Below are 287,334 nucleotides of genomic sequence, written 5' to 3' on the forward strand. Positions count from 1 at the left end.
CCTCCACCAGATTAGCCTTTGGGCATATCTGTAGTTTATTCTCTTGACTGCTATTTGTTGGAGGAGGGTGTAGCCCACTGTGGCCCTGGATTGTATAAGAAAGCAGGGCTGAGCAAGGCAGGAGAGCAAGCCAATAAGCAGCATTCCTCTTGGTTTCTCCTTCCCAGCTTGTGCCGCCCAGGTCCTCCCTTCAGCTCCTTCCTTGGCTTCTTTTGAGGATGGACCTTCATCCTGAAAGCTAAAATAAACAATTTCCTCCCCAGGTTGCTCTTGGTCATGGTATTTATCACAGCAGAAAACTAACTACAACAGTTCATTCAATTGTCTACACCACCCCCTCCCCCACCTCCTGTCTCTTTGTAAATTCCAGGAAGGATAACAGAAAACAGTTGCCTCTGTCCTTTCCCCTTGAAGAGTAGGTTGGTGATTTGAATAGGAAAGTTCCCCGTAGACTCGTCAGTTTGAATGCTTGGTCCATAGGAAATGGCACTATTAGGAGGTATGGCTTTGTTTTTATTTTTGTTTTTTCTTTTTTGTTTTTGTTTTTTTGAGACAGGGTTTCTCTGTGTAGCCTTGGCTGTCCTGGTCTTGCTTTGTAGACCAGGTTGGCCTCGAACTCATAACAATTTGCCTGCCTCTGCCTCCCAAGCGCTGGGATTAAAGGCGTGCGCCACAAAGCCGGGTTTAGGAAGTATGGCTTTATTGGAGGAAATGTGTCACTGTGGGGGGGGGGCGCCTCAAAGTCTCCTACTCTCAATCTACACCCAGTGTGGCATCCAGTCTCCTTCTGCTGCCTTCAGACCAAGATGTAGAACTCTCAGCTCCTTCTCTAGTACCGTGGTGTATGAGCTGCTATGACAATAATGAACTAAATCTCTGAAACTGTAAGCCAGCCCCAATTAAATGTTTTTCTCTATAAGAGTTGCTGTGGTCTTGGTGTCTCTTTATAGCACTAAAACCCTAACTAAGACATTAGGCGTCTACTGTCTACCTACTGCAGTGTGCGCATCCTCCCTTCCCTCTGGTCTCTCTGGTTTGCCGACTCTGCCCCACACTTCTGTTCATTGGGAACAGTTGACTTAGGATAAATGTTTCTAACTGTGATAGAGGATATGAGGTCTCAGCTCTCCCTCTGCTATTTACTACTTGTGTAGCTCTGAACAAATTCCTCCTCTAAAATGGGAAATGCAATGTCTTCTTTGTTGTGAGGAAGATGTTGAAGCCTTTAGTAACCTGTAAGGCAATGTAGAAAGCATGTCTACGGTTGGCTGAGGATTCAGCGGTCTAGAGAGGGACGGCCTTGAGGACCCTGAGAGCCTAGAAAGAGAGGGATGCCTAGGATTAGGGTGAATCGAAGAGAGAACTCTGGGAAGTGCTACTTGGTTTGGGAACCCAACCATTTGCAAAGCTTGCTTCCCAAAGTTTGAGTCAAAGCCCTGAGGTGTTAGACAGCTGAGCTCTCCACTTAACCTCCCCATTAAGAGCTTGAATTCTAGCTCAGGCTTAAGATATCTGGGGGGAAATATTCATTTCCTATTGCTACAGTTTAACAAAAAAAAAAAAAAACTACATGGGGGCTGGAGAAATGGCTCAGAGGTTCAGAGCACTGCCTGCTCATCCTGAGGTCCTGAGTTCAATTCCCACCAACTACATGGTGGCTCACAACCATCTATACTGAGATCTGATGCCCTCTTCTGGCCTGCAGGTGTACATGCAGGCAGAATACTGTATACATAATAATAAATAAATAAATCTTTAAAAAAAAAAAACCTACAAACAGCCAGGCGTGGTGGCGCATGCCTTTAATCCCAGCACTCGGGAGGCAGAGGCAGGCGGATCGCTGTGAGTTCAAGGCCAGCCTGGTCTACAAAGCTAGCCCAGGACAGCCAAGGCTAACACAGAGAGACTCTGTCTTGAGAAACAAAAACAAAACAAAACAAAAAACCTACAAACATAGAGGGTTTTGTCCCATTTGTAAGGACACTTGTCATTACATGGGCCCTCATCTGGCTGACCCAGGACAGTCTCCTCATCTCAAGATAACTTATTAGCAATCTTGTTTTCATCTGCAAATGCTATTACCCTTCATGAAACATGGGCATCCGCACAGGTCAGGAATTACATGCCATATAATTCACCTGGTTTAAGTCAATCATTCAGAAAATATTAGTATGACCAGGCACAGAAGTACATGCCTTTAATCCCAACAGTCAGGAAGTAGAGAAGAAGGTGAGTTCTATGCATTGGAGATCAGCCGGGACTCCACAGTGAGACCCTGTCTTGTGTGTGTGCGCGCGCGTGCACACGCAGGCTCAGTAAGATGGCTCAGTGGGTGAAGGTGCCAGCTCCCAAGACTGATGACTTGGGTTTGATACTGTAATCCATGTGGTGCAAGGCGAGAACAAACCCCTACAAATTGTCCTGTGACCTCCACATGTGAGCAATGACATACAAGCATCCTAGCCCCTACTAAATAGATGAGTACGTCTAAATATTAAAAGATATATATTAGTATATCTCTAGTTGTACAACTACCACCACCACCACCATTGCTGTATCTGGTTTTAGAACTTCTTATGACTATAAAAGGGAAGCTTGCGTCTGCTTACCCCTGCTCCGCACTCCCTCACCTAACCCACCGCCAATTTCTCTATGTTGATGTTGGCCTCTTGTAAACAACTCATGGGAAAGGAGTGACACAAAATGGAGTCTTCTGTGTCTGTGGGACAGAGCATTTAATATGTACCCATGTTGCACAAGGTGTCAGCACTTTGCTCCTTTCTACTGTCCAACAGCATCCTAGGGTGTGGCTGGCTGAACTGTATTTCTGCTGAATGGGGCCACTATAGGTATTCATGCCAGAGTTTTTGTGAGTATGCAGGTCCCATTTCACCTGGGCAAATGCCCATGAGTAGAATTGTTGGGTTATACGGGCAGTGCATATTTAATCTCTAAGAAACTGTTGAACTATCTTCTAAAACGTCTGCACTATCTGATTTTCCCATGAGCACTGTGCCAGGGCTCTGCTGGCCCCATGCTCACCAGCTACCCTTAGCATTCCTCTATACTATGGTCATTCTAGAGGACGTGAAATGCTGCCTCACCTGGTCTTAACTTGGATTAATAACTAATAAACATTGATCATTTTGAAAAACTGACCATTTGTACCTTGGTAAATGTCTATTCCAATCTTTTGACCATTTTTACTAGTGAATACCAGTTGTATGAAACAACAGTGGCTCTGTGGAACTTTCATACATACAGTATGCTTTGCTTGCATGTGTGCCTGTGTGCGAGTGTCAGATCTTGGAGTTACAGACAGTTGTGAGCTGCCACGTAGGTGCTAAGATTTGAACCCCAGTCCTCTGGAAGAGCAGTCAGTGTCCTTAACCACTGAGCCACACCTCCAGCCCTTGCTGTTTTCTTGATGTTATCATGCTGAGATTGACTTCCATTCTTGGTCTCATTCGCATTTTTCTGTTAACTAAAGATGTTAGGTCCTTTATTCACTGATTGAACTGTTTGTTCTTTTGTTCAATTTTTCTTATGCTGTTGCTTAAATTTTATGTGTGCAGGTGTTTTGCCTTCATGTCTGTCTGTTTACCATGTATGTGTCTGGTGCCTGTGGAAGCCAGAAGAGGCTGTCAGGTCCCCAAGAGCTGGAGTTACAGGCATCTGTGAGCTGCCATGTGGGTACAGGACTCAAACCTAGGTCTTCTGGAAAGTAGCCTTTGCTACTTCCATCTCTCTAGCCTCTATTTAGTTTAGTTTAGTTTAGTTGTTTCTTTGTTTGTTTGTTTGTTTGAGACAAGTCTAATCAGACAGCCCTGGCTGGCCTGGAAGTCACTACATAGACCAGACTGACTTCAAACAGCAATCCTCCAGCCTCTGAATGCTAGAATTATAGGTGGGTATCAGTGCATTCTAGCCAGGGTTCAGTTTTTTTTTTTTTTAATTGTTTGTTTGTTTTCGAGACAGGGTTTCCCTTGTAGCCCTGGCTGTCCTGGAATCCTCTCTTTAGACCAGGCTGGCCTCGAACTCACAGAGATCTGCCTGTCTCTATCTCCCAAGTGCCAGGATTAAAGGCATGCGCCACCACCGACCGGCTAATTTTTTGACGCCTTTACATTCTGGATATTAATCCTCTAGTGGATGGGCATCTGGCAGATGTTTTCTCCTGCTCTGCATGGTGTACACTTTGCTATGCAGATATGGTTTCGTTTCTGCAAGTCACATCTGCCTGACTCGCACTCTAGATCCCTGAGCTACCGGAGTCCTATTCAGAAAGCCGTTATCTTCTGCCCGTGTTGAAATAGGATCATCTTCCTAGAATTGTGTTATAAATTATTTATTAGTTACAGACGCACTGTCAGATGTGTGCCTTCACATTGTTTGCTCCAAGCAGGTGTCTCGGGCTCTCAATCTGTTTTATCTTTAAGATCTTTGAGTCGGGGACAGGACAGAGTAGTTGCTTCAGAGCCAGACAAGGGGGTGGGTTAAGAGAGACAGATAGTTCCTTTTGTAAGTTGTAAAGCCAGCACAGGCCAAGTCCCCTGGGAATCAAAAGGTTAGAGGCAGCTCTTTCTTGAAGGCCTGTTTACAGTCCAGTTAATCAGTAAGCCAGAATCTGAGAGCTTCCCAAAGTGGGGATGTGCAGAATCCTTTCAAGAGGTTTTCCAGCCTTAGGAGAGGAAGAAAAATGAGCCCGGGAGCATCGTGAGTATCCCAGGGCCACAGAAATAATTTCCAGCGTCACGGAGGAGGCTGGTCCCCAGCCAGACTCTTCGCAGGTGCAGGTGTGCTCTGGGTTCTGGATCCTGACGGGGAGAGGATTGCTTGGACAACGGGGGTCACGTTTCAGAGCCTCTGGGAAGCTCGGTGAGATGCCAAAGCTGCCCTCAGCCTTCCTGCCCCTCCTCCTCCTCCTCCTCCTCTCCAAGTTTGTTGCCCCTGTGACCTTTCGTCACCACCGCTACGACGACCTCGTCCGGAAGCTGTACAAGGTGCATAACCAATGCCCGGACATCACGCGGCTCTACACCATCGGGCGCAGCGTCAAGGGGAGGTTCCTCTACGTGCTGGAGTTCAGCGACCACCCTGGGATCCACGAGCCTTGTAAGTCTTGAGCAATTCTGGGACGTGTTGGGCAACTAACTCCCTTCCTTTACCACGCGGTCGCCACGCCAATGGAGTGCTCCGTCTACAGCGCATTACCTGCTCCTCCAACCTGAGAAAGCAGGTGGCCCCACTTGATCCTCCAGTTTCCCTAGGTCCCGAGGAGCTGTGACCCCCAGCTCAGGCTCCAGTGCGTTCCTCCTTCCTGGGTTCTGTTTCCTCAGAAGCCCATGAGTAAAGGGGGTCTTCCTCCTGCTCTCCCCGCCCCCACCAGTCTCTCTCCTGTTTCTTCTATCAGGATCCAGTGACTTGGGAACATAGCAGAAATAGTTGACCTCCGGGTTCTCCTGAGGGGTCAGGCAGATCCCTCCCGGGAATGGCAGCGGTCCAACACGGTGTCCTACAGAGAGTTTGAGGGTTTGGAGATTAGCTTGCTTTTTTGTTAGTTTGTTAGCAATCCTTGTTTGCTTCAAAATTGGTTCATGACCAGCCTGGAAACATAAAAACTCATCTCAAAACCAACTAACCAGCTGAAAAAACTAGAATTCAGAGAAGGAAAAAACCAAACCAAAACAAAACAGAAGCACAATCCTCGTGCTCACAGATAACTCTTATTTCCATAGATTGACATCTCTCCTTCTAAATGGGTTATTTGGCCCTCATTTGCATTTGACATCTCAAATGCAAAATGGAATCATACTGTAACCATTTTCCTCAGTTCATTGTGTCTATGAATACAGACAGCTCGATGGCATTATTCTTGGTTGTATAATATGCTGTTGCTGGTTTTGTTTTTTTGTTGGTGTTGTTTTGGGTTTGTTTTTTGTTTTTCGTTTTTCGAGACAGTATTTCTCTGTGTAACCTTGACAGTTCTAGACTCACTTTGTAGACCAGGCTGGCCTCAACTCACAGAGATCTGCCTGCCTCTGCCTCCCAAGCACTGGGATCAAAGTCGTGCACGCCACCACGCCCGGTTTATTGCTGGATTTTGTTAACTGCTCACATATTGATGAACACTGACAAGTCTCTAGTTACTTTGTTTACGGCAATGATGACATTTGAGTTAAGTCACATGACTTATTTCAGTTCCTTTACACGAAGCTCCCAATGGGTGTCCCCTCCTAGGGTTGCCGCTCTGAACTCACATGCGCACTGTGGAAGCTTAAGGCAGTTGATGACTTTACCAGGGTTAGCCTCTTTAGGCCACGCCCCCTCGTTGGTGCTGCCTCTTTAAGCCACGCCCCCTTGTTGATGCCTCTGAGGCTGTTGCAGACAATGCAGGCTCTCACTGGTCTGTCTTTTCCCTTGAGTTTGCAGTTCTTCCGTTTGCTCCTTACATTCCTTCATTCTACAAATGTTTACCCATCACCTACGAGCTAGAAGTACTTTTGTTGGGGCTGTGGAGATGGCTCAGCAATCAAGAGAGCACTTGCTATTTTTACAGAGGCTGTGAGTCTGGTTCCAGCGGCTCACAACCACCTGTAACTCCAGCTCAGGGGCATCTGGGAGCCTCTTCTGGGCTCTATGGAACACATAGACACAAATACATATACATATACATATACATATACTTTAATAATAACCCAGGAGGACAGAAAGAGAGAGGAAGGTCCTTATAAAAAATAAATAAAAGAGCTTTCAGGCAGGCATGCTAGCGCTTCCACAGCTTTGGAAGTGCAACAAAGATTAGTGCAGACTTCACCCTAATGGGGCTGCATTATAGGGGGCTAAGCCCGGCAATAAATGGGGCATTTGGGTAAATGCCTGGTACTGCAGATGGGGCAAGAGCTTAAACAGGAAAGAGAGATGGGCCTGCTGTGCGGCCATCCAGGGGGAAGCAGAGGAAGTCACTATCTCCCAAAGTCTTCTCTGGCTGAGATGGTGCTGAACAGAGATCTGAAGGGTCTCTGAGTGGGCCGGCATGACAGGCTAAGTAAAAAGAAACTGCAGCTCCCCAGCAGCCGGAACCCAGTTAGTGTATGTAGTTCCTGCAGAGGCCCTGCGGTCAGAGGCAGGTGGTTGAGAGCACTGGGCCCCAGGGAGCTCATTTGGGACTTACAAGCAGGTGGATGCCTTTGGCCTTTACTTTGAGCAAAGTGAAAAGCCACAGGAGAGTTTTAAAGATGGCGCTGGATGGAGGCCGACAGCCGCGGCTCCCAGCCCTGCTCTGGGGAATGAGGTCTTATGGCATACCATCACACTCCTTTGTTATTAAATTATCTGTGCCAGCTTCTACTGAAACAGGCGAAGAGCTGTGACAGAGATAACACTGTCCACACAGCCTGCAGATTCCAAGTCGGGCCCTTCCGTAGCCTTTACAGAGAAGCTTTGTCAGCCCCCGACTGGGGAGCTTGGGGGCTCACGGAGCCACGCAGCTGCAGGAAATAAATAAATAAAAAGGTTAGTTCCTTGGCTAACACTAAGTTCTGTAAAGGAAGCAGGACATGTGGCCAGAACATATAAGTTCCATAAAAGGAAAGGCCATACAGGACTCACTTCTAACAAGAAGAGCTCAAGCCAGTGACTCGGACTTAACAGTGTTTGAATTGGACCCGCGAGGTCAGCAAGGCAACAGGGAGATGAACAGGAAGAGAAGCGGCCAGCCAGGGAAGCAGAAACATGCTGTGTAGCAAAGCACTGGCAAGGGCTTTTGTTGAAAGGGGAGCACAGCTGTCTCACGTTAGTGACCCTAGAGCAGCGATTCTCAATCTGTGGGTCGTGACCCCTTTGGGGTTGCCTATCAGATATCCTATATATCATTATTTATATTACGATTTGTAACAGTAGCAAAATTATAGTTATGGAGCAGCAATGGGATAATTTTATGGCTGGGAGGGAGGGGGTCACAACAACATGAGGAACTGCATTAAAGGGTCGCAGCATTAAGAAGGTTGAGAAGCACCGGCCAGAGGCTTTTACAGAACCTTACTTCTGACTTCAATTAACACTTAACAAGGCCAAAGGGAAGAGTAAGATCCCAGGCAGAAGCCAGGCGTGGTGGCGCACGCCTTTAGTCCCAGCACTTGGGAGGCAGAGGCAGGCAGATCGCTGTGAGTTCGAGGCCAGCCTGGTCTACAAAGTGAGTCAGGGACAGCCAAGGCTACACAGAGAGACCCCCATCTCAAAAAACCTAAAAAAAAAAAAAAAAAAAAAAGAACCCAGGAAGAAGTAGATTCCTTCCATTCTCACGCAATGCATGCTTTTCCGACCCTGAAAGAGAGTCTCTGAGCAGCGTGCTGGAGTGTCTGTCTTTATGTATGTGTCCCCTTAGAGGGCATGGCGTGCTCTGTGGGCTTTGGGCCTCTATTCCATGCATGGCCAGGCAGCCCAGGCAAGTTCCTTAACGTCTTCTACCCCCTCACTTCTAAACTCTTGAGACTCTGCGACCCACTCCACAAGTTTTCTGTTACGGTTACAATAGCAAACATGAACAGCTAGTACACTTGGGGGCCCGGCAAGCGGTGGCCATCGTTATCCTATAGATTTTCCAATTGCAATTTATTTGGAAGGGACTTGGGGATTGCTGGGAAGGACCTAATGAAAGTCTGAGATTTTCTTCCTCTTTTTAGGGGGGTCGGGTTGGGGGGGAGGAGGTGGAGTGGGGGGGTGAGACAAGGTCTTGTGAGGAACTCGCTATGTAGCCAAAGCTGGCCTTGAACCCAAGGTCCTCCCGCCTGCCCCTTCATGGGCCGCGTTGCCTCTCTGTTTCCAGTGGAGCCGGAAGTCAAGTACGTGGGGAACATGCACGGGAACGAGGTGCTGGGCCGCGAGCTGCTCCTCCAGCTGTCCGAATTCCTCTGTGAGGAGTTCCAGAACCGGAACCAGCGCATCCTGCGTCTAATCCAGGACACGCGCATTCACATCCTGCCGTCCATGAACCCTGACGGCTACGAGGTGGCGGCCTCCCAGGTACGCGGTTCCAAGGAAGATACGTGAAGAGACTAACGCCCTGTTAGTAAATGGGCGCCGGTAGACAGAGCTATGCCCCACTGTAAATATCAGTGGGGGGAAAAAAAGAAGGAAGAAAGAAAGAGATAGGAAGGAAGGTGGTGCAGGGGGCGCAGAAGCAAAGGGTTAAGGCTGTAGCACCCCTAAAGTGCTCTGACTCCGCAGATGGTACCTGTGGCCTGGGTTGGGAACCGGACTGCTCCAGCTAACCTCAAGGTCTTGTTATGGGGACAGATGTAGGAATCCCTTGGCGACACCTCGTAAACTGGAAAATGCTGTGCAGGTGTGAGAGGGTATTCCCAAATACCCACCTTCCTGTACTTTTAGACAAAGAGCACATGCTTTCTCCAGATCTTGGGGTGAGGGATTATTTCTAGATGCTTCTTCTTCCTCATTTTTTTTCAGGGGGGGGCTCTTCTTTTGGCCTTTTAAGGCTTTAAATTAAACATGCTAGCCAAGTACTCTACCACTGAACTCACCAGGCCTCCTTTTACTCTTTTGTTTGCTTAGGTTTTGGTTTTTGGAGATTGTTTTTCTGTGTGTATAGCCTTGGCTGTCCGGGACTCACTTTGAAAACCAGGCTGGCCTCAAACTCACAGATTTCTGCCTGTCTCTGCTGGGAAGGTGTGTGTCACCACGCCCGGCGCGCTCTCTCTCTCTCTCTCTCTCTCTCTCTCTCTCTCTCTCTCTCTATATATATATATATATATATATATATATATATATATATATATATATATATTTTATTTATTTATTTATTTATTTATTTATTTTTTTAATTCTGAAACAGGAGCTTGAGGAGTTGCCTGGGCTAGACTCAGACCTCACAAAAGCAGGGTCTCCGCGCAGGACCCTGCTGACTCAGGCCGCCAGGCGTTCTAGATTCTCATAGCTGTGCCGCTAGGGCCTCGCGTCTGCTTCTCTAGAAAGAGAACCACAAACCTAGGAGTGTACATGGTTCCCAGCAGACGCCATGGAAGTCAGGAGATTTCCTTAAGTCTCGCTGGCTCCTTGCTGTGACACCCGCTTTAGTCTTCTGGTGTCCACACAAAAAGCTGCCATTGTTGTAAGGCTCAAAGTTTGAAGGACTTTTGTTAGGGCAGCAGGTGGAATCTTTTACACCGTTTGCTCTGTGATTGGGAACCTGGGAACCTTCAGTTAGATTATGTCCCTCCCCTCTGCTCCCTCTCCTTCCTCTTCCTCCTCGTCCTCTCCTTCCTCCTGTTCTCTACGCCCTCTCTTTTTTCTTTCCCTTCCTCTCTTTTGGCCCTGCTAGCGATGAAGACCAGAAGCCTCACACACACTAAGCAATCTCCCAGACACCGAGTCACAACCCTGAGCCCACAGATCCTTTCCTTGCCAGCATGACTAATGGCCAGTTGTGTACAAAAATCACCTGGGAAAGCCCATTGCTGTTAATATTGGCAGTTAAGAGCTACATTTCTGGGCTGGAGAGATGGCCCAGTGGTTAAGAACACTGGTTGCTCTTCCAGAGGTCCTGGGTTCAATTCCCAGCGCCCACGTGACAGCTCACAACTGTCTGTAACTCCAGTTCCAGGGGATTGGATGCCCTCACACAAACATACGTGCAGGCAAAATATCAATGCACATAAAATTAATGATAAATAAATCATTAAAAAAAAAAGAGCTACATCGCTAAGAACAAAAAGCAGGGAGAAAACTCCTACCATAGAGGTACCCGGTAAGCTCAAAGGTCAGATAAATGTTTGCACTGGCACAGAAATTATGTAGGTACCTTAAGAAAACTTTTTAAAATGTCATATTTTCAGCACAATCTAAGAATAAAATATGAGTGGGATGCTATGTAAAAAAGGAAACCTCTAAGAATGATAAAGATTCTTTGCAATAATTTGAATGGCAGCACATCTCAGAGTTTCCAGTAGGAAATAAGATTGATTTACCTCACTTGCGGGGACAGTCCCCTTCTCCAATGTCACAAAATAATTTTAATCACACACACACACACACACCTGTAAAACAGGATTTCATGTAGCCCAGGCTGGCCTTGAACTTGTTATGTGGCAAAGCATGACCCTGAACTTCTTTTGTTTGTTTTTTATAAGATTTATTTATTTTATGTATACATGTATACATGTGAGTATGCTGTCTTCATGCACACCAGAAGAGGGCATCCAATCCTATTACAGATGGTTGTGAGCCACCATGTGGTTGGTTGAAATTGAACTCAGGAAGAGCAGCCAATGCTCTTACTCACTGAACCATCTCTCCAGCTCAACCTTGACCTTTTTTTCCTTTTTTTTTTTTTTTCTTTTTGAGACAGGGTTTCTCTGTGTTAGCCTTGTCTGTCCCAGACTCACTTTGTAGACCAAGCTGGCTTTGAACTCACAACGATCCACCTGCCTCTCTTCCTGAGTGCTGGGATTAAAGGTGTGCACCACCATACCGGCTTTTTTTTTTTTTAAAGATTGATTTATTATGTATACAGTGCTCTACCTGCATGTAATGCCTGCAGGCCAAAAGAGAGCATAAATCTCATTGTAGATGGTTGTGAGCCACCATGTGGTTGCTGGGAATTGAACTCAGGACCTTTGGAAGAACAGCCAGTGCTTTTAACCTCTGAGCCATCGATCTCTCCATCCCCCGACCTTGAACTTCTTAACCACAGGCCACCTGGTTTACTCCTGGGCCAGGGATAAAGCAGAGGGCTCATGCTAGGCAAGGACTCAGTGGCTACAGCCCCAGCGCTAATGGGACTCTTACCCTTTTCTCTTATACCACTTTGTATCTATTCATGTATCTGCCTAGCTTCCTATTGTACTGTGAATTCCCAGGAGGCTAGAAGAATATCTCACTTAGCTCTTTCCCCAGTGCCTGAGGGCTTTGGCAGCAATAGCTGAGAACTCTCCTCCTGATCTGAGAGCAGAAGGCAGGGAGCACACTGGGAGTGGCAAGAGTCTTTGGAAACCTCAAACCCCACCTCCAGTGACATACTTTCTCCAACAAGGCTGCACCTCCCCAAACTCCCCACACAGCCACCAGCTGGGGACCAAGTATTCAAATGCCAGAGACTTATGGGGACATCTCATTCTAACCTCCACAGAGGGAAGAGAAAAGCAGAGCAAAACACACAGAAACACAGACACATTCAGGAGGCCAGGAAAGAGAGAAACAAAACTCTTAGTATACATCGTGCATCTAGAAGCTAAGGACAGGGCCAGCACAGTGGCTCAGCAGGTAAAGTCACTTGCTGTGAAAGAGTGGGGACCTGAGTTCAGTCCTTGGAGCCACCATAAGGCAGAAGGCGAGAACTGACTCCACAAAGCTGTCCTCTGACTTCCACATGCACACTGTGCTGTGCATGCCCCACCCCCACCCCCACCCCCAATAATAAATAAAATTTAAAGGATTGCCTATGACCACCGGAAACTAAAACAGACAAAGCCTTCGGAGAGTGTGACGATGGTGCCTGGGTTTTAAGCTTAACCCTTCACATCTGGGAGAGACGTGATGCCATCAGCAACCTCCCGGTGTGTGGTCATTTGTTACAACAGCCCTGTACAGGCATATACTGTGCCAACTGGTGGATGGATAAATAAAATGTGGTGAACCCACACCCCTCAGAAATGAAAAGGAAGGGAAGTACATGGGTGAACACAGACCATACGACGTATGATCCCACTTACGCTTACCATGTGCAGAGAAGACGAATCCACCGAGACAGAGCACTGGGGATTAGGCTTCTTTCTAGGGGGACAGAAATGCTCCAAACTTATGATTTTAGTATAATTGTACTGTACAATGGGCTAAAACTCATTGAATTGTATTCTTTGAGCAGTTTTGTACAGCTATCTCTAAAACTGTAGTAGTCACTCCAGTTGGAGCTTCTCCTGAGATGCCCTAGAACTTTGTGGTGGTCTGCGTTTGGCTCACTGGAAACGTTAGTGTGATAATGCTGCCCCATTTCATAAATAAAGCTGCTGTGCTGGTTTGAATAAGAATATCCCCGTGGGCTCGTGTATTTGAACACTTGGTTCCTCACTGAAGGTGCTTTGGTAGGTGGAGGTTATGGGAGCTCTAGGAGCCTTACTGGAGGGAGTACATTACTGTGGGTGTGCTCTGGGGATTTATAGCCTTGCTTTATTTTCTGTTCTCTCCCGCTGCTTCCTGTGTGTGATATAACATGACCGGCCAGCCCGCTTCTGCTGCCATGTCCTGTCTTCTGGGCATTATGAATCCATCTTCCCTCCCTGTCTCCCTCCGTCCTTCTTTTCCGCTCCCCTGTCCACACTATAAGCTAAAATAACCCATGTTTTTCTTTTTGGTTTTTTGTTTGTTTGGTTGGTTTTGGTTTATTTGTTTGCTTGGGTTTTGTTGTTGTTGTTGTTTTGTTTTTTTAAAGACAGGATCTCTCTGTGTTAGCCTTGGTTGTCCTGAACTTGCTTTGTAGACCAGGCTGGCCTTGAACTCACAGCGATCTACCTGCCTCTGCCTCCCGAGTGCTGGAATTAAAGGCGTGCACCACCACACCCGGAGTAACCATTCTTTTCTTAAATTGATTTTGGTCATGATATTTTATCACAGAAATAGAAAAGTAACTAATGCTGCTAGTATCTTTAAAAGTTACACGACACTCTTGAAATATAGGACTCTTGTCTTTTTTTTTCTTCCCTTTTCTTTTTCTTTTTCTTTTCTTTCTTTCTTTCTTTCTTTTTTTTTTTTTTTTCGAGACAGGGTCTCTCTGTGTAGCCTTGGCTGACCCAGACTCTCTTTGTAGACCAGGCTGGCCTCGAACTCACAGCAATCTACCTGCCTCTGCCTCCCGAGTGCTGGAATTAAAGGTGTGCGCCGCCGCCGCCCGGCTAAGGCTCTGTCGTAAACACTCAACTTTGCTTTCTTCATTGCTCCTAGAGCCTGAACACATCTCGGTACCTGGTTGGTAGGAACAACGCAAACGGAGTGGACCTGAACCGCAACTTCCCGGACCTCAACACCTATTTCTACTACAACGAGAAGTATGGCGGCCCCAACCACCACTTACCCCTCCCAGACAACTGGAAAAGTCAGGTAGGAGATGAGAGCCAGGAACTGGTCACATGGCGCCCCCTGCAGGATGCTCAGCGGTCCAGGAAGCAAGCCCTGGCTGACCGCTCAAGCCGGTGGAGGAGAAAGCAGATGCTCGCTGACTTCACAGAACTCTCTCCTAAGCCTGTTTCAGTTGCTCACCATAGTGCTGGCCCGGAACTGAGACGAACAACAGTAGCCAGTATTAGCCCTGTTTCACGGTTACTACATTTATAGGTCGAACTAAATTCACATAGCTGATAATTGAAGGAAACAAATACTTAAACCTACACATGGGCTGGGGAGATAGCTCAGTTGATAAAAGTTCTTGTTCAACAAACATGAGGACCTGAGTTCGATCCCTGAGAGCCAGGCCAAAAAGATAGGCGTAGGGCCAGTTAGATGGCACAGCGGGTAAAGGGGCTTGCCGCCAAGCCTGAAGACCCAAGTTTGATTCCCAGACTCCTCATGATGGAAGGAGAGCCCTGACGCTCGCAGGTTATTCTCTGACCTTTATAACAGGCTACCGTGTGCATGTGTTTATGCACGTGCTCACGCACACACGCGTGTGCATGAACACACACAGGCCTTCTGACTCATATTCCAGTGCTCTATGTGCTGATGCTAGCACAGTTGTTTTCAACCTTCGTAATGCTATGACAGTTTAATACAGTTTCTCATGTTATGGTGACCCCTCCCCCAACATAAAATTATCTTAGTTGCTACTTCATAGCTGTCATTTGCTACTGTTATAAACGGTAATGTAAATATTTGTGTTTTCCAGTGGTCTTAGGTTACTCTTATGAAAAGGTCGTTCCACCCTAAAGGGATCTTGACCCACAGGGTGAGAACCACTGCACCAGACTGTTGCCAGAGAGTGCCAACATTTTATTTTATTTTAGTATTTATTTATCTACTTCGAGACAGTGTTTCTCTGTGTAACCCTGGCTGTCCCAGACTCTCTTTGTAGACCAGGCTGGCCTTGAACTCACAGAGATCCACCTGCCTCTGCCTCCCCAAGTGCTGGGATGACAGGCATGCACTACTGCACCCATCTTGAAGTCCAGCATTTTATAAACAAGTTTTTCCTACTTGTGATGAGCTGGGTATCAGCAACATCAGCTATTAGCATGAGGTCCATGGTGTCTAACTTCTGCCTTCTTCTCTTTCCTTCTGTGTGATCCTTTGTCTTAAAGCTTCCCTCACATCCCACGCTCTCTCACTGGGAGGCAGCATTTGGCAAGCCCTAGGCTGGGAGGCAGCATTTGGCAAGCCCTAGGCGAGGCCAGTGGTTCCATCCTGCTGAGGACCTAGTGCTGGCTGGGAACGTCGCCGTCAGCCCTGACTTTTCTCCTGTGTAGGATGGTTCAAAACACTCCATTTGTGACTATCTAGACTTAGAGACTGGAGGAGGAACACAAAGCAAGGGAAAGCCTTTGCACTGGCCATTCCTGGCTGGGGAGGGTCGGTATTTTCTCCTTGAAAGTGATGGCGCAGTGCTTAAGAGTGCCTGCCGTTCTTACAGAGAACCCACATTGGGCAGCTCACAGTCGCATGTAACTCCACTTCTCAGAATGTCTGATATCCTGAGTCCTTGTGTCCACACAGACACACGTACCCACACATAATTAAAAATAAAATGATGTAAAAGTCATAGTGACATGTCGGCTTTCTGGCTACAGCTGTCCTTTGGGTTCCAATTAAGTAAGTCAAAATAGCATGGTCCTACTCGGGGTATCTGGCTAGAAGAATGTCATTGGCTACTTTTCATTTCCTGAGGCAAGGTCTCACTTAGCATAGGCTAGCTTCAAACACGTTTACTGAGGATGACCTTGAACTTCTGTTTCTCCTGGGCTGAGATTATGGTCATGAGCCATGCTCCGAATTTGTAAAAGGTTTATTTTATTTGTATTTTTTAAATTGTGTGTTTGTCGGGGGGGGGGGGGTGTCTGTGTGTGGGGGTGTACACATTAGAAGTAGGTGTTCTCAGAGTCCAGAAGAGGGTGTCAGGTGCCCTGGAGCTGGAGTTAGAGGTGACTGTGAGCCAGCTAACGCGGGTGCTGGGAACTGAACTTGGGTCCTCTGTGAGAGCCGCAAGCGCTCTTAACTGCTAAGCCATCTCTCCAGCCCTATATTTTGATTTAGTAAACTTGTTTCTCTGAGTCAAACAAGATAATTAGCCTCCCACACAGTCCTCACCCTAACTCTGAAGAGGAAAAGCGACAGTGAAGACTCTCTCGTGCTCCTGAGAGAAGAGCCATGAGAGGAAGGAGCCACGGAGAAACTGGCCTTTTGGAACATGAGGAAAGAAGTGCTTGCTTCAAGGAGCCTGAGCTTTTGGTCCTACAGCCACATGCTATAAAAGGGCAATTTCAGGCTGGAGAGATGGCTCAGAGGTTAAGAGCACTGGCTGCTCTTCCAGAGGTCCTGAGTTCAATTCCCAGCAACCACATGATGGCTCACAACCATCTATAATGTGATCTGATGCCCTCTTCTGGCTTGCAGGTGTATGTGCAGGCAGAACACTGTATACATAATAAATGAATGTTTAAAAAAAAAAAAAGGGCAGTTTCTCTAACATAGGCCACACGTACAGCAGTGCTCCCCTGGCCATGTAGCCACCTAAGGTTGTGTTAAGTTCACCCTGTAATCTTGCACAATGGCAAATGGCCAAACATTTCTCAGAACGTACCCACTAACACATGATGTGTCTCTTCTGATTGTATGAGACCCAGCTGTCTTTGGACAGTCCCCCTTGGGATGGAAGACAGACCTTTGGTCCAGGAAGAGCCATTAACTCATTGACCCCAAGAGATCACTGAGCAGGACCCTCTGTGAGGAGGAGAACCCCTGGTAACTGGGTGATTTGTGCGGCAAGTCCAGTGGGTTCAAGGTTTCCTTTACAAAGCTATGGCTCGCTAGCAAAGTGACAGCGTAGGAATTAGTGTGTCTGATCTACGACATGTGGACGTGGCCTGAGCCCCATTAAAGTAGGTGCAGCAGATATGCTGGGATGAGGGGCCTGAAATCATTACTTCAAGCAAGTGGCCTAATTAATTAGAACCCTAAGTCTTTACAAAGTTGTCTTAGAAGCCCAGCCGCACTGCACTCGGTAAATGTCTGTCTGTTTGTCTGTCTGTCTGTCTGTCTGTCTGTCTGTCTGTCTGTCCCTCTCTCCTCTTCCCTTACTGCTCCCCTTCCCGTCCTCCCTCTGTCTCCCCAAATTCGTGTACAAACACACAGAGTTCTTGCACACTTCCTCTTCCCACATGGACCCTACCTTTGCTGTCATACCCTAGAATAGTACAATAATTACAATCCTACATTAATTACAGGTCTACATTGACCTGACCTCAAACTCCAAATCTAAAGTCTACAGTTCCACTGGTGACTGCCCTTGGCCTTACAGCTTCTATGGGTGTGGGCAGGTGTGCTGGAAGTGCCCACCACGGACTGATACAGGAGAGCTTCAGTACCCCGGGGGCTCCCGTTGTGTCTTGCCATCCACATGTTGCACTTTGGAAAGGAGTTCCAAATATTCGATTTTGAAATCATCACCACAGAGGTCATATTGGGGTGAAGTGTCCCCACAGGCCCCTTCCTGACAGGATTCTCGAAGCGACACCATGTGGCAGCTTGGCCACGCCTTGGCTGCCAACCTCTCATGTCTTCACAGGTGGAACCCGAGACCCGGGCAGTGATCCAATGGATTCGATCCTTAAACTTCGTTCTCTCAGCCAATATGCACGGTGGGGCTGTGGTGGCCAACTACCCATATGACAAGTCACTTGAGCATCGGTTCCAAAACCCCTACCGCACCTACAATTCCCCAACACCAGATGACGAGCTTTTCCAGACGGTATGAAGAAAAGCAGCTCTTCCCAGAGCAGGGGCTTGGGGCTCGGGAGACACAGGACCCCACAGCAAGAAGTTCACAGACAGGGATCAGACCACAGGGGCTGCTTGGGAAGGGCTGCCTAGTGGGTTACATTTTATTTCTGGTGATGAGCCATAAATCCAGGAATGATTAAATCAAAACATCTTATAATTGCTATTATGAAAAGAACCCTTAAGCTGATGACAAATGAGAATAAGCCTAAGAGTAATCACACTGTCTGTGAGTCTGTGGCGTGAAATGTGAATTTTGAGAGACTCGAATTTACATTTTTATGATGATATGTCTAGTTTAATAAAAATAGACCATACAAATTAAGATTTAAATAAAACTACAAACAATAGAGCAGGCTGAATAATGCCTCACTAGCTAATAATTCTTGCTACTCTTGTAGAGGACCCCAGTCCTGTTCCTACAATCTGTGTTTGTTAGCTCAAAACCACCTGTAATGACAGTTCCAGGGAACCAGACACTTCTGGTCTCCAGGGACAACTGTACCCACATGCACATACCCACACAATAGACACAAGGAAATACACATATAAAATTTTTTTTAAAAGATGAATATAAGCCAGGCATGATGGCGCACGCCTTTAATCCCAGCACTCGGGAGGCATAGGCAGGCAGATCGCTGTGAGTTCGAGGCCAGCCTGGTCTACAAAGTGAGTCCAGGACAGCCAAGGCTACATAGAGAAACCCTGTCTCGAAAAACAACAACAAAGTAAATTTAAGAGTGTGCCTCATTTTCCAACATACATCCTTCATCTGTCAAAGCACACACATGTTCTACCTTACTCAATCTTTGATTTCTTTCTTTAAATTCAGCTAGAAAATGGTCCAACTAAGTAGGACCTCCTGTGTGGTCTGCTGTCATCCCTCCCTTTTCTTTCTTTCTTTTTTTGCTTTGTTTGGTTGATTGTTTTCTTTTGTTGAGACAGGGTTTCTCTGTATAACAGAGCTCCAGCTGTCCTGGATTCACTTTGTAGACCAAGCTGGCCCCAGACTCATAGAGACCCGCCTGTCTCTGCCTCTGCCCTCTGCCCTCTGCCCTCTGCCCTCTGCCCTCTGCCCTCTGCCCTCTGCCTCTCGAGTGCTGGGATTAAAGGTGTGCACCCGGCTCATCCCTCCCTTTCCAACATGACAGATTTATCCCCAACAAAGTGGCAACACCAGAATACAGGGCTCCTAGTAGCAAGTGTAGCATCTGGGAAGCTGAGGCAGGAGGATTGAGTTCCAAGCCAGACCCTGTCTCAAAAACCCCAAGGGAGATAGAGGAAAAGAGGGAGGGAAGGAGAGAGGGAGGGAGGGAGGGAGGGAGGGAGGAAGGGGGGAGGGAGAGAGTTCAAGAATGAATCCAAAACTCCCAACTGTAGCCAGTTCATGCTCACTTACATAAATGAACACACACTCACATTCACATACACACGCACCACCACCACCACCACCTCATCACTTCCTCCCCTGTCCTTGACACACTTCCTTGCACTGAAGCATTTAATGCACTGTGTGTGTGTCACTGTGGCTCTTGGATTCCCCTAGTCTGGAGTCCAAGCCACCACTGTGGCAGTTGGGTGTGTGACACTGGTAGCTCTTGGCTTCCCCTGGTCGGGAGTCGGAGCCACCGCTGTGGCAGTTGGGACTTGCTCCCAGGCATCTTCTGCTGCCTTTTCTCTAGCTGGCCAAGGTCTACTCCTACGCGCATGGATGGATGCACCAAGGTTGGAACTGTGGCGACTACTTTCCAGACGGCATCACCAATGGGGCGTCCTGGTACTCCCTCAGCAAGGGTGAGCAGTCCTGGGAACATGATGCAGAATACTGTAGAATTTTGTGTGTGGGGGCGGGGGAGGGAAATGGAGAAATAGAGAGCTCCCAAGCTGTCAGGTAATAGCCTAAGTGTGATCCTAAAAGACAGGGAGGGCATAATGCATGGTTTTCTAAAACTGGTGTTTTATGTTGTAATCTGCTGGGGCATAGGAGAAAAATACTGAGGCTGAGTGTTGAAGGGTGTGGTCTCTGAGATCGACTCAGCTTGGAATTCATCTTGCTCCTGCACCAGCTGTGTGGCTTCAGGCTAATTGCATGCCCTCTCTGTGCTTTGGTTTCCCCATCTTTAAGCAAGCCTGATAACACGCCTCAGAAATGTTGATGCTGTAAGTAAAGCAGTTAGGAATGCCTGGCCTCTAAGTTCTCTTGTTTTCAAAAGCAGCCTAGAGGTGGGATTCAGGCAACAGCAGGTGAGCAGAGGGGCTAGGCCCCTGATGACTCACTCATAGGTACCCTGAATACCAGCTTCCCACCAGAGGACTTGCTTTGGGCATTAGCCATTCATAATGAAAGCCTAGGGGGCTCTAGCAGTGGGTGCACCCCGCCCCGTTCCCCAAGCCTCCCCTACCACCCCTTCCCCTGCCCCGTTCCCCGCTCCTCCTCCTCCCCGACCCCCCCCCCCCCCATTCCCTGCGCCTTGCCTGGGACCCACTCTGGATAAATGTCTGTTGCGAACCTTGCACTGTTAAGAACAGGGAAGAGGTTAGACCAGGGAGCCGGGTTCTTTCAGGAGCTGTTTGCATCTGTCTTTTTCCATACTCTGGTACCCGGACCATCCATATTGATAAGGGCTGAATTGATGTTTGGTCCTGGGGAGAGTGGAGAGGAGAAAAGCCAAGGCCTCATTGTGTCCTGGCCCCAAGCTCATGTGAACACAGTAGAAGATCCCGGCAGTTTCTGATTTCCTTAGCTTTGGGTTAGGAAGCTGACCTCCCCATCCCCTGGAATTGGAAGAGTCAGATACACTTCTTCAAATCATGTTTGTTTGTTTTCTCTCTCCTTCCCTCCACCCTCCCTGTCCTCTGAGAACTCATGGCCCAGGCCTCCTCCACTGTAAGCCAATGCAGCACAGTTCTAAGATTAACAATGATTAATTGTTAACAAAGATTAACAAACGATTGTGTCTCCTGAATCACAAACGCTGGGAGTAAGGTCCAGTGGTCTGTGTTTAGCAGGATGGCCCAGCCTTCCAGGGGACTCTAGCACACAGCAGGAAACTACTTATCCAGTATTAGGGCTCTCTAGAAGAACAGAACCAATAGGATGAATATATATCGAAGAGGAATTTATTAAAATCACTTAAAGGATAGTCTGTGTGGTCCAACAGTGGCTGCCTTCACACTGAAGACATTGAGGACCTGGCTCCAGCTAAGTCCATGATGCTGGATCTCTCCCAGTCGGGTGCTGACCGCCTAGGGGGTCCCTGGAGAGGCCCTAGTCTTTAGCTCATGTTGTAAGACCAAAGAAGCTGGGTTCTAGTGCCAGGGCTGGAAGGCAGCATCGGTGACAGTGGCAGCAACAGGGTATATGGCTCAAGAACAGGGTGGATGAACACGCCAGCGAGACACAAAGGCAAACAGGCAATATTCAAAGCTTTCTCTTCCTTTTATCTGGGGTTCTGGCAGTGGACATTGCCTGCATTAAAGGTGGGCTTTCCCAGTTCGGGTGACTGAAAGGCTCCCACAGATGTTGCCAACAGTGTATCTCTTAGTTGAATCCAGGTCCAGCTGAGCTGGCAACCAAGATTAGCTACCCTTCTCCCACTTCCTCCATGCTTTCTTATGTGCGCATGTGTTTGGCCTGCGTGTATGCCTGTGTGCCCTAAAGAGCCTGGTGCGTGAGGAGGCTGGAAGAGGCCATCAGATACCCCAAAACCGGAGTACCAGATGGTTGAGAGCCACCATATGCGTGTTATATATATATTATAAAAATTAATTAGGAGGCCGGGAGCAGTGGCACACACCTTTAATCCCAGCACTCAGGAGGCAGAGGCAGGCGGATCTCTGTGAGCTCAAGGCCAGCCTGGTCTACAAAGCAAGTCCAGGTCAACCAAGGCTACACAGAGAAACCCTGTCTCAAAACAAAACAAAACAAAACAAAAACAACAAAAAACCCTTAAAACAAAACAAAACAAAAACTAGAAATTGCAGTGAGTTAGTTGGTCACTTTTGGTAGAATAGAAGAATTTTAATCCAAATGAATGTACAATATAAGTATCATTCTAATAACCAGAAATATACTGGAATAATTAATTGTCAAATTAATTATTCACATAATTGAATATGTAAACACCCAGAAGAAGCCAGAATATGGTAGAGAAAAAAAAAAATACAGATGTCTATCACTTTTCCGTGAGTCAAATTTTCTGGACCGTTTTCAGGTTATGGCTATTTCCTAGTTGTGGTGAGAGACTGGAAGCCAGCGTCCTTCTCCTCCTAGCTCTCAGGTCTGCAGATCGTCAGAGTTCACAGAGAAATGCTGCTCTCCTGAAAGCAGCACCTGTGTGCACTCAGCTAAGGGGCAGACAGGAATAAAAGGGACAAGAGAGGTCAGGGGCTGTAGAGGAGGCCCAGTGGGTAACAGCCCTTGCTGCATAGCATGAGGACCCGAGTTCAAATCCCCATCCCTCTGGCACTTGGGGCGAGAAGACAGGAAAGTTATTGTACTTGTTGGTGGTGAGCTTAATTAGCTCGAGATTCAGGGAAAGGTCCTCTCTCAAGGGAATAAGGCGGAGAGAGGTAGACCAGGACGACGCGTGACGCCTGACGCCTGACACCTGACGCCTTCCTTGAGCCTCTCGTGCACGCATGCGCATGCCACGGAAGGGGCATTAAATACGCAATGGAAGCAACAAAGGATGATGAGCATTTATAAAGAAAGAAAACGAGAGAGAGAGAGAGAGGGAGGCGGGGGAGACAGAGACAGAGAGAGACGTGACCCGAGACTGAGGGGAAAACTTTGTGTAGAATAAGAGTTAACAGCTGTCAAGAGGCCGAGGAGAAGGCGATGGATATAGTGGAGACGTCGTGACTAAAGAGAACGATGGGATGTGGCGATGGTGGCCGCCAAGACACGGAGACCTGTCGCTGCCTCTCGCCCTAGGAATGCAAGACTTCAATTACCTGCACACCAACTGCTTTGAGATCACACTGGAGCTGAGTTGCGACAAGTTTCCTGACCAAGAGAAGCTGCCGCAGGAGTGGCTGGGTAACCGCGAAGCCCTGATCCAGTTCTTGGAACAGGTAAGAGCTCATGTTTTGACGCTCATGGTTGCAGGAGCGGAGCTTCCAGTGGACTGGGGTTCCCCCACCCCAGCTCTGACTCAACGCCGGGAGAACTCTACTCGTGGGACTTTTTCCCTCCAGTTTCCTGGAGCAAATCTGTTCGTCAAAAGCTTTACTATACGCTGGGGATTCTGGGTAAATAAGCGTATATTCCTGTCTATATGGAACTGACATTCCAATGACGGCAGACAATAAACAAATTAAGAAAGTAAGTTCTGTAAAGTGTTAAAAAGAAAAATGCTAGCTGGGCGTGGTGGCACAAGCCTTTAATCCCAGCACTCGAGTGGCAGAGGCAGGCAGATCGCTGTGAGTTCGAGGCCAGCCTGGTCTACAAAGCGAGTCCAGGATAGTCAGGGCTACACAGAGAGACCCTGTCTCAAGAGGGGAGGGGAGGCAGACAGACAGAGTCCAAGGAGCGCTGGGGTAGTCAGGCCAGGTATCTAGAGCAGGAGTAGCCCCCCACCTCAAAATGGATACAGTGAAGAAAAGCCAAGCTCCACTTCTGAAAACCACAAGGATCCGCCACCTCACACATGTGCTTAGGTGCTTCTGTCAAACAGTAGGGCTGACAAGGCTAGGGAGGAGGTGAGGAGACCTGCCTCTGTGAGCACTGTCTCTGGGAGTGGAAAGTGGGGCCGCTCCTGTGGGAAACAGTGTGACAGAGCTGCTAAAATGTTAAAAATCAGGCTGAAGCTCAGCCCAGTGATAAAAACACTTGCTGAGCATGAGAGACTCACAAAAGAAAATTAAAATAAAATTCTACATGAAATCAGACAGACAGACAGACAACAAGGAAGGAAGGAATACTTTTCAGCCTTCAAAACAAAGCTCTAGAGGACATTATGTTAAATGAAATAAACCAGTTACAAACTCAGATATGTGTGAGTCCGTTAGTTTAGATGGAGTTCTTACGGTCATAGAGACAGATTGTAGAGTGGGGGCTGGGGCTGGGAGAGCAGGAGTCAGGGAGAAAGTGGGAGGGATGGGGGGTTATAATTTAAGGAGAGCAGTTCCCGTGTCATCAGATGAAGAGAGGTCTAGCGATGAGTCCTTATGCTGGGCACACATTACAAATGTACTTAATAAACTGGACTGTACAATTTACAGGATGGGTACTTTATCACAATTTATTTTAAATTCTGTGTGTGTGTGTGTGTGTGTGAGAGAGAGAGAGAGAGAGTATGTGTGTGGTGTATGTATGTTTTTGTGTGTTCCTGTGTGTGTGTCTGTATGTGAGTTATGTGTGTGGTATGTGTATGTGTTTGTGTGTTCCTGTGTGTGTGTGTGTGTGTGTGTGTGTGTGTGTGTGTGTGTAGGTGCATCTGTGCCATGATGTTTGTGTGGAAATCAGAAAGCAACTTGTGGGAGTCTGTTCTCTCCCTCCACCACTTGGGTTCTGGGATCAAACTCAGATTGTCAGGCTCTACAGCGAGTTCCTTTATCCACTAAACCATCTCAATAGCCCTGACCACAATGTAAAGCTTCTAATTAAAACAAAATGCAAGATCAAGCCAGCAGGGGCTGAAGAGATGGCTCGGGTGGCTGGGAGCACTGGCTGCTCTTTCAGAAGTCCTGAGCTTGATTTCCAGAACCCTCCTGGTGGCTCACAACCTTCCGTGACTTCCGTCCCAGGGGGCCTGAGGTCCTTTTCTGGCCTTTTTTCCCCCGGCACCAGGCATGCACATGGTGTATAGACACACATACAGGCCAAGTACCCAAAATGCATTAAATAAATAAATAAATAAATAAATAAATTTAAAGGATTAGATCAGCAGGGTTTGGAATGGAAGCCGACCTGAGGAACAAGGCAGAGGGTCACCAGCTGGGTAGCTAATGGGGACGGTGGCCTTACAGGCCAGCACAGGAGCCTAAGGCCTTGCTAAGGCTTTGAGAAGAAAGGCAGTGTGATTGGACTGAGCCTCTAACAGGGTCACTCTATCTACTGAGGAGGGATTATGGGGTTAGGCAAGCAGTGAAAGGCTGTTCTGCAGGGATTGGAGAGGTGGCTCAGGGGTTAAGAGCCCTGTCTGCTCTTCCAGAGGACCCGGGTTCAATTCCCAGCACCCACATAGCAGTTCACTTCCAGGGGACTGGACATCCTCACAGAGGCACATGCAGGCAAAACACCAATGCACACAAAATAAAAATAAATAGATAATTTTTTTAAAAAGCTGTTTTACGGGGCTGGAGAGATGGCTCAGTGGTTAAGAGCACTGCCTGCTCTTCCAAAAGGACCCGGGTTCAATTCCCAGCACCCACATGGCAGCTCACAACTGTTTGTAACTCCAAGATCTGACACTCCCACATGAACGGACATAAATTAAAATTAAATAAAATATTTTTTTAAAAAGCCGTTTTACAGGCTGCTGCCACGGTGTTAGTGAAGATGCACCGTGAGGACCCGTGGGGAAGGCCTGAGCCTCTCGAGCTGTGCGGATGCTCTGTGACTCTAATTCTCCGTGGCCTCTTCCCCCGCAGGTTCACCAGGGCATCAAGGGAATGGTGCTCGATGAAAACTCTAACAACCTCATAGGGGCTGTCATCTCTGTCACGGGAATCAATCACGACGTCACCTCAGGTAGGAGGTGCTCCTTGTGCCCTTCAGTAGAACTGGGGGCCAGTTTGTCAGCCCCCAAAGACCAGCAGGGACATCAAGGGCACTGGACGTGAGACATTGAAAGAAGAAAGGGAACCAGAAACAGGAGCCCCCCCACCTCCCCCTCAAAAAAAGGAAGCGCTGCATCAAGCAGCCAAGATGTTGGTAAGGAAACTTGCTCCTGGGGTGAGCAGGCTCTGAGTGTAAGGAACTGGGAATGGCGGAGCTCCTGGTCAGAGCCCAGGAACCGCTGTGAAGACAGTTTTGTTGGGAGCATTTCTGGTCCTGATGCTGTTAATGATGGAGTGACACAGGCCAGGAAGGACTGTACCACTCATGTCTAGCCCCCCTCTGGCGCAGGCATTTCCCATGTGGGCGTTCAGGAAAAGTGACTAGATTCTTCCTATAGGCTGGCTTTGAGGCCAGGTGGGCAGTGGAGGCTAATCTTGGAGCTGCCTAGAACCTGCTGGAAGGGTACTGGCTTGGATTATTTTGCAGCTGCTATGGTAAAGTCCTCTGAAAAAAAAAGCAAGTTAGGGGAGAAAGGGCTTGTTCTGGCTCACAGTGGCAGGGTCTAGGACATCATAGTCAGGGTCAGGGGGTCAGAAGCCTGAAGCGCCTGGGGGAACTCACAGCCACAACAAGAAACAGAGCGATGCGTGTGTGCGCACTGGGGCTTGGTGTCTTTCCTCCACTTACACAGCCCAGGATCCCAGCCAGGGAGTGGTGTCCCCTACCAGTGGGTGGGTGCTCTCACCTCAGCTAACAGAGTCAGGACTCTTCACAGGCATGCAAGGCTCACCCCCTAGCTGATCGTCCCCTAACTCAGGCTAACTCGATCACTCACCACTCCGGGAGTTTCTGTATGTTGGTTTTTCGCCCTTGTTTGTTACCAAACACCTCACAGTTCTGGACTGTTTGGTTCAGGCTGGATGAGACCTCTGCTTCACGCCCTTGTAGGTAGTCCCAGAGCCTCGTCAGTGACAGGCTTGTTTAAGGAAAAGGCGGACTTCTAAAAGAGTTTTGTCCCCTCAGTCTGGCCAAGATTCGGGAATCTTCCACCCAGAGGCTGCACATAGGAGCATGCAGCACCATCCAAGAGAGAGCACAGGCTTCTGGGTGTGGTTCTTAACCATTCAAGCCACTGTGGGGAAGGTCTCTAAACTGACACCATGAATGGATACAACAGATAGGCCCCATTTTTGGCATCCATTACCCAAGCTAGAAGTCAGTCCCCCATGACGTCGCCTGTGCTACCTAGCAAAGAACCTGGTGTTGCTCTCTGGTGGAGGCAGATGTTGGCTTTGAAGAAGCATCTAGAAACAGAGCTTTTGTAAAACATTTGCTAACTGCCACTGTTCGTGTGTGCCCCCAATTAAGACAATAACAGTTTCTGGATGTAACCTCAACAGTCCAATATGTGCATAATAACACTCTGCATTGCTAAAGGATTTTCAAGTTAATTACAGGGCTGGGGCGTGGCTTGGCAAAGCACTTGCCTGACGTGCTGGAAGCTCTGGGTTGAATCCTAGCACTGAGTCAGCTGGGCATGGCGGTGGCACATACCTGTAGCCTTCGGGAGCACTTGAGGTCATCCTAGGCTGCCGAGTGAGAGTCAGACCAGACTGGAACACGTGAGATCCTGTCAGAGAGAGATGGGCAGAGGGGGCGGGCGCAGGGCGGGGTAGAGAGAACGAAATTTTAGACACATAATATGATCAGGATTCAACCCAGAGCTTCCAGCATGAATCAATATTAGACCCAAGATCTAGAAAGGACAGTAGTTTGAGGCACAGCACAGTGGAGCCTTTCCAGAAGAGTTCTTCTGAACGCTTTAGCTCCTCATAGATTTGATCACACTATGAGAAAACAAAACAGAACATCTCAAACCTCCAGCTCACTTTCTTAGCCAGGTTCTGTGTGAACTGGGTCTGAAGTCAGCTGACTGAGTTACCTCCTTCTGGCCTTTAGGTGAGCACGGGGATTACTTCCGGCTGCTGCTTCCCGGCACTTATTCAGTCACAGCCAAGGCACCAGGGTACCAGCCAAAAACAGTGACTGTGACTGTGGGGCCTGCAGGACCAAAGCGGGTGAGTCTGGCTGGGCCTTAGCCTGGTCCTTAAATGTTACCCCGAGTTTTAAACCATCCACTGCTAGGTTCCTCTCTTGACTTTTCCTGGTTCATCGCCTTGACCCAGCCTGCCTCTCTCATCCTCTTCCTCCTCTGTGAATTAGTGCTAACACTTGGTCTTTTAGGGTTCTGTTGCTGCAACGAAACACCATGACTAAAAAGCAAGTTGGGGAGGAAAGGGTTTATACTTCCATATTGCTGTCCATCACTGAAGGGAGACAGGACAGGAACTCAAACAGGGCAGGATCCTGGAGGCAGGAGCTGGCTCAGAGGCCAAAGGGTGGGGTAGGAAGGGGTACTATTAACTGGCTTGCTCAGGTGCTTTCTTATAGGACCAGGACCACCAGCCCAGGGATGGCTCCACCCACAATGGGCTGGGCCCTCCCTCATTGATCACTAATTGAGAAAATGCTTTATAGCTGGATCTCAAGGATGCGCTTTTCTCAACTGAGGCACTTTCCTCTCTGATGACACTGTCTTGTGTTGAGTTGACACACAAATCGGCCAGTACACACTTCCTCCTCAAGGATTGCTAGGACAAAGCACAGGCCCATAGAGGTGCGCAACACAGATCTGCTCAGTAATTGCCGCCCCCCCACCCCCACCCCCACCCCCACCCCCACCCCCGCAGATTGCCTTGGCGGCACCAGCTGCTTTCTTCGGTGCCATGAAGAGGGATTACCACTAGGTGGCGCTCTGCAAAGCCATCTGTGCCCTGCGGTCTTAGGCTCACTGCCCCCTGGCTGCCACCAGAGAGCAGACACTCCCAAGTTCTCAACTCTCCCCAACTCTCCTTTATAGATAGGACAAGAAGCAAAGGACCATTCACTTACAGCCTAGAACTTTTCACTTTAGATCCTATCAGCTTTGAACCTCAGAGAGTGAAGGGGCGTGGACGCCAACCCTCCGTGCCCTCGGGCTGTGCATCTTTTAACATGCAGTACTCGGTACCTTTTGAGCGGCTGCTAGGCACCAAAAGCTGTAGAAGAGCTTTCCAGAACTACCCAATTTAACCTTCACAACTCCCTGTGAGTACCGCACAGCGAGTGGATGGTGGGACTCACACTGAATGGCAGGGACTCACACTACGCCCTCCGCCTGTTCGCGGACCCCTGTAAGCCAACAGAGCAGAGAGAGCTTCGGGTATTTGAAAAATTCCTCTGACGCCTCACAGGTCATCGCCGCCCCCCCCCCCACCTCCCACACATTTTCTTTCCTTGGCCGTATGCATGATGTATATGAGACGTATGAGCACGTGGGGGGAGGATGAGGGCGGACGTGCCCCGTCGGAGGTCAGAGGACAATTGCACGTGTCAGTCCTTGCCTGCCACCTTAACTTGAGGCACCGTCTCTTTGCTGCGCAGTGTGTGTGTGTTCTAGGCCAGCTGGCCTGGGAGCTGCCGGGCCTTCTGCATCTCTGCCTCCAGTCTCACTGGAGGGTCCCTGGGATTACAGAAACACACCGCTGTGCCTTGCTTTAAGAGGGTTTCGGGGATTCAAACTCAGGTCTTCACACTTGTATGGTGTTTTATACTGACAGGGTGGGGGTAGGGCGGGGGGGCGGGGGGGCGGGGGGTTGGCCTTGGAGAAGGACAGCCTATCATCACGCAGAGCCCCATTCTCAGCCAGCCAATCCCCTTTCTTCCCTATTCCACCTTAAAATCAGATGCCCAGCAGCAGGCACATACAGAAATGATGCCTGTTCACTGCCAAGCACAGTCAGCTCCACAGCATTCTGAGTTGTGCTTATTTTGAAGTACGCCCTCCCCCCCCCCCCCCCCGCCATATCCTTCAAATAAACTAGCACAACCCTTCCTTGTGTCAAGTATAACCCAGTGGTACAATCTGTCGTTAGGATGTAACATGCAGAGACAGTAGCAGCTCCCGGTCTGTTTATTGATTGTGTTACTGTCTAACTTGCTTCCATTTTAATTTTAGAGCAGTTAGCCACTTGCTTAAGGAAAGAAAGAAAAAAAAAGACGTTTACTAAAGAGTTTTTGTGTTACGTGAAGAGGATTAAAATATTCCCCCAGAGCTGTCCTCTGCTCTCCTCACCTCCCTCCAGATGTTGGAGCCTTTCTCTGTCCTCTGCCCTTTCCTCCTCTTGTTGCCAATCTCCTCTCTTTCCTCCCTTTCCTTGGTTTCTGTATTTACTAAATGGGAAGTAGGGAATAGTTGGCTCTGCCTGCCCTCCCCTTTATAGAACTAGCAAAAAAAAAAAAAAAAAAAAAAAAAAAGACTGGCTGCAGATTTTTATGGAAACTCAGCAGGGTGTTTTTAATTCCCTGCTGCTTCCGTGGCTCAAGCTATTACAGGGAGGGCTTGCCAGGGAAGCCCCAGGGGAGGGTAGTTAGGACTCAGGGTCGCTCCCTCCCACTCCCTCCTCTTTTGCCGCCACACCCAGTGTCCCACACCCAGGCCAGAGCATCTTTCCGTTTGTGCTCTGTGGCTAGAGGACAGCTGGACACAGCCCTTAGAATATCACACAGATGCCCATGGAATCTTGGGCTTAAGAAACCAAGGGGAAGTGCTTGGTGCACACCTTTAATCCCAGCACTCTGGGGACAGACGTAGGTGGATTTCTGTGAGTTCAAGGCCAGCCTGGTCTACAAAGCGAGTTCTAAGTGGCCAGAGCTCCATAGGGAGACCATATCTCATGAAGAGGAAAAAGAATGTATCCAAGCAGTGTCTGTCATCTCTTCTGTCCCTGTTGCCAAGCAGTGTGGCAGAAGGTAAAGACGCTCTTTTAGCGTATATGGGCATAGCGTATGACTCATACAGCCAACAGGAGGAAAAAGAGAGTAAGACCTCTTCACCCCTTCAATCATCACTCTTGCCGTAAACAGTGTATAAGTGAAAATGTCATTGGAGATGTACATAGAATTTGTTGCTAATATATGTATTTAAAAAAAACCATACATGTAGTCCATCCAGCTGCCACACACTTTGTGTCACCGGTGTTTGGTTCTGTCCCATGCTTTTGAGAAATAACAGCCAAGTCTACAGGACCCCACCATTAGAACCTGGAGCAATGGGGGAAAGCCCAAACGGGAGCTTAGCTTCTGCCTTGCCCTTGCAGGTCGACTTCCAACTCAAGCGAAGCACGGCTCAGGCATACCCTGTGCAGAGAGCTCCCGGCCGAGGACAGGGAAGCCGGGCAAAGCAGCCCCGGATACCCCGAAAGAAAGACCTGGCAACAAAGCGCCATCGTGGCTCTGCCTGAAGCCCAGCACCCAGGGCCACACACAGCAAAGCGGGGTCCCTGCTCTCAAATCCTGTGGCCGTGCTTTTATTATCAGGGGCATATGTACACACAGGCACATAGAGAACAGTTCCAAGTGTTTCTATCTGTCCCAGGAGCAAGCCTTCCTTAGGCCAGCATTAAAGGAGTCAGAACCTTCTGGAAACTGATGGCCACTGTACATGCCTCCTCCAGCAGGGTTCTGGAGACCTTCTTTCTGGGAGTCTGGTTTGGGTCCCATGTCAGTGTGTACTGGATGCGGAGACCGGTTCCATCTGTCTCCAGAGGCTAGCATGGAGCTGATGGCACCGGGGTGCTGCATGAAGCTGTCAAAATGACTGCAGTGCTGAGGTGATCCAGAATTGCCTAGGACCATTTCCACAATGGCCAGTAGTTTCCTTGTGAGGAGAGGATGTGACCTGCCGGGCCCAGTTCCCTGACCCTCACTGTGAGCACTGCCAACAATTTACACCTTTGGAAATGTTCTGTGCATGCAGGGGACATGGCACTCCCGTAGCCTGGCAGGTACTGGAAATGTGTCCCGCAGGGCAGTGTCCTGGGCCTTGCTGAGTCCCAGCTGAACCCACTGGTCCTGAGGGCAGTATTGAGCAAGTTAGATGTCTCTCAAGATACTGTGTCAGCTTCCACCTTGTGCCTAGAGCGAACAAGCTCATAAACCCTCCTCAGGCTGGTATCCCGAGCCCTCTGTTCCCCCCCCCCCCCAGGCTGGCTGCTGGGGAGCAGTCCGGGTTTCCACAGCTGTGCCACCAATGAACCTAGTTTTTTCCTCCGGATGAGCATTTCTCCTCTCACGTCTTGGGGCACAGCCTCACACACATCAGCAACTGTGAAGAGATGATGTGACCTCTCCCTTTTAGAGATGCCTCTTTTCAGGCTAAACAGTTAATGCTTTTTTTTTTTTTTTTGCAGTTTGCCCGTCTGCTTGCTTTGGGTCCCTTCTAATGATGCAGCTTTAAAAGTTTTTTTCTTTTTTTTTTTGTTTTTTGTTTTTTTGTTTTTCGTGACAGGGTTTCTCTGTGTAGCCTTGGCTGTCCTGGACTCACTTTGTAGACCAGGCTGGCCTCAAACTCACAGAGATCCACCTGCCTCTGCCTCCCGAGTGCTGGGATTAAAGGCATGCACCACCACACCCGGCTTTAACGATGCAGCTTTGAGAGGGCACAACACTGCTCAGTGACACATGATGTCTTCGCTTGTCATGCGTGCTGCGTTTTTCTAGGTTGTCTGAAGATCGCTCACTTTGTCCTCAGGCTCCACAGTACTGGGTCATTTGTGAAGCTGCTGTGTACAAAACAGGGACACAGAGTGCTTGCTGGCATGACCACAGACTTCCCTTCCTTCCTTCACGCTAAGAATCGTTACTGAGTTCCTGCTCACAAAGAGGAAGGAAGCATGGCTCATGGTCTCAGAGGAGCCACGTAGCTGGGAAGACCCACGACACTACAATGCACCGTCATAATTGCAGTGACCCTGTAACTTGGAGGTGGGGCTAAGGAGGCCCTGGGAAGAGCCTGTCCCAGCAACAGTGAAGCTTAAGTCAGACAGAGCCAGGTGTAAAGGAGCAGGGGTTGGGGGGATGGGCAGTTGGGTGGGAGGGATGTGGTCAGTCTGAGAAGGTGGCAAGGGCAGGTGCCTGGAGCTTCTCCGAAGGTCTGGGTCTTGTCAGGGTTTCACAAGGACCGCAGCATTGTGGGCTTGAATGAGATGCTGAGAGCTGAGACTGGGATGTCTGGGAGGGACCAGGGCACGGGGTAGTGTGGACTTTATCCCCAGAAGACCCAGGAGCCACTGAAGGGTTCTGCCGAGGGCGGGGCAGACCGCGATTAATAATAACAGTGGCCACGGCTGCTGCTGCCTGAAGAGCTGGCCAGCAGGAGACTGCAGGGAGCCAGCTGGGAAGATGACCTCAGCCTTGGAGGGGCAAGGCCAGAGCACTTGGCATCAGTTCCCTGTGACTTCCCTACCTTCCTGGAGACTTCCAGTCTCCTCACTCAGATCTCTTCTGCCTGTCACCCTGGCGCAGAAACACTAAAGCTGTTACAGGCCCCAACCAAAAGTAAGTAAATCCAAAATTGTCAGATTAAACCCCGGCTTTATAGAGAACACCCAGAGTCTGGCCATGGCATGAAAACTCCATGTACCGGAAGGGAAGCTGTGGTTTGTACACAGTTGAATGTCTTCCCTACAGGTTCGTACACCGGAAGCTTGGTGCCCAGGGTGGTGGTGGTGACACTGGGACAGTGGAAACTTTAAGGGGTGGGGCTAATGCAAGGCTACTAGGTCAAGAGCCCCAGCCCTCCAAATTAGTCAGTGCTGGCTTGAGTGGGTCACTTCCAAACAAAGCCACCCCATCCACTAGTCTCCTCTGCTTCTGGGTAATTCCTTTCCATTCCTCCATGGTGCGGGCAGGCATAAGACCTTTGCCAGGATGCAGGTGCCATGTTGTTAGGAGTCCCCAGCTGCTGGAATCACAAATCAAATAAACCTCTTTGCTTTGTAAGTTTTCCAGCCTCAGGGACAGTGTTATAACAACGAGGAACAGAGAAAGGCTCGCGTGAAGTCATGGGGGTAGGAGTTGGCAGAGTTGACATGACAGGACAGAAGGTCATCCTCCGACCTTGACCTAGCATCTGCTGGGCTGGTTTTATTAACCTAGACGTTTAAAGAGGAAATCTTCCGTATAGGGTGACAGCCTGAAAGGCCGCTGCCTCCCGTGGCTGTAGAGCATCACAGTGGATGGCCTGGGTTTTGAACTCTGACAGCAAGAACAACAGCAAAGAAACAAACATGGAAATACTATCTGCCTAACACGGAGTTTGTGGAGACTTAAGGTGAGTCTCTCATAAAACAGTGAGGAGGGAAAGCAAGGCCTGCCCATCCTTCCTCAGAGGACTGGCCCTCTTCAGGCCGGCCAAATGCCAGCCACCATCTATCTCCACACAAGCATCTGGACATCCAGTGTGGTGATGAGCTCTGAGGCCGCACTTTCCTGAGAGGCTGCGCTGAGACCATCCTGCATCTAGACCACTTGTCAAGCGCGCGTGCTAGAGAGCCCCCGATTGATCGATGTCTTGGTCTTTGCGGCACTATCCGTCTGACTGTTTTATCATGAGGTGATCCCTCTCCTACTTGAGGCTGGAGGGCACCCACTTTTCAGACAGGATAACAGCTCAGTGCCACCACCACCCACCAAAAGAGCACAGAAAACAAAATACACAACGTTTAAGAAGTTACTTAGTTACCACTGTGTGTGTGCACGCAGCGCGGCATGTGTGTGGCGATCGGAGGACAGCTTTCCGGAGTCGGTTCACTGTTTCAGCCTCCTGACCTGAGACTTGAACTCAGGTTTTCAGGCTGTCAGCAAGCTGCCTTCACCCCGAGCCATCTCAGCCTTACCACACAACAGGTTTTAAGAGGTCAGGTGTAGTGTACTTTACCCGGAGGTTAAAGTTGGCAGGAACTTCAGCCCTTGAACAGCTGGTGTTTGCTTTCAGTGGTCCCCGTATTTGAACCAAAACTGCCCATCGGGGCTGTGGAATGCTGCATGGGAGACGTACTGAGTGTCTCAAGACTGGACAATCTTTCATGGCTTCCAACAGGAGCTCTTCTGTCTCCCCCCAAAGAGTCAAACTTACTGACACTGCCGTATCCCACTTCTTCCCACAAGACACTTACAAGAAAAAGTGGGGCAGGGGAGGAGAATAGCCCAATGGCCTCTCATGGCTCAAAAATCAATTTAATCCATAAGATCTTGGTAGTGTGGCGTCAGCTCCCTCCAGGATACGAATCCAGCATGTGATTCAGGATCTCATAACTACGCACCTGGTCTTGGTATCCTGGCCTCGGGTTTCTAAAACCCACCCAACTTTGAGTGTTGGGTGCGTTGATGCAAAACTAGCTCTTCCCCTGAGAGAAGATAATTGAGCTGGGTTCTGGGAATATGGACTTACGTCACCCCTGATCAAGTGTTCCAGCATGGGAAGGGTTACGAGAACTTGTGTGGTTACAAAACAAGAGAAAGGCACTGTTTGAACACACTGGGAGGATGCTAGGCATGCTATGGTGTAGTGGAGAACATTCCTTTGGTTTCCAGTGATATCTGATGATATTTTTGACTTTTGGGTTGCTGGAAGCTAGTGTTCTGTTAATACAGCTTATTGTTTGTTCTTTTGAGACAGGGCCTCTCTGTGTAGTCAGTCCTAGGTGCCCTGGATCTCACTGTGTAGATCAGGCTAACCTTGAACTCACAGAAATCCTCCTGCTTCTGCCTCTCTGGTGTTGGGATTAAAGGTATGTGCCATTGTGCCTGGCCTGCTAATACATCTTAAGGTGTTTTTTTTAAGATTTTTTAAAAAAAGTTATTACATATACAATGTTCTGCCTGCACACCAGAAGAGGGCACCAGATCTCATTATAGATGGTTGTGAGCCACCATGTGGTTGCTGGGAATTGAACTCAGGACCTCTGGAAGAGCAGACAGTGCTCTTCACCTCTGAGCCATCTCTCCAGCCCAGACATCTTAAGGTTTACATTAGTGTCTCTCTCTCTCTCTCTCTCTCTCTCTCTCTCTCTCTCTCTCTCTCTCTCTCTCTCTCTCTCTCTCTCTCTTTCTCTGTGTGTGTGTGTATACACATAACAGCAATGTCCATAAAAGCCAAAGGCATCAGATCCCCAGAGGTAAAATTACAGGCAGTTGTGAGCTACCGCAGTGGATGCTGGGAACTGAATTCTGGTGACAGGTTACTCTTACAGCTGAGCCGTCTTTCCAGTCCAGTGAAGTAGGACCTTCTACTCCTGGCTAGGGCAAGAGAAGAGTGCCTCAGTTTATCTCCTGCTGCTGTGACAAAAGAAAAGAACCTCTCACAAGAGCAACTTAGGGGAGATCAGGTGTATTCTGACTCACAGCTCAAGTCTCAGCAGCCAGTGCCTGAGACAGCAGCTCATTCACAGCCGAGGAGCAGGGCGCAGTGAATGTGTGCAGTCACCTCCCTCTCCCCTTTTCATTCAGTCCCCAAACAGCTAGAGAGGTGCGTTGCTGGTTAAGAGGGCTTGCTGCGCTTCCAGAGGATCCAAGTTCAATTCCTAGCAAGTAGTTCGTGGCATAACAGAGTCAGTGGGGACCCAGTTAGTGTATAGAGGACGCTAGAACCGGTTGTTTAGTGTGGGGACAAAATTGCTATCAGAAGTGTTCAGAGGGTGGGGCGGACGGAGAGATGACCCTGAGGTTAAAGAGCACTTGTCACTCTTCCAGATGACCCGAGTTTGGTGCCCAGCACCCACTTGGTGGCTCCCAATTGTCTGTTAACTCCAGTTCCCAAAGATCTGATGCCCTCTTCTGGTCTCTATGGGCACTGCATGCACATGGCGCTCGGACAAACACAAGGGCAAAACCACTCAAAGAAATCAGTTTTTTGTTTTTTGTTTTTTTAAAGGTGCTGTGGGTAGATAGGAACAGAGATCATAGAACAGTTAGAGTATTTGTTCTGGTAGACAGCTGAGCCTCACACACAAATCACACCCGGTTTGGATGGTGGGCAGATAGTGCATGAACACAGAGATACGGTTTCTACCTTTTTTGGAGTTGGACAAATTTGGAGGGGGAGACAAAGACTAAAACAATTTAGTACATACAAACATAGAAAGGAGTTTGTATCTGCAACAAGAAGCCCGGAGATCAAAAACAAGGAAGTGGAGAGTCAGGATGACTAAGGAAGCTTTACCTGAGCAGGCGACAGTGGGCTCATTTGGAAAGGAGAGCAAAGGGTGCTCACCTAGAACAGAACAGTAAGCGCCCCAGGCCACAGAAGTCACAAACCCCAGCATCTCATAGCAGGGAGCAGCCTCTCTGTCTCTAGCAGCTGCATCTCTTGGGTCTAAGCCCACATGTGTGGACCTGGTTGTGGGCCTTTGTCTGTAGGTGGAGGAGACGCCCCCTCCCGGTAAGCTTCATGCTTGGAAATAGGTGTATGTTCCCCGCTGCTGGCAAAGCCCATAAGACCACAAGACCCTAAAACGTGGCAAAGGCTAGTTCTTTGCAGAGACACTTTCAAAGCAAACCGCACAGACTTTAGGCCAAAAGGGGTCAAAAGCTAGCTCTTTGAAGAAACACGTATCAAAGCTGCCCTGGAGACAACCTCTGGGAGGTGTCCTGGGAACGAACATCTCTTGCAATTCAGATATTCTTGGTTTAAAACCCAGCGGTCTGGGGTGGGAGGTCGGACTCCCCCATTTCTCCCTCCATAGCGCCCTGTCTTTGTCTTTCTTTTATCACTAAGCTTAGTGAATTAAAATCTAGCTCTTCGACTCTCGACTGTCTTTATTTTAACCAAGCACGCTCAGCTCAGGTATCTGGCCTTTTCACAAGTCCGAGGCTCCCTTCCCCACCGGAAGGGACACTGGACTCCCGGTGTCTCAAACACGGCCACCGTGTGCTCCCTCAAGCTAGGGGATCTGACCAGAAAGCTCCCCTCTCTGCCGAGGAGGCCTTCCTCGTGACCGGTTCTCGGGACAGAGCCTTCCTCGGCCAGCCTCCAGAAGGCTGAAGAAAACTCTGTGCCCAGATTCTCAGCCCAGCCTCTCGGAGAAAGGAACCCCCACACATGGTGTATGGGGGAGGGGTGCTCCCGCTTTCCCCACCCTCCGCATCAACATGGTACAGATCTAACTCAGCGGAGCACCCAAACCACAGAGTCTGGACAGCAGCGAGCCAGTGAAACCCACTTTATTTCCGTTGCAACAGAAAACCCCGGTGAACCTGACCTACCATTCCCCAAAACAAGGTTCTACAAAGTGGGGCAACTTGGCTCTGGGCAAATCTGGCGTCAGACGAGGAGAAGGAAGCTGAAGTCCCTGTATGGAGAGCATCACCTTCCAGGAGCTGCCCTACTATGTTCCCAGCACACAGCCTGCATTCTAGTGACCTCTCGCTCCTGGAATCTGGCTTCGGGATTGCTGGAACACTAGCTTCATTCAATGTTAACCTTGAAGAACGTTGCTGGGCAGATGCCTAAGCAAACACGTGACTCCTCCCTCCTCCCAAAGGATAAATTCCACCATTTGGAAAGGCCTCCCCTCACCTGTCATCGATGTAATTAATGGTCCTTACCGCGCCCTTTCCCTTCTTGGGTCTTTCCCTCACACACTGGCTAAGTTTCTCCCTAGCTGCGGTGCAGGTAGAGTCGGCTGAGACCCTGGACACGCACAGCCCGGGCTCAGAAAGTGGAGAACAGCGTCAGGGTGGGCTGTTGCTTGTTCCTGCCGACTGACACTCTGCTGGCTGGCCTTCTACACACAGTCCTGGGAACAGACAAATAAAACTGTTTCTTGGCTCCATGTTCCCCTCATGCTGAGCATGAGATCAAAGGAGTTGATGGGTCTCCTTAAATCCTCTCTGAAATCAGATCAAGCCAAAATAGGCTAAGAAACAAGAGGAAAGAGGACCACAATTTTATTCCCTTTTCAAGATATCTAAATGTTTATACACACTGTAGCTCATAGCTAACCAATAAAATTATTTTATTATTCCACAGACTGATAAAACATTTTAATGGCAAGTTAAAGGATCCACTAACTATTTTGGAGTAACTTACTAATTATTTAATAAGACCAATTAGAAGGAATATGCTTGCCACCCTCCACCTTCATGAACTCATAACTGTTTTCATGTCCCAAGTTAGGAAATCTTAACATTAAAAGTCATGAGCCAGGACTGGAGAGACGGCTCAGCAGTTAAGAGAGCTTGTGGTTCTTCCAGAGAAGCCGGGATCAGGTCCCAGCACTCACCCTGGGGAGCTCACACCCACCCACCAGTAACTCCAGCTCCAGAACACACACACACACACACACACACACACACAAAACAACATGTTTTGACTGGGCATGGTGCTGTACACCTTGAATCCCAGCAGTTGAGAGGTATGAGGATTTCTGTGAGTTCAAGGCCAGCCTGGTCTACATAGTGAGACACCCCGCCCCCATCTCAAATGAGAAATAAATAGATAAGTAAAGTATAATTTTAAAAAGTATACTAAATCCTTTTTCTTGTTATGCTACAGTAACAGCTTCATTTCTGGTTGGCATTTATTATCATGGCTGGATCTTTGAACATGAGGTCGTCACACACAGCTGGATCCAGATACCTCACTCTGCAGTCTAAAATCTCTCTCCGCTTTGTATTCCATTGTCTTTGGTGATAACCTCTTTCTCTCAGTCCCTCCTGAGAGCAAGTAAGGCCTGTGCTCTTCCAGCCTAGAAGCAGACTAGCTGTGACTCTTGGGTCACACATGTACTTGGGTGTGACTTTCAGTAACACAAATTAGGAAACCATCATAGTGACCGGTTGGTCAGTCTGGGGCTATCTGCCAGTCATGGAAGACGGAAGATGTGTGAGTAAGTGTGTGAGTGTGTGTGCCCATAAAATATCGGTTATCATTAAACAATAACACAAGTTCTTTTATTCCAATCTTAATTATTATTAATGTTTAGATCATACATTATGCTTTATTCAGTGAGTACATCTATATCTCATGCGTATATGTTGCAGAATGATGAACTTCAGGAGGTTTCTGGAGCACTGTACAGCAAGGAAGCTGAGAGACACGAAAGCCGAGTCTGTATTGATAGGAGTTGCGGAGAAGCAGCTGGGATGCTGCAGTGGCTGCAAGTCAGAGCAAAATTGCAAAGTTGAGCCCAGATGTAGAGGCAGAAGGGCAGCATGAAGCCCAGAGGAAGGAATGGGCAGACAGATGGGGCCGGTCCAGACTGACAAACTGGAGGAAAGGCATGCAGCAGTTAAGTACCAAGCATCCACTGCAAGGATGGGGCCGAGTTTGAGGCCACTGAGACAGCTGAACGGTCCCTCCTGGTAGGTCTTTGACTTACACCAGATAAGAGCTTTGCCAACATAGCCAGGCGGTGGTGGCGCACGCCTTTAATCCCAGTACTTGGGAGGCAGAGGCAGGCAGGTCGCTGTGAGTTCAAGGCCAGACTGGTCTACAAAGTCCAGGACAATCAAGGCTACCCAAAGAAACCTGTTCTCGAAAAAACAAAACAACAACAACAAAAAAGAGCTTTGCCCACCTCTTTATGGGGCCCAAGTGAGGAAGTTTGCCTTCTTTTCCCCAGTAAGGTGTAGCTGCTAAGTTCTTAGGCTTGTTTTTCCCATACACCCTCCCTAACCCTAGAGTCTCAGTCCAACCAGATAATTTTACAAGGTGTACATTTTCTACTCGTGGGAATATGTCATTTGTCAGTCTGTGCTGCATGGCTGGTCCATCCAGGTGCAGAATCGCTCTCTTCAACCCTCTTCAAAACCAGTCAAAGGCTGCTTCTGTACCGGAGCCTGAACACACCAGTTTCACACAAGATGGAATAAACTCCACAGGGCAGCCTCGCCTCTAACGCTGGATAGCTTTGTGCTTATTAGTTATTTATTTACTCAACACATGAAAGAGCAGCCCTCACTCTCAGAGGCAGAGTGTAATGTCAGCCTTGTTTCTTTTGTATTTATTCTGATGATAACTTTAGGCCCCGGTTTTGCACTTAGGGGCGTCAGATACAAAATTTCCCATCCAAAAAAAAAAAAGTGTCTGGACCTAAATAAAGACTTAAACAAGGAGTAGAAAGATGGTATGCTACGTATCAGCAGTTCCTGGGCTGGGCGTGTGGCTCAGTCGGTGGGATGCTGGCCCAGCATGCAGGGTTTCAACCCTGCCATCCATACGGTCCAAGTGCCCAGGAGACGGAAACAAGAGGCTCAAAAGTTCAAGGGCATCTACAGCAATAGAACGAGTTCGAGGCCAGCCTCATATACAGAATGGCTTGTTGATATAAACAGTGTGAGAATGATTAAGTGTGGAAAGATCAGGGAAGATGGAGACAAAGCAACCTCATGGAGCCCCGGCTGGCTCCTCCTTTAGAATCCGAGGATGAAGGTGACCACCTCTAGGGGTCATCATGATGTGCGCCAAGGAGAACAACCAACAAATGTTGTTTAGAGAGAAGTCAAACTTTATTCTCTTGCTCTATTAATGCAAACAGCCATGACCAGAAGATAGGTGACCTATAAGGATTTATTTTTTATATGTAGCCTAAGTTAGTCTTGACCTCAAGACTCTCTTGTCTCAACATTTAAGGTTGACAGTGGTGAGTCACCATGCTCAGCGACGTTATATTTTTTTTAAAAATTACTTCTAAAGAGCCAGCAAGATGGCCCAGTGGGCAAAGGTACCTCTGCCGAGTTTGATGAGCAGAGATCCATCCTTGGAATCCACATGGTGAACGGACAGAACTGATTCTTGCCAGCTGACCTCTGACCTCCACAAGAGCACTGTGGTACACTCAGGCAAGCATATATTCAGACACACAATAAATAACCATTAAGGTTTTCTTAATTAAAAAATTCTACTCCAATGAGGAATCCTGGTTCTGTTTCTTGGAGAAATGTTTTTTTCATACTGATAAGGAAGAAAAACTAGAAACATAAATATATGCTGTGGTCTTTACATAAGGCCAAGTTATAATAAATATTTTCTTTTGTTGTTGTTTTTGTTTGTTTTGTTTTGTTTTTCAAGACAGGGTTTCTCTGTGTAGCCTTGACTGTCCTGGACTCACTTTTGTAGACAGGCCTGCCTCTGCCTCCCAAATGCTGAGATTAAAGGCATGCACCACCCCCACCCAGCTTAATAAATGTTTTCTATAAAATTGTCTTCAGGGTTTGGAGAGATGGCTCAGTGATCACTGGCTGCTCTCCCAAAGGACCTGAGTTCAATTCCCAGAGCCCATATGGCAGCTCACAACCATCTGTAGCTCCAATCCTAAGAGATCCAACATCCTCTTCTGGCTTCCTCAGATACCAGGCGTACATGTTGTGCACAGATATGCATGCATATAAAACACTCATACACATGAAATAAAAACAAAATCGTCTTCAGTATTTTCACTCCTACATTGCCAGCTTCATGTTTCCTTCATTCTTTCAGAACCCAAATATCTCTCTCCTTTCTTGTCTCTTTATGGAAATAGGAAAAGATATATCTTTGGCAGGTACATAAAAATGCATGGGTTTTTTAAAGAAATACTACCTCTGGGACTGGAGAGATGGCTTAGTTAAGAGCCCTGGCTGCCTTTCCAGAGGACCTGGGTTCGATTCCCAGCACTCACACGGCAGCTCACAGCTGTAGCACTCAAATCTCAGGGGATAGAATGGCCTCTGTTGGCCTTTACAGCATCAGGCACATATGTCACACCCTGCTGGGAGCAATTGCATGCTGGGTTGGCAAAAGCAAGCAAGTGAGCTTCCTGGAGGCAGCCCACTTGTTTTCGCACAGCTGACGAATGGGTGTATGCCTGGTTTAGGCAAAGCCTTAGGGATTTTTGCCTCAGGACTGCTTACTGTTGCTAAAATGCTTTTCAATGCTCATCTCATTTGCATACTGCAGTTGAGCATGAAGGACCCTCACTGTCTATGCATAATGTTATTGCTCCATAGTGCTACTCTCTCTGTTGAGCTGATTTTCTAAAAATGATTTTTATGATTCCCAATAATGGTCCATAAATTGATTCAGGTAATTTTTTGTTTTGTTTTGTTTTGTTCCTTGGACTTGCTTTGTAGACCAGGCTGGCCTCGAACTCACAGCGATCCACCTGTCTCTGCTTCCCGAGTGCTGGGATTAAAGACGTGTGCCACAACACCCAGCTTGATTCAGATAGTTTTTATTTATTTTTATTTTTTTTAATTTTGGTTTTTCGAGACAGGGTTTCTCTGTGTAGCCTTTGCTGTCATAGACTCACTTTGTAGACCAGGCTGGCCCTGGACTCACAACCCGAGTCCTGGGATTAAAGTTGTTTGCCACCACGTCTGGCTGATTCAAGTTATTTAAAAACTCCTCCTGCAATATAGCAAAATCTATTAGGAGCTCCATGAACCTTCATGTGAATTACACCAAGGAAGGAAAACAAGATTGAAGCAAATTAATAATCAAGGAAATACATTCATTCTAGGTTTAGTCCAAGGATAAGGCCCAGGTGTACACTACGATAAGATAGAAACAAAGAATAAATGGTTATCTACATGAGACAAGACAGACACCTGTTTCTTTAAAAAAAAAAAAAAACCTTGACATAAAAAACTCCTGCTTTGAACAAATAACATACATTTGAAAAAAGATAAAACTTCTGCTTTGAACTCATAATGAGCATGTAGATAAAACCACTGCATTAAACTTATAATAAACAAAAGTATCTAGTTGATATATTTCTAATGAAAGAACTTAGAACCAATAGTCTTACTGTAATCCCTCCTGGGGTGGAGCCTGTTAGGTTTCTCTAGGACAGTGGTTCTCAACTTTCTAATTCTACAACCCCTTAATACAGTCCTCATGTTGTGGTGACCGATCCCCCCCCAAACCATAAAATTTGTTGCTCCTTCATAACTGCAATTTTGTTATTGTTATGATTCAGGATGTAAACATTTTTGGAGCTAGAAGTCTGTCAAAGGGGTCTCGACCCACAGGCTGAGAACCACTGCTAGAAGCTGTCCCTGCCCTTGGTGGGGGAGTACAGCCTTCCCTGGGCATCCATCCCAGGTGGCTGCTGGTCTTTCGCTGTCTCTGTCCTTGGACCCCAGATGTGTTGGGAATCCCCTTCTTATGACTAGTTCTCAAAAATCTCCATGTGATGCTCTTCCTTCATGGCATTTTAAGTTGCAAGCCTGCATCTTCTGTATTATTCCGCTAAGCTCTGGACCACCTCTTCCTTAGTAGTCGGAGTAGGAATGGGTATGCAGCTGTACTTCTCACCCCCAGCTGGGCCCCTGGCTGTTCCAGGATTAATGCCTGGCTATATCCTGTGTGAGGCTAGCTTCAGTCAGCAGCCTGATACTCACTCTAATGAGCTTATGGCTATGACAGGGTACATTCAAGAGAAGCTCTGATGTGGGGCTGAGCCACAGGCCAGCTGCTGGTTTTCAGAGCTGTTCCTGATGACAGTGAAAGTTCAGACTCAGAGTATCCTGGCAGCTAGGGTTCCCTTTAGACCTGAGACCCAAGGTTGACACACACAAATAGTTTAAACAGGTGGGATTCACCAAAACTGACAAGAATTCTGTCTTTCGCTTTACTGAAAATTACTGGAGGTAGAAGGAGGCATAAATTTATAAAATTTTTAAAATATATATTTTTTTATGTGTATGAGTTGTTTTGTTTTGTTTTTCGAGACAGGGTTTCTCTGTGTATAGCCCTGGCTGTCCTGGACTCACTTTGTGTCCTGGACACAGCAATCCGCCTGCCTCTGCCTCCCGAGTGCTGGGATTCAAGGTATGCCCTACCACCGCCTGGCTGAGTGTTTTGCCTGTGTGTATGTCTGTGCACCATGTACGTGCCTGGGTTGAGCAGGGGCCAGAAGGAGATGTCTGATGCCCTGGAACTGGAGTTACAGATGATTGGGAGCTGTCACGGGGCTGCTGGGAATCAAACCCAGGCCCTCTGGAAGAGCAATCAGTGCTCTCACCTGCTGAGCCATCTCTCCAGTCTCTGTTTATAAGTTTTAATGTTACATACTAACCTCATCCTTATGAGGCAGCCCCACTACCCCCTTTGTTTTACCATCACCCCACCCCACCCCCACTTTCCAGGAGAGACTGGTATACTAGAGGCTGGCTTTGAACTCATTAATGTAGCCAAAGGTGATCTTGAGGGTGATCCCCCTGCTTCCACCTCCCAAGTGCTGGGATTACGTGTGTGTGCCACCTTTGGCCAGTTTATGTGGTATTGGGGCTTGAACCCAAGGCTTCATTCATGCTGGACAAGCACTACCAACTGAGGCGCTAGATTCCCAGGCCCCCCCTGAATAGTTGCATTCCAGGCCTCTCCACAAGGGATATTGTTCATAAAACTCAGTCTGTCCTGGCTCTCTAGACTCAGGGTGATTCTCACACCCATTTACTTTCTATTGCTATTTATTTATATACTTATTTGTTTGTTTACTTAGTTTATAGTGTCCGTGTGCACACCTAAAGGTCAGAGGGCAACTTTCTGGAATTGATTCTCTCCTTCCACAAGGTGGGGACCCTGCAGCAAACTCCTTGGACTTGGTGGCAGCAAGCATCTTGGCCCACTGAGCCATCCTGCTGGCCTCTGCGTGTTTTCTAGTCTCATCTCATGATTCTCTGGCTGCCTGTTCCCGGCCAGCTCCTCTGGGGGCTCTGAAACTTGGCCGAGTTGCTTTTGGTTTCAGAGCTTTGCCACTGCTTCTACCCGAAAGCACAGCCTTAGCTCTTTGCACGGCTAATTCCTTCTCCTCATGTTGGCCTCAGAAAACATTAAATTTGCAGAGAGACCTCTCCACCACCTTTACAGTAAGAGAAACCTCTCACCCTTTATTTTGGCCAGATTCCTCATCTGAGGCACCAAACAGAAAATAGACAAACAAAGAAACAAATAAATAAATAAGTTGCATCACTGCTTTTTAATTCCTTAAGGGCTGTTGTACAACTGTCAGTCCTGATGTATATAAGAGAAGTTAATTCAAGTCAGGTGTGGTGGCGCACGGCCTTTAATCCCAGCACTCGGGAAGCAGAGGCAGGTGGATCTCTGTGAGTTCAAGGCCAGCCTGGTTTACAAAAGTGAGTCCAGGACAACCAAGGTTACACAGAGAAACCCTGTCTCAGAGAGAGAGAGAGAGAGAGAGAGAGAGAGAGAGAGAGAGAAGTTAATTGTTACGAACCAGCAAGTGCCCAGGGCCTTAGGGGTTAATTCTTTACCATGAATATGCTGTGTCCCTGGCTTGTGTTCTTCAGGGTGCGCTCCAGCATGTAGTTTACTTCCTCTCACATCATTTGGAGTATGACTTCCGGATGGCAGGGGGCCTATTGGCTGTTGGGCAGACGGTCTGAGTGCTAAATGCCCAGGACAGCTCCATTTAGTGACAGGACAATGGTGAGCTGGTGAGTTTCCCTTGTTCAGGGCAAGAGTAACCGTGGACTGGGTGTTTCAATGTCCTCAGCCTCTTATGCGAAGGACTGAAGACAACGGCTCTCACAGATTGGCAAAAGAAGTGAGATAACTTTACTCAGAGCCAAGAAGAGTAGAAATTAAAGAGGGACCCCAGGAGAGAGAGTTCCCAAGGACCCCAGCTGGCAGTGCAGGTCTCCACATGACCTAAAGGAGGGAGGGGCTGGTCACTAAAGGGCGTATTTTGGGTAGTGCACTATTTTGACTGACTGATTGATGATGATGATGATGATGATTTTGGTTTTCTGAGACAAGGTTTCTCTGTAACAGCACTGGCTTTCCTGGACTCACTTTGTAGACCAAGCTGGCCTCAAATTCATAGAGATCTGCCTGCCGCTGCTTGCCTCTGCCTCCCCAGTGCTGGGATTAAAGGTGTGTGCCACCACGCCTGGCTCTATTTCTTTTTCTTACTGTGCACATATGTCTCTTCCTGGAATGCATCTGATTTTAATCATATTTACGTCCAGTTATGCATAAGCACAAGTTAGCAAGTTAGTAGATAAGAGATTCCCTTTAAAAGAGAGGACATTGCTTTGTCTTACTGGAAGCTTATACAGACCAGTTCAGGCCACATCAGCTTCTCTCTCTCTCTCTCTCTCTCTCTCTCTCTCTCTCTCTCTCTCTCTTTATATGTAGATATGTTGGGATTATACTATTTGATTGTCACCAGTCCAGTTACCAGTTCCAGGTCCGGAAATCATCGATCATGCTGAGAGATGGAAGCCCTGTGTGCTATTACAGGAGGGCATGGTGTAGCCCCAAACTGCATAGGAGTCTTGGTGCCACTAAACCATTCCTATGCTCGCCTGCCTCAGAAGACTAGACTATACCATTCATGATTTAGAACCTTGGTGATGCCTCAGACTCCAGTGCCCCCACCAAAGAACCTTCCTCCGAGCGCCAATAACCTGGGTATTCTGGGGCTGACTCTTCTATGAAAGGAAAATGCTTAGATCAGGGGCTGGGGCGATTGCTCCAATCGAAAGACACTTGCTGTCAAGCCTGATGGCCACATGATAGAAGGTGGGAACTGGCTCCCAGAAGTTGTCCTCTGACCTCCTCATGAGACCCAGGCCTGCCTCAAGTGCCCCCTACCCCAGCTAACCAATTAACTAATCAATTAATGATGTTAAAAAAAAATAGAAACATCTAGCTAGAGCTGAGTCATGTTAAGACATTCCAATGTCGTTTTAGTTTCAAAATGAACTCTTTGCTTTTACCTCATCTGGCTTCCATAAGGATTACTAGGCTTCAAACCACATTAGAAAAATATATACACAGAAAACAAAATCGTGATGAGTTAATAATAACAACTTTTGTCAGCGGGCATGGGGGTACACACCTTTAATCCCAGCACTCAGAGTTGAAGGCAGAGGCAGGTGTGGTGAATCTCTGGGAGTTTGAGGCCAGCTTGATCTACATAGCAAGTGCTAGGAAAGCCAGGAGCCACATGATAGAGAGACCCTGTCAAAAAAAAAAAAAAAAAAGATTATCATCTAGGAAATAGATTGTCACTGTTACTTGAAAAGGGGGAGGAATGCTCATTGTTTCACAGACAATGGAAGCATTTGCTAAATTTTTTTTAAAAAACAAAAATCTGGAATATTTATGTTTTACTTCAAAAATTTCTCTCATCGGTGTTCAAAGGTGGAGAATAGTAGAGGTGGCCCAGCCGTTTCACTTCTAGATAAGACCCAAAGAACTCGGCAGACACATGTACATTTTGGGTCATAGCCTTGTCCACAACTGCCAAAAGGGAAACGCGCTGAGATGCCCAGGAAAGGACACATGCGTAAACAGAAGGCGGTATATGTAGGCAGTGCGATGTTACTTAGCAGGAAAAAAAAGAAGAAAATGCTGACATATAGTACAACACAGATGAAACTCAGGACAGTATTCTAACCGAAATGAGCCAGATATCAAAGGGACAGCTATTGTAGATTCCACCTATGAGGGTGTCCAGGGCAGAGGACACAGGAGAGGAGGGATCGCTGGGAGGGAGGAGTCCCCCGTATGATGAGAGCGGTTTCAGTTTAGGAAGATTAAAAAGTCCTGGTGATGGTCCGCGTGATGGCTGCATGGCAGTGTGTGCTGATGGGCTGCAGACATTAAACTTTATGCTCTGTCTGTTTACTTTACTACGATTTTAAAGTGTGGAGGAACCGAGAAACAATATAGCTAATGAAAAATCGAAATAAAGGCTTATCTCAGCTGTGTGATAGTGACATAAGATTCCTGCAGGCTTCAGATCTGACCGTGAACCCCAACAATTCCAGGTGACCCCTCCAAGCACTTGAGATCTTTTAACAAGCAGAAACCCTGCGGGGACTGTGAGAAACTGAGGCGCCTGGCCTTTGTCTTCTGTGACTCTATGCTTTTACATTCCCAAAATTGTCCCGCGAGACTTTTCTCAGGAAGAAGAAAAAAATGAATAGGGAGAGGGAGAGACCTGGTTTTGGTGGTACCCCTGTAACCCAGCCCTTGAGGAGGGGAGGAGGAGCTAAAGGTTCGAGGCCAGCCTCCACTGCGGAGTACGTTCATCGCTCAGCGGAGAATTTGAATTTTCTAGGTTGGCCGTGGCGCGAGTGCGGGGTGTTGAGAGGGAGGCTGGATCCTAGCCCGAGCAATGTGCAGCGCTGACGCCTCCCTCCCCAACACACATCCATCCCTACACACACCCCGCAGTTTCCAGGAGAGGCCCTGACGTGGCGGGGCGGCGGGCTGGGCGGCCGCCAGGGGGCGCGAGCGCGGGAAGGGGAGCACCGGGGCCACCCGGCGGAAGCGGCGCGGAGGGAGGCGGGGCGGCGCGGAGTCACCCGGATCGGCCCGCCCGCCCGCTGCCGCCGCCGCCGCCGCCGCCAAGGCGAGGTGACCGCGGCCCGGCCAGACTACCGACAGCCGTGCGCGGAGGGAACGTGGGACGCAGAGAGCAGGTCTGTGCGGGGCTGGGCGCTGGCGGGGTGACGGGGTGGCGGGGACGGCGGGCTCCGGGTCGCGCTGCTCTCCGCGGGACGTGTGGCTGGGGGACCACGGGCCCTCGCTGTCCTCACAAACGGCCGCCGGGTCCCGGGGGTCCCCCGCAGCCCTCGAGGCCGTCCCCGGACACGGACGCGGGGACGAGGTGTCCAGCCGGGGCGCTGTCACCTCACCCGCCCTCCTGGAGCGTGAAGAACTCAGCCCCAGTCCTGCCCTTGGTCGCCGTTACAGCTGGTGGCATGCGAGGCCAGGATTCCGAGACAGGCAGGCAGGCAGGCATGGTCTCCCAAACATGCCTAGGACTATTTAGCTGGAGATGTAGCTTTGGTTTAGTAGAGTTTTTAGGTACCCAGGACGACTGCACCGATGCCAGGCATCCGTGTGTCAAAGGAGGATGGTGCTGTCTGTCACTCAATAAAGGGATATTGAGATGACCAAACAGGCCGGCATCTGATGTGTATTAAGAGCCGCGAAGAGTGTTTGGGGCACAGGGTTCTATTTTTTTTTTCTTTTTAATAAAACCAACTTGAAAAGCAACATCGGATGTAGAATAATGGATGCTAAATTCTGTAACCTGCCTTTAGTAATTCTTTTAGAGTCATGGGAGTACCTCGTGAGACTGGTGATGGTGTGGTATGTGACAAGCTAGCGATGACACTGATGGGTCAGGTTGGAGCATAGTTTAAACTCCACTTTACTTAGTCGAGCTCCATGATGCTAGCAGAGCTGACCAATCCACAGTCAGTTTTTGCAGCGCACAGACCTAATTTCTCTCTCAGTGTTGCCTTTATAAAACAGCTGGAAAGAAAAACAGAAAGAAGAGAAAGGCATAATGTTCAAGTTAGTGTACCCATCGGAACTCATTGCCCTAAACTACTGAATGACGTGATCTCTCGGGCCCCTCCCGCCGCCGAAGTCTTTCATTTGTGTGTTAACATGAAACAGATCGCTCCTGGTGACAGCCGAGTTCTGAGAAAACAAAAATTGATCTTACATATTGTATAGCAGATGTTCAGTTTCATTATTGCTCCCAATTCTCCTTCTCACTGGGTCTAGACCGAGTGCTTGGTGTGTAGCGGAGAACTGCTAAGTCCAGCATGGGAATGACATTCATGTTGTCACAGGTAATTTTTCCAGTAAGTCCAGAACATTCTGAGTCAGACTGTGATAACTTTTATGCCGCATTCACTTCGTGTATGATTTTTGCCTGGAGTATGATAATGATCTTTCTTGATGCTGTTCAAATATGTATGAATTATTTTTGTCTTTTAACCCACAAAGTAGGGCCTCCCAATTTGCCACTCAGCTCCCCTTTCCGGCCCCATTCTCTTCCCCGCGCAACCCCCTTTGCCTGCGGAGACCCTCTTCACATTCCTCCTTCACCCACGTGGGAGGGCAGAGCCTCGCCCAGAATGCCCAGGGAGCTTGTACTACTTTCTCGCCTCTGGGACGAGAGGGAGCTCTGGAACGCTGAGATACCACTTAGGACCTAAAAAACGAACGGGAGCTGTTCATCCTTAGCATCTGCTCCTGCTGAATGGCCGAGCAGATCCACGCTGAACTTTCATCTCCATGTTGGCAGAGTATCTTAAGGGACGCGTCCGTGCCGTGTGTCTTCCCCATGCCTTAGAAGGAAGCCTTTTCTTCATGGTGCGCTCCAGCGCTTAAAATTTATCACCGTTCCCAGCCGTCTCGGTCACTTTGATCTGTACTGGGCTAAAATAAGTGCAGGGTGACATTTTAAAACTATGGATTGCTTAGTCTTACACTTGGGAGTAGATATTAAAAAAAAAAAAGATTCAAAGAGTACAAGCAGAGACTTGCTACCTACCGGCAGATACAAAGCTCGGCTTATTTTTCCAGGTTTATTTTTCTGTCCTTTGGAACAGAATGCCAGTCAGTTAGCATTACCTACAGTCTGTCACCACTACAGGGCTACCTCCTATAAAGATCCCAAGCTCTGTTGTCAAAACATTCTTAAAAATTCATTCAGGGGGGCTGGAGAGATGGCTCAGCGGTTAAGAGCACTGTCTGCTCTTCCAGAGGTCCTGAGTTCAATTCCCAGCAACCGCATGGTGGCTCACAACCACCTATACCCTCTAATGCCCCCCTCTGGTGTACAGGTGTACATGCAGATAGAGCATTCATATAAATAATAAATAAAATTTTAAAAAATTCATTCAGAATACTTCTTAAAAGCTCCACACCAGTGGATATGGAATTGTTCCTTATTATACCCCACCAGGAAAACATATGAATAAAATAATTTTCAAGACTAAATAGTTCAGTCTTGCTGTTGGGACTTCATTGTGAGGTCGCCTCACACCTGGAGAGCGGGGAAATGGACAGTCCCGGTGGTAACCAGACCAAACGCACCACGAAAGAGCCGTTACATAGCCCAGTGGGAACAAGTGCTTCATCCTTGGTGTTAAAGAGAAAGCCCCAAGCACGGTGGCACGTGCCTGTAATCTCAGCACTCAGGAGGCAGAGGCAGGCAGATCTCTGAGTTTGAGGCCAGCCTGGTCTACAAAGTGAGTTCCAGGACAGCCAAGGCTACACAGAGGAAAACCCTGTCTCGAAAGACAAACAACAACAATAACAAAGCAACAACAACAACAAAATAATCAGAAACAAAAACCAAAGGAAGCCATGCTGCCTGGTGCGGTGTGTGTGGCTGCTCACGACTCAGATGAGCTTCTGTGAGATCAAGGCCATCCTCTACGTCCCGAGTTTCAGGCCAGCCTTGTCTGTCAAGGGAGAAAAAGAAGACCAGCCACGGGGAAGGAAAGTAGGCAGGGTAGCTAAACTGACTTCATCTCTGGATGTGTAAGTCTTTTCTTTAGGCTGAAGATACCTGGCTACCAAGATCTGACTGCACAATAAGGTGCTGTGCAAGGAGTTTGAGGCTGAAGGCTGTGTTCTGATTCTGGGTGGTTCGATCCTTTGTTCATTCACTCAGCAATTTTATTTAATTTTAATTTTAATTTTAATTTTAATTTTTGCCCTTGCATGAGCCAGGCACCACCAGAGGAGTTAGGGCTGACGTGTGAGCAAAGTGGACAAAGGCTTGGAGAATTACATATTGCAATGGTCCCCTGAGAGATAGTGGGAGTACAAGAGCATAGCAGATCCAGTCATCAGAATACAGTAGAAAATTCTAAGCAGTGTAGATTGGAACCAGCGTGTGTGTGTGTGTGGGGGGGGGTAATGTTACTTTTTATACAGAGTGGTGGGGGAGGACAGAGTAGGAGGGGCAGGCGGAGCAAGTCCCAGGAGCATGCTTGGTAGGCGGGAGGGCTGCCGAGGTCACAGTGGCCAAGCAGAGGGGACATGGAGAAAGTGGCAGATTAAGAGGGAAGGGCAGGAGTGGGAAAGGGCACTTTGGTATAGTCCTTTGTTAAAAAAAAAAAAATCCAGCTTTGACTCTGAGTAAGGGGGAAACCTTTACAGGTTTTTCTCCGTGCCTTTATAAAGGCTGAGGGTAGATACTGGGCAGGGGCCGAGAGTGGGGATCATAGGGGACAAGGAAGGAATTGATGGCTTTCCTTTTTACATTAGTTATGTGGCCCTAAACCGGAATTCTTCTATGGGTTTTTTTCCTTTGTTTGTTTTTGTTTTTGGTTTTTTTTGTTTTTGTTTTTGTTTTTGCAACAGGGTTTCTCTGTGTTATCTTGGCTGTCCTGGACTAGCTTTGTAGACCAGGCTGGACTTGAACTCACAGTGATCCGCCTGCCTCTGCCTCCTGAGTGCTGGGATTAAAGGCGTGTGGGCCACCACTCCCAGCCTGGGTTTTTAAATTTTCTCATTTGCAGAATAACTGTGTCTCCTCCAGCTTAAGAATGTGAAGATTTCAGGTCATGGGAAGTACTTCTTCTGGGGAGCAAGAGAGTGAAGGATGAGGCTCTGAGTAAAAGCTTCAGACGATGGATCGGGAACCAAATCACCCCAAATCTAGAGAGACGGGGTCTTTTCAGTCAGGCCACAGGAACAAAAAACCAGTGCTGGGCATGGTGGCACACTCCTGCCTTTAATCCTGTACTGGGGAGGCAGAGGTGTATCTATGAATTTGAGGCCAGCCTGGCCTATGTAGTGCATTCTAGGACAACCAGGGCTACATAGTTAGACCCTGTCTCAGAAAAAGGAAAAAAAAAAAAAAGAAAGAAAAAGAAAAGAAGGAAGAAATGAAGGAAAGAAAGAGAAAAGGAAACTTTCTGTGGATATTCTCTGCTATTCACGTTCAAGCTTTTCTTATCTCTAATTTCCCTTTCTGCTTGAAACTGGATTAAAAGCTGTCACTCATCCACAGATCTGGCAACCAGAGTAGCGTTTGTTGTCTGGAAAATCTGGAACTTTCGAGAAGGAAACAACCTTAATTTTTGTCCCTCCCTGGTCATTTGAATTTGGTTGCTGCTGTTTTTGAGACAAGATCTCTCTCTGTAAGGGTCTGAAAATTGCTGAAGGAAGACCCCAGAGCCCTGCGTGCAGGGGTCAACCATCCGTACAAAATGGCGGCCACCCTCAAGGGGAGCTCACAGGCTCTTTTTAAGGCTTCTAGGGGAATCTTCTCAGTGGCCATATGACTCTTGCTGGGATTGGGCGGTGCCTCTGGAGGCTACATGAGTCTACCCATAGGCCTTTTAGCAATGTCCTGCCCTCTCATCTCTTTGTCACCCAGGCTGCTCTGGAACTTGATCTGTAGATGGTCTTGAACCTACAGCCGATCTGCCTGCCTCTTCCTATAGAAGGCTGGGGTTAAAGGGAGCACCAGGCCCAGCCCCCATTTGAGTTATTTCATCACAACCTATAAGATTTCTTTTGTTTTCAGTTGTTAACCCACTCCCGTAACCCCCAGGTGCTCTTTAAAAACAATTTTTAAAGTTTTTTTTTATATATATATGAGTGTTTTGCCTGCATGTGTATCTGTGCACCATATACCTCCTGTGCAACTGGAGGTAAAGATGGTGGTGACACACTTTATGGGTGCTAGGAATTGAACCCAGGTCCCCAAGAACAGCAAGTGCTCTAAACCAATGAGCCGCTGCTCCTGCACCCTGTCCCCGCCCCCCCCCCCCCCCCCAGCCCCAGGTGCTGTTTGTAATACATCTCTCTGTTTTGTTTGTGTGAGTGGGATCCTGCAAGGTGGGAGTGTTTGCTTTCTGTATTTTAACTTTAGTGCTGTAGCCCTTGAGCCCCAGGCACTGTTGGTATGCACCTGCTTCTCCGTCACATGCCTCGGTTACCTGTTCTCTGTGTGACAGGCAGCTGCTCAGGTTAACCACAGTAATTACAGCAGTGACTACCTTCTTCTGCCTTCTATGTCGGCTTACACAGCTGTGTGACATGTCTGTGGGATGTGAACTTAGAAGAACACTATTGCACTATGAGGTTTCATGGACTGAGATTGAGTACTCCAGACTCATTTCTACGGTAGCTGTACCCAGCCGTCTCCGTCCTTCCAGAATTATCTGTAACTCATGTTTCACCAGCATTCAGCTTTGTGCACGTTTTCAAACCTCCTAAGTGTTAAGTGACAGCTTGCTATTTTACTTTGTATTTTTGTGTTACTAGTTCTTTTGAGCATCTCTTAGCCGTACACCTTCTCGTAAGTGCTCTTTCTGTGCCGTTCTATTGGAGGTGAAGTCTGTGGTGTCACCAGTCTGCAGAAGGTTTAGAATGTCGATGCTCTCTAGCGCATTTGTATGTTGACACTGTCTTTTCATCTGGCCTACTCTGTTTCAATTTGTTTTTTCCTTGGCCAAGGTAAACCCTTAATTTTATATTACCAAATAAGTTATTTGATCTAGGCTTATGCATCTCAAATTTTGTTTTTTGTTTTGTTTTCTGTAAATCTATCCTGGGGCTGGAGAGATGGTTCAGTAGTTAAGAGCACTGGCTGTTCTTCCAGAAGACCCAGGTTTGGATCCCAGGACTCACATCAGGCTGCTGTTGTGCACCAGGGGATCTGAGCCTTTTCTGGCCTCCTCAGGCAGTGTACTCACACACAGAAACCACATACACACACACACACACACACACACACACACACACTCACTCACTCACTGAGAGAGAGAGAAAATTAATAAAATTTAAATTAACTTTGTTTTATTTGTTTTTTGAGACAGGGTTTCTCTTGTAGTCCTGGTTGGCTGCCCAGGCTACTTGCTTTGTAGACCAGGCTAGTCCGAAACTCACAGAGATCAGCCTGCCTCTGGCTCTGCCTCCCGAGTGCTGGGGTTAAAGGTGTGAGCCACACGCCCGGCTCCATCTCTGGGTCTTCTAATTCTTAAGGACATTCAGTCCACATGGCATCCAGCCCTGTCCTATCTTCCTCCACTTGATGCGCCAGGTTACCTGATAACGTCTCTGTGGGGCCGGAGGGAGGATGGGGAGGACCGGAAGAAAATTCCATGCTTTTCTTTGCTGAGCCACTGCACCCTTTCCCTGTGATTTTCACGGTGCACTGCTCCGTAGCTCAGCGCCCGTCCCGCTGGTCTGTCTGTAGTGACCCCCTTAGTCACCTTGTGATGACCAGCACAGCATCATTCATTTTAAAGGTACTTAACTGTTGCTGGGCCAAAGTTTACTTTTCCTTATAAAATTTGGAGTATATTCATTAAATTGCTCAGAAATTATATTTTCAGAGGTTTTTATTGGGGTTATATTAAATTTATAGGTTATTTTCAGTAGGCTTGTCATCTGTTCAATGGTAACAGGTTTTACCCCAAAGTACTCTTATTTGCCTTATTTTTCTAGGGTTTGATTTTTGGTTTTTGGTTTTTCAAGACAGAGTTTGTGTTAGCAACAGCCCTGGCTGCTCTAGACTCACTTTTGTAGACCAGGCTGGTCTCGAACTCACAGAGATCCATCTGCCTCTGCCTCCCAAGTGCTAGGATTAAAGGCGTGCGCCACCACACCTGGCTTTTCCAGCATTGTTTGGAGCTTGGAAATAATTTTAAATTAGCAGAAGAATCCGAAGCATAGTACAAAGAGCTCCGCTATGTTCCTTCTCTGGGGTCACCGGATGCTGGCATCTGCCATCGCTGCTTTATTACGTCCTCTGTACATTTCTGTGTGCTTCCCTGATCCTTTTGAGTTGGGCACAGTCTCCATTGGTTTTTGTCTCTGATTACTTCATCACCTCAGTTTTTAAGTCATTTATTCCCCTCAGCCCACAGTCAAACTCAAGGTCTTGTACGTGCTAGGTGAGTGCTCTGCCAACTGGGCTGTCCTCGGCTTTCTTAGATCTTGAATTTCTCCATGAAAGTCCAGAGGGGCAACCTTGATACTTCATTGTTTTGATCTCACTGTAAATCGTATTTCTTCCTCTCATTTTTCTACATGGTTATTAGTAGTTTAAGACACTTAGCATGGCCTTTTTTTTCCTCCTCTATATAGCTATTAAATTTTGACTCTGATGTTCTGAAACAGAATGCAAAGCCCCATGAATGTATTTCCTTAGGAAAATGTGTGGATGTTTTTATTAGGAGAAATATCTGTTTGTTGTTGTTTTTGTTTTTGTTTTGGAGACAGGGTTTTTCTGTGTAACCTTGGCTGCCCTGGACTCACTTTGTAGACCAGGCTGGCCTCGAACTCACAGCAATCTGCCTGCCTCTACCTCCCAAGTGCTAGGATTAAAGATATGCACCACCACTGCCTGGCTATTTTTTTAAAAAATACAGAACCTTGGCCTACTTTATGTTACTACAAAATGTACATATTAGGAAATTGGTATTTCTCAGTTCTGGTTTTTTTTGTTTTGTTTTGTTTTTTGTTTTTTCTTTCTTTCTTTTTAAGCCAACAGCACCCGGGTAGGGCTCCCATTCAAGTACTACCCAAGCCTAACCCTGCTTAGCTTCCCCAGTCAGATAGGAGGAAGCATATATAAGGTGATGCTGCTGTGGACACGTCTGTGGTTTCTTGAAATTTGTATTACTGTTCCATACACTATGCATTTTGAGTCTTTTGTAAAAAGACATTTAGGAGATTTCATCAAAATTAGAATTGAAGTGTATTTGCAATTGGTGCAAATTGTATGTTAGTGTTGTGGATATAATTATAGTCAGACTTGGTGCAGTTCTGATCAAGAAATGGTGTGCCTTCAGATGCCACTCTGTGTGCTGGGCAGCCTCTGCAGGGAGCCCATCAGCAAAGGGGCAGTGACTGCCTGACCAGGCCTGTGAACAATGTTTCAAGACTAGAGTGTTGTTGCTGGTGGTGGTGGTGGTCATGATGATGATCATGGTGGTGGTGATGATGATGGTGATGATGATGGTGGTGATGATGGTGATGATGGTGGTGATGGTGATGATGATGGTGGTGGTGGTGATGGTGGTGATGATGATGATGGTGATGATGATGATGGTGGTGGTGATGATGATGGTGGTGGTGGTGATGATGATGGTGATGGTGATGATGATGGTGATGATGGTGATGATGGTGGTGGTAATGATGATGGTGATGATGATGATGATGGTGGTGGTGATGATGATGGTGGTGATGATGATGATGGTGATGATGGTGGTGGTGGTGATGATGATGGTGGTGGTGGTGATGATGATGGTGGTGGTGATGATGATGGTGGTGATGGTGATGGTGATGATGATGGTGATGATGATGATGGTGGTGGTGGTGATGATAATGATGATGGTGATGAACAACTCTGGCTTCCAGCAGCAAAAGGAAAAGGCTGATATCACAGAAGCCACTTCCACAGAGTCCTGAGGTTCCAGATTGTTCTAAGTGGACCTTGTGTGTGACAGCCTTGCATCACTGTATCGTTCAGTTTTTCTTCTAGCTCCTCCCCACCCCAATAGTTAATTATATCCATAAAACAGTAGTGTTTTTACAGCTTCTTTCCATCTTTGTATCTTATTTCTGTTTCTTTTCTTACAGCATTGGTTAGGGTTTCCAGGACCACATTAAATTGTTAAACTAGAAGCATCCTTGACAAGTTGAAAAGATTGAGTCTAAATCTTTCTCATTTTGCATGCATTTGTTTTTATTCATTTCTTTAATACTTGATAGGTTTTGTTTAGTTTTTTGTCTTTTATGTTTGTTTGTTTGTTTGTTTGTTTGTTTTTCAGAGCTGAGGACTAAACCCAGGGCCACTGAGATAAATCCCCAACCCCAGCTTTTGTTGTGTTTTAGAGAGGGTGTCACTATGTAGCCTCGGCTGGTTTGGAGCTCTGTGTGGACCAGGATGGCCTGAAACTCAGAGATCCACCTGCTCTGCCTCCCAGCGCCAGGACAAAGGCGTGCGGTTTGTGTGTGTGCCCTTCATAAGGGGAAGACGCTTCCTTTGCTTGTAATGTATGGGCTGTTTGGTTGTGGACAGCTGGATAGCTGTTAATGCTTTTGGAAAACTTTGCAGAATTTGTCCTTCAGGAAACAAGATGGCTTCACTCCGGCTGCAAGCCCAAATCCTAAGCCTTCCAGAGAGTTGTGACTAACAGAACATAAATAAGAGTCCTCGATATTTCTGCACTGTGCTTGTATCAGTGTATGGTCAACCCCAAGAGTCTCATGTAAATTCATTTCACAGTGAGGCCACATTTTTCCTCCTGCTGTGAGTCAAAGAGTAAATAGCTGTGTGAAGGAGAAAGAGTCACGTTCAGCATTAGAACGGTAGTGGTCAGCATCATCCCTGACTCGGGTCAGTTTCTACTCCAGGTGTAAATCTTTTAAAAAAATTTTTCAAGTTAGGGTTTCTCTGTGTAGCCTTGGCTGTCCTAGACTCACTTTGTAGACCAGACTGGCCTCGAACTCACAGTGATCCACCTGCCCCTGCCTCCCGATTGCTGGGATTAAAGGCATAAAGGCGTGTGCCGCCATGCCCGGCCTCCAGATGTAAATCTTAAGGCTATCTATAACACCACTGTTGCTTAACAGGTAGCACTTCAGTGACAGGTGCGCTAGCTGGTGAGCCGCTGGGCACTTAGGGACTATTGTCCTCCTCTGCCACTCTAGACCAGTTTCCCCCTCCACCCCCCAATTGTAAAGAAGTATCTGTATTAAACATTGAAGGCTTGTAAACTATTGAAAAGCAAACCTATGGTCCCAGCTCTGGTGCCAACATGTTAAAGGATTATTTCTCTGGTGAAGGGGGTGGATGTGCGTCTAACACTGCAGTTCCAGAGCCTTCCTCCTTTTTCAGGGTTAGGCCATCAGCTCACCTTGATCTTGGTCCTCTGGGGAGAATTGAGGAGAGCAACAGGATATGGGTAGCGTTAGGTATTGGGAGAAGCCTGCTGGTCACTTGGACCAGGCTGAGCCTGACATAGCTGCAGTGCACTGTGCATCAAGCCCAGAGTGATAGTTGAACAGGGAGCATTCGTGGTCCCCACGGCGCATAGGGAAAGACCTCAGTGTGTACTCCTGGCCTCTGGCCTGGAACTTTTGAGGATCGTCCTGCCTCAACCTCCCAGGTGCTGGAGTTACAGGTGTGGGGTACCCACACCTGGCTTTTGATTTTATTTTTCTCTGAAATAAAACTGCACACGATCATTTTGTTTCCCTAATCTCTGCCTGGTGGGATGTCCTGTATGGACATGTGACCTTTATAAATAGCAGGAAGTGAGCAAATTCCTAAGTTGACATTCCTATCATCAGCAAGTTCAGTTCAACACACGACAGCACTTCCTCCTTATGCCATCCCCTTATCCTGACTTGCTGGAGTGTTTGTCCCCAGTTTGTATTAACCCTTGCCACCTTTTGGCAAGGGTTACAGCTGGCATCTTACTCATCCCTTAAGAGGAAGCTCTACAAGGACCAGGTTTATTGTTTTTGTTTGTGTTTTTCTGCCAAGGTACCCCAGCTCCCCCTCTATCAGGGTGCCCCTTCAAGTGAATCCATCCTGTGATCCAGACAGGAAACTGCAGTGGGTGTGTGGGTGTGAGGTAGTGGAATCCCGTTTTTTGCCTTGACGGTGTGAGCAGAGCCAAGCACCCTGTCCACCCTGAGAGGCGCTGAGGTGGTGCCAGCCTCTGCTGGGGGGGCGGGGAGGGCGTGCTGCCTTTTCCTGAAAGTGATGCTGACAGCCGTGGTGGGCGTGAGAGCAGGCGAGAATGCTGGGGCTGGTGCTGACGCCCCAGCCATGGGGTCTGGCCCCGTGCACACTGGGCACGCATTGTTCTCATGAGGTGATTCTTTTAGCTTAAATGAGCCTGCCCCGTCAGCAGAAAAAGTTGCAGTGGATGTGCCGGGCTGTACTTCACTCCCCAGCCTCACACCCCGTGACCTTCCCTTTCTAGGTTGTTCTCTCCTCCCATCCCTAGTGAAGTCGACACTTTTTTGCTTTTCCTGAACAATAAGTAGTGTTCTGGATCTCAGTCTGAGCTGGCCGGCAGCATAGGCTGGAACTCATAGACACAGCACAGAGTGGCATAGTTAGCGACAGCTGCTGCAAGGACATCGGAGTGCTGTCCCGAGGCTAGTCCAGGCGCGGCCGCTACGGACGGCTCAGCCCCGGTGGCTGCTCAGCCTCCGTCAGGTCTCAAGTTTGCTGTCCTAGAGTTTGGTGCCAAGCGGCTTCTGGTCACCTGCTTCTCTCTGCGTCTTCACTGTCTCCCAGTCACCAGGCCCCTTTCTCATCCTCAACAGTAAAGGTAGCAAGTGTCCTAATCTAGTTATTGGTGTGTCATCTGTCCATTTTACTGGGTTTCATTAACTGTCCAAATTCAAATGAAAGGAAGCCAGAATGGATGAGGGTGCATATTGTAAGGAGGCGTGCACATTCAGGGCTAGCCTGGCTTATGTAGGGAGACCTTATCGATGATATATGATCTGATCTGATCTGATCTGATATATACCAGCAGGGAGCTTGTTTGCCATTTACATGAATGTTGCTCATTTACTCTTCAGGATGATCGTATGAGGAAGGTAATGCGTCAGCCCTCAGGTTAATGTAGAGAAGCTTGATGTCTATTGGTCAGCAGCCTTCTGTAAAGTTCTATTGGCGACTGTAACTGAACTCGGCCAGTCAGACATGGACTAGCCTCAAACTCACTGTGGTCCTTGTGCCTCAGCTTCCCGAGTGCTAGGATTACAGACACACACACACCATCCTTTCTTTATTTAATTATATGTATTTGTGTGTGTGTGTGTGTGTGTGTGTGTCTTGTGGGCTCCCATGTACCATGGTGGCACTTGTGGAGGTCCAAGGACAACCTTCAGGGGTTAGCCTTGCTCTTCCGTCGTGGTCGAGGCAGGCTCGCTGGCCTGCCTGCTTCTGGAGATTGTCCGGTCTCTGCCTTCTGCCTCCCTGTGGGGTCACGCTGGGGTCCAGATGTGTGCACTGTGGAGTCCAGGTCTTGTGTAGGTTCTGAGGGTCCAAGCTGAGGTCGTCATGCTTGCACAGCCCCATTATTTCCTTAAATAATCCATTAAAAAAATAAGTCCAAGAAAATTACATAGTTTGCATTTCATACGTTTCTCAATTTGCTTAAATTTGTTTTACTGAGTTTACATTTAAATCTTTTGCTTGCCCGGCATGGTGGTGCATGTCTTTAATCCCAGCACTTGGGAGGCAGAGGCAGGAGGAACCATGTGAGTTCGAGGCCAGCCTGGTCTACAGAGTGAGTCCCAGGCCAGCCAAGGCTACACAGAGAAACCCTGTCTCAAAACATCTCCCCCAAATAAATAAAATAAAACAAATCTTTTGCTTATAATTTATTTGTTGAAGAAACCTGTCATTCTAAGGTTTCCTACAGTGTGGAGTTTTGTTTTATAAAGAGCTTGCTTGACACAGTTTTGCTCTTGTTTCTATAGTGAGTTGGCTTAATTTGATGGCTACTGTGGAAGGTTCCAATTTACTCAGTCACTATAAATAGAATTCACTGGCCCATACAGTTTGTCTCTCCCTTCGGTCATTTCAGAGGAACCTTCTAGAGTGTTCCAGGTGTCAGAGAGCGACATCTATAGCCAACACATTGTGCCTTGAAAGGGTTTTGTAACTCTCTGGCAAGGCAGTGTCCACCCTCCCTAGAGCTGTGGGCAGGACTCCAGGCCTCTGGTTTTCTTCTTAGGGACTGTGTGTTGCTTTAAGGATTCCCAGAGCTCAGTGCCAAACCTCCTTGGGCTGTTATTATCTAACAGTGTAGATCTGTTATCAGAAAGCACCGAGGATCCCTAGTGGAGCAGGCAAGGGAGAGAGTTTGCTTTGGAGCCAGACTCTGCAGGTGTGTGCTGTGGTCCTGGGGAGACTTGGGCTGCTCTCAGGACTGTGTGTCATGCTGCTAATACAGAAGGTTCTGAACCCGCAGTTTTGGTAGCCCAAGTTCTTGCTGCCAGTGCCTGTGTCCAGGAACTCCAGTATCTGGATCACTATGGGCACAAAGAGATTTGGGTTCTTTTTCTTTCTTTCTTTCTTTCTTTCTTTCTTTCTTTCTTTCTTTCTTTCTTTTGTTTTTGTTTGTTTGTGTGTGTGTGTATGTGTGTATGTGTATATATTTGTGTGGGGGGGGGGTTGCCTTTGCCTGCCCATCACCTGGTGGTTCTGTGAGATAAAAAACCTACACTGAAGTTTGTTTTGTTTGATCTGTCGCTGATTCAAAGGTTCTAAGAAGAAAATAACTCAGCATCAGTAATTTCTTCTAGTTTTAAAGCTAAGTAGTTGAATAAACTAAGACAGAGAGAAAGACATTCAATGAACTGATGATAGCCTAAGGAGCTGGCCGTTTTAGTAAGAGGTTTGCTTTGATTAAAGCAGTAACTAGCAGTAAATCACTGAGAGGCTTCCAGGTGAGTCTGACTAGCATGCTCAGAGTTTATCCTTATAGTCCATGGATGAATGTCTAACTGGGCCAGTTGTCTCTTTATGACTTGAAATGCTTAAAAATTACAATTAATTACTTGCAAGCCAAGTGTTAATCAGGGCTGATCTGTTGCCTTACTGTTGTTTTCCCTTGCAGCGATGAGTGAAAATTACAAAGCACTTCAGGTGGGCATGGTGGCACGTTCTTGTAATCATAGAACTTGAGAGTCTGAGGCAAGAGGATTACCATGAGTTTGAGGCCAGCTTGGGCTACACAGTATGTTCCTGGCTAGCTTAGGGGTACAAAGTAACACTTTTCCTCAAATAACCAAAAAATCAAAATCAAAAATTAAAAAATACTCACTATCCACGCCTAGGCAAGGGGAGCAACTGTGCATACAAAAGATTCCGGAGTTGAAGAGCACTCTACCCTTGCTGGCCCCGTGCTCTGTAACGCTGTGTTCTATTCCTGATCTGCAGTGCTGCATTGGTGGGTCTCAGTGCTCTTTTCAGAGTGTTTTCGCTTGGGCAGAGGGACAAGCAGGTGGGCAGGTACATGCCCTGCAGAGAGCTGCTGGCGTGGTATTTGATTTGGCTAGAGGTCGGGGTGCCTGGTTAGGAGGAGGGTGGCAGGAAAAGAAGGCAAACCTGTGGTAGGAGTAGATCTTAACGAGGGTTGTCTGCGCAGCGGAGTTTTACTGCAAGTCGGGGCGGCCGGGGGGTGCAGGGGGGGGGGAGAACTCTCCGCATAGAAGTGTGGAGTGTGCTTTTTCCCAGCCACAGTGTGGAAAACAAGGCAGAGAGACGTGACACTTGTGGGCAGCATGCAGGAGACCATCAGCAGCAGGTCCTCAGACAAGACGGATGGATGGAGTCAGACTGCCCTGTTTAAATGGCTTAGCGGCTGCGCCAGTTTATTTTCCTAGAAGTACAAGGTATCGTTTATACAAGAAAGTAAATTAATTTCACATCCTCCTTTTATCCCCAGAAGGTATTTGGCAAAGGTTTTCCTGGCCCATACATAGGGATCTCTTTGTAGACGGCTGCCAAGTCCGTGTGGGTCTGTTATGAATCCACCGCTCATGCGCGGTTTAGGAGAAAGGGATGTCTGCTGCTTTTCCCCACGACCAGTAACCACGGGAGTCACGTTCCTCTCTCTGCTCAAGAACACAGTTGCAGTTTAGAGAATTAGCTCCGCCCAGAAACGCGGTCTGTGTAATTTGTGCTGCAGTTAGGCTGGGTGGTGATGGTCCCTTCTCCTACCCTTCCTCCTCTGTGCCCCCACCCCACGCCTGTGACTGTCATCATCACAACCAGCATTTTCTGAGCGCCTGCCTTTAGTCAGGAGGCGTTCCAGATTTTACCGACATCTTAATTTAATCCTTGCCATACACTGTGAAGTGTATTACTGCTATATTAATTTATAGATGAAGAAATAGCATTCTGAGGAGTTCCCAATTGGCTTTCCCAGGGTCACCGTGTTAGACAAGTGGGCTGGGGATGTGGCTCAGTTCGTTTGAGTTTGCCTAGCACAAGTGGAGCCCTGGTTTGGATCACATGACACACCCCAGGTGTGGTAGGGAGTGCTCTCAGCAGTTAGGAAGTGGAGGCAGGAAGATCAGATTCAAGGCTATCTGTGGCTACACAGTGAGTTCAAGGCCAGCCTGGGATACAAAAAACTTGTCTAAACACACACACACACACACACACATACACACACACACACACGCGCGCGCGCGCGCAAGGAAAAGGAGGAAATTGAAACTAATGTTCTCTCACTTAAGTGTCAGATCCCATTATTTACCTAGTTATTAATTCAATTTCAGAGGAAATATGATTTCCCATTTTAAATTTGCCCAGTGGTTCATAGAATGTATAAGGCTCTGGGGTCAGTAATCAACAATAGACACATTGGTTTTTAAAAAATATTTATTTATGTGTGTGTGCATATGTGAGTGTGTGTGTATGTGTGTGCAGATGTCTGTGTGTTTCTATAGCACATGTGTAGAGGTAAAAAGAAAGCCTGCAGGAATTGTTTTCTCCCACCGTGTGGGTGCCAGGGACTGAACTCAGGTCCTTAGTCAAATGCTTTTGCCTGCTGAGATGTCTTACTGGTCCAACAAACTGTCCTTTGATGTGTCCCCAGCCAGCGATCGCTCAGGCAACCAGACCCTGTGCTGCCCTCGTTTCCATCCTAGAGCAGGTTTATAAGCTGCAGGACTAACATGCTTATTCAAATGTGATGTTCAGGAAGCAGTTGCAAGGAGGGCTGGTTGCACTGTTTAGACGGCTGCTGCGTTCAGAGTTTTTGTGTAAGCCTTTGCCAGTTGAGTGACTGAAGTACTGATATTGCTGAAGTAGAAGAGACACATTTTAAAAAATTAAAATAACCATATACCATAAAAAAAATCCCAGTATATGAGTCAGGAGCTTCCATGTGTTCCCAACCGTGGCACCCCTAATTCCAGAATGGTCTCATTCCCCAGAGGAAGCCAGCACCTCTTAGCTCCACCCTCTTTCCTCTGCCTTTGGTTCTCTCATTTTATTTTAAAGATTTGTCTTATATTTTTCCCTTTCTTTTACTTTATGTGGATGCAGTACCCAAGAAGACCAAATCGATCCCCTGGGACTCCAGTTAAAGATGGCTGCAAGCTGCCATATGGGTGCTGGGAATTGAACCCGGGTCCTTTGCAAGAGAAGTGAGTGCTCTTAATCCCTGAGCTGCCTCTTCAGCCCCAGAATCTTTGATTTTAAAATCTTGTAATACCTTAGTGCTTTGAAAAAGACTTTGAGGGCCAGGTATGGTGGCACACACTTTTAATCCCAGCACCGGGAGGCAGAGGCAGGTAGAATTGGAGGCCAGCCTGGTCTACAGAGCAAGTGCCACATGGTAAGACCCCGTGTTTCAAAAGAAAAGAATTTTCTTTTCTTTTAGAATATCATCCGACAACTGACTCCCTTCTGTGCAGATAATCATATCTTTATGAGGCGCTGGTCTGAGTGCGTCACATATATTAATTCATCTAAATGTCACTACGGCTATGAGCACATTCTCGTAAGCTTGTCATACATAGGTAAAAGCTAAGACTCAGATAAGCTCAGTGCCTTGTTTTAAATCCTGGAACTCTAGTGAGGGATGGAGCTGGGATGCATATCCGGCTGGCCCAGCTCTGTGGTCTGTGTCTTAAACGGATAGTTTCTATTTGAAGATGACATGACAACCTTGAAAGCACTGCTAAGAAAACAACGCGGAGACCTCATTTTGTGTAAGTCTACTGAACTGGAACTGTCCAGAAGAGCCAGGTCTGCACAGAAAGTAGAACAGTGCTTGGCAGGGGCTGGAGCGGACAGGGCCTGCGGGGTGGGAGGAAGGGAGGGAGGAGAAAGGTGAGATACATCCCTGCATTCACCTTACGAGGGAAGCGGGCGCTTACATGTTAAGTCTGACAAGGCCTCTTACAAGAAAAGAGCACATAGGCTGGGGATGAGCTCGGTGATGTGTTGGCCTCGCACATACAAGGTTTGATCCCGGTATTGGGGGCAGAAAGGGAGCAAGTTGGGGTTATAGATTGTTTTCTCTTGGGGACATAGTATGGACATCTCTAAATACTTGCAACTCAAAACCTTTGGCTTAAAAGGGGCTAGCATCCAACCCAAGAATTCAAAATAGTTAATGTTTGAAAATGTAGTTACCACATTACCAGAATAAAAGCGAGTACATGCTCATCTTGATAGATGCAGAAAAAGCATTTGCTAAAATATCAACCATTTATTCATTTTTGGTTTTGGTTTCAGTTTTGGTTTTGGTTTTTTGAGACAGGGTTTTTTTGTGTAGCCTTGGCTGTCCTGGACTCACTTTGTATAGCCCAGTCTGGCCTCGAACTCACCAAGATCTACCTGCCTCTGCCTCTGCCTCTCAAGTGCTGGGATCAAAGGCATGCGCCACCATGCCCCACACTCATTTTTGTTTTTTTAAAGTTTTCTTGAAAGATTTCTTTATTGTTTTTTAGTTTATGTGTAAGAGTGTTTTGCTCTCGTGCAGGTATGTGCACCGCATGCACGCTGATGCCATTGGAGGTCGGAAGAGAGCTATGGACCTCCTGGAGCTGAGTTAAGGTCTAGATTGAGCTGTCATGTGGATGCTGGGAACTGAGCCCTGGTCCTCTGCAAGAGCCACTTAGCCCCTGAGCCAAACAAAATGATGTGTAGAACTAGACAGGAGGAAATACTGACCTCTGACCCCCCAGTGTTGTGTAAGAATTATTGTGTTAGCCACTAGCGGGCCAGGAAGAGAACTTTGGAGTCTTTAGGACAGTGGTCCTCAACCTGTGGGTCACGGCCTCTTTGAAGATCACACAAGCCTTTCACAAAGGTCACCTAAGACCGTTGGAAAACACAGATATTTACATTATGATTCATAACTGTAGCAAAATTATAGTTATGAAGTAGCAATGAAAGTAATTTTATGGTCAGGGGTCACCACAACATGAAACCTGTAGTGTTCGGAAGGTTGAGAGCCACGGCTCTAGGACAGAGTTAATTAGTTGGCCAGTGATTATATGCATTTGCTATTTGTAAGGCAATTAATTAGCCTTCCAGCTTCTGTCAACTGCCAGCCATTACCATTAGTGTCTGTAACATAATTAAAGCACCTCTTCTGTTCTCCCATGGCAGCCTGTGATGTAAGTCTTTCCCTCTAGTTTGATCTTATCCCAACTGCTATTAAAATAATGTGGTAGCTGGAAAGATGGCTCAGCACTTAAGAGCACCACCTGCCCTTCTCTTCCAGCCTCTGTGGGTTAGATTCCCAGCACCAACATGGCTGCTCACATCAGTTTGTAATTCCAGTCCCAGTGGACATGACGCCCTCTTCTGGCCTCTGCAGGCAGTGCATGCATGTGGTGCACAGACCTACATGCAGGCAAGACACCGAACTCATGACATTTTTTTAAAAAGTTTAAAAAAAGATTAAAAAAAAATAATGCTACCCCCAGATTAATCAGCTTCTTGCATATTGTTGCCCACTTTCAACCGTCCATGTATGTGAGGTGACCCTGCCCCCCACTGTTGAATCCCCTTATCCCGGGGAGGATTAGACTTTGTCTTCCTCTTCTGTTCTTTTTTCTCTTTTCTCTTTTGGAGAGGGGGGAAGGGCGTGGATTGAGACAGGATATCACTATGTAGCCTTAGCAGGTCTGGAACTCACTACGTAAACCAGGCTGGTTTGGAACTTGCGGCCTCTGCCTCCTGAGCGCTGGTATTAAAGACGCGTGCCTCCACACCGGACCCTTCTGACTTTCTTGTTTTGTCATCCTGCGTACTGCTGGTGCCCCAGGCCTTGTTGCTGTGTGTCAGCCCACGTGCAGTGCTCCCCTTCTCCATCAGAGGCCATCCTGCGTGCCGTCTAGTATTTGTCTTACTAAAATTTAGCTTAAAGCAATCATAATAATTTCTCCTTCTTTACTCTTGTGGGGAGCAGCACCCCTGACCAAATCCTAGTGAATATTGCTAACTCCTGGTGTGTTTTATTCAGTTATTACTAATAAGTAAGACTTAAGTCAAAATTGTAAGAAGTGAATGTGAGCCAAGATTTTGAAATAGTGTCGCTCCTGATAAGGTGTGGCCCCTGTGTGTTTGGGGGAGGGGAAGGGCTGATCACCTTGTGCTAGGATTAAATCCTTATTCAACTATCTGAGCCACTCACTGCACTGGCTATACTGCATCTTGGTATATTTCCTTGTTCACCTTGAAAAGGAGCTACCAGAAGATTCCACGCTTCTGTCAGTGTGGTAACTTTAGTCTCTGTTGAGAGGCCCGTCATTCTTGCTGTTTGTGTAAAGCTATAAGCCTTTGTTCCATGTTGCTTGCATATTGATACTTCATAGAATGACCCAAATCCCTACCCTGGGGACACGCATACAGATTTTTTAGCTCCAGCCAGTTTTCTCCATGTTATTTCTCTCTGAATCTACAGTTTTCTTAATTCTTTCCTTTATTGTGTCTTCCAAAAACACCAAGCACACTTAGTAGGCTAATGTGGGCTTGAAGATAAAGACATTCCTAGTGTCCTTTGAAATCTTCTCCAGCTGAAAGGCCAGCTCCTCCTTGAACCAGCAGATAAGAAAAGAAACATAATGCCCGTGCCCCAGATCTCGGTCACAGGTGTCCTCCTTGCTGGGAGCACGGTGGGAAGATGCTCTTGAAGCCACTCCTGAGGAAAGTCCCCAGAGTGCCTGTTTTCACTTGTTCACTGTGCTCTTATCTGCAGCCTTACTCTGAAGTTTCACCTTAATCTTGACTTGTGCAACTGCTATCGTATAGATTATGTGTGTGTAACATCTGCACTGTAGTGGAGCTGTTGATTTCAGTGTGTCGTTAAGCCTAGCTCAGACATGTCCCGTTGATGTAGTTGTGAGTCAGTGGTTTTCAAATGTCAATGCATAAATGAGAGTCACGCACGATTTAAGAAATGTCAGTCTGAGAGCATACCTAAGGAACTCCTAGGTTAAACCATTGGAAAAAAAAGTTTCCCCATAAACGTCTTGAAATGTTGTAGACATCAACATTAGTCATGGGGCCTCGCTCCGTTAACACAGTTTCATTCAAAAGGGAAAATTGATGTAAAGGCGTATGGGCACTTTCTTTTTTAAAAAGAGATTTAAAAGTATTGTCAGCTCACTGGGTGTGGGATGGAAGCCTGACAAGGCAGTTTTCAGGGGACCTGGGTGTCTTCCTGAGTAGTATTCACTTCAGATCTGAGGACTGAAGGGCGCTTCTGTGGTTGATGGAGGCTCAGCCCCATACCACATCCCACGGGCTGAGGCTCTCTGCCTTCTTCCTCGGGACAAGTTGAGATGTGACACTGTTGCGGTCAACTGTTAAGACAGGTTGTTGCTGCAAATTCTTTCATTTTTCTACCTTAGTTTCTTTCTTCATCCCCTCCAAGCCGGACTGTGGTTCCTTCATTCTCCCAACATTCCACAGGCTGTAGAGCCAGAGCTCATTGGAGATGGAGTGGTGTTGAGGAAAAGCGCTATGGCACCCCCTCCCCCACCAATGAGGTCCTCATAGTTTGCAGCTTTTACTTTTCCAGTTTGTCCTTTAGTGATTTTGCTGAGGAATCGCCTGGCAGCAAGTGCTGACCTTCTGTCCAGCGTCAACTCCGGTGACACAGAGCAGTGGAGGAAATGCTGTTTTCCTAGCTTCTCTCATTTCCTTCCTTCCTGAAGCTGGCTTAGACTTTATCTTCTGACACCTCCGAGCCTTCTGCACAGAGGAGAAACTACACTGGTCTGTAGTGTCAGGAAAGACAAGCGCGCTGCTGTTTGTGAGGTCGGATGCGTCTCACTGCAGGCACTGACGTCTTTCTAATGGATTCCCCGAAGGGCATAGTTCCTGGAGAATTCAGTTATGAAACTGGGGAAATCTCAAGATCTCCTTCCCTAAAGTGTGCCCGGACAGGGAGGAGGGACAGCAGGCTGCTGCCTTTCAGTCAGGGAGACCCCTTCAGAGGATTTGTTCTAGGTGTAGACGCTGTCCCCATGCCGTGTGAGAGAATATGCTGGCTCAGTGTTGAGGGGAGAATGACAAAGAGCTTAGGCATTAATATTTTGAAAAAGCCTGTTGTAAATTTTGTGTGTTGAGTGTTTCGCCTGCTTGCGTGTATGTGCGCCACGTACATGTGTGCTACCTATAGAGGCCAGAAGAGGGCGCTGAGGCTTGTGCAACTAGAGTTACAAGCTGCTATGGACCGCTGTGTGGGTTCTAGGACCAAACGTGAGTCTTCTGCAAGAGCAGCACATGTGCTTAACTGTTGAGCATCTCTCTAGCCCTCTAATGTGTTTTTAAACCTTCAAAACTCATGTCCGTGGTGTCCCTCGCTTGGATTTACAGCAGTAGAACTGTGAAAAGACCTCATGCTCTACTGCACTCTCAGTTTCCATCCTCCTCAATGCAGGGTCTCCATGTATGGAACCCTAGAAATCCTTGGGGCTTGTGTCACCGTGGGGCCCAGCAGAAGTGGAGAGCATACTCCAGTCTGAGGATCTGAGGAGGTCCAACTCAGAGGGCACAGGTTTAGGGTAAGTAATAAAGGCTTGTACTTTATACCAAAGCCAATAGGGAGCCACCCTGCTCCTGGGTCAGGGGATGGAATCGTTACTTGACTGGCAGGAAGTGCTGTTTGGTGACCGTCTCCTGGCTGTAGCCTTTGATGGGACTGCATGCCACCTCAGTCCAGCAGGGAGGAAACCCCGGCTTCTCCTGCCTTGGCCTTAGACCCCTCCTGTGCTGTCCCATTGGTTGAAGCCAGCAGGAATCCAGAGGCAAGCACCTGGATTTGGTGCTTGAGGTCGCCTTGGGGCACAGAGCAGATAGGAGGACAGAACCGGAAGGGCTGATGTTCTGCATCCGCAGTGTGTACCCAGGTCAGACCTTTACCCCAGAGGCCATGCTGGAAATTACTCATTAAGCTGGTTGAGATCAGTATCTATTGGGGTAAAAGTTTACAGCTCATGATCTCAGATGGGTTAACAATGTGTCCAGACTTGTGGATATGTTGTGGGCCAGACCTTCTTCTGCACTCAATTATGTTTTATAATATGTTAATAAGCATATTGATTTTTTATTGTGGTAAATAAATATAACATAAACTGTACAATTTTGAACATGTTAAGTGTACAGTCGTTTCATTAATTCACTACTGTCCACCTCTAGAACTTTCTCGTGTCCCCGCTTTGAGCGGTTGTACACCCTTGGTGCTAGCTTTCTTGTGTCCCCTGCTCTGAGCGGTTGTGCACACTCTGAGCTGTTGTACACCCTTGGTGCTGGCTCTCTGGCCGCTTCTTTCCTCCCCCTGCCCTGGGCACTGCCATGCTTTCTGGCTCTGTGGCTCTGCCTGCTTTGAGTACTTCAGCGAGGTGGAATCTTGCAGTGTTGTCCCTGTGTCTTCTTACTTTACTTAGCGTAATATCTTCAAATTTCATCCATGTTGCAGTATGTCTTACTATTTTTTCCTTTTAAAAATGGTTGAATAACTATATGTGTTTAGCACAGTTTTATTTACTAATCTACTGATGGATACTTGGGTTGTATGACATGTAAAATATTTTTTTGTTTGTTTGATTTTGTTTTTGTTTTTTGTTTTTTTGAGAAAGGGTTTCTCTGTGTAGCCCTGGCTGTCCTAGACTCTCTTTGTACACCAGGCTGGCCTCGAACTCACAGAGATTGCCTGCCTCTGCCTCCCGAGTGCTGAGATTAAAGGCATGAACCACCACCGCCTTGGCCTGTTTTATTTTTATAACTTTAGTTTTCTTTTCCTTTCTTTCTTTCTTTCTTTTTTTTTTTTTTTTTTTTTTTTTTTTTTTTTTTTTTTTTTTTTTTTTGTCTTGTTTTGTTTTTTGGTTTTTCAAGACAAGGTTTAGTACTGGCTGTCCAGGTCTCTCTTTGTAGACCAGGCTGGCCTTGAATCCCCGAGTGCTGGGATTAAAGACATGCACCGCCATGCCCAGCATAACTTTAATTTTCACATGTCCAGGGCTGAAGAGATGATGGCTCAGTGGCTAAGAGCACTTAGCTGCCCTTGCAGAGGACCTGGGTTCACTTTCTAGCGCCCACATGGCAGCTCACAATCATCTGTAACTCCAGTTCCAGGAGATTCACTTTCCTCTGGGCTGTGGTGCGCATGTGATACATAGACATAAAAGGAAGGAAAGCATCCACACATAAAAAACAAAGACTTCAATGTTTTACATTCCTTTGATTATTAGAGTGACACACAGGAGCGCAGTATTTAGTCCATTGTTTTTCTCCAGTGAGACCCAAGCTAGCTTTGAATAATTCTTGTCTTCCTAAAATACTATTATGCTTCTTGTGCCTTAAAAGAAAAACAGCCTTATATACATTTCTTTTCCTCTTCTGCCTCCTCCCTCAGTAGTTGCCTTGTAGTACTGTAACAACAAACTTGAATATGAAGTAAAAAGGAACCAGCCACTTCTTTTATTGAAGATCTATGCATTTTTTACACTCTTACTCTTAAACTGTTCTGGTTTGGTTTGGTTTGTTTTTTTTGAGACAGAGTTTCTCTGGGTAGCCTTGGCTATCCTGGACTCACGTTGTAGACCAGGCTGGCTTCAAACTCACAGAGATGCACCTGCCTTTGCCTCCTGAGTGCTAGGATTAAAGGCATGCAGCACTAGGCCCAGCTTTTAAACTGGTATTTTCAATCAATTGGGAAACTTTTTCTTTTTTTACAGTTTAGGGTGTGTCTAGCTTGTACATGGCAGACTAAAATGTTGATTTGCTAAATGTGGTCTTTGCCAACTAAATCTAAGATGCAGCACTTAGAACCCGACACATTGATATTTTTCTGTGGTGTTGTCTGCTGAGTTTTAAATAAAGTCCCAATCAGTGTGCATTTGGAAAAAAAAGTTTACATTCCCAATCTAATGCCACATAAATCTTGAAGATGATATACAAATAATGTCTGTGGAGTGGGACCGTGGGAGATGCAGGCTCACACGGGAGAGATGGGCGTCTGTGGAGTGGGACCGTGGGAGATGCAGGCTCACACGGGAGAGATGGGCGTCTGTGGAGTGGGACTGTGGGAGATGCAGGCTCACACGGGAGAGATGGGCGTCTGTGGAGTGGGACCGTGGGAGATGTAGGCTCACACGGGAGAGATGGGCGTCTGTGGAGTGGGACTGTGGGAGATGCAGGCTCACACGGGAGAGATGGGCGTCTGTGGAGTGGGACTGTGGGAGATGCAGGCTCACACAGGAGAGATGGGCGTCTGTGGAGTGGGACCGTGGGAGATGTAGGCTCACACGGGAGAGATGGGCGTCTGTGGAGTGGGACTGTGGGAGATGTAGGCTCACACAGGAGAGATGGGCATCATTTGGAAGAAATAGTGATGAAAAGTATTCAACTATGTGGGAAGATGCAACCTGCTATGTGTAAGTGAAAAGCGGGGCTTTGTTGCGCACACCTTTAATCTTAGCACTCAGGGAGGCAGAGGCAGGTGGATCTTTGTGAGTTTGAGGCTAGCCTGGTCTACAAAACAAGTTCAGGACAGCCAAGGCTACAGAGAGAAACTCTGCTTGAAAAACCAAACCAAACCAAAAAACAGAGGTCCTGAGTTCAATTCCCAGGAACCACCTCTTCTGGTGTGCATGAAGACAGCATACTCATATACATAAAACAAACAAATAAATCTTAAGAAGAGAGAGAAAGAGGGAGAGAGGAGAGAGAGAGAGAGAAGGGGGGGCATGTAAACAAGGAAGTAAGTCTGGGCAGGAGAGTACAGTCCAGGGCCTTGCTTGCTTTACTGAGCCACACCCCTGGCCCCAGTTGGACTATTCGGGTTGGGTAGGACTATCAAGTGCCTCAGGCAGAGTGGAACAAAGTTTTTTAAAAATTAAATGTGGCCAAACAAGTGTCCTGGGGTTTTTGTGGTTGTGTTTTTTTTTGGGGGGGGTTGTTGTTTGTTTTTGGTGTTGGTGTTGGTTTTTCAAGACAGGGTGTCTCTGTGTAGTCTTGGCTGTCCAGGACTCACTTTGTAGACCAGGCTGGCCTTGAACTTACAGTGATCCACCTGCCTCCGCCTCCCGAGTGCTGGGATTAAAGGCGTCCGCCACCACGTCCAGCTGTTTTTGTTTTTTTGAGACAATGTTTTTCTACTTAGTCCTGCCTGTCCAATGTCACTATGTAGACCAGGCTGATCTCAAACTCACAGAGATCTATCTATACCTGCCTCTGTCTCACTGAGTGCTGAGATTAAAGGAATGTGCCACCACAGCACCCAAAATTTATTTTTGTGTATATATTTGTTTGTTTGTATGCATACACTCCCACATACATACTCATGTGTGTCTAAGAGGCCAGTTCCAGGTCTGGAATTACAGGTGGCAGTGAGCCGCCTGACAGGGCTGCTGGGATTCTAACTTTGGTACTACAAGAAGAGCAAGTGACCTCAGCTGCTGAACCATTTCTCCAGCCCCAGACACGTGTAAAGACGTAGAATTAAAGAAGCTTCTTGCCCAGCTGCCATGGTCTTTATTTTAGCAGCGTATTTGTGCCCCTCCAAGAGGGGAATATATATGCTTCATAGCCTTCCCTGAGTTCACAGTGGTGCAGGGTTTTGAATCACCCAGCTGAGCATCCTTCGAACATGTTTGGGAAGGGACAGCTGGGGGCAGCTAAACTACGCTTTTTGGGTTCCAGGACTCGACCATCTCCTTCACATTTTGAATGTCCTTGCAGTGCCATTGGAGCCAGCCTGAATTAAGAGGCATTGACCCTTGATAGCCCACAGGGGGTGTGGCTGCGTCAGTAACGTGCTTGTTGTGCAGGCGTGAGGACCTGAGTTCAGATCCCAGCAATCACACAAAAAAACCAGCACTTGTTGCGTCTGTGAGCCCAGCACCTGGTGGGAGTGTGGTGGCCTTGCTGGCCGGCAAGTCTAGCCTAATTGGTGAACTCCAGGTTCCAAGAGACACTTTGTCTCAAAAGATAAGGTGGAGAGGGTCAGCGCGATGGCTCAGTGGGCAAGGGTGTCTGTCATCAAGCCTGATGACCTGAGTTGCAGCCCCAGAACCCAAGTGATGAAAGGAGAGAAGTGATTCCTGGAAGCTGTCCTCTCAGCTCCAGTGGGCCCTGTGGCGTGCATGTACCCATCCCTACGCACGTACAAATAAATAAACAACGCATTAAAAAAAAAACCCTAAAATATAGGACCCCTGACTTTAACCTCTTGTCTCTGGTACATGTACACACACATGTGCATATGCACTTGCACACGAATCACAAACACACACACACACACACACACACATACCTTCACTGCAGACTTAAGACATCCCCTCCCCTTAGATCAGTGGCTCTCAACCTTCCTAACGCTGTGACCCTTTAATACAGCCCCTCATGTTGTGGTGACCCCCCAAACATAAAATTATTTCATTGCTACTTTATAACTGTGATTTTGCTACTGTTATGAAGAGTCGTGAACAGATCAGACATGCAGGATGTCTGATATACAGCTCCTTGGGAGGTGTCAACCCACAGGTTGGGAATCACTGCTGGATGGCTGGCTCAGACCCTTTCCTTCTGAGGCTGGTGCTCAGGTTCTCCTCAGCAGGGAGGAGCCGCTCGGGGATGGAGGCTGCATTGTGATTGTGGTAAAAGGCTGGTCAGTGACTGGTCTGCCCACTGAAGCCAAATTTTCATCTTGCCTGGGAATTGACTGACTCTGCTTAGCTAGATAAATACTTGCTGACTGTGTTCATAAATTATAGAAAATAAGGAGAGTTTAAATTCCAAGCAACTAATGTAAAAATTGATATTTACGAAAAGATTAATTGCTGATGTTTTAGTGGGCAGAAAAGAACTGTAATTTTGCCTGAGCAGAGAAAAGTCCTCAATTTAAGAAAACAAACAGTAAACAAGTATAGATCTGGCATATACCCGTAACACCAGCACTGGGAGGCTGAGGCAGAAGGATTATCATGAGTTCAAGACCAGCCTAGACTACACAACAAGATCTTGGTATATCTAAATAATAATAATAATTTTAAAAATTAAAAATAACAACAACAGCAAAGAATTCTGGTTAAGACATGTATGCCTGGGCTGGCGAGATGGCTCAGAGGTTAAGAGCACTGACTGCTCTTCCAGAGGTCCTGAGTTCAATTCCCAGCAACCACATGGTGGCTCACAACCATATATAATATGATCTGATTCCCTCTTCTGGCCTGCAGATGTACATGGAGGCAGAGCACTGTATATGTAATAATAAATAAGTAATCTTAAAAAAAAAAGACATGTATGCCCAAGTTTGGTGGGCACTCTTTGATTTTTTTTGTGTGTGTGCAATACATAAAAATAAAAAATGGTAAATGGGTAGGGGCCAGGGAGTATGTGATAGAGTCTGTGTGGGCAGGTGTTATGGCGTAACCATGGCAGTGAGCGGAACTGCGGGCTTAGGTGCGCGTAGCTCAGAGAGTCCCACCACATCCCGTTGCTTGCTTAAGCTCCCCGTGCTGACATTGCTACAGACCTGCAGACAAACAGGCAAAACCCGCTTCCTTCACGCACTCCTTTGGACTTTGCAGAAGGGTTTGGAGAATCATCTTTCTGGGGATATTTATATTTCAAATGCAGAGTAACACCTCAGAGGAGGAAATAGGTGTTCACCGGGAAGAAAGGGTGGGGTTCCGCATCTTTTTCTTGGCCCTGGCACATGCTGTATTGGACAGTAACTTCCCCAGCCCATCGGTCCTGTAGTTTCTTCTACAAACCTCCATCCAGAGTTGGAACAGCCTACAGAAGCCACATTTGAAACATACTCACAGGCTTCTGAAATGAGCCCGGCGTGGGTGACAGTAGCTGCTTCTTAGAGTGTGTGCAGGGCAGGGGTGGTGCGAGGAGAGTCCATCTGGTAAGTATAGTGGGAGATGTCGAGCCACACCTAGCTGCACTGGTGATTCATGGAGGCTGCGCCTTCTGCACCCTTCTAGGGTGTGTGTTTCTTGGCCTCACACACTCCTCCCTGCAGAGCAGAAGGTCAGTCGGTAAAGACTTAAACTGAGCCAGATTCTCCTCTGCATGTGAGTCATTTTCCCGTAATATGAAAAGGTAGCAAGAGGCGTGCTCACATCCTTCAGCTCCCAGGACTAACGCGCAAGGAATCGGTGGGTCCGGCCTGGTTTCTTACTGAACAGTTCAGAGAACGACCCACACATTTAGTCAGGTGGTGAGACCTTTGTGGAAACCCTGTCCTGGAAAATGCTGTCCACCCTGGCCCGATCCTGAGGATTTGTCTTAATAACGTAGATGGCTAAGAGATTTGCCAAATATCATGCTGCGTTTTCTGTTTTTAAAAATGCTTAGACACTACCCTTCTGCATAAATCTGACATCTGGTGACTTTAGATGCCTGGAAGATAGCCAGAAAATGAGAAAGGGGCCCCAGGGCACATGGAAACTGTTAAAAACCTCCAGTGCCAATGTGTGTCCTTTACCTCTCCAGGGGAGTACCAGCCTGCCAGCCAGAGTTTGTTTACTTTTATTTGTCTGGGAACGTTTAGTAATGCTGGTGCTGTAGATTGTAAACAGCACACTAGAAAGTGGGTTGAGTTGGGTGTGGTGGTACAAACCATTAGCCCCAACATATGGGAGGCAGAAGCAGGTGGGTCTCTGTGCGTTCAAGGCCAGCCTTGTCTACATAGAAAGTTCTAGCCAGGGCTGCACAGTAAGACTCAGTCTCAAAAAACTAAAGGTAAAAAGGGGTGAAAAGGGGGCTAGAGAGATGGCTCAGAGGTTAAGAGCACTGGCTGCTCAATTCCCAGCAACCACGTGGTGGTTCATAACCATCTATAATGTGATTTGATGTCCTCTTCTGGCCTGCAGGTGTACACGCAGGCAGAGCACTATATATAATAAATAATAAATGAATGAATGAATGAATAAATAAAAGAGGGTGAAAAATTGATTGGGTGGCTAAAAAGATAATGCAGAGGTTAAGCACACTGGCTGCTCTTCCAGAGGACCCAAGTTTAAGTCCCAGCACCCACATGTCAGCTCACAGCCACCTGTGACTCCAGTTCCGGTGGATCTGACATCCTTTTCTGGTGGATGCCAGGCACAGGTGGGGCTCATGGACATACATATAGGCAAAACTCCCATATGTGTGAAGTAAAAATAGATAAATCATTTTTAAAAAATGAAGCTGATGAACTATGTGTGCTGAACACAGAAGCAGGGCAGCGCTGAGAGAGAGAGGGGGGGGGAAGAGAGAGAGAGAGAGAGAGAGAGAGAGAGAGAGAGAGAGAGAGAGAGGGAGAGTGAGAGAGAGAGAGAGAGAGGGAGGGAGAGGGAGAGAGAGAGAGAGAGAGAGAGAGAGAGAGAGAGAGAGAGAGAGAGAGAAGGAGAGAGGGAGAGAGAGGGGAAGAAGAGAGAGAGGGAGGGAGAGAGAGAGAGAGAGAGGGAGGGAGAGGGAGAGAGAGAGAGAGAGAGGGAGGGAGAGGGAGAGAGAGAGAGGGAGGGAGAGGGAGAGAGAGAGAGGGAGAGAGAGGGGGGGAGAGAGAGAGAGAGGGAGAGAGGGAGGGGGGGGAGAGAGAGAGAGGGGGGCCAGAGGGGGTCTGGACCTGTCTAGGGCTGTAGCTGTGCTGAAAAGCAGCATAGTACTGGATGTCTGGGCAGTGAACTTGCTCCCAGTAGCCCGAGAAACCATGTTCATTCAGCGTCTTGGAAAGATGTCAGGAAGGCACAAGATGTGTCTTGTCTCCTTTCGCTTTTTTCCTACCAGGTCTGACTACATAGCCCAGGCTGGTCTAGGTCTTAGAATCCCCGTCTCAGGCTCTTGGGTGCTGAGATATATAGGCATGTGCCATCACACTTGGCCCCGCCTTGTGCCTTTTTGTTTTGGTTTTGTTTTCCCAGACAGGGTTTCCTTGTGTAGCCCTGGCTGTCCTGGACTTGCTTTATAGACCAGGCTGGTCTCAAACTCACAGAGATTTATTTGGCTGCTTCTGCCTCCTGAGTGCTGGGATTACAGGCATGTACCACCACACCTGGCCACCTGGCTCCATGTACCTAATTTTGTTTTGCTTTGTTTTTTTGTTTTTTGTTTTTTTTTCAAGACAGGGTCTCTCTATGATAGCCTTGACTGTCCTGGACTCGCTTTGTAGACCAGGCTGGCCTCAAACTCACAGAGACTCGCCTACCTCTGCCTCCCGAGTGCTGGAATTAAAGACGTGCACCACCACTGCCTGGCTCCATGTACCTAATTTTAAACATGTTCAAGTCGGACATTTTGAAGTGTTTCTACTACTTGAAGACAGTTTATTCTCTGGTGATCAGTGACACAGATTTGAACTTGTAGTTAGTTGTGGGAATGGTGTATTTATAATAAGCATTAATGTTTATTGAGAAGTCAGTCGTGCCCTCTGCATGTTCACTCAGCATACTGGGTAAGACTTTAGAGACAGACAGACAGACAGATTTGGATTCCCAGTCTGTCTCTGACTTAAAGTTTATCACTTTTTTGAACCTGTGTCCTCATTTGCCAAATGTGACCAATAATACATGGACAGGACCGACGTGGAGCACAGTACAATGTGTGGCATGAGGAAGCACTGTGTCAAATATTGGTCATTGATCCTTATCACTACAGCCATCATCACAGTGAGCACTGTGAAAGTATTAATAGTATCCTTTCTTGGGTCCCGGAAACGGAAGGCTGAGAGCTGAAGTGATGTGTCGGGGTGAGTGAGCTAACGGACAGGAATGCTGGGGGTTAGATTTTGCCCTTTGTCATTGTAGAAGCCTAGTGTTTTACATGCACTGCACTGCCTCTGCAGAGTATAATTATATAAATATTAGATTGGGCTTTTGTTTGTTTGCGTGCTTGCTTACCTGGTGCTCATTTCTGTAGACCAGGCTGGCCTCTTAACTCAGAGAGTTAAGTTGCACCACCAGGCAACAGCTAACTAGATGCTTTTAATACATGCTAGTAGTAGAGCGCTTGCCTAGCCTGCACAAGGCCCTGTGCTCTCTCTCCAGAGTACCACAAAAGGAAAAATGAAAGCAGAAAGCCTGCGGTAGGTAGGGGACAGGGGGACAGTAGCCACTTCTCTTTTTTGCTGTCATCTATAGATGCCCTAGTCATCTCATTATTGAGAAAAAAAATCCCGGTAATACAAGAATAAGCTACTTTGGCCCAACAGTAGGAATCAAATGTGTGATACTTAATGGTGTAGAATGGTTACAGTATCAATATACGGAACTGTTAGATGCTTCCTACATTTTTTTTTTCACACCAGGGAAATTCACAAACAACAGTTATAGCTATCTCATTATTTTCCTTCCATTAGGCATCCGGTTCTTTTGAAATATTTATATATACTTTGTGTGTGGGTGTAAGCAAGTCAGATGACAACTTGCAGGAATTGGGTCTCTTTTTTTGTTTTGTTTTGTTTTTGAGACAAGGTTACTTTGTGTAGTCTTGGCTGTTCTAGACTCACTTTTTAGACTAGGCTGGCCTCGAACTCACAGTGACCCGCCTGCCTCTGTCTCCTGAGTGCTGGGCCAGGCCTCTGTTTTTAAGATGGATGTGTGTGTGTGTATGTGTGTGTGTGTGTGTGTGTGCGTGCGTGCATGTGTACACCATGTGTATGGTACCCCAGAGCCCAGAAGAGGGCTTTGGATCCCCTGGAGCTAGAATCACAGGCAGTTTTAAGTCACCTGACATGGATGCTGGAAATCAACCTCCTGTCTCCTGGAAGAGCTCCAAGCACTACTAACTGCTGAGCCATCCCCCAGCTCCTGGTTTTCTCTCCTGCCATAGGTCCTAAGAGTCTAACCCAGGTTGACAAGCTGGGTGACAGCCACCTTTATCAGCTAAGCCACTCACTGGCCTGACTCAGTGCTTTCTGATGAGGTTATGAAAAAAAAAAAAATCTCTATCTTCAGTAACTAAAGGAGTCTTTGAGGAGAATAAAGAAACGCTTGGGTCCTGGGCAGCCTGGAGAGCTTGAGCTGCCCGCTCCACCCCACCCCCGCACACACACCAGAAGCCCCTGGGAAGGCATTTGGAGAATGTTGGTTTGATCATGGCTGAGCATTCCCAGGTGAACACACATGCCCTTATTTTCTAGTGCATAGACACAGCCTTAGGCTTCCAGCCACCCCCACCCCCACCCCCACTCCCCACCCAACCTCCCCCAAGAGCAATGGACCCATCATGCATTGCAACAGTGCAGGGCGAGTCACAGGCATCTTTGAACCAGAAGCAGAGGCTTGATTTGCTGGTACTAATGTCCCCTAGAGATGTCATCTCTAGTCCTTTCTCATTCTTTTGACGGACTTCCGTTTTTCTGTGGGATTTTAAATCTTGGTGTGTGGGTCCTGGTCCTCCGCTGACATCAGACTGTGCCACGCTGTTTTGCATGGAATGCCCCAGTGAGTCCTGGCCCTGCTGTTAACTCTGTGTCCTTTGACAAATGAGATTATCTAAACTTGCAGAGCCTCATCGTCCTACTCTTATGGTTATCATGAGAAATGGATGGAATGCTGCATGTAATATACAGTCTCTGGTTTTAAATACTGTATTTTCAAAGTGCCACATTGCCTAGAACTTTAAACATGTTAAAACGCTAATCTCAGCCCTCCCTCTGCACGTGGAAAGGCTGCGTTCCCTGACTTGGATCTTGTCTGTCTCTATACTTCAGGAGTGTTGTTAGTTTTTGGTAACCTGTTAGTTAGTTCACTTGTTGTTTTTGTTGTTTGTTTCCAACTCTAGAGTTACACTGAGAATCAAGTGAAAATAAAATGAGGATAAGCTGGGTGTAGAGCACACCTTTAATCCCAGCACTCGGGAGGAAGAGGCAGGGGGATCTCTGTGAGTTCTAGGCCAGGACAGCCAGGGCTGCACAGTGAAACCCTGTCTCAAAAAAAATATGATATGATGATGTGATGATTTTTTTTTTGAGATGGGGTTTCTCTGTGTAGCCTTGGCTATCCCAGAACTCTCTTTGTAGACCAGACTGGCCTTGAACTCTCCCAAGTGCTGGGAGTAAAGGTGTGCGTCACCACTGCCTGCCTGTGAAACTATTATTTTTAAAGAAACAACTTGATGTATTTATATTTTATGTTGTATTTGCACTTTAAGCTTTAGGTTTTCAGGGGACGGGCTTGTGGTGTGTCTTAAGCGTCGGTGCACCCTCATGCTTTGTGCTTTCCTCTCCAGCTGTGAAGGATGGAGGCTGGCTCTGTGGTCCGAGCCATCTTTGACTTCCGCCCTAGCGTCTCAGAGGAGCTGCCGCTCTTTGTGGGGGACGTCATCGAGGTGTTGGCTGTGGTGGATGAATTTTGGCTTCTGGGGAAGAAGGAAGATGTTACAGGTAAGAGCCCTGTAATGAAGGGCAGGCCTTCCCGTCATGCAGCACACGGTTATGTTGACTTGGTCCTTAATTCTAGTAGAAGAAAGCGAGGAGCAGGTGTGTGAGAGAATCAGTGGCCCTGATAAGGAAGTGAACACAGGCGCACCGTGTTAACATGGCGCCAAGCCGCTGAGGGCTCCAGCGGGGCCGCAGAAGACAAAGGTGTGCAAGGCCGGGCATTGAGGAGGCCAGAAACTGGTGCTTTCCACACCGTCAGATCGATGTCTTAGGAATCTCGTTGCTGCTGTTTTAAGACTGATGGCATCGGGGGGCTTGAGAGATGCCTGGGTGCTTAAGAGTGCTGTCTCCCATTCCAGAGGAGCTGGCAGCTGTCTCTGTACCTGCTGGACCAACCCACTGGCCCAATAAATGTTCTGAATTGTAGTCTCTGTCCTCTGCATGCATCTCGTTTTGCACCTTGCTCTTTTTCACAGTAAATTCTCTAATTATTAGCATTAAGTCAGTTTTTGATTCAGGATTTGAAAATGGACTCAGAAAAGAAATTGTCCTTGTGCACAGTGTTGTGTCTGTGTCTAACATGTGTGCTTCTGTTTTGTTTTGTTTTGTTTTTTTGCAGGACAGTTTCCCAGCAGTTTTGTGGAGACCGTGACAATTCCCAGTCTGAAAGGAGGAGAGAGGCTGCTTGTTTGCATCTGCGAATTCACATCTCGCGAGCTGAATGGTCTTTCCCTCCATCGAGGTGAGCGGGGCATCAGAGAGTTGCACACTCTTGCAAACAGGGTCTCTTAACGATGCTTACACGGGCTGTTAGCCTCTGCAGAGTCCTCCACAGCACGGATGTGATGAGGGTCAGAGTGAGGCCTTATGTAGCAGTGTTTGATAATCTTCGTAGTGTTTTCTCAGGAAGGCATTCTTTTTTTAAAGAAGTTTTTGTTTGTTTGTTTGTTTTTTCTTTTTTGAGACAGAGTCTTATAACCCTTATAACTCTATAACCCTTGCTTGGAACTTCAGATGTAGACCAGGCTAGCCTCAAACTCACAGAGCCCTACCTGCTTCTGACTCCTAAATGCTAGAATTAAAGTCATGAGCCACCATCCCAATCTATTTTTATTTTTAACTATGAGAGAGAGAGAGAGAGAGAGAGAGAGAGAGAGAGAGAGAGAGAGAGAGAGAGAAATATGAATATGTGTACATGAGTGTGAGGTACCTGGGGAGGTGAGAAGGCCCAGGATGCCGCGCTGCTGGGGTCCAGGTGGCTGGGAGCCTGCTGTGGAGGAACTCCCGTCCTCTGCAATAACAGTACGTTTTCTTCACTGCCGAGCCATCGCTTCAGCCCTGCAAGGGTGTTTCATATCTGATCTGCATTACTGAGTGTTAGTGGCTGTACATTCTACCTAATAGTGTGGTTTAAAGGCTGTTAACTACAGGTAAGCAGTGTGGGCTCAAGGTAGCAGCTCATGAGTGTATCCTAGGTCCAGTGTTATCTCTTACTACCCCATGCTGTGGACACATTAGACAGTGTTAATCTCTTCCTCATAAGTACTTCCGTGTCTGATTTTTTTTTGCTGACAACATTGCTACTTACTAATGTATGCTAGGGAAGTAATTTTGATATGACAAGTAAGAGATAAATACCAGATTGCCCCATGACTGTGCTTTCATTGGATAATGTGGAAGTTCTCTTGAGAGCCAGTTTCAAAGGGACCCATTTAAACAGATGGTGCTGGCCCCACCCCCAGCATGTGAGTACCCCTCACATTGTACTCCAACAGGCACGGACTTCCAAAGATGGACAGAAAGCCACTTCTGCACATCTACTTGGTTATGTTCACACTCTTCTACATAAACGCAGGGACTACATAAACGCAGTGCTGCACACTGAGGCCTGTGATCCACCTAGCTTTGTGATGACTCAATCATCACATCAAAATACAAGGACTTACAAGCTAGATTGTTTGTATTGTAACTGTCCTTTTAGTGTGATGCTGAAGGCACAGGCTTAATTCTTTAACACAGAGAGGGCAGGGGAGAGAATGAAGACCAGGTAAACTTCTCAATGCCCTAGTCAATGAGAGGAAAAACAATACTGATTCATTTATGAGGCGGTGTCTCTGTGCCTGTGTAAAGATGTCTATGTCAGTCAGAAGAGGACTTGGGTTCCGCGGGAGGCAGAGTCATTCTATGTGGATACTGGGAACCAAACTCTGATCCTCTGCCTGAGCAACAAGCTGTCTTAGCCAGCCCTGAGTCTATAGATCGTAATTAAAACGCAAACAGAGCTGGAGAGATGGCTTAGTGGTTAAGAGCACTGGCTGTTCTTCCAGAGGCCCTGAGTTCAGTTCCCAGGAACCACATGGTGGCTCACAACATCTATAATATGATCTGATGCTGTCTTCTGGCCTGCAGGTGTACATGCAAATAGAGCACTGTATACATAATAAATAAATCTTTAAAAACAAACAAACAAAAACATCTATGTATGGGTGTTTTGTTTATATATATGTCTGGGCACCATGTGCATGCTTGGTGCCTGCAGAAGCCAGAAAAGGGTATTGGATCCCCCGGAACTGGAGTTACAGCTGTTGTGTGCTGCTGTGTGGGTGCTAGGAACCAAATTCCAGTCCTTTGCAGGTACAGAACATGTTCTTAACTGCTGAGCTGGACCCTGTAGGGCTTATCCTGTAACCTGTTAAACCTAAAAAGCTTAACACAGAGTCAGGAAGAAGACATAGGGATGAAAACACACAAGAGACAGACTGGACAGAGAGACGAGCTAACGCTCGGTGCTTTCAGCCCACGCCCGACATGACTCATGGTTCAATATGACTTCTGATTTGAGAAGAGAAGCTTTCTTGAATGAGGAAGTTAAATTGTACTTGTCCCTTTCTGTGAAGCTCGACACAGTGAAATTATGTTCGATTCTTCTTGTTTCTTTATATGGCACATCACATCAGTAATTAATTTTGCTATTTGGAAGCAAAGTTACTACAAAATGAAGGATCGTTTTATACTGCACACAGTTTATCAGATATAAGCCTAAGGTTCCCTGATTTCCAAGCCTTGAGACAGCCCTTTTCCTTCATTAAACCAAAAGTGAATTTGCCGTGAGATCTGCATTCCTTTACCCCTGCCCTATATTACTGTTAATCCTTATCCCTGTGGTATCTTTTTCATCTGCCCCTAGGAACCTTCAAGGTAGTTGTCTTAGCCAGGATTACTATCACTGTGACAAAACGCCATGACCAAAAGCAAGTTGGGGAGGAAAGGGTTTATTTTGCTTATACTTTCACATCGTAGTAGTCCATCACTGAAGGAAGTCAGGACAGGAACTCACACAGGGCAGGAACCTCGAGGCAGGTGCTGATGCAGAGGCCTTGGAGGGTGCTGCTCACTGGCTTGTTCCTCATGGCTTGCTCAGCCTGCTTTCTTATAGAACTCAGGACCACCAGCCCAGGGATGGCACCACCCACAATGGGCTGGGCCCTCCCCCATCAATCACTAATTAAGAAAATGCCTTACAGCCAGATCTTCTGGAGGCATTTCCTGAATTGGGGTTCCCTCCCTTCAAATAACTCCAGTTTGTGTGTCATGTTGACATAAAACAATGCAGCACAGTGGTGGTGTAGCTTCTCCTCCGTGTACAGAAAACTTAGAGGGAGATCTGGAGACTTTTGAGTATTGGGGTGCGAGCCCAGTTGGTAGAGTTCTTGACTAGCATCACAAAGCAATGGGCTCAGTCATACTAATCCCAACATTGAGGAGGCAGAGGCAGAAAGATCTGAAGTTCAGTCAGCTTCAGCTACACTGCCAGCCTAGGCTCAGTGAGAGCCTGCTGTAGTTTATTACAGTGCCAGCCTAGGCTAGGTGAGAGCCTGCTGTAGTGTATCACAGGTCCAGCCTAGGCTAGGTGAGAGCCTGCTGTAGTGTATCACAGGTCCAGCCTAGGCTAGGTGAGAGCCTGCTGTAGTGTATCACAGTGCCAGCCTAGGCTAGGTGAGAGCCTGCTGTAGTGTATCACAGTGCCAGCCTAGGCTAGGTGAGAGCCTGCTGTAGTGTATCACACTGCCAACCTAGGCTAAGTGAGAGCCTGCTGTAGTGTATCACAGTGCCAACCTAGGCTCAGTGAGAGCCTGCTGTAGTTTATCACAGTGCCAGCCTAGGCTAAGTGAGAGCCTGCTGTAGTTTATCACAGTGCCAGCCTAGGCTAAGTGAGAGCCTGCTGTAGTGTATCACAGTGCCAGCCTAGGCTAAGTGAGAGCCTGCTATAGTGTATCACAGTGCCAGCCTAGGCTAAGTGAGAGCCCACTGTAGTTTATCACAGTGCCAGCCTAGGCTAAGTGAGAGCCTGCTGTAGTGTATCACACTGCCTTTTTAGTTGTTATTAAGTTACATTTTAAAAGTATTATTAAAGCCAGGCACTTTAATGCCAGCACTTGGGAGGCAGAGGCAGGCAGATCTCTATGAGTTCCAGGCCAGCCAAGGCTGTTACACATAGAAACCCTGTCTCAAAAAACAAAACCCTCCCCCCCAAAAAAGAAATATCATTAAGATTAGCAAGAGCAGCTGGACAGATAGCTCAGTGGTCAAGAGCACTGGCTGCTTCTCCAAAGGACCCAGATTCAACTCCCCACCCCCATGTGGAGCCTCACAACTAACTGTATCTCCGTGCTAGAGGCTCCAACGCCCTCTTCTGGCCTCTTTGGGGCTGTACACACATGTAAGCAATACATCCAAACACACAAAAGAAAAATAATTAAAGTCGCCAAAAGAGAAAAACTGTGTGTTTGTAATGTGTGTTATGGGCAGTATGCAAAAGTGGGTAATATGGCCTAGCGGATAGGAAGGCTGACGGCCCTAGATATGAATCCATCTTTGCCGCGTAGTCACTGTGATGCTGGCCTAGTTGTTTGCAACTTTCAGACCCAGCTTCCTTATGTAAAAGCTGGAGGTGATGGTACACCTACCTCAGGGTATCTGCTAGGACCGATGGGTTATAGTGTAAACCAGGCAGAGAGCAGCACTTTGTGGCTCCTGCAGTTTCGACATGGCTGGGCCTGCGAGCTCCATCATTCTGTGAAAGCTGGTGTGTACAGGATGTTTCCCCAGAGTCTACCTAGAATTGGAGGTGTGTCAGTAACTCTTCCAGCAGGTGTCACCCTTCCCCCCTTTCCTGAACCTGCTTAGTTGTTTTGACTGTTCTTAGTGTTTGGGGTTCAGAAACAAAACTGTCTTCCAGAAAAGTCCATCTGCGTGGCTAGAGTCACCAACTGTCCAAAAAAAGTAGAGAATAGAAAACAAAAAGTGATGCAGAAAAAAAAAAGAAAAGAAAGAAAAAACAGTGTGGCAAGGAAAAGACAAATGACCAGGAGATTAAGAATAAGACAGGACTGTGTATTATGGGATACTACTCATCATTTCCTCATATGACAGAATATGTAAATCCTTAGATTCGCCAGAAAATCTGACTCCACCATTTTGAGCCAAATTTAAAAGCAAACTTTATTAAATAGTAAATTCTGAGGAGAGATGGACTTTGGTCAGGACCATTCCCTGGCAGTTCCCAGATGGAATGGCCTTGAACCACGTGTTGTAGGAGCTTAGCAGAACAAATCTATAGGCCACTGTAGTTTCCCATGAGGCTTTGTTATCTCTCAGGAACTACAATTCCCAGCATTCCAGGAAGTTACCTGGTTCCAGGCCAGGTGGGGCTTACAGGTTAATTTGGGGCATTGTAAATCCTCATGACTGTCTGAACCTTCCACTTCTAGGCTACCTCCTCTCCAAAGGCCAATAAAGTGATAATTTATAAATAAGTTGCGGATGAATCTTTATCAGTCAAAGCACAAAAACCCTCAATTTTAACGCATAGGTTAAAGTGCGAGGAACCTAAATAAAATATGTGGTCTGCGCAAAGCACACAGTCCCCTGGGAAGTTAGTGCCATGAGTGGAGTCAAGGAGGGGGCTAACCCTGAAGAGCCAGGCTGCCTGTGTCAGAGCCCAGCTAGACCGATGTTCCTTCCTACAACCTTACTTCCAATCCACTTCCTGTTCAAATAAAAACCACAACCAGCGAAACACGCAGTTTGGCGGGGAAATCACATCTGAGCCAACCGCCAGACTGACCCTGAGGGTCACCACAACTCCCACTCTCCTGTTCCCAAGCCCGGTCCCACCTTCCAGGCATTTTTTATATTGATGTTTTTGAAGTCTAGACCCACTGGGTATCCTCTATTCCTAAAGAATTACCAAGGCAGGGCTCCAGGGGAGTAGCTTGCTTGACTAATTAAAACAAGAGATTTTTGAAAACAAAAACAACCCCAACAACCACCCCAAGAACAATTAGGCCTGTAAAACAAAGGCAGTCACCAGATAAGGGGGGGGAAAAACAACAAAATAAAAAAGTTAAGGTGGAGGGTGTTGAACTAAAGTGAAATACCATCTGAACTGTGTGTGTTGGGGGTAGGGAGGGGATGTTATCTTTTTTTGTATTGAAAAGCCACCTTTATTATCCATGAATAACCAGCTTAAGGACAATCTGCCCGGAAATAAAGCTCATCAAAACCACTCTGTCGGGATAGAGAGGAAAACAAGCCCCATTGTCCGAGCTCATGGAGGTCTGGCCAGACAGAGAGCACTGTGCTCTGCGGCTCCAAGCGAGCCAGGCATCTGAAAGCCAGCAGTGTGGGAGCCGTGGCATGCTTTGATTTCCCTATTCACCAAGAGACCCATTGTGTCTGAGCAGTCATGTCACCAGTGACTTCCCTCCGTGGCCTGGATGGCAGGCCTTAGGGCCACGGGGGAGGGGGGACACTTGTAATTCTCAGGGCCCAAAGCTTTGGCCAGTGGATGTGGGTTCATGAATTAAGGACAACAGAAACATGGGAGCAAGACACTGTTTTTATGTGTCTCTAGAACCCTGAGAACAATAAAATGAAGTTGGGAAATATACGAGGTATCTATCTGCCTCTGAGTCTAAAAGGCTATGTTATGTGCCGTGCGCTATGCCAGTATACAAATGCCAGGGCTGAGGAGAGAGGTGGAGATTGCTTTGGTAGACCACAGATGGCACCCACCAGCTCCTAAGGTGTTTTAAGGAAGACTGCTGAGGGTTCAGATGGCAGGAGAGGAGCAATGGTAAAGATCTGGAGTTCAGTAGGGTGTGGTGGTACATGCCTTTAATCCAAGCACTTAAAAGGCTGAGGCAGGAGGATTGCTCGTTTGAAGCCAGCCTGGAATACCCTATCTCAAAAGCAAGACAAAGTAAAAAACCCCCTCGTGTGAGACTGGGTCTCAAATCATGGGTGGGGTCTTGAAGGATGGTGGGAGAGCAGATGGTGGATGTCACCGAAACCTGAGCCCAAGCTCAGCTAGGGCAAAATCAGAGTAGCCGCCCACTGCGTTCTAGTAAAGAAACTCCTTCAGAGTGTGCACAGAACTAATAAGTTTTACTGACTTCAGGCGCTAAGAGTAGGATTATTCCCAGCATCTGGGAGTATGAGGCAGAATTGACACAAGTTCCCGGCCAGCCCATGCTCTGGAGTGAGACCCTAGCTCAGAAAACGGAGATCATTTTACTAGGGAAAAAAAAACCAAACAAACAAACTGGGGAGCAATAGGCTCCCATGTCTCGTGACTAAAGTTAAGCAAAAGGATATGGTGAAATTGGCATAAATCATTAAAATAGTTCATAATCATTCAATAGGCTGGAAGAAATAATGTTTGGGATAAAATTTAAAAGGGAAGACAGTGAGAATTAGACTAGTATAGGCTAGAGTAAACTATTAGCAAAGAGAATTAATAAATAGAAGAAGTGTTTTAAAAGGAGAAATTAGAGGAAACAAGGAAGTTAGCAGTGTGAGCCAATTTTAGGTGCAGGAGAATGTGGATGACTTTGGAAAATGAGGCTGAAGAATAATCATCAGTAGCGATTGGATACTGAGTGCTTACTGTGCAAAAAGGAGCATCTCAGACTCTCGAGATACAGGAGAGAAGTGTGCCGTCACTAATGCACTTACATGCACTTGGGAAGGTAGTACACACAATTAAAAAAAAAATCAAGGCCAGGGAGCAGGCCTGTAGTCAGGAAGGCAGAGGCAGACGGATCTCTGTGAGTTCGAGGCCAGCCTGGTTTACAAAACAAGTCCAGGACAGAGAAACCCTGTCTCAAAAAAAAAACAAAAAACAAAAACAAAAAAAAACAAACAAACAAATGGAGAACAGGGTTATGAGAGGTTCCCAGCACTTACACAGTCACTCACAACCATCTCTAATTCTCCATCCAAGGGATCTGACTCCCTCTTCTGGCCTTCTCAGGCACTGCATGCATCTGGTGCATAGACATATATGCAGGCAAATACCAATGCATATAAAATAAAATAAAGAAATCTGTTTTAGGGGCTGGAGAGGTGGCTCAGAGATTAAAGGCCCTGAGTTCAATTCCCAGCAACCACATGGTGGCTCACAACCATCTGTAATATAATCTGATGTCCTCTTCTGCCCTGTGGGTGTCCACACAGACAGAGTACTATATTCATAATAATAAATAAATCTAGGGGCTGGAGAGATGGCTCACTGGTTAAGAGCCCTGACTGCTCTTCCAGAGGACCCAGGTTCAATTCCCAGCACCCACATGGCAGCTCACGACTGTCTGTAACTCCTAAGATCTGACATCTTCACACAGACATACATGCAGGAAAACACCAATGCACATAAAATAAAAATAAATTATTAAAAATAAATAAATTAAAAAAAAAAAGAAATCCCTTTTAAAGGCCCAGGTGCATGAAAGTCAAGAACTTAACAGATAACGCACCCTGCAACGCGTTTGACTGGGCACCATGCACTGCTCTACCTTCTTGCTGCCTGCCACTGCTCTGCATCCCTCAGGCAGCTCTCTCAGAGCTGACCCATGGGCAGTGGCCAGAGGGTGGCGGGGGGGGGGGGAGCTAAAAGTAAGATTAAAATTAGTAATCTACAAAACGAATACCCATCATTGCAGTTGATTATAGAGCCATGGAATGTGGTTTGAAAACTGTGGTTAAATCTAAACACTAGGACAAGTGAAACTTTTGGTTTCTATTTTGTGGCGATAACCCGAAATACTGGGTATTTGCAGAAACAGAAGAGCTAATCACTGGAACTTTAAAGATCTTATTATAGGGCCAGTGAGATGGCTTAGCAGGTGAGGGTGCTTGCTGCCAATCCAACAACCTGAGCTCTGTCTTCAGGACCCACGTCTTAGAAGGAGAAACCTTTGAGAACATACATGCAAACCTAGCACTCAGGAAGCCGAGGCAGGAGAACTGTGGTGACAGTACAGTCCTGTCTCAACAATGACAAGACAGCAATCGCGCTGCTGTCTCAGTGGTATTCCCTGAGGTTCTGGCCGACGTCCTGACTTTCGCTTCTCTTTCTTCAGGAGACCTGGTGATTGCTGATGGCTCTCCCGCTGCAGGATGGTTGCAGGCCCGGAGTTGCTGGGGTGCCCGGGGTTTCTGCCCCTCTTCATGTGTGCGTGAGCTCAGCCTGTCCACTCAGAGCCAACAGTGGCACTCTCAGGGCTCGCTGCTCCAGGCTCCAGAATACTCCATGGGGCAAGCACGGGCCCTCATGGGCCTTTCTGCCCAGTTGGATGAGGAGTTAGATTTCAGGGAAGGAGACGTGATCACCATTATCGGAGTTCCTGAGCCAGGCTGGTTTGAAGGAGAGTTAGAGGGCCGAAGGGGCATCTTTCCAGAAGGTTTTGTAGAGCTTTTGGGGCCCCTAAGGACAGTGGATGAGTCTGTAAATTCTGGGAGTGGAGACGACTGCATTGTTAATGGTGACGTGGACATCTCTCCAGAAGAAGTGGAGAGTGGGGCCGACGAGGATGACCACCAGGCGGGGACCTATGGAGTCGCCCTCTACAGATTCGAAGCCCTGGAGCCGAATGAGTTGGATTTTGATGTAGGGGATAAAATTCGAATTCTGGGGACCTTGGAAGATGGCTGGCTGGAAGGACGTTTGAAGGGCAGGACGGGTGTCTTTCCCCATCGCTTTGTGAAATTATGTCCTAGCACCAGGACAGAGGAAACCGTGGCTCTGCCCCAAGAAGACGGCCGCCCCAAGAACTCTGAAAGCTCTGTGGAAGGATTGGGGAACTCAGCGGTGGAGGAAACAAGACAGGACCCACAGGAGTGCGAGGCAGAAAGGCCTGGCTGTGGTCTCTCTGAACAAGCCCCAGTTCCCCTGGATCATGTGGCCCCGGAGTACTTTGTAGATGACTCTGGTCAGGACGAAGACACCTCAGACAGCTCCCCGGGTGTGGATCTTGAAAGGCCTCTTGCTAAGGACCTTTCCGCACCTGACCCCTCAGAGGTAATCAATGGTGTTTCTTCCCAGCCTCAGGAACCTTTTCATCCCAAAGTGCAGAAGAACCGGTATTATTTAACAGCAGGAGGGAGCCGCCAACGCTCAGCCCTGTTCTCTGAGCTTATCCCTCTAGAAGCCGGGGCTAGAGACTACTCCAGCCTGCCACCCCAAAGGACTTATGCCCAGTGTAGGTCCCTCCAGAAGCCAGCACCCCAGCTTCACAGGGCCGCCTCCCTCACGGTCTCAAGAACATCCAGGCCTAGCCACTTCTGCCATCCAGCCATGGCCAGCTATGCTCAGAAGCACCAAACATCTACAGAAAAAGTCTCCAGCCTCTACTGTGCACCAGACAGACCAGAGAGGAGGCCTGGGCTGCCAGACAAGGGGCCTGTCACAGAAGCAGCCACAGACACACAGGGGGACAGCCTTGACCTGGATTCCAAGCTGACCCAACAGCTGATAGAGTTTGAGAAGAGCCTGTCAAGGCCCAGCACGGAGCCGGATAAAATTGTGCGCCGCTTTTCAATCCTGGACTTTAACTCTGAAAAGGATATTGTCAGGGGTTCCTCAAAGTCAGCTCCCTCACCGGATCTCCCCGAGAAGAGAAAGACCCTGAGGCCGCCGCCACCCAGACCCTGTACCCCAACTTCCATTTCTCCCCACTTGCTGGTTGACCAAAGCCCGAAACCTGCACCCCCCTTGGCTGTGCGGCCCTCCCGCCCAGCTCCCCTACCTCCTTCTACACAGCAGAGGACGAACACAGCCTTTCCGAAGCCCACCCCCTGTGCCCAGCCGGGTTGGGAGGGCTCTGAGCACGGGGAGAAGAGCCCGGGACAGACTCCTCCATGCGCCTCTGTGCTGGCGAGGATTCAGGACCTGGAATATGACTTGGACATGTACACCAGGGCTCAGGGAGAGCTGAACTCGATGTTAGAGGAAAAGCAAGATGAGTCGTTGAGGGCGGAGACTCTTGAGAGCCTCAGGTTCCATGAGAGCACCATTCAGAGTCTGAGCCTTGAGCTCCAGCACCTGAGAGGTAAGTGATGGGAACAGCGTGCCCCGGGTCCCTGGCTCGGCGGGAGCCTCGCTATGCGAGAAACAGCCTGGGCAACACAGACACAGTCTCCTTTCCCAGTTCTTCATTCTGTCACCTAATTAGACTGCCCTGTCTTGCCGTATCTATGGCCGCTGTGACCTCTGACTCCATTTACTGCTCAAATACAGAAGCCCAACCTCAGAGATGTGTCTGCTGACACAGTACTCCCCCACCCCCACCCCCACCGCTGTGGCATCCACGGTGCACTGCAGATAGAAAGTCCCTACACAGAACTTAGCGAGCCTTAAAAGAACTAAAGTCTTCCAGGCCAAGTCTCTTGAGAAAATGAAAACTCATGTTTTTATGATCAGGGGCCGTAGTTCAGTAGTAATAGCTTGATTTTCGTACTTGCTAGCAAGCACAGAGTCTTCACTCATATAAAGTGTCCAGATGGCTACTTTATAGAGGGAGAAATTTAGACCTGGAGCCATGAGATGACCTGCCAAGAGAGCTGAGGGCTAAGCTGTTGCTTTCCACTACTATAGCTTCTTACCTCCCACCCGTACATTCCACACTCACATTCTGTGGCTCGTCTCCGAAGATGTGTGTGAGCAACTGTGTGGTGTGCATACAGGCATGTACAGGTATATGTTGTAGGTATGCCTGCATATGTGTGTACATGTATGTAGGTCAGAGGTCAACTTGGGAATTGTTACTGAGTCACTGACACCTTGAGGTTTTTTATACAAGGTCTCTCGTTGGCCTAGAGCAGTGGTTCTCAGTCTTTCTAATGCTGCAACCCTATAATACACTTCCTCACATTGTGGTGACCCCCCTCCACCATAAAATTCTTTCTGTTGCTACTTTATAACTATAATTTTGCTGCTGTTATGAATCATAACATTAAGTATCTGATATGTAGGATATCTTATATTCGACCCCTGTGAAAGGATCGTTTGACACCCCACACACAAAGGAGTCATGACTCACAGATTAAGAATGACTTGCCTAGAGCTTGCAAATTGGGCTGGTCTGGCTGGTTCACCCCACTGTCTCTGCTCCCACAGTGCTGAGGTTTTAGGCACCTGTACCACACCTGGCCTTTAATGTGGGCGCTAGGGATTGAATTTCGGTCCTAAGCCATCTCTCCTTATATATCAGGCTATAGAGGAAAGGATACAGAAAGTGGGCTGGCATGTTACATTTAGAAGCTCCTGTCACAGCTGAGTGCTGCCCTGGGAGGGCTCATGCTTGTATATCATAGTCCCTTTCTGTTTCTAGGTGAGGCCCACACACCTGAATTTGACACACAAACTGTGTGCATGCATTCCTCATTCGCAAATGCTGGCATTCCGTGTGAGCCAAGCAAGGGCTCCCACTGGTTAGTAAGAAGGGCACACTCATCGTATCGCTCCCATGTGCGTGTCTGAAACTCTAGTGATGCTCCTGACACTGGCCTCTTGTTCCTCACGCTTCCTGTCCTGCAGCCGTTGAATCAAGCCTACAGGGTTTCTCTCAGGGGGGGCCACTACGGGAACCCTGCTGTTGGCCCTCACTACAGAGTGAGTCAGCCTCCCGCGTGGCACAGACCTTGCTTCTAGCTTGTTGTTCTAGACTCTAACGTAATGTCAGGGAAGAGGTCCATCCACAAGAGCCATCAAATTTCAGGATTTGAGATGGGGTCTCACTGTATAATCCAGGCTGACTTTGAATGTGCGTACATGCGTGTGTGGTATATGCATATGGATGCACATGTGTGTGCCCAGACATGTGCATGCCAAGATCAGGGAAGGATGTCAGGTGGCCCTACCTGCCACTTTCTGCTTTATCCCCTTGAGACAGGGTCTCTCACTGAACCTGGATCTCACGGTTGTTTGGCTAGGCCAGCCAGCCAGCCCCAGCAATCCTCCTGCGCCATCCTACCTCTCCCCACCAACTCCCAGTCACATATATACACACACCTGCAGTACTGGGCTGACAGCCCATGTGACTGTGCCAGGTTTATTTATGTGTTTGTTTAGTTGGGTGTTGAGGACTCGAACTCAGGTCTTTATGTTTGTGCAGCAAGCCCTCTTACCCACTGAAGCATCTCCCAGCCCCTGGCCTTCAGGCTTTGACTCTCCTGCCTTAGCCCCCCTGTGTGCTAGGATAGCTGCCACACCCAGTTCTCAGTAATTTCTAATGATGACTTGTAAATGAGATCAGAATATGTTTTTAAGGAAAGTAATATTTTCAACACAACATTGGGTGGGATCTGAAGAGCTGAAGAAGGCAACAGACTAACCATTGGGAGACTGCCGATAAGGAATAACAACGTATTACACTAAAGTGGTCTGCAGTAGTCTAGACAGGTAGTCAAAATGTGAATAGAGTTTTCATCTCTATAAAAAAATTCACATTCTAAAAACTCCTTGAAATGTCTCTGGTATAGTATATCTTTCTCCAACTAGTAGAATAGGGTAAAATAGCAAAACCTGGGCCAGTCATGGTGGCATACACATGTAATCTCAGGACTTGGGAGGTGGAGGCAGTGGGATCTCTGTGAGTTCCAGGTCAGCCAGGGCTACAGAGTGAGACCCTGTTTCAAAAATGAATGAATGAATGAATGAATGAATAAGATAGTCAAATCAATTTGTGCCTTTTTTTTTTTTTTTAAGATAATGAAAGTTAGTGTAGAGCCGGCCAGGGTGTAGTCACGTGAGGCATGTATGCTTAGGCTGCTCAAGGCCTGTCATTCAGCCCTAGTGTCCCCTCCACCAAGGAGTGAACGTAAGGCAGTCACAATCATTTCTTTTTTCTTTTAAAGATTTATTTATTTATTATGCATATAGTATTCTGCCGGCATGTACACCTGCAGACCAGAAGAGGGCACCAGATCTCATTACAGATGGTTGTGAGCCACCATGTGGTTGCTGGGAATTGAACTCAGGACCTTTGGAAGAGTAGTCAGTGCTCTTAACCTCTGAGCCATCTCTCCAGCCCGCCAATCTTTTCTTTTTTCTTTTTTCTTTTTCTTTTTTTCTAGTCTGTCAGTACGTAGGGAAAAAAGCAAGTATCCTTAACCCACATGACATCTGCCTCAGGGTGTTGGCTTAGAACAAATTCAACTGGATTTTATCCTGGGACAAAACAGGAGCCATAGCCGGAACCTATGAATAGTCTGTTAAGTAGGAGCAGTGACAAGTTTTTCCTTTTCGAGCTGACGGTTTAATACAGCGGAAGACTGTTTACTTGCTTATGATTGACCTGTGAGTCACCGTTCTTTGCAGGATGACTTTGCAAACATTTATTTCCTTGTGCCCAAGGCCAGGCAGAGTGGGAACTGCAGGAGAGCCAGGCACTTCAGGGTTTACAGGCTTTGCAGAACATAGCAAAAGAGCTGGCGCTGGCATGAGACCCCCGTCATGCCACTACTCCCTAAGTGTGCTCCCTGTGTCTTCTACTAAATGCCACAGGCCCTGAAAGGCAGGATGGGAACTTCTATGTCCCCTGAGTTCCCATGCGAGTCAGCATGGTTTTCTGAAATGACAGCAGTCATTGTTATTGTGAGAGAGGCTGACAGTAAGTGAATAAATATATAGCCTTTCAGTAGGGAAAAGAGCCTGGGGAGAAAAGAAAGCAGAGAAGACGCCATGGAAGGTGACAGGTGCCTGCCAGGCCGGAGCCAGCAAGGCTGTTTGTGGAGGAGAGGGATGAGACAGAGCTGAAACTGCAGGAAGGCCGTCCTGGCTCAAGTAGGAGCCGGCTTGGGGGTTCTTCATCTACAGCAAGGGAGCCAGCAGCACTGTGGATAGAAGGCCATGTGGTTAGACATACCTACACAGAAACCAGTGATGAGGTCGCTGCTGTGGTCAGAGAAGAAATGCCAGCAGCCTGGACTGGGGTGGAGCAGCGGGGCTGGAGGAGCGCAGCCCTCGGCATATTTCAAACCTGAGCCCCTAGGACTTGCTGCTGGACTGGGTGTGAGAAGCCAGCAAATGAGAGGAAGCGGGGTGACTGGAGAGTGCGAGCAGCCGCTAGGATTGAGCCAGTGAAGGCTCCGGGTTGAGCTGGACGGGGAAGGAGGGGCGTCCTGTGTCTTTCTGTTGCTGTGATAAACACCAAGACCAAATGCAACATGGGATCTAAAGAGTTTACTGTAGCTTTCAGGTCACCATCTATTATCAAAAGAAGGCACGGCAGGAACTGAGAGGCCACGGAGGAGCACTGTTACTGGCCTGCTCTCCTTGCCTGTCTTCCCTACTGTCTTTATATATCCCAGGCTCACCTGCTCAGCGTAGTGTGCACCGTGGGCTGGGCCTTCCTGTATCAGTTAGCAGTTAGGAAAATGCTAACAGACACGCCCACAGCCCCGACTGATGGAGGCAACTCCTTGATTGAGATTCCCTCTTTCCACACGCAGCAAGGGGCAGAGGTCAGGGCCTCAGTTTTGATTGAATTACTAAGACGCCCAGGTTAAAGTATTGGTCAGGTTATTTGAGTTCAAGGCTCCAGTTAGGGCGGGAGACATGACTGGGCAGCGTGAGCACAGAGCTACTGCTGAGTTCCCCGGCACAGACCTGGAATCCCAGCTACATGGGAGACTGAGGCAGGAGGATTGCAAGTCCCAGGCCTGCTGTAGGGGTACAGCAGCACAGGGATGCTATGTAAAACCACAGCCGTTAGTTGGGGTGGGGGCGGGAGTTTCTATGAATGAATAAGAGTACGCAGAGAATATGCATAGGTAAAAAGAAAAGAGATCTAGCCTGACGTGGTGGCGCACGCCTTTAATCGCAGCACTTGGGAAGCAGAGGCAAGTGGATCGCTGTGAGTTCAAGGCCAGCCTGGTCTACAAAGCGAATCCAGGACAGCCAAGGCTAACACAGAGAGACCCTGTCTCGAAAAACCAACCAAACAAACAAAAACAAAAAGAAAAGAAAAGAGATCTAATGAGAACCAAGCCTTCCTATTAGCGGAGTAGCTGTCTGACTATGTAGACACTAAAAGTGAGTAGTAATAGTAGTTACAACTAACTGTGCTCTCATCACTGTTAAAACATACACAAGGTACTCTCATGCACTTACCTGGTCCTTGAAACTGCCCACGATTGGCAGATGAGAGAACCAAGGTTTGCCTAGAGTCTCACAGTAAATAGGGCTGGGATTCAAATCTGGACCAATGTCTTACAGAGTCCTTACACACGGCCTTATTGTAGCCACAGCAATGACAGTGTGTTCCGACCTGAAGAGGGACCTGGTTTCTGAGATTTGGTGGGGAAAAGCAATAATTGGAAAATTACGTGTTTCCTAACTCTAGGCCTTCCTTTTCTGTCCTCCCTGTCTCCAACCAGCAGTCTCTTCACCAGAATGGAGACTCCTTCTCTGCTGGGGACTTCCACTTGAGCTTAACTGCCTTTCTGCCCCTTTATTTCCAGATCTGGGCTCCAGGTAGCCCAGCGCGAAAGCTAACCAAAGTGGGATCTGCTTTTCAAGTTTCCTCAGCAGCCTTAGCCTAGAGGCAGCTGTGCTGAACAAGAGCAGGAACCACGCTCCTGATAGTGTCCATCTTGCATGTGTGCCTCTGTGTGTGTGTTTGTGTGTGCACATGTATGAACAAGAGTAGGAATCATGCTCCTGATAGTGTCCATCTTGTACGTGTGCCTCTGTGTGTGTGTCTGTGTGTGCACATGTATGAACAAGAGTAGGAACCATGCTCCTGATAGTGTCCATCTTGCATGTGTGCCTCTGTGTGTGTGTGTCTGTGTGTGCACATGTATGAACAAGAGCAGGAACCACGCTTCTGATAGTGTCCATCTTGTACGTGTGCCTCTGTGTGTGTGTGTCTGTGTATGCACATGTATGAACAAGAGTAGGAACCACGCTCCTGATAGTGTCCATCTTGTACGTGTGCCTCTGTGTGTGTGTGTCTGTGTGTGCACATGTATGAACAAGAGTAGGAACCACGCTCCTGATAGTGTCCATCTTGTACGCGTGCCTCTGTGTGTGTGTGTGTGTGTGTGTGCACATGTATGAACAAGAGTAGGAACCACGCTCCTGATAGTGTCCATCTTGTACGTGTGCCTCTGTGTGTGTGTGTCTGTGTGTGCACATGTATGAACAAGAGTAGGAACCACGCTCCTGATAGTGTCCATCTTGCACGTGTGCCTCTGTGTGTGTGTGTCTGTGTGTGCACATGTATGAACAAGAGTAGGAACCACGCTCCTGATAGTGTCCATCTTGTACGCGTGCCTCTGTGTGTGTGTGTCTGTGTGTGCACATGTATGAACAAGAGTAGGAACCATGCTCCTGATAGTGTCCATCTTGCACGTGTGCCTCTGTGTGTGTGTGTCTGTGTGTGCACATGTATGAACAAGAGTAGGAACCATGCTCCTGATAGTGTCCATCTTGTACGCGTGCCTCTGTGTGTGTGTGTCTGTGTGTGCACATGTATGAACAAGAGTAGGAACCACGCTCCTGACAGTGTCCATCTTGTATGTGTGCCTCTGTGTGTGTGTGTCTGTGTGTGCACATGTATGAACAAGAGTAGGAACCACGCTCCTGACAGTGTCCATCTTGTATGTGTGCCTCTGTGTGTGTGTGTCTGTGTGTGCACATGTATGAACAAGAGTAGGAACCACGCTCCTGATAGTGTCCATCTTGTACGTGTGCCTCTGTGTGTGTGTGTCTGTGTGTGCACATGTATGAACAAGAGTAGGAATCATGCTCCTGATAGTGTGTGCTTCTGTGTGTTTGTGTCTGTGTGTGCACATGTATGGAGGCCAAAGGTCAACCTTAGGTGTTGTGCTGTCCAATCAGGGCAGGCTGGCAGGTAAGGAAGGCCCAGGGGTCCTTCCGTCCCCACCTCTCCATGCTGGTTTTAGAAACATACCCCATAGCACCCAGCTCTGATGTGTGTTCTGGGGGTCAAACTCTGGTCCTTATGCTCGCTTGGCAGGCATTTTCCTGGATGTCCCTACAACCCCTAGCTCCATCTTTCTAACGCCGCTGTGTGCTGGCTAACTGGGATTATGGTCCAGAGCTTAGCGCCAGAGCCCTCCCAGGATCGAGGGGTGTGGAGCCGCACTGGAGAGCGAGTGGAGTAGAAGGAAAGCCATGTAAAGAAAGACTTTCAGAAGGAGAAAGTTACCCAGCTATCATGAAGCCAGGCATGGTAGCTCACACCTTTAACTCTGAGTTCTGGGCTAGCCTTGTCTACAAAGTGAGTTCAGGCCAGCCAGGGATATATATTGATACCCTGTCTCATAAAAATAGATGAGAGAAACTGGGTGCGGTGACACACACCTTTAATCCCAGCAGGCGGTCACTGTGCATTTGAGGACAGCCCAGGCTACACAGAAAAATCCTGTCTTGAAAAACCAAAAAAGAGAGAGAGAGAAAAAAAAAAAAAAAAAAAGACAAGGGAGCAGAAGAGTGGGTGAGGAATGCCCGTGTCCAGGCTTGTGTGGCAGCAGCCGTCCCAGCTGACAAAACCGGTGTGCTATTCTCCCTTTCCCTCTTTCTTTTGTAGCAGCCTGTCAGTCTGAAAGCTTCTGTGTTGCTGTAAGGTAGGAAAAGCCCCAGGTTCTTCACATTCATCTCTAAGTGGTATCTTTAAGGCCTATGAACTGGGTGTGGTGGCGCACACCTTTAATCCCAGCACTCAGGAGGCAGAGGCAGGCGGATCGCTGTGAGTTCGAGGCCAGCCTGGACTACAAAGCGAGTCCAGGGCAGCCAAGGCTACACAGAGAAACATGAAAGAGAGGGGGGTGTAGTATGAAGTCAAACAGAGAAAAGTGGAATTGCTGGGCTCCACGCACAGGTGTGTAACCTCAACTGCTGGCAAGGCTGAAGCTGGCAGATCACTAGCTCCTGGCTCGCCTAGGTTGTTTGTTACACTGTGAGTTCAAGGCCAGCCTAGGTAACTTAGCAAGACCCTGTCTAGGAACTAAAAAGTGACAAACAGGGTTGGGGGTGTAGACCACTCCGTGGTAGCATGGTTGCCCAGTGTGTGGGAAGGCCTGGATTCAGTCGGCAGCACAAACCACAAACAGCCTTTCAAGTCACTTACACTGTGATAGTTCCTCTTAGTTTCACATCATGTCTGCCTCTGATCATTCATAAGTAGTGTCTCCTTACCTATGATTTAGTTTTCTCTTTTTATCTCTTCTCTTGGCCAGCTTACCAGGTGTGCTTTTCTTATCATGCTTGCTTTATCAGAGATACAGTTGCTAGAGAAATTTGTTTTCCAAACAGTCTCTTTCCCTCCTCCCCTCCCCCCACCCCGCCCTCTCTCTCTCTCTCTCTCTCTCTCTCTCTCTCTCTCTCTCTCTCTCTCTCTGTCTCTGTCTGTCTCTCTGTCTCTCTGTCTCTCTGTCTCTCTCTCTCTCTCTCTCTCTCTCTCTCTCTCTCTCTCTCTCTCTCTCTCGTGTGTGTGTGTGTGTGTGTGTGTGTGTGTGTGTGTGTGTTTCTCTGCTTGTAGAGGTCACAGGACAAGAACAACTTGCAGAAGTTGTTTTTCTCTTTCTTCCTTGTGGGTTTGGGAGTTTGAACCCAGGTTATCAGGCTTGGTGGTGAGTGCCTGTTTTACAGATGAGCTAGCTCAACTCCCTCACCCCCCAACACACACACTTTCCCCCTTGAAATGTAAAAGCTACGTTCCTGTGTGTGTGCCTTGGCCTGTAGTTGGAGGTCAGAGGACAGCTTTTAGGAGTCAGTTCTTTCCTTCAACCATGTGGAGTTTGATAATAGGTTTTGATGGCAAATGCCTTTACCTGTTTTACCTGAGCTAGCTCACTGCTCCTCCCCATTTTTAAGTAGTATCTTATATGTAGCTCTAGCTGGTCTCAAATTTGAGCTACCCCCAACCCCAACCCCCAGCCTCCACCACTTGCTGGGATTATTATGGCTCTAGCACAGTGCCCAACAAGGGTGATTAATCTTTTTGTTGTTGTTTTGACTTGTTTTTGAGACTGAGTCTCACTATGTACCCCAGGCTGGCCTAAAATTTGCTGTGTAGACCAGGCTGCCACAAACTCCCGAGTGCTAGGATTAAAGGCATGCGCCTTCCCAAACACAGAAAATTAATCTGTGCTTTCGGTTGGATCAGAATTAAGCATGATCATAGAATTTTAGACTTATAAGCTGAGAGACCATTAATTTCCTCATTTCACACATAAGAAAGTTTCAGCTGGGCCTGAAAGGATATCTTAGCAGTTAAGAACACAGACTGCTCTGGAAGAGGACCCACCCAGATGGAGGCTCAAAACCGAGGGCACCTGCACTAAGGTACACACACTCACACACACAGACACACACGAATAATACAAGAAAGAAACAAAACAGCCAGGTGTGGTGGCATATTCCTTCAATCCCAGGACTCAGGCGGCAGAGGCAGGTGGACCTCTGTGAGTTCCAGACTAACCTGGTCTATGTAGTGAGACCCTGTCTCAAAAATATAAGCAGCCTCACCGTCTGGTGAGTTTTCTATTGTTTTGCATAAAGCTGTCTTTCCAAATATTGTTGCCTGTTTGTTTGGTGAGAAAATCATAGTCTTTGTAGATTACTAACCCCATCAGCACAACAGTCTTATGTGCCTCTGTGGGGATCCGAATGTTGGTGTGCTGGTGGCCCAGGAGCCGCACTGGGTGGGAGGTCAGTAAGTCACGACTGAGATGAGAGGATGGTAGTGTGGGTAGGAGGGTGCCTGTGGACATGCATTTCTGAATTACAGCCTGGTAGGCAGCACGGTAACATGGTAGAATGCACATGCTAGATGTAGCTATGTTTTTGTCTGGTGCCATGAAGTCAAGCAGACCTGGGTTCGTGTAGCCGTGTAAGTGATCCCAGACTAGTTACCCAGCACCCAGAGTCTCATGGAGGTCACACCGGCTTTGAACTTGCTGTTTAGCCAGGATGACCTTGAACTCCCAATCTTCCTGCCAAGTGCTGGAATTAGAGGCATTCCTCACCACACCCACCTGGATTATTTCTTTATCTATGGCAAAAATAATTGCTTACTTACTTGGGATAGTGAAGATCAAACAGGACATTTTTCTTGACTTCTAGAGCCAATCATAGCTCATGCTCACTCAGACACACACAGACACACAGACACACACACACACGCACACACACACACACACACACACAAACACACAGAAGCCAGAATGGCTGGGACTGTCCCTGCTGATGATGATTGAAAGGCTCATGAGAAGAGAATACATGGGCTGCTTTTGTTGTTGTTGTTTGAGACAGGGCTTCTCTGTGTAGCCCTGGCTGTCCTGAAACTCAGTATGTAGACCAGGCTGGCCTCGAACTCAAAGAAAGCCCCGTTTCTACCTCCTGGGATTAAAGATGTGCACCATCACTCTGTCTCCTCCCTTTTCGAGAAAGGGATTCACTAAGTTGCTCAGGCAGGCTGAATTTGTAAGCCTCCTCCCTCACCTCTTGAGTAAGCTGAGTTTTCAGGCCTGTGCCACCATGCTTGGATTTTGTCCACTTTGGGACTCTCTTTAGCTTGTCAAAACTTCTGAGCTTCTCCTGAGATTCAGTCTGTCCCAGGCCTGAAACCCGCACAGACTATGTCTTCTCCATTCCCGTAACCAGCATAGCCTTCTGGGAAGAGACTATCCTTTCCCCTCCCATTTGTTTCCCCAGATTCCATATCGTTTGGTTCACTCTGCTCAAACTCCCAGTACCCACAATCCCTTTTTCTGTAAGGCTGATTCCGCCCCTTGGCCTAGCATGCAGAGTCCATCAAAGGAAGACACACTGCTCTCAAGAACCCATCAAGGAAGCTGTGAGGGAAAAATAGAACAGAGGACTGTTAGGGCTGGGAGATTCAGGGGAGTCACCAAAGCCATCCTATAGATGGACAGTTGCGTCCTGGAAAGAATATGCAGTTTATAAGCAGTAGAATAAACACTGAATTACAGGCAGGGCAGATCGAGCACCAGAACTACGAGGTAGATAAAAGTTAAAGAGATTATCCTTGTATATCTAATGGCTGGAGCAGGCGGCTGGAAACGTGGTCCAATTGAGGCCTGTGTGAAAGCTCTCCTGGGATATGCAGGTCTTGACTTCTTTGCCATTGCTGATGTGTTTATTGCTTAGCATTTGTCACCTGCCTTTTACTTTGTAGTGCATGGCTTTGTGATGTCGCATGTGGGCATCCCTTTGTTTATCTTCTCTTCCTCGATGCTCATGTCTAAGGTTGGTCTACTGGGGGCTGGAGAGATGGCTCAGAGGCTAAGAGCACTGGCTGCTCTTCCAAAGGTCCTGAGTTCAGTTCCCAGCAACCACATGGTAGCTCATAACCATCTATAATGGGATCTGGTGCCCTCTTCTGGCCTGCAGGTGTACATGCAGGCAGAACACTGTATACATAATAAATAAATAAAACTTTTTAAAAAGATCTATCTATCTATCTACCTATCTATCATGCCAGTCTTTATGATTTTAGCCAAATTCTCTAGTTCTTAAATATAGCGTATAAACTGAACTGAAAATAATTTTAGGCCCGGCATGGTGGCACACGCCTTTAATCCCAGCACTGGGGAGGCAGAGGCAGGCGGATCGCTGTGAGTTCGATGCCAGCCTGGTCTACAAAGTGAGTCCAGGACAGCCAAGGCTACACAGAGAGACCCTGTCTCGAGAAACAAAAAAAAAAAAAAAAAGAGAGAGAAAGAAAGAAAATAATTTTAGAAAATGGATTGATGTGATGCTTTCTGATAAGGAGAGTGTCTAAGAAAGGGAACCTAACTGTTTCTCTTGATAAGAGTTCACGCCATGATTACCATGACGGAGAGAGCTGTAGGAATTCCTACCGTTCCTCAGTAGGATGGCTTCCAGCAGCTGACGCTTGAGTGGCGGTGGTTTGAATGTGCACTGCCTGGTCACTGGACACTCTCACAGGAGCAAACTCTCTGGGCAGGGGAGCTGCGCTTGTTGGGGAAGAGTTTCTGAGGTCCAAGGCTTTCAGCGGGGTCTGGAGGGCCAGTTTGAGCTGCCCGCGCAAGCATTTGTCCTCATGCCGAACCTGCAGACTGACACAAGACCCCGGCCTGGGCTTTGCAAGGGAGCTCTTTCTCTTTCACGGTGCCTTTTTTTTTTTTCCCTACAAGCCCTTGAGGGCATCAGAATGCCTGTACCTTCAGAGTATGAAGCAGCCCAGCCAGTCTGACCAGCTCTGGGGAACACCACAGTGCTGCCAACACCCATCACATGGAGTCTAGTTACTAATTATCTCCTGGCCTCCGAGGAGAAGCTAGTAGCTCACTGATTGGATCCTGAAGTTGAAATGACTCTACATCGCCCTGCACTCGGGCCACAGCAACAGGAAGCCTCTGGTGCTTGGAAGACATTTTAAGGAGGACAGATCCTGCCTGAGGCTAGACTGCACCTGTTCTGAGTTTCGGCCCGACCCAGGTCCATGGAACTGAGAAGTAAAACCCGTGGTCAGAGCGAACATGAGTGCAGCGCATGAGATTGGGAAGGAAAGAGGAGCCGAGCAGAAAGGGCCCTGGGGCTCCAGCTGGGATTACAAGGACTGCAGGAGCCTCCGGAAAAGGAGCCTCACTGAGCCGCTTGGGCTCCACACAGAAAATGACCAGGACTCTACACGCTGGGCCAAGGGGCGCAATCGGCCCTACAGAAAAAGGGATTGTGGGTACTGGGAGTTTGAGCAGAGTGAACCAAACGATATGGAATCTGGGGAAACAAATGGGAGGGGGAAGGATAGTCTCTTCCCAGAAGCCTATGCTGGTTACGGGAATGGAGCAGACGTAGCCTGTGCGGATCTCAGGCCTGGGACAGAGGAGCATTTGCTTCAGGAAGCTGGAGGATGTGGGAAGGTGAACGGCTGTGTAGGTTGTAAGGGTCTGATGTATAGTCCCGAGGAGCTGCCGAAAGCCAAGCCAAGGAATGGCTGCTGGGATTTGGGAGACTCTTTGGGGAATTTATATCAACCGCAGAACTGGTACATGGACCTGGGGAATTTTAATTACAGCCTTGAGGATTGTAAAGGACTCAACCTGGATTATAGAGACTACAGCACATCATGTCACGTTCCTGGGCCTTATACCAGCGGCGAGTCTCTGGGGCTTCTAGGTTTGAATGGGATCAGTGGAGTTGAAGAGTTCGTTAGCTACTCTGGAGAAGACAGGAAGGTTTTCCAAAGTAATAAAGTCTACCCCAAAGCAAAGACTTATCCCACGGACCTGGCTAATTCTGATACAGAAGATAAAGACCCTGATCCTCTCCCTGTGAACTCTGAGTCTCCTCATCACAGACATGTGGATTCTCCCCATGGAGGAGGGGACTTGGAGTGTGATGACTTTGTCAGCCTGGGAGTGAGAGCACCTAGAGACGCCACCTTGGCTGCAGGTCCGCAGCCGCATCCCGCGGCAGAGCAAGGAGACCATCACTGTGGAATTGCTGGGGGCCCTGCACTAGGCAGCACCTGGCACGCAGGGGAGGCACGAGCCTTAACGGGCTCAGAGGCTTGGGGAAGGAACAGCTGCTTCCGCCGCACGGCTCCCAGCAGCCTGAGACGCTCAGAGTTTGTGCAGAGAAGGACGAAGCCCCAAGGTAGGAGTCCAGCCAGCCTTCTGGTAGGCTAAAGAGGGACCCTGGAAATAGGTGACATGGATGATGGTAGCATCGCCAGAGGTGCCGATATATGTGCAGAACCTTGGCCCCTACGTGTGTTTGCATCAGACCGATCTGGAGACATGATGTTTGGGGGTGTGCGGGGGAGTATTTTGCCGAGCAATGGTTTGACAGTAGTGTCACAAATGATGTGCTGTGCCCCTCAAACAAGACAACCTCTGGTGGGCGCTCGTTCTCTCTTGGTTGTCAGCTGCATCCATCAGCGAACCTCTTTCCGTCCTTATGCTAATGTCTTCATTCTTGTAGGGACAGCATGATTGTCAATGTGACATAGTGGTAAAAATTATCCTTCTGGCAAATTTCAGTCCCTAAACGTCTTTAGACTTTAGTGGAAAAAGAGCATTGATTTGTGCCACAGGCTGTTCTTTCCTTGATATTACAGTCCAGCCAGCAAAGTGAGCCCAAGAGCTCCTATGGAATCCAGAAGCTGACTGCAGTTGGCCGCCAGGCTTTGCACCTGCTAGGTTAGCTCCCTCAGTGGTCTGCAAAGTGGGAATGTCAGGAGTCTGTCATGTGGCCTCTTTCTTGCTTTATGTCTTCAGTTCTTCATTTGATAAGTATATATATATAGCTTGTTTTGTTTTGAATCAGGGTTTCTCTATGTAGCCCTGACTGTCCTGAACTCACTCTGTAGACCAGGATGGCCTCAGACTGAGAGACCCACCTGCCTCTGCTTCCCAAGTGCTGGGATTAAAGGTGTGTGCCGCCACGCCCAGCTTGAACTTTTGTGTTCTCCTCGGGCCTAAACAGCCTGTGTTGTTCTGGCCAGGTGTGGCCTTAGGGGAGCAGGTTATGGCAGGAGGATAGGGGCTGGAGAGGGTAGGTGATCTGAAAGACCCCCTCATACCCTCCTTCCAAGAGGAAACTTTCTTAGGGCCCCCACAGAACGGCTGCCTGCTTAGCTTTGTACTGGGGCCATCAGAGACTGAGCGATAAACTCCCGTTGCAGCCCCAGATGTGCCCACATTCTATCCCATGCTCCCCTAGCATGGCCCTGATAGGCTCAGAATTTCCGAGCCACTATTTGAACAAAGCTGGCTTGATGTACCTGCACTTAATGAAGATAAAAATGAGATCAAACCCGGCTTCATCTGGGAGGCTGAGGAATTTAGCAGCAGCTAATCTTTCTTCTTTTCTTTCCGTGAATTCATTTTCTGTCTAAAATCATGGGGATTGGGTGACTTCTACATTCCTTACAGCTCAAAGAGAAGCGTCGGACTGTGATTCCTTGTGTGGGTTTGGATGTGGCTCCTCTTCCCTCCCCCACACCGCTTCCTGGGTGGACTTTGCTTCCTGCCTGCAGTTCCTTGTTGTTGGAAGCCTCCTAACTGTCATGGAGGTGTTTATTCTGGTTGGTGTGTTGTAATGTGCCCTATGGGCTCTCCGAAACCAGCTCGGTTCCACCTTATCTTTTGCATTTTCACGGCTCTCCATCTTTGTATCCAAACCACGAGGATTCCTCTTGGAGCTGGTGGCCTTCTTATATGCCTGATACCCCCTTGGCCAGTTGAAATATCTCATCCTTGCTAGAAATCTCTAGGCTTCCTATACTGCTGGTCGCTGTCTTTGAGTACCAGCTATGACCCTGTACTGCCCTGTGGGTTACCTAGCAGCAGCACACACTGCGGAAGAAAACAAGTGTGTTAGAGTGGGTGTGCCTAGGGTTCAAACCTCAGCTCCAGGATTTACCAACTGTGTTATTTCAGGCAAATTGCTTAGCCTCTCTGAGCTTTAGATTCCCTATTGGCTAAACCAAGATGTTTCCTATGGGGCTGGCTCAATGCTTAAGATATCTTTATGCTTTTGCAGAGGACTCAGGTTTAGTTCCAAGCACCATCATGGCTCACAACCTCCTGTAGCTACGTTTCTAGAGCAGCCAATGCCCTTTTCTGGCCTCTGAGAGCACCAGGGATGTATGTAGTATGCATGCAAGCAAAATACTCACACACATTTAAAAATGTTTTTTAAAAATACTGCTCACAGCTGGGCATGGCATTGCATGTCTGTAATCCCAGCACTCAAGGAGGCAGAAGCAGGCAGATCTCTGTGAGTTTGAGGCCAGCCTAGTCTACAAATCTGAATCGAGGACAGCCAAGGCTAAACAGAGAAACCCGGTGTAAAAAAAACAACAGCAATAAAAAGATATTGCTCACGTGTCTGGAATAGTAAGTGCCTGTACACTATTGTCTGTGTGTGAGTTTTATCCACCGACTCCCTTTCCCTTTATAAATTGCCCGCTAGTCTGACTGTCACCCCATGGGTCCCCGAAGCACAGATTTATAGGCACTGCTCCTGTTGGACATTTGTAAACACTTTGGCGCTTTTTGTTTTGGTTTGGTTTGGTCTTTGGTTTTTCGAGATGGTTTCTCTGTGTAGCTTGGCTGTCCTAGACTTGCTTTGTAGACCAGGCTGGCCTCGAACTCACAGCGATCCACCTGCTCTGCCTCCCGAGTAAACACTTCGGCTTTAAGGGTGACACATCCCATCTGCTTCTCTATTCTCTGTCCCATCCCTCCATCCAGCTACCAAAGAAGCAGCTGCTCCTTCCCCCAGCCAGAGGCCAGGCCTTTCCCCGGCTCCCTCCTCTCCCCGTTCCTCCTCAGCGTACGCCTGTCTTGGGTGGTTGGGACTAGTCTGTTATAGTTTTGGACCTTAGCCCTAGGGTGTGGTCCGAGGACCCAGGAGGCTTTCACTCCTTACGTGTCAGGTTTCTGTGAAAACTGGAAAGGCTGAGTGAACCTCTGAGCTGCAGGCTCTCTACTTTGAGATTTTCCCAGCCCACCTCAGTTGCTCTTCAGCTACACTTGCTGTTTTCTGGCAGCGTCTTGTTGCCTCATTACAGGCATGCACAGTCTGTTCAGGGGTTTGAGGGGGAATTTCTCCATAGTTGTTGGGGTCTTCTCCTCGGTGTCTTCCCTGAAGGACTTTCCTAGCCTGAGACTTGAACTCTGGCTTCTCAGTCCAGGCTGTCCACTTGTTGGCTCTCTTCCCTTACTTGTCAAAAACTAGAAATTGCCTCAGGGAGAAAAATGGGTAAATTGGAATGTGGCCTAATTGCACTTTCTTGTTTCAAGTCATATCCTCTTTAGCTGCTGCTGCTTTTGATTGTTTTGTGATGCCTACATATAATTATCATTTTAATGCATGTCTGGAGCTGGTAATTAGTTATCAGCAGGAAGGTCAGCACACTGTAAGCCACCACTTCTGGACTGTGTGAGTCCTAAGGTTTTACATTTGCTAAGACTGTGAGCAGTTATGACAGGAAGGGACCTGGAGTCTTAAATTCCACGTTACTTGTGTTGAATGTGAGTGATATTATGGTCTGGAGATGAAGAAGTCTTATAGAGAAGAATCTGAAAGAAGAACTCTGGGAGAGCCAAGGCTAAGGGTTCCAGGTTGGGAGGGCCACACCACAGAATAGTTTATATTAATTCTAGAAGGAACTTTTCATGCTAACAGATCTAATGCTTCTAATAAATAGTGGGTAGCTCATAACTGGGTCTTTTTACAAAATTAACTTATTACTTTATGTATATGAGTGTTCTATGTGTGTCTGTGACCCATGTGCATGCCTGATGCCATGAAGGCCAGAAGAGGATGTCAGATCTCTTGGGACTGGGGTCACACATGGTTGGGAGAGACCATGTGGGTGTGAGGAACCAAGACTGGTCCTCTGCAATGCTGAGCTGCTCTCCAGCACTCATGACTGGGCCTTAGAGTGTATTTAGTGGATTGCAAGCAGCATTTCTGAAAAATAAGAGTTGTGGGCTTCCCCTTTCTTATTTGCTCCTTCCTTCCTCCTTCCTTCTTCCTTCCTTTCTCTCTTTCTTTTTGTTTGTTTGAGACAGGGTCTTTCTATGTATCTCTGGCTGGCCTAAAACTTGCTATGTAGCCGAGGCTGGCTCCTCAAACTGACTGATCTTCTGGCCCCTTACTCCCAAGTACTAGGATTAAATTCATGCCACGATTGAGTCTCTTTCAGGTTCTCAAGCCAGGCTGGCCCTACAACTCACTGTATAGCCTAGACTCACATTCAACCTTCTGCCTCAGCCTCACTTCCCTAACCCGCAGGTGCCGGGTTATAGATGTGAACCAGCACATCTGATTCAAATAAAAGTTAATGGTGAATTTTAAATCTACATCTAGTATAGTCAAAGAGCATGTTTTAATGTATGTGTGAGTATACACACACATATATATGCACACATTTTGTATATATATGTATGTATACACACACAAACACACACACAGAGTAAAATATGGGTCATATTTTTAAAAGTATGAAAAGCACTGAAATTCAAATTACTTAATTTATAAGTGAGGAGCTGACAAATGCCCAGGCCATCAGACACTCCTAGATCAGGAAGGAATTGTAGTCTTATTGCCCAGAGAGTTGAAACCGGAAGTCTGTGGACTTTTTCTGCTTAAGCAAACTTAGAAGAGCAGGAAGTACTAGGAAGTCAACAGAGGCGCAGAACACATGCCACTGAGAGGCCTTGAAGGATGCGGCTGAGCAGAGGCTAACCTTTGGTAGTAGGTAGCCTACTTCACAGCAGAGGCATGGCATACGTTACAGGGAGCCTGAGTTTCTTTTCCTGTTACTGGGATAAAATATCCTAACAAAAGCAACGTAAGAAAGGAAAGGTTGCAAGCGCCTTTAATCCCAGCACTTGGGAGGCAGAGATGGGTGGATATCTTTGAGTTCGAGGCCAGCCTGGTCTACAAAGAGAGTTCCAGGACAGCCAGGGCTACACAGAGAAACCTTGTCTCAAAAAACAAAACAAAACAAATTATTTGTGTTTTTTAATTATCTGCATATGTGTGTGAGTTTGTGCATGTGACCACACTGGCAGAAACCAAAAGTGAGTGCTGGGAACTGTCCTGAGTCCTCAGAAGAGCAGGGTGTGCCCTCAGCGTTAATGTACCAGCTTTCCACTCCCTAAAATCCTCTTATTAAGCAGTGATAATAGATTTCAGGTTAATTATCTATCTTTGCTTTATTATTTTACTTCTACCTAAAGACTAAAATAAAAAATAACAACTCGGTCCAAAGCCTCCAATGACATCCTCTCCAGGCCTTATGTTTACTCAGTGTGTGTTCAGAATGCCATCTCGGTTGCCCCTTGCATTCTTTGGTATAATAAGTTGCAGACCTAAGGAATAGAAACTGGATTCTGGGTAGGAACTTGGATAAGGAGCCTGGAGAACAAAGTGGGGAGAAGGGAGTGGCTTCTAGCTCCTTCTAAGAATCTGTCCCAGCAGGAATTTTCTCCCAGCTAAAGGCCAAAGCAGGCAGGCCGGCAGGCAGTCCCTGAACAAAGGTCAGGGAGGAAGTTTGTTCTGATGCTGTTGGGATTTGGGGTCCTGAGACGAAAGGAATTCAGCACTGAAGTTCAGCAAAACCCTTTCCCATGATCCCTGCAGACGACAGTTTCACAGAGAAAGCGCAAACTGAAGTGGGTGCTGGAGGAAAAGAGGGGGGGCTGGGTAGGTGGGCTGGAGCCAGGGCGCGGGAATACAGAAAACCAGGATGGAGTCCTCCATGCGGGGTGAGGTGAGGAAGAACAGACTCCGAGGCTGCTTTCTCTGGGGGCTTGCTGCACAGGCTGTACACAGAAGCGTAAGGAAGCCAGGCTGGCCAGAGGCCTCGGTGTCATGCCTGCTGTCTTTCACTCTTACAGAGTGTCATTTCAGCAGTGTTCTACTGCCTGATTTTTGTCACCAATTTAAAGAGATTATTAGGCCGAGAAAGAGCCCTCAGGTTGTTAAGTGAAGAGAGAGCTTGAGCTAGATTTACAAAGTAATGGAAGCTGACTTCAGTGGGAGAACACTCACCTGTGTTGGCAGATATCTTTTCCACGTGTTATTGGTGTGTGTGTGTGTGTGTGTGTGTGTGTGTGTGTGTGTGTGTGTGTGATTAATGTTAAACATACATCAAAAAGGCACAATTCCCACACCTTCAACACTTTGTTTTGGGCATGTAAAGTGCCTTTTCTGGGAGCTGGAGGGATGGCCCGGTGGTTAAGAGCACAAAGGACCCAGGCTTGGTTCTCAGCACCCACACTATGGTTCACAGTCACCTGAACCCCAGTTTCTGAGGCTTTGACACCCTCTTCTGGTTTCCGTATACTTGCGTGCACATGATGAACCTGTGCCCATACAGATAAATAAGAATCAACAAAATAAAAACAAAAAACAAAAAAACCCCAAACTTTCCCTTTTAAACAAAACCATCAGGTTTTTTAAAAATATAAATTAGCTTGTATACTGTTTTTGTTAACACACACTAAGTATCACTGCATATTAGTACACAGGCACCTATCCATTTATATCCCCAGCCCCTCTCCTTTTTAAATAAGGTCTCATGTATCCCAGGCTAGCCTCACATCCACTGTGTAGCCAAGGATGACCCAGAACTTCTAATTCTCCACCCTCTGCCTGCGGAGTGTTTGGGTTTACAGCTTTGTACCGCCAGGCCAGGGTCTGTGAAGTGCTGGGGACCAAACTCAAGGCTTGGGATGTTGGGATGGTGTTTTTGTGCACTGTGTAAAGATTATCCTTGTGTCGTCCTATGCCCACTTCTGCTCCGGCAGAGATCTGACTACAGTTTGGACTCTGGCGGTGTCACTATTATGAAGCACCTCCATGCTCAGCTAGCACTCTCGGGACTGTGCCTCGAGCCATCCGTACAGAGAAACCTTAATGACCATAATACTTCCTGTCACGTGGACACATCATTGTTTATTTATACAGGCACACTGTAGGATGCTTTGGAGGTACATTTGGTTGTTTCTGTTTCAACGATTTCTAGGCTTTTTTAAAAGCTTTATTATTTTAATTAGTTTTAAAAAATGTATATGGGTGTTTTGCCTCCGTGTATGTCTGTGCATCACATGCATGCAGTGCCCACAGAGGCCAGAGAAGGGCCTGGAACTGGAATTACAGAGGTTTGTCAGACATCTTGTGAGCGCTGGGAACAGAACCTGGGTCCTGTTCAAGAGCAGCAGGTCCTCTTCGCCACTTAAATCTCTGGTAACTATCTGATCACACTTGTGTGTGCACTTGTCCAGTTATTTACACAATAAGTTCCTAAAAGTGAACCCCTGTGTTAAAAGGCTTGTTTGGGGACTGTTTAGTTTGGAGGTAGAGTTTGAGGTCCTCGCTTCAATTCCTAGTGTTTCTATAAATACATAAACAAAAAGCATTTCAGAAGTAAGAACTGGAGAAACCCAACTTTATCTACTGTTTCTTTTTTGGCCTTTTAATTTTTAAAATTTAAAAATGCTCCCTTTCCATCATTTCTGCCACAGTGTCTGGAATGCCATTAATATTCACTGTGTGTGACAAGTCATATCTTATCAGATAGGTTTATAATCATTTGCTTTATACTTAGGTTTAATTGACAGCCATTGGAATATGGCCTTTGTACCAAGTGCATCACTGTTCAGTCATGATGGCTGACCCAGGGCTGTCAAGACTTTGTAGAACTGTACTTTAAAACTGCTCTTTTTCATCATTAGACACCAGGTGGCTACCAAAATCCAAATGTGGCATCTAGGTCCCAATTGGCAGGAGAGGCACCTGCAGTTGAACCAAGACAGCCAGCTCCCACTTTTCCAGCCACTTCATTTCTCTACTGCAGTAAAACGAAGTGGGTTTGGGGGACAGATGGCAGGGTCGTTAGGAGGAGGCGAGTGTCTGTAGCAGTGCTTGCCATATATCCTAAGTGCCTTATAAAAATCTGTTTAAATAGATTTTAAAAACTCAAAGGTGCTCCTTCAGTGGTGGAGGCAAAGCACAGTTTACACCCTGCAGCCTCCTGCAGCCTCGGGAGGTGGGGTGCTTTGCACCTCTGGGAAAGATCATCACCAAAGATAGTCTCTTATAGTTTCACCCTACAGAGGCATCTTGGGATGTCACTTTTTATTTTCTTAAAAACTCATTATGCTCTTTCGTAACACCAAAAAATCCCGTCTGGGCGCTGGCAATGTAACGCCGTGGTGGAGTGCTTAGCTGTGCATGGGGCCCTGGGTTCGGTCCCCGGCACGCAGCGAAATTTCAAAAGTACCGGTTGGATTAAAATCCCCGTTGATCTCACCTTCCCTGAGGCTGATTCAGTGATGAAAATGGTGTGTTCCCCTTCCAGAGTGTCTCTACATGTTTACATTAACATATGTGTATTTACAAATATATGGCAATGTTTCCACGTTTTCCTTTCATTTCCCTCCTTTTTCTTTCTTTTCATTTATTTACAGAATGACACATTGAAGGTTTCATCTCCCTAGATTTCTTTAAAGTTTAAGTGTTTGCAATATGTGAGTAGGGCTCCAGGTGCCATTCATTCCTAGTTCTGGATTCTGACTGTCCTCAAACCTGCGCACCTGAGGCCTCTCTGCCTTGTGAGGGTAGGACCTACCTCAGGGCTGTGTGCTCTTGGCAAGACCAGGGCATCACCCCGCAGACAGTGCTGCCCACTTCATGTGGCGTCTGCCACTCCGGGGAAAAGGACAGCCTCCCCAAACGAAGTTTAGCAGATAGCTGAAAAGTCAAGAGCCAGTAGTGGCCAGAGGTGGAATTTCTCGAGGGTTTTAGGACATAGCGAAAGCAACCAGCGAGGAAAGGGTTGCGCGCAGGCGCGAGTGCTTGGTCCAGCAGGGATAGAGTCCGGCTCCGTCCTTTACCACCAGCCCCGCGGCGGGGCTTGCGTGCCTTGAGCGATTCAGAGAAAATTTCGGAAAGCCTGGGGGATGGGCAGACCTTACTCAGCCCACGTTAGCTTAGGGGGCCGAGCTCTTTCTGGGTGCTGGGAAGGTTCGTCTCCTCGGCTGATCCTTGCACATCGGCGCGTGGGACCTCGAGGCCGTAGGTATGATGGAGGCGGCGGGTGCACAAGAGTGCGGCGTGGGACCCGGGGCGGGGGCGGGAGGCGCTGGGCTTTCCTCTCCAAGCACAGCCGACCCCTCTTTAGTTAGGGAATAGGGCCTGACTTTACCAATTGGACGAAGCGATGGGTCCACCCGCTGGTGGAAGTGAATCTGGGGGTATCGCCCTGGCCCGCGGAGAGCTAGCCTTGGTTTAGAGGAGCGGCGGGAAGCGGGGATTACCCTCAAGCCCTGCAAATACTTTTTTGTTTTGCTTTAAATCACTAAATTCGTGCCATCAGCCGCAGCTTCTGAACAGCTGTAAGAAGAAAGTGCCTGCTGGTCGCACTGGTTATTTGTCTGTAGGCTAATGCGGGGCCTCAGTTTCCTCGGTGTGCGTGCTCATCTTCAGATTTTGTTCCTATAGGAAAATAGGCTTTCTGAACCAATGCCCAGGTCATTTCTTAATTTATGTATCCCATCCTGGTCTGGTGCTGAGGGCAATGGCTCACCCACCGTGGGAAAAGGACTCCCTTTTGATGAGTTATCACATTGAATTCCCCCAAGGACTCAGCAAAACAGGTGTTCTTCTCGTTTTACAGATGAGGAATTTGCCCAGAGGTGAACTTTTGTGAGGCTCCCAGGGTAAGAGTTAGAGCCTGTCATCGCTGCAGGTAGTTGAAAGTGTGAAACCATTTTTTAACTTGGTTTTCCGAATCCTAAAAAAAAAAAAAAAAAAAACAACTAAAAAAAAGTTGGTGCCCTTCATGGTGTTGCTCCATCTCGGGCCTCCAGTGCCCTAGCCCAGAGTTCTGCCTCGGCATGAACTCTCTAAAATGGTTTATCAAACTTTTTCATAGCACGCACGAGGGCTGAAGGGATAACTGTTTTACATTTGGGATGATTTCAAACTAGACATTTTTGTGTGGAGAATGGTTGTTAGTGGAGCCGGAAGATGGTCACTGGTGGCTTAGGAAAGACCTGGCATTTGTTAGAAGTCAGATTCCTGGGTCCCACCCAGATTGGCTGAGTCAGATTCTCAGGAGTGGTACCCAGCACACTGCAGCTTTGCAAACAGTACCCACAGAGGGCCTTTCTTTTATCTTATTAAATAACAGGTTTGGCATTTGTTGTTGTTGTTGTTGTTGTTGTTGTTGTTTTGACTAGCCAAGAGCCTATCTGCAAAAACAAACAAACAAAAACCAACTGCATTCTGGAAGAGAAAAATGTGTCACAGCCATTATGGAAGTCGGAGGGGGGTGGGAATGTCTAGGATAAATTTTCTCAACTTTTTTTGTTTGTTTGTTTTTTGTTTTGTTTTTTCAAGACAGGGTTTCTCTGTGTAGCCTTGGCTGTCCTGGACTTGATTTGTAGACCAGGCTAGCCTCGAACTCAAAGAGTTCTGCCTGCCTCTGCCTCCCGAGTGCTGGGATTACAGGTATTCACGGCTAAGATGGGCTCTCACTTTTAATATAAATAAAATGGAATCTCCTGGCCTGGGCTGCCGCTTCTGTTTAATCAATATGTGCTTGCCCGGTGCCTTACGCTCCCAGTCGCTGTCGCTGGTGGATGTGTGATTCCCAGGAGAGAGCTGTTTCCAGGGCATGGTGCTTAAAAGACTAGAAGCAGAAAGGTCCGGAACTTCTCCACTTGAGGACCCAGGCAAGGGTGTGGGTACAGCACTTGGACTTGATCTTTTTAGGCCACACCTAGAGCTGCTGTTCCACAGAGCCTTTGACAAGTCTGTCAGCCTCCCCAGCCTTGGGTTTTTAATCTCTTAGGTAAGGATGATCGCTATCACGTACTTTAAAGTGAGTTCCAGGATGTAATCTGCAAGTTAGCTCGGATGTGCTTGGAATTAGTAAATGTTCTTTTTGTGGTTTCTTAGTCTTGTATCAATGGGTTTCTCTTGTCAGTTTGCCACTAGCAAGATCTAAGATAAGAACCTGTCACTTTGAAGCTGGACAGTGGTAGCCCACGCGTTTAAAGAGGATCTCAAGAGTTTGAGGCCAGCCTGGTCTACAGAGCAAGTTCTAGGACATCCAGGACTATGCAGAGAAATCCTGTCTAAAAACAAAACAAAACCTATCATTTTAAAAATCACTGTGGGTATTTGTTTGGTAGTTTTGTTTTTGAGATAGGCTCTCAATGTGACTTAGGCTAGCTTAGAACTCTCTATCTAGGGGATTGTACTGAACCTCCTGGGTCCTCCTGCCTCCTCGAGAGTGACATAACACACAAGCACCACCAAGTGTGCCCACAAAGGGAAACAAACCAACAGTTCCATTTAAAAAGGTGCTCTGACAAGGCTGGCGGTGAAGAAGCACTTTTCTCCCGTGTGCCGGGCGCTGGGCTCCATTCTCACACAGCACTAAGGAAAGGAGCTGTGCGCGTGGTGCACCTGATGAAAGAGAGGGGCGGTGGAAATGCTGCCACTTCCTGTGCCGTGAAGAAAGTTCAGAGAAGATAGCAGCTGCTGTTAGCTGCTGTTCCAAACTGTGTTTGGAATAATGCGCAGGTTATAGAAAGAAGATTGTCGTGGTACCAGGAACTCCCTGTGCACTCTTTTGTTTGTTTTTGTTTTTGAAGACAGGGCTTCTTCTCTGTGTAGCCCTGGCTATCACACTGTAGACCAGGCTGGCCTCGAACTCACAGAGATCTGCCTGCCTCTGCCTCCTGAGTGCTGGGGTTAAAGGCTGGCATCTCTGTGTACTCTTAAGTTTATTAGCAATGTTTTTCCTAGTGCCCCCCCCCCCACATCCCCCCTCTTGCTTCTCAGCCATCTGAGAGTGTATTGATGTGCCATGCCCCTAGTAGGCTTCTGAGTGTGTTTTGTTGAGTTAGGGTTAAAACTCTGGGGCTGGCACAAGTAAGCATGGGCATTTCTTGTGTGGCCAGAAAGGATTGGCTACTGCGGGAAACGTTACATTGATGTAGCCTTATCTAATCTACAGCTGCTCGCAGCCCCAGCAAGATGGTGTTTGGAGCTTTTCTTCTTCAAGTCATGAAGTGGTCTGTTAGGTTTGTTCTCTGAGGTCCACCCACCCACCCGCCATGGCAGTCAGTGGCTTTTTGAAGAATACAAATTCTCAATTTGAGTTTGATGTTTCCTCAAGACTCATTTCAAAACTAACTGCAAAAGGGGTGTGTGATGTTTTCAGGCATATTTGGAAGCATGTGACATGTTTGGCCATTACTGGTGACCTTGATTTTGATTACTAGGTCAGGGTGTCCTTTCTCCTCTGTGTAGTCATTTTTTTCTTCCTTTCATTTTTTAAAATTAACATGTAATGTATAATTATTAATTTAAAACTATGCAAAAATCCTGATTATCTCAACTCCACCATTATCCTCAGCATAATCTACATAAGAGCTCTTTTGTTTTGTTTTTTGTTTGCCCTTGTTTTCGCCTGGAGTTAGAGGCACACCATCTCATCCTCTACAGATGATTTACCCTGGTGATTTGAAAATGATGTTTTTGCACTTTTTTTTTTTTTTTTTGGGTCTCTGTCATTTTTCTGGTTCTTTCACTTTGACATCTGCCCAGAGACAGAACTCTCTCTTCCGACTCCTCATGTGTGTTAGGGTGTGGACTCCTACTTGATTCACTGGATCATCACGCGTTGCCCTGCTGATTAATTTTGATACTGAAGTTGGGCCTGGTTGCCCTTCCCAGCTCCCGTGTCTTTGTTAGCATCTCCCCTCCCCCGAGTGCAGGACCTCCTTGCTTTGCAGTGCAGGATGCCGCCCACCCCGGTCTGTAAACACTGACATTCCTCCCGCTTTAGGATTAGTGGCCACAGAAAAGAGTTTTGGAGATTCAAGTCAGTTGAGAGACTAGCAGTGAGAACACTGTTGTGGTTGCTTTGAATTGTTATCCGGCTTCACACTGAATTTACTTAGCGACTTTGTTGGGGCGTGGCTTCACTGTTGCATTTCTTCAGTTTGCTTTTTTTTTTTTCTGTTTGTTTAAGTGAGCAGCTGGTCTCATCCTGTGCATCATCCAAGTAAGCGGAATTGTGAGCTCTGATGAAAAGGATTGTTTTTCTCCAGAAAAGGTCCATTATGGAGAGCCCTGGGTGGACTGGAACTTGTTGTCCAAGCCTCCCCCTCCCCCCGTGTCTGTAAGCTCCCAGAGAACCCCCCTGCTTTTGTCTCTGGAGTGTTGGGACTGATGGTGTGCATCACCACACCTGGCAGGATTTTAAAAATGAAATAGGACTGAAGAACTTAACACCTATAGTGTTTGTGTCTGTCAAAGGACCGTGTGAAATAACCAACTCCGCACAGCAGGCTAGGGAGGCAAATCTTTTACACATGTGACGATGTGCTGACATAACTGCCCAATAGTCCTCTCATCTCAAGTAGACGATTCCTTTCTCTTTCCTGTTATGTGCTCCTCATAATATTTTTTTAATTAACTTTTTTGCTTGTCTTTTCATAATGTTGAGAAAACATTTTGTTACATTTTTTATCTGCTGTGCGTGCGTGCGTGCGTGCGTGTGTGTGTATGTGTGTGTGTGTGCCATAGCAGCAATCATGTAGCGGTCTGATGACAACTTGAAGGAGTCGAGTCTCTTCCTCCTGCCATGTGGGTCTCGGCTTGGCAGCAAGTGAGTTAGTTTACCAGCTGGGCCATCTCGCTGCCCCCAGGTTAATACTCTCAGTGTGCTGTATCCATGTCCTCATTTTCCAACTTGGTTTTTTTGCTGCAGAGGTGACAGTGCAGGTTTCATATCTGATTAAATAAAATTAGTTCTTGATAAGGGCTGGCATTCATTTCAACTTCACAAAGAGCTAGCAGATAGTACATTGTCCTCTTGGAGTGATCCAGCTTCTTTGGGGACAAAATGAGAAGGATCCTGCACACTTGTGGGGGATTCCCTGCAGAGACAGCTTGCTGAGCATGTTTGATCAGACGTGGTGGTCCTCAGTGGGGGAGAGCTGGGGAATGCTGCTTCCTGGTTCAGTGTGCTAGAGAGGCCTCCTTTTCACACAGCTGCTAACAGTCTTCCCTTCCCCTCCAGACATGACCCTCCTGTCTTCCCAGTCTTCATCCCTGGCGGTCCCCTCTGGCTCCGTGTCCACTGAAAAGCCAGAGCAGAGGATGCTGGAGAAGAGAGCCAAGGTGGTGGCTGAACTTGTGCAGACGGAAAAAGACTACATCCGGGATCTGGAGATGTGCATTGAGCGGGTCATGGTGCCCCTGCAGCAGGCACAGGTGGGGGTGGGAAGGGAGGCAGCCTGCCTGACAGTCAGTGTGGTCCATTAGGCTAAAATGTTGGGACTGGGTCAGGGCTGTGTCTTCCGCAGTACTGTAATTGCAGACTGAGTGGCTCGCTGGGGGAAGAATAAAGAATTGGCGGAAAAGGGGGACAGACCAAGCCGGGGCACACAGCCTCGGGTTGGGGTTGCAGCCTGTGGTTGGTTGTAGCTGTTGCTTTTGAGCCTGTAGAACAAAGCTGCTCCATCTTGGCATCCAGGAAGCACAGAGTGGGAAGGGGCGGGGCCTCGGATAGCTCCTCAGTGATGTAACTTCCTCCAAGTAGTCTCCACCACTGAAAGAGCTACTCCTGGTAACCCCACAGACCTTTAACAAGCCAACCCTAGGGGGACACTCTGAAGCCAGACCACACATTAGTCAGGGACAGAGGATGACACCAACGGTGGTGCTGGATGCCTCTGTTCTGAGGCATCTGAGAGAAGCAGTGACCTTGAGGAAGTGCTGTTATTAACTTCATCTCCGTATAGCTTGATGCTTTGTTTCTCTTTCTCAGGTACCAAACATTGACTTCGAGGGACTTTTTGGAAATATGCAGACAGTGATTAAAGTCTCAAAGCAGTTGTTGGCAGCCTTGGAAGTCAGCGATGCTGTAGGTATGAGCTCGTGCCGTTGTTTAATTCAGGGGTGATGTGGGAGAGGGGGCCTTCTGAGGTGGGGGGGTGCACTGGGGAAATGACATTTTACATGGTGCAGGGGTCGTGTGGTCCCCATTTTCTCTTTCACTTCAGTTGGCTTTGATGTGGTTAGTGTGTTAGCAATACAAGTTTTGCGTGTCATAGAGTCTGATGGGTTCTGGCTGGAGGGTTAGTAGGTCACATTCAGTATTTATTTTTTAAATAAAATAAATAGAAAATATCAGAATATACTATAGTAATAGGTACTTTTTTTTTTTTAAAGAAATTTTTATTTCAGTTCTATGTGTACATCTCCCAAGAGGTATTTACGACATATTTGCTGCTAGGACGTTGTGCACAGCTGGTAGTAGCAAGAAGACCAGAAGTTCAAGGTCATCCTAAGCTACATAGCAAATTTGAGGCCAGCCTGGACTACGTGAGACCCTGTCTCAAAATTGTAAACCTTTTTGTGAATAATTATAAAAAATACTCAAAAGAACATTCATCTAATTCTTATAATCTAGGGCCTTACCCATTCCCTATTGCCCCATGCAAGTGAGCAGACACTTACTAAGTGTAAGCGGTAAACATACGTCTCACAGGTTCTCCAGGTAGGGACTGGAAGTGGCTAAGACAGGTGGCCCCAGCTTAGTGTTCTCTTGGGGATGGAGCTGGGCTGTTGGCCTGGCCTGCTGTCTTCTGGGGCTCGGGCTCCATTCGTTGTCATGGGAGCCTCTCTGTAGACTCTTCTCATAATGGATGACTCCAGAGTCACCAGAGTGAGCCATGGGTGGGAGAAAGCCTAAGGCAGGAGCATATCTTTTATGATCTAATCTCAGAAGTGGCCCTTCATTCCTTCTGCCATATTCTGTCCAGATGTCATGAGAGGGGAACCTACTATAATATTGTTATTTTAGTGGAAATAGGCAAGCCCTTCACTGTTAGAATTGTCCCGTTAAAGTCAACAGTGACCAGCAAAGGGGCCCCAGTGTCCTTTTAGCTGGTCATGGGTTGGGTACCTGCAGTCCTAGCACTTGGAGGCAGAGGCAGGAGGATTGAAGCAGGTTTTGGGCCAGCCTGGTCTACAGTAGTGAGTTTCAGGCTAGGCAGAGCTATGAGCGAGACCCTGTTTCAAAAGAATGGCATTTTAAATTTGCTGACCTTTTCCAGAACTCCATCTGGTTTCTCTGTCATTGCTTGGTGGTAGTTGCCATGTGCGCCTAACCTGACTGTTGAAAGAGCACGGGCGCCATCGTGCTGCTGGCTTGCATGAGGCTACGTTACCTGACCCCTAAGGCCGACAGATGTCAGAGCAGAGTCAGGGCCTGACTTCCTCAAGGCATGGGGGAAAGGCTGTAAGGTGAAACCAGAGCGTGGGCTGCCTGCTTGGATCTCAAAGGTTCCCTCCAACAGCCCTGTGGCGTGTAGGCACTCTAACCTTGTTTTACCACGAGAAACAGACAGTGGGAAGAAGCTTGCCCATGGTCACATGGCTCATATTCACTGGCCTGCCATCCAAATGGCTCTTTATCGTCTAAGCTCAGTCCCATGGAGTACAACTATGTGCTAGCTTAGCGCTGTTGTTATTATAGTTGAGCAGTTAGAAAGCGAAGCCTGGGGACCTTGGTCTTGTGGAGGTGGGAAGGGAACACATGTTGGAGTCGTGGTGACCCAGCGTGGACTCAGGAATATCGAGTGTAAGATTGCAGGGTGCATTTGAAGCACCTGCAGGTGTTTATTGAAATTAGGGGAAAACGTGAGATATTTAACTGACATCTAAAGAGGATTAATCAGTCATTTTTCTTCTGTTATGTGTTATGTTTGGGCCCTCAGATGGCCTCATTAACAGGCTTCACCAGGGACTTAACCCCATTTACATCAAAGATGCGTCTTAGGTACCAGCTGGTGTTTGGGGCTTGAGGGGCAGCCCTCTCAGAAGATGGATGGTGAGAGCATGTGGTGGCATGGGCAGATGCAGTCAGGACTCAGATAACCACGTGACCAAGAGGGTCCTCATAGAAGTAGCATCTCTGAGCAGAGGGCCTCCCCACTTCTGTCTGCGTTCAGGAGAGTGAGGTGCTCCTTTCTGAATTGGGGAGATTAAGGAATTACAATAGCCACAGCCCCACCTTCATGGTATTGGCTGCGTTTGTTTGTAACTCTTCCCTTCATTCTTGTAAGTCAGACAAGAAGTTAGGTGGCAGGGTTAGATACGATGAAGGCCTTAATGGGGAAGTAGTAACAAAGGCTCAGATTCTGCCAGAGGTTCAGCCTTAGGAACAGGCTCAGCAGACAGTGGCAGTGGTGTGTGGGGGCAGAGAGTGGTAGCTGGGAGCAGGAGAGCAGCGCAGCTCCTGCAGCACACAGCCTTCAAGGCAACTCAAGCCTGTGTCTTCTTCAGTGGGCAAGAGATGGGGCATTCGAAGCGAGAAGGGCCCACAAGGCTAAGAGAAGAAGTAAAGCGTTGCGAAGCCATTAGCAAATGACACAGAGAATGGGTAGAGGAAAGGATCCTTTTAATATGACAGAGAGTTGAGGCGGCTGCTCAGAAGGATACCTTGTGGGCTGGAGAGCTGTGTTCTTAGCAACTGTCCACCTCCTGGCATCCGTGCCAGGTTCACAACTGCCTGTAACTCCAGCTCCAGTGGCTCTGATGCCGCTTCTGTCCTCTGTCAGCACGGGAACACGTGCACACACACATGAATAAAATAAAATCAATAATCCATTGTATAGTAATGTACTTAGGGGCCAATGCTATGCCTAACTGGCTGTAGACCACCTGGCCTCTGAATAGATTGCTTAGAATCTCTGAATTTGGATTTAAAACAAAGACTACATATTTATTTATTTGTTTGATTTCTGGCTGAAATTTACTGTTCACTTTAGGTATGACTGCGGGGAAGGCTAACCTGTGATTTTTTTTTTTTTGTCACTGACACACGTGTTCATTTCACATTACACTAACTGCTTCATTAACCTTTAGCTTCAGTTCCAGCCAGACATAAATGCTGCTTCTAGTCGCCTCAGCCACACAGCGAGCATGTGGCGATGGCCAAGTTCATTTCTGCGTTCTGTTACCTGTAAGGAAGTGGGCGTGAGAGTTGGAGTGTTGGCTTCGGAGTAGAGAGAGGACCTGGGTTCAATTCCCAGCACCCGCAGCACCCACATGATGACTCATAGCTGTTTATAGCTCCAGTTCCAGGGATCTGGTGCCCTCTTCTGGAATCTATGGGCACCAGGCACACATATTTGTATGGCTCACATACATACATGCAACTAAACAGGAAATTAAAAAAAAAAATCTTAAAAATAGGAAAAACACAACCATATTACAGATGGAGGCCTTTTATCACAGATGTTTAAAGAAGTATAGTAAATTGCATTTGTATCCTTCTGCTACCACAAAGTTAGAAACTACTGCTGTGGAGGCACTTCTCCATCCTGTGTCAATATTCCTAGAGGGTAGAGAGCAAGAGGATCGGGTGGCCTGGCCACGTGACCACTGAGAACCCTATTGCGGATGCTGTTCTCAGACTTCACAGAAAGGGCTGGAAGCTCTATCAAGGCAGAGTTGGTAAACACCTATTCTGAAGTATAGTGCATGGGTGACAGAGTTCTCAGTTGTGGCTTGAGTGGTTCCCAGTTTAAGCTATTACAGGAGTATTTACTAGTGTGATGGATGGTCTCACTGTCTCCCATAGCAGGTGAACGTGGATATATTTAGGACACTAAGAATAACCCTGACACTAAGCATGTGCTTGTGTGTGCTCCACTAAGTATGTGTTTGTGTGCTCCACTAAGCATGTGTTTGTGTGTGCTCCACTAAGCATATGTTTGTGTGTGCTTCACAGGACCCGTGTTTCTTGGTCACCGGGACAAGCTTGAGGGAACGTACAGGGTTTACTGCCAGAACCACGATGAGGCCATTTCACTGCTGGAAATCTACGAGAAGGATGAGAAGATCCAGAAGCATCTTCAGGACTCCATGGCAGATCTTAAGTAGGAGCTTTGATGCCCTCACCCTGCATCTTAGATGGTCCCCTGCTTGTGTCTGGACTTCCTGTGATAGCTGCCTGCGAACATTATTTTATGCATGAGTGATTCATTACTATGTATCCTGGGCTATAGTGTGTTCCTCTCCATTATGTCTTGAAAAATGTTTTAAAAGATATATTTATTTTTACATATATGAATACTGTATCTGCATATACACCTGCATGCCACAAGAGGGCACCAGATCCCATTACATATGGTTGTGAGCCACCACGGGGTTGCTGGGAATTGAACTCAGGACCTCTGGAAGAGCAGCAAGTGCTCTTAACCACTGAGCCATTTCTCCAGCTCCGTCATATAAATCTTAAGTGACTTCCACTTATATAGCAAGCCAAGAATAGTGACACATGGCTCTAGTTCCAGCATTAGGAGACTGGATAGGAAGGACTGCAGTGAATTCAAGTCCACGTGGTCTACACTGTGAGTTTCAGGCTAGCCAGGCTACATAGTGAGACCTTGTCTGAAGGAGGGAATGAGTGAATCAAGGAAGAAATCATATTTGTCTCAAACTGAGTCAGCATTTTTAGGCACAGAAACAGCCAGGAATATGGTGGCTCATTAGACAGGGAATGGGGTTGAGGGGTGCTGTACCCCACCATTGGCGTCCACAGTTTTCTTCTATTCTGCGTGGCTTTTGTTATGAGAATAGTGAGAAGTTCACTGCTGCATCTGATGCCTTCTCTCTCTCTTTTGTCCCTCGTGCCTCCACTGTGTAGGAGCCTATACAACGAATGGTAAGTCCCTCCACTTGGTGCCTGATGCACACACCGTTTACTCGGTGAATTTCTTCTATCCCCTAGAAGATAAAATCTAGAGACACACTTTGACATTGTTTCATAGCACTTACCACCAAATACCACTTTATATACTAATTTCATATACTAATTTTCTTAGTGCTTATTTTCTTCCACCACAGCAAGGGTATCTTTTTTTTTTTTTTAAGTGTTTCACCTGCATGTACACCTGCACACCAGAAGAGGGTACCAGATCTCAGTATTCGGTTGTGAGCCACCATGTGGTTGCTGGGAATTGAACTCAGGACCTTTGCAAGAATAGATGGTGCTCTTAACCTCTGAGCCATCTCTCCAGCGCCAACAAGGGTATCTTTTGGTTGCTGTCAAGCTCCTATAATAGTGGCTAATAGTTATCAGGTGCCCAGTCAATATAGTCACACCCCACGTGGCAACTTTTCAGTCGATGGTTAGCCACCTGTATGGCAGTGGTCCCCGGAGCTCATACCCCTGGGGACACTGTGGCTGCTTCCTTGTGTGTATGTAGTACCTTCTGTGGGATCAGTGCAGCACATCCACTTAACGCCACGTGTCTCAGCACACAGCCATTAGTATGCAGTGTAGGACTGCCTTTGTTGAACAGTTAAAACCCAAACTCAGGGCCAAAGACCAAGCAAGATAGCAGATGTTACCCAGAAACACCTTAGCACCAGCCGTTGACTGAAGTCATTTTCTGCTCACTTTTACAGGGGATGCACCAATTACATCAACCTAGGCTCCTTCCTCATCAAACCCGTACAGAGGGTAATGCGTTACCCGCTGCTGCTAATGGAGTTGCTGAATTCCACCCCTGAATCCCACCCGGATAAAGTGCCCTTAACCAGCGCAGTCCTTGCCGTCAAGGAGATCAATATTAACATTAACGAATACAAGCGTCGGAAGGATCTAGGTGAGAAAGGTGCAGTTACCTCAAAGGAGGTCTCCTGGCTGCCAGGCCCTCCCTCAGGAAGGCTTTTCTTAGACAAGACAGAGAGGCTAGGTGTGGTGGAGCCGGGAGCCAGAAACAGTAATGGGATTTGAGAAAGCCAGGCGATGGTAGCAGGCACCACTCTGGACAGTTGGAACAAGCATGGGTGATGAAGCAGTAAGTGGTGGGGTGGGAAAAGCCTCTGCAGGAGGTATGTGGGAGGACTGGGCAGTGGTGACGGGAGGACTCATCGCATATTAGCACCTGTGCCCAGCATCGCACTCCCTGATCGCCCCTCATCTCCCCCCCCAAGCCCTGTGCAGTCAGCTAACTGATGCCCACTCGTCCCCCCAAACAATCAGCTGGGCTGTTGCATCCTTCCCCGCCCCTTCTCTTACTGAATAAGCACTTAGCAGACGCAGTGTGGAGATTGCGCTGAGTCGGGATTCAGGGGTCAGTCAGTAGAAGGGCACATTGCCCCCTCCCTGCGCTTCTGTGGAGTTAGAGTAACTACAGGAAAACTCCGCTGGCTGCCTTCCTCCCTTCATGTCACCAGGTAGTGAGTGACACGGTGGCCTTCGGAGCTCCCTGCCCTCGGGGCCCTTCCTTTAGGTTCAGCTCCTGATTGTAATGTCCTCTTTCACAGTGGCAGGGTGTCCTTTCGGTGCCACTTCCACCATTCCCGTCTGCTGCAACCTCCAGAGTTTTCTGGGAGCATGCCTAAAGCTTATAGTTCATTGTGAGATCACTGTCTATAAACACCTCCCTTGTCTATGCAACCGTCAGATCCGAGTCTTACATTAGGCTCAGAAATACTTAGCTCGAAGAGGTAAAATGGCTTTTCTAAAGCTGGGCCTTGGTTAGGGACAGACCTGAGCGTGGAACCCGCAGACAGCCCTGACCCCCAGCCGTACAGCTCTGCTGCCTTTCCTCATGTCCCCAGCCCTCGCCTGGCTGCCAGGCTCTCCATGCCTGGGAGCCATGCCTCTGCCCAGACCGGCTCTTGGGACGAACATTTTGTCTGCTCGATTACGAGTTATTGCTTGGGTCCATTCTAGTTTCTGTCATTTCTAGAAGAGCCTCTGTGTTTCTGGACTGTGAGGCCCACTGACCTCAGGCTTAGAGACGGGGTTGGGGGTGGGGGTATTGACCAGTGGCCTTGATTTACCTCCTAGTGCTCAAGTACCGCAAAGGTGACGAAGACACGCTGATGGAGAAGATCTCCAAGCTCAACATCCACTCCATCATCAAGAAGTCCAACCGGGTCAGCAGTCACCTGAAACACCTCACTGGCTTCGCTCCTCAGGTGAGCCCCTCACCCTCCCCTGCAGGCCCAGCATGCTCGTCAGGGTCCCCGGGGCAGCTTCCGGCATAGGTTGGCATGGAACCCTTCTTGGTGTCTCCTCTGGGGTTTTGCTGGTTAGTGGAGGCAGGGCCCTGCAGCAGCTACCCAGCTGCTTGTGGTCTGCACAGAGCAGGTTAGGCAGCCAGCTGGGCCAGCGTATACTAGTTCTTGTGGTCCCTGTACCACATAAAACGTAAAAGTAGGAGATTGTGCAATCTGAACCACAGCCTGTCAGTTGCAGACCTGGAAGTCTCCGTCCTGGGTGCCACGTACAGATGGTAACGTGGGGAAGATGCATGGCAAAGGGCACTCGCATGCCGCGCCTGGCTCTTTGTTTCTCAATGCTGTCTTCTGAGACAGGAGTTTAGTGAGAGTGTGCTTCTGAACTGAGTTCATCTGGGCCTTCATGGAGGGAGAGGGGAGGCGCCCACTGGCTGGGTGGGTACAAAGGAAAAGGTCCTGGCGGGCAGATGTGGCGATCCCAGGAATGGAGAGGGCAGCAGTGCAGCCAGGGCACAGGGGCAAAGTCAGTTTGGGAGTAGGCAGGTCCACGTGTGTTCCAGAATTGCGAGTCACTGAGGCGGCATCCAGACTCAGTTTCATGTGATTCAAGGAAACAGCAGGTTTACATTTTTGCATGAAAGATGTTTTTAAGATACTTTTGCCAATAAGGTCTAGTGAGAGAAAGTCTAAAGTCTCTAAAAACATCCCTTTTGACCAGCTAAAAGATGAAGTATTTGAAGAGACAGAGAAGAACTTCCGGATGCAGGAGAGATTGATCAAGTCTTTTATCCGAGACCTGTCCGTCTACCTCCAGCATATCCGGGTGAGTGTCAGCTAGTGCGCTGGCCAGCAGGGGCGAAGGCTCAGGCGCCAGCTCAGCTTCTCCATGGGCAATGAGCCATGCCGGTGTTTTCTCAGCAGTAAGGTCTCACCATCAATTTGTGGAGAGCCTTTTCAACAGCCGGGATTGTTTGGGGGTTCCCACGGGACCCCTTGACCAACAGCACAATCAATGTAACCCATTCCCAATGGAAGCTTCATTTGGCCATGGGAGATGTCCAGTTGGAGCTCTGGTTTGCCCATCGCGTGGTGGTTTCATTCAGATTGTCTTCGTTATACAGACATAGTTTAGGAAGTGTCTACTGTATTAGGCTTCCATATGACCCCCTCAAATGGCCTTTAGGTTTAGCTGTCACTCCCTGCGTTCCCTCCCTTGTCCCCTCTCGCCTCTCCCTCCTTGTTTGATCGTCCCATTCTAGACTGTCCCCTTGTCCCTGCCTCCCTCCACCCAGACCGTCCGTATCTATTTTATTTCCCTTTCCTAGGAAGATGTGTCTCCCCCTCCCCCTTCCTAGGAAGATGTGTCTCTCCCCCTCCCCCTTCCTAGGAAGATGTGTCTCCCCCCCTCCCCCTTCCTAGGAAGATGTGTCTCTCCCCCGGTCCCTTACTCTACACCCAACCTCTGTGGTTCTACAGATTGTAGCTTGATTGTCTGACTTAACATCTAACATCCACATATAAGCAAATATGTATTTGTGTTCCTGGGTCTGGATGACTTCACTCGGGATGATTTTTTTGTTCTTGTTTTTCTTTTCTGAGACAGTTTCTCTGTGTAACAGCCTTGGATGTCCTGGACTTGCTTTGTAGACCAGGCTGGCCTCAAACTTACAGAGATCCGCCTGCCTCTGCCTCTGCCTCTTGAGTGCTGGGATTAAAGGTGTGTGCCACCATGCCCAGCCTAGGATGATTTTTTTTTTCTAGTTCCATCCATTTACCTCAGAATTTCATGATTTCATTTTTTTTTAATAGCGGAGTAATCGTCCATTGTGTAAATGTTCCACATTTTCTCTATCCATTCCTCCATTGGTTGGCATCTAGGTTATTTCCAGTTTCTGTTAGGAATAGAGCAGCAATGAACATGGTGGAGCTAGTGTCTCCAGTAAGATGAAACGTCCTTTGTGTATATGCCCCAGAGTGGTTAGCCTGGATCTGCTCTCATCTTTCTGATGAGCTGCCACTCTGATTTTCATAATGACTTTATGAGTTTGCACTCTCATCAGCAATGGCTGAGTGTTTCCCTTGCTCCACATCCTCACCAGTATGAGCTGTCATTTGTTTTATTGGTCTTGGCCATTCTGACTAGTGTAAGATGACGTCTCAAAGAGGTTTTGGGTTGCATTTCCCAATGGCTGAGGACGTTGAGCAATTCAAGTGCTTCTCAGCCATTTGAGTTTCCTCTTGAGAATTCTTTGTTTAGTCTCTACCTTGTTTTTAAATTGGGTTATTTGTTGTTTGGTTGGTTAGTTTTTCAAAACAGGGTTTCTCTGTATAGCCTTGGCTATCCTGGACTCACAGAGATGCACCTGCCTCTGCCTCCCGCAGTGCTGGGATTATAGGCGCATACCACTGCACCCAGCTGTTTGCTTTTTTGCCCCATCCCCCACTCCAACAGGATTTCTCTTTGTAGCAGCCCTGGTTGTCCTGGAACTCTTTGTAGACCAGGCTGTCCTCGAATTAATAGATATTTGCCTGCCTCTGCCTTTCAAGTACTGGGATTAAAGGCATGACCTATCAAGCCCAGTGTGTTATGTGGTTTTTTGATATCCAGTATTTTTAGTTCTTTTTATATTTTGGATAATAGCCCTCTATCAGATGTGTAGTTAATAAAATTCTTTTCCCATTCTATAGGCTGCCACTTGGATGTAATGATGGTGTCCTTTGCCGTGCAGAAGTTTCTCAATTTTTTTTTGAGGTTCCATTTATTAATTTATAATCTTCATGTCAGTGCTGATGTTGGTCAGTTCAGAAAGTTGTCTCCCGAGCCGGAGTTTGGCCTGTTCCCCACTCTCTTCTGCTCGGTGTATCTGCTCTTTTGTTGAAATCTGTGATCCATTTGGAGTTGAGTTTTGTCCAGGGCAATAAGTATGGATCTCTTTGCATTCTTCTACACGTGGCCATCCAATTTGACCAGCACCGTCTCCTGGAAATGCTGTCTTTTTTCCCCCAGTGTGTATTTCTAGCTTCTTTATCAACTATCAGGTGTGTATAGGAGTGTGGCTGTTCATCTGGGTCTTCAGTTTGACTCCATTTGATCACGTGCCTGTTTTTGTGCCAGTATCATGCTGTTTTTATTCCTAAAACTCGGTAGTACTGCATGAAATCGGGAATGGTGATCCCTCCAGCATTTCTTTGATTATTCAAGATTGTTTTACCTGAAACTTGTCCTTTCATGATATGTGATTAGGAGTTTGATGAGGATTGCGTTGAATCTGAAGAATGGTAGGTTGGCCATTTTTATTATATTAATCCTACTGATCCACAGGCATGGGAGATCTTTGCATCTCCTGATATCTTCTTCAGTTTATTTCTTCAATGTCTTAAAGGTTTTAGTCATACAAGTCTTTCACTTGCTTGGTTAGAGCTACCGCGAGGCTATTGCACAGGGTGTTGTTTCCTTGATCTCCTTTTCAGTCCATTTGTATATAGGAGGGCTACTGACTTTTCTGAGTTAATTTCCTATCCAGCCACTTCACTGAAAATGTTTAGCAACTGTGGCAGCTTCCTGGTGGAACTTTTATGGTCACTTATGTATACTATCATATCATCTGCATAGAAAGATACTTTGGCTTCTTCCTTTCCAATTTCTGTCCCCTTGATGTCGCTCTAGCTGAGATTTCAAGTACTATATTGAACGGGTATGGAAAGAGTGGGTAACCTGTCTTGTTCCTGATTTTAGCAGAATTGCTTGAGTTTCTCTCCGTTTAAGTTGCTGCTGACTGTGGGCTTGCTACAAACTGCCTTTATTATGTTGAGGGGTGTCTCTTGTGTCCCTACCCTCTCCACGATTTTTATCATGAAGGGAAGTTGGATTTTGTCAAAGGACTTTTCTGCATCTAATTAGTTGCTTTTGTCTCTGTTTATTTATATGGTGGATTACGTTTATCAGTTTATATATGTTGCCCATTCCTTGCAGTTCTTGCATGAAACCTACTTGGTCATGGTACATGATCTTTTTGATGTGTTCTTGGATTCTATTTGCAAGTATTTTATTGTTACTTTTTGCATCTATACTCATAAGGGAAATTGGTTTGTAATTCTCTTTGTTGGGTCTTCATGTATCAGGTTTAGCTATCAAGAGTAACTGGCCTTATGAAACAAATTGGGGCAATGTTTCTTCCATTTCTGTTTTGTGGAATACTTTGAAGAGTCTTGGCATTAGTTCTTCCTTGAAAGTCTGGTAGAATTCTGCACTAAAACCATCTGGCTCTGAGCTAATTTTGGTTCAGACTTTTAATGACTGCTTCTAGTTCACTAGGGCTTATAGGTGTGTTTAAATTGCTTATCTGATCTAGATTTAACTTTAGTATAAGTGATATGTTTCAAGAAAATTACCCTTTTTTTTTTTTTTTTTTAGATTTTCTAATTTAGTGGATACAGGTTTTTAAAGTCTGTCCTCATGGTTCTTTGGATTTCTCAGGTGTCTGTTGTTATGTTTCCCTTTTCATTTCTAATTTTGTTAATTCACATCTTCTCTCTCTACCTTTTAATTAATTTGGATAAGGGTTTGTCAATCGTGTTAATTCTCAAAGAACCAACTCTGTTTCATTGTTTCTTTATATTTTTGTTTGTTTCTATTTTATCGATTTCAGAGCTGTGTTTGATTATTTCTTGACATCTATATCTGAGTGTAATTTCTTTTTCTTCTACATCTTTCAGATATACTGTTTCTAGTGTGTGGTCTTTCCAGTTTCTTTTTGTGGGTACTTAGTGCTATGAGCTGTCAGAACCGTAAGAACTCTAGGAACAGGGGACACTGCAGGGCACTGGGCGGGCTCTGGCCATTGCTCTTCTCTCTGACTTCTCGAGATTTAGTAGAACACCACGTGTGTGTGCACTGCAGGGTGGCTGCTGCTTCTTCATCATAAGGGGCTGTCATTGTCTCTCAAGCTCTGCCTGTCCTGGAATTCAAGGAGATCCACCTGCCTCTGCCTCCCAAGTGCTAGGATTAAAGGCGTGCGCCACCACCACCCTGCCCCACACTTTTTTCTTTTTAGTCTTTTGTTTTTCTTTATTTGTTTTGTTTTGTTTTTTGTTTTTCCAGGCAGGGTTTCTCTGTGTATCCCTGGTTGTCCTATAGACCAGAATTCTCTCTGTAGACCAGACTAGCCTTGAACTCCCAGAGATCCACTTGCCTCTGCCTCCTGAGTCCTGGGATTAAAGGTGTGTGCCACTACCACCAGCTTTTTTTTTTTTTTTAATCTTTATTAAACAACAACAACATTTTCCTGCTGGGGTATAGAAAGTGCTAAGCTGATAAATTCATGAGTGTTTCTCTAGCTGCAGTTCTTTTCTCTGGGCCCATACATCATTTAGAAAGGCATACCTGTTTCAAAGTGAAAGCATTTCGCAAGGGGAGGTTTGCGTGGCAGGATCAGTGCACGGGTGCTGCACAGGGCGCTGAGGACCAGGACATGCTTTGCAGTTTGACTGTGTCTTTCTCGTGCGCTCCAGGAGTCTGCATGTGTGAAAGTGGTGGCAGCCATGAGCATGTGGGATCTGTGCGTGGAGAGGGGACACCATGACCTGGAGCAGTTCGAGAAGGTGCATCGCTACATCAGTGACCAGCTCTTCACGCGCTTTGTGAGTGACTTTGTGCAGCCCCCTCTCCAAGGCTTCCTGCCTTTCTCAGAGGGCAGCTCGCACTTCCCTCCCACAGAGCCCAGGGGCGTCTCTCACCATGTGCATCAGAACTTCCCAAGGGGGGGGGGTTCTTTAATTGCTAGGAATTGTGTGTGCCTAGGGTTTGCCAGCACTCTCTGTAGCGAGTAAGGCTAAAGCAGGTGTGCACACTGGAAACTTCCAGGGGCTCCAACAGGAATTCTCTAAGTGATGTCTGAGGAGGGCTGGGGATGGCTCAGCTGCTGAAGTGCCCAGTGAAGGACTGAAGGTCTTTTTTTTTTTTTTTTTTGGCTTTTTGGCTTTTTGGCTTTTTTGGGACAGAGTCTTTTACAAAACCCCGATTGTCCTAGAACTCACTATGTAGACTTACAGAAATCCTCCTGCCACTGCCTCATGAGTGCTAAGATTAAAGGTGTGCCACTATGTCTGGCCTGAGGACCTAAAATTCTATCTCTAGTGTTTTTGTTGTTGTTGTTGTTGTTTTTATTATTATTTATTTATATATTTTTGGTTGTTTGTTTTTGTTTTGTTTTTTGAGACAGGGTTTCTCTGTGTAGCCCAGGCTGGTACCTAACTCATAGCCATCCACCTGCTTCTGCCTACCTGAGTGCTGGGATTAAAGGCATGCACCACCACCCCGGCCTCAGTACTCTTGTTAAAAAATAGCAGTATGGTGGTGCACACCTGTAGTCTCAGCACGGGGAGGTAGGGGCAGGTAGCTCACTGGCCAGCCATTCAAGCCTACTTGGTATATTTCAGGGCAGCAAGAGACCTTTCTCAAAAATAGGTAAATGGCTCCCGAGGAACGACACAAGGGCACCTACCCCCCACTTCTGATAATGCCCCCCCAATCAGACAGATCGTGCACTACCGAGTACCTGTTTATGTTTTTATGTGTTCAGTGGCATACTCTCAATGTCTGCCTTCCTAGAAGCAATAAGAGAAAAATACCTTCTGGAGAGTTGGCATCACCATGCAGTACTGACTAATTGTTGGTTCTCTCCCTTCCTGATGCTGCGACCCTGCAGCGCAGTTCCTCATGCTGTGGTGCCCCCAGCCAGAACATTATTTTGTTACTACTTCATCATTGAAGCTTTGCTATTCTTTTTTTTTTAAAGATTTATTTAATTATTATTTATACATATTCTGCCCACATGTGTGCCTGCACACCAGAAGAGAGCATCAGATCTCATTGTAGATGGTTGTGAACCACGATGTGGTTGCTGGGGAATTGAACTCAGGACCTTTGGAAGAACAGCCAGTGCTCTTAACCTCTGAGCCATCTCTCCAGCCCTGCTTTGCTATTCTTATGAATTGTAATGTAAATATCTGATATGCGGCCCCGTGAAAGGGTCAGCTCCTAAAGGTTCAGAACTACTGGACTAGAAACTGAGAGGACACACTCCCAGAGTTAAGCACTCAGTCTGCAGTTAAAAAATCTAGCCCAAGGGGCATGTCTCATGAAAGTCTTCACTTACCAGTAAAGTGGGATAGAGGTGAGGACATCCTAAGGTGAGGGAAATATAGGAGATAAGGAAATAGATGGATCCAGAGGGTCCTAGAAACCTACAAGAAGAACACTATGATGGGCGGATCTGAGCCCAGGGGTTCTACTCGATCTATGGAGCCAACCCAGGACAATACATGCAGTCATCATCAAACCCCTACCTAGATCTAGCCAAGGGACAGAACATTCTCCACAGTTAAGTGGAGACTGGGGACTGACTTTCACACGAACTCTGGTGCCCCATATTTGGCCATGTCCCCTTGATGGGGAGGCCCGATGGCACTCAGAGGAAGGATAGCAGACTACCAAGAAGAAACTTGATACCCTAGCATCATATTCAGGGGGAGGAGGTCCCCCTCAGTCACAGTCATAGGGAAGGGGACTGGGTTAAAGTGGGAGGGAGGGAGGAATAGGAGGATGCATGGGATGGGATAGCAATTGAGATGTAATATGAATGATTTTATTTTTAAATTTTAATAAAAGATGAAAAAAATAACTTAAATAAACTTATACATAAAAAAAAAAATCAAGCTTTGTAGACAGCGCATGTATTGGGGTTACCTCGCAGACTAGTCACACAGCACCTGAGGTGTACAGTAGCATTCATCAGCAAAGAAGCTAAAGAGGGAGCGACCTAGCTGGCAAAGGTCCAGTGTGAGGGTGAAGCACAGTGGGGCGTCGGGTCTACACAGGGTCACCTTGGCCGTAGAGCAAAGAGGGGTATAAGACATGAGCAAATCAGCCTTAAAAGTGCTTTGGGGACAAAAGTGAGGCGCTTACCAGATGAGCAGCATGACTAGTTTTGTTTTTGAGACAGCCCTGGCTGTCCTGGAACTCAGAGCTCCACCCTCCTCTGCCTCCCAAGTGCTGGGATTAAAGACGTGCCTGGCTGCAGCACGCCGCTCTTGTCCCCGCAGAAGGAGAGGACCGAGCGGCTGGTCATCAATCCCTTGAACCAGCTGTTGAACATGTTCACGGGGCCCCACAAGCTGGTGCAGAAGCGCTTCGACAAGCTCCTAGACTTCTACAACTGCACGGAGCGGGCGGAGAAGCTCAAGGACAAGAAGACTCTGGAAGAGCTGCAGTCAGCCCGAAACAACTACGAGGCCCTGAACGCCCAGCTGCTGGACGAGCTGCCCAAGTTCCAGCAGTATGCCCAGGGCCTCTTCACCAACTGCATCCACGGCTACGCCGAAGCCCAGTGTGACTTCGTGCAGCAGGCACTGGAGCAGCTGCAGCCGCTGCTGTCCGTGAGTCCGCCCCTCTACCGGGCCCTGTCAGCTCTGGGCTATGATGCGTACTTTCTGGAACTCATGGGAGGGTCACTTAGGTCCTGCCTGTCAGGGACCTGCCCAGTCATGGTGCCATGACGCCTCTGGTTGTTTGAACATCTTTTTCTGTCTTGAGCAGTTTCTAGAGGGCGGGCTCAAAGCCAGTGGACAGGGTGCCTTGTTTCCTGCATCAGCTGCCCTATGATTCAGCCGCCTACAGCTGACCATAGTGTGCAGTGGCTCTAAAGCGGTGGTTCTCAGCCTGCGGGTCACAACTCCTTTGCCTGGGCATCGAACGATGCTTTCACAGGGGTCGCCTAAGACCGTTGGGGTCACCACAACGGGAGGAGCTATATTGAAGGGTCGCAGCACTAGGAAGGCTGAGAGGCACTGCTCTCAAGACCCTGTCAGGTCCAGGCATCTTTCATCTGTGTCCTCTCCTTCCCTATGGTCTGCAGTTGCTGAGGGCCACCGACCGGGAAGGCAACTTGATCGCCATCTTCCACGAGGAGCACAGCCGGGTTCTACAGCAGCTCCAGGTCTTCACCTTCTTCCCGGAGTCCCTCCCAGCTCCCAGAAGGCCCTTCGAGAGGAAAGCCACAGACCGCCAGTCAGCGCGGAAGCCCCTCCTGGGCATGGTGAGTAGACACCTAGTGTGGCTCCCAGGACTGACCTTGTCTTTTCCCTTCCTCATCCCTAACCCAGATAGTAGTTGACAGTCGCCAGCCCTGCCTCACAGGGCCGTTACCAGGCTTAACTGAGATGAGGCATGGCGTTGCCCAGCACAGAAGCACCGTGCAGGTGGACATTAATAATGAAGAGCCTGCTGTGCCTCGGCCTGTGAGGAGACTGGTGCGTGTTTGGACTTTTCATAGTAAATGGAAGGCCTAAGGTTGTCAGTCAGGCCTGTTCCTACCCAGGCTGTTTCCCCGAGCATCACTGATGCGGTTGCTGGTACCCGACTGGGACCACCTTGAGTCCTGATGTGACTCTAAAGCTACCTCCTAAATCAGTCTGGGATCTTAGTAAAGCATTGATGATTAATGAAGGGAAACCAGTTAGAGACTCATTCTGTCAGGCCTCCTTCTGGTCACGTGTGAGGAAAGCTAGCACGGCCAAACTGTTAATGGCTTCTTTACCTGGAATAGCACTGTGGCTTGTGGGTAAGATATCCCAGGTCATATGGGCTCCCACCCAGAAGAACCCGTGGCCTTCCTGTCTTAGCCATTTGCTCCATGGAACCCATGCGCGGTCCTTTATGAGGGAGCATTGGGTTTGTTAATGCCTTTAGTTTTTCATTTTTAAGATTTTTTTGTTTTAAACTATGTGTGTAGGTGCCTGTGAAATCCAAAAGAGGGCATTGAATTCTCTGGGGCTGCAGTTACAGATGGTCGTATGCTGTCTGACATGGGTGCACAGGTCTTCTGCTCTTGCAGTGAGCTCCCTTGACCCCTGAATCATCTCCAGCTGTTTAATTTAATTCTCATTATCTAAGTTTACCTAGCAATGTATAAGACTTAGTAATACACTGGGTACTTGGATTATTTTTTTTTCCATTTTAAGTTTCATTTTATTTTGGTACTAGTCATTGAACTCAAGGCTTTGTGAATGTTAAAAATATGCTCTACTACTGGGCTACAGCACCCTCCCCCAGCCCCAGTATTTTGATTATTTAGTAGCATTTTAATCTTATTTTTGTTGGTATTTTTATTTTTGCATAAAATAAGGGTGTTAGCTTGCCTCATAGCTTCAGTGACACCAAAACATTTCCCAAAGGACTGCGATTTTTACCTGACACAGCCTGACTTGGTTATAAAAGTGTCCTTTGTGGCTGGGTGGCTCAGGGCTGGTGCCTCGCTCCTTCGCTGGCAGGTTGAGATTAAAACACAGTGCTAGGGTGAAGGGCGGGGTGGGTCTCTTACTGGCCCTGTTGTCCCTTCAGCCAAGCTACATGCTGCAGTCGGAAGAGCTGCGGAGCTCCCTGCTGGCCAGGTACCCACCCGAGAAGCTCTTCCAGGTGGGACGGAACTTCAACGCTGCTCAGGACTTGGATGTCTCCCTTTTGGAAGGCGACCTGGTGGGCGTGATCAAAAAGAAAGACCCCATGGGCAGTCAGAACCGCTGGCTCATCGACAATGGAGGTGAGGAAAGATGCGCGCCTTTGACTAACGGGGAGGTAATGTAGAAGGGCCCTGAGTGCGTGCTGCCCACGTTGATACTGAAGTCTCCTGCTTCAGACTTCTTCCAGAGACGACTCTGTTACTTATTTATCCTGAAGGTGTTGCCATCTTTTTCTTGTCCTCTGATTCTGGAAACTGTGTGAGTTTAATGCCCGTGCTTTTGTCAGCTTTCCCCTGTAACCATGGTACTTCATGGCTGTTGGAGAGTGACTTGAAGCCAGACAGTTCATAGCTTTCTTCTTTTTATTTTTGGAGGAGGACTAGGCACTTTAGTGTAATCCTTTTCCCCACAGTTCCAAACTCCAGCAAGTTGAGAAAGACAGGGCCTTTTCAGACCCTCTTGTCAAAACCTGAATGGAGCATCGGGAACAAATTTGTAATCCTAACTCACCTTTCCCAACATGACTCACTATATACTTTGCTGTTGAGGGTTATAAAATAGATAAGTATTTGACATTTCTCAAATCAAAACAAACAAACAAACAAACAAAAAACCAAAAACAACAACAACAAAAACCAGCTATGAGTTTCAAAGCCCGTAACCCAAGTGTTCTGATACTTGGGGGACATAAGCCAATTTTTATCATTTTGGGGTTTCTTTAAAAGCATCTTGTGGGCTGGGCAGGTGCCTCGGTTGCTAGTGCTTGACCAGCCTGAGGTTTGAGTTCAGACCCAGAATCCATGTAAAAAGCCAGATGACATACCTCACACTGTGTCCAAAAACAGCCTCCCATGCAGGAGACACAGGAGAGCCCCTTGGATCTAGGAAGCTGGAATTCCTTCATGATCAGAGACCTAGGACTGAAACAAAGAAAAAAAAATGCAGTAAGACTAAAATAATGGCTGCTCTTCCAGAGGTCCTAAGTTCAATTCCCAGCAACCACATGGTGGCTCACAACCATCTATAATGTGATCTGATGCATACTGTATACATAATAAATAAATCTTAAAAAAAAAAGACTAAAATAATGCTAGCGTTTCATTAAAAATCACGAGGGAGACACTTCTCACTCATGGAGTCACATGCCATGGGTCTGTGCGCCTCAGATTTCTCTTCTGTAGGACAAGAACCGCTTTTGTGTTTAGAATGTGTGGCCGAGAGCTCTCTGTCATTGTCATAGTTACTTGTCGAATCAAGCACATGCTAAACAGGACTGTGTGCTGGACCAGAGTCGTTATCCTAGGCTGGAATGCTTAGAGCAGCCACACATTCCCTGGCCCTCAGATGGTTCTGGTGTGTGGAGGGACAGTGCAGGTGGCCGTTCTGAGGGGCTGAGGTTACAGGTTATTGTTTTTAAATAAATGTGATTTAAAATTTTTATTTTATTTTTCACTGTTCTGTCAATCATCCACAGGCATCCTTACCATTTTAGCGTTGTGGAGCTGTAAAGCTGTAAGGATGGCTTAGAACGGAGCCACAGATATGGCTCATCTCCTGGTCTTGGATGTTGCAAGCTATTGCATCACTAAGCACTTGATTTTGTCACTCTTGCCTGGCTTTTTTTTTTTTTAGTTTGACTGAAGGTATGTCTGTGCACCACATATGCCTGGTGCCTGTGGAAGCCAGAGGTGGCATTGGGCCCCCTAGAACTGGAGTTCTGGATGGTTGTGACCCCTGTGTGGGTGCTGGGAGTCAAACTCCGGCCTCCAGAAGAACAGCTGCTGCTCTCAACTTCCCAGCTGTGGCTCCCGTTGACCTAGATTTTAAACTGTATTTTGTAAATTCTCTGACCCCCACTATACACACACACACACACACACACACACTCTCTCTCTCTCTCTCTCTCTCTCTCTCTCTCTCTCTCTCTCTCTCTCTCTCCCTCCCTCCTCTTGCTCCAGGCTGAGGCTGTTTTCTTTCCTCTCGCAGTCACCAAAGGCTTTGTGTACAGCTCCTTCCTGAAGCCTTACAATCCGCGGCGCAGCCACTCCGACGCTTCCGTGGGCAGCCACTCCTCCACAGAATCTGAGCACAGCGGCTCCTCCCCCAGGGTCCATCATCGGCAGAACAGCAACAGTGCCTTAACCTTAAACTCCAACAGCATTACTGGGTCCTCCACCGCGGGACTTTCCCCGAAGCAGCCTCAGGATGCACCTTTGCTAAAGGACTGTGACCAAGGAACTCTCGCGTCCTTGAACAGGGGGAGTCCAGAAACTGGACCTTCCAGGGGCTCCTCAGACCCAGACTCTGCCTGGCAGCACAGGCCAGGGGACGCTGCCGAGGGCGCCAGAGACATCAGCCAACCCGCTTTGACCGTGAGGGGCTGCCAGCGAAGCTCCAGGCATCCACAGGCGGTCGGTTACTCTGTACCAGGGCAAAATGAACAAGGCTATGACTCCATAAGAGGAAGTACACGAGCCTGTCAGACTCCAGAGGACAGAAACAGAGGGCTTGGAAGTGGAGAGACAGAAGGCAACCAGGTACGCATCCCCCGCTCCTGTCCAGCTCCAGAGTGTAGGCAGATGTGCAAGCCCCCCCTACACACACAAACACACACACACACACACACACACACACACACACATCGTCCCCAGGGCCCTTCTGTTTTATGACTACGCATTTAAAAGATGCCAAGGTGAAACCTTTTTTTTTTTTTTTAAACTCTTCAAACCCATTAATTCTTCCAGTGTGGAAGCTGCTATGTAACCCACCCATTCTGGCTTTTTTTATACCTTGGTATGTTTTTGTTCCTAGAAATCTAGAGATGAAATGCAGTGCTGTTTCAGTTTTTCCTGGTTTGATATGGCAGGCTCCTGCCTGCGAGCCAGGCGTCACCTTTCTGTCCTGTGTGTTGGTCCCGCACTTTGACTAGAGGCTGAACCTTGGTTGCCGATGCGCCCGCAGCAGTGATTTCCTAAGCAGAGTTAGGAGATGTGGGCTGTGTTGTGTTGCCCCTGCTGGAGTCCGGAATCCAAAAGCCAGTTCTCAACTCCCCGTTGTGGCTTTCATGCCACCACTGAGGGTGGCACCTGCTGGCTTCTGTCTAGTGATTCTCTATGCTGACAGCCCAGGGCAAACACCAGTTCTGACCCTGAGTGGACAGTATTCCAGACATATTGACAGGAAACGCAGCTCTAGCCTCACGGACTTGCTGAGCCTGTCCTGAAGCAGCTAGCCCTTGGGTGTGTATCTGGCCCTGAGGCCTCACAGCTTCGCCCACCACCAAGCACCTGCCACCCCCGTGTTGTGCCCTCCTCAAAACACCTACAGATCCCACAGATCGCCTTGTGTGTATGTGTGTGTTTAAATTTTTTTATTAATTTATTCATATTATATCTAAATTGTTATCCCATCCCTTGTATCCTCCCATTCCTCCCTCCCTCCTATTTTCCCCTTATTCCCCTCCCCTATGACTGTTCCTGAGGGGGATTACCTCCTCCTGTATATGCTCATAGGGTATCAAGTCTCTTCTTGGTAACCTGCTATCCTTCCTCTGAGTGCCACCAGGCCTCCCCCTCCAGGGGATGTGATCAAATATGAGGCACCAGAGTATGTGAGAAAGTCAGACCCCACTCTCCACTCAGCTGTGGAGAATGAATGTCCTGTCCATTGCCTAGATCTGGGGGGTTCGACGTTTACTGCATATATTGTCCTTGGCTGGTGCCATAATTTGAGCAGGACCCCTGGGCCCAGATCTGCCTTTCTTGCTTTGAGATTAATCGTTTATTATTACTTTAATTTGGCTTGGGGTTTTGCTTTGCTTTTCTGCTCTGAAATGGAGCCTAGAGTTTGGGGCATGCTAAGCTGGGGGCCTGGGCTACACTGATAGATAATTTCTAGGTGGAATACAGAATCCGGGCATAGGAAGGGTCCCCCATAGATCGTCTGTCTTCCATGGCCGAAGCTTCCTGCTATTCTTTAAGGCTATTGTGAAAAATGAAGGTCTGCATGTTTGAGCGGTTTTTGTTTTTGAGCAGAGTCTCACTGTGTATCTTGGCTGGCCTCCTCCATCCTCTGCCTTCTGAGCCCTGGCATAAGAGCATTTGCCACCATACTGAGGTAGTTCCAATTTTCTTTTCCTCTGCCCTGTTCATTATGGAATACTCCAGTCATATAAGCTACTTAAACTCTTAAGTTAAATCAGATTAAAAATTCAGCTTTTAGCCAGGTTGTGGCGCACGCCTTTAATCCAAGCACTCTGGAGGCAGAGGCAGGCGGATCTCTTGAGTTTGAGGACAGCCTGGTCTACATAGAGATATCCTAGAAAAACCAAAAAAAACCCCAAAAAAACAAAAACAAAAACACCGTAGACGGTTGTCCTCACAGCGTTGCTGCAAGCAGGTTCCTAACCCTCTCTCTTTCCCTCACACAGGTCTATTTTGCCGTCTATACCTTCAAGGCTCGAAACCCAAATGAATTGAGTGTGTCAGCCAATCAGAGACTCAGGATCCTTGAGTTTAAAGATGTCACAGGCAATACCGAGTGGTGGTTGGCTGAAGTTAATGGGAAAAAGGGCTATGTCCCATCCAATTATATCAGAAAAACTGAGTACACCTGAGCCCAAGTTGCTTTCCACCCTCTGCTGCCACTTTCCGTCTGCTGAAAGGTTCTGGTGGGCTCCGGGCGCCTGTTCCTGAGCAGGGCCCCACCACACTGCTTATTCATAACAAGGAGCACAAGATAAGCTTTGGGATGTACACTTTGATGCTCGATAGAATTTGAAGTGGGTGGACCCCAAGGCTTGCCGACGATTCCGTGACCACAGGAAGCTGGTGTCAGCTATGGGGAATGAGAGGTTCCCAATCAGAAAAGCAGTGTTGTACGTGGGAAGCTGTGCCACGTACACTGTGTGCTCTGTGGTCGCCTCAGCAGTCACAGGAAGAAGAGGAGCGGGCTCTGAGAGCTCCTCCATTGTGCCTCCGCACGTGGTAACGGCTTTGTCATGATCACACTCAACCTGGTGCTTCAGAGTGTCTGAGACACTTGTGGTTGCCTAGCAACCTTCTCTCTCTGACACTTGCTCCTCATTCCTAGGTCTTAAAGTGCTAACCTTGTTTATTTCACCGCTTTCCTGTTTAGTGTTTACATCTTCCCTGATACTCATTTCAACTCTGTGTGGTACCCTGGTATCTCCTAACCTTTCTCCCTGTATGCAGTAACTGACAGACTTTCCTAGACCAGCAGGGTCAGTACTCCCGCCAGCCACTGAAAGTATTAGTTCTGCCGGGCAGAAGCCTGGATGCTTCCCTTCCACCAGAGAGCTCTGCTGTCATCTGCTTGCATCCACATATGCTCAAGACAATCCACGTGCCTTGAGGTAGGTAGGATCATTGGCCCCACAAGATGTGTGTCTTAGACTTGGAAATAGTAATTTTCTTTCTCACCACCGACTGCCATATACTTCAGAGGCAACATTCAAAGCCAAACAGATGCTAAAGTGCCTAGCGAGACCTCGCACCCAAGACTGGAAGGTGTTCACTAAACCCTCATGTGAAGGAACAGCCCCAGAGCCGGAGACTGTGTCAGCGCCTCTGACTCTCCAGATCTTTCCCGGATCGGAGCCTCCCTTGGACCAACCTTCCAGCTGCTGTTCCTCCAGCTGCATGTGTGGCCTTAAAATCCTGGTGAATCAGCACACGCCTGTGGATGCGCCATCCACGGCTTTTACGCCATCGTCCTGGCCCCTTACGAAGTGTTCATGTTTAGAGATGTTTATATTTAAATAGCTATTTTATAAATAAAAGCATTTCTATTGACCATAAGTGTCTTTTCTTCATCTTGAGTCTGAACCTTCTTTCTCATCCTTGCCCAGGGGAGACAAAGAGAGCCTCATTTTCTTCTAGTACTTCTACAATTTATGGTCATATATTTGAGTCATTGATTCAGTCTAAGGCTTTTTCCCCCTTTGTTTTGGGGGGGTGGTGTATTGTTTTTAAAATACAAAATTCCAGTCATTTGATTTTACCAATAAAGACTCGGGCCAGATGTGTGGTGGAAACCTGCTAGGTCAGTCAGAGAGGCAGAGAAAGCGCCCAGCCGACCTTCCTGCTCAGCTCTTGCCCCAGAAGGAAAACGCCCTTTGTCCTTCACGATGTCATAAATACCTCAACTCAATTTCCCTTCTTTTTGTTTACTTACGTTCACGCCTTGTCAGCTATTTACTTACTCTGCCTCTTGACCTAGGCTTAACTTTATTTAATTCTGTGTATAGAAAGCCCTCGGATAAAAGGTGTGCACCAGGGCTGAGCTACACCACAACCACCTGTTTATAATAAACAGAAAGCTCTTGGATTAAAAGTGTGTGCTGGGGCAGAGCCATACCACAACTAGAAACAAGTTTTTCCAGTACATAATCTGGGAGTGGACAGTGTGATTAAACCTTCTACAACAGTGGCTTTGCTTGATCCTGTTACATAGCCCAGGCAGGTCTCAAATGAGATTTTCTTGCCTCACCTGGGTGGTGAAGTTAAAAGTGTATGTGCCCTGAAAACCAGCTTTTGAGTTTTTTGTTTTTAATATAATCTGAGCTGTTGGGTGTATGGTGTGCACCTTTAATCCCAACACTTACGAGGCAGAGGCAGGATCACATCCTGGCTTTCCTTTCTGTTGAGTTTTTTTAAAATTTATTTATTTATTTATTTATTTATTTTAATGTATATGAATAATCTGTCTTCACACACACCCAGAAGAGCGCATCAGATCCCTTGTTCAGGTTCTGAATTTCTTCCTCCATGAGTGTTGTCACCGTACAAGAATTATGTTCCCAGCTGGGTAAGACACTGGTCACGTCACCCAGCAGCCTGCGCAGCACTGTCCAGCACTATGAAAATGAGCCAGAAATATGGCTATGTATGAACCCATGACTGGGGAGTTCACAGCCCCGCCCCCCATGAACCGATTACTACTACTATGCTAAATGCACGTATCAAACTGCCCTCTAAATTCCTGTCTCCCCGAGAGTTAGAGCGCCCAGGCCTCCTCAGGGACATTTGCCACTGGATGGTGGTTAGCACAGAAACTCACAACTGGTCACAGTGCAGAGGGGAGCTCAGTGTCCAGCCACAAATGGTCAGATGTTACAGATGTTCCATTTCAGAGACCACATGTGGGCAGAAAGATGTAAGCCAGAGGTCAGGGAGTGCTGAGCAAGTCAAGGGAAGGAGTTCTTGAGCCCCACCCTAATCAAGGAGCTAAGGACTGTTAGTGACTTTCGGGGGAGGGGGTCTTATTTTCTTAAAGGTTCTAAATAGGTTAACTACACACCAATGGGTAGTCGCAACCTCCTGAGTATGTGGACAGCATAAGTTAGTTGAGGGTTATTAAAACAAAATCCAGGAAGTTGGGGCTCGGGGTGATGAGTTAGGGAGAAGAGAGTGCATTGGATATGATCAAATACATAATAGGGAACAATATTTTGTAATTACGTTGGCTAGTTCATGCACTGGGCATTCTGCAGTATGTACGGCTCATGAATAAGCTTACACAATTTTTGTTGTTTTAGAGACAGATTTTCTCTGTGTAGCCTTGGCTGTCCTGGACTCACTTTGTAGACCAGGCTGGCCTCGAACTCACATCAGTCTGCCTGCCTTCGCCTCCCGAGTGCTAGCATTAAAAGCATGCACCACCGCTGCCTGGCTAAGCTTACACAATTTTTGTCAATGGAAAATTTAAGGCTAAAACATCCACGCAGTGTAATCAGCAAGTTGGAGGGGCTCTGAGGGCCACACCAAGGACTACAGAGTTGACTACAACTCCAACCTAGCAAGTCCCCTAGGTGATTTGTGTGCTCAGTAAAGGTCGAAGAGGTATGTATCTTGGGGATCCTGTTCCTGGGGGGTTTCTGTTACTGGGACAAAACACTATGACCGAAACAACTTGGGGAGGAAGAGGTTTATTTGGATAACAACCTGAGTCACAGTCCATTGAGAGAAGGCAAGGCAAGAATTCAAACCCAGCAGAAACTAGGAGGTGCAGCCGATGCTGAGGCCATGGAGGGGAGCTGCTCACTGGCTTGCTCAGCCTGCTTTGCTGAAGGACCCAGGACCACCAGCCCAAGGATAGTACCACCAGGCTGGGCCCTCTCGCAATAATAACTATTAAGAAAATGGTCAACACACTTGCCAATCTTATGACATTTTCTCAATTGAGATCCCTTCCACTTGGATGACTACACATAGCTTGTGTCAAGTTGGCATAAAACTAGCCAACACAGTGCCTGAGTAGGTAAAAAATTTTTTGCTTTGTTTGTTTAAGCAAGACTTCAAACTTCATACTTTGGTAAAAAACTGAGTTCGGAGACTAAATCTCATTTCTAAGTTGTACAATGACGAGGTGGCTGGGCCTTGTCTTTTGTTGTGGTTGTTGTTGCTGCTGCTGTAGGCATCTAAACTGTCTGACGTGGATCGCAGCGGAATTGGGTGTGTATTTCATGTAAAGCCATCAGAAAGAACCACATTCTTTCCCCAAGTCTGGTAATATACTAGTAAACCCAGCACTGGGGGCTCAGGAAGATGAGTAAGGTCATTAAAAAAAAGATGTATTTATTATTATACTGTGTTCTGCCTGCATGTAACACCTACATGCTAAAGAAGAGGGCACCAGATCTCCTTATAGATGGTTGTGAGCCATTGAATTGCTGGGAATTGAACACAGGACCTTTGAAAGAACAGCCAGTGTTCTTATTCTCTGAGCCGTCTCTCCAGCCCGAGTAAGGTGTTGTTGTTGTTGTTGTTTTCAAGACAGGGTTTCTCTGTGTAGCCTTGGCTGTCCTGGACTCCTTTGCAGACCAGTCTGGCCTCAAACTCACAGCAATCCGCCTGCCTCTGCCTCCCGAATGCTGGAATTAAAGGTGTGCACCACCACACCCAGCGAGTAAGGTCATTTTTAAAAGCTGACTTTATTTGTTTCATGTGCATGTCTCTGAATGTATATCACACATTTGAGGTGCCTGCCAAACCCAGAAGAAGAGAGTCTCAGATCCCCTGGAGCAGGAGTTGCAGGAAGCTATGAGCTATTCAGTGTCGGTGCTGGGACAGGACTCCAGTCCTCTGCAAGGGCAGCAAGTGCTCTTAACCACTGAGCCATCTCTCCCACCCGTAAAACTGCAGTTTTGATACAGAGTCTATGTAGCCCAGACTGGCCTCAAATACATGATCCTCCCATAGCAGTCTCTTGAGTCGCATGTGTCACCACACTGGCCTGAGCAGTTCATTTTTAATAGAACTTTTTGGGTTTTGTTTGTTTGGTTTGGTTTTTGGTTTGTTTTGGGGGTTTGTGTTTTGGTTTGTTTAGTTCGGTTGTTTCTGAGACTGTCTCTCTACTTAGCCTTGGCTGTCCTGTTAACTCACTATGTAGGCCAAGCTGGCCTTGAACTCACAGAGGTCCACTTGTCTCTGCCTATTGAGGACTAGCATTAAAGGCCCAGCTTCTTAGAACTTTACTGACTGCCAGAAAAGTAGAGTTAGAAAGAGGCTCCAGCTGTTCCCGCACTAGAGGGGAAGTCACTGAAGAAGCCTCCACACGCCACGCCTGCTGCGCTGACTCAGTCTTTCTCCATCTGTCTGAAGTAGGTCTCTATTATTTCATCTGCTGAGTCACTAGAGCAGGCATGGATATGAGGACATTACATCCAGACGATGGAGATTGGGGGTCTCCCTTCCTCTCAAGATTATAACGAGAATCGCGTGAGATGGGTCTGCAGATGGCAGGCATGGTTCTGAGGAGGACTGCGTTTTCTGTCCCGTTTTAACTAATTTTGGACTCTGATCATGCAAGTTTCCAGGGCCAAGAATTGGCCCTATGAACACACCCAAGATGTGCACTTGATTTGAAGCCCTTTTCCCGGCCACTTCCCAGCTCACGTGCAGGATTCTAAGCTCTCCTCTAGAGTCCACGACACCTCATAGCAACAGATTCTTACAGTTTCCCTTTGCAGGTTTCAGCAGAGCAAAAGTGCCAGGCAGGATTAACACCCAGCAATCTCTCCACTGCCCTGAACTCCGTGGGCTGGGATTACGGGCATACGTCACAACACCTGACTCTAATTAAAGCTTCTGCAAAGTACTTGGGTGCCTGTGCCTCAACACTTAGTGAGACATCTTTTATTTTATTGGGGTTTTTTTTGTTGTTTGTTTTGCTTTGCTTTGTTTTATTTTTGAGACAGCTCTCTGCCTGTCTGGGAAGTCACTATGTAGACCAGGCTGGCCTTGAACTCACAGAGATTCACCTGCTGGGATTAAAGGCCTGTGTCACCAACACCCAGCCTAAGAGATGTCCTTTAAGAAGACACAGACACGATGCTTTCCTGGTGTAGTTGTGACGTGGCAGGAGGGAGAAAGTGAGAAGAGAGCCCTGGTCAGTAGAAGCACGCTCAGTCTGGAGGAACCGGGAGCACACAGGCTTGGAGGACTTTGCATCTGACCAGGGGAATCTGAAGACTCCTGCAGACCACGTCACAGAGCCACGCCTGTGCACCCACATGTCCAAACATCTGTGGTACACACAAGAGGAGTCAGGCCTCAAGCATTTCCTGTCATGACCACCCCCTTATGTGCAGGATCAAGAAAGCTAAGCATGATGGTCTTAATCCACCATTGTCAAAATCATGGCTTACTTTGCCCGGTGCCTTCACTATAGCCTTCCAGCTGAGAGCAGGGCATGATCAACCTTAATAGAATGCAGCTAAGTAAGACTGTTGCATCTTAGCTGGGAACAGGTGTGTTGATATAAGTCACCTGACTGCAGTGGATTTGCGTCACATTCACCACAGGTGCCCCTGGCAATCCTGGTTAGTCTATACCTGCAGTTTCCCAGCATGCTACACATAGAAAAGCCCTTCTAAATCTGCCCAACTCAAGCAATGGGTGAGTTTTAAGAATGCTCTTTATTCTCTAAATAAATGGTTTAGAAATATTGTTATTTGTGTACCTGCCACCCCAAAAAGGGCAGTAGTGTAGCTTAACATTCCTCTGTGTGTGTGTGTGTGTGCGTGTGCTCACACACAGGGGCTTGTGTAAGCACACTTCCCCTGAGCCCTTGAAGCTGCTTCTGTCTTTCCCCTGCTTCTTGGAGAGATTTTAGAATGACTCAGTCTTGCTGCTGCCCCAGTAAGTCCTCTCAAGCTACACTCTATGGAATTCTGGGTCTGTCTGACACGTTCCTCTGGCCTCACAGCACCTTGGATGGCTCTCATACAGCAGAACCAAGTGTCCTGGAACAGATGCCAGGCATGAGTGTTACCATCAGCTTTTAGTGGGGAGTAAAAGGCAGTGAGATAATTTGGGACCCCAACCACAGTAGGATTGGATGAGATAAAAATGTATCACTGGCTTGGTGAGTGATGCACACCTTTAATCCCAGCACTCGGGAGGCAGAGGCAGGAGGATCTCTGTGAGTTCAAGGCCAGTCTGGTCTACAAAGTGAGTCTAGGACAGCCCAGGCTACACAGAGACACCCTGTCTCAAAAAACAAAAACAAAAAACCAAAAACTACATGCTCTTTGGAAAACCTTATCAGTTTTAGCAGAGCCACTGGAGCTTGCCACTCTTTGTCACCTGTAGACCACTAACAGAAATCAGGACCAAATTAATTAAAGCAAACTTTTTAAAAAATTCACATACATAAGCTGCCTCCTCCTAAGTTAGCATTCAAGAGGTCAGCTTTGGACGTAGGAAAGATAACGCTTTTATAGCTCAGGGGTAAGTGATTTCCAAATGAGGGATTGGGCAGGCAAATAGCCGGGGATACAGAAGCAAGTAACAAGGTGGTCCTAACAACAGCATGTGGTTAATAATACCTTCTGAAACAAAGGTAGGGTTGCAAGGTGGTCATAACTTTTAAAAACAAAAACATACATAGTTGCCATTTTCTGGAACAGGCAACACAGAACTATTTGTAGTTGAGCTTACAGGTGGAACAGATGTGGCCCAAGCCTTGAGAAACACAGCTTTAATCATAAACAGAAATGAACCTAGTTCATCTCTACTATAAGATGGCTTTCAAGCTTAAGACGTGTAGAAGAACGTTAATTCAGAACACGACTGTTCTGGCAAGAGATCACATCCAAAGATCTTCTAGGTCTGTGTGATCCGGCTGGAATACAAACACACCTTTAATCCAGGAGACAGAGGCAAACAGATGTGAGTTCAAGGCCAGCCTGGTATACAGCAAGTATCAGGTAAAGAAAAGCTTAGATCTAGGGGTGGTGGCATATGCCTTTGATCCCAAACGAAGGTGAAGTTAATTTGTAGAAGTAAGCACCCATGTTTGAAAGTGATGTCTAATTGAGTGGCAGAAAAGGTGATGAATCAGAGATTTGACAGAACAGGACCTGCCCAACTCTCACAAGAGAGAGGAAAAGGAAGCTACTTAAGAGGCAGTTTTACCAGGACGATAGAGAGATGGGTTGCAGAGAGAGAACTCAGGTGAAGACCAAAGGAGCCAGAAAAGGAGAAGAAGCCAGAAGGTTAGAGCAGATTGTTGAGTTAGTTTGAGGCCAAGCAGAGTAATTCTGGGCTGAGAAGCCAGTTGGGAGAAGAGTTTGAGCCAGAGCAGCTGAGTTGAACCAGCCAGCCCAGAGCTCAGTACGACAAATAAGGGTGAGCTTATTAAGCAGTTAGTCTCAGAGGCTGAAAACATTCTAGGCCTAGGTTAGATTGTACAGAGGCTAGAAGCTTCCAGGACTAGGCATAGGTCAGCAGAAGGAGGCAGTAAGCCTCCCAGACAACAGCTGAGCCAGCAGAATAAAAGTGACTCTTACAAAAAGATGGAGGCAGGCTAGTTCATCACTTGCTGCCATAACAAATCACCACGTGGCTTAAAACATCAGAATTTCTTTCTTTCTTTCTTTCTTAGACAAGGTCTCTCTGTGTAGCCTTGGCTGTCCTGGACTTGCTTTGTAGACCAGGCTGGCCTCGAACTCACAGAGATCTGCCTGCCTCTGCCTCCCCAGTGCTGGGATTAAAGGCGTGCACCACCACTGCCCGGCAAAACATCAGAATTTAAAAACCAAGGACTTGTTCTTACTGGAGGCTTCAGGAGAGTGTTCCCTTCCCTTTTCTGACTTTATTTCTCAACTTGACCTTTCCCCAACCTCCAAAACCAATGCGTTTGTGTCTTCATTTGTCTCTCTGCTCTCGTGTCTTCACATGTCTCTCAGCACACACCTTCACATTCTTCTGGCTCCAAATGCCTGGCCTCCTTTGGTGTAACGCAGGCCTCACACACGCTCAGCAAGCGCCCCTCCACTGAGCCTCACCCCCAGCCACCAGGCCACCAAGTCAAATAACCCAGGATCCTTTCCATCCCAGTCCCTTAACTACAATGGCAAAATCCTGTTTCTGAGCCAAGCATGGTGGCACTCACCTTTAATCTCAGCCCTCAGGGAGGCAGAAGCAGGTAGATCTCCGTGAGTTCAAGGCCAGCATGGTCTACAAGAGAGTCCAGGACAGCCAGGGCCACACAAAGAAATCCTGTCTCGAAAAACAACCAAAAAATCTTGTTTTTGTAATGGAATGTGATATATTGTCAGGTTCTGTGGATTAAATTGTGAACATCACTATCATAGGGATATTTCTGAGGCAAATTGTAGGCATAAGGTTATTGTGTGGTTCAAATGCTGATTTCCGTACCCTCCATGTCTGCTTGCAATCCTTGATCTGAGAATCTCCTGTCTCAGTGTTGTGTAAACACTGCTCCCCAACTGTCCCCTATAGTGCCAATAAAGCAGTTTACAGCCAATCTCTGGGCAGAGGAGAAAATAGGGCGGGACTTCCTGCCAGCTAGGCGAGAAGGAGTTAGAAGAGGAAGTAGGGGATTCAGCGGTGGGAGAGGTACAAGAGACTTCAGGAGGAACTGGAGCAGGAAAGCTACAAAGTACAAGTATCTGGGATGAACGCTGGGAAAAAATCAGAGTAGTTTAGAGGGTTAAGAATAGAGTAATAGAGCCGGGCGTGGTGGCGCTCGCCTTTAATCCCAGCACTCGAGAGGCAGAGGCAAGTGGATCCCTGTGAGTTCAAGGCCAGCCTGGTCTACAAAGTGAGTCCAGGACAACCAAGACTACACAGAGAAACCCTGTCTCGAAAAACCAAAAACCAAAAAACAAAAACCAAAAAAACAAACCAAAAAAAAAAAAAAAGAGAGAGAATAGAGTAATAACTGTTCAGTTACTGTGTGTGTGAAGCTTATTATTAAACAAATATAAAAGTCCCAATTATTTGTGTGTTAGCTGGGTTAAGAGAGAAACTGAGAAACAAACACAGTTTTATAAAAATAACTCTAACAGCAAATCACTATTCTGATATGGAAACTTAAGCCTGAAAAACTTTTCTTCAAAGATTGAGAGAGTACATATATTTTAGGGAGTCAAGGCCTCAAAATCTGTTATGGACTTAACTCTATATTGCAATATGAAAGCAAATGTGGATAATATAAAAATAAAGGAGCAAGCGGGCATGATGGTGCACACCTTTAATCTCAACACTCGGGAGGCAGAGGCAGGCAGATCTCTGAATTCAAGGCCAGCCTGGTCTACAAAGTGAGTATAAGACAGGCAGGACTGTTAGACAGAGAGACCCTGTCTCAAAAAAAAAAAAGAGCATATCTGTGTCTTCCCAGCCAATCTGTTTTTAAAGATTAAAGGTTCAAACGAGCCTAACTTGTTTTATTTATTTTTTAAAGGTATATTTTTATGTTTATTTTTACCTGAAAGAGCTATTTCCTAGTGTAACTTTTTTTTTTCCGAGACAAGGTTTCTCTGTGTAGCCTTATCTGTCTTAGACTTTCTTTGTAGACCAGGCTGGCCTTGAACTCATAGTGACCCACCTGCCTCTGCCTCCTGAGTGCTGGGATTAGAGGCCACACCCGGCTACCCTAGTGTAACTCTTAAGTTTTTTTTTTTTTCAAGACAGGGTTTCTCTGTGTTATCTTGGCTGTCCTGGACTCAGTAGACTAGCACTCCTGAGTGCTAGGGCTACAGACTAGTGCCATCATGCCCGCCTTTAGAGTACATTCTTTTATCTCTCCTTTTCTATCCCGTCCCTAAATGTTTTTCCCCTATAAGAATTGAATTCTATAGCATAATGATTACTCTCATAGGAACTAAAAAGGAAGGCTCTGAAAAATGGGATAATTCTTACATTTGATTTTTGGTTTTTGTTTTGGTTTGGTTTTGTTGGTTTTTCCAGACAGGGTTTCTCTGTGTAACAGTCCTGGCTCTCCTGGACTCATTTTTATAGACCAGGCTGGCCTCGAACTCACATTGATCCACCTGCCTCTGCCTCCCAAGTGCTGAGATTAAAAGCGTGCGCCACCGTGCCCGGCTTACATTTGATTTTAAAAAAAAAATGCAGTCTTTCTTGTGTCATTTTCAAATAATGTGAAAACTTTTTAAAAACTGTGTTATAAAATATAACGTGGCGAGGGGGAGTATCTTTGGTGGGCCCCATTGAGGTGTGCCCCTGAGAAATTAGGCCATGCAATAGATCTGGTGTAAAAGAGGTTTATTGGGGGAGGGAGGGGGAGGGAGGACCTGGGGAAGGGATAGAGGCAGACAGACAGGTGGACATGTAGTTAGGCACACAGGAAGCAGAGTCATTAGGGCAGAGAAAGGTGTAGGTAGGGAGGGAGAGAACAGGGGTACACATAGAGAGAGGGAACTCTAAGAACAGAGAGAATGTTCAGGTTGTCTGTGGGTTATTTTATTTGCCGCACACATCTAGTGCACCTGGCGGTGACAGCAGCTCCTAGGTCCCTGAGCGCAGGCCAGTGGGACTGCCTGCTGCTAATAGTCCATATGGAAGCCTAACTCACACTTAAAGTAGAATAAATATGGTCTTTGTTAAGTAAACCTAAGCTGCATCAGTTTAAATATTATGTTTGACTGTTTCTAGTTGTCACATCAATGCCTGATTGGTATGCGCTTGTGATTAAATATATTCGCATTCTGTTGCCTAAATGGGATACAGTTGCTCAAATCTTTCCGAAAGCATACACATAAAACGAGCCTACCCAAAAACTGGATCTGGTTGGAACACTTACTGTCCTGTTTGTGCAGGAGTATCGGTGTAGTTACGTTGTTTCAACTGTTGTTTCTGAAGGGGTGTTGCTCATCTGGTGTGGGTGTCTCTAGAGAACACCAAGAATTGGTTCTGTGATTGAAAGACTATAAAAAAAACTTCAGTGTTGCTGCTCGCAGGAACTGGTGCTACAGAGACACTGCTGAGTGATGGGAAGGGAAGCGAGCTGACGGGGGCAAGCCTTTGCCTCCCCTAGGTCTCTCTACAGCAGCTCCTGACAGTAGAAAAGCACGGGAGGAAAACACATGCACACACACACACACACACACACACACGATCTGTAAGTCCCAGTCTCGGCTTTCCGAAGCTGAGGCAGGAAGGCTAGGTTAGAAAGTGAGAGACAATAGCTTAATAATGGCCTAGTTATCTTCATTCTAAGACACAGCGATTGCCAATTACAGAAGCTTCCGCAAGGGCAGGAAGAGGCCAAAAGATCACTGAAGATAGTGGTGGCATTTTGAAGGGAGCTCTAGTCCTTGGTACTTATGTAAAATTGCCCCAGAAATTAATTTGCTGAAATATAACTCGTGAGGGGAATATTGACTGATGATACAATGGAATTGAATGTTTGCTTAAATAAAATAATTTTATTTATATTAAATTATTTTAAAATGTTAAGACATTTAATAGATGCCAAATAAATAGAACTGGCCGTTGCTCTAAGTTCTCTCATGAAAAGCACACGAGGGCCAGCCTGGGCCGTTCAGTGTGAGCAGTAAACGGAGAGCTGTAGGACTCTCCACTCTCACCCTCAGTGCTTTAGTCTGGTGCCTGTCTTGGTTTTGGCGGTCAGCTGTTCCTCTGGCTTCCAACGTTCCCCTTGTTTCTCCAAATGTGTGTCTAGAAAACCAGCACTAGGGAGGCAGAGGCAGGCGGGTCTCTGAGTTCGAGGCCAGCCTGGTCCACAAAAGCGAGTCTAGGACAGCCAGGGCTACACAGAGAAACCCTGTCTCCAAAAACAAAAAAACAAAACAAATACGAAAAAAGAAGCAAACTGGAGAGGTGTATGTATTTAGAATGTGCTTGAGAAGAAAATGAGGACATTTTTAAAAATTATAGAAAAAAGTTTTTTTTTTACTTAAAATTCCAGTGATGAGAAAAACAAGTAGTAAAGATTGACTATCTGGCAGTAAAAAACAAACCGAGCTGAAGATGAGAGAGAAGGGTTACAGTGATGATGGTGATAATGACGCTGGGGTAAAGGAGCAACAAAGATGGGAGAAAAATAAGCAGAAAGGAACAAACATGAGTAGCAGAGATAACGGGTACAACTTAGTTCAGGCGCAGGATTAGAGGTACAGTACTATAGTGATCAATCCTCAGATGCCATCCCCTACACACACACACACACACACACACACACAGCACGCACACACACACACACACAAGGCTTAATTGTTCTTTCAGTGGTACATAAGACAGTGGGTATTTTTACAACCGATAGTCTTCAATTCATTGATACTAATTTGCAGCTGTAGGAACTATATTCTGAGTAAGTTGGTGATATTTTAAATCTAGCTTTGAGAACTAGCCACTAATTTTGAACTATTGACAATGTACCTGATCTGCGGAGTCAGGGAAGGGGGTTCTTCCTTAAGCCAACAACCTGATAGCTATACAACTTTGTTGATCACCACTCATGTGCTAGAAGCCTGTACACTGTCTACCCGTACCCCACTAACCTGTACATTGTCCACCCATGCACTGTTAATCTATACACTGTCCACCTGTACACTGCTAACCTGTACACCATTAACTTGTACATTGTCCACTGTATACTGTCTACCTGTATACCATTCACCTGTACACTGTTAACCTGTACCTGTTATCTAATTTGGATGACCTTTAGCAGGCAAGGGAGAGCTATGATTTGGGAAACAGCTGCAACTGGTACCTGCCAGGGCAAAGGAGGTGGTGGCTGCTTTAGCTATTTCCCCTTCCTTTGACAACTTCACTATACATAAAGTGCTGGGTAGGTTAAAGTCTTCATAATTACATCCTCAAATGGAAGAATACAACAATCCTCCAACATAATACAAAAAGGGGCCAGGAGGTTGGGGCAAAGGTAGGCAGGCTTCCAAGCCCCAAAAAGCTTAAAGTCGACCTCTGTAGATAATAGAGGACACCAGCTAAAAGCTAAAGCCAAGATAAACACAGAGACTCCTCTGACAAACTCGAGTCTTGAAACGGCCAGGTAAAGGAGGAACAGAGAATTCAGGGTCAACAGCAGCTGCAAAAATTCAAGCCCATCTCCACCTTACTGTGTAAGTGGGGATTCTCCTTGAGATGTGTCAATCACAAGCCATCTTACGTATGCTTGAGCTCTGAAGCTGCCTGAACTGCCTGGTTTGGACTCTTAGCGGAGAATTTAGTCCTAAGAGGGCTGGGACCATGTATCCCAGGTGGCCGACAGACGCCTTCAAATTTTCTCTTAGGAAGAATTGGGGTTGAATTCCAAACTCAAAGAATAGATTCCCAGATCAAACTGTAAGGGAAATAAGCTCGTAGCAAAAAGTGAGGCGACATGCAAAGAAATAGGACACCACAAATAAACAGTAGATGAGGGGGCTGGACAAGTGGCACCAAGGCTAAGAGCACTTGTTCTTTCTTGCAGAGGACTCAATTTGAGTCCAGCACCCACAGGTGGCTCACAACCGTCTGTAACTTCCAGTTCCAGGGGATCTGAAGCCCTCTTCTGACTTCTGATGCATGTGGCATACATAAGTGCATGCAGGCAAAACATTCATAAGATAAAATAAATAAATCTTTTAAAAATTAAAAATAAATTATTAAATTGAAAATTAAAAATAAATCAACAAGTGAAAATAAACATTAAAAATAGATGAGAAAGAATCCAGATATTGAAACTATGAGACACAACATTTTAAAAACTATATAATAAACTCCAATGCCTCAGAAATATACAAAAAGATATTGATCCTCCACAGAAGCTGGAGACATACACAGTGAACCCGAAAGGAGATCTCAGTTGTACCCATTACTTAAACTGGAACTGCTCAGGATACATGTGTAAACACTGCATACCTCCCATTTCCAAACTACAGAGAAACACAGTATCTCAGGATGTTCATAGCATGGATGTTGATAACAGAATGGGAAAAACCCAATACACGCTCACCGATATGTGAGTAAAGTGTGATCTGTCTGCACAATGCTGTGCTACCAAAGAGCAGTGAAAGTGAGTGCGCCTTGCCTTGTGTGTCAGTGTGGACAAGTTGCAAATGTATTTTTGAACATTGTTGTAGCCACAGGATAACATGCCCTGTGAATCCATTTACATCAGATGAAACAGATTACCTTGCCTGAACGTACAAAGGTGGTAAACATTGAAACAACAGCCAAAAGAATCATGAGACTTAGGAGAACGGTTATTTCTGGGAATGGGCTGTAGCAAGCAATTATGATCAAGGCAGGACAAGGAGGACTCTTTTAGAGACCTGTGTGCAGGTGTCGAGGCCAGATGTCAGACTCAAGTGAGACGTGTGTGCAGGCGTCGAGGCCAGATGTCAGACTCAAGTGAGACGTGTGTGCAGGTGTCGAGGCCAGATGTCAGACTCAAGTGAGACGTGTGTGCAGGCGCCAGATGTCAGACTCAAGTGAGACGTGTGTGCAGGCGTCGAGGCCAGATGTCAGACTCAAGTGAGACGTGTGTGCAGGCGTCGAGGCCAGATGTCAGACTCAAGTGAGACGTGTGTGCAGGCGTCGAGGCCAGATGTCAGACTCAAGTGAGACGTGTGTGCAGGCGTCGAGGCCAGATGTCAGACTCAAGTGTTGTTCTTTTGGCTCTGTCCACCTCGGTTGCTTTGTTTTTGTTTTTGAGGCAGGGTCTCTTCCTGACCTGGAATTTTCCAAGCAGGCTATGCTGGCTGGTTGGCAAGCCCCACCAAGGATGTGACTATCTTTTGCTCTCTAGCACTAGCATTAGAATCACGTGCCACCACGCCCACTTTAAAGAAGATAACAGGCTCTGGGTCCTTGTGCTCTCCAGGTAAGCACTCTAACAACTGAGCTGTTATCAGCTGTGGATTTTCTGAGGTACCTGAGAATATTTATTTATGATTCTCTTTTAATGTCTATTTTTATATGGGAGGCTGAGACCAGAGATTACTTGAGCTTTAGAGCTTGAGACCAACCTGAGCAACAGCAATAAAATATGTATCTTTACACCTATGTCATAGTCACGAAACCCAAAAGTAAATAAGAATGTTCTTAGAGTCCTCTAGCCACGGAACCAGCTGCTAGAGCTCCGTGTTGTTCACATTTTCAATGCCAGCTTCCTTGGCCATAAAATAAAAGGGGCCGGCGTTGGACAGCAGCTCCTCAGGACTGCCGTACTCTACAATCTTCCCACTGTCCAAGACCATTATCCTGAAAGAAAGAGGAAAGGAAAGCTTTAGCGTGTCAAAGATCACTATGTATAAAAGCAAAGCAAAACCAAACCAAACAAAAACCAAACCCACTAAGCTGTAGTCAACTAAACAGTGCCATGAATGAAGGAAGTCGACATGAGACGACTCCGCCTTTGACATTGACAGGAAGGGACCGTGGAGTAGAGCCTGTGGTGTTTATTGCAAAGTACTTGTTTAAGGACAGGGGATTAAGGAGGCCTCCTTCTTCCCCAAACACTTGTGCCAAAGCAGGGATAGTTGAGGCTGTGGTGGTTGGGAAGGTGTATGTCCATATGTGTCATGTGTTAGACTAGGGTTCCATCTTCCCAGACACAGCTACTTCGGTTTCTTATTTCATTCTTGGCCCCATTAGCTTTGGTTTATTTGTTTTGTTTTTCAATATAGGATTTCCCTGTGTATCCCTGGCTGTCCTGGACTCACTTTGTAGACCAGGCTGGCCTTGAATTAACAGAGATCCATCAGCTTCTGCCTCCTAAGTGCTGGGATTAAAGGCCTACACCACCATGCTCGGCCTCATTAGCTTTTATTAGCTTGATGCAGAGTTTTGGTTAAATGTACTAAAAATTTAAGGCCGCAGGGTTACAAATGATATTAAGCATCCTGCTGTGATGTGCCTCTGGGCTTCTAGCTGGCACTCTTAACTGTGCTCTGCCCCCTTACTCACTTGTCACTGTCCATGATGGTGCACAGCCTGTGGACAATGGTGATGACCCCCCAACACACACACACTCACACACACTCACTTGTCACTGTCCATGATGGTGTGCAGCCTGTGGGCAATGGTGATGACCGTGCATTGGGAGAACTCATTTCGGATGGTCGTCTGAATCAGGCTATCCGTCCCTAGATCCACGGCAGCTGTGGCCTCATCCAGGATCAGGATTTTGGATTTTCGGAGCACAGCTCTGCCCAGACACAGGAGCTGCCTTTGTCCTATGCTGCAGCCAACAGAAGAAGTCACATCTAAGTCCCAGGGACCAGGGGGAAGCTGTGGCGTGGGGTCAGTTTCATGACCCAGGTCATATTTCCAAAACTACATCAAAATCTCTCACTGAACCAGGTGTGGTGGTGCACGCCTGTAATCCCAGCACTCGGGAGGCAGAGACAGGAGGATCGCTGTGAGTTTGAGGCCAGCCTGGTCTACAAAGCAAGTTTAGGACAGCCAAGGCTATACAGAGAAACCCAAGTCTCCCACTGGCCACTGTTACAAGGAATGTTTTTCAAACTTCCTCAGTAAGAAGACTTACTAGAGATACTTTATTTTTATTTATTTTTTAGGGTGTTTTAGTTTTAGGTTTTTGTTGTTTTTTTTTTTTTTTTTCTTTTTTTGTTTTTGGTTTTTTGAGACAGGGTTTCTCTGTGTAACAGTCCTGGCTGTCCTGGACTCGCTTTGTAGACCAGGCTGGCCTAGAACTGAGAAATATGCCTGCCTCTGCCTCCTGAGTGCTAGGATTAAAGCTGTGGGTCGCCATGCCCAGCTACCAGAGATACTTTATAACAAAGTTTGTTTCCGGGTCTCCCTTTATACAGAGAATTGCCTAAAAGTTGTACATTTTAAATAAATACTCCAGATGCTTTTCATGTTAAAGCAAGGTTGAAAACCACTGGCCCAGAAACAGGGCTTTGCATTTCGCCAGAGTGATAAATACAATTTCAAACCAACATGAACGTTCCCAAGTTTACTACAGCAGTGTATGACCTGACGCCATGGACTTAGTGTGGCACTGCAGAAGGATGCCCCAGTGGCATTTCTTTGTGGCCTTGGTAAATGCGTTCATTATTTTAATGTGTAATTCCAGTCTCCGGCTAATTATTTGTTCAAGGCGTTCCGCCTTGATTAGAGACAAAGCTGTCTAATGATCCTGAGGTCTTGGTGTGAGATGCAGTGTATGTGGAATTTAAATATACTTGTAAAATGCAAATGGCTTTAATTTGGTAAAAGCCTATAATGAAGACTGGACCTCTTACTTACATAAAGGAGCATTGGGTAATGATGTGAAGGAAAAAAATTGGGAATTTGCTGATTACTCTCCCCTGCTGTGGTCATTAGGGAGCGCAATAAACAGGGGGGTAGCAAGACTAACGCTCTGTAATTCTCTGTAAGAGATTTCTGCAGGAGACGAAAGCCACCCAAGATGAACGTCCAATATTTGTTTGCAATGGAAGATCAGGTACACCCGGGATCGTTAGCTTGGCTGGCACCACGTTTCTGCCCAGATCAACTGTACTTTAGAATAACAGGTACCACTTCAGCTTTCAACTTTTCTCTCGCGCTCACTTGCCCATCACTTACCGCAGATATTTTAAGCTGATTTTTTCCCCTCCCCTAATATGTGTAAGTTCCAGTTCCGTAAACCAAGTCTGAAACATGGGGCTGAAGTAAAGACACAAGTAATAGAGTGACGTGTCTCCCAGAGTGGACAGAAGGAATGTCACCATCACATCCTGCTGTAGTGTCCCACGTGTACGCTCTGCAGTACTAGCAGCCCTGCCGTTCTCTCCCACAAGCCTGCCTCTCCCGCTGTGTTTTACGTGCCTGGAAATCCAGGGTTGTACCTGCATTGTTCGCCTTTGTGTCTCCAGTGGGGTGGCACACAGTAGGTGTGACTACAAGTTTACTGACTGTATATTTGAATAGCCTTTACATCCGGCTAAACAGCTATTCAAGCTGGATCCTGTATCTGTTGCTATGGAAAAGCAAGCCGGATGACATTCACTACCAAGCCATGCGAGTGCCGTCTGGGTGAGGTTACCTTAGTCCTGGGTTCAATTGGTCTGCGGGACAGGCTGGACACCGGGACTTAAGTTCCCTGCATGAGTCCCTCAGTCTAGTTAGGAACCAGGACTCTAAGTAGACTTTTCAAATTATAGCACTCAACTCAAGCCACCTGGGAATCTTGCTAAAATGTAGGTCCAGACGAGAAGGCACAGGGCCTGGAGTTCTGTGTTCAGATGAAGCCCCCTAGGTTTATTCAGAGCCTTCAGACTACTCTTGGAGCCTCCCCTGCCTGGGCTTTAACTGCTACTGGTCCATGCCCTGCCTCTCACCACTGAAGTACCTGGGTCAGAAGGAAGAACCGTCCATGACCAGGAGGCTTCGCCTAAAGGCTCAACTTCAGTACATGAAGAGAGACCCCAAACTCAGTGAGAAACCCAGAAGCACATTAATGGACATGCAGTGAACACCAGAAACAAAGTGGCTTGACATATATACACACACACACATATATATATATATCACATATATATGCATATATATACACACATATGTGTATATATACACACATGTATATTTTTTTTAAGGTAAGGACTCTAAACTCAGAGTCAACATATCAATTTAAGGTGTCTCCACAATGCCCAAGGGCTTTTCAGGCAGTAAGTCTCATCCACGCCCCTTTAGATTAGTGGTTCTCACGTCCCCACATCCAGTCTGTGTTTCATAACAAAGAGATCGGGTTGGACCACGGATCTGGCCATTGCTTCTGAGACTTGATTGAGACTTTGCTTTCTAGGGCTCTCCACGTAAGCTCATGTGATAAAATGCCACACGAAGAGCACATTTAATAAAAAAAGGTTTCCCAAGTGCTCCGAAGCTTTTACACCTGTTTTAGACCATTTTTACACAGTGCAACTCCCACAATAACAGATGGTATTTAATACAGGAACATAAGGAACAGCTCCTGTGAATCCTCTCACCGCCTATGGAAGAAGTAGCTTCCAAAACATTATTACCTCAGATTGTCGCCACCCTCTGTCACTTCGTGGTTCAACCCAAGTTGCAGGCCAGCCACGAAGGATTTGAGATGAGCCAATTCCAGGGCCTTCCAAATCTCCTCATCTGAGAATTTGTTGAAAGGGTCTAGATTCATCCTCAGACTCCCAGAGAACAGGATGGGGTCCTGCAGTCAGAGGATGGGGAGCTGTCAGGGCAGATGTCAGCAAAGGGCTCAGTCATCATTTGTGGCCAGGAGGAAGTGGGTGGGCGTGGCCGGAGATGAACTCTAGGCAAGAAGCTGGTTCAGGATTGAGCTTCTAAAGCCCTCTGAAGGGCCAGACTATCTGCATGGGGCAGTGAGGCGCGGGGTAAGAGGAGTGCTTGCTTTGCTCCATTCTGGGATCTATCCGTAGACATCCAGATTTGCTGGCTGTATCTCTTTAGAATGTGAAAAGGCTACCCCTTCCCGGAGACAAAACTGGCTTAGAGACAGAGAGACTGAGAGTAGACAGTATAGTCATCTCCGAAGATCTTACCTTTTCAAGAGGCCAAAGAAAAGACTGTACTAAACTAGGAAAACGTGAGGGCTGCAGAGATGCTTCATGCACAGGCATGCAGACCTGGGCTTGTGTCCCCAGCATCCAACCGGAAGCTGAGTGTGGCGTGTGTGCTCAGAGCTGAGAGGGAGAGAGGAGGAGACTGGAGGGCATCTGGCGTTACTGACCAATGGCCTCGCCAAAAAGCGAAGATCTCCAGAGGCCCGAGGGGCGGTTAAAGCACTTGCTACTCTTGTAGAGGGCCTGGATTCAGTTCCCAGTACCCACATGGCAACCTTCAACTGTCCTCAACTCCAGAAGGTTGAGGACACCCTCAGAGGGCTGGCCCCCTCTTCTGGACTCTGTGCAAGGCAGGTCCAGATATGCAGCACACACATACAGGCAACATACTCAGAACACATAAAATAAAAAATCTTAAAACAACAAAGCGGCGAGCTCCAGGTTCCACGAGGCTGTCTCAGTGGGGTAAGGTGGAGAGTGACAGAAGGAGGCATCTCATGACACATATACTAAACAACATCAAATAGAGAAAAGCCTCCACAGACACCTGGCCATGGTCTACCTCCTAAGAGAGGAGAGGCCTCCATGCAATCCTTACTTGGTAGGGCCCATAGAGCAAACCAAAGGGAGGTCTTTCTTGCTGATACAATAAACGTTCCGCTCGCTGGCAAAAACCCGCAGCAAATTCCCTCCTCTATCTTTTAGCCACATCAAATGGGGAGTGTAAAGCTTAATGGCTTCAAGCTTCAGTGGCAAAATTGCTTCTGCTAATTACAAAGGTCTCAGCAAACCGCCGTGGCCACAGAGAAGCCAAATAATCATCTGCTCTACTTGACTGCTGTCGTGTTGCTGCCACCTACTGGTCACTCCTAGCAGCCACACGTTAACACAAATTCAGAACTTCGCTTCTAGAAACGGGAGTCTGGAATCACGGTGTGAAGATGACCAGCAGCACCCAGCAGCACTAGTCCACCAGGTGGGGTGCGGGAGGGGTCTTAAACTGAGGAGAAAAGAAAAAGATAGCCTCCCAGCACTCATCTCTATGTGGTGAGTGCTGCCTCTTGCCTCTGTGCCTTCCCACCATAATGGACTGTCCCCTCTTAGACTGTGAGCCAAACAACCCTTCCTCCTGTAAGTTGTTTCTTATCAGCTACAATGACGGAAAAAAAAAAGTATCCAGTACAACTGCTGAAGTTGTATTTGTAACTGTGTAACTGAGTTCCTGTCAGTGTCTCCCTACTGTGTGTGCCCATAGAAGTCTGTTCTAGAGCTAACCTGGGGGATGATGGTCAGTTTTCCTCGAAGGTCATGCAGCCCAATGGAAGCAATGTCTATCCCGTCAATGACGATCTGGCCACCTGCAGACTCTAAGATTCTGAAGAGGCAGTTTGTGAGGGATGACTTCCCAGCTCCGGTCCTGCCCACCACGCCAACCTGTGAATATAGTTCATTTAAATCCAGTTCAGCATACAACCCTGGGAGAGGAAAAAATTTAGTCTGTATATTCACAACCATAGGTGGTAAAAGGCACCTCATACCAAACATATAAAAATAGCTTTTAGTTTTGGCGCGAGAAAAAAAAAATGTCCCAGATGTCAGAAAAAATGGCTCTCCCATGCTCCCTCGCCAGTGGTTATGTGCTGAAAACAGTGATTGGCAGAAATAGAAAACCCTCTCAGCTGCTGCTGTTACAGTTAATCTTGGCAATTATAGCTACTGCTGCTTCTGAGGTTTTTTTGTTTGTTTGTTTGTTTTTAATCAAAAAGCAGAAGGGACCTGTGGGTGACTCAGTAGGTAAAGGCATTTGCTGCTCAGCAAGATGACCAGAACTCAATCCTTGCAGAAGCAGGTTGCACCCTGTCCTTCACACATGGACATGCACGCTCACAGCGTAAACAAAAATGCGGTCATTTATTTTGTATTACTTCTCTTAAGATTGTGATACAGTTACGTTTCATCCTTTCCTTTCCTCCCTCTAAACCCTCCCTTCCTCTCTCTCTCAAATCCATTACCTCTTTTCTTACTAATCTTTGTCACATGCATATATACACATGAATACACACATAGGTCCTATGCTTGGTCTATGTAATGTTGCTTGTATGTATGTTTTCAGGGATGACCACTTGGTGTGCTCTTCCCTGAGGACCACTATTTCTCCCGTTCTCAGCATTCCTTGGCTGCCTGGATGCTTCACAGACCTTCCTGGCATCCTTGTTCAGGGGCCGGGCTAATCTGCTCTGTGCTCCTCTAATTTTGTATACGTGCTGCCAAATGGAGACCTAAGCTGTTTGTTTTGTAGAAGGAAAAGCTTGTCACCAGATGAGAAACAGACCCTGGCCCTCAGCCCCTTGCCTAGATCGGTTGATTTTCCTCCATCAAACCCTTGGGGAACGAGAGCTCTGCGGGAGAGTACCCAGCTTCTTGTTTCCTCAGGGGTAGCCATCTACGCTGCTGTGCTCAACAGTTCTTCCTCCAGGCCTCCCGAGTTCTCCACCACACTTGATGCCATCCCAGGAAATGAGCCGCAGGGGCCGGACAGGGAGGCAGGGTCCAGCCCTCTCGCTGGATTCCTTACGTGTTCCCACAGTATAGGAAGAACCCTAATCCTCTCCCGATGAAGCCCTCACGTCCTCCTCCTGTGCCCAACTCTGACTACAAGTCCTCACGGCAGCACTGCCTTTGTCACCCACCTTCTCGTTGCTCTTGATGTTGCAGGTGATTCCTTTCAGAACCAGATCCAGCTCAGGCCGGTACCGTACTTGGTAGTTGTTGAACTGGATCTCACCTTCTCTGGGCCAATCTGCTGGAGGCCTCTTCTCGGTCACCCAGGGTGCCTAGCAAGGGAGAAGGATAAGAAGCGCTCGGCACTAGCCTGGCGTGGTGGCGCACGCCTTTAGTCCAGGCAGAGGCAGGTGGATCTCTGTGAGTTCGAGGCCAGCCTGGTCTACAAAGTGAGTCCAGGACAGCCAAGGCTACACAGAGAAACTCTGTCTCGAAAAACAAAACAAAAACCAGTGCTGGACATAGTAGCAGCTCAGGATACAGTTGTCATGGGACTCCCCACACAACAGAAAGGTAGTGGGGACCATTAATTGAGTGAATTGGGCTTTTTTTTCCTTCCAGGGAGTTTTTACCTTTATTCAATAAAGAAACCTACGCTACAAGGTAGCTCCAAGGATTTCCAGGCCAACACCAGCATTGATTCAACTGTTTCCTTGTCTTAAGTTCGAGGAAATTAAGTCCTCTGGGTCAGAGCATGGGAGACTTGCAAGAACACGTGATGAACCCACACAAGACTGTTTTTTAAAAGTTAAAGATGCCAGCCAGGCACGGTGGCGCACGCCTGTAGCCCCAGCGCTCGGGAGGCAGAGGCAGGCAGATCACTGCAAGTTTGAGGCCAGCTTGGTCTACAAAGTGAGTCCAGGACAGCCAAGGCTACACAGAGAGACCCTGTCTTGAAAAAAAAAAGTGCTCTCTCAAAAGAATTTTGTGGGCCTATTCCTGTGTTTCAACAATTCTCACCTCGTTTTCCACATTTATGTATTCGTTTATTCGTTCAACAGCCACAATGTTGGTTTCTGCTTCTGATGTCATCCTCACCAGCCAATTCAGGGTTTGTGTGATCTACAGAAGAAAAAAAAATTATACCAAAGGACACACACACACACACACACACACACACACACACACACACACACACTCCTCAAGCTCAGGAATCAGTTCAATTAGTTTTACTATAAGGTTAACTGAGCAGTTACTTTAAATTCAGAACTGTGGTAGTATAAAAAAGAAAATTCTTATTTAATTCTTAGTCTCTTAGCTGTGAAATAAGAGCAGTGCACTGACTGGTGGGGTAACAGTTGAATGTTTGGGCGTGTGGTAATCACATGAGGGGCAACATGAGCTGTAACTAGTTCAGGGCTAGATTTCGGGTTGAAGTGGTTCCCGAGGTCGGGTCTCCCGCCTGCAAGCCTAGTGCTATTTGTGGAGTTGTTATAGATGGCACTGTACAAGAGGGAGCCGTGACAGAAGACTCAGGGAGTGAACAGGCTTTCAAAACTGCCTTCTCTCTCTGATCTCACTCGCTCTTAGGCATCAAGGTGGGGCGTCCATGTGGACCCTCGTCCTCCTTCATACAAACAAACTCTAGATGCCTCCCCACCACTAAAAGGTCTGTCGTGGTGCAGGCCAGTCTACAACACTGGGATTACTCGACATGAGCTTTTTCAGGAAAAGAATCAGGAGTTTGCAGATATGCATAGAAGTTTTTGTGGAGTGAATGACAGAGCCACACAATACAGGACAGGACATGGGACTGAGAGTAACAACTCTGTGAAGGTTGAACCGTGTATAATTGTTGATATGTGACTATTCAATTTTGGTTCAGTCTAATGGTTCCTACTCTGCCGTGACTGTCCTGGGGGACAGAGGGACCTGGCACAAAGAGCCCAGTGTCCGGGGTGCCCTCCCATAAGCCTTCTTTAGCTTTATTAATGTCTTTGTGTTTTGTTTTTTGAGACAAGGTTTCTCTGTATAGCCCTGGCTGTCCTAGAACTCACTGTTTAGAACAGGCTGGCCTCGAACTCACAGAGATTTAACTCCAAGGGTTGGGATTAAAGGTATGCTCCACCATCTCATTAATTTCTAATAATGACAGTGCTATATAAAGCACATGTATGGCCATGCAAACCTTTGGAACAATAGTTGGAAGAGCTCCGCAGCGAGATGGCCAAGTGTCCAAAATTACTACCACAGTGCCAGCAGCAGCCTCAATGCTGGGGTGCTGCAGAGAGATTCCTTATATGTTTCTGCTGGAGTCTTTATTATAATTTGTTTTACTTGTTCTGTGATATAAGAAAAGCAAACTTAGGTGGCATGTGCCTTTAATCCTAGCACTTGGGAGGCAGAAGCAGTGAGATCTCTGTGAGTTTGAGGCTAGCCTGCTCTAAAGAGTGAGTCCAGGACAGCCAGGGCTACACACAGAGAAATGCTGTCTCAAAAAAGTAAAAACAAAACAAAAACAAAAGCAAACTTAGGAGCTGTTTGTCCAAAGGATTTCCTGATTATGTATAATTTCTGTTGACTAGACCCAATGAAGGAGGCAAGAAGGCTAAGAGACTAAGTAGAAATGCATAAAAATTGCCTTACAAGTCATTAGGCCAATAAGAGTTATGCCCATTTTGCCAAATGGTACTGGTGTCTACTTAAACACGGTAAGCGGTGTATTCATGCGTGAAGATGAGGGCCAGGGTTTGAACCAGTCTTCCTAGTCCTTCCGGATCAGAAAGCCATGGGCTCCTCAGTACACTTCAGACTCAGTTTAAGATTAGATGACTTAGCCAAACTTCCCGCCTTAGACTCACATTGAGAGCGTTGGACAGAACAAAGCCCACGGTGTCCCCGGTTAAGCTATTTTTATAAATAACCAGAAGCAAGGCTGAAAAGAAGACCACCAAGTTTCCAACCAGCTCCAGACGAATTGCAAGCCACCTAGAATAACAGAACCAGAAAGAAAGGCATCATTAGTCTCTGCTCTCCTGTCTGGACCTGACGTGGGCGGGCGAGGAGCTCAGAAAGTGTTCTTAGAGGGCTCCAGCTGGCACACTGTGCTCTCAGGAGCCACCTCACTTTGACTTAGAAATAATTAAATTCTTAACAACTCATTAAATTGAATTTTGAGGGAAATAAGCAGCATTTAGAAGGTTCTAGAAGAGTCTTCTAAAGGAAAGGAATCCTGCAATGAAGTATTTCCCAAAGTCCCAGGTTAGAAAAATTACATAGGACAGGTGCTCAACATAAAACATAGAAATTCATCTAATGCATTCTTAGACCTGCTGAAGGAGATTTTGATTCAAGGACCACTTGTACGTTAAACATCTATATTTTCTTTTTCTTTTCACTGAGGCAGCCTTTAGCTGGCCTGGAGCGTGCTATGTAGACCAGGCTGGCCTCGAACTCACAGAGATCTGCCGGCCTCTGCTGGGATTAAAGGTGTGTGCTACCAGCCTGGCAAGCATCTGCATTTGAAGTGAGCGATGATTTCTTTTGGTTAGCATAAGGAAGTGAATCCGTATGTAGAGCTGAAGGGCCCTCACCACAACACAGCTGTGGTCACTTTTTGAAGCAGAGAAAAAGTGGAAGCAGAAACAAGCGAGGCGTGAGTTGTTACGGACCTTATAGGGAGCCGAGGGACACAGAGTTTAACATCGTCATAGAGAGTCAACTTTCTCAAATAATAGATAATTACTGAAATTTGTGCCAATACAGTAAGGATCTGATGGGTTTACTCGGATGCGTCCAAGGAAGCAAACCCTTTCAGTGCTCCAAATAGTTCTGATCACCACTAGCCTGCCCTGAACATCTCAAAGTTTTCTGAAGAATTTCTGTGCCCCCCAAAACTTTCTTTCCATGGCATACCTAACTGCTTGCCTTGGTCTACTGGCTCCCAGTCTGCTCAGGAGATCCTTTCCTTTCCTGTCATCAACACTTGTACTTAAAAACTGCTAACTCTCCTCCCTCCACCCTCTGTTTCTGTTGTAACCCTGCAGAGAGTAACACACCTACTGAGCGCTCATATCACCCCCCTGGGGAGCCGAACAGACAGTGTTCAGCTTACCCAGCACTGATGTGGTACCAGAGTTCCCAAATGCTCACAAATGTCATGTGACTTTCACCGTAACTGTAAAACACGTTGTGCTCTAACCCTCGAAAAACAAAGACAGCCAGACGGTGGGCAGTGGTGGCACATGCTTTTATCCCAGCCCTCAGGAGACAGAGGCAGGCGGATCACTGAGTTCGAGGCCAGCCTGGTCTACAAAGTGAGTCCAGGGCAGCCAAGGCTACACATAGACACCCTGTTTTGGAAAAACCAAAAAAAAAAAAAAAAAAAAAAGAAAAGAAACAAAGATACTGATATTTTCTTAGAGAAGTCAAGGCAATTCATGTAGCTTGATGAGTGCAGACCTGGCACGGAGGACCAGTCTCCGACTTCAAAGTTCATACTTTCTACTAAGATAGCATGACAGGTGTGCGTGCCCACGGCCAGGATGAATTCTATACCCCTGGCTATGCTTGCTGTCCCATGCCAGATGTCAAACATGCAGAGCCTGAAACATACATTTGAGTCAATACTTAAGGGAGGCCTTACCTGTTGGAGATAATCCAGGAAAAGATACATTTCTGGTTGGTGTCAATCCCCTTCTCACTGCATGTTAGAAATCGCTGCTGGTGCTCAAAGGCACGGATAACAGGCAAACCTGAGACAGTCTCACTAAAGTGGGAATAGATTGGGGACTTGGTGACAGAATCCAACCGTCTCAGCTGGCGGGAAGTAGCCACGTAAAACAGCTGAATACAAAAACACAAGAGTCAGTCACACAGTCATGAAGCACATACCCTCCTCTTTTTTTTTTTTTTTTTTTTTTTTTTTTGCCATAACCCAATATTTGTCACTTGATGGCTGTGGCTCACTTCTGAACAGGAAGGAGGCCTGAAATATTGTGTCTGGCTGAATGTGGGCACCAGACATGCACCTGGCACAAACGCATAAAAAGCAGGTGAAACACTCATCCACATAAAAGAAAACAAATCTCTTAGGGAATGCTGAAGTTTGAATGAAAATGAAGATTGACCAATAAAGTGACCAAAACTGTGCCTCCATGGGACGCCGGCAGAGACTGTTCTGAAGGTTTGCAGAAAGGTGAGGGCGTAGGAACTGAAACTGGCCGTAAGAGAACGTAGGCAAAGCCCGTAGATGAATAGCATGGTGGGTAGGTTTAAGGTGCCACTGGAGTCTGTAAGAATTTGTTGAAGTGTAAGGAAAAACTGAGCATTGGAGAGTCAAAGTGCAAAATACTACGTCTCAGCATTCTCTCATAGATTTGCCACGGATAGTTAAAAGGCTGTTGTGGACATGGATGCGTACCTGGAGGACTCCACATGGGCACAGGAGGTGCTGTCTTACCCCAGGATACAAGGCCACATAACCACACTGCAGAGTTCCCTTAAGTTCATCAAAAAGGTAACTGGGGTGGGGGTGGGGCTGGTGAGATGGCTCAGCAGGTTAAACATTCTTATTGAGCAAACCTGACAACCTGAGTGTGAGTCCCAGAACTCACATAAAAGGAAGTAGAAAACTGACTCTGCAGAGCTGCCATCTGGCTCACGCCTTTAATCCCAGCATTCGGGAGGCAGAGGCAGGGGGATCTCTGTGAGTTTGAGGCCAGCCTGGTCTACAAAGAGAGTCCAGGTCAGCCAAGGCTACACAGAGAAACCCTGTCTCAAAAAACAACAACAACAACAAAAGCTGCCATCTGATTTTCACATGTGAGAGTGGTTTTTTTTTTGTTGTTTTTTTTTTAAATAAAGATAACCTGTAGGAAAGAGTTCTCTTTACAGCTTCCTGTTTCTCATCAGCTTTCAGTGGGGGCCTAAGGAGCCTTCTACTTACTCCAGTCTTCTGAGAAGATTGTCAAGACTGAACTTGAACACCCACAGACACGTCAATGAAATTAGAAACATCCTGTTGCAGGATATTTGATCACACTGTGAACCCCAAGATTGTGTTGCTTACTGAAAAACCCTGTTTCTAGCAGCTTGAGTGCCATAAACAGGATTAAATAAAGTTAACTTTAGGTCAACCAGTTGACAGGGAGGGAACATAGGAAAAAAAACAGAGAGAGGAAGAGGAAGTCAAGAGACTGGATAGAGAGAAACACAGGAAGTAGAAGGGAGGGATATTCAGTTTGAGGTTTCTTTCTAAGACAGTGGGGAAGGAGATTCTCCTTTTCCTTTTGGGATGTATGCTGAGTAGGAAGGTCAGCTGGGTTCTTTCTCTGCCTCTCTGAGCTAGCAGGCTTCCACCCAGCATCTGGCTCCTGAGTCTTTATTGGTAAAACCAAATGATTGAGATTTGTTAAAAAAAAAACAAAACAACAACAATAAAAACCCAACAGCATCTAGAAGTGAAAAGAGATCTAGCGCCTACATAGGGGTATCCCCAAGTAGTTATGTCCTTTCAAAGACAAAAGATGAAGCAGGTCCCACGCAGATCTTCTGGAAATGACCTAACCCCTGTGGAGATGTGCTAGTGGTTTTTTTTTGTTTTGTTTTTTTGTTTGTTTTTTTTTTTTTTTTTGTCAACTTGACACAAGCCTAGGTGTATCTGGGAAGAGGGAATCTTTTTTTCTCTTTCTCTCTCTGAAACAGGGTTTCCCTGTGTAGCCTTGGCTGTCCTGGACTCGCTTTGTAGACCAGGCTGGCCTCGAACTCACAGTGATCTGCCTGCCTCTGCCTCCTGAGTGCTGGGATTAAAGGCGTGCGCCACCACCACCTGGCCTGGAAGAGGGAATCTTAACTGAGAAAATGTGTCTATAAGACTGTCCTGTAGGCAAGTCTGTAGGACATTTTCTTGGTTAATGATTGATGTGGAAGGGCCCCATCACTGAGGCTGGTACCATTCCTGGGCAGGCAGTCTTAGACGGCGTAAGAGAACGGGAAGAGCAGGGCATGAGAAACAAGCCAGCAGGCAGCATTCATCCATGGCCTCTGCTTCAGGTACCACCTCCAGGTTCCTGGCCCTGACTTCCATCAGTGATGGAGTGTGACCTGAGAATTGTAAGCTGAAACTCTTTCCTCCCCAAGTTATTTTGACTGTGGTGTTTCATCACAGCAATAGAACCCTAACTAAGACAGGGGGTAATGAAAATTTACCCAGAGTAATCTCAATCTCTCTCTACCTGTCTCCCTCCCCCTCCCTTCCCTCCTTCCTGTCAGTGCCAGGCAAGTGCTCTGCCACTGAGCTGTACCCCTACCCCTCAAACTAGTTTTGAATCAAAACATGTTTCCTACTTAAGCTCTCTGGAGGGAAGTTTAGGGTGACATATACTGTGACCCACACACCGATACTGACAATTAATTGAGCTTTGGATAGTCCCTGTGCTTTCCTGGGCACAGCAAGGCTGCTGGAGAGGAGTGACCCACAGTAAACATAGAGGAAGAGTCTCGGGACTTTCAAAAGCAGAGAGGAAGGGAGACCGGGCTTTTGCAAACCTACCTGGACAGATACATAAATAATGCTGAGAGGGATAATGATGACAGCGAAGATTGGAGTGGCCATGCAGATCATAATAAGAGTGACAACTATGCCAAAGAAACATAAAATCCAGCTTCGGAAACTCATGGGGAGCATGTCATCCACTGTAGAAATATCCTAGGGATACAATAAGGAGAGGAGATGGACCAATGGGTCTCTAAGACGTTGCTCATCTTCCTGATTCCAGCCTGGAATGTTCGTTCTTTCTTTCTTTCTTTCTTTTCTTCCTTCCTTCCTTCTTTCTCTTTCTTTCCTTCCTTTCTTTCCTTCTTTCTCTTTCCTTTCTTCCTTCTTTCTCTTTCTTCCTTCCTTCTTTTTCTTTTTGTTCCTTAGGACTTTGTCCTTTTATCTCTTCAAGTCATCCATTTACTACAGATTATACTGATTACCCCAATAATTAATCAAATTTCTGTGATTTCCTTGCTCCTCCAAATGCTTCCAAACATATGTGGCAATACTCTTCAGCTTTTTCAATAGATTTGATAGATTTTTCCACTCTATTATTCATCAACTTAATTAAACCATACATTGTAAACTACTAGAGACTTTCAGAGAAATCCCCCCATAACCAAATCAGCTCAGCTTCCGGGTCCTAGTACTGGTAGATGCCCAGGAGAAAGTCTGGCACACAGTAGGCATTCAATATATTTATTTAGAAACTCTGGTCAGCAAGCTTTTCCTCCCACCTTTACTTAAGAAGCTTGTTCCCTTCCCAGAGTTCCAAGGAGAAAGGAAAAGGGGCTGAATGCATCTCCTGGCTTGTCAGAGTCCCCACCAAGGAACCCCGAGGTGAAAGAAGGGTTTAAGTGCCAATCTGTCTTATGTCATGTGAAATAGGCTGAGAAGACTGACAGCTGGCTGGAGGGTCTGGAACCCCTTGGAAAGCCTATCTTACACCTTGGGTTGCCCTTGCCCTGCTTTCCCAGAGGATCATATTATTTCTATATATTACTTATATATGTGAGCACTAAGATGGGTTCAAATTATTTCTGCAATTTCTCAATTTGGCCAGGGACACTAGTTTCCCAAGAGAGTTCTGTACTGGGGTGGCTTCTGAACCTCTCTACCTCTCCCACCCTACGTCAGCGTGCAAATATGTTAACCACGTCCAGGGCTGGCAGAAAAGCCGAGTCCTCATAGCTATCCGTTCCATGAGGACCACTTTGATCTCTACCCAGCACAGATTCTCCGCCTTTTCTTCTTCTACTCTCTCTTCTCTTAGGACCCAGTCACTGTTTCCAGAAGATCCCACATCCAACATCCTCACAGGCCCGAGCCACCTCAGCAATATAACTGTCTATGTGAATACAAGTTTCCTTTTTCCATGTAGAGGCAGCCAGCAAACCTGACTGCAGTCTAAGTAGCTCACAGGAAGATCTCTGTATCCGTTCCCAGAGGACGGGCCATACATAAAATGACACTAGAAGGTTGTAAAATTCCTCTGAGAAATATCTTCATTCAAAAGTATGTGTTCTTTCAACTAACTAGCAAACAGCCCATTTAAGTGGGAAGAGGAGAAATGGGAGCCGTTGCCTGCCTGCTTGCAAAGCAATTGCTGTGCCCTCAGATCCCGACTGTAGGCTATGGTCCTGCATCTGATGCAACATCAAACAAATAATGGTCCAGGGCTATTTGTACATCTTACAAAAAGTATTTTTTTCCTTCCATAAGCAGAGAACTAACAGCTATGCTGAGGATGCTTCAGAATCATTCAGAATTGCCTGGGGTCTGCCTCTAGTCCCGGAAATTCCATTTCAGATGCACGAGAGGTCTAGGCCATGGAAGGAAGCCGTCTTCACATCTAATAGTACTCGGCTCATTGAAATTACTCAGCGGATGGTAGGAAATGGATGCCCAAATGCCTGTGGCCCTGGGTCTGCACACACTGACACCTCAGTCCAATATTCAGACCTGGTCTCCAAAGCATCAGAGGTAGGAGTTTAGGAGTGGGGACAGGCCACAAAGTCAAACTCTTACCCCTTTTATTAGCTGGTGGGAACATCAGTTGCTTTTAGTTATGCTTCTCTCTAAATTCTCCTCTTCGCCCGCCTCCCTGTCCACTCCCCCCCTCCACCATCCTCATTGTTTCTCTTACTTTAACAACTTAACCATCACCTTCTCTGACACTTCCCATCCTTGCCATCCAGTTTGAGCCAGTACTCTTTTTCTGTCATTCCTTTGTGTCCCCCTGACCAGGACACCTCCATACATGCTATTGCTGTTTTTAACCATAATCTTCCTTTTCCTTGATTTTTCTCCTTCACTAGATAAAGAGCATCTGAAAGGCCAGAGATGCCATCATCCTAGGACCCTTGAGACTTTACAGGGCATACCCCAGAAATACTTGCATGCTGAGTAGACACAGAACCCCAACCACAGAGTTGGGTCAGGTGAGGACTCTCCCTCCTCAAAATGATGAAGATCCTCAGCACTTAAGACCCCCCCACCCCACCCCCCAGTGTGCTGAGGTACTCACACCAGCAAATCTGTTCACAATCCGGCCTGTGGGAGTCGTGTCAAAAAAACTCATGGGTGCTCGAAGGATGTTGGTTAGCAGTTGCTTGTGCAAAATTCTTGATGCGTGGTTGAAAGCGTATATACACCAGAGACTTGACAAAAACAAAAGTGCACCTAGAAATAGAATCACGATTGTTAGCACCGTGCACACAGACTCCAGGAGATCTGTGCCTGGGACACGATAGCAAATGCCTTCCTGCGTCAGGAAATGTACAAGGTCCAGACAGGTTCCAGGAAGATGCCTACCCTAGCCATCAGACATACCTTGTGCTAATCCCAGGCCTCCAAAGACCCCGATCCGCATGTCCCTCTGAGAAGGCGGATAGTCAGTGCTGTTGAACTTTTCAGAGTCACTGGTCCATGCACTCAGCCAGAGGTTAGAGCCAATAAAAGCAATGTAACTCAATCCATAGATAAAGATGATACAGGATATTGAACTCCATCCTACTGCTCGTAGATATTTCAGGTAGATGGTGAACTTTACCTGCAAAAAAAAAAAAAAAACCCAACCAACCAAAAAACCATCAATATGATCCCTAAGGGCTTTGGCTAAGGAATTACAGAGATCATAAGGAGGACTGTGCTGCCTAAGGTTTGTTTTTTTTGTTTTGTTTTGTTTTTGTTTTTGTTTTTACAACTTGACAGAGGTTAGGAAGAGGGGACCTCAGTTGAAAAAAATGTTCCCACCAGCTTATGGTGTGTCTTTTTTGATTATGATTGATACAGGGTTCAGGTCACTATGGGCGGTACCATCCCTCTGCTGCTGGACCTGGATGCTGTAAGAAAGCTGAGTAAGACATGAAGACCAAGCCAGTAAGCAACTGTCCTCCATGGCTTCTGCGAGAGTTCCTGCCTTGATTTCCCTAAATGATAAACTGTGACCTGTAAGTGTAAGATACAATAAACCCCTTCTTCCCAAGTTGCTTTTGGTCATAATGCTTTGGCTAAGTCAAGGAGTGATGTCCCCTGAAAGAGTGGGTAGCAAAATTTAATAGTCTGTAATAACCATTTCTATACTGGGTCAGGATAATAGGTCGATACTAAGTATGGTACACAGTCAATAGCTACCAGGTTATTAATCAGCATTTAAATGTGATGAAAAAATACAGAAAATTGCGTTAGAAAGGCCATAATGTACTAAGACCTTGAAATTTGTGGTTTTAAGTTACCTTAACATGAGTTGTGAGCCCTGGCTCTGATATACTGGTGTTTCTTAGCTCCTAGACTTACACATCAAAGCAATTCCATCATTCTCCATGCAGCAGAAGAGAATGAAACATTCTCCGCCATAAAGACATGGCTTTCTAGAAAGCCTGTCTCTGCCTTCATTGAAATAATGCATTTGAATATTTGCAAAGGAATAGAACACATTGTTCCAGTAGATGTGTGTTTAAGACAACTGATTTCTAAACTGTTTTCCGATTCCAAGCCTTATGTGCTCAAGTAGTACTTTGTGTGTGCGCTGTTACCTTCCCGGTTTCCACAAACTCCTTCTTAATTAGTTTTTGTCCTTTCACTAGGTCCTCCTCTTTCTTCAAGGCATTCGCATTCTTAGTTTTCAAGGAGTTTTTGAGGGACTTCACATGCCTGCCACTGGACCTAGATCTGAGGCAGAGAATGGAAACACCTTTGAGTATGTAGACACTTGCCAAGGGTCTTCGTACAAGCAGGTGTCACACTCCTTCTGCTGGTGTCAGGTGTCACACCCACTCTGCTGGCATCAAAGTGCATGCAGAGCTGAGGGCTAGTAATCGGCCACAGCCCTAGCCCTTCCCCCACCCACCCAAGGAAACAGGAGCAGCTGAGTATTCAGAACATCTGTGCTCTCAGAAACAGTCCACGTAGAACCAAGAAAGACCAAGAACAACTAAGGAAGCAGTAAGAGCTGCCGACTGAATACACGGGCTACCTGCGGCTCAGTGTTCGGCGAAGGCTGTTTTCTCTTTTCATGGTCAGGGAAGCTGCATCCTCAGGGATTTCCTCCACAGTTGGTATCAGCCCACAGTCGTCATCTTCTTCCTCACTGCCATCATTGACTAAGGAGACAGACATGTTAGAAGTCAGGAAATAACACAGGACTCATGACACTATGAAAAAGCAGAGCAAAGCACTCCTGTGTATTGTTTATCAGGAGAGCTCTGATATATGCGCAGGTTAGAATATTTAGCCCCAGAAATGCCAGTTAATTAGTACAGATTCTCATTGAGAAACACTAGGAGAAAGAAGGGAGGGCTTAACTATCCACGGGAAGAGAATTGTCAAAAGGAAGGGAAACTTCCAGCACTTTCTGAGTTCCTTTGGAGCAGAAAAAAACTTTTCTTTACTGTGAAATCTGCTGTTTATTATTATCATTCAATCAACAGAGACTGGGCATGACATCTTTTTACTGTACTTTACTGTCTTCTGTCCTGGGGCTTGAACCCAGCTTCATGCACATGAGGCCTGCCCTCTACCAATCCAGGAAGGTTCCTAGGCAGACATCCTGTGTCTTGTTTCTAAAACATTGGGTTACTATGCTTCACCTGCTGTGACCCTGCAGGAAGAAAAACTTGTAAAGATTATGGAATAAAGAGTGGTCACCATTGGTTCTGATTTAGCAGAACAGACTAAAGAAATTATTGTAAATTATAAACACGAATCTTAAAATTCAAGCAATTCAAGATACTTTTCTTAACTGAAAGAACCCGAAAATGAAACAAGGTATAAAATACAGCGCAGCCCCTGTGGAAATGGCAAAGAAGATCCCCAGAATCTGCTCCTCTGTGGCAAAACACTAAGCATAATGTAAACTAAGTGACAAAACTCAATACCTCATTGGCTAAGAAGGGGTACAAATTCTCCCAAAAAGATAGGGTATATAAGCTGAGTACAAGACCACTTCAGGCTGGCCATGATGTTTACCAACTAAGACCACACCACTGTGCTGATCAAGTTGGACACCCTAATAAGGCTTATATGCTAACAGCTGATGATGCTGACAATACTACCATTCATGAACATAATCCTCTCAAATGTCATCTGAATGAACTATGGATCAATGCATCAAATACCAGGGCTATATTTAACAACCACTGGAGAAGACCCTTCAATATTAGGTATAGCATGTTAAAAAATGTCTAATGGGGAGCGGGAGAAATGGCTCAGTGGTTAAGAGCACTGTCTGCTCTTCCAGAGGTCCTGAGTTCAATTCCCAGCAACCACATGGTGGCTCACAACCATCTATAGTGTCATCTGATGCCCTCTTCTGGCCTGCAGGTGCACATGCAGATAGAGTACTCATATATAATAAATAAATAAATTTTTAAAAAAATGTCTAATGGGTATAATACCTTTATTATTGGAGCAGATTCAGAACCAACCTTTCACTGTGATTTAGCTATTAAGTCCACATTCCTAGACTTTTCTTGGCTTCATTGCTTAACAATGGGTTAGAAGAACCTGGCTTCCAATACAATGAAACCTCGTTCACAATGGAGGAGCTGGAGCATCATGACTATGATGCCTCATGCGATTATGATGAGGATGGTGTTGATAGTATTGCTAATACCACTGTTTCACAAGCATACAGAGCAACAATTAACCCATGAGAACCCATGAATTGGACAACATGGCCTGGTTTCAAAACACCCTTGGCAATTGTAAAAGGTATCCCACCACTGCCCAAACTTTGGGGAAACAGATGCCCCATAGATTTACAATCACATTTTGACAAATTTCTTAATGACACATAATATAACTAATTGGCTATGTGTTTCTGATTTCCCAACTTTACCCTGGTATGGTAATTCGACCTATTATCCATTTACCAATGAGTCTACTGGAGTAATAAACAAAACCTTTCCTTCTTTGAATGAACGGTTGCATACCTTAGCATTGGGTGTTGAACATTACAGACAACCTTTAGTCCTTACAGATATATTACCACAACCATGGCAGACTAATTTAAGGGGAAAAAAAAACAGCCCAGATTCAATGCACACACCAGACCAAGACACGTAAGTGCTTTCTAGTTGCGCTGTATGCACAAACAGGCAGGACTTGGTTTAATTTGGCATGGAATTGCATTTCCAGGTCCTTAAACCAAGGTCTGATTCCCTTGAAGGATCCAATCCCATCCCTAGGGAGTCCCGTGTTTCAAAATGTTTCAGATACTTTAATTGACACAGCATACATTGGATTATGGTCTGAGAATTGAAATATGTCAGCTGTAGCTAAGATGACTGGGATATCTAAAGTCTCAGACACTTTGATTTTTTAGCTACACCAGAATTCCCATTTTCTTTAATAAAACTATGCACCATTGGCCTCTTAATGTTGAGGCCCCATCATTTAATGCTAGGAAGACAGGAACCAGATGCCAACTAGGATATAAACCACTGATACAAACAGTCAGGCCTCCTTCTTTTACCCAGACTATGGGCTATTTTACCCTATATCTACACAATGGCGCTGTTCATAACTGGTGTACAACATGACCTGATGATGTGCACACAATTATCAACCACAATGCCAATTTGTGACACTACATTTGGTACTCTCACAGATTAGACTTTTCCATGCCATGGGATATAGATGCAACCTTTGGGACTAAGACCATCCCTGAAAAAATATATCACATTCCCTGTATTGGCACTAACAAATTGAGTGGAACAGTTCCAACCTACACTACACCAGCATCCAACTTTACTGGATGGCTTAAGTTTACATATGTTAAACTGATATTACAGTCCCATGTCCTATCAATGCTAGCTTGACCAGTTCGACTACAGTCTATTAAGGTTCAATATAAAATCCCAGACCTGTCTAACAGATACATATATTGGTGGAAGTCATGGTCTATCAAACAAAATAATGCCATACCATCCACCATACTAACTTGCCTTATTATTTTTTCTAATTGCTACCAAATCCACAATAGGGCATAACTGGAGACACGTGGGACCAAATATTGTTTTTATCCATGTCTAGAACTGACAGCAAGAAATCAGCTCACTCAACCCATTTCTGGTGGACAGAGGTTCACTGCTATGGACACATGACGGCCCGAACCATACAATCAAGTTCATGACAGCCCACTATTCCAGGGGATGGTAAATCCCCTCCTGGTGAACCAACCCTTAAATCAGCACCATTTATGATACCAGACATGACTTTATCAGTTAGTCTAGTACTCATACCTAGACTGAGGAAATTTCAACTCAACTTGGCTCTTCCGGCCTTTAAACCATCAAGATCCTATTGGAATGATGATTATTGTGACTCTGCATTCCAATAGTCCTCACCAGGGAAAGTTGGCAGGAAACCTTTACAGTTCTTAGCACTTGTAGCCTTCATGGCAAGAGCACTCTCAGAAGGCCTTGCTGGTGTGGGATCACCAGCTGCTATGCTTGTACCAACTAAGGCTGAAATCTACCATTTGCAAACTCTATCAAAGTCCATAGCTCAGGCCCTACACGCAGTTTCACTGGATTCCTTGCAAGTTATGGTTAATACCATTCACACAGAACTGGGCATATTCCAAAAAACTTATCACCAAGAATACAACAAGCCTTTAAATTTAATTACTTCAAATCACAATTTGATTATGTGTCAGATGTACAGAAATAATTTGACTTGCTTAGAAATAGAATTAACAACACTACTACAGGATTAGGCTGAAGAACCCCCCAATTTCAAGTTATACTGGACCCTGAAAAAGGATCATATTGTACAGATGGCATATGTGAATTACACTTAATTCAAGTTTTCCTTTACAACACATAAACAGCATACCATGCTAAAGCAACACCACAGGTATTGGATGGTAAGTATGTAATACCCGTAAGACCCACTGATCATTTCCTGGGGACAGATACAAACGCCACTAATTCCCGTGCATATATCCCATTCTATCAGACCCTCAAGCTTGGATTTAACACTTATCTATACCCACCCACGCCTAACATGAAGTTAGCCAAGTCACAGCCTACTGACACGGTTTTGGACTTGGGTAACTACAACTTCCTCGTTTGCGCCTCTAGACCACAAACCATGATTCTGTGTAATCACCTAAATGGGAAATATTTCCGCACAACCTCTATCTACTTTAACATCACTAAACAAGGTTGCTATATTTGGGGCGACTGCTCCCAAGCCATAGCTAATACCATAACCATGATGACAACACTAACTATGGAACAAAAACTACTTCACATCCGATAGCATGGTTGACTTTGAATTAGAATCTGATCACTATACGAACTTTATGCAGAGGGCACAGGAAATACTGAACACAGCCACACATAATGAACAACAATTTCAGGCCAACCATCATTACATCCTCACTTAGGAGTCCATTCTCAGAGGGGCAAACACAGATCTACATAATCTTGTAGGTCTGTTAGAATCCAACACTTAAATACATAAGGATTGGAACCAGAAAATTACCAAATTCTCCATTTGGGGTACCCTAGGTAGACTGGCTAGATTCTATTTTGTATGTACACCAATATATTCATGGTGGCATTGGTTGAAAGACTACTTCGGGGTTTTCCTTTATTTTTTTATATTTGTGTTATCTTTAATCTTTTTCTGATTATTTGCAGAAAATATGAAAAGGATTCCTTGACTAAAAGTCTCAAAGAGGAGATCAAGAGGCTGGGACTCAGGATGTGAGTGGAACCTGGGTACCACACATGTTGCTCAAAGTTTCTTCTATAAATGCTTTATTATTAAACACTATAGTGGACTTAGTAATATATTTGTTAAAGTATGTAGAAATAGATGGCGTGGCTCTAGTACTTGTATATTTTTGTGCCTCTAAACATGCAATGTGCCATTTGAAGGGCCCTCAGGATGAGGATCTTCTGGTGGGACTAACCCACCGCCTGATATTTCACAGACCTTTCAACTCTCAGCACTTACTATAGAGAATGCCATTTACCCAAGCTAGAGCATGTATCACTTCCTTATTGGCTATAGATAGATAGATAGATAGATGAAGGATCTCATTTCCAATATGCTTTATGTTTTTCGCTGTTGATACATGCACCTGATACTTCCTTTGCCTTAGTGGAAGGGGACTGGTATACCAGAACAGCTCCCATGGCCCTTATGATTGTAAAACCTTACAGTCCTTTGCTGCACGGAGGTTACTAAAACCCTCTAGTAAAGGATGTATAGTCCAACTTAATGCTCATCTAACCTGGAGTGAGTTACATGGAAGACTTGTTAAATCTCGTTCTCGCCCCCACAAAGAATGAGGAAACTTGCAATTGTAAATCCCTGTCCTGCAAGACCTAGTGGACCTCCGGCCCAGCCTTAGCTGACTCGAAGGCCCAGGGGATGGAATGTAGGGAACATGTAAAACAGAGAGGAGAAAGTGTAGGAAAAGGACATCTATTGGTAGTGATGAGTGAAACAGTGCGCTTGCCATGACAAGAAAGGACATAAGTTGTCCAGCTGAACATAACGATGAGCATAATGTAAAATGAATGACAAAACCCAATACCTCATTGGCTAAGAAGGGGCACAACTCCTCCCAACATAGATAGGGTATATAAGCTGAGTACAAGACCACTTCAGGCTGGCCGTGATGTTTACCAACTAAGACCATGCCACTGTGCTGATCAAGTTGGACACACATCCCCAAGTCCAAAGACCGGTTGAGACCAGACCAGACCTGGGCCTAGAGAAGAAAGCCCACTGTGGACCACTCAGTGCACCAGGACAGATCAGGAGCCTTACCTATGAAGCCATTGATCAGGATACAGCTGTACTCAGCAGACTAGGAGAGGTATCGGGATGTCTGAGTGAAGTGTCATGAATGTGTGACTAATAAAGCATCTGGAAAATCTCAAAACTTGTCTCCTTGAGGTTCTTCCTTCCCTCAACTCACGACAGCTATACTTTGCATATATGAGACTATATGCAATTGCTTGGTTTTTTCCTGGTTCAATATATAGTAAAATTTATTTATTTATTTATTATGTGTACAGTGTTCTGCCTGCATGTAGGCCTGCACACCAGAAGAGGGCACCAGATCTCATAGATGGTTGTAAGCCACCATGTAGTTGCTAGGAATTGAACTCTGGACCTTTGGAAGAGCAGCCAGTACTTGCGACCTCTCAGCCACCTCTCCAGCTTCCAAATAAAATTTTAATGTATTAACCAATATTCTTTAGCTAAGGATTATTAACCTTACCATCCTGTGATGCTGTCCAGGGTCTAATGAATTTGAAGTAGTTGGGGAAGGTGTGTAACTTGAGTAACCAGGAGTCTTGCGCCTCTACAAGTGGGGCCATTATCCCCTCCATAGGGGCTATTCATTCAAACACTCAGTTGTACACTCTGGCGTGTCTTTTGATTGTATGTCAGAGGCAGCAGAGTAGAAAGTGCCACTCTATGTTTCTTTACAGAGACCCAGAACACAGAAGAATGGAATTTGAATCTCTGGACAATTCAGCTCCAAATGTAGTTCACTGGATACTAAACAGTTCAGGATATTGTTGGTGTAACATTCTTCTGGACCGTATACAGTTTACCCTTGTTCATTCAAATGCTGAATTTTCTACCCCACTATCTGGTTTTAATCTGGACATTGCATTGTGAAGTTTATTCTAAGTACCTCCTGTCTCAAGTTTGTGTAAACATGCTACCATTTGTTCTCTGTATTGCCAATAACAGCCAACTAGCCAATGCTGAGCAATAATAGAGAATGGGGTAGGACATCCTGGTCCAGTTAGAGGAGGAGAAAGAGCAGGAAGGACAGAAGGGATGCACCTGGAGAGAACCAGGAAACACCAAGGGAAATGAGCTGGACCCAGGAGATGAATAAAAAGCAAGTATAATGTGGGAAATCTGAATGGGAGGAAGCTATACTAGCTTGGAGGTTTAGGATGGAGTAATTATTGCTCAGCATTGTGCTCTAGGCTAATTAAATAGATCCTAGTCTCTCTGTGTGGTTATTTGGAGTAACCACTGATTTATTAAAATAATAAATCAATATTAAATATTAACAATTTTCAACAGGATATAGAGATGAGTTTATCATCCCACTAGGACCCCAAGTTCCATCCGACCCTGCTTACACACCTGTGGCCTCTCCTTCAGGCCCTGAATGCTTCATGAATGTCTTCAGATTCTTGGCAAACACCCCCTTCTTGTCCAACAGATCATGATAGGGTCCTTTCTCTAAGATGGTGCCATTCCCCAGAACTACAATCTCATCCACTTGGGGAAGGAAGTGAATGCCATGAGTAACCAAGATTCTAGTCTGTAAAAAATAATATTAAATTGCTTTGATCATTCCATGCCCACCATCTTCCCTGGATTGCCCTAAAAAGAGGAAAATAGGCTTGTCAATTCATACGGGGGCTTTGCTTCAGAATTGCAGCTCCAACCACTTGGTTCGTTTTACTTTACTTTCTGTTTCCATCATCCAATCTTAGAACATTACCCTGTGTGTGAAACGGGACTGTTAGATTCGTGGGTCTGCTCGTGTGGCCATCCTATAGTGTCAATGAGGTTGACCCGACACATGAGCTCCTCAAGTCAAATATAGGTAGACTCTCCCTGCCTGTTGCTAAGGAAAATGCCCTTAGCAACAGAGGGATAAGGATATTTCTTATTATAACTTCAGGTCTAAATTTTTCCCCAGTATGTCCTCTGAGAGGCTCAGTATCACAACATCAGAGAAAGGCTCTTACAATCAGTTTCAGAGTAGGCCCATGACTTTATAACAGACACACTAAGATTAGTCTGTCCAGGAGATAGCTAAGATACTCTTCCTAATAATCAGATAATAAAGTAAGGTAGATAAGAAAATCTTCTTCGGGACATGACTGTTCTGGAAGATGTGTATGACAACACACCAAGTCCTCCCCTCCTGCCTTCATCATGGAATAACTTCTTACCTTGCCATTCAACAGGCCCCTGGGGCCCACAACCTTATTGAAAATGTGCGATCCCACATGAGCATCCACCGCCGACAGGGGGTCGTCTAGAATATAGATGTCTGCGTTTTGATAGACGGCCCTGGCCAGGCTGACTCGCTGCTTCTGACCGCCACTGAGATTTATACCCTGAAGGAGAAAATAATGTCTATTAACAGTCTCTGCTCCCGTCACACAGCCTGCCAAGGAGGCTGAAAAGAAGACATTTGCCACAGTAAGGTATTAAGGGCTTAAACATGTTGTGTTTCTTCATATAAACAAGTAACTTCTACTCAGATAGATAACTTTACCAACTTTTCTACCACGCAGTTGCGTGTTTACTACTTCTGACACTTTCTGGGAACAAGCAGGGCAAACATTAGGGCAGAGCATCTGTCACTCAGCCAGTGAATTCTGACTTAAAGGAACTGTATTTTCACTCATCTTCTAGTGCCTCAGGATCCTTGCCCGTAGGAGATTATTATATTCATTTTTTTTAAAAAAGAAGAAAGGTTAAAATATTTTAAACATGTAGTCATCAAATATTTCTAGCCCAGCACTCAGAGAGCCAGAGGCAAGCTGATCTTTGTGTTCAGACCAGCCAGGTCTACAAAGTGAGTTCCAAGACAGCCAAGGCTACACAGTGAAACTCTGTCTCAGAAACATCATCATCATCATCAACATCAAAACAACAAAATTTGAAATAAATTATAGTATATGTAGCCAGTGGATATAATATAGTTATTTAAATCAACTATTATTCAAGGCATTTAACAGTACAAGCCAACTCTAGGCTAGTATAATAAACTTAGCCTCTTGGTCCCTTTGCCTTATTACCTTTGACTCAGATTATAAATCCTTGTGTTTGCAGATACAAAGTTTAAAAAACTGGAGTCCAGTTCTGGTGGCAGAGGCCTGTAATCCTGGATAGCAGAGACAAGCGGATCTCTGTGAATTTGAGGCCAGACTACATACCAAGCTCCAGACCAGTCAAGGCAATACTACATAGTTAGATCATGACTCAAAACACATTTTAAAATGGAGTTATTTATATAAAGTATGCAGCTGTACAAACATGTTTTGTGTGTTCGTGATGACCATGATTTATCAACATGCTTTCCCACTACCGTCCTCATTGTTTTTCTACAATTATTTCTTTTTTCTTTTTCTTTTTTCCTTTTTCTTTTTCTTTCTTTGAGACGGGGTTTCTCTGTGTAGCTGGCTGTCCTGGACTTGCTTTGCAGACCCGCCTGCCTCTGCCTCCCGCATGCTGGGATTAAAGGCGTTCGCCACCACGCCCCGCTACTACAATTATTTCTTTACAAGGTTCCTTGCCCCAAGTACCTTCTCTCCAATCTCAGCCATGTCTCCCCCAGGCAATATTTCCAAGTCTGGAAGGAGAGCACAAGCTTCAAGGACTTGCTGGTATCTCTTTTCGTTGAATTCGGATCCAAAAAGGATGTTGTCTTTGATGGTCCCATTCTGAATCCAGGACTGCTGAGGGACATAGGCTATGGTGCCCTGGACGGGAAGGACCAGACCATCAGACAGTCGCGCTTAGAGCCAAGAATGGCAAGGAACAAGAAAAGCTTTTGTTTGAAGAGCTATACGTCAGGCCTCCTAAGCATCTGGTGTTTCCTAATATGATGCCCGGGAAATAAGACCCAGCATCTTCTTCTCTGCATGCCCTTTTATACTATCCCTTTCCTGCCATCATCCTGAAAATCAGAAGCCTCTAGGAGAGCAGGGTATTAATCAAATCCATTGACTTGATGAGAACTAATCCAATGTCAATTCTTTCAAATGACACCGTAAGAAGAAAAGCCTAAGGGGCTAAAATTATCACACCGAAAGGATGAAGACGGACGAATGCCTGTTTGAGAAATAACTGAACTGTAAGTCAGCAATAAAAAGTTTCCTGAGAGGAGTTAAAGGACAAAGTTAAATCTGCAGTCCTCTCCGCTATAGCATGTTTTTTTAAATGCGCATTCATTGCCTCATTGGAGATTGGTAAATAAGGCAGAACACTGTAGAAGAAGAAATGTTTCTTGAAATTTTTCCAAGCAGGTTAATGTAAAGCAATCCAGTGCAAACTTCCTCATAATTAAAAAGGAAGCCTTAGAAGGGGCTGAAAAGTTCTTCATGGTCCAATTGGTGGCTGTTTAATGATTGAAATGTGCTTATAATTTCCTATAAATTTAACTCTGGAGAAGTTCAGAGAATTGATGAAAATGCCATGAAATCACTTCCCTCTGTTTTCAAATAAATAAGTGGACAAAACAAACTTAATATTGTATTTGAGGAACTGCCTCTAAAGATCCAGCTCTCAAAGAAAGAGGTGATTTGGGCTTTGTGACACAAGCCTATAATGGAAGCTACTCAGGAGTCGGAGGGAGTGGATCACAAGCTCAAGGCCAGCTTGGGCTATGGAATGAGGCAGGCTACAATGTGCATAAAAATCAAACGCAGGAGAAAGGGGACCGGTGGAGATGGCTTGTCCCCAAAACCCATGTAAAGCTCGACATAGCAGTGTGTGTAAGTGCTATCAGTGCTCCTATGGGGAACTGGGAAGTGGGGACAGCTGAGTGCCTTCTGCAGGCATGTGGTCAGCAGTGAACAAAAACAGAGTTATCTTGTGACCTGGACATGCACGCTGTCACACACACACACACACACACACACACACACACACGAGAGGTGTTAAAGCAAACACATAGCTGGAAAATAGCTCAAAGACGCAGAGCATTTGCCTAGTTTATAAAAGGACCCCAGCTCTGTTCCCATCATTGGGAGGGAGGATGGTGGGAGGCCTTAGGTACAAACGTCAGTGTTGATTTTACAGCCGTGATGGATTCAATTACTGTTTGTTGTTGGCACTCTGGTTACAAAGTTGTTTGTTACTGTTTAAAGGTTTATTTTATCTGGGTTTAACTGTTTTGCCTGCATGTGTGTATGTATACCACATATATGTCTTGTGTTCAGAGAGGCCAGAAAAGAGTACTGGACCCCCTGGAGCTGGAGATACAGATGTTTGTGAGGCACCATGTGGGTGCTGGGAACCAAACTCAGACCTCTGGAAGAGCAGCGAGCGCTCTTAACTGTTGCGCCATCTCTGCAGCCCTACAAGGTTTTAGTAACCTATAACAGCTTTTTCCTAGGTCCTTTTACTTTTATTGCACAGTTTTGTAGATGTAAGGTTCCCACTCACACATATATTTACAGCAGAATTGCCTGTACTCAGAAGGAAGACATCTCCAGCCAACAGTTTCAATACCTTGGTATGCATGTAAGAATCACATGGTTGGCTCATTAAAACTGCAGACCCTTAGGTCCCACTCCCAGAGTCTGAGTGTGTAAGACTGGGGTGAGGGAGAGATCTGCAGTCACAATTGCATCAGATGTCTCCAGGACCCAGAGGAGGAAACATCTAGGGTCAGAAGGCTTCTCCGTTCCGTCTCCACTCACCTTGATGGTGATGTGCCCATGGACGTTTTCCATTTCTCCCAGCATGGCTGATATCAGAGAGGATTTCCCAGAGCCTACAGTGCCCACCACAGCCACCAATTGGCCTGGCTTTATATCCAGGTTCACACTGAAAGAGAGAAATGTTTCTGAAGGACATGGGTTGGGGGCGGTCATAGTTCGAGGCACTCCTCTGACTCTTTATGAAATCTGTGTTTAGATAACTCTCCCCTCAAGACCAGAAATTTTGCCATGGATGATTCGAGACAGGGTTTCTCTTGTAATCCTAGCTGTTCTCGACTCACTTTGTAGACTAGGCTGGCCTTGAATTCACAGAGATCTGCCTGCCTCTGCCTCCCGAGTGCTGGGATTAAAGGTGAGCGCCACCACACCTGGCTCCAAGGTGCGTCTTTATTACTGTTAAGTTCTAAGAGCCGAAGAATGAGCCCTAGTTATCAAACGCATCAAATGAGTTCATGTCAAAGGTGCATTTGCAACAGCAAGAGTTCTCCAAGGGGAAAAAGGTCTCACAGGACCAGCTGTTGAGCAACCGCTGCTCAGGCACCTACAACACCTGATTCTGTTCAGGTCTCAGCTTGGCCACTGCTGGGCTGGGCAGTTTTGAAAGGTCACTTTCTCACTTCCCAACTAAGGTTTTGCTTTTAAAGTAGCAGAGTTGGATTTTGCCTCTACACTAAACTTGCTACTTAATGTTTCTCAGGCTAATTTATTCCACAAGTGATACTCCCCGAAGGGGAATTTCCTTCCCTAACGCTAACCCTGACTTCTCACATGGGGATGGGGTCTACACTGGGCTAGAATTCCAGGAACTCTTTGTGCCAGCTTGACACTTTGTGTTGCTAAGGCACTTAGAACATCAGGACCCTGCCACACAGTCTCTCCGAGCCAGTTCTGCACTGCAGCAGTCAAGTGGCAACTGTCACCTCTTTTCTCTCTACAAAGGAAAGCTTCAAGGCTGGGAGGGTTAGAACAGCGGCTTTTGCCCTGACTGGTCCTGGTGCCGACCCCAGCATGCATCTGAAGGCTACAGGAACAGAAGAGAAGGGTGGGAAGTCATGGAGTTCTTTGCTTGGGGTCTGGATTGGAAGTTATCCATAGCCAGAGGAAACAGAGGATCTGGAATCCAAAATGGGGAGGGCTTGACAGGCGCCCGGTATGTTCATGAGAATGGGTCGCTTTACAGCTGCTCTGTGTAGTCACAACTGAATGGGAGTAGCCTACAGTGGCGCTTTTTTTGAAGACAGAGTCTCACAGACATCCCAGACTGGCCTCAAACTCATGCTCCTCTAGTCTGAGGCTCATGGCTGCTAAGACTGCAGGTGTGCACTGTCCTACCCAGCTCTGAAATCTATAGCAATAGTCTAGTCTGAGGAGAAAAGCTGAACTCTAAAGTTCAGGACCTGCACTTTCTCCACCTATTATCTGGAGGAACAAGTATCTTCATTGATTCTTAAAGACTTGCAGCATGAATGCAGACAGAGAATAAAGCCACAAGGAAAGGCTCGGGTTCCTACGCTCAGCACATCCCTCCAAGGCCGAGCCTAATCTAGTGTCCGTGCGAACGCAACCGACAGCCTTTCCTAGTGGTGCACTGCACAGACTCTTCTGAGAAAGGGCAGGGGAAGGGGGTCCTAAAGAAGAGCCAGAAAAGGGGGAAGAACTCACTCTCGGATTGTGGCTTCCACATCCGGGTCCCAAGTAAAAGAGGCCTCTGAAAACTGCACGGCTTTATCTATGGAAAAAGGGGGGAAAGGCCTCTCTTTTTAGTTACATGTCGGCCCTCATGTGACCACCTGCCTTTCCTCAGCACACGGTCTCAGAGTCATCTACCAGCCCCTGAAATCACCTCTGTTTTGTTTTGTTTTGTTTAAGGTGCTGAGCTTATCCCAGCAGGGGACAATGAACCTAAACCTGAGCTCTCAGGTTCTGCTGACCTCTAGATGCCACAGCCACTCCCAGCCCCAACCTAGCACCTCCCACCTTCCCCCTCCCCCTCTTCTCCCCCCCCCCCCCCGCCCCCAGCACCCCACGCCATCCCTGGCTGTCCTCTATTCTGTGTGAGCTCTATGCTCTTATTTGAGCCCTCGCCATTTTGGACTCCAGAACCACTGTTTAGTGTGGCTATGGATGGCTTCCGATTCAGAACCCATGTGTTCTGTCACCCCAAGCTACCTTCCCAATCCCCCCACACACACTTGGCTTCAGTCTGATTTCTGTCTTCTGGGTCCCTTGCAGGAGTCCCTGCTTATCTCAGAATAGCTAACTGTGTCTGGCTCAGAACTCTGGTGAAGCACTTTCCTTTAGTTGAGAACATAATTTGCATCGCTTATTATACAAGGCTAATTAGCTGCTGTGGTTAAGCTCGGCCTATAAATAGTCTGGTGCCAGCACTGCGAATAATTTGTGGAAATAATTTCCAAATTTGCTTACCAAAATTGCAGACACGGTGAATGGCAGATGTATCCACATCGTCTCCTCCCAGGTATTTCTCTATCCGCTCTACAGAAACACTGGCCTAGAGGAGACAGAAGAACTCAGGAATAAGAAACTTCAGTAATACAGCCAACACAAACTGCAGCCTGTGGATTTTGTTGTGGTTTTGGTTTGGTTTTTCATGAAGTTGGGTGGGTAGGGAGAGGGGAGAGAATCTGGAAGGAATTGGGGGAGGGGAAAGGATATGCTCAAAATCTCCTGCACGAAGTTTTAAAAGAATGAATGAAAACGTTATGTAAAAAAAAAACAAAAAGCAACAAACCATTGGCCTTATGGAAATACAACTAAGGGGAAGAAAAAGAAATTCACTACAAAACACAAGCAGGGGGAGCGCAGGAGTGATGGCTCAGAGGTTAAGAGCAGTGACTGGTCTCCCAGAGGATCTGGGTTCAATTCCCAGCACCCACAGGGCAGCTCACAACTGTAGCGCCTTTTCTAGGCTATATGACACCCTCACACAGAGGTACATACAAGCAAAACCCAATGCACATAAAACAAAAGTAAATTAAACACACACACACACACAAGCCGGGAAAGGATTTTGACTTTGTCATTAGCCATGACTTGGAACCTCTTGACCACTACCACAGGCTCAACCATACCTCAGCCCTGCAAACCATCCCCCTAGACCTCAGCCCTGCAAACCATCCCCCTAGACCTCAGCCCTGCAAACCATCCCCCTAAACCTCAGCCCTGCAAGCATCCTACACTAGACAGAACTATATAAAGACAGCATTTCAGCTTTCAGAGACTCAGGTAATTCAACTCTGCTGCTATTTCTCTCCAAACTTTGGTCTTATTTCCAGAAACTGTCTACCACCTTCTATGACAGAACCCTCACTTAATATCTACTTCTGGTAACTGGGCCCTAGTCTTGCCCCTATTTAACTGAGTCTAGGCCTCGATGAACTATCCAGTATTGTAGCTGGTCTATTACAGCGTCCTTTATAGAGGAACTGGGCCAAAGACTAAGCTTCAGGGGGGGTCTAAGTATGGAACACTCTGAAGTAGCCAGAAGGTGTGGACTCGGGAGGTTTCAGGGCGCACCAGTATGGATGCTTTCCGTTGCTCTTCCTGTCTTCTAGGAGAGCTGCCATGAGGCTGTGTCTCACAGACATCCAGCCTATGGTGAAGTATGAAGGCTGAACTGTTCAGCTGCTTCATGGATCAGTACCCGGTCACTGATCTTACCTTTGCTGTGTCTGCAATAAACTACACCCAAAAAGAGAGTGCTGTTCTCTCGCTGGCCGAGCTGGCTACCCGTTCCTTATTCCCTCTAAGACAGGAAGGCCTTCACTTTGATCTCAGTCTTTGCAGCCAGAGCTGTGTCTGAACCTGGCTACCTCTCAAATGACAGCAGGGCAGCACCATACCTCAACATTCTGGGCTTGGCATCCATCTCTCATCTGCCCTTAGGACTCCCTCTTAAGGTCTAGTCCATGGAGACTATGTGGCCAGTTCCCAGAACTAAGACACTGCTTCCAGCTATACGATGTTTACTGGAGTCAGCTTGAGGACCCCAAACTTATTCCCACATAGGTTCATGCAAAGACAGAGTTGAGGTTTTGTTTTTTGTTTTTTGTTTCTCTCTTCTTTTGTGCCTTGTTTACTTAATGCTATGTCAATACCTCAAGAGCTTTAGAAGAGCAAGGGAGAAACTAGTCTGGGAAAATGGCTCCGACCAGCCATAATCATAATAGCCTTAGTAAATGTCTTTATAAGATTGTCTGCTGTGAAGTGAATGAGGCTAGTATGATGACCCATGGGTTTTAAAAAAAGATTTATTTATTATTATGTATACAGTGCTCTGTCTGCATGTGCACCAGCAGGCCAATAACCCACATTTTAGTTAGCCAAATAAACTGGGCCTGAGAGAGCTTAGGATTTTTTTTTTTTTAATTTACTATGTATACAGCGTTTTGCCCGCATGTTCACCTGCACACCAGCAGAGGGCACCAGATCTCGTTATAGATGGCTGTGAGCCACCATATGGTTGCTGGGAATTGAACTCAGGATCTACATAAGAGCAGCCAGTGCTCTTGATGTATGAGCCATCTCTCCAGCCCCAAGTTTAGGATTTTACTATGATCAAACCATGTATCTCCAGAAACCTGTTGCAAGATATTTGATCCCATTGTGAACTATAAAAACCTATTTCTTGTTTGGTATGGTGCACCCTTAACACACAACTTTAATCCAAGAACTTTCTGTTTATTGTAAACAGGTGGTTACGGTGTGGTCAGCCCTAGCACACACCTGTAATCCAAGAGCTATATGTACACAGGATTTAATTAAGTTAGCTCTAGGTCAAGACGTGAAGCAAGAAACCAGCTGACTGGGATTAAAAAGTGGGAGGGACTTTGAGTTGAGGGGTATTTAAGACAGCATGGACAAGAATGGCTTTTGGATTTTTGGCTCTTTAGCTGTTTGTTTGTTTGTTTGTTTGTTTTTCAAAACAGGGTTTCTCTCTTTAGTCCTGGCTGTCCTGGACTCCCTTCTAACTCACAGGGATCCGCTTGCCTCTGCCTCCCAGAGCACTGGCATTACAGACATGCACACTCAGCTCGCTCTTTCACTTTTAGCTCTTGGTGTTTTCCTCCTGGGACATCAGCTGAGCTAGCAAGCCTTTGACTTTGAGCTTTTTGGCCTTTTCCTCCTGAGCTGTCAGCTGAGCTAATGGCTTTTTGGCTTTTTCCTTTTGGGACATGAGCTGAGTAGGAAGGTCAGCTGGGTGCTTTCTCTGCCTCTCTGAGCTAGCAGGTTTTCACCCCAGTATCTGGCTCCTGAGTCTTCACTGGTAAAATCAAACAGTTGGGATTTTGGTTTTTATAACAACAGAAGCCAGACGGACTTTTAATTTAACATTTTTTAGCAGATGCTACCCGTGAGTTACGGCAGGCTAGTAATGGGCACCTAAGGCAATGAAGCAGGTAGCTGAGGAGTCCCTATGTACCTGAAGAATTGATGTGGTCACCATGGGAAGCATGGTGAGTGGAAAGCGTAGGATATTGAAGAGGGTGATGGAGGTGAAGGCCTTCTCTGCATCCAAAATGTTGTTGCTATCCACCAGCACGTAAACAGAAAATGTGATCACAGACACCTAGGAAGAACAAGATCATAGGGAACTCACTATTGAAACGGTCCAAACACCCTTGCGCTAAGTTTCAGGGACACTGTGTATCAGAGTTGAAGGAATGTTAGGGATTAACTCAATCTCTTCATATTACCTATAAGAAACTAGATCCCATTAGAGGAATAATATCTCTCCCAAGGTGACAAAGCCCATCAGTGGACTGCTAAAGTCAGAGCTTGGGTCCTCTGTCTCTGTGACCACACCCACATTGCTTCCCCCAAGCAGACAAGTCCTCCTATGCAAATGGTTCTTGGAGTCCACATTCATGATGAACCATCATTCGTGGCTGCCAGATCACCCAGCAGTACGGAAAGGGTGGAAGTAGAGCTGGGGTTGAGGGGATGGAGACAGGAATTTAAGGAAGGAGGGACAAATTCCCTGAATTTTGGGGATCAAGTGGACTCTGTTAAAAACAGACTATGACCTCAGGCCATGGCCCTCCTCTGCTCACCAGCACTGGAGTTAACTGTAAGGTGAATATCATCAGAGTCTGCAGCTGGCCAAAGTGCAGTAGGTTCTTGAGCTCTTTGTTCCGAAGGCTGTCGACTTGCTCTTTGAATGAAGGCTCCCAGGCAAAATATTTCAGGATCTAATGGGTCAGAGAAGAGCAAAAGTCATGTTGTTGCCTGAAAAAGTATACATGGTCCACCCTCGTTTTAGGAGAAGCTACCAAACATTTGGGGGCTGGAAATCTAGATTATGGACTGTTTATAGAGAGGTAGCTTATATTTATTGACAGCCCCTTACATGTAAAGCACTTCGCACACATACTTCACTTGGTTTTTGTTTGACAAACTGCCCTACTTGCCTGTTCAAGTAAACTTGCCAAGACCCAGAACTTCCCATGGTAAAGGTTAGAAACTTCTGAGTAAATCAAGGTGAACTAGCCATTCTAGTTTTGTAGAGCGCTGTTTCCATTTAGGCAAAAGAGAAAAAGATAGAAAGAAGCTCTGTGGAAGGTTTCATTAATAGAATGGATCAAGGTGACAGAATATCTGAGCTTGGCCGGGCGTGGTGGCGCACGCTTTTAATCCCAGCACTCGGGAGGCAGAGGCACATGGATCGCTGTGTGTTCGAGGCCAGCCTGGTCTCCAAAGAGAGTCCAGGATGGCCAAGATAACACAGAGAAACCTTGTCTTGGGGAAAAAAAAAAAAGAAAAGAATATCTGAGCTTGAAGAAACTGGAACAATTCCAAGGGATCTGACACCCCTGGCCTCCTCCATGGACACCTGCATTCACATGCACACATGCATGCGCACACATGTTCGAGCACACACACACACACACACACACACACAGAGAGAGAGAGAGAGAGAGAGAGAGAGAGAGAGAGACAGACAGACAGAGAGACAGAGGGAGGGAGGGAGAGAGAGAGAGAGTATAAGAGAGAACTAAAAATAAAACAAATATTTTCTTAAAAAAATAAAACAAAACACCACTATCTGTGGAGGTCAGTGCCTTAGGGGGACCTACTACTGTTGTTTTGCTAAATGGACAGGACAGTCTACCTTCTAAGTGTTTATATTCAGCCCCATAGACTGGTACAGCCTTAGTCAGAGAAGCTTCTCTTTGTGGGAGGCTACAGTCCAAGTGCTACAAGCAAGTGGCTACTGTGTGGTGCTCAGCCCTAAGCGGAGGTTCTAAATCACCGTGCTTCTAGCCCCAAGGCCTAGGGAACATCGTGGAAGGGCATAGAAACAGTGTAAGAGCCAGAGCACGGGGAGGGTGCGGCAAAGGACTGTTTTCTACACACGACCCGGACATTGCACTCATGAGCTCACAGCAGCTGCCATTAGCTAGCGATGGAGCCTGTCAGCCTTTCCCCGTGGGTAGGGGAGGGCACACAGGTCTCGCTGTGAGCTCAGGAGCTATTAGTACTTAATGGCTGCTGGGAGAAGGGAAATGATTGCCCTCCAGGTGTGTAGCCAGTGGTAAATTTCCATTTGAGTCAACAACTGTACACTCATGTACATGCAGACAATCCTAGTTGAACTCAGCCAGGCGATATAGTTTCTTAAAAGAGGAAATTAGAGGGGGATGTGTCTAGAAGAATAGATTCGGAGGGAGTAGAAGGGGACGGGAGGGGATGGTGTGCGCAGGTATGTGTGTGTGGGGGGGTGGGATAAATTTAATCAATATTTGTTATAAAATTGTCAAATAAATTAAAATCTATTTTTAAAAATGTCTACAGTAAAGTATAAAAACAAATACTTTGGGCTGGAGAGATGGCTCAGAGGTTAAGAGCACTGACTGTTCTTCCACAGGTCCTGAGTTCAATTCCCAGGAACCACATGGTGGCTCACAACCATCTAGAGATCTGGTGCCCTCTTCTGGCCTGCAGGTGTACATGCAGACAGAGCACTGTATACATAATAAATAAATATTAAAAAAAAAACAAATACTTTAGGATAAACAAATAGAAGTCAATTTTCGAAAGTATCTGGAAGGAACAGAAGAAGGAACAGGAGACTTGTGGATAAACAAGAATCAGGAGCCATATGACACTGAATGGTCACTTTCTGTCACTGCACCCAGAGGACGTCCTCTGTTTGGTGTTTGTTTGGTTTTGGTTTTGTTGTTTGTTTGTTGTTTGTTTTGTTTTGTTTCTCTTACCTTAATTCCACTGAGAATCTCATTCATTATTTTTAAACGCTTGTCTTTGTTCTTCATATTTTGTACCTGCCAAGAGAAAGGAAGACAAAACCCAAATGTACTCTTCTGGGAGAAAGGGCCCAGGTTTGCTGCTGAGGGCGGGCCCTAGGGGAAACGGCGGCTGTCACTTAATCTGAAGGAGTGCAGTGACGGCGTTCACACAACTCTTCTTGTTTCTTCTATCCCTACCCTGTCTCCGGCCCTTGACTATACCAAGCTTGCTCCGACCTACCCTCCTTTACCCTTTGCCTGCCTGTTCTCTGTCCACAGGTTGTTCTTCCATTGCAAGGCTCACTTCTACGTTGTCAGGAGGTGTCCCTCGGAGCTTGGCTTTAGATGCCCACCTCACAGAGAACTCCTCTGACCTCCTAATTGAAAAGGTCCCCCCACTCACTGTCATTTCATACTTAGTTCTCTTCCTTGCTATCTCCCCAGCCTGGGAAGAGAATATAATATTCACGAGAGTAGCGCCCTTGTCTGATGTGTTGCTGTGCCCTTGGTAAAATGTGCAATGAAGAGTTTTACCACAGCATTTGCTACAAAATGGATGCAAAACAAGTGAATGACTAGAGAGTCCACCTAGTGAATCTGTGATTCCTGGTGGAGCTTTGGACTGTCTGCCTGGAGGCCAACCACCAGGCAACAGCAGGGTGATTGTCAGGCCATAAACTGAAAGTTGGGATCACCCATGTGACTGCACGGCTGCTTTATTTTCCTACGATGGAGAAGCAAGGTAAAACAACAACAACAACAACAAAAAAAAAAACCACTTCTGAAGGAAGCTCAGCAGAGGTAGGTGGAAAATTATACACTAAGTAACCAGTCAGAGGCCAAAAGGGAAGATCGAAAAGGCTAGGTAATTTTGGAGTGGTAGAAAGTCTTCCATAAGCTTTGCCCTTCCCCAGCTCCCTCCAAGGATTAGTGGCAAATGTCAGAATTTGTATGTTAAAGAGTTACACGCACACAGGTGACCATTCCATTACCTGAATCTTCCTGCTCTTGGCAGCCAGGACTCCATTAACTGGGATCAGGAGAATCATTACGCCAACACCTGCTAAGATTGAAGGTCCCAACTCATTCCACAGGAAGAAGATGGACAAGGCAATCTGTAAAATACTTGACCACACCAAGTGGATGTAGTTGGTCACATCCATTAGCTTCTGGGTATCTACAGACATCAAGTTCACTGTCTCTCCAATGGTGTACTGCCTCCTGGTCAAGTTAGACAGCGTCAGTGCCTAAAGATAAAGATTAGCATTGGGGTCAGCAGATAAGACCAGCGATACCGGGGAGCGGAAAAGGACCTCAGGAAATGAGAATACAACAGAAGGATGGGTTCCATACAGACATAACTTCTCCATTGGACTATGGCTTCTTAACGTCCAAACCTTAACAGGATGTGCTATCTCATTTGTAACCACTTGTTCCTTTTATTTTTTCCTTCATTAAATCCTTTCCACTTATACACTTCTTTGTCTACAAAATTCCCATCTATCCTTTGTGCCAACTTAAATGCAACTTTTGAAATGACTACCCAAGAGTTACTTTTGTGTACCCCTATAGCCTTCTGTAGTTAATTATTTACTTTAACTATAACAAGCCATAGTTACTTTGTTTTTCTGTTATTTATCAGATGTAAACTCTAAGGACAGGTGCAAATTTACCCATTTCACCACTGTATCATAAGGTGTTCAATACGGGAGAATGGGAGAAAAATGAGGAAGTGAAAGATGGAAGGAAAGAAGGAGTAGGTCAGGGGACTGGAGCGATGCCTCAGAGGTTAAGAACACTGCCTGTTCTTCCAAAGGTCCTGAGTTCAATTCCCAGAAACCACATGGTGGCTCACAACCATCTATAATGTGATATGGCACCCTCTTCTGGCATGAAAGTGTACATGCTGATGGAATACTCATACATAAAAATACTTTTTTAAAAAAGGAGTAGGTCCTATTGTTGATTCTTGCCTTGTAGGCTCAGTTTTATTGTGTCTTATTTATTTATTTTATGTGTGTTAACAGGAGGGTTCCTCAGTCATTAGCTTGGTGGCAGGCATCTTTACACGCTGAGCCATCTCCCCAAACCCCTTGCAGACCTTTGATATGACTAACTTATTTTCAGCCACAATCTTACAATGAGGATGCAGGCATTATCAAGGAGGACACAGATTTTTAGAATGAAGAGGAAAGATGCCAAGTCCACATATCTGTAGTAACATGCTTTCTTTACTGTTGGCATGACTGAACCTCTAACACAGCTTTGTGCTTTCATGCTAAAAAAGATCAGGAGAGCAACACCCGTGGCTCTGTTCCTTTCTATACCTTACAGAACTAGTTGTAATAGTCTACACCTGTAACCTCAGCACTCAGGAGGCTGAGGCAGGAGGATGCCTGGGCTACATAGTAAGTTCTAGGCCAACCTGAACTACAGTGTGAAATGCTATATATTATGGTTGGTTTTGATGCCAATTTGCCACAAATAAGATTTTTTTTGTTGTTGTTATTTTGGTTTGGTTTTTCAAGACAGGGTTTCTCTGTGTAGCCTTGTCTGTCCTGGACTCTCTATGTAGACCAGGCTGGCCTCGAACTCACAGTGATCCACCTGCTTCTGCCTCCTGAGTGCTGGGATTAAAGGCATGCACCACCATGCCTGGCTAAAGTTTTATTTATTTATTTTATGTATGTGAGGTGCCCTATCTGCATGTACCTTTGCAAGCCAGAGGAAATAAGAATTTTTTAAAGTATAGAAAACGAGTTCTAAAGAACTCTCCTAATTGCTTTAATTGGTTGTTATCAGGGCCAGAGAGATGACTCAACATGTATAAACATTGCCACGAAGCCTGATAGCCTAGGTTTGATCCTCAGAATCAAAGTGGGAGAAGAGAACCAACTCCTGCAAGTTCTATACACACACACATACACACCTACCTCTCCACACACATACCTACATGCATGCACACACATACCTAATACACAGACATACTCATATACACAAAATCACAAAAATCAATAAATGCAATTTTAAAAATTTAAACCATGTATTAGAGTAAAGATGAGCAAAATCATCTCCAGCAAATGGAACACCTTCCAAATGTACAGAACTCAGTCATGAGAGGATGTAGCTGAAATAAGTGAGTAAGTAAGTAGGCAGAGGAAGGTTTGGTATCTGCTAAAGATAGAAAAAAAAATCTGGGCCCATGCTTTTAAACCCAGAACTTGGGAGGACAGCCAAGGCTACACAGACAAATCCCATCTCTAAAAGCAAAACCAAAACCAAAAAGGAATTGATAGGCTGGATGGGGGCCTAGCTCCAAAGCATGCAGAAGGTCCCAAGCTTGAATATCAGCACTCCAAAACAAAGCAAAAAACACACAGAGAGAAGGGAATGAGCCAGAAAAAGACATTTCTATGTAAAATATATTCTAGGTTGATGGGGCTATGACTCACACAGAACTCTAATCCCCAGAATATGAATCCCACAGAATTCACTCCCACTGGTGAGACTATAATTTGGGACAGATGGACTAGGTCTTTGAGCTTGTGTTAGTAACTACTTGAATTAAATGTTGAAGGTCTGGGGCTGGAGAAATGGGTCAGTGGTTAAGAGGACTGGCTGCTCTTCCAGAGGCCCCAAATTCAACTTCCACCATCCATATGGAGGCTCACAACTGCCTGTAACTAATTTCAGGGGATCTGATGCCCTCTTCTCGTTTCCATGAACACCAGGCACACATATGGTGAGCATACATACATATATACAAAGCACCCCTACACATAAAATAGAAATACTTTTAAAATTAAATATAGATGGTTTTGAGAGTGCAGCCCCAAGCACCTTTCTCCCCCCTATCTTTACCTTATTTCCTGAGGCTTTTCATTTTGTCAGGCGAGGCAAGAAGAGGGGTCTAAGCCTTCAGGACTGAATGGCAGACCCTGGGCAGCCTGCTCAGGCACATGCACACACTTCATGTTTTGATTCCCAAAGAAACATTTAAGGGGGAAGATTACCACTATTCAGAACTGTACTGGCATTGTCACTCATGTCATCCAATTTTCCTCAATCTCGGAATAAATGTTCACGTTTATTAAGTGGTTATTGTTTTTGTCTCAGCGATACGTGACATAATCACTTACCTTCTTATATATAGAAGCCATGATGGTTGTCCGTACATTTACTCCCAACATGAAACAGAATTGGAAATAATTCTGGAGGCAGAAAGACTGGAGGAGAGCCACAACAAACATTAGGATTGCAAAGATATATCCAAGCCACACATATGCATCAGGGTCTCTCACAAAGCCAATGAGACTCCTGCAGGAACAAGACCAAATTAAGTGACACTCCCTCACTAGGTGCCCAAAGGCTCCTTCTTCTACCTAATACAGCCAAAGTCTCACTCTTGTACTATAGGTGACAAAACAACCAGAATTGTCCCTGACATAAGCCAACACCACCAGAGAGGAGAGAACCTCAGTTAAGAAAATGCCTCCATAAGATCAGACTGTAGGCAAGACTGAACAGAAGTTTTCTTAATTAGTGATTGCTGGAGGAGGGTCCAGGCAACTATGAAGGTGCCACCCCCGGTCTTGGGTACTATAGAAAAGCAGGCTGGGCAAGCCACGAGGAGCAAGCCAGTAAACAGCACCCATCCATGGCCTCTGCACCAGCATCTGCCTCCAGGCCCCTGCCCTGTTTGAATTCCTGCCTCGGCTTCCTTCAGTGATGGACTACAATGTGGAAGTACAAACCAAATAAACCCTTTTAGCCCCAACTTGGCTTTTGCTCATGGTGTTTCGTCAAAGTAATCCCAGCATTCAGAGGTTAAAGGAAGAGAGGCAAGAGTTTAATTTCAGCCAGCCTGGGCTACATAGAGGAAATCCAAAAAAGAAAAAAATATGGATCTTTAGAGAAATTTTTACACACACACACACACACACACCTGCACTGTTATTTTTAGATAATGCAAGGTCACACCCTTATAAGGGAAAGGGCTCTCTGGTTGGCCTTTCATTCCATACAGTGGCAGACTGCAAAGCCTTGACCCTCTAAGAAAGGTGCTGGCTCTGGCGAGATGACGTTGGTCACTCTCTCCTGAAGTCTGCTGCCCACCTTGCAGCTTAGGTCATACGAGTTCATTTTAACCACAAAGAAGTCTAATGAGCGAGTGGCCTCCACATAGGAGAGGGGAAGAGAAAAGCGAGAGGCTAACAGAAAAGCTGTTATCTTAGATCTGGAAAACTGCCTTCAGGTATGCTAAGCTGGAAAGTGGGAGAAAGCTTGGGAGTATTTTTCAAAAATGGAAGCGCAATGAACAAACACTCTTGCCTACATATAAAAGAGCAAGGGGGAGGGCACAGAAGGGCCTGAGAGGACAGCGGGCCCTGGGCACTCACTTTAGCAGCTGAGGACTTATAAACACAAGAATATCGTGCACTAGTTTCAGTATAAATGATTTCAGGGTCATCACATAAAAGGTTTTGAAGAGAGCCTTGACCAGCCAGGATTTGGGGAAGTCTTTTGTGGTCTCGGGCTTCTTTTTCTTCTTCTTTTTAGCGTCTTCCTAGGTACAAAACCAAAACAACCATATGTCCACAGAATTGTGTAGTGCAAGACTGGGAAGACTGTGCTCTGAATGGCCCCAGGCTGCAAGCAGGGCCTGTTTGTATAGTTGTAATCTTCTCTTCATCTCCTGCCCACCCTCCTGCTTCTCTCCCCCCTCCCCCCACCTCCTCACGCCCCCACCCCTCCCACCGCTGCTTCTAATTTATACTATAATCCCCTTTGGATTAGAAAGGCAGACAACTAAACTAGAGAGAGTACATCATAAAGGCAAGCACAGACAACTGTCCAGTACATAAAGATAACATGTCCAGTACTCAGGAGGCTAAGGCAGAAGAACTGTGACTTTGAGGCCAGCCTGAGTGACACAGTGAGCTCAAGGCCTGCCTTAAGTTAATAAAAAGACTGCTTCAAAAACCCAAGGGCCCCAGACCTTAGCACAACTGACTCCACGATGAAAAACCATCATGGTGTTTTTGCACCACCTGCAAAAACAAAGACAAAGACCTAATCCACTAAAATCCATGGTTCTGGGAAAGTCTCTAACCTTACTTTTTAGCTTCCGTCGCTCGGCTTCTGGCTAACTGTTCTTCTTAACTGACATATGTCAACCCCACAACATGGTTGTTGTGCTTAAAAGCTCACCCCGAGAAAACCTCGGGGATACACTGGGATCCTGAACAGCCACTGTAGTCTCGGACCAGCTAATAAAGACTTTCTATTGCCTTAAATCCGTGTCTAATCTGTCTTCTCTGGTGAATTCCCCACAAGTTATACAGTGCATTTTCCTGTGTAAGATCCTAGTCCAGGGGTGGCAGAGAGGAATGCCACATGAAAACAAAGAACAGACTCTGAGTGGGGCTCTTGGTCAACTCTAGAAATGAAGGACTGTGTTGATCTGTATGTTGGATATTCAGAAGTCTTTTCTGTTGTTTCTTATGGTTATTAGAGCATGTTGAAGTCTGTGGTGGCTTGTTTGTTTGTTGTTTTTTCACATTTCTACATTTTATTCCACCAAGGCAGCCAAGAGCTATTTCTAGCCCTACAAGTGTGTTCATTTATTTTTTGAGACAAGGTTTCTCTGTGTAACAGCCCTGGCTATCCTGAATCTTGACTTGTAGACCAGGCTGGCCTCAAACACGGATATCTGTCTGCCTTTGCCTCTGCCGCCTTGAGTGCTAGGATTAAAGGTGTGCACCGCCACACCCAGATTTCAGAAAAGCACACTCTCAATAATTGAGCGAGGAACCTTTTGAGGTTAGAGAGCAAGAACAGCAGCCCAAATTAGGACTAGCAGACTTGACTCTCTCCTAGACTGGTGATCACAAAGTGATGATTAATTTTTATTGTTGTTTTTCAAGACAGGGTTTCTCTGTGTAGCCTTGCCTGTCCTGGACTCACTTTGTAGACCAGGCTGGCCTGGAACTCACATTGATCCACCTGCCTCTGCCTCCCAGGTGCTGCAATTAGAGGTGTGTGCCACCACGCCTCGTGATAATTAATTTCTTGTACCCATTTTGCTTTTAGCTTCCTGATATGATTTAGTAAAAGATTATTAATGAGTAGATATGTATCTTGAGGAGTAGATATGTATCTTGAGGATTTAAAATAGAAATAGCTGATTTTTTAAACTTTAGATTTGTTATTCTTTTAAGATATACTATAAGATTACTTTTTAAGATAATTGACTTGGGGCGAGGGTTGGAGGGGTGGTGGTGGTCGTGGCACATGCCTTTAATCCCAGCACTCAGGAGGCAGAGGGAGGTGGATCACTGGGAGTTCGAGGCCAGCCTGGTCTACAAAGGGAGTCCAGGGTAACCAAGGCTACACTGAGAAACCTGTCTCGAAAAACAAACCAAACTGGGATATGACTTTCTCACGTACTCTGGTGCCTCACATTTGACCATGTCCCCTGGATGCGGAGGCCTGGTGGCACTCAGAGGAAGGACAGCAGGTTACCAAGAAGAGACTTGATACCCTATGAGCATATATAGGGGGAGGTAATCCCCCTCAGGAACAGTCATGGGGAGGGGAATAAGGGGAAAATAGGAGGGAGGGAAGAATAGGAGGATACAAGGGATGGAATAACCATTGAGATGTAACAAGAATAAATTAATAATAAAAACAAAGAAAAACAAACAAAACAAAAACAAACAAAACAAAAAGATAATTGGTTTGGGGCTGGAGAAACGACTCAGAGGTTAAGAGCACTGGATGTTCTTCCAAAGGTCCTGAGTTCAATTCCCAACAACCACATGGTGGCTCACAACCATCTCTAAGGAAATCTAACGCCCTCTCCTGGCAGGCAGGCACATATGCAGGCAGGACATTGTATATATAATAAATAAATAAATAAATCTTTTTTAAAAAGGTAATTGATTTCTTCTTTGTAACCACAAATTGCAGCCTTCTGGTAGAGAAACTGGCTGAGAAAACTACCTTGCTTGCTTACACTTTGTTAGTCTATAACAAGTTACTTAGTTACAAATGTATGTGGGTTCTTGGGAGTAATTTGTTTCCTTCATCGTTAATATGTAAAACACTCGATCATGTGAGGACATTGGGGAACATGTTTTTCTATGTATACTCATTGTAATCATTCACTACAAGAAAAATAGAATGTAGTCACATTGTATTTTTTATACTGTTTGAAAGATTTTGCTGGGATATATAAGGTATGGGAGAAAAAAAATAAAATTGGTTGAAGCCTGTTCATTAAATCTTGTCTTGCTTCATCCATCTTGTGTGTGTGTGTGTGTGTGTGTGTGTGTGTGTGTGTGTGTGTGTGTGAGAGAGAGAGAGAGAGAGAGAGAGAGAGAGAGAGAGAGAGAGAGAGAGAGAGAGAGAGATTTTTTTTCTTTCTTCTCTTTTTTCTGGCTGCTAGCTACTGTCAGCAGCAGCTCCCTCCACTTATAGTCTGTTCTGGCCTAGAGAATTAAGCTTTGTACCCTCATAAAAAAGTCTATTACGTGATCAGCTGCTGACTCTACACCCACTACCTCAGTCCACCCTGACCTGTTGAAGCTGGTCTTTCACAAAGGCACACCTTTAATCCAGATTTTTTTTTTTTTTTTTTTTTTTTTTTTTTTTTGGTTTTTGAGACAGGGTCTCTCTGTGTAGCCTTGGTTGTCCTAGACTCCCTTTGTAGACCAGGCTGGCCTCAAACTCACAGCAATCAATCCACCTAACTCTGCCTCCTGAGTGCCGGGATTAAAGGTGTGCGCCATCATGCCCAGCTAATCCAGATGTTTTGAGGTAGGGAGACCTACCTGTAATCTGAGCCACACTTTCTGGGGAAGCCTATCTAAGGACACAGACGAGGGAAACTGTCTCTCTTTGCCTGTTTTTTCTCACCCTCAATAGCAGGTCCTTCACTGGCAGTTGTACCCACTTCTTCAGGATTCCAGAATATACTGGAGGCCAGCTGAGATGTCCAGCCTCATGGACTGAACAACTACTGGACTCATGGACCTTCCATACATAGGCAGCTATTGTTGGACCAGCTGAACCACAGCCTGAAAGTCACTCTAATAAATCTCCTTTCTATACATTTATATGGAGAGGGGGGGGGGGGCTTATTCTGTAAGTCCTGCTCCTCTAGAGAGGCCCGACTAATACAAAGTCCCAAAGTCTCAGTATCTTAGCATGCGCCTTTGGAAACAGGATCTGTGTGAGCATAAGCAAACTGGCCTTTAAGATAGACTGTGATCTAGCAGGCCTGGTGCCCTTAGGAGAGACGGAAATAAGGTAGCTGTGTGACAACTGAGGCAGAGAATAGGGTTCTGCCCCTACAAGCCAACGAATGTTCAGGCAGAGAGCAGAAGTAGGAAAGGCAGAGGTCACTCTTTCCTCCGTGTTCCAGGGAGGAGGTGACCCTGATGATAAGTGCTCTGGGGTCATACAGTTTCCCTCTTCTCTCCTCGCCCCACACTGTCTTCCTCTGCTTTCCCTGTGTGTTTGTGATTCCGGGAATCAAAGTCAGGGTCATGAATACGTGAGGCAGGCACTCTGCCATCCTCCCTTCCCTCCTCCACCCTTCCCTCCCACTTCCTTCCCCTTCTCTCACCATGCGGCCCAGGCTATCCTCAAACTAATGCTTCCCCTGCCTGAGCATCGTGAGGAATCCCTGTGGTGCCATGCTTGTTTTGTTTTCTCAATAGCATTGATTACCCTCAGTATATGTATTGGCTTATTGCTTTTTTCCCCTAGTTCTCTAAAGATGAGCTTTCTATTAGTTTTATTTGTTGTAGCCATTACCCAAAATACACACATCTGTGCCCAGTATGTCTGAGTAAATGAATGAATAGGTTAACGTCTAATGCTAACTTCCAGTGCACTGTAGTTTTTAGTAATGATTGTACACACACACACGTGCCCTCACATGCACACGGGCATGTGTGTAAAGAGAGAGAATGTGTGTGGGAGTGAAGGTTGCAGGTGTGCCAACGTGTACACGTGGATGTCAGGACAATCTTCATGTATTCATCTTGGCCTTCTTACCTATTTTGAGATAGGTCTCTTCTCTGCTATGTAAACCTGGCTAGCTGGCCTGAGAGCTTCTGCATATTTTCCTGTAGGTATGCTAGGATTACAGATACTTGTACTACTGTGTCTAACTTTTTTTGTTTGTTTGTTTGTTTGTTTGAGACAGGGTTTCTCTGTGTAGCCTTGGCTGTCCTGGACTTGCTTTGTAGACCAGGCTGGCCTCAAACTCACAGCGATCCACCTGCCTCTGCCTCCCGAGTGCTGGGATTAAAGGCGTGCGCCACCACGCCCGGCTCCTGTGTCTAGCTTTTATCTAAGTATTCAAACTTAGGTCACCAGATTCGTGTGGTAAGTGCTGTTACCCACTGAGCCATCTCCTTAGTCCTACTAATGTTGTTGTGGACATTATTATTATTATTATTATTATTATTATTATTATTATTATTATTATTATTATTATTATTAGTTTTTTGAAACAGGGTTTCTCTGTGTAACAACCCTGGCTGTCTTGGATTCATTTTGTAGACCAGGTTGGCCTTGAACTCAAAGAGATCTGACTGCCTCTGCCTCCCTGAGTGCTGAGATTACAGGCGTGTGTCACTGCAACCAGCTACTATTTTTTACACTCCGAAAAAAATCCAAATATTCTCAAAAAGGAGAAACAACAGTATGTTATACCCCCGAACACCCACCACTCAGGCATTGTCAGAACTGTGTACACCGCTAATACAAAGGGCAGTGAAAAGTTAGAGAAATATGAGACTATGAAAAGAAAATGTCGGAAATGACGCTGCTCCCCGCCTGAGACACACAACACATTCACGCGGACGCTTGTGTTAAAGTTACCAGGACGAGAACATCTTGGCTTTGACTCTGGCTCTTGCTCAAACCGTGCAGCGTGGCCTCGGGCTTCCGCTGGGATTTCTTCTTCTGCTGCCGCTTCTGAAGAGCCTGCTTGGCTTTCTGCAGGTCCTTTGTCATGAACCTTTCAAACTTGCTGATGACTGACTTTGCTTTAATCCCTTCGTCAACATCCCAGATATCGTCTAGAGTCAGTGGATGCTTGTAACCTTTCAGAACAGTGCTGGAACAAGAATGACCCACAGGCTGAGACCCTGTGCCCTAGGCCAGTCTGCCACTACTCAGAACCTATCCTCCAGATCTGAGACAGAGGGATGAAGTGATGGGCTTCTCCACTGCTTCCCTGGCTAGGTCTCCCGGCCCTTAGCCTGACAGAAGCCTGGGAAGAGCACGGAGAAGACAAGGGACAGGCTCTACTGAGACAAGAGGCAAAGGCATCGCCCCCCCCCCCCACTCTTGCACCTCCTCTCTCAAGTCTCTCTCTCTACTTCGGCATCTCCCTGAGGGATCTCCCATAGGAAATGGAGAGCTCTCAGTGCTGCCTTCATACTGCATCTCTAGATTAGGCCTCTCCGATCCAGGCCTGGAGAAGAGGAACGGAAAGCTAATCACATCCGTATTTGCAGCAATTCATAACTGAAATCTGGCCTTTCCTCCTTCAGGTGTCTTTGTTACTGGGAGAAACCGCCGCGATGTTTTCGTGGCTAGCTTAGGCTCATTGCTACTTTCACACTATGACCCTTATGAGAATAGATATTTATAATAGCTTTACCGTTAGATCTTTACATTTAATGAATTGATTGTAAGATACATGCATTATTGGATCAAAAATTTGCTTCTTTTTTTTTTTTTTTTTTTTTTTACCCCCTGCAAAATGTCAGGCTATAAACTATTCTTAGTGCTCACTGGCTTCTGAATACTGAGCGTAGAAATAGCCACTTGCTCTTTGCCCTGAAGTCACAGGCGCAGCTGAGGAGCCATGCCGTGCTTGTGGTGCTGACAGACTTAGGACATCATCTTCAGGGCAGCCAAAAATTTGCTTCTTTACTTCTTTACTTTTCGTATGTATATGTATGCATATCTATATTTGAGTATGTGCACATGTGTGCAGTGCCTCTATAGGCTGGAGGCATGAGATCCTGCTGGAGCTAGTTACAGGTGGAAAGAGAGGCACTTGATATCAGTGTTGGGAGCTGAATGCAGGTCCTCTGAAAGAACAGCGAGACTCTTAGCTCTTGAGCAATCTCTCCAGTCCTACAAGCTTGCTTTTTACATGTTCTGACTATGTTTACAGACGGTGTCCAATATATGTAAAATGATTATGGGCTTCACCAGCCGGTCAGAGGGTCCACAAGCTACAAAGACCCGAGGTACCTATTCTAGACCCCCTGGTAAGCCAGGCTGCTGTGTTTCCTCTTCCCTCTGAGCCTGCACCACACTGCCTGCCTCCATATTGCCCCTTTCCTGCCATGCTGCCTCCTTCTGTTTCTCCCATGGAACTGCCAGGCTACCAAAATTGATTTCCTTCCAGTTTCTCCTCCTCACCCTACTCGGTCCAAGGAAGGGGCTAAATTAGACTGACCTAAAGAGATTTTTTTTAACACTCTCAGACTCTAGAGAGAAGAGAAATGGAGACCACAGGAGGCATTTTAAAAACTGAGCTTTTCTTCACTTTCAGAGAAGTGAGCTTATAAGGATATAGAAAGCCCCTGATCCAGGCACTTCCTACCTGTCATACCAACTAAATGTAATGCTACTCAGAAATGAAGCCGTGGATGATGGATTCTGAAAAATAGAAAACGGCAAAAAGTGAATCAATTGGAAATAAGGACTCTATGGGGCTCTACAATTAGAACGTGATGTTTCTAGGCGTGGCTTTAGAAACTAGCTATCACGTGGATGCTGGCTGGTCCCCACACTTCCCGGAGGCTCTGGCAACCAGATTTCTCTGGCATAGGTATGTGAGTTAGCCGCCTGTGAGGAACATTTACAGGTGAACAGGGACATCAGTATTTCCATATCCTTAGCATTCTGTTTCTTTATACACAAAATAGTCTAGACTACTGGTTGAGTAACCCTTATCGAAAATTTGGGGCAAAAAGTGTTTCAGGTCTTGAAGTTTTTCCAATTTGTGATATTGTACAGTTTTTGTTGTTGTTGAATGTTTCAAACTTGGGGATTTTTTGGATATTAGAGTTTTTGGTCAGTGATATTCAATCTGTACCTTATTATGGCCTCACGAGACCTCCATGACACCCAGACATCTCCAAGTTACTTATGTTCAGGCATCCTCCCATTAAATAGTATACCAAATTAATGCACTTAGGGTCTCACCTGTGATGAGTCACTCTGTTCTGAAAAGGCCGAAAGAAGGAGCATAACGACCTGGAACCCATATGAGACGAAGTACAGGTAGGAATAGGCCATGTTAGACTTGCTGTCCTGTGGACGGCAGGCAAAAAACTTGAGTCTCTCATCACAGTCTAAACAGGCCCCGCGCACCGGTGCTTATGACTAATGGTCATCACTACAGCCTTTGACATCTTACGTCCATCCTGGACCTCAGATTACTTGAGTCCCGTCTAACTCAGGGGGTGTCACCCCCACTCCTCTCCTTACCTTCAGGAGTGCTCGGATCAGAGTCTGAAATTGGAAGGTGCCACAGGATACGGAGAGAATCCAGAATATGGACAGGAACCAAGAGTTCTTCTGCACACACCACTGCCTGCTGTGCTGGACCGCCAGAACCAGGAGCTGGAGGAGAAATGGACAGAAAGCCCTGGCGAGCACCGCTACCACCAAGGATGGGGACCGAGGGCTGTCAGGGGACACAGGATGGAGGGGACTGCTGGAGCTAATTTGGTCAGCCAGAGAATGCATGGCTCAAATTTACATTTCTTCCCTCATGCTAACTCGCTTCCGGTGTTCCATCTGTACACTTAGGTGGGAGGGTAGCAAAAACGTAGAGCATTGCCGTTGACTTGTAGTGGCATTACTTTAAGGGTTATGAAACGCTTTCATGACGTCATGCAGCGGTTAGGTTGAGGAGGCAGATGCCGATGAATGGGTACTGGCTGACATATCTCGATTCTAAAATATTGGTCTAAGAAACTCACATTTTTAAAAAAACCCCAAACCTTGCCTTGTATTATTCCACTCAAACATGTTGGTTCTTATACTTAGTGCTGCACTGGCAAACCAGGATTCCAGAGGGAGGAAAACCATGAGTTGTAGGGATTGTTAATCGCCCTGGTGTAGACAGTGCCGCTGTGGTAGATTACAACTTCCAGCATGATGGCACTGCATGAAGAGCCGGGAAAAGATCAACCCAGTCAGCTCTGTGTTAGCCAACTCCAGGACACCACTCTCTGAGCAGTGATCACAAACAAAGGTTCCTGGGGAGGACTGCCAGATCATAGGACTGAACAAGCACGAGGCAAGGGGAGTCCAAGGTTGTATTGAACACAGAAAAATCAAAGGTTCGCACTTTTGAGAAAGTTTGTAAATCCAAATAGTTCTGTGTCAGCTTCCTCTTTTAATATGATAGCGATTATTCAACAGTTAAAAAAAATACAATATATTCCTCTCCCCAAATAAGGCATGCCTGCAGGAGAGACAGTGGCTTCCTTCTCGGTTTTCTCTTGTCCTGCTCTCCCTCTCCCTCTCTCCCTCCCTCCCTCCCCCTCCCTCCCTCCCCCCCCACCCACTCTTTCTTTGTATTTTTGAGACAGGGTCTCTCTGTCTTAGCTTTGGCTGTCCTGGAGTCGCTTTATAGACCAGGCTGGCCTTGAACTCACATCGATCCGCTTGCCTCTGCTTCCTGAGTGCTGAGATTAAAGGCGTGTGCCACCACGCCCGGCCCCTTCTCTCTCTTTTGAGACAGGCTGGATTAGGATGCCCCTCCACCCCCATGGAGGACTACAGGTGTGCACTGCCTTACCTGGCTTAGCGCTTTCTGATATCAAACTTATATTCAACTGTAGACTCAGTGATCTGATTAGCCATCGTCCCATCAATAAAAAATAATATTTACAACATTTAAAAAATTATTTTACACTAAGAAACTTAGATCTCATCTGTGGTCCTTAGATGGCAAGATATGAGGGAATAAGACCAGAAATGGTCCTATAGACTGGAACTCAAATCAAGAAGAAATTTGTTTTCACTCCTTTGCAGTTGACACTGTACTTCTCTGTAAATTCTTAGAAAAGACAGGTGAAACTGGAGTTAAGTAAATATCCAAAGAGCGCCTTTCAGCTATTTATGGATTAGGAGGAGATAAATAGGGGGGAGGTGGTGTTGGACCTTACCCACGTGCATATGTAGAGGATTGGATTAGTATATCTAACAGGAGGAGTTGCAGCTTCTCCAGGATCTTCCGTGAGTACAAGCGACAGGTCTATGGCTGCTAATATAAGAAGAGAGAGGACGGCCGCCTGAGGAGAGAGGAGACCACTGTTAGGGGCATGTCCCTGTTATACGGTTCCTGGAGCCTCTCGGAACGGAGTCGGTTCGCAGTGATGGATTTGGACAATGGTATACAGTGATTCAAACGACACACCTGATGAACAGTTCCAGTGTAAATAGATAGCTAAACATGATTCTAAGATAGCTACACATAGTGCTAAGTACGCCACAATAATCATAATCCCAGCACATGGGAAGCTGAGGGAGAAAGGTCACGAGTTCAAAGCCAGACCGGGCCACATAGTGAGTTCTTGTCTTAAGACAAAGTAAGCATTTTTGGTGTGATGATTTTAAGTGTGTCAATGATTTTTCATTGTAGTTGTTGTTACTCCTTCCTTCACAAAGTTCCCAGGACCAACAACAGGTGGCTCACAGGTATTAAAAAGGCAACACCAGCTCCATTGGATTTGACACCCTCCTCTGGCTTCCACAGATACCTGCGGCACATGGCGCACACACAGAGACACATAGACCCATAAGAAAAAAATAACCTCAAGGCAAGAAAGAAAGTGTAAAAGTAATAGTGTGTGGTTCCCAGGATAAGGTCACCAAAAGCCACACAGCTGCTAATCTCTCAGGCCAACCACTCTCACAAAGACATTCAAAATGCTCTACAGAAAGGTCCACTTGGTTAGGAAATGAGTCAGTGAGAAACTGAGGACTTCTGTTAACTCTCATGTGGATGAGCATCTTAGGAGCAGATCCTCCAGCCCAGAACCTCATGAAAGTCCAGGCAAGCAGCTCATAAATTCCTGATTCACAGAAAGTATAAGGTAAAGTTTATTCCTGGAGGAATCTGTTCAATATGCCATAGTTTCTTAATTTAAAAAAAAAATAGAAGGAAAGAATCTGTTATAAAGAGGGATGGAGGCACATCCCAGCACTGGGGGGGGGGGGGCAGAAGAAATTGGATTTCTGTGAGTTCGATGCCAGCCTGGTCTACAAAGTGAGTCCAGGACATCCAGGGCTGTTACACAGAGAAACCCTGTTTTGTAAAAACAAACAAACAAAAAAAGGATAGTCAGTGAAGTGCTAACTACCTACTCATGAGAACTTGAGTTTGGTTCTCAGGACTTGCATAAAGAGGCTAGGCACAAAGCGTGGATTTGTGGCACACAGCTTTAATCCTAGCATTAAAAAGGTAGAGGCAGGAAGACTTTGAGGCCACCCTGGTCTACAGAGTGAGTTCCAGAGATAGCCAGGGCAACCCAGAGCAACCCTAACAACAACAAAAAAAGGCTTGATAGTACATGCCTGTAATCCCAGCACTGGGAAGGCAGAAATAGGAGGATTCCTGAGTCTTGCCAGGCAGTTAGCTCAGCATAACTGGCAAGCCCCATGTCCCAGAGAGAGATTCTTCCTGAAAGAAACAAGGTGGACGGCTCAAGAAATGGCAGTAGAGGTTGACCTCTGACCTCCACACTCATACATATATGTGCAACCATCCAAACATCAACATGTAGACACAACTGCATGTATACAAGCACACACATACACACTACCTATTCTTTAAGCTGCAGAAACAGAAAGTTACGTACTAAGTTTAAAAGGAGAATTCAAGCCTAGAAGGAGCTTGAAATCTCAGCACTCATAAACAGGAAGGAAGATTGAATTTCAGGACATCCTGGGCTACAGAGTTCTCACCAGACCTACCAGGGCTGCATAGCAAGATGCTATCTTTTAAAAAAAGAATCCATTTTAACTTTTTGACACTCTTCCCTTTCTTTGGCTATGGGCTCTTATCTTGACCTCGTATAACCTTTGAAGTTACCATTGCAACAACTGCAATTATTTCACCTCAGGGTGCCCTCACACTCCCCGGATCCGAATTTGTCGTTTTGTTTTTTGTCCTATGAGCTCATAAAACAATATTCATGCACACATTTGATCCCAGCACTCAGGAGGTAGAGGCAGGCAGATCTCTGATTTCGAGGCCAGCGTGGCCTACAGAGTGAGTCTAGGACAGTCAGGGCTACACAGAGAAACCCTGTTTCAGAAACAAAAACAAACCAAAACATGACGGGAGAGAAAGAGAAGTGGAGTGGTTTGTGCACTACGAAGAGATGTGATGGTGGTAAGGAAAAGGCTGATGTGAGAGGCCTGCACTGCCACCTGACCCCTGCTGCCACCAAGAGCCATGTCTAGGGCAGCAGAAGTCTGTGTCCATGTTTGTGGTTAATGTTGCCACCAAAGACCATGTGGTCTTCTGTGGTCTGGGCTGCCTGCTGAAGGCATGTTGATATCTTAGGGCCTTGCTAAGCCGGCCCTTCGCCCTGTCCCTCCCCAGTCACCACAAGGTGATGCCCACAGCGGGAAAGCTGGCCCCAAGCCTTGCTGCTCTTGCACTGGCACAGGTACTGGCCGTGCCCCTTACCTGGGCAGAACTAGAGAGCTGGTTCCTGTATCTCACCTGGGCAGTGCAGGAGGGCTGGCCCTGGTGTTGTGGGTGTGGGAGAGCTGATGGGCTGACCAACTCAGCTACCACGGAGGCCCCAGATCCAGGGTTTTGAGGTAGCTCACCCCAACATCTAACCTATCTGTGAGCTTCTGGAGCACATGAAGGGGCCAGTCCTGCAGAACCAAAGCAGCAGGATCTCCATGGCTCAGGGCAGCAACAGGATAACTAAGAAGAGTCTGGGTAAGAGTCCAGTATTGATGGTGTAACAGAAGCCAGAGGCCTTGAGCCAGACCAATGACTCATTGCAATGAACATTTGCAAGTCAAGCTGTTTGGGCAAGAGGGTGTACTGTGTGACACACCACGACACACTGCAGCTTCCACGGCAAGATATTTTTAATTTTAATTTTTTATTTTCTTGAGGGGAAAAGCTTACAAGGATGGAGGGTAGATATGAAAGGACTTGAAAATGAGTGATATTGGGGCACATAGTGTGAAATTCACAAAGAATCAACAACAACAAAAATGTTTTTTAAAAAAAAAGAAAAGAAAGAAAGAAAGAGGGGCAGCATTGAGTCTAAGCTAGCCCTCACTTCTGCTGTGCTTCTGCCTATCTTACTAGAGACATCTTACCTCTCATTTCTTCAAGCCCACAGTGTGGTCACAGCTTAAAGAGGCTAAGCCCCAGGTGCCTCCAGAAATACAGCCTCCTCAAGCATCCTTGTCTTGCCTCAGCCTTCCATTTCCTAGTGGAACTCTGGTACCTCCTCACTTGAACCAGAACCCTTCTCCAGTTTCGTAAGGGAAGTCCAAACAGTCACGGTGGCCCTAGTCTCTTGAGCTTGTGACTGCTTTGGTGTCCTAGGCAAGGTTCCTATTGCTGGGATCAAACACCAGGACCAAAAGCAACTTGGGGAGGAAAGGGTTTATTTGACTTACATTTTCACATCATTGTCCATCACTGAAGGAGGTCAGGACATGAACTCAAGCAGAGCAGGAACCTGGAGGCAGGAGCTGGTGCAGAGGCCACGGAGGGGTGCTGCTTACTGGCTTGCTTCCCGTAGCTTGCTCAGCCTGCTTTCTTATAGAACCCAGGACCACCAGCCCGGGGATGGCACCACCCACACTGGGCTGGACCCTCCTGCATCAACCACTATTTAAGAAAATTCCCTACAGGCTTGCCTCACAGCTGAACCTTATGGAAGGTCTCTTTAAATTGAGGCTCCCTTCTCTCTAATGACTCCAGCTTTGTCAGCTTGGCATAAAACTATCCAGCATGGGTAGTTGGTCGGGCGACTCCAAGAAAGGTTTTCCTCACTGATCAAAGTGCTGTCTATGCCCATAGCACAAAGATGTCTTACAACAAAAGACACAACCTAGTTTTTTTAAAGGTTTGGACCGGTGTAAAAGGAATTTTTATTCACCTGTTTCAATTGTCATCTGTCTGTTAATCTAGGCCTAGTCCTGGAAGCTTCTAGCCTCTGTACAATCTACCCTAGGCCTAGAATGTTTTCAGCCTCTGAGACTTACTGCTTTATAAGCTCACCCTTACTTGTTCTTTCTGAGCTCTGGGCTGGCTGGTTCAACTCAGCTGTTCTGGCCCAAACTCCTCTCCCAGCTGACTTATTCAACCTGGCTTTTCTCTCAGCCTCTGAATTGCTCTGCTTGGCCTCAAACTAACTCCAGCAATATTTTCTAATCTCCTGGCTCCTTCTCACTCCCTGGCTCATTCAGTCTTCACCTGAGTCCAGCCTCACCTCTCTCTGCAACCTGTCTCTGTCTATTACTGTCCAGGTAAAACTGCCTCCTCTCCCTCTCTCTGCTTTGCCCCTTAACTAGCTTCCCTTTCCTCTCTCTTCTCATGAGAGTTGGGTGTATCCTATTGTGGCAAATCTTTCTCCGATTTGTCACTTTCTTTTTTCTGCCATTCAATTAGACATCGCTTTCAAACATGGGTGCTTTCTTCTACAAACTAACTTTACCTTTGTTTGGAATTAAAGGCGCGTACCACCATGCCTGGATCTCAGCTTTTCTTTACCTTATACTTGCTCTACACCAGATCTGCTTGCCTCTGTCTCCTGGATTAGAGACATGTTTGTATTCCAGCAAGAGCACGCAGACCTAGAAGGCCTTTGGATGCAATCTCTTGCCAGAGCAGTCATGCTCTGAATTAACGTTCCTCTACATACAGGCATTTCTCCAAGGACATTATGCAGGTAGAAGTGGGTATATGAAAAGATGTGCAACGTCATTCAACAAATCCAAATTAAAACTGCAACAAGGAGGCTGTTTCAGCAGGAAAGAGCATTTGCTGTGCACGCATAAGGACTTGAGTTCAAATTTGAACACATGGCTGCAGTGTGGGCCTGGAAGCCCATTGCTGATGGTGGAGGTGGGAGGGGGGAGAAACGTGAGGATTTCTGGGGCATCCTGGCTGCTAGTCCAGCTACGGCTACAGTGAGAGACCCCGCCTCAAGGGAATGAGGTAGTCACAAGGGACCCAGCAATTCCATTTCTAAGTAGGTACCTTAAAATTAGAAACCTGGCCAGGCATAGTGGCTTATGCCTTTAATCCCAGCACTCAGGAGGCAGAGGCAGGTGGATCTCATTGAGTTCAAGGCCAGCCTGGTCAGGCAAGACAAGACTACACAGAGAAAGCCTGTCTTGAAAAAAAAAATTGGAAACCTATGTCCACTAAAAATCTAATACATAAATGTTCCCAACAGCATCTTTTAATATAGACAAAACTAAAAACAACAAATATCTATCAATTGATGGGTGGATAAAAAATGTGGTCTAGCCATATAATATTTTCTGTCCAAAATGAATGAAATGTTGATATATACTATAATGTGGATAAGTCTTTAAAATGTTATGCTATGTGAAATAGCATATGAAAATATGAAATAGCCACACCAAGTACATTTAGAGACTGGAAGTAAATGTGTTGTTACCAGGGGCTATGACAGAAGACAGCAAGAAACAAGTGACTGAGTTTTTATTTGAGGTGGTGAAAAAGTTCTAGAATAGTTAATGAATAATAGTAACCTTTATTTACTATAATAAAAGTAAACCTAGAAAGAAGAAAATATTAATTCCTGCTGCAACATAGGTAAACATAAGATTCTTTGCTAAGTAAACTAGTAGACACTAAAGGCTATATATTACATAATTTTTCATGTTTGAAATGTCCTGAGTAGGGAAATTCTGTAGACAGAAAACAAGTTAGCAGTTGCCAGGGACTGCGAGAGAGAAGAGCATGGAGAAGAGATGAGAGATACTGCATGGGCTCAGGATGGTTTAGAGTGATGAGTCATCCTGGAATTAGACAGTACTGGTGTCCACATTAGACTTTCCCGCCTTAACTATAGCTTTATAGCACACAAACTATAATCTCAGTAATGTTTTTAAAATGATGCATGAGAGCGCCGACACACTTATTTGCTTGGCTGGATGGTTGTCATGGAGATATTGCAGCCATCTTAGGATCATACACTAGCTTAAAAGGCTTGACATGCTGAGAGTACAAGAAGAAAGGTAAAAACCAATCAGCCACCTGCTGTTGATGTTTCTGGACCTCTTGTTTCTTTTTCTTTTTAAAATTTATTTGTTATGTACAGTGTTCTATGGCATGTACACCTGCACACCAGAAGAGGGGGCATTAGATTGCATTACAGATGGTTGTGAGCCACCATGTGGTTGCTGGAAATTGAATTCAGGACCTGGAAGAGCAGTCAGTGCTCTTTTTTTTTTTTTTTTTCCTTTTTCCTTTCTTTTTCTTTTTCTTCCAGACAGGGTTTCTCTGTGTAGCCTTGGCTGTCTTGGACTCGCTTTGTAGACCAGGCTGGCCTCGAACTCACAGTGACCCACCTGCCTCCCGAGTGCTGGGATTAAAGGCATGCGCCACCACACCCGGCACAGTCTGTGCTCTTAACCTCTGAGCCATCTCTCCAGCCCGACCTCTTGTTTCTTATAACAATACACTGCTTAATGACAAGTTCAATAGAAATGCTGCGGTGAAAGCCTTAACTGATGTACATACATTCTTTACAGTCAGCTGCCTTAGTACGTTAGTCAGCTTTTCATCACCATGATAAAGTAAAGATGGAAGGGTTGTTGTGACTCGTGGTTTCAGATCGTTGTCGTTTGGGCAGGTAGCATCAGAGAGCATGCAGTAGAAAAACCTGGCAGGACAGGTCTGTCTACATCATGTCAGCTAAGAAGCAAAGAGGAAGGATAGAGGGAGGGCCAACATGCCTGTATCGCCCTCAAGAGCAAGGCTTTGATGATCAAGTCTCTCAGTACCTCCTGAAGCTTCTACCAGCTCCCAATCATACCACAGTCTATGACTAAGCCTTTAAGACCCTGAAGATCGAAGCTAGCACAGAAAGGACAGGTTAACAGGACACAAAGCTGCTTAACTGACAGCCCATGTTCATGAGTGGTTCAGTTATGTAAACTGCTTTCTTCTTTCTATTGTAACCTGCTTGAACTCTATAGCCTCTCTGTTGAGACCTAATTTAGTTCCTAGAGTAACCGTGGCTCCTCTGCTGCAGCAGCTTTCACTCTTAGCATATCAGAAGCCATTTTACTCCCATCTCCATTCTGATTATAAGGTGAAATCAAGTTCAAGTTCTCAGGCCCTATGTGCCTGAAACCAGGAAGGGTCAATGCTTGCTGCTTAGAATAAGATGGTAGATGATAAAATGTGTGTTCTGCTTGGGTTAAAGATAAATGACGTTCTATTAGAGTTAAGAGCACAATGTCCTGCTATGTTCCTTACTCCCAGAGAGTTAGAAAGCCCCCAAGATCTCCCACCCTAAATCCCAGCCAATCAGCTTAAAATGCTTTGTCTAGCCACCTGGGTACATTATGCTCAGAACAATATCAATTCTTCTTATATTTAGCTAATCAAAATGAAGTAATGATGCCCTCCCTAATGATTCCCACCTAGTTATCTGGTTATGGCTTTTCTCATAAAAAGCCTCAGAAACAGGCCAATATCACAGACTGATTCCCGAATTCAGACTGTGGCCCTGACCAGTTGGTTCTTGTTCAGGGTTCAAATAAACTTCCATCAATCTGAGTCTGGTGTTCAAGTGGTCAGTTTGTGGCTATTCCTGAACCCTCACACTTTCAGGATGCCTACTGATGATTGTAGGCTCCATGTCATGCACGAGAGTAAGTGGAAGTGCTCTCTAAAGCCTGTGAAAGCTGCCCTGGAGAAGCTGGATGGTAGTGTCGCTACTGGTACCCAGAGTGACCTCATCTTCATTTCCTATGCGTGAGGTAAAGAAGTACAGTCTAGGCTGTTTCTCCTCCCTGAAACTCAGGGGAACTGGTGAGGGTACCCAGTTGTCAGGGACTCAGGGCTCAATGTCAGGGAAAGGTTAGCTGTGAAAGGCAACACAAAAAGAGAAGAGGTCTATCCCAGCTATTTATGTTAATTAAGACTTATTTATAAATGCAAGTGAAACTAGGAGTTGCTAAGAAATTGCGAAAAAGAATCTGAACAAAAAAGATGGACAAGAATATTAAATAGCACAATTGATTCTGGGATCAAACAAATAAAAAATAGTAAGTGAAGAGAAATTTAAAATTAATATTCCAAGATGGACTGGAGGAAACATTGTATATTTTAAACAGGTGGCTTTTAAAGAAAAAGGTATATTCAGAAATAAAGAAAAATTCTTAATAATTGCTGAATATCAAAATAAAGATTTTTGGGATAACTGGAAGAAATCACTGAGAAAATCTTCTAGCATATAGAGAAGATTTAAAAGGAGAGAGAGAATGAAAGAAGGAGAGAGAGGCAAAGTGGAGAGGAGAACCCATCAGAGAATTCAATATCTATTCAAAAGAAATTCTGAAGACACAATTTCTAAGTCAGAAGAAAGGAAATAAAAGAGTGACAAAACAATTTCCCTGAGATGAGAAAGCTAGGAGTCTAGGTTGGATGACACACTGAACAGTAAAGCTCTATGAAGCCACACTCTTGTGAGTTTTCAATATCAAAAGAATAAAAGGTACATGATGAGGATCACAGGAGCAAGAATTCTTAGTTTTTTTTAAAAATTGGCTGGAGAGATGGCTCAGGGGTTAAGAGCACTAAGTGTTCTTCCAAAGGTCCTGAGTTTAATTCCCAGCAACCACATGGTGGCTCACAATCATCTATAATGTGATCTAATGCCCTCTTCTGTCCTGCAGGTGTACATGCAGGCAGAACAATGTATACATAATAAAGAAATACATTATATTTTTAAAATATAGAGAAAAAAAGAATTCTTAGTAGCATGAGACTCTAAGGGAAAAAATATTTTTTAATCTTCAGAGCTTAAAAAAAAAAAAGAACTCGAAAATCGTGGAAATAGAATTCCATCAACACATGAGTACCTTTAAGATGAAAAGACTGAGAGATTTTACGGTTACCCTTTCTAAAAGCTTCATTGGCTGATATGCCAATAAAGCAGCTTACAGCCAATCACTGAGCAGGGGAGAGAATAGGGCTGGACTTCCTTCCAGCCAGGGGAGGAGGAGTCAGGAAAGGAAGCAGGGATTCAGTCACCAGTAGAGGACCAAGGAAGACCCAGGAGGAAGGAGCTGGAGCTGAGGAAAGCAACAAAATACAAATATTGCTGGGAGTAAGACAGGATAACATAAAGGGTTAAGAACAGACTTAAACTGCTCAAGATTATGTTGTGAAGCTTATTTTTAAACAAATAGAAAAGAATCTCAATTATTTGTGTGATAGCCAGGTGAAGAAATAAGCTAAGGGAAAGAAAGAAAGAAAGAAGCTAAGAGAAACAAACACAGTTTTATAAAAAATAGCTTCAGCAGAGACCTAAGAAATTTGAGAGCACTAGCCCTCCAATATCAAGTATGAAAATAGAAAGTAGAAGAAATGTTTTGGGGGGAAAAAGTCCAAAATAAAAAGACTGAAAACACAAGAAGAACAGGACAGAACAGAGCTTGAAGGCTTGCCTGGATCTCTGTGTTCGACTCTGGGGCAGCTCTGCAAGTCTTTTCCTTCTTCCTGGCCCCTGGCACAGCACCACATCAATATGCTTGGCAGAAATACACCTCTTATAACTTGACAGATGAAAAATATCTATGTAAGTACATCACTGGCAGAAACAGATGTAACTATCAAAATATGTATAGCTATAGAACAGGACTTGAAAGTAGAAGGATGAAGAAGTAATTTTTGCTTTTGCTTTTACTTTGTACTTTTTTTTGTATCAAAAAAAAAAAAAATGCCGTGGTGGTGCACACATGTAATCCCTGCATTTGGGGAGGCAGAGGCAGGTGGATCTCTGTGAGTTCCAAGCCAGCTTAGAAAACAAAGCAAGTCAGGACAGCCAAGGCTACACAGAGAAACCCTGTCTCAGAAAAAATAATAATAATAACAACTAGATAGTAATATATAACAGTGTTAATCTGGAATGTATCAGAGTCATATAGTTATCAATAAATTTAATTTTCTTGCTATTTTTCTGGATCTTCCATACTTCCTACAGTAACCACATACTGCCTTTTATCATTAGAAACATGCGCACACTTCAGTTTGCAACGAGATACACAGCTGTTTAATGGTTCACTAAGTACCTAATATTCTTTGATTCTGATCTCTGATTTTTGAGAATTCAAAGACTTTCTAAGACAACTTTCCTCTGTTGTTGTTGTTGTTTGAGATTTTTGAGATTATAATTTAACTACAGTGTTTCTCCCTTCCCTTTTCTCACTCTAAGCCCGCCCACGTAGCCCTCCCCACGCGCCTGCAAGCTCACTGCCTCTTTTCCGCTGATTGGTGTTCATGCATACATGTATTGTATATGCACCTGTATTTCTAATCCGCTGAGTCCATTTATTGTTACTTGTGTGTGTGTAAAATGCAACTTTCTATAAAGCAATTCATCTTTTTGGTATTAAAGGAGAGGAGCCTATTATTTACCCACATTTAATACTTGGTAGTGCTTTACCATGCACTCCATCTAAATCTGCCTACTTTGGAGAGTTCTACATCTACCACCTCCCTCACACACAGGACTCCTAATTCAGTCTTGGTGTTTTCAGGGGTTATCCCCCCAGAAGCCCTGTCTACTTTGAGACAGCCGTTTGTACTGGACGGTTTTCTGTTTACGGAGCTAAGCCCTTCCACCCTGGGATAAACTCCTTTCTCTTATCTCGGCCTTGCTCACTAGAACGGAGTTGGGCAATGCTTTATCTTACACTTCTGTAACTGTGCCCTTGGTGCACTGGTTTAACCTCAGGCTTGTTTTTGCTGTACCTCTGACCTCAGCATTTCCACAGCTCCCAATATTTGTTTTTGAATTCAGTTTGTTCAATTATCTGCTGTTTTCTTGTCCTTTGCTGAAGATGAATCTTTAAACCAACTAACCTGGGGAGTCAGTTACGTGTTGCTCAAGCACACAGACTTAAATCCAAATGAGATAGCAACCATACCAAGGGCAAACTACAACCACGTCAGCCCAGGCATCAGAGAAAACACAACACAAAGGCAGGGAGAAGAAAAGCGACTGAATGGAGATTTTTTCACAGAAAAAATGAATTTTTACTTCAGGATGAATTGTGCTTCTGCTATTTTTTTTTTTAGACAGGGTCTCTCTGTGTAGCCCTGGCTGTCCTGGACTCACTTTGTAGACCAGGCTGGCCTTGAACTCACAGCGACCTGCCTGCTTCTGCCTCCTGAGTGCTGGGATTACATGTGTACTCCACCTGTAATTTTTAAGAAGTTATATCTGTGCCTGTCACCCTCAGAACAGGGTCAAAAAAAACTTAATATAAATTTTATTTATTTTTTTAATTTTTAAAATTTATTTTATTTTTACTTATTTTTTTAATTTTTGGTTTTTTGAGACAGGGTTTCTCTGTGTAGCCTTGGCTGTCCTGGACTCGCTTTGTAGACCAGGCTAGCCATGAACTCACAGCGATCCGCCTGCCTCTGCCTCCCAAGTGCTGAGATTAAAGGCATGCGCCACCACGCCTGGCTTAATATAAATTTTAAATGGGTCTCAGAGACTGGATGAACATGGGTAGATTAGGGTCCGTGCGGAGTAATACATTGCTTTTTCTTCTTTATAGAGATTCAAGTTAAATATAATGTTTAAACAGAGTGTTAACTCTATACCTCATGCAATGAACTAATATCTAGCCATAAAAAGGAGATTACGCACTAAATACACTACCAAGCTGAAACCTTGAAACAATATGCTAAGAGAAGCCAGTCATGAAAGGCCATATATTGTATGGTTATCTTCATACGTCAGAGACAGCAAGTAACCTGGCTTCGCAGAGGTAAGAGAGACAGAGGATTTCTTTTCAAGTGACTAGAAGTGTTCTAAAGTGGCCTCTGATGATGATTATACAAATCTGTGACAAAAAAAAAAACCCAAAACCAAACTAAAATTTAAAAAAACACCCAAACTGTATTTAAATGGGAAAATTATATGGCATATGAATCACTTCTGAGAAAGTGCATTTTTAAAACTGAAAACTCTTGTCTCTCCTTGGAAACTCAAGAAAAATGAAGGAAACCTCCTTAATTAACTGACAGTAACTACAAGCTCTGACTTATCTGCAAAGATGCTGGGGCAGGAGGCCAGATGTCCTCACACACGCTTGACTCAGACCCCATAACTAGGGTGGGTACGTTTGATACCAACATTAAACAAATGTGGAGATCGGCAGTGACAGAAGCAGATGTTTTCATTCCTGGTGGGATCTCTGCTATAACCTGTGTTCTTCCCATGACTTCCCTGATGTGCCTTGACACCATGTAGACTAACCCTTCTTCTTCTTCTTTCAAACATGAGTGATCATCCTGACTGTTGAAATATGTTAGAAAAATGTAAAAACCTATTTCAGATCCAAGTTTTGGGCAATATAAGTGATTGTTGGATCGGTGCAAAAGATACGTGATACACTTCCTTTGCATCTCAGAGTGGGCGCCAAATGAATCACACCCTCCTGATCTATTAGAGCACCTTAGAGATAGGGGGACCAATTGTTCATGTCTCAAACTCCTAATAATGCTAATTAGACCCCTCATTTGTGCTTAAGGAACTTAATAGCCACAAGGATTCAGATTCACTCTTCTAATACAAAAACCAAAGCTATTCTGACTAAGAAATACAGCCAGTAGGAAACGGGCAGGGCCATAGGTAGCATGGCTCTACTTGAAACAGTATTAACTCAGCAAACTGGATAGAGACTGGGTCAAGGACACTAACCCCGCCCCCAAAATGCCACATCTCTACACCAAGGAAATTAGAGTTTGAAAATAGTGGAGTTACTGTACCTGCTTAGCAAGGTAGAATTTAGTTATAGGAGATCTCTTGATCCTGGATCTGTACACACTGAAAAGCTGCCAAGGGGCCAAGAGCCAAAGAAAGCCCAAGGGAATCCACACCAAAACAGTTTGTTCAAAGCAAAGTGGCAGGTCAGCATCTTGTCTTTCCAGATATGAGATATTCTGGGGGGACCAAAAGGGAAAGATTGTTGGATATATACTTTAAAAAGACAGCCCATTCTCCCAACACTCTCTACATGTTTCCAAACACCTTGAGTTCGTCTCCATGTTTATAGCAAGCTTTACCCTTTAACTCTCTGTATGTTCGTGCTCATCATTAATTCAATATGTTACACTAAAGCAAACTCACCATTTCATGACATTTAGTGGCTTTTCTGGCAGTCCCACCTCCAAAAACTTACCTTCATGTGACTTTAGGTGAATTTCTACGTAGGCTAGTGGGTATCAAACTTATAAAGTATTTACCGAATTATGGTAGCACACACCTTGAAGCCTAGCACCAAGCTACCCCTAACCCTGACAGGCAGAGGCAGGTGGATCTCTTTGAGTCAAGGCCAACCTAGTTTAGAAAGCTCCAGGCCAGCCAGGGCTATACAGAGAGAGACCTTGTCTCAAAAACAAAACGGAACAAACAAACAAACAAAAAAACTCAAAGTTATTTCAGTGCTCATAGTGCACAAATTTATAGTCCTGGTCTCAATTCCATCCATACGCTCAGCTGACAGCATCTTGAGAGCAGACTATTGTCATTTCAACATCAGTACATCCCCAAAAGGTTCAGACATGCCTCCTCTTCCTCCTCTTCTTCCTCCCCCTCCCCTACAAAGTGTGATTTAGCAACGTCCATTCCTAGGACCGAAGAAACTGCACTTGTCTTCATTTCTCTGATAAAAGGCACTTCTGCAGCTAGCTAGTCCAAGAAAATCGTCTGCAGTACAACAAACATGCTAAAAAATAATCGGTAATACCTTTCCTAGATAGTATATTGTATGGAGAAATTAAGATTTTTTTTCTCTTAAAAAACTGAACTCAGGCCAAATACACTTCTATATTTACTGGTTCATACTGGTGGCCATGTGTGCCTGCATTTGAGAAGAAGAAACACAGAGAAGAAATGTAATTTCTCACCCAAAAGGTAGAGTTGCAGAATTCTTCCATGTTGGCTGGTCTCCAGAGCGCTTTGGTAATGAAGACTTTTCTGGCTTCGGTAATGAAGACTCTTCTACAATTGTCTTGTTTCTTCTTTATCCTCTTCCTCGAAGGAAGCAGATGTCAAGGGGCACTGTGCTTTTCCCATTCTCACATCCCAATTAAAGGCATGCCTCCTGACCTTTCATCCTGACAACTTAATAGTTAACTTTGCTGATTGTGTGTTTATGTCATCCCAGTGGACAGACATGTGACTGGGGAATCGCCAGAACAGGGAGGCTTACCAGTGACTGCCCTGAAGCCCTGCCTCTGTAATGTAGCCTGTAAAGAGGGAACCAATCAAAGATGTTAATGCAGCTGGCAAATCAGGAGCCCGGTTCCCTTTCTTCTCCTGCTGTTAGTTACCTACAGAACATCAACAGAGGGACATAGGTCCCGATATTCGGGAGCGTTACTTCTTTTAACTCCATTAAGAGTTTCCAGAAAAGTGCTGGGATTAAAGGCATGTGCCACCACGCCCGGCTATTCCTCTGAATTTTTAATTAAGAACATATAATGAACATAAAATTTGGTTTAAGGTAATAGAAACTTAGCTGGGCGTGGTGGCACATGCCTTTAATCCCAGCACTTGGGAGGCAGAGACAGGTGGATCGCTGTGAGTTCGAGGCCAGCCTGGTCTACAACGGGAGCCTAGGACTGCCAAGATAACACAGAGAAACCTTGTCTTGAAAAACTTGAAAACAAAAAAAGTAATAGAAACCTTATTTGAAAAGGTCAGTTATATAAGCATGCAAAAGCACTGTGAACCAATGCTTTTGGCAATAAAATGGCAATTTAGGCAATAAAATGGCAATCTTGCTGGTAGGATTAGGTAGGGTTTTTTTTTTGTCTTGTTTATGTATTTTTTAAATTTTCCATAATTATCAAGTATTATTTATATAATAAATTTGAAAGTACATAACAAAATTTATCATCTCGAGCAGTTCTACGTATGTAATTTAGGAGTGCTAAGTGGGCTTGCATTGTTAACTAATTTCTAGAACATTTTACTTTGCAAAGCTGAAATTCTCTGCCAATTGTGGACTGCCCCTTCTCGCCAGTCAAGACTGTTCTGCTGTTCTGATGATAACATAAACAAGTAAATGTAGTTTTAATATACTTGTGCTTTGTTTTGTTTTGGGGACAGGGTCTCTCTGTGTGGCCCCACTGGCCTGGAATTCACTCTGTAGACGAGGCTAGGCTGGAACTCACAGAAATCCACCTGCTAAGCACCACCACACCAGCCTTGTATCCTTGATTGTTGAAATAAGACATTGTAAATGAGCTCTGCTGTTCAGCTTCAGAACTAAGTTTGCATTTGTGTTGATTATAAAAAACAGTTCTACGGAATCCTCCAAACTATGTGTTTACCATGTCAGTAGACACATCTTGGTGTTCTTGATTTAGGATGCTCTGTATTAAAAATGACATCTTTGTATATAGTAAATATTTCCAAAGCAAAATGTCTAAAATTTTAGATAGCATTTTCATTTTTCTAGTAAAAAACAACAAAAAGAAGGACATTAAAAACAAACAAACAAACAAACAAACAACTAGCCATGTGGTGATGGCTCATGCCCTTAATCCCAGCACTTGGGAGGCAGAGGCAGGCGGATCGCTGTGAGTTTGAGGCCAGCCTGGTCTACAAAATGAGTCCAGGACAGCCAGGGCTACACAGAGAAACTCTATCTCAAAAAACAAAACAAACAAACAAACAAAAAAAACCCTGAGGGTTTTGCTCTATTTGTCACAGTCCTGAGCCAGAAACTACAGTGGTACTCAGCAGAGGCATCTAAACTCACATGGACATGTGACTGGGGCTCTCTACGCACAGGGAGGCATACCACTTCCCCAAAACTGTGATAACTGACAAGAACCCAAGTGCGTATCCAGAGCCAGCTCCATCGCGGCGAGAACAGTAGCTCACTGGACTTTAGAAGGATGCTGATTTCTGATGGAACGGATGGCATTCAGCTTAAAACGCCAAGCATGTCAAGGAATGCCTGAAGTGGTGATAAATCCTGGCCATGACATTTTCACCACTCTTCCTAGAAAGAAGAATTTGTGTTCCCGCCTTTTGAGTGACTGGGTTTGCTTTGATGAGGAAAATGTGGTGGAAACGATGCCACCTAAGTTATAAAGCCCCAACCCAAGGGCTTGTGTGTCATCTCTTTCACTTTCACTTCACTCCTTAAACCGTTGTACTATGACAAGGACCTAACTCTTAAGCGACTACCCTCACGTGGGAAACAGATCAAACAGAGAGAGATGAGGTAATTCATCTCAACTCCTCTGGCTGTGGTCCAGCATTGTGACTGACACGTTCCAAGACCATCCACCGGACTAGTTGACCATCCGGGTGGATGCTGACCCATCCCAGGCAAACCAGAACCAACCACGCGGTTGGCACACAGAATTATAGGAATAGTAAATCATTGTTTGAAGCCACTGAGGGGTTCAGCTGCTTTTCTGCAATGAGATATTTAATATCTTGGTACAGTTTTGTTTTTAAATGCTGGTTATCGATCCTCTAAATCATTTAAATGACCCATAGCTAGCCTGAAAATTCCTGCCATTCCAGACGTTACTTATTTTATTTTTAGGACTTGTGAGATTGTTTAAGGGTACTTGCTACCAAGCACACCAACCTAAATTTAATTCCTGGAACCCGTATGGCGAAGGGACAAAACCAGCTCCAGCAAGCTCTCCTCAGCTCTCCACACATGTCACATAAATACATGTGTTTTTATTGTTATCACATATCATTTGTACAATGCAAAAAGTTTCATCACGAGATTTTTGCAAGTGTGCACAATATGCTTTGATCAGGTTCACACATCCTTCAGTTGTTTGCATGTTCCTGCCCTCTCTGATAATTCCCTTATTTCCTCAAATAGAACCCTTTCTACTTTGATGCTTTAAATTTTTTTAAATCTAGATTCCATGTTTGAGAGAAAACATGCAGTACTGTCTTAATTTTTCTTTTTCTTTCTTTCTTTCTTTTTTTTTTTTTTTTTTTTTGCTTAACATTTCCTTATGTTTTTTCCTAGCAGTTTCAAATTTTTCTATCTCCCATTAAAGACCTTGATCCGTTTCCGATGAATGTTTTATGTGGGGCGTGACATAATGATCTAGTTTCTTTCTTTTACATAAGGACATCAAATTTTCCCAGAGGCATTGTTTATGAAGCTGTCCTTCCCATCTTATTGGGACTCTAGGTGAGAGAAGCAGGGGAGAATGGGGAAATAGAAGGATCCAGAGGGTCCTAGAAACCTACAAGAAGAACATTATGATGGGTGGATCTGGGCCCAGGGGTCCTGCTCAAACTATGGCACCAGCCAAGGACAATACGGGTAGTAAACTTCGAACCTCTACCCAGATCTAGCCAATGGGCAGGACATTCTCCACAGTTGAGTGGAGAGTGGGGACTGACTTTCACATGAACTCTGGTGCCCCATATTTGACCATGTCCCCTGGATGGGGAGGCCTGGTGGCACTCAGAGGAAGGATAGCAGCTACCAAGAAGAGACTTGATACCCTATAACATATACAGGGGGAGGAGGTCCCCCTCAGTCACAGTCATAGGAGAGGGGAGTAGGGGGAAAGCAGGAGGGAGGGAGGAATGGGAGGATACAAGGGATGGCATAACAACTGAGATGTAATATGAATAAGTTAATAATAATAATTATATATATACATAAATTTTAAAAAGAGGCTGTCCTTCCTTTCAATGTCTGTTTTTGTCACTTTGTCACCTTATGGCTCTGTTTACATTCTGTCATTGATCTAGGGATCCATTTCTCTGTTTCTATACCAGTACCATACTGGTTTTGTTACTATAGCACTGTGCTAAAATTTCAAGTCAGATATTGTGATATTTCCAGCACTGCTCTTTTTGCTCAGTATTGCTTTAGCTAATTGACTCAGTGTGTGTGTGTGTGTGTGTGTGTGTAGGTGCTTTCTTGTTATTTTCTCCACTTCTATTGAAGATTTTCATTGGAATTTTGATGGGTTGTGCATTGCAACTATAGATAATTTTTGGTGATATTACCATTTCAGAATATTAATTATGCCAATTTATTTTTTCTGTTATAAGTTTTTATTATTGAGGGTTTTTTTTAACCTCCTTGTTAGATTCTTATGTTTGGGAGTTCTTTCAAGGCTTTTAAGTTTCCCCCATTTTGTGTAATGTTGGCTGTGAGGTTGTTGTAAACAGCCTTCACTATGCTGTGAAACAATCTTTTTATTCCTAAATTTCTTCCCAACTTTTATCATGAAGGGATATTGAATTTTGTCAGGATCTTTTTTTTTTCTAACATCTATTAAGATGATCAAGTGATTTCTGTCCCTGAGTCTGTTTATACCCTGAATTACATTTATTGGTTTGTGTATGCTGAAACATCTTTGGAATAAAGCCAGCTTGATTATGGCATATGATATGTCACATGATAGTTTAGTTAAAGTGTTTTATTGAGGATTTTTGTGTCTACATCATGGAAATTGGTCTATAGCTTTGTGTTACATCCCTATCTGCTTTTGACATGAAGCAAGACTGGCTTTTTACAGTAAATTTTGTTGGGATTTCACTCCCCGCCTTGAAGTTACAGGGACTCAACCCAGGTCTTGCTCCTGCTAAGGTAGTGCTGTGCCAGGGTGCCACATCCCATTAAACTGCTTTCTAATACAGGATCAGACACCTGGATAGAAAAAGAAAGGCGCTTCTATGCTGGGCTGAAGTTGTGAACAAACTGATGACAGTTGCTAACAGAGATGCCTGGTTATCCATAGGCCAAGAAGGCCTAGAGGAACTTGGGTTACAATAAAAAGGAAACAGAAGACCAGCATGTTTCTTTTTGTTTGTTTTTTTTTAAAGGGGGGGGATGTTAGCACAGTTTATTAACAACAACAACGGTACCAAACTGGTAAAATCTTACTTCAAAGGCAAATCACACATTTCCATATGAATCACTACAAGAAATATAGGACATGGAACATTGGGCCCCAAGTTCACAAAAACAAAAACAAAATGAAATGAAACAAGCAAACAAAAAGACATGGTTCATAGTCCAGTAAAGGTTTGTTTCCTTTGTTTGGAATACAGACCTTACATAAGAGCTTCAACAAATATGTAAGCTTTTGAAATCTTATTCTCATCCTAACTATGAAGAAAGACCAACTGGACCTTCAGCACTATGAAAGGTATGCCTTGATTGGGCTAGCCATTTTCTTCTTCTTCTCCTTCTTCTCCTTCTCCTCCTCCTCCTTCTTCTTCTTCTTCCTGTTTTTTGAGACAGGGTTTCTTTGTGTAGCCCTGGCTGTCCTAGACTCACTTTGTAGACCAGGCTGGCCTCGAACTCACAGCAATCTGCTTGCCTCTGCCTCTTAGAGTGCTAGGATTATAGGCACACACCATCATGCCCAGCTAGGGCCAGCCTTTTTCAGTCTCTTAAAATGGCCTTTGTTTTTCCGTTCAGGGAAAAGACTGTCTTTGTCTATCTTTGTGATAGACAAGCTCACGTATAGTGCCCATTCTCAGCTCACATTTCCTCTCAAGGCACGTCTGTGCTGGCCTTCCTTTTGATACACAAGCTTTAGCTTAACAGGATTGATATCATTAGGATGAGTTAAACAGTTCTCTAAAAAATCGAAGAGGGTAAATTGCAAACTCAGGAGTTTTTTGCTTTACTTTGTTTTTTGAGACAGGGTTTCTATGTGTAGCCTTGGCTGTCCTGGACTCACTTTTGTAACTAGACTGGCCTCGAACTCACAGCAATCCACCTGCCTCTGCCTCTCGAGTGCTGGGATTAAAAGCATGTACCACCACCGCCCAGCTTTTTGTTTTGTTTTTTTTAGTTTTTTATTTTTGTACTCAGGAGTTTTTTTTTAAACAACAATACTTCAAAGTTAAGTATTGCCATTAAAAATTGACAGTACAGATGTTTTAAAGCAACATTTCCCAGAGTGTGACAGGACAAAGTTAATCAGTGAGTAGGAGCATTTCAACAGATCAAGGTTGCCATATCGCATTGCAGTCTGGTATGTCCCTTGGCCACTCCTTAGGCTCTGCAGCATACCCAGAAATGAGCGAATCTTTCCAGCTAGTTAAACTGCAAAATGAAGAGCGGCTGGACTGTTCTGCTCTCTGCTCTTGGGGCAGGCATACTTTGAAAGACCTCAATCCTCACATCAGGATCTATAGACTTACACGTGCATGGCATGTAAGATAAAGCTAATACAATAAACTCTGGTTGGCCAGAATGCTGTGGTCATCTTTTAATTCCTCTAAAAATCACACACACACACACACACACACACACACACACACACACACACAGAGAGAGAGAGAGAGAGAGAGAGAGAGAGAGAGAGAGAGACAGAGAGAGACAGAGAGAGACAGAGAGAGACAGAGAGACAGAGAGAGAGAGAGACAGAGACAGAGACAGAGACAGAGACAGACAGACAGACAGACAGACAGACAGACAGAGACAGAGACAGAGACAGAGACAGAGACAGACACACATACACACTGGCCCCAGGCTTCTTGTAAGATAAAAAGCTCACATTTGATTTGTAAAACCTTCCATAGAACAACTGTTAGAAACCTAATGTGAAAGCAAGTGAGGTTATCGCAGAGATCCCTAATCTTCTGTGAGCATTTGACTGCTCAGTAAATAGCATTTCTCTAGCTCTGCTTTAGTGACAAAAATAAAGGGCAAATTTTATAAGCTATAGAAGCATTAGGACAGAACACTAGGAGAGCCTAGAGTTTGGGTTCTGAACTGCTGGTAGCAATTTCTTCATATTACCTATATGGTAGTCTTTCTCAGGAGAAGATTAAATGTAGTGATAAAAGGCTACTACAACCCATGGGAGTAGACAGAATTTTTGTAATGTACCAATAGAAGGAAGGCATATATGAAGTTGGTTCACTAGGACTCTGCTCTTTGGCTCAACCACCAGCAGGCAGGTGCGTGCGACACACACACACACACACACACACACACACACACACACACACACAATCACAAGCTACTGCCGTTCTTATTATATCAAAAGAAAATGGCAGTAGTCATGTGAAAATAAATGATTCTCAGAGTCTATCAGGAAAGGTACACCAAAAATGATTAAACATATAAAACTAAGTTATCACGCTATGAACTAAAAGCTAAATCCAGCTGCCTCCGTTTTGTTAAAATAAAATATGTCAGTGGACCTGAAGCTAAGAATGCTTTTTATAAAACGGGAAGATGAGTAGTCAGTGAAAATAGTTGCTTGACTTTCTCTTTTATCCCATGAAGCCCCCACAATTTAGATAGCCCCTTACAAAGAAAGTTTCTTAACTCCTGAACTGCACTTCCGAAATGACTGACACAACAGCTAAGAGGGAAAAGGAAGAGAAAGCTACATTAGACCGTGTTGTGGAGAACCAACACTCATTTCTGCCAAATTTCCAAGCCAGGCATTGGGCTGGCACACAGCTTAGAATTATAGCAACCGCCAGACACACTACTCTGAACTCCTCACCTGCTAACATTTAGCAAATGGCAAGAGTAATAGGTACCTGTTATTGTAACCTTATAAAAAACTTACATGAACATTATGGTAGGCAGATTTGGGCCCAGGGGTCCTGCTCAAACTAAGGCACCAGCCAAGGACAATACAGGCGGTAAACTTTAAACCCCTACCCAGATCTAGCCAATGGTCAGAACAGTCTCCACAATTGAGTGGAGAGTGGGATATGACTTTCTCACGTACTCTGGTGCCTCACATTTGACCATGTCCCCTGGAGGGGGAGACCTGGTGGCACTCAGAGGAAGGACAGCAGGTTACCAAGAAGAGACTTGATACCCTATGAGCATATACAGGGGGAGGTAATCCCCCTAAGGAACAGTCATAGGGGAGGGGAATAAGGGGAAAATAGGAGGGAGGGAAGAATGGGAGGATACAAGGGATGGGATAACCATTGAGATGTAACAAGAATAAATTAATAAAAAAACTTACAAATATATAAAGCCAAGAAAGAATGTAAACTACGAGTTCTGTGTTTTAATGCTATTAATTAAAGTCATTAAATAAAACAATTATTATAATATATTGAAATTAAGGGGGGCTATACATTTATAGTTTAATTTTGTTGTGAAATAAAATTATTCTAAAAGCAATTTTTTGAAAGGCTGCTTTAAAAAAAAGATTATTTGTTTATTTTATGTTTATGAGTGCTTGCTCTATTTGCTGGTATGGCTGTGACAGAAGAGGGTATCAGATCTTATTATAGATGGTTGTGACACACCATGTGGTTCCAGGGAGTTGAACTCAGGACCTTTGGAAGAGCAGCCAGTGCTCTTAACCACTAAGCCATTTCTCCAGCCCATAAAAACAAAGTTATAAAAAGCAAGTAGAACATACATGTTACTTCTTTTTGACAAAAATTATGTATTTGTAGATAAATACATACAAAATTTGTTTTTTTTAAATGAGATGGTTTCTATTTATGTTTTGATTTTATTGCTTTATTTCATTTATGTGTATTGATGTTTTGCCTGCATGTATGTCTGTGCACTGTGTGCATGCCCAGTGCCCACAGAGGCCAGAAGGAGGTATTCGAATCTCTGAACATGGAGTTACAAGGACTTGAACCTGGGACCTCTCGAAGAGCAGCCAGTGCTTATAACCTCTGAGCCATCTCTCCATCCCCTTATTTATTTACTTGATTTTTCAAAACAGGGTTTCTCTGTGTACCCTGGCTGTCCTGGAACTCACTTTGTAGACCAGGCTGGCCTCAAACTCGCAGAGATCCACCTGCCTCTGCCTCCTGGGTGCTGGAATTAAAGGAGTGTACCACCACAGTCCATTCACTTGTTTTATTTTTAAGACAGAGCCTCATGTAGCTCAAGCTGGCCTCAAAATCACTGTGTACCAAGCCTGGCTTTGAACTCCTTATTTTCCAGATTCAGTTCCTCAAGTGTCAGTCACTGTACTTAGCTTTCGAATGAATTGTTAATAGTAGCTTTTCTTGGGGGGCATGAGAAAACCAGGGCTTCTGAAAGTTGCTTTTTATGTTAGACACTGGAAGCCAGAGAACGAATTGTAAAACTTTTGCAGCCTACCATATGTTTTATGAGAGCTTACAGCAAACTTCTAGGATCACTGGGAATAGTAAAAATATCAAGAGACTGAGGGGCAAATACTTTTCACTATTTTTAATAAGAAAGGATAGAAAGACACTAAAAAAAAATCACACATAAAAAAAATCTGACTTTAGCTACTAGGAAGAACTATTTTGGCTTGTTAAGTAAAGATTGTTTTGGGAATTAAAAAAAGATGATCACTAAGAATCAGAATAAACACTAAAAGAACAACCATGCAACCGAATTTAGTTTTTCTATGTGATCTTATTAAATAATTAGTAGGCATATACTGTGAGCTCAGCAAGACATTTGACAAAACATATCATGATTGCTGAATAGTTTAAGATTAGAATATATTATATGGATCTTTCGTTGGACAATTATATATTCAGAGAAATTAACATAATAAGTAACAGGTATTCTAAGAGGTTCTGTTGGAAGCTTACATCTTCTGCAGTTGGTGCTGGCTACTTTGAGGGCTCCTCTTTCTTCCATCCTTCTCCACCCCTTTTCTTCCACCCTTCCAACTCCCTAACACTAGGCAGGAGAGAGGAAGGAAAGAAGACAACGTTATTGTTAGACTACTTCCTGTTGATTAGGGGCGTCGAGCTCCTTGGGGTTCAGTTTCATTTCTGCCGTCAGGATGTCTAACTTCTTCTTTTTCTTGTTTCTTCTTTATGCATGCCTACTTTGCTACCCAGCTATAACCCAGACCCCAAATCACCCCTTACCTATGTCTAAAAACATCTTTTAATGGCTCAGTGTGCATACGTATTTTAAAAAGACTTTACATCATGATATTGCAATCAGCAAGGCGCTGTATACCCGGTAATATTGTCCTAAGGTTCTATTATCCACTAATGTCACTTTTTTCTATTGTCCACTAATTTGTGTGACTTTTCAGAATGACATTTCCTCATAACACATTTCTCATCCTTGTTAAGTGATACATCACTGTAATTACTCATGCAGATATAATTAAGCAACACAAAATGTTTCATCATAATGACTAAGGAGAAAAATGTACTATATAATTGGTTCTTAGCAAGCAACGTCTGATTAATAAGTTATCAACTGAATAAGTTAATAAAGAACTTTGTAAAATTTTACAGAAGTCCAGTAACTAAGATAACTCAAAGAGTTGCACACTTTAGGTTAATGATTAAAGATATATTTAAGAAAGGTTTTCTTTGTTGTGTAATACTCGGACACCCAGAGTAAAGTGGCACCAGTAAAAAGATATTTTTTGCCTTCATATTTTAAAATTTGGCAATGCAATCATGCACCTAGACAAAATTTAAAATTTTTGATTAGGAAGCAAAGCAATTTGATTATGAATAGCAAAGCAATTCCTCCTATCAAAGGTAATATGGGTATTCTCACACTGCTAAAATGACACATTTTTTGTTGCTGATTTTTTGTTCTCAAATATCCAGGATCCAAGGGCTAGGGCATATTCATGGTTAGAGCACTTACCTAGGTGCAAGGCCCCAAGTTTTAAGTCCAGTACTTAAAACAACTAACAAATATGGATCAAAGAAAGACAGGCGAGGAGTAATTAACATCATTTTAATATTTTTACTATAAAATTATTAATCACTAAATCGTAGAATATAGTAAAATTCTTCCTGAGGGATAAATTGTAGAGAATATATTTAAACAATAAATGAATTCATTAAATTAGACTTTAAGCCTGGCAAAATAAAATAATTGCTAAAAGAAAGTTTATGCGGTTTTCCTAAGTTCATATTTTTTAAAATTGTAACATTTGGTCCAGCAAGTGGGTAAAAGAGCTTGCTACAAGAGCTTAGCAAGCTGAGTTCATTCTCTGAGGCCACATACCAGTGAAAGAGGAGAACCCGCTCTGCAAAGCCTCGCTCTGCTCTGTATAGGCATGCCCTGGCACACTGGTGCGTGCACACACACACGGAATTATAATAAAAATTATAAAAGCTAGCAATGGCACAGAATCATATTCCTAGTAGATTCAAAGACTACACCTTTGTTTAGAGGTTGTGGGTTTGGGGGGAGGGGTGGTTGGTTGGTTGTCTGATAGGGTCTTACTGCGTCACCCAGGCTAGCTGGAACAGCCAATCTTCAAGTTTCTGCCTCCTGTGAGTGCTGAAGTTACAAGCAGCTGTTAACCTTTGACAAACTAGACAGAATGGAATGCTGCTCTATTTACAATGTTCTTTGGATAACAAGATATCAACATAGAAAAAGGAATAATTGGCCCGGGCGTGGTGATGCACACCTTTAATCCCAGCACTCGGGAGGCAGAGGAAGGTGAATCACTGTGAGTTTAAGGCCAGCCTGGTCTACAAAGTGAGTCCAGGACAGCCAAGGCTAACACAGAGAAACCCTGTCTCAAAAAACCAGAAAACAATAAAAAAAAAGCAGTATTTTTTTTTTTTAGATCTTTCCTTCATACCATCCCATAAAATATAATCTTGACAAGTCATAGCACAACAGAAGCAAACAGACCAGCATGAAAAGATATGCAGTACAAGGGAAAGCACCCTTCTGACTTCTGAAAAAGTCAGGTAAGATAGAAAATGAGAAAGCATCATTTACCATTTTTCAGAAGGGAAATTTCTAAAACAACTACTGATATGAAGTTGCCAGATTAAAAATTAATCTGGCACAAATAACATACAGAGAGGGCACTTTAAACTGAAATATTATGGAGAAACATTTAACTCTGTTAGCATTAAGTACATTACTAACAAAAATCATATAATTTTTCTTGAGACAAGGTCTCACTGTATTGCCTAGTCTGGCCCTCAAACTCCTGACTTCAAGCAACCTTCCTGCCTGTTTTCCCAAGTAGACGGGAACACAGGCATGAATCCCTACCTAGGAAAAAAACCAATACCATTGCTGTCAGGAGACCTAGACAATTAAAGGAAATGACATTATTTTGCCTGTAAATTTTGAATAGTTCAGAATATTAGCTCCCCAAGTTAACATCGGTGTGACCTGGTCAGTAAAATACTTGTTTTGACAAAGTTACATCACAGCAGAAAGTACTACCTTGACATATGCCTGTGAACTTGTTTAGTCTCAAAAGATCAAATATTTTTATTTGATACTTTTATTTGATGTTTATTTTATGGCTGATGACTAGCTTATTATAAACAGTAATGTGAATTGACAACATGAAAATGGCCAAATTAGTCATCTCAAGAAAATTTAGTATCTTCAAATCAAGACTATAAAATGTTTGTGTCTGTTTACATATATTCATACATATAGGTAGAAAATTTGCAAGTACTTTTATTAGCAGTTAACTTTTACTTGTTTGAAGACACCTTTGAAGGTCTACCCGTTAGTAGTTTTAAGGAATTTGAACTAAGAGGCCCATATTTTACTTAAATGATATCTTAGTATCTATCATTTAATCTAAAAAATCTTTTACTATGGAGGTCACATCTGAAGTGCAGCAAGGACAATGTGGGCACACAGATTTGGGCTGAAAAAAAATGCTGTTTTCAAAACTGTGTCTTTGACATGAGAGACAACTGTGCTGTATCACCATTTACTTAAGAGACTCGGTCTCCCTGTGGCCTCTAAAGATGGAATGACTATTACCTCAGTGCCATGTGATTAGACCCTTGAGAAGGAGTTACAAAATAAGTCAACCTGGTGACTTATGAGGCAGTGTCCTATCTTCACAGAAACAATAGACTCCGTGTAACTTCAGGTACAAAGTGTGTTCTCCCAGAAGCAGCCTTCAGCTCAGAATGGCTTCAGCAAATTCCAACACACTTTTGAGGCCTTTGAACTCAGTCAAACCAAGAAACTTATCTTTTCCAAAGATATGCAATTCCAAAGATAGGTTATCTCTTGCAAATTATTGACACACTACATAGCTTTAGTCTTTTTCAACCCTTAGCAACTGCTAGACTGGAGCTGATTGAGTTTTCCATTAGTTTAGGACCCTTGCAAAGGTCATGACCTAAATCAAAGTGGCTTGGATGAAAATATTTTATTGATTTAAATAACTAAAGTTCCGAGAAATTACAGTTCAGAGAATTAATTCCAGTGGCTCTGTTCCATACCCCTCTCTGAGTGTGTGTGTGTGTGTGTGTGTGTGTGTGTGTGTGTGTGTGTGTGTGTGTGTATGTGTGTGTATGTGTGTGGTGAGTGTGTATGTGTGTGTTCGTGTGTGAGCTTTATTCTTAAAAAGATGAGAGGTAACTGCAATAGCTTCAGGACTCATCTCTAGATATAATATATATTAAGAGGAGAAGAATCATTTTCAGAAATAAACTTTCCTGGCATCTCAAATGATACAAGTTCTTCAGTCAAGTCCTCACTGGGGAGTGAGGACTGAAGTTCTTAATGAGGCCCATCCTTGAGCCTGTGGCTGAGGAGACCCTTCTTCTCTAAGGCACTGGTGCTTCATGGGAAGGGTTGAGAGGGCTTGTTGTTGTTGTTGTTGTTGTTGTTGTTGTTGTTTGTCTTTTGAGTGAGGGTCTCTCTGTGTAGCTTTGGCTGTCCTGGACTCTCTTTGTAGACCCAGGCTGGCCTCAAGAACTCACAGAGATCTCCCTGTCTCTGCCCTCCGAGTGCTGGGATTACAGATGCATGCACCACAGCACCCAGCTGAGAGTTTTGTTCTAGTATACTCAGGATAATATGGAAACAAACTCTATTTACTTTCATATCTGAAGAGGATTAAAAAATAGCCTTTTATACATAAAATATAATAAAAATACAAATGAAGAAAAGATAGAAAAGATTCAACAAAGGAAAAGTCAATTGTGCAAAACTCTTTCTATTTCTATCTACATAAATGCTGCTGTTTACTCTGTTCTCATCAATCAATGAAAGGAAAGAGACTTAGTAATTTAATTAGTAGAGATGACCACAAACTTATGGGGTAAAGCACTGGGAAGGGGAGGATCCTTTTTGATAGTTCCAGAAAAGCATCTTTGGTAGGATTGTATTTGTGCTGTGTTCTTATCTCTGGGCCAATGAGTGTAGACAATGAAACGAGGAGCTCTGATTGGATGGCTTGGGTCACGTGGTCCTATAGGCAAGGGAAATGAAGTCATATGGCTGATGGTGCTACCAAGAGGAAAACAAAAACAGAAACCATTTTACAAGGGCAGCTTCAGAGACAAAAACATTTCACATTTCATACAAATGGAATGTTGTACAAGTTAGGAATGTTTTACATTTACCAGTCGTTGTTATTTAAAAATGGTTCCTGCCAGACTTGGTGACGTGGGCTGTAATCACTGCTACTAATGGGGCTTAGGTAGAAGGATTATAAATTCCAAGGCCCATTTGGTCAACTTCGCATTTTCATATCTTAAATACTCTTGAAAGGGGCTATGTAGGCTGCTGTGGTGACAAAAAAGGGCACCAGTGATCCTGTCTAGCTGTGAATCCTATAAATAGCTATAATGCCAACTTGCCAGACACAAAACTGGCACAGCTGTTAGAGAAGTAGCTTATTTCTCTGCTTTGATTTAAGGCCCACTCCAGAGGAGGGAATTCATGCCTGGGACTGAGGAGCAACTTGCCCAGCCGGAACTTGCCGCCCACGGTCTGAGTCCCAAAACAGCTGGTCTGAATCACAGCACTTAGGTGAAAAGGTCCAAGCAGAAGCCTACCTCTGCTGACACAGCCTGGAGCCTAAGGTGTAGAGCAAAGTCTCCAGGTGTGGAAACCAGGTCACCTGCCTGTTCCAGTGAAGAACTCCCTGATCCCCACAGGCAAGGACACACGACCTATAATCACTTACCAACTATCCACTCTCACAACCAGTGAAGGACACTAGAAGCTACATCCCATCAGCCGAAACAGCAGAATGACTAGAGGACAACGTAAGAACGCAAACAACAAAACCCAAAACAGTTCGGCGTCTCCAGATCCCAGCTATCCCAAAGAAAGCAACCCGGAGACAATCAAACCCAAACACAATCAAAATACAAGAAAAAAAAAAACAACTGGTAAGTGCTTAGGATTTAAGAGGAAACTTAACTACAGTTGTTTAGCTGCCATGACATGCCACCAAACTGAATTCTAACTATTTTATGCTTATACTCTTAGACCGAGGCTTTGCACAGCCTTAATCAGAGAGGCTTCTCTTTGCATTGAACTGCACCAATGCAGACTCATTGGGTATTAAGTAATGATGGTTGAGAATTCAGCCATGGGGGCTGGAGAGATGGCTCACAGGTTAAGAGAACTCAGCCCTAAATAGGAACTTTATAGAATCTTTTCCTTTAAACCTCAAGGAACATCACAGTAGAGGAGGCAGAAAGAACGTAAGATCTGGAAGAGAGGAAGGCCTGTGAAGTGCTACCTTCTGGGTGTCACACAGCGTTACAATCCTCTCACAGCAACTGGGCCTTCACAAAACTGGGCGGTCATTAGTCAGTCACAGATAGAGGAAGTATTCACAGGACCACACTTCCTGGTATCCAACTGCACAGATTCTGGGGAGAAGGCAGTTCCTTTTTTCAGTTACATACCCACAAAGTGAGCCCACCAAGCTCCAATGTATAGTTTGAAACCTATGGTCACACAGACGGTGCTGGTTAAACTCACTGAGTCACAAGACAAAATAAAGACGAGAATATAAGACCTATAAAGAGGTGGGGGTTAGCAGAGTGGGAAGGAGATCAGGAGAGGGGAGTAACCAGATGCATTATGTATGTGTATGACATTGTCAAGGAAGAAAATAAGGCAGGTATGAATGTGTAAAAAAATTGTGCATCCAAAGCAGATGCATACTGGAGGTAAGACAGCTCTGTGATATAGAGGGTCTAAGTTCAACTATTTGTGGTATTATCCAAGGTTAAAATTTAATGATTCCAAGGGAAAGGATGGGATGAATATTCTTTGTTTTAGCAAAAACATGCTACTGAGAGATACAGAGTAGAGAACGAGAAACAGCATTTTTAAATCAACTTTATTAAAATATACAATTCAATCACTTTGTGAGAACATTGTTTTTTAGCCTAGCCAGACTTATACAATAACCATCATTACAATGAATTTGGGAATCTATCACCCCCTAAAACAAAATAAAATTAAGTCCCCAAAGGGGAAAAAAATAAACCTGATTCCCCATTTAGAGTTTTTTTTTCCTTCTTGTTTCCAAAACCAGCTAACACTGGCTAACAGTGGCACTCCTATTACCATTTTTCCTTGTTTGTCAAGGCCTCCTCCACAAATTCCAGGATTGAGGGTGAGAGACACGGACCAGAAGAAAAGGTAAAAGGTCATTTTTATTTTCTTTTTAAAATTATAATTTATTCAGATTGTTATTCCCTCACTTTTATCTTCCCGTTCCCACCCTCCTTCCCTCTTTCACCCTATTCCCCTCCCCTAGACCTCTAACAGAAGGGGACGTCCTCCCCCACCTCATGACCACAGCCTATCAGGTCTCATTCTTACAGCCTGCAGCCCCTTCTTCTGTGTGCCACTGGGCCTCCCCACCAGGGGGAAGTGGTCAAATCTGGGGCAGCAAGAGCTCATGCTAAAAGCATTCCCCACTCTCCCCACAACTGTGGAGAATGAGCTGTCCATTGGCTAGATCTGAACGGGGTGGGGTGGGGTGGGGGTTGTGGGGGTGTCTAGGTTTAATGCATGCATTGTCCTTGGTTGGTGCAACAGTTTGTGAAGACCAAGATCTGTCAACCGTGTGGGCCCAGATCTGGCAGCCTTGATGGTCTCTTTGTGGGACTCCTGAACCCTCTAGGCAAAGATCATTTTACTGAACCGGTAGACTATCAGCTTCTTAGTTGCCAGGATGTGGTGCTTTGAAGAGCTAAAACTGAAAAACTCTACAACGAGATGCTTGTCCCCTATGAGCTGATACTACAATTCACTTTTACCTCATTAAAGTATGTAAGATAATGGGATGCATAATTCAGTTTGTTTGGCTAATGGCCACCCACTGCACAGTTTGTGATAGCTGCTTTCCAGGTGTCTAACTCCTCAAATCCTGTCTTTCAGAAGGTCTTCCTTGGTTCAATCCAGGTATTTGCCAATTTTTGCAAAAAAACAGTTCCTCCCATGGCCTTCTACTATTTGTAACTTAAGTGTAGCCGATGGGCTGGTTTATAACAAGATAACAAAATATAAGATCAAGTTCCCATTTTAATAACTAATAAATAAGCTGGGAAAAAATCCACTTTAGTACCATGTAGACATTTTAGCTCCCAAGCAACATTTTACATTTACACAGATCATCCTTAACTCTTGTTTCATTAGGAGATGCAATATGACTATTCTGTAAAGGATCAATAATATTGCCACGAACATGCATGGATCAAATTGTGTAGACACTCATACCCAAGTTCTGAGTTAGACTGCATCTCTGTGTTTAATACTCTGAAGATTTCCCTAACTGTTCTATAAAATAGCTGCACCATTTTACAGCCCCACATCAGTGTATAAGGGTCTAGTTACCCACATCTTCCCAGCACTTGGAGGACAGTTACCCTTGTGTGCATAAAAGGGAAACTTACTGTGGTTTACAGTTCCCTAGTGACTAAAGGCAGTAACCATTTGTAACTTTCACTTAGAAACTTCTATTTAAATCATTTGTTATTTTAAAATCAGATTTTAAGTGTTCTTTATATATTCTAGCCACTGTACACTATCAGACATGATTGTAAAGATTTTCTCCCCTTCTGTCCGGCTGTCCTTCTGCTTTATTGATGTTACTCACGGAAGCTTAAGTTTTTTATTTTGATCAAGTCTACTTTACTCCTCTTTTTACATTTGCCACACGTGCTCTTTGGTCACAGACTTGTTGCTTTCTTCTAAATGGTTTGTACTATTGGTCTTATATTTAAGCTTAGGATTCCTTTTATTTTGTACATGGTAAAAAGACCTAGTTTCAGTCTTCTGTGTGTGGATATCCTGTTTTTTCAGCATCATTTGTTAAGCTTTTTTGTTTTGTTTCATTTTGTTTGATTTTTTTTTTTCGAGACACAGTTCTCTGTCCTGGACTCTCTTTGCAGACCAGGCTGGCCTCGAAATCCCAGAGATCTGCCTGCCTCTGCCTCCACAAGGGCGGGGATTATAGACTTGTGCCGCTGAATCCAGCTTGTTAAGACTATCTTAGATAAAAGTCCCAAGGAATTGTCTTGGAACCCTACTGTATTAGTTACTTTTCTATTGCTGTGACAAAACACAATGACCAAGGCAAAAAAAATATTTTAAAACAGGACTAAAATGTTGTGGTTAATTTAAAAGTATGGCCTAATAAATGTTTATTGTTAGGTTATAATTACTATGGTATTTTCTAACCCGCTTTCAATCAATAAAAACACAGACACCCGTTATATTTTAAAATAGCCTTGGTTCACCTGGGGCAGGGCAGATATTAATCCTCTACACTACCTTCCAATCTCCCTGCCCCCATCCCATGCCATCTGCCTCTAATAATTTCTATCAAGCTACCTCCCACCCATAATCCCAAATACTTGCCAGTTATCTTCATCTGGGCCAGATTCTCCATCCACGCCAGCCATGTGCTTCTTACTCCACCTAAGCCATGGAGGCCTCCTTCCTTCTCCTCTTCTCTCTCATCTCCGTCCCAAGATCACTCTCCCACCCCCATCCCCATCTCTGACTGCTTCCTTTCCCAAGAACCTCTCTGTCCCCAAAGACTGCGAGCCTTAGCCACACCTATCACATTTGCCTGCCCAGATATATCAGCTTTTTTTGGTCAAACAGGAATAAGTTTTTAGGCAAAGTAACACAGCAATATTTGGGGTACATTAAAAGACAGCAAGCAGTAATTAGCATTAAACTATATCAGACTAACCTCCAAGACTAAAATGTGGAAAAAATTAAGGAAAGGATTATCTAATTTTTTAATACTCATAGAGTGGAGTGCACAGAATAAGTGCTGGCTTCAAAACTCTCTGCCTCTCAGGAGGGGCTTTAAACAATCAAAGACCAACGCTAGGAGGCTAGCATGGGAGAAAAGAATAAACAATGAGTCTGTCTTATGTGCCTGATGCTTTAGTATATCATCTAGCCAGAAATTATAATTTAGCTTTTATTCTTGATTTAGGAATGAGGGAGTTAAGGTTTAAAAAGTTAGCTTTCTTTTGATTGTGAGGTAAGATGACCCCTGGTATTTATACTTGCCCAGTAGTACTGTCGTTTGTACCAAACCCACAAAGCAAAGCATCTTAAAGATGACAGCTTGACCTGGGAGGTTAGGAGCCTGATGTTCAGTCTTAAAAACAAGCTGAACTTATTATTAAATCTCCAGGAATTTATATCACAAACACAGACAACAGGACAACTCTTATCTCTGGAGAATTATACAGTCTAAGCTTGTATATAAGATTTTCTGACTCCAGAAACTTGCTTTTGGATTTTTTGTGCATATTTTATATTGTGTACAGGTATTTTGCCTGCATGTCTGTGTGCCACGTGCATGCTAGGTGTTCACAAAGGCCACAGGCAAGACTTGGATCTCTGGGAACTTTAGTTACAGAAGATTGTAAGCTAACATGTGGGTGCTGGGAATTGAACCTCGGTCCTCTGGAAGAACACCCAAAACTCTAAACTGCTGTTATCTCTCAAGTACCGCTAGTTGATCTTTTGAGACAAGGTCTCAGTTCGAAGGCCAGGATAGTCTCAAACTCATAACAGTCCTCCTACCTCAGTATCCTAAGTGCTGGGATTACTGGCTGGCTCTAGGAACTTTTAAATCCTGCTTTCCAAGTCTGAGGGTTTAACAATGTAAAAGTCCCTAGAGCCATCCAGTAATCGTGGCATTAAATAAGGTCCTCAGAATCATGCAATCTTACCTGCATAGGCTACAACCCAAATCACAAATCTGCAACTGATTTGCAGCTTCTTCTTTGTCACTGAACCTGTAATGGCAGAACCTTTCATCTCATCTTTATTCCTTACCGTGATCCCTGCAACATTTTTAAAGTAACATGATTTCTGACCTTGACTGGGTCATTCCTCTTTAGGCAACCTGGTGGTCACCTGATCCCTAGAGGTCACCATATTGATGTCAAAGTTAGTGCAGACAAATGAGTGGCATAGTACATTACAGCCAAGAACTCTGGGCTCAAGCCATCCTCCTGCCTCAGTCTTTCCAGCATTTGGAATTACAGGCATACACCACTGTACCTGGCTCTAGTATGACTTTCGCTGTTGGATGTACTTTCTTTGTGAGCTCTGGTTTGCCGTTAGCCATCACCATGACTATGTCATCTAGCACCCTGGGTCCTTACCCCCACTTCAGATAGATTCTTAGGCTATACCATTTTACTATAATGTCTACATGCAGCCCAGAGCAACAAATTCACTAAGTACATAACAGAAAGAAAAACTAAATGTAACAGAAAAGCAAACCAATCTTTTCATAGTAAGCTACGAAGGATATTAAGTCAAAGGATATGAGACTATAACATAATAGAATGAGACTTTTTATTTTACAGACAAAAAGGGCAAAAAAAAAAGTGACACTAGATTGACCTCAAGCCAAATGCTGATTCATACTTTACAGTTGAACTTTGCGAGTTCATCAGTTAATTCCACTGGACACTGACTAAGCCTCTCTCTGGGGAAGAAGCACAGACTAAATTTACCCATGATGACAGCAATGTCTAGCAAAGAAAGCGACTGCACTGCTGTTCCAATTTCTTTTTCTTCTTAGACACATACTCCATAGCCACAGGGAAGGCCAATGCTGTGTCAGAGAACTGTAGATTCAGCTTCTCACTCCACACTGTGATAGCCATGTCTCTCAGAACGTTAGCTAAACTAGGACATCTTTTGCAATAGCATTCAAAGTCCTTACTTTTGTCACATCTGTTACCTTCATTGAATACTCTGAATGAGCAAGTGACGCTCCCATTGCAACAGAGGAATTTCTGCAACAGAAATAACAGAGAACAGATAGATAGTCGTACCAGTTGTTAAATACACCCTCCTACTGGCACTTTGCTTTATAGATAATCCATGGTCAGAAGAAGGCAAGGTCAAGGATGCTGGCCTACCACACTCTACAACTTTCACTAGTTAATTTCTTTAAGAGATCTAGTAGCTAAATCTACCAGGCAGGAGACTGGATTTTATATCTGAAAATGTACATGCTAAGGGCCTTCCTTTCGACTGTTGTAGGACTCCTTTATGGTATTGGGGGGGGGGGGCGCGGAAACCAGATAATAGACTAAAGTCCTTAATAGTGACAAACTTTCAAAACAACTCCAAGTAGAGAGCAAAGGTAAAGGAAGACTATTTACATTAGGAGAGATAAAATGGTATTGAGGCTGTCTTGTATCAATTATTAACTTTGTAAAGGGAAAGCATACAGAGTGGGTACAAGTGAGTATCTGACTCACTGGATACTTTATTAAGTGCTTAAGTTCAGCAATGCTTTAATCAGGAAATCATTCCCATTAAATTAACAGTCACTTGCCTAGTAGACTCTCAGACTAGATACACCTAGCAATGGTGAGGGCTACCAAGACTAAGCAAAGACTTTATACAGACTTACTGAAGACTCTGAAGATACTGCTTAATTATGGCAGAACAACAATCATTTTAGAAATACTTTCACATTGAAAACCAAACACAACACCTACTAGCCACAGCATTCCATGATTTAATAATGGCATTAACTAAGGTTTTCTTATTTAAGCAAGCAAAGATTAATTCCATCCTCTCCTGTATATAAATAAGGAATGAATTTATACCGAAATTTCATTCCCGAGTCTCTAGAAGACCGAGCAGAACAGTGGAATTCTGTAGCACCGGAACCCTCAAGGATCCTTTGCAGATTTTTATCTGTTATGCCACCCCCTGTTACAAAGAAAAAGTAATACATTAAGTGGAAGAGAATATCACATAAAGTTTAAATAAAGATAAATCCTTATTCTACATAAACTCTCTATTCTAAAATTTTTCTGATTCAAGCATTACTGTCTCTAAGCTAAAATGGGATCAGAAAACAAGACCTATGCTGCAGACCTAGGGAACTTTTAAGGACAAAGAGCTTATAATGGAGCCTCGCTTATCCACTGGCTTATGTCACAATGCCATACATTGCTATCTTTGGATTTAAAAAGACTATTCTGGACAGGGAAAACCATTCAGAACTTCATCATTGCTTGCCCCTCAACTTCAGCAAAGTCAAATATACGGGAAGGTCAGGACAGGTCTGAGGAAAAAGCTGCAAAAGCACTGAAAACTCCTCAGCAGAGAACCTGTACGGTTTTTGCTCTGGCCCAGGATTTGAGGAATGGACTGACTCTAGTAGAAATGAGTAAGCAAACTACTGACAGCTTATTCATCATGAGATTAACTTTTGTCTCATTTCATTGAAGAAGAATCTAATCTTACTTTATTTAAACCACATAGCCAAGTACTTTAAGATGACACTCATTTGGATAATCTTTAATATATTTATAACAGTCATAGTCTAAACTGATACCAGTAACTATAAATATAAAATTTCCAACTTTATATTCTGATATAGAAGATCTATTTAAAACATTTTAGGATGGAATTAATACTTTGTTCTTTAAGCTATGTTTTTGTTTTTGTCTTGTTTTGTTGTTGTTGGTTTTTTGAGACAAGAGTTTCTTTGTGTGTAGCCTTGGCTGTCCTATAACTCTCTCTGTAGACCAGACTGGCCTTGAACTCACAGAGATCTGCCTGCCTCTGCCTCCTGAGTGCTGAGATTAAAGGTGTGTGCTTACGCTACGTTTTAAATATACTTCCTCGGCCTCATTAACTTGGCTTTTTGTTGTTGTTAGTAGTGCTACAGTCATATTGCTGAACCCTTAAGAAGTGGGAAGAGCGAGTCAGGCAGAATGGGGACGCCTCTAATCTCAGCACGTGGTCTCAAGTTTGACCAGCCTGGCTATATAACAAGACTCTGTCTAAAATAAAATAATAAAATAAAATGTAGGTTTATCATATATATTTTTTGTTGAGATAGAGTCCTTCTAGCCCTACTTGCTTCTGAATTTATCACGAAGAAGTTGTTTTTTGATATTTATGTCCTAAAGTCCTTTAATGGAACTGTATGAGCTGACAGAATATTCCATTTATTCAGGCATGTTGCCTAACATTTGGCTTTATCATAGGATAGCGGCATTGAACTTGCTTTGCCTCACCGAGGTGAACATCCAAATTCATATTTTACACAGTAAGAAAGCAAGCATGGAGAAATTCCTTATTTGTTCCTCTTTCAGCCAACCTCTGTTAGAATGTTCTTTTAAATCCCAGCAGAGACCTTCCGATCGTCAAACATTTTAATTAAACTATTATTTTTATCTCTAAGTACCATGTTTTAACACTCTCTCCTTTGTTTTCTTGGCTCATTTATTCTTCTAAAACCTTATTCCAGTATTATATGAATCAACAGAGATAAATACCTGGCATTACCACAATCCTGCCTTTTGCCTGAAAGGGGACAAAAAAAAGGTAAATTTTAGTGTCTTTCTCTCAATTGAGATTAATTAGTATATTAAAATTTTAAGTTACTGCTAATGCTTAACTTTTCAATAGAGCTTCCCTTTCCCTCCCTCGCTGCCCCCCTCTTGAGGGAAAGGATATGAGCAAGAAAGATCTACAACATTGTAATTTTTTTAAGAAATAAATTTTATTGTATTGCTTTAAAAATGTATTGTGTGTCGCCGGGCGTGGTGGCGCATGCCTTTAATCCCAGCACTCAGGAGGCAGAGGCAGGCGGGTCACTGTGAGTTCGAGGCCGGCCTGGACTACAAAGCGAGTCTAAGACAGCCAAGACTACACAGAGAAACCCTGTCTCGAAAAACCAAAAAAAAAAAAAAAAAAAAGTATTGTGTTATAAACATAAAGAATAGGTGGGGAATATACTTTATAAGCATACCATCTTAAGAAACAATCTTACTAGAAAACCACAAAAATCTTGAGTTTGTGGTATGCAGTGGAATGAAAATAGTTGCATCTAGGTACAATTTTAGCAGAAAAGACAATATAATTGCATTTACAGCTAATGGGGGAAATGGGAGGGTGGGAATCCACTCAAGTCTTGCCTCACTGAATAAATACCAACAGAATAAAGCTGGAAGCTTATCAGCTGAGACTATAAGAACTAACTCAATCTCTGATAAGTTTGGAAGATAGGAACAAATTATAAAATTATGTCATCGCCTATGCATTGTCCTAAGAGTCTATTTATGTTTTCAGAAAATAATTTTTCTTCCATAGTTGCCTTTCTTGGGTCTCCTCCTCACCTACTAAAGTCATATGTAAGCCTCTAGTTCTGACCATCTCTTTGAGTTTTTATATTTCTTTGCTAATATACACACACACAAGCAGGCACGTACACACAAGAATATATAGAGTTTTGTATGCATTCTTATGTTTGGATTATATGCCTCAGGAGCTAAGCATAAGGGGGAAGAGAAAAATCTATCCCTTTGATGTGGTAAACAAGAGAAAGAAACATGGAACTTACATATTAAAGGAAGAAAGATAACAGGCAAATATTTATATAATAAAACTTCAGGTATCACATACAGTGAAGATAAAATATAGTCAGATAATGAAATAGAGACTGAGAGAAAGGAGGCTACGGCACAAAATTAATAACTGTTAGAAAAACTAACTGAAACAAAGATGTTCAATGGTCTCAAATGTGTAAGAGCAAAGCATCCACAAACATTCACTGTCAAAGCGTATATGAGTATGCTGTCTCCATGCACACCAGAAGAGGGCATCAGATCACATTATAGATGGTTGTGAGCCACCATGTGGTTGATGGGAATTGAACTCATGACCTCTGAAAGAGCAGCCAGTGCTCTTAATTGCTGATCCATCTCTCTGTCCCTGAGAAATAATATTTTAAAGAGATAAATCTTAACATACTTTTTGGACTTCTATAAAAGGTTACTTTTTAACACTATCAAAAGTGATTTAATAATACAAAACACTATCAGTAATTATCTCCAAAAACAAAACAAACCCCAAAACTTATGGCATGATTATGAAATGCACCTATGCTGGTAGGACTGGTTGCTACCTGACAGACTGTACCAGGAGGACTCTGACTTCATGACTGGAGTGACCCACTGATGGACAGACTGTGTGGAAGGTGAGGCCTTGGAGGTGGTTGCTCACTGGGGCCCTGCCCTTGGGGGCTGGATCTTCTCTGTCCCTTCTGGTTACTACTGTCTCTGCTTCTTATGTGCCATGAAGTGAGCAGCCTCTGTCACATGCTCCCACCGCCATTACCTTCTGTACTATCATGGACCCACGAGCAGAGCCATGGACCACAGACCAAAACCTCAGAAACAAGGAGCCCAAGTCAAGCACTCTTCCCTTTAAGTTGCACGTGTCAGGTGTTACGTCACAGCGATGGAAGTCTGACTGACACACTCTCCAGCTGTCTGGGGAGGTAGACACTATCATCACTTCATCTTTGCAGAAAGGTTAGCTCCACCATAGAATGCTTACGTGATTTGTCCAGAGAAATGAATGAGGCAAACCCAAGATTAAGACTGGATTCTAACCCTGCAGCCTATACGTTATGAAGTGTATTACAGTACTACTCAAGTATTACTCAAGATGTAAGAGGTTAGTGCAACTGTGTCAGCCAATGGTTAATATATAAACACACACACACACATAGTGGTGGCGAGGGGGAGAGGACTTTAAAGCCTAATACATGGCTATAGCAACCATTATAACTTATTCTCTATTCTTTAGTAATCTTTTAAAACTAGAAACCTGGTTCACCAGCTCTTCTATTCCAAAATATTTTGGGCTTTCCTAGAGCCAAAGATTAAATATGAAATGCTATTTAGCAAGGCTCTCATAGTTCTACATATTTTTTTTTCCTTTCAAACTCTGTTCAGTCTTCCGTACTTTATGTCATGCCTGTTCTTGTTTCCAGGCCTTTGCACATACACTTTCTCTGCGGAAACAACCCTGACTTTGACAGGTAAGTTCCAGATACCTTCCAAAGGAGTAAGACATCGCCATTTGGAAGTCTTTTCATCTAGGAAGTTCTAATGACTACCAACCTCCAAACCTGCAAATCTGGAATTAATCCCATTCCGCTGTGCCCCTGCAGCACCTTGCAAAAAAGTTATTCTATTAAATAGTACCTATTGTGGAAAGATTGCATGGGCACACACTACTTGGCCACCAAGTGGTATAAAACTAGACAACACTAATGACAGAGGAAAGGTAAAATTTGTTGTCTCTAATTTGATCTGAAGTGCCTTGGTTATTTAAAACACCCATGCAATAAGTACAGAAAAATTATATAAATATATCATTGACTTTGCTTTTCTTTCATAATTACAAAGTCAGTAATTTTCTCTTTTATAAACTAGCTCAATAATAGAATGTCCAGTGTAACCACAACCGTCTTAAGAAGTAAGTGAAGAAAAGGTGCCTGTACCTCATCTATGAGTTGCTTTATCAGAGGCAGTCCTTCTAGTGCTGAGCTGTCACATCCACTGGTCAGGACACGCTCAAACCCCAAGGTCAGAAGGGTCTCCAGAGCTGCCATTGGATCATGAACCATATCAAAGGCTAAAATAAGTAAAACTGGTTTGAATTTTGAACAGAAATATCCTCTAATTCAATAGTTTCCAAAACACAGTGTATATATGTTTAATGGTACACTAGATTTATACTGGCTTATAATATACAATTATGAAATACTCATTACTTTATAATTCAGGCTGGCATTTAAAAGTGGTCAAGGTAAGGCACTTAAACCACAGAAACTAAAATATGCTACAAACCAGAGTCTCTTCTTTCTTCTCTTTTTGAGACAGAGTCTCCTGATGTAGCTCTAGTTAGCCTGGTGATTACTGCATAGTGAGTGCTCTGTAGACCAGGCTGGCCTCAAACTCACAGAGAGCCACTTGCTCTGCCCTTAGGGTCCTAAGATTAAGGGCATGTGTCACCATGCCTGCTCTAAGAGTTTTTGTTTGTTTGTCTTTTATTCCTAAGGGTTCTTTTTCTTTTCTTTCTTTCTTTTTTTTTTTAATTTTATGTGCATTGGTGTTTTATCTGCTTGTATGTTTGAGGGTGTCAGATCTTGGAGTTACAAACAGTTGTAAGCTGCCATGAGGGTGCTGGGAATTGATCCTAGGTCCTTGGAAAAGCACTCAGTGCTCTTAACTGCTGAGCCATCTCTCCAGCCCCTCTTTTTATTTTCTAAGCATCAGAGTTTGCCAGCACAAAAGTCTACATACTGTTGGTAATATATGCATGGTCATTTTATCAGTACATATTTCAATCGGTGCATTTACTTAGATACAAATGGGAAGTGGCAAGTTTAAAATTTTCAGTAATCATGACTGTTTCTCTTTAAATTAAACTTACTTAAAATTTTATTGTAAAAAAAGTATTAATGAGAGCCGGGCATGGTAGCACAGGCCTTTAATCCCAGCACATGGGAGGCAGAGGCAGGAGGATCTCTCTGTATTCGAGGCCAGCCTGGTCTACAGAGTGAGGCCAGGACAGCCAGGGCTATTATGCAGAGAAACCCTGTGTCAAAACACCAAAAAAATTAATGAATTTATACTATCATTTAGACACGACAATGCTGTAAATGTGGCAGGTCAATGATTATATCTGGAAAAGTGCTCTAAGGTTTCAAAACAAATTACACTGCATAGAATGAAACATTATACTAGCCTGTCCTAGGAGAAACCTGGCTTCACATTCATATTTATTGAGTAATAGTTTGTACTAAATCATTTACCTGATATACTCAAGACCCATAGTGTAAGGCTGGTTGTTTTCAACAGACTACGTGAGGTTTCAATTGCATTCTATTAAGATGATACTTCCTTTCTCAAGTCAGGCATGGAGGCACAGGCTTGTAATTCTAGCACTCAGGAGGATGAGGCAGGAGGATTCCAAGTTCACAGGAGGGAGGAAAGGAGAGATGAAAGGATGAATATAGAGGTCAGAACACTAAGAAAGTGGCCTAGGAACCTTAAAAAGAAAAACTACTTCTACGCTGATGCTCAGCACTGTCTTAAAATATGAAGCTCTGATTTACGGTGATCAAGTACTGTGAGTCCCCTGGGACAAACTTCCTTTTCCCTCTTGACTGTACACAGGCAGCTAAGGTATACAGAGGTGCCCTGTTCCAGTGCCATCACTTTCTCAGCAGTGGTTATGCTGCCTCATCAGACTAACAAGTGAAGAAAAGGCGGAGCAAACTACACTGCATAAAATGTAACATACTCACCTACCAATATCTCTATAAACTGTGAACGTAGTTTGTTTGTTTGTTTGTTTGTTTGTTTGTTTTTCGAGATAGTGTTTCTCTGTGTAGCCGTAGCTGTCTTGGAATTGATCTGTAGACCAGGCTGGCCTCAAACTCACAGCGATCTGCCTGCCTCTGCCTCCTGAGTGCTGGGATAAAAGGCGTGTGCCACCATTGCTCAGCATGAAAATATTTTTGTTAGAGTTATTAGAGAAAAAGAAAGGAATAGAAATCTGAGATCATCTTCTTGTTTAAACATTTTAAAATATATTCTATGTGACTAATTTATTTTTTAAAACTAATAGGCATGACAAAATTAAAACTATTTTTCTCAGATGTTTACTAGTTTAAAAATATTTTTCCTATTTGAAAATTTTTTGGTGTGTCTTGCCTCAAGATGCTGACAGCCTAATGTCTTTTCGTTATTGTGATTCTTAAGAAGCACTACTAGTACCAAATCAACTCAAAATGATAATTTCTGGTAGTGCCATATATTTCAAAGGGTAACAAATACTTCATCTTAATTTCTATAAATGGAGACAGATGCTGGAAGTTCACTCTAAGCCTATTTAAAAGGAAGAAAACATTTAACATTTTCTTAAATATACCAATGTTCTAACTAAAGATTTCTTTCTTTTCTTTTCTTTTTTTTAATTAAAGCACTAGAGCTTTATTACAAAAGAGGTTGACTGCTAGGGGCAGGTGGGGGGGTCCTCTCCAGCCTTTCTCTGTGTCCTTCCAAAATATACCTCAAGGGGAGATCAGAGGGCCATTATAGAAGAAGTGTCTGGGAGGATGAAATATAGTAATATTTTTCTCTAAAGTCCTCCAAGTCCTTCTGGCTGCTGCTGAGAATCCTCAGGTAGGAGAGGTAGGAAGTTTAGCTCTCAATCACCAAGATCCTCCATATCTACATCCTGGGGAGCTGTTATCTTCTTTTGTCGTCGCTTGGGCTGTGGCTCACTAGGCCTGGTTGACTTGGGGGCTTCCACTTCCATGGCTGCTTTTTCTTTCTGGGCCAGGCGGATCTGCTGTAGGAGTTTCCTGCGCTTCTTCCCAGACAGTGTGATGTTGGCACGTGCACTGGACGCCCGCTTCTTGATGTGGTGCCTGGTAATCAGCCCTTCGTCTATCACGGCCCCAACCACCTGGCGCTTCGGTCGCAGATCCCTGCTCAGCACCCTCCGGCGCTTGAACAACTTCTTCTTCAGTTCCGTCCACCGACGATTGATCTTTCCTCCAGGAGGTGCCATAGCGGCACTAGGAGGCTCACTCCCGGAGCCGCACTTCCGCTCCTTCTTTTTGTCTATTTAGATTTATTTATTTTATTAAATATACATTGTTCTGCCTGGATGTATGCCTGCACACCAGAAGAGGGCACCAGATCCCATTATAGATGTTATGAGCCACCATGTGGTTGCTGGGAATTGCACTCAGGACCTCTGGAAGAACAGCTAGTGGCCTAAATGCTGAGCCATCTCTCCAGCCCCATTCCTTTCTTTTCATGTGCAATGGTAGTGCCTTCTAAACACAAGTGGCACTTATCTCTCCGTTTTGCCAGGCTTAGAAAGACGTAGCCAAAGGACACGGGAACTACAACTACTGGCACCGATTTCTTCATAAAAACGTCTGATTCTTATTCAGACATCTACTTTCTCTCCCTACGAGAAGTCTCCATTTGATAAAGCTGACCTCCCCGCCAGCTCTAGGAATGGTTTTGCCTGGCATAAGCAGGCGGCACATTTCATTTCAATGGCCATGGAGATTTATTCCATTTAGGGCTGTATCTGACCTAAGGTAATCTGATAAAAAGTGAATCTCAGGATTGCTACTTGGTTGGACACAAGCACTTCCAGGCAGTGTTTACTGTCTTCCGACTACATGCTGCAACTACTTCCTGACAACATTTCATAACAGAGCTTTGACCTTTCCTACACACTATGCACCATCTCTACATCCATAACTTCTCCCCCCTAGGACTCAGATACTAACCAATGTCACTGTAACATTATAGAACAATGTTCCTTAAAAAGGTTGTGCCATCTGGGAAAACCTGAAAACTGACACCACTTAACCAATGTATTAAAGCAGAAACAACTCACCTCGGTGGAAAGTCACTGGCAGAGGACGGCAAAGAGCTATAAAAAGAAAGCCATGCAACAGCACGAAGAAGTTTATTACCATATGCTGACTTCTTCTTGGGCAAAACTTCTATACTCTTTTGATAAGATGGTGAACTAAAATAACAATAAAACAGCAGCCTTATAAACTCCTAAGTCCTATCTTCCCACTAAGCTCCGACTTTTATATAAAATATAGCTATCTACACCAAACAAGATGACATGAACTGCAAAGACAACATTACATCCATTACTGGTTGCTCTGAGGATCTTCAAGAACAACTTGGGTCTTCATCTATTCTCTCTACCTCCTCTCCTCATCACTGACTATAAGAACCTCTCAAGGTCTGGAGTGCTAGTTAATGCAAACCCTGCAAGAGCGCTACCTGATCCACAGCAGGAAGGAGTGTTGAGCTGGCTTCGCCACATATGCACTCTACCTCAAATACTTAAACAACCTCTTTTCAAGACAGGTTAATTTAAGTGTCTGCAGATATGACTGAAAAATCAATTTTGCGAAACTTTTTTTCTGCATCAGGAGCATGTGTTTGTACATGAGGGCTTTTACACCTCAGATATAAATTCTTACCCACAAGAGACATGCACAGCTCTTTGTCAATGTTTCCATCTTCAGTCAATGCCCCAAACACCAAACCATCAGCACCATAAAGCTTGGCAAGACGAATGTCAGCCTTCATCACCTCAACTTCACGATCTGAATATAAAAAATCACCTCCACGTGGTCGAATCATCACAAAAACTGGAATCTGGACACTCTGTTTCACTACTTGAAGAACACCTTTAAGAATAGAAGCAGACTGAAGTTCAACGTGAGCTAAAAGATCAGAAGAAGTTATAAAGATATTCTGGTCATAATATTCTTAAGTACTATTTCCAAAGGCCAGAGAACAGTGACATAAAGGGAAGGAGGCCTGTGGGGAAAGGATGAAGTCCTGAGTGGATGTGAATTAATAAGGACCAACACCTCAGACCCGTGGCTATTGGCAAAGCCTTCCTTTGGTCCAAGTACTGAGTATTCATAAATGATTGACCAGTGTGTGCAAAAACTAGCAACTGCAGCTTCCTCCTCCCAACCTAAGACTGCTCCCCTACAGAGACCTCATACTGAGGCACACTTTCTCCTCTACCTGTGCTGTACATAACAAACACACTGAGGCTCTAGGCTGTTGCATAGTTGGTGCCACCCCATCAAAGTAAGTACAATCCATCCCATCCTAGCGTCTCTGTGTGTGTGAGTGTGCACCTGTCTGCCTTTGCTTCATTTCCTCATTGCCTGAGTGAAGTTTCCAGGACCAAGCCATGCAGGACACAATGCAGGACAATGAGGGGGGAAAGTGTTTATGGTAGAAGTTAAATAACAGCAAAGTCAAGGGTTAAAGAACAATTTAGAGGGCTGGAGAGATGGCTCAGAGGTTAAGAGCACTGTCTGCTCTTCCAGAGGTCCTGAGTTCAATTCCCAGCACCCACATGGTGGCTCACAACCATCTATGACATGATCTGGTGCCCTCTTCTGCCATGTATGTGTACATGCAGATAGAATACTCATATACATTAAATAAATAAATAAAAAGAACAATTTAGAAAGACTGAAGACACTGCAATTTAAAAGCACATGTCAGTAGCTACAACAAAATCATTTATCCTTCAACTTTTTGATGTTTGAGAACAACAAATATGTTTGATTAAATCTTTTGGTGATATTATTTACAACCATTAGAACTTCTAATTGGCATCGTACTCACCATATACTTTAACATATATTAAATAATCAGTTGTCCCAACCTGTGTATGAAAAATTTGGTGAAGAAAAAAAAAGATACTTACCCATGCTTGGTGTAGTTCCGCCCTCCAATAAACCAGAACATAATTCAATCCGACCAGCACCTGTGATAAACATACATTTTTTAAAAGGTTCTTTCTATAACAAAAGTTTATCTAAACATGAGATAAGAACTATAAAATTAGAGTAAAAATTTTTTAAATCTCAATTGTACTCTACAACCCTCCTTGTGTTACTAAGAGCCAAATTAAGAATTAATTCAAGTTAAGCCAGTTCTCTTAAAATGTGTATTAAAGAGTTGCTGTGCACAGGAAAGACAGTATTAGACAGAGATAAAAGTAGAATGCTAACTCTCAGCCAGTAAGAAAGTAACATCAACTTTTCAAAACATTCCTCATCACTCTGAGCTTTAAAAAATAAAAATAGCTACTTGGAGTAGCTATCAATGATTTCAACATGAAGAGAATGCTGATGACAAAAGAACTATCACACTGCTGGGGTCATGTAGACGTTCTCAGGAGCAGGCCTCTCACTAGCCAAAGATAGGACACTTTAAGCATCAATAAACAAAATAACTCCGATTGAGTAAACCACGTATGTCGAAGTCTAGTTTTATAGTGCTGAGACAGCTCATTGGAGGACAGCAAACATGCTATTCTGACAGTCAGTGAACAGAGACACCAGCCTTTCTCCCTTCTTCTTTCATACAAACCAAATGGCCAAATGAAGAAGGCTGTTCTTTCTGGATGTATTCTAATAAATAAATAAATAAATAATAAATAAATGTGAAGCAGGGCATGGTGGTACAACACCTGCAATTCTTGCATTTGTAACGCTGAGGCAGAAACATTATCATGAGTTCAAGGCCAGCCTCAACTACATAGTGATACACTATGTAAATTATTAGGTTAGCTGATGACTGGAAAACTTATAAATGATAGATTAGGTTGGTAACACCTGAATCCACTGAATAATCCTAACATTACACACACACACACACACACACACACACACACACACACACACCAAACACAAAAACACAAGATGCCTGCCTAATGTAATATAACAGGAAATTGTCTATAATGCAACTTTTAAAACTTAGTCTTATATTTTTAAATTTTTTATTTTAATTTTGGTATTTTGAGATAGGTTCTCTCTACATAGCCCTGGCTGTTCTGGAACTTGCTAGGTAGACCAGGCTGGCCTCAAACTCATAGATATCTGCTTGCCTCCACCTTCTGAGTGCTGGGATTAAAGACATGCACCACCTTGCCCAGCTTATTCATTTAATTTATATGTATGGGTATTTTGCCTGCATGTCTGTGTACCACGAGCAAGCTGTTGCCCATAGAAGCCAAAAGAGGGCATTGGAGTCCCTGGAACTGGAGTTAAAGACAGTTGTGAGCCGCCATATGGGTGCTGGGAATTGAACCTGGTCCTCTGAAAGAGCACCTAGTTCTTGTAACCAATGAGCCGTCTCTCCAGCCAGGCCTATGAAACAATTTTATTGAAACTCAATTCTGAACTGGATTTTAAACTGCTGGAGTTAACTACAATTCAACAGGGAATAGAGAGGCTAGAAAAGCACATCACATGGCACCACTTACAAAACTGGCAAAATTGTGACTGTGGTGCCATCAACGATGAACATCATGATGCACATAACAAATCGGGGGGGGGGGGGGCAGAGAGAGAAAGCTTCTTTAAAATGTTAGAGATTGGTCTAACGGATCCTGATGCTAATTACTGTTTGCTGTCTTTTAATGTACCCCAAATGTACCTTGCCTAAAAACGTATTCCTGTTTGACCAATAAAAAGCCAATACACCTGGAAGGCAAATGGGATAGGCTTTTGAAGACAGAGAAAATCTTGGGAGAAAGAGAGAGAACAGGATGGAGGAAGAAGGAGGAGAATTGCCACGGGATAGGAAAAGCTCCATGTGGGTCCAGGGGAGGAATTCTGAAGTTCCTCATGGGAAGAGATGGAGAACATTAACACGTGTTTTGGGATTGTGGGTGGGAGGTTGCCCAAGTAGAAATGATTAGGACAGATGGAACAGGATGGAGACTGGGAGGTAACATCTGCCTTGCCCCGGGTAAAGGCTCATTCTAAAATACAACAGGCCTCTATGTTCTCATTGATTGCTGGCAGGTTAGAAAATACTGCCATAATAATAATTAGCCTAATAATAAATATTTACTAGGCCATACTTCTAAATTAACCACAACATTAAAAAAAGAAAAATCATAGAGTATGGTAGTACATGTCTACAATACTAGCACTTGAAAATCTTAGGCAAGAGGAACACAGTTTGAGGTCAGCCTGGGTTATAGCAACTCTCTCAAAACAACCCATAATAAGAGATGTAATACAGCATCTAGTATGAACAAAGCCCTGAGTTCAATCCCCATGAGGCACCAGGAAAAAAAAATCCACCTGTTACCAGTACATATCAATCAATTTTCCCCCGACAAAGGGACTTGACATTTTCAAAAAGCAAAAAAGAACTGCGCAATGGTGGCACACGCCTTTAGTCCCAGCACTCAGGAGGCAGAGGCAGGCAGATCTCTGTTAGTTTGAGGCCAGCCTACAAAGGAAGTTTCAGGACAGCCAGAGCTGTTATGCAGAGAAACCCTGTCTTGAAAAACAAAACAAAAAACCCCACACAAATAAAACCCAAAGGAGTGACAATAGCCAAATATGCCCAGCAAAACTGAAAACATATATATTGCTCCTTACCAAAAATATAGCCAAAAGAAGATTGACCATCAGTTAAAAACTACAGTTGAAGGGGCTGGAGAGATGGCTCAGCAGGTAAGAACACTGGCTGCTCTTCCAGAGGTCCTGAGTTCTGTTCCCAGCAACCACACGGTGGCTCACAACCATCTATAGTGTGATCTGATGCCCTCTTCTGACCTGCAGGTGTACATGCAGATAGAGTACTCATTACATTAAATAAATCAATCTCTTTTTTAATTAAGAAAAATTATTAAAACAAACTACAGTTGAAGTCTGTAATGGTTACTTTTCAGTGTCAATTTGACTAGATGAGGAATCCTCTAGGAAACACATCTCTGAATGCATCCTTGAGAAGTTTCCAGAGAAGTTTAAGAGAGGGAATACACACACTGAATGTGGGTAGCACTATTTCATGGCTGGAGTCCCAAGCCAAAAAAAGAAGAGACAAGTCAATTGAGCATCAGCATCCACTTCCATCTGCTTCCTGACCATAGACATAGCGTGACCAGCGCCTCACGCTCTGCTGCCAGGCCTTCAGTGCCATGATGGATTGTATCCCTTCAAGCTGTGAGCCAAGCTGGGTGTGGTGGCGCACGCCTTTAATCCCAGCTCTTGGGAGGTGGAGGCAGGTGGATTGCTGTGAGTTCGAGGCCAGCCTGGTCTACAAGGTGAGTCCAGGACAGTCAAGGCTACACAGAGAAACCCTGTCTCAAAAAAACCAACAAAACAAACTGTGAGCCAAAATAAACTCCTCCTCCTCCTCCTCTAAGTTCCTTTTGTGTAGTAGTTTCTCACAGAGACAAGAAAAGAGACTAAAACTGAATGAGGAGGAGCTGGGATGTCGGGGTCTCCACTGCTGTGAAGAAGCATCATGGCCAAAAGAAAATCAGGGAAGACAAAGTCTCTCACTGAAGAAAGCCAGGCAGGAACTGGAGGGCAGGGTGCTGTTTCCTGGCTTGATAAGCCTGTTTTCTTACAGCACCCAGAACCACCAGCCCTCGGGTGGTGCCGCCCACGGTGAGCTGGGGCCTCCTACATCAATCATCAACCAAGAAAATGCACCGCAGGACAATCTGGTGGGGACATTCCATTCTGAGGTCCCTTCTTCCCAAATGATAAAACTAGCCAGCACATGGCGATTCGTATAACTGATTCATTTATGTTTGAGAATGTTCCTTAATTAATAATAAAGGCATGGGGGTGTAGCTTAGTGGAATACTTGCCCAACAATAAGTTGCCCCAAAAAAATAAGTTAAAATTATTTTTCTAATCTTGGGTTGATGGAAATGTGTATGTTTCTTACAAAAACGAATCCAGAATACAAAACAAAAACAGCACCTATGGTAAAGAGATAGTAAGTCTAAAGTCATCTTTAATTTTTACTCTTATTCAAGGCTGGGGATTGAACCTAGGACACTGCACATATTACAAGTGCTTTGCCACTGAGCTGTATCCTCAGTCTCTTAAAGATATCTTTAAACTATTTCAGATTTTAAATTTTGTGTCAAGCTCAATAAAATAATCAACCCTCCTGCCACACGCTCCCCCACACTGGGACTATAAGCATGAGCCACCGTGCCAAGCCCTTCAGTAGGTTTTCTAGTAAGTTGCTTCTGAAAGGACTGTCACTTTGCCAGAGATGACAAAGGCTATCTTCCTTCCTTCCTTTCTTTCATTGGAGTCTCCTCAAAAGCTCAAACAGACATCACAGTGACTCTTCTGCCACAGCCTCCCACACGTCCAGTTTGGCAAGGGCTTTTGAGGTCAGTTCACAGGGTTCACTTTCGGACTGTAAAAGTGGTTGCCAGCCACCACTCCATAGCAACTGTCCCTTACCTCCTCTTTCTGCATTCATAGCTGACTCCACTGAATCTACACACACTTCCATAAGAAATCCATTTGCTGCTCCTAAAATATATGAACAACAGAAATTCTTGAAGGATCTAGCAATTCATACCAGTCTTCCATAAACACTTCATATTTTTGTGGCACGAATCCAAATGTGCAATATAAGAATGAACAGAAGCACTAAGACCCATCCATGTGGTAAAATACCACTCATTAAGACCAGCGCCTGGGCCTAGAGAGATAGCTCAGTGGTTAAGAGCACTGACTGCTCTTCTAGAGGTTCTGAGTTCAATTCCCAGCAACCACATGGTGGCTCACAACCATCTATATTGTTGTCTGATGCTCTCTTCTGGTTTGTGAGTGTACATGCAGGCAAAGCACTGGATACATAATAAATTAATAATATAATAATAATAATAATAATAATAATAATAATAATAATAATAATAATCCGGCATCTCTAGACTTGAAATAGATATAGACATACACAAAAGAAACCAGACTGAAGCTATCTTTAGTACACAGTAAATGTGAAATGAATCTTCCTAACCACTGACCTCACCACTGTCTCAGCTCAAACTCTCAGTTTCTCAATACGAGCAGTTATAGGGAGCACACACTTAAAGTCCTGGTCCCACCGTTCTATTCACTGAGTGACTTTAGACAGGTTATTTAAGTTCTCTATAAAGCAGAGTAGGCTTTGATTCCTACTTTCAGGGTAACGGACACTGAGATAACTTACATACAGGGTCTCATACCCGCTAAGCATTCAACACGCGTTCATGGTCATTGATAATAATAAAGATTTCTTCTTTATGACTCCAGTTTTCTTCAGGCTCCCTCTTTGCCAATGATTATGCTATCTCAACTGGCAAAGTCCTTGTAGTTTCATCTTCAAATGTTAAACTTTTCCAAGGTATCCAAGGATACCGTGGTTTTTTTTTTCCAAAATAGAAAAGCTTATCTCCTTTTTTTGAACTCCAGTAACTTGAGTTATATATTTCTCATTAAAGCTCTACTTTCACCTCTTACTTAAGAGATAAATATCTGATTGTTGTTGATTGACAAGAAGTTCCTTAATAAGGTCATTATGTAAAAATTCTTTATCTTCACTTCTTGGCAAAGCACAGGATCTACCATGCTAACAAGTCATTCAAATACATACTAAAACCTGAGTTACAAACTTATATGTTGATACTACATGTATGGATGGTGTTAGCAGCTTTGAGATTTTCCTGCAAGTTAAGTGTGTAACTTTAATTACAAGTTTTGAATGTTGGTGCCTAGGAGATGGCTCAGTGGGGAAAGCCACTTCCTATGCAAGTCTGACCTGAGCTCATCCCCTGAACATATTTAAAGCAGGAAGAAAACTGATTCCACAAAGTTGACCTCTGACCTCCACACACTCATTATGGCACATGTATCTACCCTCACACAACAATGACCAATAAGTGTTTAATTCATACTTCATGTACTGACCTCTGTAAGAACAGTCACCATATTCTAGTAATGGTTACTACTGGGCAGTGAATTTGGAATTATTCTAACTTTTCCATATTGCTTGATTTTTTTTCTACCCAATATTGCTTTTTGATGAAAAATTACTTTAAAATACAAACAAAAATCTGTCACCTCCTAATATCAAGTTGCAACAATCATTTATTTAATAAAAGATTATCAGTCCCGTACATTGGGATTCAAATGTTTTAAACAATGCCCTAACTCCACAAATCTGGTAACAGTCACATCAGTGGGGCGGACAACGCTGAAGCGCTTCACGGGTGGGAACGGCTACAAATGGCTACATCAGGGGCCTGAGCAACGAAGGGTTTTTGTTTTGTTTTGTTTTTAGGGATCGAAAAAGACGTCTGAAGCAGTAGTACTCGAAATAAGATACTCCTGGGAGTTTGGGGGCTTCTAAGCCTGTGGCTGTATTTGCCTTTTACTCTTAGCCTCCAGGGAGTGGACGGTAGGTAGTTTCAGGGTACCACTGAATGTGCCAGATGGAACGCAGATGTAGGAATGAGAACCTAGCTCTGTTCCAGTGAGATATGAAAGAGATTTGCAAAATATAAAGCATTGCCACTTTCACTATCTTGCTTAGGGATATTTATCCTTCATAAATTATTTATGGCCGGGGGTGGTAGTGCACACCTGTAATCCCAACATTCGGGAGGCAGAGGCAGGAGGATCTCTGTGAGTTTGAGGACAGCCAAGGCTACACAAATCACCCCTGTCTTCAAAACAACAACAGAAGTTATTTGTATTAAACTATAATAGGCGTATAATGGCTGTTTTCTAATTCACCAGTCAGTACTTTTTAGAAAGACAAATTAAGTCCTGGGAACAACAAATGTGAGAAACCCCTGGTTGGGAGAACCAAGAGTTCACTGAGTAGGAAGCGAAAAATTTTGTCGAATTCCTGTCTGCCATAATAGCCAGTCCTGGAACAACTCCCGCAGGAGTAACCCAATGGCTGTGGACACAGATCCCACTCGCCGCCCTCAGCTACAGGCGGTAGAGCTGACACCTCGCGTTTATTTACCACAGCGACAGGGAGGCGGGTGGGCATGGTGCCCTCTTGTGGCACGAAGGGCTGCGGGGAGCTGAGGGAACTCCCGGAATGCGTGACAGCCCGGGATCCGGGGGACAGCGGAGCAAACTGGACCGCGGGAAAGCGTGACAGGCTTGGGATCCACCCCGGGAGCGACCGGCCGACCACCCCCTGCCCCGCCACCTTCCGCACCCGCCTTCCCCGACGGTATCCATGCCGGTTTCCGCTCGTAAGAAGCCCCTTTCTTCATGCTTCCCGCGTTCCTCCCCTCGCGCGCCTTCGGTTTTCACTGAGTCCCCGCGGCTGCGCGATCCAGCGGGCCGGCGCGTCACCGCGGAGTCGCAGGCGCAAGCGCAGTGGCCAGCCTCGCGCGAGGGGGCGGGGGCGGGGGGCGCCGGAGGGCGGGGCGCCCGGGAAGCCTGACCCGGAAGTGTTTCTCCTTTCGGCAGAGGCGAGGGGGACCGCACGTCGGTGGGGCATTCCGGCGGAGGCGGTGCGCTGTCAGTATGCAACGCTTGCTCCTTCCGCCCTTGAAGGCCTTGATGGGGAGCTGCCGTGTCGGGCTCCTGCTCCCTAGGGCGGCGTCCAGAGCACAGGTACCCACTGCTGCTGGCTCCGATCACGGGAAGCCAGGCTGGGATAAAGTTAATTAGCAGCCTGCACATTTCCTTGTGTCCAGACACCTCCCTGAGTGTGGATCCGGAAATAACTGCCCACTGTTGCATATTACGGACCGATTTATTTAGCTTTTTTTTTCCTTTATGTTTCAATTTACTTATCTGTAGAATGGGATAGCTACCTATTACACAAGATGTTTGTGAGGATTAAATTTTTAAATGTACATCAGACCTTTAGCCCATGATAAAAGCTCAATATTTTTTGCACATTAGGTTTTTTGCTAAAAGCCGCCGACTAGTCAGGAACTGTATAACCCCATTCTACAGAGAAGTGAATTGAAACTTAAGTTGCTTGTCTAAGATACCCAGGTAATTAAAAGTAGGAAACGGAACACACACATTCTTAGTCTTACTATTAGAATCAAAAGAGGACATATATTCTCTTATCTGATAATTATTGATAAAAGGTAAAAGTATTTTATGATGTGAAGAAAAGCTGGAGAATTCTAGTAATTATCACTGTGTTATGATCCAGGAAGAAAACCCATAAATGCCCATGTGGCTCCTGCTCCAAAGGAGTCAGTTCATTCAGTTTGTCAGGTCACTTGTTTTTTTTTTTTTTTTTACATTTTTTTCTCCTTTATTAATTTATTCTTGTTACATCTCAATGGTTATCCCATCCCTTGTATCCTCCCATTCTTCCCTCCCTCCCAATTTCCCCTTATTCCCCTCCCCTATGACTGTTCCTGAGGGGGATTACCTCCCCCTCTATATGATCATAGGGTATCAAGTCTCTTCTTGGTAACCTGCTGTCCTTCCTCTGATTGCCACCAGGTCTCCCCGTCCAGGGGACATGGTCAAAGGTGAGGCACCAGAGTATGTGAGAAAGTCATATCCCACTCTCCACTCTACTGTGGAGAGTGTTCTGTCCATTGTCTAGATCTGGGTAGGGGCTTAAGGTTTACCGCCTGTATTGTCCTTGGCTGGTGCCTTAGTTTGAGCGGGACCCCTGGGCCCAAATCTTCCTAGGTCACTTGTTAAAAATGTATTAGGTCTTGCTATGTAAGGGGCTGGTGCAACAAACAAAAGGAGAGAGAGAGCGAGAGCAAGACTGACCAGAACCTGCGGTGCATTGCTGACAGGTTAGTGAGACACTGGTAGACATGGCAGTGCGTCAAGGGTTGTGGTAGAGGACGAACTATGAGAGTGACCAGTTGTAGGACTCTGAAAAGTTTAGGGACTAGCTGTGCAAGCCCAGATCTCCAGTGTAAGTCAGGCATGTGGGGGAGGGGACAGCACATTCAGAGACTGAGAGGAGAAAGAAACCCAGTAGGAAGTGGGTTCGAGTCGCCCAGATGAGAGACAGTGAGTAAGCAGAGCGCTAGCTGTGAAAATGCAGCCTTACAGGATCAGATCGAGGCTGAACGCGGGGAGCGGTTTTTCCCAGTTTCTTCCATTAGACTTTTCCGTCTTGCTCCTTAGTGTGGTTGCAGCTATGGCAGCAGGCGTCCTCTGAGGCCAGGGCAGTACAGCACCATCACCGAAGTGGCTTTGCAGTCTGGAAAAAGCCCAGTGTCCCTTCCTTCGAAGGCAGCTGAACGGGCTGTGGGCCGATGGCTCCTGGTGTGCAGCGGGACAGTAGCTGGAGCCGTTATTCTTGGGGGAGTAACCAGGTGAGTAATTTGCTCTTGGTGAATCGGGTTGTCAGTAGAAAAAGGGGGGACTTTGGGCATCATCTACTTACCTTGCTCAGTTTACAGATGGAGAAACTGACAGCTTGCCCTGTCTTAGAACAGGCTGGTGTTTTCTTAGTTTTTATCATAAGGACAGGTTTCAGTCTTGTCTAGTAGCTGGGCATTGTTTCAGAATATTTTTTTTTTACCTCTCCAATGTTGAGACTTGTCATAACTTCCCCCCTGCAGTTTGTTTACGTAAGCACATATATCACAATTGCCATATGTGTCTCTTACGTTATCTTCATATCTGTACACAGACTTTATGGATTTAGGCTTCCCCTCCCCCATTTCGTCAAAGTTTTGCTGTTACTGAAGGAAGCCAGGTCATTGTCCTTTGGTTGGTAACCAGACTATCTGGTGATGTTTAACATATCCTTTGTCCCCATCTGTCCTGCAAATGAGTAGTTGCTTATTAGATTCAGACTGGGAATGAGGGGGCAAATACTGCATGGGTGATTGGCTCTTTCATTCTGGGATCTCTTGGGGATTTTAACTGTCTGGATTACTATTGCCTGAATCCATTGTTAGAATTGAAAAACAGTAATATTTTTATTAGCTTAACTCTAAAGAGAAAGTTTCATTGCCCCACGATAGTCTTTATAAAAAATGCAGTATACTTGATTCATTCTCTTCCTCTACTATTTTCCAAAATCTGTTCCCAAGATCCTCCAAAGATTACTAATAAAGAATATGGGCTTTAAAGTTTCATTATGAATTCATACATTTAAATACTTTTGATATATCTTAGTCTATTGTGAGGATTGTGTTGATGGTGTGCTTACATTCGCCCATCTTAATTGGTGGGAATCTCTTAAAACTGGTTTCAGCATCTTTGGACAAGCCTCTTTTGATAGCCTCTTTGCTTTCTGATATAAGGTTATCTAGACTTGTCATGTGTGTGTCTTGCCTTGGCCTTTAGTTTAGGAAACCTGCTTCCTTTTAGTGAAAATACTTTAGTTTGTGTGTGCATGTGCATGTGTGTCCATGTGTATGTGGGTGCATGTGCGTCTGCATACATGGAGACGTCAGAGGATGACTTCAGGCATCATCACTAGGTGTCCCTCCTTTTTTTTTTTTTTTTTTGAGACAAGGCCTATCATTGACTGTGAACTTACCAAATAGACCATTGAGTTCCAAGGATCTGTTTGTTTCTACATGCCCAGAACTGAGATTACAAGTGTGTGCTATTGTGCCTGTTTTTTGTCTTTTTAAACATAGGTTGTGAGGCTTGTGTTCAGGAAAGAACTTTATTGGATGAGCTGTTTCTCGAGCCCCTAGTTTCTAATTTTAATGAAGTGTGTGTGTTCTCTACATTCCTGTTTCAAAAGACTGTGTTGTTAGACATAGGCCGTTATGGGAAATTACAGCAAATTTTTATATTATATAAAACCTGTACTTCTGTAAGAAATCTTTGTTTCTGGTGTAGAGATTTGTATTACAAATTGCTGAATGGTTGAATGACTACTTAGTGTGTGCCAGGCCCTAGGTTCAGTCCCTAGCACCAAAATAAGAATGTCGTTTATGCATTTATTACACATTTCTTTATTCTAAGCGTTATTTTTGTCTATAAAGAAATGTTAGTGAAGGATTTAAGTGGGACCCAGTCATGGTGGGATATGCCTGCCACCTTAGTACTTGAGAAGTGTAAAAAGCAAGCCTAGGTTACCTCAGAGACCCTGTTTCTGGGAAGAAGAGAAAAAATAAATAAATCAGGGGCTCGAATAAAATAATTGAAAGAATAAAATAAAAGTATAAAGAAATGAGAGCTGGGCATATAGGGCCTGGCGTGCGCTAGAATTTGGATTCATATCCAGCAACGAAAAAAAAAAAAAAGAAGAGGAAAGGAATTCATACCCACAGGTTAAGTCCAGAGCTACTTGTTGCTGTAAACTATTTATGAATAATCTAGAAACATGCACTCACAGATTTATTTCCTATCCTAAGGCTGACAGAGTCTGGCCTCTCAATGGTAGACTGGCATTTAGTCAAGGAGATGAAGCCACCCACAAGCCAAGAAGAATGGGAAGCAGAATTCCAAAAATACCAACAGTTTCCAGAATTTAAAATGTAAGTGTTAAGGAAAAAAAATCAGGTGAATCTGTGTGACAAAGGTACGTGTGTGTCTGTAACATGCTTGGAGACATGGTTTCCCACTGAACCTGGAGCCAGGCTCACAGCTGGCAAGTCTCGGGGATGGTCTTGTCTCTCCTCCACAGCACTAGAGTTACAGGCACACACGGCCATGCCTAGCTTTTTAGATGGGTGCTGGGAATATGAACTCAAGTCTTCACGCTTGTACAGTGCACACTCTCACACACTGAGCCATCTCCAAAGCCCCTCAAGTAAATATCCTGTCTTAGTTAAGGTTACGGTTGCAGTGATGAAACACCATGAGGAAAGGTGGCTCGGGGAGGAAAGGGTTTATCTTACTCACAGTTCCATGTAACAGTTCATCCTCAAAAGCAGGAAACTCAAGCAGGCCAGGAACCTTGCAGCGGGAGCTAATGCAGAGGCCACAGAGGGTGTTTACTGCTCCAAGGGGGTGGGACCTGGGAGAGTGGAGCCTACAAATAAGGCAGACTGAAGTCTCATGCAACTTTATTCAGAGCATCAGGCAATTTATACTCTGAGGGTTAAGAAGAATCACAGGAGTAAGGTGTTCTGTTGTTATAAAGAAAGAAAATCCCAGTCGTTCAATTTTTACCAATGAAGACTTAGATGCTGGGGTGAAAACCAGCTAGCTCAGAGAGGCAGAGAAAGCATCCAGCTGACCTTCCTACTCCTCCACTGTCCTAGAAGGAAAAAGCCCTTTCTCCTTCTCCAGGCTGTCTTAAATGCCCTTCAACTCCATGATCCTCCTTTCTATTTCCTGTGCGTCTCTATCTGCCCACTGAACTTCCTCTTTATATATGGTTTTTAACCTATGTTCACTTTCTATCAACTGGTTGCTTGCTCTGCCTCCTGACTTAGGGTTAACTTTATTTAATCCTATTTACAGAAAGCTCTTGGATTAAAGGTGTGTGCTAGAGCTAAGCCACACCACAACAAGAAATAGGTTTTTCAAGTTCACAATCTTGGGGTTCACATTGTGATCAAATATCCTAGAACAGTGTTCAATTGCACAAGTAAGCCCAACGTGGAAAAAAACATGTTTTTCCAAGGCATATGAATAACAACAGCTGAAATAAACTCATTCCTGTTACACCTGGGAGGAACATGAAAACACATTTGAAAAACAATTCTGTGTTTTAAAGAAACTAACGTCACAAGACTATTACCTTGTTTTCTTAGAAGCACTCAGAATTCTCACACAACTCCATTCTTGGACTGTGTTCCAACAGAGGGATACTGCTTACTGGCTTGCTCCCCTGGCCTGCTTTCTTATAGAACCTAGGACCGTCAGTCCAGGGATGACCTTACCCACAATGGGCTGGGCCCTACCCCATCAATCACTAATTTAAAAAATGTTTTATAGGCTAGTGGACAACCCAGTCATATGGAGGCATTTTATCAGCTGGGGTTCCCTCCTCTCAGATGACTCTAGCCTGTGTCAAGTAGGCATGCAGTTAGCCAGCATGTATCCTATTCAGCTTTTTGCTTCTTTAAATCCTTTATGGTTAGACCCATTTCTTGACTTTGGTTCACTTAAGTATAGTGAGCTGCCTACTCTAAACGTTTAGCCCAGAGTCATGTTACTAATGAGGAAAAGAGCAGGTCTACTAAGCTGCAATATTGAGAATGTTTCCTAGTTCAATAGGAAAAAAAAATTCAAATGGAGGTGGTATAGTTATTTTTACCAGTATGGCCTAATAATGTTTATTATTAGGCCTATAATTATTATTATGACAGTATTTTCTAACCCGCTAGCAATCAATCAAGACACAGACACCTGTTATATTTTAAGATAGCCTTAGTTAACCTGGGGCAGGGCAGATATTAATCCCTAAACTACTTCCCATAGTGGGGCAGGTACCCCATACCTGCCCCAATCCCATGTCATCTGGTTCTTAATACTTTCTATCAAGCTACCTCCCATCCATAATCCCAAATACTTGCTAATTATTATCATCTGGGCCAAGTCTCCATCCATGCCGGCCACGTGCTTTTCCTCTACCTAACCCATGATGGCACAACCTTCTCTCTTCTCCTCAGGTCTCTCTTCTTCCCGAGATTCTCTTGGTCTCCCCTAGCCCTGGAACTTTAGCCACACCTATCCCATTTGCCCTGCCCAGGTGTGATGGCCTTTTATTGGTCAAACTGGTTAGGCTCTTAGGCAAAGTACAGGTGGGGCAGTAATTAGCATCAAAATACAGCAGACCAACCTCCAACATGGTGGAGTTGAGGAGATGGCTTAGCAGTAAAGTGCTTGCCCCTGCTGGACATGGTGGCACACGCTGTAGTCCCAGCATTCGGGGAGGCAGAGGCAGCTGGATATCTGTGAGTTTGAGGCCTACAAAGGGAGTCCAGGACAGCCAAGGCTACACAGAACCCCCCCCCACCTCTCTCTCTCTCTCTCTCTCTCTCTCCCCGCCCCCCCCCCCCCACACACAAAAGTATAAGGTGGAGACAAGAGAACCAGCCAGAAACTCAAGGGCTAGCCTAGCCTAGAGCATATAATGCAGTGGTAGGAACAAAAGAGACCCTGCCTCAAACACAGAGTGGAAAGAGGGAACAAAAAACTGATTCCCAAAAGTTGTGTCTGACCCACACACAGCTGTGGCATATATGTGTCCATGCCCACAAAATAAGTAAATAAACCCAATAATTTCCTCTTTCTTCATTTTTGGCTCCCATTTCACCTAGCCTGAATCATGACATGACGCTGGCAGAGTTCAAGTTTATCTGGTATATGGAATACTCACACCGAATGTGGGGTCGAGCTGTAGGCCTTGCGTACATCCTGCCTGCTGCCTACTTTTGGAGAAAGGGTTGGCTCAACCGTGCCATGAAAGGACGTGTCCTTGCCCTCTGTGGCTTAGTCTGTTTCCAGGTAAGATTTATTCAAGATTGGGAAACCAGAGCTACTCCAAGAGCTTCCTAGTTGTCATTATTCCAGGAAGACTTTGAAGCACTACAATAGATTAGGTAAGAAAGAGCATTTCCGTGCCGTGGGCTTGGCTCTAAGCTACTTAGGGCAAGCTATCTGACCTCTGTCACATATGATTTCCCTGCTGTAGGTGGAGGTAGTAATAATGCCACTTAGGGAGGGTCGATGTTAAGTGAGATGCTGTCTATAAAGCACTAAAATCAGTAAGCTCATTACCTGGTGCCACTAGACGTAGACTTTCACGTCCCTGCTATGGCTCTCTTCCTGTGTTCTCTTCCATTTTCCCAGCCTGTCTACTGTCTGAGAAAGAGTGATTGATCCCTACTGGAGAACAGCTACAGAGACAAACAGGGGATGCCAAAAGAACAGTTGTGGGATGAAGGTTGGCTACAGCAGTGACTGATGTTCAAGTATACATGGTTTAAAATCATGTAAGCTGGGCTTTTCTTAGGGAAAAGAGCTTTGCAGGATTCTCACAGTTAAAGTTAAGAGCCAGGAGAAGGAATTAGAAAAGACACCTATAAGTATTTGGGCCAAAATGTAAAGGTCCTGATGGAGTTACAACATCAAAGAAACACCAACATAAAGCAATAATTAATTTTGGGGGATTCACTATGCCCCTCTTTGCTCCTAAATAACTATTTGGGTTTTCTACCCCACTTCAGACTGTTTAGTTCTGGAATAAAAGATACGGAGGCCTTCTGGATTTATAAAAGCTTTAAAGCACCATCACTGTGCAGGTATCAACCCTCTAAACTATTTTACTCTTTCCCAGCTCCACACCCCAAGTTACTCACCATAATTGTTCCTGCCTGGGCTGCTTCTGTTCGATCAGGCCCGCCCTCATGGCCACGTGCTCATGGTCCACACTGCCCCCTCCTCTCTGCCTTCTCCTGCCTCCCTCTCCTGCCTTGTGGTCCCCATCTGAGCCAAACCTCAGCTTCACCTACTTCTCTTCTGTCCAGTTACAGGCTTCTAGCTACTTTTATTGACCAGTCAACTTTAAATTGGGGAGCAAGGTTTACACAACAAAGGCCAATGTAAGTGAGAGTGCACTCTTCTGGGTGGCAACCAGATCTTGGGGGACAGTATTTAGCATTTGGATACATAGCACCAGACCAACCCCCATCATCAACATTTGACCAGTAGAAAACTAGGTGGTTCATTTAGCTCAGAAGTGGTAAGGAGATGAGCTAATGAAGAAGAGATTGTGGGCTGGATATATGGCTCAGTGGTTAAGAGCATCAGCAGGTCTTCCAGAGGGCCTGTGTTCAACTCCCAGCAGCCACATGGCAGCTCACAAATGTCTGTAACTCCTGTTCTAAGGGATCTGACACCTCACACAGACATACATGAAGGCAAAACACCAATGTACATAAAATATAAATAAATACATTGAAGTATTCTTTAAAAAGATTGAGACAATAGAATTAGACACTAATAAAAGTTAACTTTTTATTTGCTTTTGTTTTTGAGACAGGGTTTCTCTGTGTAGACTTGGTTGTCCTGGACTCACTTTGAGACCAGGCTAGCCTCTAACTCAAAGAGATCTGCCTGCCTCTGCCTCCCCAAGTGTTGGGATCACAGCTGTGCACCACCACGCCCGGCACATTAACTTTTATATTTCAGTAACTAAGCAAAATTAGATGGAATAAAATATAAGTGTAGGGGCTGGAGAGATGGCTCAGAGGTTAAGGGCACTGACTGTTCCTCTAGAGGTCCTGAGTTCGATTTCCAGAAACCACATGGTGACTCACAACCATCTGTAATGTGATCTGATGCCCTCTTCTGGCAAGTGTACATGCAGGCAGAGCACTGTATACACAATAAATAAATAAATAAAAATATAAGTGTAATATTATTAGACACTAAAAATGAAGGTATAAATTTAAGCTGTCAGAGTTATGGGAGGAAGCAAGTTGGGCTATAGAATTCTCACCGTATGTGCCTTCCATTTCTGGCTTCCATGCAGATGACAGTAATTATGATAGCCAGGCTAATCTTGAAGGGGAAAGAAATATCACCAAATTATTACCTTTAGAAGTAGAAGAAACCCCTTTGACCTGGTTCCTTGGGATTGGGCCAGTGTGTGTAATGGCAGGCTGTGTTTTATCTAGTAAGACTGGAATTGATGTAGTTTGGTGTTTTGCCAGTTAAAGCGAAGAATCATAGAGTAGGACGCATTCTGTGAGCTTCCTAAACAGAGACATGCCTTTTGTTGCGGAGGGGTGGTGTTTTGTGGTTGGTTGGTTGGTTGGTTTGGGTTTATGAGACAGTCTCACATAGGCAACTCTGACCTCCAACTTGCTCATTAGCCAAGTATGACTCAAGTTGCTGCTCCTGCTGCCTCTACTTCCCAAGGGCTGCCTGACAAGTCTGGAGTGAAGCCACCTCGCCTGGTTTAAACATGCACTTTCTTTACAGATCTTTCCCCCTCTCTCCTTCCTTCCTTCCTTCCTTCCTTCCTTCCTTCCTTCTTTTCTTCCTAAAAGCTGAAGTCTTTGACTGTGAGTCTGGGATTTGGAGTTAAACTTTAAATTTCTTCATCTACACAAATTACAGTTTCCCGTTTCATTTTCTTTAGAGAGTAGAAATACATTGTGGCAAAGCAATCTACATGAAAAAATCTTACACATTTGTATGACCTCCTCTCAGACTTTTGTGTTTATCTTATACCCACTATCTTGACAGTAATTATTTTTAAATAGCCTTTATTTAGCCTTTCTACATACAGTCTAATTTTCATAGAATAAACCAGAACCTAATAGGTCAAACCTTCTTTGATTCACCTCTTTCTACTTGAATTCTAGGGTCTGTTGGGTTGGTATATGGTGAAAAGTGGATTAGAAGAGAAACCAGAGTCCTATGATATTCCTCGGGTCAGCCAGTACCGCCTGGCAGCCCACCTGGGATCAGCACTTGTTCTTTACTGTGCCAGCCTGTGGACCTCGCTCTCACTGCTGCTCCCTCAGCACAAGGTAAGGTCACTTTCCACAGCTGCACAGCGCAGGCACGGCAGGGAAGTGGAAAGTCTGGTTCTAAGGCAAAATTAGTCAAAATTCAGATTCCCTTTAGCATCCATTGCTTTCACCTTGGCTGTGGTGAGCGTGGATATGCAGGTAGCACTCTGAGACCCTGGCTTCAGTTCTTTGGGACATATATACCCAGAGTGAAGTTGCTTGATAATACAGAGGCTGAATATCTCGTCAACATTATCTCATGAGGACCGTAAAATCACAATTTTTAAGAAAAAGGCAAGGAGAACCCACAATAAGATGAAACTCAACCACTTTAGCTCTGGTTCCCAGAATGGCAAGACAAGGAAGATCAGAACAGGAGACACATCTGAGCTTCTGCTGTGAACAGCAGCCCAGTTGTGTCATCTCAAGTGGGGACACAGTATTCAGTCTAGCATTGTATTAAGCTGTGCTTTGACTCAAAAGCAAGATACAACTTTTTTTTTTCTTTTGAGGCCTTTGTTTATAATAGCAGTCTTAAGATACCACACTCATTTAGGACATATTTTCTTTTTTTTTTAAGTCTTCCACTTTTTCTAATATTTCCTAATAGTGATTGTGGGTTGGCCAGATGACTCAACAAGCCTGAAAACTGAGTTCAGTCTTCTAGGCGCACATAAAGGTTGATCAGGAGAACAGGTGCTACAAAGTTGTATTTTGAAATCCACACATGTGCTGTGGAATGAGCATGTACACACACACATGCACACACATAACTTAGTGTTTAATTTAAAAAGTGATAAGTAAACATTAAATCACGAGACGACCTGCATAAGCTGTTCATGGAGAAGATTTTGTTGTAACATCATATTTTCAGTCGAATCATCTAATAGGTATTTAGGGTTAGGGGCTTGAGTCCCAGGAAGAAAAGGATATGTTCACAGGACAGCCAAATACTAAAACATTTTTATTGTAAATACTTTTCATCTGAAAAATTCTTTTTCCTCTGACTTCAAGCCAAATTTATAAAACAAATTGCCCACATCTACAACTATTTCCTGACAAATTGTTCTTTGTTTTTAACCTCTATGACTCCTTCATAAATACTCACATGTTCCCACACACTCACACATACTCAAACACTAGCATTGAACTGTGGCAGGCTACTGATAACATTTATCAATGTGATTTGCTTTTTTATTTGTTTATGTTCTACTTAGTTATAGAGAGAACTTGAGATGATGGCTAGGTAAGTGACACAGTGTCATACCTTCCATCCCAGGTAGCTCCTGGGGGCTATTTAAATTGTAATTAATTAAAATATCTGGGAAGGCTGGGCATGGTAGTTCACTCCTTTAATCCCAGCACTTGTAAGGCAGAGGCAGGAGCATCTCTGAGTTCAAAGCCAGCCTAGTCTACAAAGAGAATCCAGGACAGCTGAGGTTATAGAGTAACCCTGTCTCAAGAAACCAAAAACGAAAGAGAGAATGGGGCGGGGTTGGGGGGGAGAAATAGCAAGGAAGATGCATAGTAAATGTCCAACAACGAAATAGAAGTGTGTTGGAACATACTCCTGAGAGTGCTTATCCTGTGTTGGAACAGTATCTGCCTGAAGTACTTATTCCTGGTAGCAGATAGAGACAGTCTGACCTTAAATTGTCTGGCTTGGATTTGGAGAGCCTGCTGCCGCCACAGTTCCTACCAAACAGCTTACCTGATTATCCTTTTCAGTTGCCCGAAACCCGACAGCTCCTGTGGTTGAGACGCTTTGCTGGTGGAACAGCAGGCCTGGTGTTCCTTACGGCTCTCTCAGGTAGGGCTCATCCCAATGTACACGCTGCATTTCTGTTCTAGTCGGAGCAGCATTTCTTGCCTAAACAAGCTCTGTTCTTCATGCTGTCTCTTCATCTTTTCCTGTCACCTTTGGCTCCTTCACCCCCACCATTTACCCTCTGTTTTCCGCTCCTTCTGTCCATTCCGCTGAACAGAACTATTGAGCATCTCCTTAAACCCATACTACCCAAGTTCAGATTGATTTCTAGCGTCACCTGAGAACTGCAAGCTGTGTACAAAACAGAGACCATGAAAGTCATGTACGTGAAGTGCTTAGGACAGTGCCTGGCCTGCAGCAAAAGCTGTGGTAGTTAACATGACGTGAGCATTGTTACACGTCTGACAGGTGGCCTGTCCTCAGTGATGGCCCAAGATGACAAGGTCATTGGAGCTGAGACTAACATGGACCTTAAATAAAAACTCCTTAGAGTTTTAAATTTTTTTATGTATACGCACACGTGTGTCTATGTGAGTGTGTGCCATGTATGTGCAGGTATACACAGAGGCCAGAAGAGGGCACTGGACATGTACTTGATGGAGTTGGGAGCCACCCAATGTGGGTGCGGGGAAGCGAACTCAGGTCCTCTGGAAGAGCAACTACCACTGAGCCATTGTCCTAGCTCTGGGTTTCTCTTTCTTAAATCCTATGTTCACCTCACCTTTCTCACTTTGGAAGGCACTATCTAATATGGGAATCAGAAGCCCCATGTGGTTAACTTAGATTAAGGTTAAATAACATTTAACTTTGATTCAGTTACGCAAGCCGCATGCATGCTCAGCAGGTACACGGGGTTCGTAGCTAATATACTGCAGGAAACACATAGAACACTATATCACAGAAAGTTCTGATGCACAGTGCTGCTCAGTGATGACAGCAGCACTCATTCACTCCAGGAGCCTGCCCCCACCCCCCGACTCTCCGCTCTCCACTTCTTCTCTGTGTAATGTGCATTGTGATCTTGTGAGTCAGGCTCACAGAAATGACTCAGATCTCTCGGACTCCTTGTTGGTGATAATGGATCTGTCAACCATTCATGCCCACCTGCCTTCCTTTTGTGCTCACCCAGGGTTCAGTTTGCAAGTTTGTGATTTTTTTTTTCTTTTTGTATTTTCTTTGCTCCTTCAACAAATCTTTATTGCATCCTTGGGAAGAAAGACAGATAATGCTCAAAAACACGTCCAGTAACAGTGCCGTGAAGAAAGTAAAGCAGGACGAAGGGAAAGGAATGGAGCAGAAGAACGCCCACTCACGTCACATGGAAGGGGGGCGCTCTTCTAGTGAGGCGGTGTGTGAGCGGAGACTGAGGAGTGAGGGAGCGAGTCCTGAAGATCCAAGATAGGCCAGCGGCAGATAGAGACAGGAAGGACACAGAGTCAAAAAGAAGGACCAGAGTATCTGACCTCTCAGACACACACTGGAGTCGTGCGGTGTGAGCAGATAGGGATTCGGGGTGCTGCTGAGCCCTGTGGAGATTGTGTGTGCGTTCTCCACCTGAGCCGCTCCCGTGGCCTGTTTGTCTAATAATCCTCCAGGCTTTTGTCTGCTCTGGGGTGGAGACTTTTCTGTACTCAGAGCTAATACTTGCTCTTCACTTAGTAAGTCCTCTGTATCTTGGCGTGCAGGAGCTTTTGTGGCTGGGCTGGATGCTGGGCTGGTTTACAACTCCTTCCCCAAAATGGGAGACTCTTGGATCCCGGAGGACCTCCTTACCTTCTCTCCTGTGCTGAAGAACGTGTTTGAGAATCCTACCATGGTGCAGTTTGATCACCGGCTGCTGGTAAGGGCACTGTTTTGTGCTGCTGGCCAGAGGGAGCCCACAGGCGTCAGGAGTGGGAGTGAGACACTGATGGCTGCCGTCCGCAGGGCAGGAGTAACTAACTGTAGGACCAGTTGTCTGATCTGACGTTTTTATCATCATTACACCCAAATTCTAGCTGCAAATCAGATGGGCAGGTGATACTAACCCACCTCAATCTTGAACGTGTCTAAGTGTCATTTCAGCGGGGATGGTTAACTAGAGAACAGACTACAGAGCAATAGCTAGGGAGGAGCCCGGGGGTGCTTCGTTAATACTTCTCAGTTCATGTCAGCCGATAGGTACTGATGGTGTGGAAGCCGCACAAAGGCCGGCTGGCATCCTGAGTGTGGTGAACTGTACCCGGGAGACCCCAGGAAGCAGTAGTGCAGTTGAAGAAGGCAGGGTAGGGCCACAGGGCCCAAGTGGGAGACCTGAATGACTGGTGGATCCGAGAAAAGCTTTAAAAACAAGAAGCTAAGATTAGCCGTTAGGATACATTTAAAGAGAGATCAAAGGAGACCCCCGAGAATCTCTTGCAGCATTCCTAAAACATGACCGACCAGCAGAAATGGAACCTCTAGAGTGAGTGTCATCAGATGCGGTGTGGCCGCTGTGGACTGGTTGACAGGGCAATGTAGAGAGGACTCATATCCATGGGCTGGGGCTGACCCTCCAAGCTAGCCTCAGTCCCCAACCTGCACAGTATTTTAGCTTAAGTGTGATTGGATCTGCCCCCATAGTCCTTCTGAAACGTGTAGGGAAACATGAGAGAAGACATTCTCTCTGGCATGGATGGAGAAGAGAAACCCTGTTGCCAAGCCCAGACCCTTATTCTGGTATAAATGAAACCAAGCGTGTCATTCTTCTTACCTGCTGGAAGAACCACCATCCCCACCACTCACACCCCACAGAAATTAAATCTGTTGTGTGCTAAGGTCAGCCCTGCTTTAAGAGTCAGGAATTAGGGCTGGAGAGATGGCTCAGTGGTTGAGAGCAGCTTGTTGTTCTTGCAGAGGACCCCAGTTCTGTTCCCAGCACATACTTGGGGGCTCACGCCAACTCCAGTTCTACAGGCTTGAATGCCCTATTCTGCGCTCCTCAGGCACTACGCGCACATGGCACATACAGACAGGCAAAACACCCATGCACGTAACACGCACATGGCACATACAGACAGGCAAAACACCCATGCACGTAACACGCACATGGCACATACAGACAGGCAAAACACCCATGCACGTAACACACACATGGCACATACAGCCAGGCAAAACACCCATGCACGTAAGTTAAAACTGAATCTTTGAAAAACTGTAAAATTAGATATAAAATTACAGCTAAGGATACAAGGTGTAATTTAAAAAGTAAACACACTCAGATGGTGCCCTGGGTGACAGTGCCACCTCTATTCGAGCAGAAGAGGACAGTGGCAATGCTAATGGGGAACAACTGGGGTAGAATTGCGTTGTGACTAGTAAAGTTCTTCCTGGTTGCTGGGTGGTCCCTGAGATGTGTGGGCGTCAGTGTGGCTGAAATCACAGCACACGATGATCATCTTTCTCATAGGGAATCACGTCTGTCACTGCCATTACAATGCTCTACTTCCTGTCCCGGAGAATCCCCCTTCCTCGAAGGACCAAGATGGCAGCAGTGACTCTGCTAGCTTTGGCATATGCACAGGTACAAAGCCCTTCTTGATCTGATGGCATCCCCTAAAGTTAATAATGTGATAAAGGGTGTCAATACACTGTTGGCACAAGTGGAATGACAAGGCTTATAAACAAAACAGCTTTTTAATATTCGAGAAGAGGAACTTAAAATAATGAATACCATTTTGTGTTCTTCATTTTTTAATTATTCGTTTATTTTTATGGGTATTTTGCCTACATGTCTGTCTGAGCACCTCATGCATGCATGGAAGCCAGGAGAGAGTATAGGATCCCCTGGGACTAAGCTACAGACAGTTCTGAGCTGCCATGTGGATGCTGGGAATTGAACTGAGGTCCTCTGGCGGAGCAGCCAGCGCTCTTAACCACTGAGCCATCGCTCCATCTCCCGCTTGTCACTCTTCAGTGAGCTGAGGTTTGCATGTGGGGGGCAACGGACAAAGAGATAATGTTAGGAAAATGGACACATCGGATATCCTTGGTGAGACCACGAGTCCATAATACCTTTCTTCAGAGGACAATTAGACAATATAATATATATTACATATAAACCATATAATAAATAATGTTTTGGTCCGGAAAACTGACAGTTGTCTCTGCCTTAGAAAAAAACTAATGCACTGAGAGCTTTTGTGAGGAAACTCAGAATTGTGATATTAAAAATTGAAAACAAGCTAAAATAACCACAGTATGTTTCTCCTGTGGAACACTGCACAGCAGTTTAAGAAAAAGCAAGTGACAGACAGTATGTTTTTAACAGCATAAAACCATATGTATCTCTATATCCCAGCACTCAGTGGCAGAGGCAGGTGAGTTTAAGACTAGCCTGGTCTACATAGTGAGTTCTAGGCCAGTCAGGGCTACACAGTGAAACCCTGCCTCAAACAATAACCATATATGTGAAAGTAAGGCATATAGAAACCAGTAATCATAACTACCAGTGGGGAATAGGAACCAGGCAGAAGCTGGGTGTGGTAGCTCATGCCTATAATCCTAGCGCTTGGGAGACTGAGGGACGAGGATTGCTTGCACCACAGTTGATTGCACAGTGGATTTCATTATTTTACCTTTGCTTGCTTAGGACATGAAATACATGCGTTTGTAACATAATGATGAAACGGTGTAGAGGCGTCCACACAGTCAGGCACTTTCAGGATTACTACTTTTCTTCTTTCTTTTGCAACAGGTGACCTTGGGCATCAGCACTCTGCTTCTGTACGTTCCAACTCCTCTGGCGGCCACACACCAGTCAGGTTCCTTGGCTCTGCTCAGTGGTTCCCTTTGGCTCATGAATGAACTCCGAAGAGTCCCAAAGTAACTCTCAGAGGACTAGTCCCTAGGATCGAGACTGCCTTGGGAATTCTCAGCAAGCACAAGAGCTTAGCCTTTTCTATGAGGGTGGCCTTGACATGCCACATGGCTTCCAAATTGGTCAAGCCTCTAAAACTGTTTAGAGATGGACACTGGATCAAGGATGTCACCAAAAATGCTTATAACAGAGGGGTCCCTTTAAAATTTGTTGCAAAACAAATGTCTGTCGTCATCATCTGCTTCCTAATACGCAGTCTGGCTTTTCTTAGCCTTAGGAAGACCTTGGGTTCCTGTGTCCTTGTGCTGCAGAGTCCCGTCCACAAGTCAGGCTAGTGACGACAGCGGCAGACTGAAGAACAGGCAGCCCAGTAGAGTTACTCGACCAGTTGACAAGTAACTGAATGTTGGTTTGTTACCAAGGTCTAGGGTTGTCATAACCTCTGATTTTTAAGAGCAGCTAACTAGCTAGATTGTGAAGTGAACATTCTTCTTTATGTCTATGTGTGTGTTAATATATGCCATGTGTGAAATATCCCAGGCCCTGCTGGGCTTATGTTATTGCACTGAGAGGGTCCCTCAACCTCAGAACTTAAGACTCATCCTAGACCCTAAGTCACGAGTCCTCGGAACAGGAGTGGGCTGATTTTTAAGTTCCTTGGGGACTCCAGGGCATGTAAGTTTAGACACCACTGACCTAGGTCCTTACGAAGTTCTGCTAGCTTGTTCCTGCTCCTACCAAATTTCTACTCCACCATCCCTGCCTCCGACAGACCTTTACACAGCAGCTACTTCTCATCCCCAAACCCACAGCCTGCAGTTAGAGGCAGGCAGCCGAGGAGCAGGAGGAGCCAGCCCAAATCACATTGTACAGCCACAAGCAAGTCTCAGATGCTTTGCTGTATTTTTTCTATTACTACAGTTAAGCATGTACAGAAACGATGTAATGTTTAGCTATTTAATGGCATCATGCTTTGTGTGGTCCTAGTGAACAGAGATTTTAACTATTTTTGTATCTGTTTAATTGACTGTCACTACATATATACCAAATATGAGGAAAGCAGGAATTGGTGGAAAATTTACTTATGTCCTGAATGTCTATTTCAGAAAAAGCCATTGCACACTTAAAGAATTAAATAAATTTCCTTTAATGTTTTCAACAGTCTGTCAGCGGTTTTGTCAATTGTTTTAAGGCAATTAAAACATTTATTTTCAGTCAGCTAACCCAAGATTTAATTTTTTTCTTTTACCATCCTCATAATGGTAAGAGTTATGACATCATTTAATCTTTCTAAGAATTTACTTATTGTTGTGTGTGTATGATGGGGGTATGCACTATACATGCGTGTGCATGCAGAGACCAGGGGTCAACTCCTATGAGTCAGCTCTCTCCTTCCATCTCTGTGTGGCTTCTGGGGTCAACTCAAGTTGCCAGGCATGCATGGCAAGTGCTTTTACCTGCAGAGCTGTGCCACTGGCCCACATGTTTGTCTATAACCTACACTGAGATTAATGACTGGCAAAGACTAGCTTTGATTATCATGATTTTAGAATATGAGTGTATCTGCAGCCCTCCTTCCAGTCCTTGGGTGGAAGGTGGGTTATATGTGGGCATATGTAACACAGAGCTATGCCTCCACATAAGGGTAACCGCATCGCTACTCCAACACATGACACATTTCCTAGAACTTCATGTCCTCCAAGAGCCCATGTGTTAAAGGCTTATCCCCATGGTGACATTATTAGGATGGTGGAACCCTTGTGGGCACAGCTTCATAGAAGCTCTGTAAGTCCTTGGAAGACATGTGAGGCCCCTAACTCCATCCTCGCTTGCATCCTGACCATGTGCTAAGCATCCACTTCGCTATACGTGCCTGCAGTGTATCCTTCATCACAGGCTCAGCCAAAAGGACACTCGACTATTGCTTGAACCTCTAACAATGTGACCTGAAACAGCCCTTTCTCTTAATAAATAATCTCAGGTGTTGTGTTACAGTACATGGAAAGTTACTCAACAGAGGGAGCGGACTAGCAGGCACTTGAGGGGCTGGGGGTGTCTATCAGCAGTTGTCCTGCTTTAAGGAGGGGCTCAAGAGTAGACACATTGTCAAGCTCTTCTTGAAGTCAGGAGTGCATGATTAAGCATCCTAGGACTCAGAACATTTTCAACTCAGGTTTTTAGTTTTTAAAAATGGGAGCAATGACCTGTTCATGTTTTAAAAGATGGAAGCCCTTATAGTATGAGCAGTAACCCCACTTTGCAATATAAAAGGGTCTTTTTATTGCTCAGATTTTCAAAAACCAAAAATGGCCTGCTGCTGCGTGATTCTCCTCCATCCCTCAATAATAACAGCATCACAAACAAAAATAATGAAATAAATGGGAAATGCTACAGTGACAGCCTAA

At 45.4% G+C, this 287,334-nt stretch overlaps 6 protein-coding genes across 12 annotated transcripts; 3 read left to right on the forward strand and 3 right to left on the reverse strand.

Moving 5' to 3' along the window:
- Positions 1–4,641: 4,641 nt before the first annotated feature.
- Positions 4,642–31,246, forward strand: CPN1 (carboxypeptidase N subunit 1). Its single transcript, XM_084772597.1, has 9 exons — positions 4,642–5,115; positions 8,828–9,024; positions 13,954–14,109; positions 17,783–17,965; positions 19,677–19,788; positions 22,931–23,070; positions 25,591–25,690; positions 27,680–27,798; positions 30,919–31,246. The coding sequence occupies exons 1-9, from the start codon at positions 4,884–4,886 to the stop codon at positions 31,060–31,062; spliced, it is 1,383 nt and encodes a 460-aa protein (XP_084628723.1). The 5' UTR covers positions 4,642–4,883; the 3' UTR covers positions 31,063–31,246.
- Positions 31,247–48,873: 17,627 nt separating this feature from the next.
- On the forward strand, positions 48,874–145,951 carry DNMBP (dynamin binding protein). Of its 2 annotated transcripts, XM_084754820.1 has the most exons (17): positions 48,874–49,042; positions 82,576–82,729; positions 83,346–83,468; positions 92,149–94,116; positions 121,651–121,844; positions 122,401–122,500; positions 126,373–126,520; positions 127,291–127,308; positions 128,055–128,254; positions 129,448–129,578; positions 130,339–130,443; positions 135,132–135,260; positions 137,724–138,056; positions 138,536–138,715; positions 140,020–140,218; positions 142,125–142,675; positions 144,568–145,951. In XM_084754820.1, the coding sequence occupies exons 2-17, from the start codon at positions 82,585–82,587 to the stop codon at positions 144,751–144,753; spliced, it is 4,710 nt and encodes a 1,569-aa protein (XP_084610946.1). In that variant the 5' UTR covers positions 48,874–49,042; positions 82,576–82,584; the 3' UTR covers positions 144,754–145,951. The 2 variants fall into 2 exon arrangements, with proteins under 2 accessions (XP_084610946.1, XP_084610947.1); XM_084754821.1 differs by lacking the exons at positions 48,874–49,042; positions 82,576–82,729; positions 83,346–83,468; positions 92,149–94,116 and adding an exon at positions 106,376–107,681.
- A 13,185-nt stretch (positions 145,952–159,136) lies between these two features.
- Positions 159,137–228,639, reverse strand: ABCC2 (ATP binding cassette subfamily C member 2). 2 transcript variants are annotated; one of them, XM_084754523.1, is made up of 33 exons: positions 228,478–228,639; positions 227,338–227,511; positions 214,466–214,591; positions 212,775–212,909; positions 212,490–212,597; positions 211,885–211,940; positions 210,141–210,378; positions 204,644–204,810; positions 203,384–203,561; positions 200,237–200,491; positions 199,215–199,280; positions 197,052–197,189; positions 196,421–196,567; positions 193,405–193,489; positions 192,640–192,706; positions 190,957–191,083; positions 188,836–189,012; positions 187,474–187,641; positions 186,653–186,833; positions 179,490–179,616; positions 179,050–179,185; positions 177,845–178,064; positions 177,540–177,694; positions 175,025–175,180; positions 172,118–172,317; positions 170,334–170,460; positions 168,493–168,594; positions 167,661–167,804; positions 166,246–166,404; positions 164,431–164,597; positions 161,442–161,636; positions 160,022–160,657; positions 159,137–159,726 (listed from the first exon to the last, which is right to left on the reverse strand). In XM_084754523.1, exons 1-32 carry the CDS (start codon positions 228,505–228,507, stop codon positions 160,528–160,530), a joined length of 4,641 nt encoding a protein of 1,546 aa, XP_084610649.1. In that variant the 5' UTR covers positions 228,508–228,639; the 3' UTR covers positions 159,137–159,726; positions 160,022–160,527. The 2 variants fall into 2 exon arrangements, with proteins under 2 accessions (XP_084610649.1, XP_084610648.1); XM_084754522.1 differs by having other exon boundaries at positions 159,893–160,657.
- A 20,442-nt stretch (positions 228,640–249,081) lies between these two features.
- On the reverse strand, positions 249,082–268,341 carry CUTC (cutC copper transporter). Of its 5 annotated transcripts, none has more exons than XM_084754764.1 (9): positions 268,157–268,341; positions 265,399–265,470; positions 260,868–260,927; positions 259,756–259,821; positions 259,005–259,040; positions 255,073–255,206; positions 252,056–252,083; positions 250,370–250,475; positions 249,082–249,544 (listed from the first exon to the last, which is right to left on the reverse strand). In XM_084754764.1, the coding sequence occupies exons 1-9, from the start codon at positions 268,212–268,214 to the stop codon at positions 249,430–249,432; spliced, it is 675 nt and encodes a 224-aa protein (XP_084610890.1). In that variant the 5' UTR covers positions 268,215–268,341; the 3' UTR covers positions 249,082–249,429. The 5 variants fall into 5 exon arrangements, with proteins under 5 accessions (XP_084610890.1, XP_084610888.1, XP_084610887.1 ...); XM_084754762.1 differs by having other exon boundaries at positions 255,073–255,176; positions 259,612–259,821; XM_084754761.1 differs by having other exon boundaries at positions 259,612–259,821.
- On the reverse strand, positions 257,537–258,216 carry LOC311582079 (uncharacterized protein C11orf98 homolog). The gene has a single exon (XM_084754808.1). The coding sequence runs from the start codon at positions 258,153–258,155 to the stop codon at positions 257,790–257,792; it is 366 nt and encodes a 121-aa protein (XP_084610934.1). The 5' UTR covers positions 258,156–258,216; the 3' UTR covers positions 257,537–257,789.
- A 45-nt stretch (positions 268,342–268,386) lies between the features above and the next one.
- On the forward strand, positions 268,387–286,093 carry COX15 (cytochrome c oxidase assembly homolog COX15). Its single transcript, XM_084754741.1, has 9 exons — positions 268,387–268,560; positions 270,064–270,254; positions 272,262–272,384; positions 275,121–275,307; positions 278,175–278,342; positions 280,053–280,134; positions 281,778–281,932; positions 283,520–283,633; positions 284,807–286,093. Exons 1-9 carry the CDS (start codon positions 268,471–268,473, stop codon positions 284,936–284,938), a joined length of 1,242 nt encoding a protein of 413 aa, XP_084610867.1. The 5' UTR covers positions 268,387–268,470; the 3' UTR covers positions 284,939–286,093.
- The last annotated feature ends 1,241 nt before the right edge of the window (positions 286,094–287,334 follow it).

This window comes from Acomys minous, assembly GCF_964271855.1.
Source record: "Acomys minous genome assembly, chromosome: 2".
In the NCBI taxonomy this organism is placed as follows: domain Eukaryota; kingdom Metazoa; phylum Chordata; class Mammalia; order Rodentia; family Muridae; genus Acomys; species Acomys minous.

Bases quoted from the DNA above. Each gene is read 5' to 3' on its own strand.
- CPN1 (XM_084772597.1), top strand. From the start codon at position 4,884: ATGCCAAAGCTGCCCTCAGCCTTCCTGCCCCTCCTCCTCCTCCTCCTC. The intron at 5,116-8,827 runs GTAAGTCTTGAG...CTCTGTTTCCAG, and splicing joins CCCTGGGATCCACGAGCCTT to TGGAGCCGGAAGTCAAGTAC. The intron at 27,799-30,918 runs GTGAGTCTGGCT...TTGCCCTTGCAG, and splicing joins GGCCTGCAGGACCAAAGCGG to GTCGACTTCCAACTCAAGCG.
- DNMBP (XM_084754820.1), top strand. From the start codon at position 82,585: ATGGAGGCTGGCTCTGTGGTCCGAGCCATCTTTGACTTCCGCCCTAGC. The intron at 138,057-138,535 runs GTGAGTCCGCCC...TATGGTCTGCAG, and splicing joins AGCTGCAGCCGCTGCTGTCC to TTGCTGAGGGCCACCGACCG. The intron at 138,716-140,019 runs GTGAGTAGACAC...TTGTCCCTTCAG, and splicing joins GGAAGCCCCTCCTGGGCATG to CCAAGCTACATGCTGCAGTC.
- ABCC2 (XM_084754523.1), bottom strand. From the start codon at position 228,507: ATGGAAGAATTCTGCAACTCTACCTTTTGG. The intron at 204,811-210,140 runs GTAACTTTAACA...TTTTGTACCTAG, and splicing joins GCCAAGATGTTCTCGTCCTG to GAAGACGCTAAAAAGAAGAA. The intron at 178,065-179,049 runs GTAACAGCGCAC...TTTTTTTTGCAG, and splicing joins AGTTTGTGGAAACCGGGAAG to GTAAAGTTCACCATCTACCT.
- LOC311582079 (XM_084754808.1), bottom strand. From the start codon at position 258,155: ATGGCACCTCCTGGAGGAAAGATCAATCGTCGGTGGACGGAACTGAAG.
- CUTC (XM_084754761.1), bottom strand. From the start codon at position 268,214: ATGAAGAAAGGGGCTTCTTACGAGCGGAAACCGGCATGGATACCGTCG. The intron at 255,207-259,004 runs GTGAGTTGTTTC...TACTTATTTTAG, and splicing joins GCCAGTGACTTTCCACCGAG to CCTTTGATATGGTTCATGAT. The intron at 249,545-250,369 runs GTATAAATTCAT...TTTCTGTTGCAG, and splicing joins GACTCGGGAATGAAATTTCG to AAATTCCTCTGTTGCAATGG.
- COX15 (XM_084754741.1), top strand. From the start codon at position 268,471: ATGCAACGCTTGCTCCTTCCGCCCTTGAAGGCCTTGATGGGGAGCTGC. The intron at 268,561-270,063 runs GTACCCACTGCT...CTTGCTCCTTAG, and splicing joins GGGCGGCGTCCAGAGCACAG to TGTGGTTGCAGCTATGGCAG. The intron at 283,634-284,806 runs GTACAAAGCCCT...CTTTTGCAACAG, and splicing joins TAGCTTTGGCATATGCACAG to GTGACCTTGGGCATCAGCAC.